We start from the raw sequence: 287479 nt of genomic DNA, 5'->3' as shown, positions 1-287479 counted from the left end.
GGGCAGCAAATACAAATTTGTAAATTTTAAGAACAGAGAGCTTAAAACACAGTGCCCATCAGAAAAAAATATACATATATTATAATTGTTTCAAGTCTTGAAAAAGAAGTAGTCTTTGCTGTGGTGAGCAGGCAAATAACAACAACAGATTCCTGAGGGAATGTGATAGGCTTTTCCTATGATAGGCTTTGAATCAAATAAGTACAGGTCATGGATTTTCAAATATTTTTCTAGTGTGTCCATTACTTTCCAAAAGGTCCATCTCTCTGCTGTTGCTGTTGCGACAGCTGCCAGGTTCTCCAAGCAGAAGGAGGGAGAGAGGCTCCTGCAGCTTCCCCAGGGCACTCGACCCCTCCACCCACACACCTTCATAAAACATTCAGAAACCTCTCTGCTCAGTTATATGTGCATATACCACTGCACAATAACTGTCCTAACCACATGTTATCCCAAATAACCTCAATGGCACTGTTATGACAGACTACGAACAAGGCATGGGGACTCAGCCAGGATTATGTAATAGGGTTTTGGCCTGTCTTGAAGCCAGGAGTGATTATTTCTACTAATAATAGCTATCATTTATTAAATTCCCACCAGGTGCCAGCTGCTTTATATATGAAATAATGATGAGAGGTGGTAACATTTATTGACTTGCTCATTATATGCTAGGTACTGTTACAGATTTGTAACATGTATTTTCTCATTTAACCCCTACTCCCCCCAACTGCTATATATTAATTTTTTTAGCTATATATTAATTTTTTTATTATATAAAAAAGGGCTATATATTAATTTTTTTAGCATCAGTAAATAGATGAGGAAACTGAGGTGCAAACAGTTTAAATAACCTGCCAAGGTCACACAAGTAGTAAATGCTGGAGCTGGGACATGAAGCCTGGAAGCCCAACTCCAAAACCACACCCTTAACCATCATGTTAAATTATCTTCCTGGTTGAGTTACTTTTAATCCTCATCAAAACTCTACTTTATACCCAGTTCATATGGGAAAACTGAGGCTCACAGTTGTTAATTAATGTAGGTAGTAGCTGGGGTTCTGTTCAGTGTCATGAGACACCAAAGCCTGGGGATGTGGGGTACAGAGCTCTATCACCCCAGGAAGTTCTGTGGCTGTCTAGCCTTGGACAAAGGAGTTAAGTCGCTGAAGTTTTCTTCAAGAGCTTCCACCTTCTATCTTTTCCATGTTTGATCCCCTTTCCATCTCTGAACTCTCCCTGAGGCCCATCGCCCCCTGCCACCACCCCTACCCTCCCGTTATAAAACTCTTCTTTGTCTCCTTCCTGAAGGGGCCTCTATAAGGGAACTCATAAATTAGCCCTTCCTAATTTTTCATGGTATAATATTAGCACTTTAGAGTGCTGACTCTGCTGAAAATGCAAATCTCAGGCCACACAGACATAGTGGTCCTGACTCGGTAGAGCTGGGTGGGGCCCAAGGATCTGCGTTTTTCAGTAAGCACCCCATGATTCAGATGTGGGCAGCCCAGCTTGATTGACTCTAGTGCAGTATGTCCACACCTTCTGACAGAAGATTTGCATCATAGAAAGGGATTTTATGTTGGGGATTTGAGGTCAGGGCAAGTGAGATATTAAAGCAAAAAGACCTTCGGATTTTGTTTTTGTTTGTTTGTTTTGGGTTTTTTCCTTTTTTTTTTTTTTTTTTTTTTTTTTTTTGAGACGAAGTCTCACTCGCCCATGCTGTAGAGCAGTGGTGCAATCTTGGCTCACTGCAACCTCCACTTCCCAGGTTCAAGCGATTCTCCTGCCTCAGCCTCCCAAGTAGCTGGGACTACAGGCATGTGCCACCACGCCAGACTAATTTTTGTATTTTTAGTGGAGATGGGGTTTCACCTTGTTGGCCAGGCTGGTCTCAAACTGCTGACCTCAGGTGATCCGCCCGCCTCGGCCTCCCAAAGTGCTCGAATTACAGGCATGAGCCACCATGCCTGGCAGGCCTTTGGGTTTTGTTTTCCTCTGGCTATCATATTGGTCAGATTTGGGTATATATTTTACTTATGTAAATTTTAAAGTGAAGGCCTTTCAAATACTCTTCTCTTAAATTTAAATAATTGGTCTTTTAAAAAGACAGAATAAAATTTAAAAGTTCCTGTTTATTACCAAAAAGCTTACTAAATAATAACTTTTCCTTTATTTGGTCATTGAATATACGCATATCTCACACGTGAAATAAACAGTGTTGGAGTTCCTTTTATGCTGAAACCAGGCTTCTTTCCAGGTGTTTCAAGGGGTGTGTCCTGAGGAATAATGTATAGTTTTTAAAGACACAATTTGTTTTTTTCTTTTTTCTTTTCTTTTTTTTTTTTTTTTTTTTTTGTGAGTCTCACCCTGTCGCCCAGGCTGGAGTACAATGGCATGATCTCAGCTCACTGCAACCTCCGCCTCCCGGGTTCAGATGATTCTCCTGCCTCAGCCTCCCAAGTAGCTGGGATTACAGGCACCCACCACCATGCCCAGCTAATTTTTGTATTTTTAGTAGAGACGGGGTTTCACCATGTTGGCCAGGCTGGTCTCGAACTCCTGACCTCGTGATCTGCCTGCCTCGGCCTCCCCAAAAGACACAATTTCTTTACCAATACCTTAAAAGTTATGTTTTGAAAGAATTGAGCATTTTTCTCTATAGTATTTCCATGAACTTTCTTCCAACAAGATTCAGCATGAGAAAGTTTAAAATACTAATGATAAGAAAATATATAGAAAGTAGAAAAAATAGAGGATTTTTTTTAAGCTCAGAAGTTTGAACATGAAGCATTTTGAACCATTAGACACCACACAAACAACGAAGAGTCCCACCCCAAGGGGACTTAACAGTTGGCAAAGACAACCATAATGTCATAAATAAATTAAGCTAGAATAAATATGAAGGCATGCCCTACCTCTTTTATTTTAAGTGCAGAGCTTTCTTGCAAAATTCTTATTAGTAATAAATTCCCTTTGCTACCATGGTGACCTTATAGTTTAAAATGTTCAGTTCTTTTTTCCAGCCAACTTAGGATGTGTTCTGAAGGTTTTATCTGAACTTTTTTTCCAGATACTGTACTTTTCTGGTTGGCATTTGCATAGTGATTTGCATAATGTTATTCCTGATAAAGCTCTGGTTCTCTGAAGAAGAAAATTAGCAATTATTATTTTGCCACGGAATGAATGATAGCTCAGAATGTTAGCTACCAACCTCGTTTAAAAACTTTTGAAACAGGGCATAAAAATAATATGAAGACATGTAGGATTAAAAAAATTACCATCTCACCAAGCACGGCACAGGCTGCTCTTGCAGTGATTAAGGGTGTCCACGGAAGGTCTGGAAGGAGGGGTGGAGGGGCCAAGTTGTCAGTTGCTAGAAAGGCAAAAAGAGCAGGCAAATTATTGGGAGCAAACCATTTAATGAAGGCTTTGTTAGCATGTAGGGCTGCCATGCTGTATGACAGCTGGCACTTAAGTGTCTCATTATTAAGGCAACGTAATTCTGTCCATCTGCAAGCTTGGGAAAAGGGCAGTAATGGCTCACTATCACCCAGAGCAACAGTGTCTCTAATTACAATTTTCCATACTGAAAGACACCGCACATACATGCTACCCATACCCGTATAGGCACCCATTGTTGTTTAGAGTAAGAGAGGATGTTTCTTTATCTCAACACTTCTCTTAGATGACTCCACATCTTCTTACAGCCATTAGGGAAGGCCGCTCTTGTTCCTGAGAAAGAAGTGCCCAGCTGCGCTTTCTCTCCAGGGTTATGGTAACAGCGCATCAAGTCACATCATTAACTGGACTGCCACAGAAGACAGGGTGAGGGAGAGGGCTTCCAGCAAAAGCTCATCAGTGTCATCTCACACATCCAAAATATTAAACAACCTTAGCATTTTTTAGTGGGTTGAAAAGGTCAACGGACACAAACACTGATTTATTTATAGGATAATAGCAAAGTCTTTCATAAGATGGCCCTTAAAATTTAAATTTTGTCTTGTAACTGAAGTTATAGGACAGTTAGAACATGAAAATAAATGAAAAGGAAAAAAACTCTACTTCTACTACCCAGAGACAAACAATACCCTTATGACATCCTTTTATTCTATGTGATATATATATATATACACACATACATATTTGTTAGATATCTACCCATATATGCCATGATACTGATTTACAACCTGCTTTTTTCCATAAATAATATTCTGCTAACATATTTCCTTGTTTTTCGATATTTGACCTTACAACACAGTTTTTAATGGCTGCCTAATATTTCAATTATAAAAATGTACTTTTTTTTTTTGAGACAAGAATTTCACTCTTGTCTCAAAAAAAAAAAAAAGTCTCACTCTTGTTTCCCAGGCTGGAGTGCAGTGGCGCAATCTCGGCTCACTGCAACCTCCTGGGTTGAAGCGATTCCCCTCCCTTAGCCTACTAAGTAGCTGGGATTACAGGCACCTGCCACCATGCCTGGCTAATTTTTGTATTTTTAGTAGAGACGGGGTTTTACTCAGCTGGTCAGGCTGGTCTCGAACTCCTGACCTCAGGTGATCCACCTTCCTCAGCCTCCCAAAGTGCTGGGTTTACAGGCGTGAACCACTTTGCCCAGCAAAAAATGTACAGTCTTTTATTTACCAGCCCCCTACTGTTAGGGTTTTGGATTTTTTTTTTTTTTTTTTTTGCTATTATATAAACATTTATTGTTTTCTGTATTGTTGTTTGTTTGTTTTTGAGACAGGGTCTTCCTCTGTTGCCCAGGCTGGAGAGAAATGGTGTGATCATATTGCATTATAACCTCAAGCTCCTGGGCTCAAGTGATCCTCCTGCCTCAGGCTCCAGAGTAGCTGGGACTGTAGGTGCATGCTGCCAAGTCCAGCTAATTTTTAATTTATTGTAGGTGGCAGCAGAGTGGGAGAGGAGACTGGGTCTTGCTTTGTGGTCCAGGCAGGTCTCAAACTCCTAGGCTCAAGTTATCCTCCCACCTTGGCCTCCCGAAGTGCTGGGATTACAGGTGTGAGCCACTGTGCCCAGCTCCTTTCTTAAACATAAAAAGAGATGATCACAGCCACATAGTAATAGTTTTATTTCTAGTATTTCACTGACTGAAGAAATTTCTAGAAATGAACAGCTACTATTAATTTAGCAATACTTTTCAATGAATTTTATTTTATTAATTACAATAGCATCTATACATATTTAACAGGTAGTCATACATACACACAACTACAAAACCTATTTGATTCCCATATAATTCCCTGACACCCTATACCTTCCAGAGAATCTCTGGGCGTCTCTAACCCACAGGTGGAAGACATTTGGTTACAACACTTACCTGGGAAGGATCTTCCAAGTGTAGTTGCAGAGGCCGGCATTAACATCTCCTTAAATTTTAGAATCACAGTGATATTGGCCCCTTAAAAGTCAAGTGTTAGGCCAGGGGCGGTGGCTCATGCCTGTAACCCCAGCACTTTGGAAGGCCGAGGCGAGCAGATCACCTGAGGTCAGGAGTTTGAGAACAGCCTGGCCAACACGGAAAAACCCCGTCTCTACTAAAAATACAACAATTAGCTGGGCATGGCGGCGCATGCCTGTAATCCCAGCTACTCAGGCGGCTGAGGCAGGAGAATCACTTGAACCTGGGAGGCGGAGGTTGCAGTGTGCCGAGATCGCGCCACTGCACTTCAGCCTAGGCAAGCCTGGGCAGCAGAGTGAGACACTGTCTCAAAAAAAAAAAAAAAAAAAAAGCCAAGCGTTAATTTGTTTTCAGTTGTCTGTATTTGTTCTTTTATAAAGTTTAAGAAAATTTCTTAAATCTCAAAGTTAGAAAAATTGCAATTTCGAACTGGACATGTCAGAAGAGGTCACGGGAAGAAAGGAAAGGGAGAAGCAAGTCTTCAGCTCCTGGTTAAGAGCCAAGTGCTGTGCTCGATGCTTTCATACCTGCTATCACAGGTCCATGAATCTGCTTGTATTAACAGCTGATATTCAAGATCAATATTTTGTCTTAAAAACAAATGAAGAGGCCGGGCACAGTGGCTCACGCCTGTAATCCCAGCACTTTGGGAGGCCGAGGCGGGCAGATCACGAGGTCAGGAGATCGAGACCATCCTGGCTAATGCAGTGAAACCCCCGTCTCTACTAAAAATACAAAAAAATTAGCCGGGCGTAGTGGCGGGCACCTGTAGTCCCAGCTACTCGGGAGGCTGAGGCAGGAGAATGGCATGAACCCGGGAGGCAGAGGTTGCAGTAAGCTGAGATTGCGCCACTGCACTCCAGCCTGGGTGACAGAGCGAGACTCCGTCTCAAAAAAAAAAAATAAAAAAAAAATGAAAACTTTGTATGTTAGGAAAATTCATCCATACTCAGTTTTGAAAAAACAAAGAAGTAAGCTACATACCCCATTGACCCTGATGTGATTATTACACATTTTATGCCTGTATCAAAATCTCTGACATACTCCATAAATGTATACACCTACTATGTACCCATAAAATCTGTTTTAATTAAAATTTAAAAAGGGGTAAGCTAGCCTCATGGCATAAGGAAAACTCAGTCTGTGTCTTCACTCTTACATCCAAGAGTTGAAGAATAATGCAGGAGTAAGAGGAAAATCAATTTTGAAGAAGGAAAACAACCAAACAAATCTGTTTTAATTGTCCACATCAATTCAACTCAGCACATTACATTTATTTTTAGGTTTTGGCATATTTTATGCAATTTTACTACTTAAAATTCAAGAGGACAACTCATTGGCTATTTCAGCATTTAGTTATTTATAGGTACACAATAAAAATTAAATACTTGTCCAAACCTACCCAAATGAATTTATAACAACTGCACAAATATCTTCCATTATCATCCAAATTAGCAGGCCTATAAAATTTCATTTTATGTTTTTGAATGGGAACAGGATATAAATCATAGTACAGTTTTTAAGAATTCAGATTCAGATAGAATATATTTTCAAGAACATGAAAATGCTTATGATATGTGGGGGGAAGTACATAAAGCTGCTCAGTGACATGGTATTTATTTTTAATTGTATCAATGCAACCCAGGTATCAGCTGATACCGCCTGCCTTTAAGATTTAAATACAATTGTTTTCACACCTTTCCAAATTTTATGGGGAGCTTGAGGTCCTCTCCAAAATTCCTGTGAATCCTGAGATGTACTTTGTCACTGTCACTTGTGGTGTCAGGTTTCTTCTATTAAACTGGATCTCATGCAAACGTCATCACCCATGGCACTTCTCGACCCCCTGCCTCCACCTCGATGCAGGCATGGAATTCAGCCATTTTTTATTTTCCCCAAACACATGAAGCCTTAGGGTATGAAGCTAGACAACACAGAGTTAGGGTGTCCAAGAAGATCACATATCAGGAACACAAGTTCAAATGAAATTGTTTGTAAAAGTTCTCTAACTGCCCTACTGTAGGAATCTCTCGTATTGAATTCAAGCAGTAGCTTTCTTCCTGGCTGCTCTGCTCTCCTCTCCTCTTATTGTCTCTCTTTTCTCCCTTCTCTTCTCTTCCCAAAGCTACACTCCTGTTCATTTCACGTGGAGGGCAATTGCACTGTCTCTGTTGTTTCCTTCTAAATGTGCCCTGGAGCTTCATTGTCTGTATACCAGAGACTTATCAAGCACTTTTCCTAAACAATATACCATCTTCCCCCACTTTGTCCCCTCCCCCACTTCCTCTGCCCCCTTCTCCCTCCCTCTTTCTCCACAAACACACACACACATGCATACATGCACACATATGTAGTGTGATAAATATTCGTTTTTTGGATTACATAACTACTTTTATAGTTAGAGAACATTATTTAAAACATGTATTTTGGAATAAAGATGAAATGGGCTTTCTTCTGTTTTTTGGTCTGGAGACTGCTGGCAAAGTTGCTTGGGGAAGGCCCATTGTTAGAATGAATGTAAAGTATCAGTAATAAACACTGTTTATTCTTTATAATTTCCTAATGCCAAGAAAGTTGTACTCTGACGAGGTTTGTTTCTTTTCTTTTCTGTTCTTTCTTTTTTTTTTTTTAACTAAGAGGTGTTTCATTCAAAATTCCTATAGGGTGTTGCGGGTGGTTATTTCTGCCAAGTTACATTCCAAATTGTTGAGAAGGGGTCTAGATTATAAATAGGATCCCCAAAAGAAATGACCTTTCAAAAAAGAAAACATATGTACATGTACTCACATATCTATCAGGGTGCCAGATATTGGGGAAACCAGCCCCCAATATTTCAATGTAGGTTCTTTTCTATTTTCTCTAAGTGTCGGCTGGTCTGAGAAATAAAGGGAAAGAGTACAAAAGAGAGAAATTTTAAAGCTGGGTGTCCGAGGGAGACATCACATGTCAGCAGGTTCCGTGATGCCCCCTGAACCATAAAACCAGCAAGTTTTTATTAGCAATTTTCAAAGGGGAGGGAGTGTACGAATAGGGTGTGGGTCACAGAGATCACATGCTTCAAGGGCAATAAAATATCACAAGGCAAATGGGCAGGGCAAGGTCACAAGGCCAGGGCGAAACTAGAATTGCTTATGAAGTTTCATGTCCCACTGTGCACGCATTGTCATTGATAAACATCTTAACAGGAAACAGAGTTCAAGAGCAGAGAACTGGTCTGACTAGAATTCGCCAGGCTGGAATTTCCTAATCCTAGCAAGCCTGGGGGTGCTGCAGGAGACCAGGGCGTGTTTCATCCCTATCTACAACTGCATAAGGCAGACACTCCCAGAGCAGCCATTTTAGAGGCTCCCCCAGGAATGCATTCTTTTCCCAGGGCTGTTAATTATTAATATTCCTTACTGGGGAAAGAATTCAGTGATATTTCTCTTACCCGTTTTCAGTAATAAGAGAAATATGACTGTCCTGCCCAGCTCCCAGGCAGTCAGACCTAATAGTTATCTCCCTTATTCCCTGAGCATCACTGTTATCCTGTTCTTTTTTCAAGGTGCCCAGATTTCATATTGTTCAAACACACATGCTTTATGAACAATTTGTGCAGTTAACGCAATCATCACAGGGTCCTGAGGCGACATACGTCCTCAGCTTACAAAGATGACAGGATTAAGAGATTAAAGTAAAGACAGGCATAGGAAATTATAAGAGTATTGTTTGGGAAGTGATAAATGTCCATGAAATCTTCACAATTTATGTTCAGAGATTGCAGTAAAGACAGGTGTAAGAAATTATAAAAGTATTAATTTGGGGAACTAATAAATGTCCATGAAATCTTCACAATTTATGTTCTTCTGCCATGGCTTCAGCCAGTCCCTCTGTTCGGGGTCCCTGACTTCCCACAACACATATCCCAAACCATATAACAGGTACTTTTGGTTGCCAACACAATGGCCATCCCCCACCCAGCTCCTTTTAAAAAATAACGTCAGAGGCATTCATTCCTGAGGCTACTCCCCTCCCCTGAATCAAGATTCAGGGATACACCTTGATTGGTCTAAGCCAACTGTGGTGGTGCAGTCTTCCCTGCTGGCACATATTAAGCATGTGCATGTGATCCAGTTCTGACCAATAGGCTATGAGCAAATATTTGCTCGGGGTTTGGGGGGTTGTTAAAAAGTGGTTTCTTTACTCTTGAAAGAAAAAAAAAAAGCTCAAAGAAGAGAGACTCCCTTCTTCTTCTAGACTTTTTCATGTCTGCACATAACACCTAGGGCTGTGCCAGCTGTCCTGTATCTATGAGTATGGCAAGCGAGGGGATGACACTGACAAGATGAGATGGCAGAGTGAACACACACACACAAAAAAATGGAATCCTTCATGACATCCTTTCACCTCTGAATTAAATAAACCAGCTGCCTGAGCACTTATTTTTTCTTAGGAAAAATAAATTGGCCTTCTTATTAAACCAGGTGAGTTTGGATTTTTTGGCTTCTTGTGCCAAAAGCATCTTCCTGATATGCTATGTTCAAGCCATTGACTAAAACTAAACCCCTTTAACACAATATTTATACTGAATCAATGTGAACTTCTATCTCTGGGGATGCCATTTTCTTTTTTTTCTTTCCTTTTTTTTTTTTTTTTTTTGAGACAGAGTCTCACTCTATTGCCCAGGCTGGAGTGCAGTGGCGCCATCTCGGCTCAGTGCAACCTCCGTCTCCCAGGTTCAAGCAATTCTCCTGCCTCAGCCTCCTGAGTAGCTGGGATTATAGGCACGCACTACCACGCCCGGCTAATTTTTTTGTATTTTTAGTAGAGATGAGATTTCACCAAGTTGGCCAGGCTGATCTCAAACTCCTGACCTCAAGTGATCCACCCACCTCAGCCTCCCAAAGTGCTGGGCTTACAGGCTTGAGCCACCACGCCTGGCCGAGGCTTTCATTTTCATCTACATGCTTAAAGATGCCTCTTTCACCAACCCCTCTGGAATTGCTCTGTTTACGTTTCCTTCCTGGCAATTAATAACAGCTATTTTGGCTCAGAAAAATCAACAACTGGACCCTGTGCTTTCTTCTCCATTGTACCAAACAGTACCCAGAAGAAGAAGGGTGATACAGAGAAGATGAGTTGGTGATGTCACAAGAATGGCTCCCCTTGACTCACAGCCAAATTTATGGGGTAAAGAATCACCAAAGCAGTCAAGGTTCCACAGTCTGATGGAGGTCACTAACAGCATCTATTTATTCTGTCTTGTATGCAGACCTAAATTTGGTTCAAAAATAGCAGAATGACATTTTATAGGAAATTGACAAAGACACCATAGTAAATATTTAAAAGACCGACTTGTTTCAAAAGTGCCTCTGTTGCCCTATCCTTTCTTGTTGTCCAGCCCAGGGGTTTTAGGATCAGCAATGAAGTTTTGTCATGTCCTGATCATGCTGGTTTGTAATATCTGTCCTACTACCAACCCGCACCCAATGAGATGGGTGTGGCTAGAAGCAGTAATGGAGCAATCCTGACAAGAGGCATTTTCCATACCTCCTAACAGTGGAGTCCCGATGCCCATCTCATAGCACGAGTAATTTCTCTGTGTTATCAAAAGTATTCTGTTTAAATGTTTAATTTAACCTTGCAAATAATTATGAAATATGATCCACCCCACATATAGGCTGATTATCTTTCAAAATGTCACAGAAGGAAAAAAAAAATACCCTATGGATTATTTACATCTCTCTCAGCTCATCTCCTGAAGGCCAGAATTTGAGAGAGCAATTTAATACGTGCTTCTGTTATTCTTTGTTCCTAAGTCTCCATTTAGGATCATTGATATTAATCCAACTTAAACCTCAGCAATTGGTTATGTGACCTTAAACAAGTTGCTTAACCTCTTTAAGCCTCAGTTTCCTAGTAAAATTAGACAGTAATTTTATTGCAAAGAGTAAGATAATGTTGTAGGAGTTATTAAGAAATTATTTTAGGCAAATAGAGAGGAAAAAGCGTCCTTGGAAAGTTTTCATTTTTTAAAGCATCTTTGGAAAAGTTTCTTGTAAAGCCCCAGCTCTTAGAGCCAGGCCGGCAACCTTTGATATACAAATGCTGGCCATTAGAAACTGGGTCCACCCGGCCAGGCGCGGTGGCTCACGCCTGTAACCCCAGCACTTTGGGAGGCCGAGACGGGCTGATCACAAGGTCAGGAGATCTAGACCATCCTGGCTAACATGGTGAAACCCCATCTCTGTTAAAAAATAGAAAAAATTAGCCAGGCGTCGTGGCAGGTGCCTGTAGTCCCAGCTACTGGGGAGGCTGAGGCAGGAGAATGGCGTGAACCTGGGAGGTGGAGCTTGCAGTGAGCCGATATCGTGCCACTGAACTCCAGCCTGGGCAAGAACGAGACTCCGTCTCAAAAAAAAAAAAAGAAACTGGGTCCACCCAACATGGCCAGTCTGGCAACCTTTAATAAGCAAATGCCAGCCGTTAGAAACTGAGTCCACCCAACATGGTGATTCCTGCAGCCTTCTTGCCCTTGCCCCACATGTGCCTGGAAACATGGCTGCCCCCATCTATCCCCACATGTGTAGAACATCATGGTGCCCTGCATTTGCATATTAAAAGGCTAGGGTACGAGGGCCATTTTTTTCACGGGCTATGTGAATGACATGCCTTGTCAAACCAACCCCCTGAGCCCTACGCAAATCAAACATCGCCTCCTCCAGCCTCTTCATATACCTGGTTGGTTTCCGTGGCAAGTGGGGTTCCCTCTCTTGGCTTTGGAGTCCCCCTCCCTCTGTCTCTGTACAGGGGAGCTTTTTCCTTCTCCCTTCCTTCTTACTCCTTCTTGCCTATTAAATTCTCCGCTCCTTAAAACCACTCCACGTGTGTTTGTGTCTTATCTAATTTGATGTGAGACAAGAGCCCTGGTGTTCCTCCACTCATCAGAGCCACATCAATAATTTAGGTGAAGTGCTTGGCCTAATGCTTTGCGAAAAGCAAATGCTAATAAATATCAGCTTGTTACTGGTGGAAGTTATCTGAGTTACAGGTGGCAAATCCCTATGGGTCTGTAGCAACCTCAATTCTTGCCTCCTCAAAAGAAAGAATTCAACTGAGGGGCATAAGGCAGAAAAAGAGACTGAAGCAAGTTTCAGAGCAGGAGCGGAAGTTTACTGAAAAGCTTTAGAGAAGAAAGGAAAGTACACTTGGAAGAGACTCAAGTGGCAACTTGGAGGTCAACTGACCCATTTGATCTTGAACCTAGCATTTCATATGCATTTCACTTCCGGTGTTGTGATCCCTTTTTCCCTTGATTCTTCCCTTAAGGTGAGCCACCCACATGCGAGGTAGCCTACTGGTGCCTAGGAGGTGAGCGCGTGGTGTGTTTACTGGAGTTGTATGCATGCTCACCTGAGGCTTTCCTCCCTTTTCCAGTGGAATGCCGGGAAGGTCATACTCCACCATTTTGCCTCTTAACGTGCATGCTCGAGACCACGTGCCCAATTTCTGAAAGCTGCCCATTACCAGTTTCAGGGGTTTTTATGTACTGGGAAACTGCCTCTCCCTGGCGCTGGCTGCAACCAATTATTATATTAGAGAGGTACTGTGACAACTGCCTGACCATCATCCAATGGTCACCTGACATTCCTGGTGAGTGGGAGATGCCCTCTCCTGCCCTGCTGATGCCCGACTAGCTACCTTTTGTAACAAGCTGTTGTTGTCTTGTGTCATTGTTGCTAACAATTCTGCAAAGAACTTTGGAGTTTGGCTAAAGAAAAATAAATTTAGTTTTGTCATGGTCCTTCTTTTACCTTCCTTATGTAAACCAAAAATAAAATTCTAAGTCCCCCCAACCATCTGAATGGACTTCCTTCTTGGCCACGGTGCTCTTAAAATTTAACCTGAGAGACTGGTTTAGGCCAGGACAGGAAGTGAGGGTTGGACAGCATTCATTATAGCTCACTGGCATCGACATCAATGTAGACCTTAAGTCTGATAAGAAGCATTTACAGGCCAGGCACGGTGGCTCACACCTGTCATCCCAGCACTTTGGGAGGCTGAGGCAGGCAGATCATGAGGTCAGGCACTCGAGACCAACCTGGCCAACATAGTGAAACCTCGTCTCTACTAAAAATACAAAAAAAAATTAGCCGGGCATGGTGGCTTTCTCCTGTAGTCCCAGCTACTCGGGAGGCTGAGGCAGGACCTGGGAGGCAGAGGTTGCGTTGAGCCCAGATCGGGCCACTGCACTCCAACCTGGGCAGCAGAGTGAGACTCCGAGACTCCATCTCAAAAAAAAAACCAAAAAAACAAAAAAAGCACTTACAATTCATTCTCTCTGAAGCCGGCTACCTGGAGGCTTCATCTGCATGATAAAACTTTGATCTCCACAACCTCTTATTACAACCCAGACATTTCCTTTCTGTTGATCCCAGGTCTAGATAAGCTCAACCAATTGTCAACCAGAAAATTTTAAAATCTACCTATAAACTGGACCGCCCCCCCAACCCTCACCACCTTTGAGTTGTTCCGCCTTTCTGGACCAAACCAGTGTATTTCTTAAATGTGTTTGATTGAAGTCTCTTGCCTCCCAAAAAATGTATGGAACCCAAGCTGCACCCCGACCACCTTGGGCACATGTTCTCAGGACCTCCTGAGGGCTGTGTCATGGGCCATGGCCACTCATATTTGACTCAGAATAAATGTCTTCAAATATTTTACAGAATTTGACTCTTTTTGTTGACACTTAACCATAAAATGGAGACGATATTCTGTCTAACGTTGAAGAATTAAGTAAAACTAAATCTTTAAGCACTAGATTTTACAGGCAGAATTTTGTTACTATAAAGTGTTAGATTAAAAGTTTATTTCTAAATGCTTGTTCATTTCAGAAAATTAAAGCTTTTTCTTTGATAATTACAATACTGCTGTCTTTTCTTGCACAAAGAAAGACAATGGAGAAACAAGGTAACAGGAAGTCCCCATAAGTTTTCCTCTTATTTTACTAAACACTGTACAACCAAGAGGCAAAATTAATTCCACAAGAGGGAGACAGGTCCATGCTGAATTTCCTCAGGGAAAGAAAAAAAAAAAAGAAACTATGATTCTGTTCAAGGACTTCTTGAAATTTCCAAAGACATTTTAGGTTTTGCCATATTTTTAAAGGGGTCAGTTTGTGTGCTCTTTCCTTTTTCTCTCACCTTTCAATGAGCTATTAGAGAAACCGGTCCTGTCTAAAGGGAGCCAGAAATTGAAACTTGGCTCCCAGGCAGACCTTTCAACAAAGGCCACAGCCATCTCCCAACTGGCCTTTGCTCCTCCAACTTGACATATGACACGGGTCCCACCAACCATCTCTTTCTGTGGAAACCAGCTTCCATTTCTCCCCTTCGTTTTCTGGTCTCTCCCATGGCCAGCCCCCTCTCCTTCACCCTGGGGCAGGAGGGAAGGCAGGGAGGGAAGAGCTGAAGCTGCGGCTGCTCTGGTGTGTTTCTACAAGATGCCTGGCAGCCTATGGGCCTCCCAGCTGGCACGGGGGTGAGGAGACCCGGAGCTTGGTGTGGGGAGGACAAGAGACCTACACACAATGGGATCCCAGGAGATGAGCAATAACCCCACTTCTGGCTCAGCCAGCCGTGTTTGGCCTGTTTCCGCAACAGCTATAATTTGCTTTGTTTCTGTGCCAGAGTGGGCTTCCCCAGCATGGGAAAGGATTCCTTTTTGGTTCATCCCCACAGTTTCCAGAAGCCTCCCTACTTCAAGCTGCTGCAGTGTATGCGTCTCTACTGAAGGATAATAAAGTTGTCTTTGGAAGGAGCATTCCTGACTCAGCCACTTCCTACCTGTGGGGCTTTGGCCTCAGGTTCACCTTTCGTTGTGTGGGGATGATAACAGTCTGCAGAGTATCAGGATTAAAAGAGACTAGACAAGTCTGTGATTTTCAAATTGTGCCCTGAGGAGCCCTAAGGGTCTGGAGGACATATCTAAAAAAAACTGCTCTGGCAATGCAGGGGGAGCTCCAGCAGTTCGATATCACCTGCTTCACTCACACACACACACACACACAGTTACTTTACTCACAATAGCTGGTTGGCCTTGCCTAGAAGAGCTTGACCCTCTCCAGATTACAATCCTCCTCTTCCTCCCTGTGCTTTAGAGCTGGGGTTTCTAATCACTAGCCTTATGCAGCTATTTTCAAATGGGGCTTCCCTGGAGCTGCACTGGGGTTTGGATACCCAGCCTCATATCTACTCTGCCCCCGCCCCTTAACCCCACAGGGCAGCTCTGCTTTTCTCTGTCTTATATAATACACTGTGGTTCTGAGTAGCGTTGGTAGCGAGGCAGCAGTCTAATGCTCTCAGTCTGAGAAGCCCCTGATGGAGGGCATCTGGAAGCACTTAGGGGAGCAGTAGTGATGAGGCATGATGCCAAAAGGCATGGGGAATGTGAGCAAGAATTGAGTGGGACTGGGGCTGCCTCAATGCAATTGGCTTGCCAGCACAAGGGCTCCAAATACTTCTTAGTCCCAATACTTACTACTTGCCAATTGCCTGAGACTGCTTTCTTTCTTGGTTTCTGCCAGTTTCAACAAGAACGAAGAAGGAAGCTGTTCGGCTTAAGCCAGAACATCGCATGTTGTGGGAGCAGCGGCTCAAGGAGGAGCAGATGCAGAAGCCCAGGTAGCAGAGTGCAGCTGCCACCCACAGCCAGCCCTGCCTCTGACAGGGGATACAGCCTGCTGGCGTGAATGGTCCATGCCACCATGCCATGTGAGGGACAAGGAGACTCCTCCTCAACTGTGAAAAACTCAACACACCACATTCACATATGCGACACACATTTTATTTTTGCCTCTATAATTTTCCTGTCATTTTACTTTATTTTTATTTGAATTGTTTAATTTTGTCACACAAAATGTGAAATTATGTCACCCAAAAGGAAGAAGCAGTGTCTGTCAACAGATAAATGGATAAACAAAATCTGTTTGTACATATACATTCAATGTTATATTATTCAGCCTTAAGAAGGAAGGAAATTCTAACACATGATACAACGTGGATGAACTTTGAGGATATTATGCTAAGTGAATAAAACAGTCACAAAAGGGCAAATATAGTATGATTCCACTTATTCAAGATATGCAGAGTAGTTGAATTCATACAGACAGAAAGTAGAATGGTTGTTGCCAGGGTCTGGAAAGAGGGAGGAATGGGGAATGTATTAGTCCATTTTCACGCTGCTGATAAAGACATACCTGAGACTGGGCAATTTACAAAAGAAAGAGGTTTATTGGACTTACAGCTCCACATGGCCAGGGAGGCCTCACAATCATGGTGGAAGGCAAGGAGGAGCACATCACATCTTACATGGAGACAGCAGGCAAAGAGAGCTTATGCAGGGAAACTTCCGCTTTTAAAAACCATCAGATCTCATGAGACTCACTCACTATCATGAGAACAGCACAGGGAAGACCCGCCCTCGTGATTTAATTATCCCCCACCGGGTCCCTCCCACAACACGTGAGAATTATGGGAGCTACAAGATGAGAGTTGGGTGGGGACACACAGCCAAACCATATCAGGGAGATAGTGCTTAATGGATACAGAGATTTAGTTTAGGAAGATGAAAGAAGTTCTGGAGATGGATTATAGTGATAGTGTACAACAATGTGAATGTGCTTTAATACTACTGAACTGTACACTTAAAATGGTTAAAATAGTAAATTTCACATTATATATATTTTACCACAGAAAAAAGGAGTTTTTAATGTTTGGTTATGAAATATTTTAATCATACAGAAAAATACATATCAGCCACTTGTGTAAGTCTTTGGATTTAATAGACACATTTTGTCATGTTTGTTTCTTTTTTTTAAGAAATAAATCATCACAGATGCAGCTAAACCTTCCCTCCTTGTTCCAGTTGTATTCATCTTTTTCCTCCTTTCCTTGTATGTTTTAATGTTTTACTGTATAATAATACACTATTTTGTGTGATGTTTTAATCAGACAGAGAATATTATATTTTCCAACTTACTTTTTGTTGTATTTTTAGAAATTGTTCCACATTGACCTATGTAGTTCATTCATTTTTAACCTCTGAATATTATTCGGTTGTTTGAATCCCCCACTGGTGGACATTTAGGTTGCTTCCACTTTTTTGCTACCACTACAAGTGCTGCTGTGAATATCCTGTGCATGTCACCCTGAGTGCATGTGTAGAGTTTCTCCGGTGCACAGTCCTGCAGTGGAAATTTTGGGTTGTAGAGGACATGTGTTTTCCACTTCACTAATATTGTCAAGTTGATCTTTGAGGTGGTTGCACAATTTGAATTCCTACCTTCACTGAAAAAGACCTCTTGTTTCCACCATTGCCCTCAACAAACTTTGGAATTATTACTTTTTTTCCCATGCTAATGGATGTGAAGTGATATCTCACTGTGAGTTTAATTTGCATCCACCCTCCCCCAAACATCAGTGAGAGTGAGCAGGTTCTCACAAGCTTACTGAACATTCCAGTTTCTTCTTTGAAAAATTGCTTGCTTCCTAAATGGTAATTTCCAGAAGGCCAAGGATAGTCTGTGTTATTTATAGTTGTATATTCATTACCTAGCACAATGCCTGGCACATGATAGGTAGGCATCATTATCTGCTGAATGAATGAATTGCCAGGCATACTGATAGGTGCTAGGTAAAAATAGTATTTAAAAAACATTAATGACGGTAGGTGCTATAAATACTCCTGACCTTGAAGTTGATAGAAGTTAAATAATTTGCCAAGGCCACACAGCTATTACACGGTGGAACCTGGACTCAAACCCTGCTCTGTCTCATGCCAGAGCTCACACCCTTAATACTACAACATCCTGCCTCCCCTCAAAACTCAGATGGAAGACCAAAGAATAAAGAACAAATATATTACGGATCTTTAATGCTGTTAACAATTCTTTGTTATTTTATCTTGATTAGATCTCTCAAGAAAATAAAAATGTGTTTCAATGTCTGAAAGCACAGTTGCTTTTGGAAAGTATCAAATGATTTTCTTAGTTTGGAGGCCTTGTACCAGGCAGAAAAAAAAATGCTCCTCTTATTTAAAAGAAAAGCTGGCACCAGCTGCTACTGTTTCTAGATCATTTATATCTATAACCCATACTTTTCACCCAAATAGTAAGCTTACCCAACTGCCTATAAGATACCTCTTAGCTTGCCTCTCCGAAATTGAACTCTAGTCACCATCTCCCCCAAATCTGTTCCAGCCACAGCTTTCCCATCCCAGTTGATGACAGTTGTTGACAGCCCCACCCTTTCCGTTGTTCACAACAAAAACCTGTGCTCTTTCTTTCCCAGCTCACATCCCTCCCCCTCAGCGTATCTGCTGGCCCTGCCTTAACAACACATGCAAAGCTCAACCACGGCTCGCCACCCTCCACTTTCTCTCCCTGGTCTTATCATCTTTGTCTCTGCATTTGTTTCCTAACAGGTGCCCCTGTTTCTTCCCTTGCCTCCAACCATCTATTGGCAACACGGCAGTCAGAGTGATCCTGTTAACATTCAGATTATGTTCCTCTCCTGCTCAAAAGCCTGCAGTGACTCTCCATTTCATTCAGTTTAAAAACTAGAGTCCTTCAAAGAGCCACAGGCCCCACATAATCCTGCTCCTCACTCCTTCCCTGAGCTCATCTCCTATCTCCCCTCATTTGCTCCTCTCTAGCTACAGTGACCTCCTTACTGTCCCTTTCATATGCCAGGGCACTCCTCCCGTAGGGCCTTCAAGAGAGCCTGGAGAGCTGCTCCTCACATAGTCATGCGGCTCTCTTCCTTTCCTCCTTCAAGCCTTTGCTGAGATCTCACATTTCAAGAAGTCCCTCCTGAGCACCTACTTAATAACTTGATTCTTCCTCCATCTCCAACCCCTACACTTCCAATCCCCTGCTCTAATATTTCTCTTTTCCAAATCATTTATCACATTCTAGCATGACATGTATCAATACCATATGCTTCATCAATAATGTCTGTCCCCCCACCATGGGAATATAAGTCCCTCCAGGGCAAGAATAATTTTCATTTTGTTTACTGAAGTATTCCAAGCAACTAGAACAGTGTCTGGCATTGTTAGCACTCAGTTATTTGAATTTAACAAACAGTGTTTGCATATCCAATAACCTTCCTCTTCATCCCTTTCTTACTAAGAAAATTTCAGGTTTTTTTTTTTTTTTTTTTGAAAGTCTCACTCTGTCACCCAGACTGGAGTGCAGTGGTGTGATCTCGGCTCACTGCAACCTCCACCTCCAGGGTTCAAGCGATTCTCATGCCTCAGCCTCCCAAGTAACTGGGACTACAGGCATGTACCACTATACCTAGCTAATTTTTAGTAGACATGGGATTTTGCCATGTTGGCCAGCTGGTCTCAGACTCCTGGCCTCAAGTGATCTGCTCTCCTCTGCCTCCCAAAATGCTGGCATTACAGGCATGAGCCACCACACCCGGACAGAAAATTTCGGTTTGATGGAGGGAAAATATCAGCCCTTGAGAACGAATCACAGCCTTTGCCAGTAACTGGTCCTGAGGTAAGCATGTGGCCCCACTTTCAAAACTCTAAAAGTTACGTTTCAAAAATTCTATTGCAGCCAGGCTAGAGGCATATGACCTTAGATTTAATGGTGTTAGACTTGGATTGTGTATGTGATCACTATGGCTGATATCCTGGCATCCACGGGGATGAAAGAATCTGGTTCTCAGAATCAGCTCAGGTGGGGATCTGGAATTATAGCTGCTGCAAGGTAGGTGGTAATTATAGGCGTGCTTCATCAATAATGGCCCTGTGGTTTCATTGCGCATTGTCCCTAGAGGCAGTTGCCCTAATTGCATTGTTCCTGGTTAAAAAGACTGTTTCCTGGCTTTCCAAGAAATTCTATGAACTATTTACTATAATAGGTCCTTTCCTTCTTAAATTAACTAGAGTGGATTTTGATGTCTGCATCTAAGAAATGTGACTCCAAGATAGTGCCATTGAGGACGTCATTCATTAGGTCTTCAAATTAACCCTGGGACTCATTTCCTCCAGATTTCTTACAACACGATAATCAGTGTCATAGTGATTTAGTAAATAGTATATTTTCTTATACTTTCAGTTGAACACATACTGTTGTAAGTTGTACATAGTTCTTTAGTCCTATAAAAGATCTTCATATGCTCTTGTTTTATTTTGTTTTTTTTTTTTTTTTTTTTTTTTGGTTAAGAAAAGTGAGGACACCCAACCATGGCCTGAAATGTGTGAGAATGAAACAGAAAGAGAGCTGAAATTCTCTGCCTAATGCAATCAGAAGGACTCGCATTTCTGTCAATAGCTTCAAGTAAGAAGTGAAAGATGTGTGGAGGTTATAAAGAGAGAAAGAATAAGGCACTTCTACCTAGTTTATAGAAAGGTGGGAAGAGCATCACTCCATATCAACAAGAAACAAGTGAAAAAGCAACAAAATAATAATTTTCTTGAACCTAGTTGAGAGCACAGGGAAATCAATTAACCTAAAATATAAGGAAAAACAAGCCCTTCAAGAAGATGGGATGCAAGCACTGGCTCAAGACACAGCAAGGAAATGGAACTGGTTGCCATCCACACAGGTAAGCTAAAGTGTTTAATAACCTGCTAAATGCCAATTCTGACGATCTCCAGGAATTCCAAGGACACAGGGTAAGACTGTAGCCCCACACAGTCTCCTCTCCACAAACCTCCACCTCACACCAGGCACTCAGAGAAAGGTTGGGGGCAGGGTGGGAGACTTAGCAAACCTCATTTTGTGGTGGATGTCTAGAGGAGAGGAGTGGCGGCCATAGTGGGAAAATCCACAAACCCTGTCTGGAGCCATCGCCTCTGTGGAAAGAAAGCCTTAAGCTGCTAGGTGAGTAGGAGTAGCCCGGTCAATCCCAAGATGCAGATGAAACCCACTGGGGTGGCAGAAGGGAAGAGACACCCTCAATATAGCATTCGGATCCCAGGCCGTTAGAGGACTTCTATCACTGGGGAAGTGGCAGGAAATTTTCCCCCTCATAATTCCTTTAAAAAATGCAAGGCAGTTTGGCTGCCAGTGGTAAAGAGGCAGGAGCATGAAAAAAATTTTGACTCCCAAGATCCAGTAAAACAGGTTTTACCTAAGACTGAGGTTGGATGAAGGCAATATAGGACCAGTCCCTGATCCCCTCCACCATCAGGCTAACAAGCATTGAGTAGTAAGCATAGCCATTTGCTGATGTGGCAAAGACAGGATATGAAGAGAGATCCACTCTGAGGTGTAGATATATGAAGAAGATATAAGCTGAAGGTAGAAAAAGAGCATTGAGAAAATCTCTCTAACATAGACAGGAGACAGGGAAATAATGGGTAGAAGAGGGTGGTTCCCTGGCAAAGGCCCCACACTCAAGCCTGGAAACCTGTGGCCCTAAATGGGAACAGGCATTCCTGCTTTCACACCCAACCACGTCCCCCTATCTTGTACCCATATAAACCCTAAACCCCAGGTTCCATGAGCAGAAGAGTGGAAGAGCAGCGCAGAAGAGTGGAAGAGCAGCACAGCAGAGAAGAGAAGAAAAGAGAAGAGAAGGAGCACCTGAATGTTGAGAGGAGTTCAGATGGGGATGATCAGAGAGGAGATCAGCTGCAAGACAACTGAACTCCAGCGGAAGATCATCTTCCCATTCCATCTCCTTTCCAGCTCCCCATCCATCCTGTGGTGAGCCACCTCCATCCAGCAATAAAATCCCTCACATTTACCATCCTTCAATTTGCCTGTGTGACCTGATTCATCCTGTACGCCGGACAAGAACCTGGGTACCAAGAAGGCACTGAGCCAGTTAACACTTAGGCTGTCTGCAGATAGCAGAGCTAAAAGAGCATTGTAACACACCCACTGGGGCTTTGGGAACCACAAGCACCCACTCCTAGATGCTACTGTGGGGCCGGAGCTCCAAAAGCACTCACCCCAGCTTCTGCACCTGCCTGTCTGTATGCTCCCCTCCCATAAGGGGTTTGAGTGCATGGTGGCCAAACAGATGAGCCACATCCCTATCACACATCCTACGAGGGGATTGGCGAACTCTCCCATTTTATCTCCAGCCACTCAGTCTCTACCCTAAGCACAAGATAATACTAAAGGAATTTAAAGTTGGTGGTACCCTAAGGTAACCACAGCAACAATAAAACCCAACCCAGCTCAAACTCTTAGATTGATTCAATTCCCCATGTGAATGACCTACCAGTTGAAGAGGCATGCTCATTTTTAGGCATAAATTCCATTTAACTCAGTCTTTCCCATTCTATATGTCATATCCCAAATTTAAAAAAAAAAGTTACAAGAGAAAACAAACCATGAGATAAAATAATTAACAAAACCAGGCACATACTATCAGACAGGAAATTTAAAATAACTATGAAAAGAAATTCAGACACTGTCACCAAAACAAAAAACTGGCCATCAATGAATAGATCTAACAGAATGCTAATTCAAGGATTCAAGCATGGATGGAAGTTGGAAAAAAATAATGAATGAGTGTAACAAAGTTTTAGGATACAAAGTCAATACAGAAAAATCAGATTTATTTCTATATAATAATAGTAAACAATTAGAAGTTGAATTTTTTAAATGTACCATGCATAGTAGTATTAAAAACATTAAATACTTAGCCATAAATCTAATAAAATATATGGAATATTTGCATACTGGAAACTAAAAAGCATTGATGAAAGTAACCAAAGAAGACTTAAGTAAATGAAGAGAGATGCTGTGCTCAGAGATTCAAAGACTCAACGTTGTTACTAATTATCCACAAATTAATCTAATGATTCAACTAAAATCAAAATCACAACAGGATATTTTATAGAAACAGACAAGCTGATACTAAAATGTATACAGAAAAGCCAAGAAGGTAGAATAGCCAACACAATTTTGAAAAAGGACAAAGTTGTAAGGTCTTACATTACTTGATTTTTAAGACTTCCTATGAAACAACACTAATCTAAACTATGTTATATTAGTAAAAGGAGAGACCACTAGAACAGAAGAGAGAGTCCAGAAACACAGCCACATATACATGGTCAATTGATTGTAATTGACCATAGTAATTTCATAGGGAAAGAATCATATTTTCAATAAATTGTGGTGGGACAATCTGACATTCATACAGGAATGTATGAATTGGCACATACCTCACATCACACACAAAAATAGATTTAAATTAAATGTTAAAACAAAAACTATAAAATTTATAGAAGAAAATTTTTGTGACCTTGAGTTAGGCAAAACGTCTTCAGATATCACACTAAAAGCACAATCCATAAAAGAAAATATTGATTAATTAGAACTAATCAAAATGTAAAACTTCTACTCTTTGAAAGACACAATTAAGGAAATGAATAGACAAGGCACAGAATGGGAAAAATAGCTATAAAATTAAAATACATGTCCGATGAAATGTTTATACCTAGAATTTACAAAGAATCTTCAAAACTCAATAATAAGAAAACAAAGCACCCAATTTATTTTAAAAATGGGTGAAAGATTTGAACAAACACTTCACCAAAGATACATGGGTGGCATATAAGCACATGAAAAGATTTGCAACACTATTAGTCAGTAGGGTAGGGCAACTTAAAGGCAAATGAAAACCTCAATGAGATATCACTATGTATTCTTGTTTTATATGTGTGTATGTGTGTATATACATATATATGTGTGTATGATATATATATAACATATATATATATATATAGAGAGAGAGAGAGAGAGGTTCTTGTTATGTTTCCCAGGCTGGTCTCAAACTCCTGGCCTCAAGAAATCCTCCTGCCTCAGCCTCCCAAAATGCTGGGATTATAGTGTGAGACACCATGGCCAGCCCCCACTACATATTCTTCAGAATTGCTTTTCAAAAACTGGGCAATGTCAAATACCGATGAGGATGTGGATTAACTGAAAATTTCATACATGATTGGTGGGAATGCAATGTGGTACCACCACTTTAAAAATCATTTGTCAGTTTCTTATAAAGTTAAACATACACTTACCTCATATTTCAGCAATTTCATTCCTAGTTATTTATCCAAGAGAAATGAAGACTTACATTCACATGAAAATTAGTATACATATGTTTATAGTGGTTTTATTCATAAATACCAAAAATAAAAAACAGCTCAAATGTCTTTCAACTGGCACATGGATTTTTAAAAAACAACTGTGATATAGTCCTACAATAAAATACTGTTCAGCAATAAGAATGAACAAATCACCAATGTGTGCAACATGACAGGAGTCTCAAATTCATTATGCTTAGGAAATAAAACTACGTAATACATGATTCCTTGTTAACTCCTTTTTTATGGGTTAAAAATAATGTTTTTATTAAATTCTCAAAAAGGCAAATATTAGGGATGGAAAACAGATCGGGGTAGGTAAGGGCTGGGGATAAGATAAGTGCTGCTAGAAAGGAGCACAAGGGAATTTGAGGGGGGCAGCAGGAGCGGTAACAAATATTCTATGTCTTGATTGCAGTGATGGTTATACAAATGGAGCTTTTGTCAAAATTCATAAAGCTGCTGTACACTAAAAAGTGAATTTTAACCATATATAAATTATCCTCCAATATGCCTGACTTTAAAAAGAAAGAGTGGCAGAGGGACAGAGAGAGAGAGGAAGAGAGAGAGAGAGAGGAAGAAAAAGAAGAGGAGGAAGAGGACAATGACGACACAGGTAATCCAGGACTTTGAGGAGATTAGATGTTCTCCATGAAGAAATGACTAAGAAATTTTAAGAGAGTAATAACTAAATTTCATTTCCATCCTTGGTTACCCTAATCCTTAAGAAAAATTAAAAAATAAAAAAAGTGTCTTTTACCCCAGAGAGCATAGTGGGAAATCCAAGATTTGACAGGATCTGAATGAATTTTTTCTTTTTTTTTTTTTTTTTGAGACGGAGTCTCACTCTGTCACCCAGGCTGGAATGCAGTGGTGCGACCTAGGCTCACTGCAAGCTCCATCTCCCGGTTTCACGCCATTCTCCTGCCTCAGCCTCCCAAGTAGCTGGGACTACAGGCGCCCGCCACCACGCCTGGCTAATTTTTTTGTATTTTTAGTAGAGATGGGGTTTCACCATGTTAGGCAGGATTGTCTCGATCTCTTGACCTCACGATCCACCTGTCTTGGCCTCCCAAAGTGCTGAGATTACAGGCATGAGCCACCACACCTGGCTGATTTTTTTTTTTTTTGAGACAGAGTCTCGCTTTGTCGCCCAGGCGGGAGTGCAATAGTGTGATCTCAGCTCACTGCAACCTCTGCCTCCTGGGTTCAAGCAATTCTCCTGCCTCAGCCTCCTGAGTACCTGGGACCACAGGAGCCCACCACCAAGCCTGGCTAAGTTTTTGTATTTTTAGTAGAGATGGGGTTTTGCCATGTTGGTTAGGCTGGTCTTCAACTCCTGACCTCAGGTGATCTGCCCACCTCCGTCTCCCAAAGTGCTGGGATTACAGGCCTGAGCCATCATGCCTGGCCTAAGGATCTGAATGAAATTGAACATGGCAGCGTTTCCTGTATTGCCACTCTGCTGAGGATGGTAATAATAGCTGCATGCTATTAAGGAAAGATACCAGAATCTACGGGGGTCCCAGGACTCAGGTGAGTGGGGGTATGAGTTAGAGGCAAAGGCAGGGGACACCAGAGAAGTGGGCAGGTTTGGACTGACCCTGGGGTAGAAATGGGACAAGCTCCCCTTTTTTTCAAAGCTACCAGAGATGATAATCCTTGAATAGACATAGGCAAACACTTGGATTATCATTCCCAAAAAACAATCCAGAAACTCAGATGTTTTCCTGTACTGCATACTATCAAGTTGTAATTAATCAACCTTTCATGCTAGAATGTAGAAAAGCATAAACACAGCCCTAATTCAAGAATTATCTCATTATTTTACAGCTTTGTGAATTGTCAACACTACAGCAGATACATTAAGCATTTGTCCCACTTAGTTACAAGAAGATAAAAATCCGTCTTTGCATAGATTGCTAATTGCATAGATTTCTAACAAATATGTCACTGCTCTTAGCTCATTTTATGTAAAATGAATGGCGTCTTTTATTGCATTTTTTAAAATGATGTAAGATTCAACTCAGACAAGAGTTCTAACGCTGCTCTTTAGAAATGCTTTCTTATAAATTAGTTAGGTTCAGGATTTTATTTGATTTAGGTCAGCTTTTCATAAACAGATACCCTAAGAATAACTTGTCCTACTTGTAAGCTTGAAAAGAGAGAGAAGAAGCTTGGCAAATAAATCAGTTTGGAAAATGTGGCACAGCGTTTCCCCTTGGTATTCACAATTCACATCAGTATATTAGATACTCTCAGGAATCTTGCAGTAAGGAAGCTTGCTTAGCTGTGTTCTAGTAGACTGTGAGCCTCATGTGGACTGGGACTAGCTGTATTTTGTTCAGTGCCTAGCAAAGCTCCTGAGACAAGGCGCCACTCTGTAACTCTTTTTTTGAACAAAGCCAGTATTTCCCACACTTTATTTGACCAGAGATTTTTTCTTGCTGTAACATCTGTTTAACAGCCTGCATATCATATCAGGGTTCTTGGGAACTGCTGACTTCGCTATTCAAAAACATAAAAATCAATGCACAATTTAAAAGGAAAATTTGCATTGCCCAAAAAGAAGAAAAGAGGGAAATTTTTATTTAAAAAAAAAAAAAAGTGATGTTCCAGCTGTCAGATGTAGTTGTATCCTTCCTCAACCATTTAGAGTTCAGCTCGAATCTGGGGGCTTTTTTGCCTTGGGCATTGGAAAGTTCGTTCAAATGATATTCTAACTTTTTACCACTGTCAGTTCATGTTTTTAAATGATGTGGGGGTGGGGGGCGGGGTGGGAAATAATAATGTGAGAAGCTACAAATCATATATTTTATAGGGGTTAAAAAAGTTCAGTTAATCATAGTCCTTTCAAGATTGATTTTCACAACTTATCTGGTCCCAGAAGGGACTGGAAATAGGAACTGTAAAATATATTAAGGAAGCCAGTCTTCAGCTATGCAGATCAATTAGACAGAAAGGTACCAAAAATCTTATGGTACAGCTCAGTTCTTTTGTGGGAGATGAGGAGTGGAAGAGGACTTCAGGTGGAGGGGCATTGCAAAGGCTTAGGAAAGGCTTTGGGATGACGGAAGCATTGTCCTGGTGGGCAGGCCCGCTAGAATACACCGCTCTCAGGTTTTCCCCAGCCCCCTTGACTGCCCTTTGCTGTCAGAGTCGGAAACATTCTTTGTTCAACTGAGGAATCTTCCAGGGAAGTGCTGACAACACATATTGCCTGCACATAGACAGAACACTTCCTGGTTCCTCCTTTGCCACATCGGTTTCGTGTGAATTGCCAAATGCAGGGAGAGGCAAGTGAATTGGACTGCCCCGGGCTCGCCATTCCTGGAGATCCAGCATGAATCATCAGGGGTCACTTAGGTGAGCAGGGTCACTTAAGGTGCTGCAGGATAAAGGACTTCTTAAAGGAATTAGACTTTTCACACGTGTGAGAGGAGCTGAGCAAGTACAGGTGTGTAAGGATGAGTTGGAGAATGAGGGAGTCATGAACCAGTCACAAAGAGGAGTTAGTTACATTCGTGACTAAAGTAGGACAGTGAAGCAGGGATTCATGGTGAGGTTACAAATCATTGTATCAGCAGCTCCCAGCCTGCCACTAGATACTGGCCTACAATATCTAGTGGTACAGCCCAATATCTAGTGGGCTTGGAGCTGCTATTGTTCAGCAGGGCCAGCAGTCTGGAAGAACTGGACACAGAGGGGAGTTTGGACAAGTTTTGTCTGTCTGTCACCACATATGACCCTGAAAAGATTTTCAGAAAGGAACAGCCACTGCCTCTCTTTTGCCTTTCAAATCTCATGCAAATTCCATTCTGGCCATCTCTAACCTGACTCCTGCAAGAAAAAGGACTTTGGAAAACAGTCCCCAGCTTAGATACTTTGACAGCACAATCTGCCACACAGAGTACTTGGCAGACTGAAAACATGAAATATGTGTGAAGCCCCTCTGACCAACATGACCAGTCAAGCCTAAGCTCTATACAGCTCCACAGGCTCCTCAGCTCACTGGTCTTTGACCACCTATTTTTATCCAAAATGGCATGAAGACATTGTCTTTCCCAGTAGCTATGGTTATCAGAATGTGGCAAACCTCAAAAGGAGTGTCAATACAGTGTCAATCACAAAATAATATTCTGTCCTCTCCAATTACGCTACTTCAGACTACCAGAAGGCCCATGGAGACACTCTTGTAGCTTCCATGGCAAAAACGCTGGATTCAGAAACACAATCCAGGCCTTAATTAGGAAATTATGTAAAATCAAGTGTTACCTGGTCTCTCTGCCTCAGTTTCCCTATATACAAGTTGAGAAGATGGAGGAGATGATTTCTAGGGAACTTTCTAGTTTGAACATTATATAATTCTACATCTGTGGCAACTTTATGTCTGGGGAGGCGAGTCTGCCATTTCATGCAGAAAATGAAACTCCACCAGAGAAAACCTCTGGTATGTGGAAAAGAAAAGGCAGTAGTCATCTTTTCTCATTAGCAGCACCAGATTCTGCTACCTCAGCTGGATGCTGTTTAGTCATCTGCAGTAATAACCTCCATTCCCAGCTCCAAGCTGCTGCGTGGGCCTAGACTGAAGTCTCTGTGGTTATGAGTCACAAGCCCATTAAAGCCAGGAATTGACACGAGACCTTGAAAGGCAATTTGCCTTCCATACCTAGCTTCCTAGGAACTGGTTTCTTCCCAAAGAGAAAATAGTATATGTGATTTATGAAATATCACATAGTATTTCCTCATAAGCTCATGGCTCTAGAAATGAATTCCTAATTCTCCAACTGGAAACATCTAGATTTTTGATTTTAGCTATTATTATCAGTTGTTGGATCCAGAGCTCCTCATGGTCCATTAAGTCTAGTGAATGCAGTGCTGAACAGAATACAGTCATTGATACAATCTACTTTTATCTGGGAAGTCTGCTGAGGCTACTTGTCCTTTTGGCATTTTCCCTTTGCTAAATGTTAAGGTATGGGTTCAAAGCAACAAGGCTTTGCAATATCAGCAAACCTCTAAGGGCAGTCCTTCACCCCCACAGGTATGCTCACCTTAGCTCCTTGCTGTACTACTAGATGTCTAATAAGTATTCACTGATGGTCCCCTCCCTGTTGCTACCACATGATAAATCAAGGAGGTGGTGCCAGCCCTACTTTCAAAGTACTAGAACCAGGTCAGCCTACACTCCCTAATTTCAAAGCCCGAGAAGAAGCAACACAATTTGCAGACTATAAAAAGAGCTTTGGGGATTGGATAGAAATGGAAACCCAAGTGGTATCTTCTGCAGAGCAAGCACAATGGGCCCCGGGGAATGGAGGGAAGTGGCTGCATGGACAGCGTTATTACTAAAATTTGGCCAAGGGAGATAAAGGGCAAGGCTGAGGGTGGGAGCATGATCCTGGGAATCCAAAATTAGTGCCTGAGAGGATCGAAGCACCAAAAAGAATGAGAGTGAGGGCCAAAGAGAAGTGAGGAAAACCACAAGGGTGCTGTATGGGATTTAAAGACACAGCAAGATATTAAAGATGTCTTCATCCAAGACATCCCAAGGGAAATGGAGAGGAGTGGGAAGGTTTTCTCAGAGTATCCATTTTCCTTCCAATTTCCCAGGAGAGGTGACATTTGTGCTGGTGTTAAGGGCTGAGTTGGTATGAGTTAGTGATACTACACAGGCTATGAAGCCAGAGTCTGGCCCAAGCAGGGCCCTACTCTTTATTAATTGTGTCATTTTAGGCCAACTGTGCCTCAGTTTCCACATCTGTAAAGTTCATTCATTTGAAAAATCTTTGCTGACCATTACAATATACCACACAGCATTATGGTGAATAAAACAGATAAATATTCCTTTTCCCTATAGCTTGCCTTCTAATGGATGAGAATACTACTATTACTACTAGTAATACCCATCTTATAATGTTGTCATGAAGATTAATTAGTGCATACACATCAAGCACATAAAACTGTGACAGCCCATAATTAATGCTCAATAAATGCTGGCTATTATTATTACTATGAGGTGGGCAAGCAAGCTGAGGCTATTTCAGTAAGAGAAGGAAAAGGATGTAGTAAGTGTGGAAATAGCAAGAAGTTAATTATGATCATAGTGGTGGGCACCTGGGGTAAAGATAAATTTGGAAAGTTGATCTGGGGACAACTGTTCCCTGGCCCTTGAGCCATATCTTTTATATCTTGAGAAGCAGAAGGGTTCAGGCTCTGGGGAGTGAACCTCAGCTCAATTACTCACTAACTTACATCACAGGTGACTCTAGGTAAGTAACTGGAGCTTTTTGTGCCTGTTTCCTCATTGGTAAAATGTTGAGATCTACGTCACAAAATCAAAGGGAAGATTAAGTGAGTTAATATTTGTGAAGCTCTTAGAACTCTGATGTCATAATTCAGGAAACATTTGATAAATATAAGCTGCAATTAATTATCCTCATTACTAGTATTTCTATCATCTTCCTCCACTCTCTAGTTTGGCAACATGTACTATCATAATGTGTTATTCTTGTTCTTTGCCTTTCCTGCTATTCCCAAAATAAGCTGCCAGGAAGTTATGCTTCTTCCTTGTACTGAGTCTTTCCAATACTTCCTTTCTCTCCCAGGGCTCCTTTGCTAGTTTAGGCCCTTACTCTTTGTTCTAAGGATACAGCAGCAGTTTCCCAGTTGGCCTTTTTTTCGTAAGCCATCCTTAACCCAGTCTGTTTTTCACAAAGCTGCCAGAGTAATCTTTCTCAAAGAGTGTTGTCCACATGTGCATCACTCTGTCTTGCCTATTGTACATCTTAGTCTTATTCTGGCATTCAAAACCATTTTATTAGCTCTACCATCCCCAACCATCACCACCACTATTCTACAACCTCCCTCCACCACTCCCAGGATGGCTAGTTCAAGTGCAAGGCAGAAAAAGGCATCTTGTCCTCAAGATATTTGACTGCCATCTGCAGCAGAGTTGTTGCTATCAGCCAGGGTCTCATCAGGAAACAGATGATGTTAAGTTGGGTAATTTAAGGACAGTTTAATAAAAGAACTACTTACAAAGCTATGGGCAGGATTTAGAGAAAGAAATAATGGGGGTATAGTACCTCAGGACTTGTAACAGTTGGAAACCATTATCACCCACTAGGCATGAAGATTCAAGGGCAGGGCACAGTCACCACAATCCAGAGAAAGGTAACTGTAAGAAAAGGGCTGTTTGACGAGAACTATGACATTAAGTAGAGGCATGTGGCCAAACCATGGTGACCCAGCAAAGAGAGAATTAGGGGGAGAAATACTCCCACCTCAAATTTCTTTTGCCCTCTCATCTTCTCTGAATCCAACCAGAAGTCAGAGAGCAAGATAGCCCATGGAGACAGTTCATACAGGGCAAGTTCTTGAGAAACAAAGAAGGGTAGAGAAGTGTAGAAGTGGATCAGGAGGAGTAAACAGGAGACATTCAGCATAATTGTAATAATAAATATAAATCTATGATGACCCTATAGTTTCACAACTGCACAACCAAACATAGCAGCCCTACCACTGACTTATGGCCATGCCTACCGCCACCTCTAACCAGTGTTACATTCCCATCCCCCTAACCTTCACCACCAGGGCCAAGACTTGACCCAAGGGAGGTTTTGTGCAAATTAGAAAAAGACACAGCTTTCCTCAAGATACTTGACTTCCATTTGATGGAAAATTATTGGAACATACAGTGTTTGTTAGAATAAGCCATCTCAAGGCCATCTACCATAAAGCATTTACAATTATCAACATACAAATCTACTATGCCTACAATGTGAATGTGGCCCATGACTTCAGTATGGCAGCATGAGGAGTGCCATAGACTCACTCCCCAAAGAAACAAGCAAAATTGGAGGAAACTATTTAAAAACGACAACATTTAAAATCTCTGGAAGTTGTCCTATAAGCTATAGCAAATGAAGAAATATTTAGGAAAACCTACTAAAATTTAATTTCAAGAACATAGAGATTCTATGACATTTTGTAGTAGCTCTGCCAATGCCCCACAATGTTTCAGTTTTGTTGTTTGAAGTAGGACCCAGAGTTCTTTGTCTCATGACCAAGAAAATTAAGGAGTGAGGACGCAAGGGTGAGGTTGGAGCTAAAGTTTAACAAGGCAAAAGGAGAAAACTCTCCGCAGCGAAGAGGGGACCAAAACGAGGATTACTGTTCTACAGTCAAATACAAGGGCTTTTATAAACAGGATTGTAGGGCAAGATATTTCATTTACATAAGGTGCAAAAAACCAGTTAGGACTAGTGTTTCATTTACATCAGGCGCAAATTCCTGAAAGCTCCTCCCTGTCCTTTTAGTGCATATGTAGACTCTTAGCTTAGGTCACTCCACTACTGTGCATGTGTAAGGGGGTAGAATTCTCAATTGCAGATGTGCCTGGTTCTGTGTTACTCCTCTTAGTCATGTTTCAAGCAAACCTCCCTGCACCCCTGTGCAAACTCCCTTATCTAAGTATATCCAAAAAAGGAAAGGAATGTACTCACTGAAGCCTACCACGTATACATGACCCTTGCTGGTTACACAGAAGGCATCTTTATGGTAGACCTTGCCTCCTTATCTATGCTTGCAGCCTGATCTTTCAGGCTGTTCTTTCGTCAGAAAAAATGGAATTCTACCATGGACTTGTCCTAGGTATCTGCCTAACTTGTTCCTTTCTCTCTTTTCCCTCAATTTGAAGCATAGCCAACTCCCTCTCACAACCAGCATTATACTCCTTCTCCCCATCTTTCCTCTTGTAGCTCAGTTGATGAAAGCTTTCCTCTGGAAGGTGTGGCCAAGAAGATGGAGCTCCCTCTCCCCTCAGCTCCCCATCAGGGCTGCCATATCTCACCAGGAAAGAAAGGCCACCAGCATTTCTTATCTCTTCTTACCCTGGATTAAAGAAACTAAATTCCTGATGAGTGCAGTTGAGACACTGGGGACTGTTTTCTGTCACTCACTCACAGGACAGAGGCTCTATCTCAAGCATGGAAGGCCAGGAATACTGAGACCTGATTACTCTCAATTCAGCTCACTCATAGGGAATATGGGTGTTCTATCCTGGAACATGCAAGCCAGGAAGATCAGAGGCTGTTGCCCCACCCAGCACCCAGAATATTTGCTTAGAGATTTTGACCAGGGAAAGAGGAAGTCCATAAGAAAATGAGGCCCTATAGCTCTTCCCAAAGAACTGGACTTTAAATGAAACAAAATATAGGCAAGTTCAAGGCTTAGGGTGCTCTTGAAAACAATAGCTCTTTTCAATATAGAGCAACAAGCTAAACAATAGACCACCTAGCTCACCAAGGAAAGAGACAGCTAAAGAGAGCCTTCTTGGGATTATTTAAAAAAACTTAAAACTATCCCTGCCAAAGGGCCTGAATTTAATTGAATCAGACTGCTGAGCAATTTATGCTCCAAAAGATTGTCATAAAACAATAGCACAGTCAGCCAGTAATTAATGTAACCTAACAGTTGAGTGTGATACCAATTGAGGTAGACAGGTTAACAGAAAGATCAGGAAAAGAGACAAAGAGAGTCCTGCTAGAACCACTGTCATCCCAAGGTGATTGTGTATACATCCAAGCCTGCGCCATCTGAGGAACATCACCAAAGGCTTCACACTCTGGGGGAAATAGACTACACTAAAACAGTCTAGCCAAGTCATAAAACAAACAAGCAAACAACAAAAGCAAGCTCCAAAGATGAGTAAGGGGAATCAATGCCCAGAATTGTTACAGTATATTACCTAAAATAATTTTCAGCAAAAAATTACATGATAGACAAAGAAAGAGGAAAGAGTGACTCATACAAAGGAAAAAAAAAAGCAGGCAACAGGAACTGCCTGTGATAGAGCCCAGATGTTGGACTTAACAGATGAAGACTTCAAAGCAACTATTATAAAGACGTTCAAAGAACTAAAGGAAGCCATGCTTAAAGAAGTGAAGGAAGGTATGATGACAATGTCTCATCAAATCGAGAATATCAATAAAGAGATAGAAATTATAAAAAAAGAACTAAATGAAAATTCTGGAGTTGAAAAGTACAATAACTAAAACAAAATATTGACGAGAGAGGGTTAGCAGTAGATTTGAGCTAGTAGAAGAAATAATCATCACACTAGATGGATAGAGACTGTGTAATATGAAGAACAGAGATTGAATAAAGAGAAATGAACAGAACACCAACATATGTATAATGGGTGTGCCAGAAAAAGAAGAAAGAGACAAGAACAGAAAATTATATTCTAAGAAATAATGAGCCTGGGCACAGTGGTTCATGCTTGTAATCTCAACACTTTAGGAGGTTGAGGTGGGAGGATCACTTGAGGCAATGAGTTCAAGATCAGCCTGGGCAACATAGCAAGGTCCCATCTCTACAAAACATACCCAAATTAGCCAGGCATGGAGGTACATGACTGTAGTCCCAGCTACTCAGGAGGCTGAGACAGGAGGACTGTTTGATCCCAGGAGTTAGAGGCTGCAGTGAGCTATGATTAACACTGCATTCCAGCCTGGGTGACAGAGTGAGATCCTGTTTCAATAAAAAGAAAGAAAAAGAAACAATGGCTGAAGACTTTCCAATGTAAATGACACCACTTTCTATGTTATCCTTTTTGTGTAGCAAGAAGCAACAACACACAACATATACACATGGCAGTCCTGAGTTCACCACAACAACAACCACCACTATCACCGTCCCTGAATCTTTTTTTCTTTTTCAAAAGAGCAGTTGTGCTCTAGCCAGGTCAATCTTCATACTGTCACCTAAACTTGCCTTAGTCATTCTAGTCTACATGTCTTTCCTTTGACATCTTTTATTTCCGGATTACCCTTTTGATTCTTCTTATCAGCACAAACCCATCATTTTCCCCAAGCCTCCCTAGTCCTTGTATTTTTATCTAATTGCTCATATTGCTTACATGTTTTTTGGTGGTTGTTCTGTCATTTTCTTTAAATATCCAAACAATATTTATTGAATGTGTATTATGTTTCAGGCACTGTACTGGGCATTAGCAAAGAACAAGACAGAGACTTTGCCCTAATTATTCTACACACAAGCAAATTAATAAGTAGCATAATTTTGGATAGTAATAGGTGCTCTGTAGAATGTAAAGCAGGGTGACTGAGATTACATGGAAGAAGAGGGCTACTTTAGATAGTGTCCAAGGAAGGCTTTGCTGATATGAGAGCAGAGACTGTATGAGAACAAGCAGCCAGCCAGGTGAGAGTATGGAGAAAGGACTTTCCAGGCAGGGGAAACAGCACAGGCGAAGGCCTTGAGGCAGGAACATTCACAGAGGGTCTAGAGAAGAGCAAATAGGACAATGTGATTGGAGAGTAGTAAGCCAGTAGGAAAAGGGTGGGAGATAGATTTTGAGAGGTGGTGGGGGCCTCTATCATGTAAGGCCATGTTGGTGTGCCTCATTTCTCCCTGAGATGTCAGTCTGGGAGTGCCAGGCATTGGTAATTTCCTGAAATACCCAAATCCTACCTTCTTCCCTACCCAGGGTCTATCTGCCCAGGCAAAGAAAGGCAATTTCCATACCCAGGGCTCAGAGTCCTTGTTCTTAAAACTGAGCACTCGTAGAGCCAAGATTGAGTATCAGATTCACCAGGGAAGCAGGGAGAATGTTAGCCAAGGGATAGAGACCAGCAATGGATGATGGAGAATGATAGGACCCCAGTAAGTCAACAGAATACATTTATTGTAATATTATTTACTACACCCTTAATCTGCGTCAAGTCCTTTCTATACACAATGCCATTTAAACTTGACCACAACCCTGTGAAGGCAAGGCAGGGGAAAGCAAGGGAGGGGATGAAATGGGAAGTCCCCTCAGGGTGCTGAGAATTCCCCCAAACTGCAGAATCTTGACTGAAGTACATCTGACGGCAAAGCCCAAACGCGTCTAGAGTCTTGAACTCCTTGATCAGAGGCTTTTCTGAAAACTGCCCCTCCCTCTGGCTGCCCAACGTGTGGCAGGTTGAGAAGCCTTATTAAAGGCCTTTCATAAAAGCTCCAGTCGAGGAGCATCTGCTCCTGGTGTGTGAGAGATTACACAATGAGTGATCTTGGCCAGGGAGACCTAGCCAGCTCCAGGCTCCGCTGGGGAGACAAGATTTCAAAAGGCAGCCGCTCAATTAGGGAAACAGCCTTTCCTGGCCGTGCCTCTGAATTTCATTTCCAGCACAGGCTCCTCTGGTTAATGATAAGAAGCCCAAGATAAGAGCCTGATTGTTGCCTGAATGGCTTCCTTCCTGAGGGAGGGGAAAAAAGGAAAGAAAAAGATTAGCACAAGCATCAGACTCCTGATTTAGCTTTCCTTCTGAAATAATAAAATAAGTAAACAACAAAGAGCTTTTTACCATCAGAGGCTGTGTGGATTTCTCTTCTTGCACTGCCCCATTCAGGTTGTGTTTTATTTTCTAAGGTTGACCCTCTGCATTGTAGGGCATTGTATTCTCTTTCTATAGGAGGCACTTAATGGATTAAATTTGCAAAGAGTCAATGGCAATCAGCCATCCATCAGAGAGGTCTATTTACATGCAGTCACTCCTGTAGTTTTTGAAGAGCACAGAATTAAAAGAAAAAAATTGCTGGAAAATACAATTATGAGAATCTTTTGTCCCTCTTGGCACCACCTCTTTATAACCTTCTATCTGCTAAGGGGGAAGGGAAGGCGCTGTGTAATGATGTACGGACAGATGCTTGAAGGCTGGGCGTGGCTTCTGGGGTAAAAAAAGGAGAATCGGTATCAGTGCAGTGTATGAGCCTCCTGGTTCTTAGAGTTTTCTATTCAGCTGCCGGTGTTATCCTTGTGAGTGCATGGAAACCACCCCGAACAATCCAATTTAGAACAGCTTTTAAAATTCTTCACAAAAAGCAAGATGGCCTTAATTAAAATTTGAGATTCAAGCCTGTCAGCGTGGTCACACTTTCCGAGTGGTTCAGGGAATTTTACATCTCCTATTCCATGTAGGATTTGCACTGGTGAATCTTTCAATGAAATGACCATGTTATTATTTTTATGTTTGAAAATCTGCACATTGAAGATTCTGTTTTTCGATTTTAGTGTGCTTTGTGACCTTTACATTTAACACTGTTATTAGCAGGACATAACTTATTAATGGAGAAAGCTGGTGGCAAACCCCAGGTCAATGCCTTTTCTAGGTCACATTCCTTATGGGTACAGAAATACGATATCTGTCTGATTTGTGGAAATCACACAGCTGAGAGGGAATGCTGAATCAAGGTTCTTAAATCACTTTTTAGAGTAGAAAGATTTAAGTATTATAAAATATTAAATTAATAAAAATTCAGAAAGCTTTTCTAAAGTTGTATTGACAGCCCAAAGCAAAATGAAAATCTATTCAATTCAACAAATACTTATTGACTATGCTAGATACTTCTGTGAATATTAAGATAAATTTTACATGAACAAGTATCAGGTCTTCCATTTAGGTTCAATCAATTGCATAAACTTACAATGAAGCGGCTTTGTTGTCTGGGGCATATACCTTGGGCTTTGTCTTCGCGTGCCAGGAACATTTAGGACACGGACACACACAAGGAGTGGGTTTAGAAGCAGAAAGTTTAATAGACAAAGAAGAAGAGAGAGAGAGAAAGCTTCCTCATGCTGAGAAAGCGGGGTGCCCAAGAGAGGTCTCCAAGTGGAAGGGGCCTGCTGATGGCGAATATGCCGAGTTTCATAGTCCAGTTTGAGGAGGGGATGTCCGATTTTCATAGGACTCATAGATTAGTTTGATTAGGTATGATGTTTACATAGCACGTGGGGAAGGCTAGTTGTCCCACCCTAATCTTCCTATGCAAGTTGATCAGTGCCATCTTGTCTGCTCCTTACAGCACACCGGGCTGGGCAGAGAAGGGAAGATGGAGCCGCCATCTTGAAAATATCTGGTCCTGGCCTGGCGCGGTGGCTCACGCCTGTAATCCCAGCACTTTGGGAGGCCAAGGTGGGCGGATCATAAGGCCAGGAGATCCAGACCATCCTGGCTAACACGGTGAAATCTCGTCTCTACTAAAAATACAAAAAAAAAAAAAATTAGTTGGGCGTGGTGGCGGGCGCCTGTAGTCCCAGCTACTCAGGAGGCTGAGGCAGGAGAATGGCTTGAACCTAGGAAGCGGAGCTTGCAGTGAGCCGAGATCGCGCCACTGCATTCCAGCCTGGGTGACAGAGCGAGACTCCGTCTCCAAAAATAAAAAAAAGAAAATGTCTAGTCCTTAGTTCCTGCCAGCATTCGTCCATGCAAGCTCACAGCTTGCAGGCTGTTCTGTTAGAAATGATTTGGGGCTGCATTTCATTAAAAAGAAAAGCCTTACTGAGGACTCACATGCCCTTGCTATCTGCCGAAGTAATTCTTTCTTAACTCCTGTATCAACAATACATAGGATAGATCAATTAACAATACATGGATAGATTAAGAGTTCATGCAAACAAGGCTTTGAACCTATGGTGTGACTGGAAAACAACTCATGAAGCTTTGTGCTGCACCAATTGAAGTACAATATCTAGGTAAAGGATATTGCCTCAGAGTCTGCCCTCTGGCGGGTGCATGTCTGGAGTATTACATTCATTCTGGGCATCACAGTGCTGTATGCTATGTTTTGAAGTGGACGTTGACAAAGTAGAATCCACGCAACGGAAGGCACATGTGTGGTACATAATCTTGGAAAACATCGTATGAGGAATAGTTGAGGGAGTGGAGACTATTTAACCTTCAGAGAATCACATTTAGGGAAGTCCTAGCATCACAGAATTGAAGAGTGAGAATAACCTACTCTACATCTCTTACTTAACCTCTGTCTTTTACAGATGAGAAAACAGGCCCAGAAAAGGGCAATGCCATGCTGGTCTCCATCTACAGTCTTGCTTAAGCCTGGTGGTTTTATTCCTGTAGTACCAATATTCACTACACATCTCAGCTTATGCTTCTGGTCAGCTGTTGATTCCAGTTATCAGAAGGATGGACCTTCTCTGCCCTCAAAACGATCTGAGTGTTGGAAAGAAGAGCAGGCCAAGAGTCTAGTTCTTTTTCCTTTATCTATTGCCTGGCAAATTCCTGCTTATCCTTCAAGGCAACTCAAATGTCACCTCATCTCTGAGCCTCTGTAAAAAGTGAAGTAGAAGTTCCTCTTCAAAGAGACTTTCCTCCGCATCTAATTAAGAACAAATGTAACTTCTCTTAGAAGCAAAATTTATTCAAAGACCTGTGCTAACATTCTAAAATATCTGCTAGCCGTAATAAAGAAATCAATATACTTTGTGTTCTTAACTCCCACAAGTTTGCATAAATATTTGCCCTGGCATGCTTATACTGGTCCAAGCAAGCCTTAGGTCATAGCCTGTTCCTCTTCCTTATTTGGAGGTGTTTTTACTTTCTAACACCGCACAGTCCTCTTTGAAAATTAATTACACTCTCCCATCATTTCCCACAGCTTTCTGGAAACATCTCATTGTAGCATCTATCACTTGATATTGTAATTGTTTACTTATACATCCATCTTTCCACTAGATTTTGAGCACCTGATGAAGCATGATTAAAGACTAGTCCTGACTGATACTATGACTGGGCATCCACATATGACCTCTCCATTTGACTAGGGCTTCCTCACAGCATGGCTGCCTCAGCGTAGTCAGGATCTATGAACAAGTGTTTCTGTGCACAAGGCAGACACCGCATGGCCCCTTATGGCATTGCTTCGGAAGTCACATATTGTCATTCCTACCATGCTGCCAAGATTCAAGCAAAGGGGCCATAGAAACTACCTCTCTATGAAAGAATTGTCGAAGAATCTGCAGTCATGTTTTAAAACTGCCACCAGTTGACAGAAAACAAAGTAACAAATACATAAAATACTATATATAATATGTTTAGTGGTGATACACATTATAAAGAAGAATAAAGTAATACTGGAAATAGAAAGGACTGTGACTTGGGGAACTAGGGTTGTGATTCTAAATAGGGTAGTCAGAGAAGTCTTTATTGACAAGCTGGTGTTTGGGCAAAAGTTGGAGGAGGTGAATGGACTATGCTGATCCCTGGGCACGACCACACCGGTGAGAAGGAACAGCAGTGCAGTGGCTCTGGGGCAGCACTGAGCCTGGCATGTTCAGAAAATACCAAGAGGGCCGGTGGGGTGGGAGCAGAAGAAAGCAGCAGGTGAGGGATGGAAGGCGCTAAAGCGGGAGACTCAGATCCTGTCAGGCCTTATAGCACTAAAAGGACTCTGGGCTTGATCTTGGGTGACATAGAAGCCACTGGAAGGTGTTGAGCACATGATTGAGTGTATGCCAGGTGTTAACAACATCACCAGATCAGGTATAGCTGAAGGGTAAAGTGAGGAGACTTTAGAAGGCCGGTGAGATGTTCACAAGAGAGTTCGTGGTGGCTAGGGGGATGTTGTAGAGGGAGTGAGGAAAAAAGGCCAGATTCTGCGTATATTTTAAAAATAGAGCCTGTAGGATTTGCTGCTGGAATGGATATAGGTTTAAGGGAAAAATACAACTCAAAGATAACCTTAAAGTTTTTGGTCTGAGCAACTGTTTGGAGTTATGTTAGCTCAGCTGAGGAAAGCTTTAGGGAAAAGACTAGGAATATCGTTTTGGATATACAGTCAGTTCTGCTATAATATGTGCTCCTAAATATTACCACAAAATTACAAATAAAAATCACCAGGCTTATGCGGGAAAAAAATGGCATTGAGGGCATAATACTCAAGGATGTCCTCAGTGACACATTTAAAAAAGAAAGAAACCTAATGCAAATAGAAATACAGTTTTACACATACTAAATGGTAAAGATATGCATAAATACTACCATCAGTGAGTGAGGTACCTCACCTTATAAAGACCTGAAGTTTGTGTGTGGAAGTAGGCTGCAGGGCTGTTATTGGGAAGTGGTGAAATAGGGTTATCTGAAAAATAATAGGAAGTTTTTTTTCAGTAACACCAGATGTGGATGGGTGTGGCCTCACAGTCCTTTGTTCAAATTGGCATTGAACATCACAGTTAAGTGAGCTCTCTCAGGCTTGAATCCTCGTACAAGTTGCTCTTCCTTTGAGATGTAGGTCCTCAAATGTATGCATTTATAATAGTTACCTGTTTCATCAAAATTGCAAATTTGGTCCAAAGTATAACTATCTACTTTAACTTCTGCATTGCTGGAAATTTTTCTGCAAATTCCTCATATGTCTGATAGCTGGAGGCTTTGGAAACTGTAGCAATGTCTGAAATCTTGCAACGAGGCATCAATAGCATGAAAAGTCACTTCTGCAGGATTTGAGGATTGGAGATTTCCTTTTGAGTCTTTTGTGTATAGATAGTGCCTTCTCATTAGAAAGATTTTTCCTGTACTTTTTACTATTTGGTCTTTAATCTATACATTCAATTATCTTTCCATTTATTTTGTATTTCTAGTCTTTGTTCTTACTGTCAAAGTTGTCCTAAGCATGGAATTTTTAAAATTTCATTTTTGTGGCATTGTCTGTCATTGTCCACACTGTGAATTCCCTTATGCCCATTGCTCAGGAGATATCACATATAGCCAATCCTGCATGACGCTGTTCTGCATGACGCTGTGTTAACAGAAACATGTATCAGAACTTTGTTCATGCTAAGATTTGTCAACTAGAAAGGGAGTACATCATTCCTTCCAATCTGCATGGGTTTCAATGAATGTGGTGCTGTGCAAAACAAAGATTGCTTATATCCTCCCAATTTTTTTTTTAAACCCCACATTGTTATTTCAAGCATCTCCTCGATACTTAAATATTTCTCCAGGCTGGGTGCGGTGGCTCACGCCTGTAATCCCAGCACTTTGGGAGGCTGAGGTGGGCAGATCACTTGAGGTCAGGAGTTTGAGACCAGCCTGGCCAACATGGTGAAACCCTCTCTCCACTAAAAATACAAAAATTAGCCAGGCATGGTGGTGCATGCCTGTAATCGCAGCTACTCAGGAGGCTGAGGCAGGAGAATCGCTTGAACCTGGGAGTTTGGGAGAAAGAGGCTGCACTGAACTGAGATCGTGCCATTGCACTCCAGCCTGGAAGACAGAGTGAGACACCACCTCAAAAAAAAAAAAAAAAATTCTCCTTTTGTATGCACTGCTTGGTGTTTTTGAGCCAGGACACTTAGATCTATGTTTGGGATATAGAATGAGAGTTTTTTTTGTTTTTGTTTTTACATAGAAAAGTTCATGAAGGCAAAAGAATAGCCAGACATAACTTAGTAGGATAACACACTTCGAGGTGAGGTGGCTGATGGTTGGTGCATGCATGTGTGCATTTTGTGTATTCCTATGTGGCTCAGCTGGATGCAGTTTTCTGCATTCACCTAGCATTTCTCACAGACAAAATTGCACATAAGCAAAGGTAAAATTGGTGTTACGCTCAAATTATACCCTAGTGTATCAATCGCGTTGGAAGAAATTAACAGTTTTAAAATGTTACAGCAGAACTGGCTGTATTGAGCTTGAGATGCTTATTGTCATGCAAATGGAGATATTGAATAGACATTTGTCTAGAATTCAAGGAAGGAATCAAAACTGGAGATATAAATGAAGGCACCATCAGTTTAAACATATATTTAAATCTATGAAATCATCCAGGGATTATGGACAGAGAAGTGATGCAGACTGAGGTCCTCTAATGTCTAAGGATTAGAGAGAGAAGGAGCAACTGGCAAAGGAGCCTAAGAAAGAACAGACGGTGATGAAGGAGCAAAACTGAAGACAGTTCTAGACACAAAGAGATTAATGTGTTTTAAGGAGGAACGAATGACTAGCATTGTTAAATACCGCTGGTAAGTCAAACAAGACGAGGACAGAGAATTGACAGCTGGATTTAGTCATGCAAAGTTTATTGGCTACCTTGAAAATAAAGGTTATGGTGGAGTAGTGGGAGCGAAAGCCCAATTACAGAGGGTTTGAGAGAGAAAGGAAGGAAAGGAAAGAAACTGGAGAGTATGAACAACTCCATCAAGAAGAGCCAAGAATTGGGAAAATAATTGGTATGGGATATGGGGTCCAAAAAATGTTTTTTAGGTTTTTAAAAATTTTTTGATATAGTAAAAAGTATAGCAGATGTGTATGTTGATGGAAACGGTAAGAAGAAAGGGGAAAAAATGATGATGCTCTGAGGAGAGGAAATAATTGAAGGAGGTCAGTCTTTCAGTATGTGGCAGGGAAGGATGGGATAAGTGTGTTATCCTACTAAGTTATCTATCCATCCAGGTAGAGGAGCTGGCCACAGACAGGGGTGCAGGCAGTTGGTTCACGGAAGCAAGAAGGCAGGCAGAGAACGGAGGTACGGGTACAGGTAGGTATGCACACCAGGTGACAGGAGCTCTTCTCATAGCTGTGTTTTCCTCAGTGAAATAGGAAGCAAGTTCATCATCAGCATAAGGACTTGGAGGGTAGGGAGATTGAGGAGAGGTATAAAGTTATGAAACAGTTTTCTAGGAAATAGGAATAAACTAGGAAAATATAGTAAGGTGGCTGGGCAGCAGTAAGGGGCCCAGTGGAAATTAGTGTTCATGAGAGGATAACGGAGGGGATAATCCTGTAAAGTACTTGGAACAGTGCCAGGCACATCATAATAGCTCAATCATTGATAGCCGTATATTATTATCATTATACCACACACTTCACTCTTAAGAAATTTTTTTTTTTTTTTTTTTTTTTTTTGAGACGGAGCCTCGCTCCGTCGCCCAGGCTGGAGTGCAGTGGCGCGATCTCGGCTCACTGCAAGCTCCACCTCTCGGGTTCACGCCATTCTCCTGCCTCAGCCTCCCGAGTAGCTGGGACTACAGGCGCCCACCACCACGCCGGGCTAATTTTTGTGTGTTTTAGTAGATACAGGGTTTCATCATGTTAGCCAGAATGGTCTCTATCTCTTGACCTTGTGATCCGCCCACCTCGGCCTCCCAAAGTGTTGGGATTGCAGGCATGAGCCACCGTGCCTGACCTAACTTTGTAATTTACCTACCAACTCCCAGTCCTGACCTCATAGGATAAGAATGATTCTACAGCAGCTCTTAATAGTTGTATGTTCCAAATTCACTAGGAGGCAAGATATGCACAGTAGAGGGTCCCATAAATGTCACACCAGGGCAGGCATTGAATGGGAAGGAAAGGCTTAAGTCAAGGTCTGACCAGGAGTGTAGTTTACATTGTTGATGGAGAGTGTTCCTTGATGCTTCTATAGATCTAAAGAGAAAAGAAAAATATTGAGGGCTTTTAACTAAGGCAGGAGGGTTGGTGTTTCCAGGCACAGTATGTAGATATGGGAGGTAAGACAGGTGGATAATTCTAAAGTTAGAATTCACTAGTCATGCAAACAAACAGCCACAGGTGACCACTGATCCTGGGGGAAAGACTTTCTGCTGTCTGCCCCATTTCATGCTGCTAATAAGGCCTGAGTAGCCTCAGGCTCTAAGCTGCTATCCAGAGGCAGAAGGACATAAAAAGGCCTCAATGTAAATCTTGACCCAATTCCAGAAAGCACGAGAGATGCTGAGATTAGTTCACATTGTGAAAGATTATAACATTAATTTTTAGCATGTAGCTTAGTCTTGTTGAACAAAATTATTTGAAAGTAGGAAAGCAAAATACTCTCTATTTTAGAAAAATTATTTCAGGCCTAATTCATGACCTAGATTTTTCTGTACTCAAAACCAAGTCCATATATAATCAACGCCAGCAGGCCTAGGAAAGGATTTTCATTCCTATTCAAATGCCACATGAAAAAAGCAAACCTTACACACCCACCTTGCACTTAATCATTGTATGATCATAGTCTTTAAAGTCATCAGTTTTACTAAATGTCAGAGGCCTATTTTATGTATTTTGAGAATTATGCCATAAAGCTAGTTTGATCACTGATACAATAGAAGTCTAACTTGAATTGTCTGCTATATTCAGGATTAACTCTCCAGAGTTTTATGAGGTTTTCTTAGGCAATTTGACTACTATTAGGTATAATTATACTTGGCAATCAACTTACTTTTCTAAAGATATCCACTTGCTATGCAGCAGAATTAAATAGTAACCATGGAATCTGAATATCTTTTATTTCAACAAGAAATTTTGCAATCACATATGTTCCATTTGCTTGGACAGATACTAACCTGCTAGGCATCCCATGTTATTAACACCTGTTTAGAGCAATGGCTAATATTTGTTTAAGGCTCTATGAAGTCATTGCTCCATCTACAGAAGAAAGTGATTGTAATAAATATATAGAAGGAACTGGAGGTGTAATAGACTAAGTTCCCCCAAATATTTGGGGGATTTGCTCCTCAATGGAAATCTGACTACACAGTTCCAAGGACAAGCAACAAGTTCAATCCAAGGAAGCTTCCTAATGATCTTCAAATTGCAACTGAACATTTTCAGAGCAGTTAAGTTATAATCTTTCATTTGTTTATTAGTTTTCTTTCTTCAACATCAAACATATTTGAAGGTTTTCTGAGGCAAGTGTAAAGATAAGATAGGACATGCTTTTATGGAACTTAGAACGAGAGTTCAATTACACTATTTAAAAAAGGAAGCAGGCCGGTGGCCGGGCCTGGTGGCTCATGCCTGCAATCCCAGCACTTTGGGAGGCCGAGGCGGGCGGATCACAAGGTCAAGAGATCGAGATGGCCAACATGGTGAAACTCTGTCTCTAGTAAAAAGACAAAAATTAGCTGGGTATGGTGGCAGGCGCCTGTATTCCCAGCTACTCGGGAGGCTGAGACAGGAGAATCGCTTGAACCCGGGAGGCGGAGGTTGCAGTGAGCCCAGAACGCGCCATTGCACTCCAGCCTGGTGACAGAGCAAGACTCCGTCTCGAAAAAAAAAAAAAGAAGCAGCAGGCCGGGTGCAGTGGTTCACGCCTGTAATCCCAGCACTTTGGGAGGCCGAGGCAAGAGGATCACGAGGTCAGGAGTTCAAGACCAGCCTGACCAACACAGTGAAACCCCATCTTTACTAAAAGTACAAAAATTAGCCCAGCGTGGTGGCACGCACTTGTAGTCCCAGCTACTCAGGAGGCTGAGGCAGGAAAATCGCTTGAACCCGGGAGGCGGAGGTTATGGTGAGCCGAGATTGTGCCACTGCACTGCAGCCTAGGCAACAGAGTGAGACTCCGTCTCAAAAAAAACTAACTAAATAAATAAAATAAAAAAAGTAGCAACAAGGCCGTCCAATTCTAATTGCTGGTTGAGAGGTGCCCGACAATAAGTGTTATGAATTACAGAGAGGAATGAATCTTCCTAAGTTATTGTGCAGGACGGCATCCAGGAAAAGCTAGGACTTCAGCGGGGTCCTGAAGGGAACACTAGAGTAAAGTAGGTAAAATGCATAGGATGAATGAGGAAAAGGAGAGAACAAGACAAGGGGATGGAAATGACGATGCTTGTTTAGAGAGCATTGACTCTTCCAGGCCGCCTGTGACAGAGGGCTTGAGAAAGGAAGTTAATGACTAAATTGGTTTGCATGTGGTTGGTACTTAATATGCTTTTGTTTAATTTAATTGAAGGCACACTGGAGGAGAGTCTTGAATGTCAGCCTTCAGGTAATGGAAAGTCTTTGAAGTCTCTTGAGCAGGGGCCTGGCAAAATGAAATGACATCAGGAATTTCTGCTGTAGTTCAGGAATAACATAACAAAGGCCTGGATTGGGCCAGTCAGTGCATTTGCCGCAGGGATTGGTTCAAGAAAGTGGAAATATGTACCAAATGTATCCGTGCAGAGTGAATCCCTAGATTTTTGTGAGATGTTTAGGAGAAAAAAATAGGCCTCCGTGTGACAGAATTCTGGGCAATGAGATATAATTTGAAGTTTTAGAGTGGGACTTCCAGGAAAACTCCTTTAAAAAGTTAGGCTCCACAGGTATGCACCGTTTTTGCTCTTTTTGCTTTTTCCCTCATTCCTGAAAAGTGGAAGTGCTGGCTGGAGCCATGTAAGAAGGGCCAGGAGACTTACTGAGACCTTAGTCTTGATGCTGAGCCACCCAACCAATACTAGCAAATATCTTCCCGCCTCTTACTTACTACATGAGAAAAACGAATGCCTATCTTATTAAAGCCACTGTTATTTGGATTTTCAGTTATAGACAGCAAATCAGCTTCTGCTCACTTCTTGACCTTAATTTTCCAGTCTCTTCTCCCTCATTCCATTCTCTTATCCTTCATTTACACTTTCTGCTGTAGCAACAGCAAACTACTTTCAGTCCCACCAAGAGCCATGTCTTCTTGCTTACAGGCCTTTTATTAAATATATGCTATTCCCTTAGCTCCTCTCTCAACCTCACACTCTTCTCCTGGATAATTGCTATTCAACCTCTAGGTCTCACTAGAGGTGGCACTTCTTCCTTAGAGATGTCACTTTCCTAACCCCTACCACCACCACCATCTCACTTGCTTTCTGGGTGTAAAGCCTTTCCTGTGTATTCTAAAGCACACGTTACTCTCCATGAGAAAAGTTATACATCAAAGGGTTCTTCTGAGAATGCCATGCCTTCAAAATGCTCAACATATGGGAAAAGCACAGTGGGGGAGGAAGGTGTACACGCCCAGGTTAGTGGTGTAGTTTCAGTCTTTCCCAGAGAGCCTTGCTGCCTGATGACCTGTCAGAGACTGCTGGATTCCATTACTCCCAAGAGATGACCTTTTACCCAATAGAGTGGAAAACAAAAAATAGAGCAGCTTCATTCTTATCCTTGACCATATTGTTCTGACAGTCCACTTAAATCATAGACAGGCTCAGCCTATCCTTTCCCTCTGGAAATTTAATCTTTAGTTCACTTTAACATTCTGTGATGTAAAAGAGCCAACAGCATCTATTGTCAGTTTTATTCTGGTTTCAACCTTTATAGCAATATATTTTTCATTTAAAAATTAGCATTGTGTGGTTGAATAATTTTCTCTACCTTGTATTCCTTCCTTTTGCTTCTCTCTTTTCAAAGTGTTGGTCAGTCCTACTCTCTTGGTCTCCAGAAACATTTGTAGCAGGTCTGGAACAGTAGAGGAAGTTCTGGCTGTGTCCTGCAAAAGTCTGAGCCCTTAAGGAAATGCTTCTTTGCCCCTTTTTTTTCTCTCTCTCTAGACCAGAAAAGGATTACCTGTCCCATTTGTGGGGAGAAAAAGCAGAATGTGAGAGAGAGAAAGCAAGTGAGAGTGAGAGGTGGAAACAGAGTTGAGGTCTGAGAGGGTGAGAACCAGGAGCAGAGGGCACAAGTGCAGCCCCTTCCAGAAGGCCAAGGGAAAATGGCTGCATAGTGCATCTGGGGAAGGGACCACATGCTTCTGAGCAAACATTTCACTGGCGCACATGAGGCATGGAAACAGCAGAGAGGTGCCAGGCCTGCAGGCATTACACAGACAAGCATGATGGACGTCACCATGGTGACGTGTATGAACAAGCAGAAGCTGTTCTTCTGCTCTCCCACCACCCCTTCTTGAGGTCTGGGAACTTCCGGGAACAGAGTTCAGTGTCCAAGAACTCTGGCACCTACACTGGCAGGATAGGGGAAAAGCTCAAGGAAGATGAACGTTGTCAGGATGACTGACATCACCCTGTGTTGTGTTGGTTGTGTCCTACACAAAAGTGCCTGGCCAAGGGATGGGGGTAGAGGGTGGGTAAAAATCCAGTGTTCTCTGCAGCCCAAGCACTGCACCTAGAGGAAGAGGCTTTGTAATTTGTCCACCCAAGGTGTGTTTTGTGATTCTACTATCTGGAAGAGGTGCTTTCTGGAAATTATGTGCTGGTGGAGCCCTGAAAGTTAACTACTCCCACCCACCAAGAGTCAGAAATTAATGTAAACTATAGACAAATTCCATTTTCCACTCCTGAATTGTAAGTTCCATATTCACCACATAATGTTTGCCAGGCCTACATGATGAATTGCTGAGAAAATCAAATGAGATAACATATTTGAAGAAACTGTTTTAAAACTGGTGAAATGCACACAAATTTAAAGCATTATCATCAACAGCTTTGAGCTTTGGGGCCAGAACACTTCCTTTTGGTTCATATGATCAATATAAAACATTAAATTTTTCTTTGTACTTTACTTGGAAGTGGGAAGGGTTCTGCCTACAAAATTGCACATGCATTTTATTTATGTCATTGCAATTTGCTATGGAATTGTCATTCTAGGCCCTTAGATCATTTATTTATTTAACAAGCACAACACATGTTCTATGTACTATTAAATGAACACTGATGACACTAAAATTAAAAAATATAAAGTACCATGAAACTATTAAATTATTCTCAAAGGAATCAGAAAAGCAAACTTTCACAATGCCAAAATAATTTCCTCTTTTGGAATATCAGGACAAGTTTAAAAGGAAAATATTGTTTGTACATAAAACTAACTGGTTTTGCCCTACATTGTCACAGTAAGTTGAATCATATCCATAGAGCTGTACACAGGAACTCTATTTTTGGAATGGAATCCAATAAAACTTCTATCTTGGCTTTATAAAGGTCTTTCTCTCTTTTCCATTCCTAGCTCATTGTATTTTTTAAGCTCTAACTAAAATTACTTAGTAAATTATTTTTCAAGATGTGAATTCATTTAAAAAGTTGGTCCGCTGTAAAATATCTTTTTGCCATCAAAGTTGAATGAGCTCACTTTCCCGTATTCTTTTGTTTAAAGATGATGGAAACTGGTAGGAGGGAGAAGTTGGAGGGGGGAATGTTTGGAGCCTTCAGGACAGCCTGTGACAGGAAGTCCCAATGGAGCAACCCACAGTTACAGGAAGTGAGGAGCCTTTCTTCCCAGAGTCTTCTGCAGCTGTGTGGATCAAGGAGGCCACATTCCTGGTTCGACCTCCACTTAATTACTCTGACCAACAAGGCCTCAAACTTTGTCCCCAAAGTTGTAAGACTATTAATTAATTAATTAATTGATTTTTTTTTTCAGACAGATTCTTGCTCTGTCGCCCAGGCTGGAGTGCAGTGGCACAATATCAGCTCACTGCAACCTCTGCCTAATGGGTTCAAGCAATTCCTCTGCTTTGGCCTCCCGAGATGCTGGGATTACAGGCATGCACCACCATGCCCAGCTAATTTTTTTTCTATTTTTAGTAGAGATGGGGTTTCACCATGTTGGCCAGGCTGGTCTGGAACTCCTGAACTCAAGTGATCCTCCTGTATGGGCCTCCCAAAGTGCTGGGATTACAGGCCTATTTTTTGATTTAAAGAAAAGTTTTAGGCCAGGCACGGTGGCTCACACCTGTAATCCCAGCACTTTGGGAGGCGAAGGCGGGCGGATCACCTGAGGCCGGGAGTTTGAGACCCTCCTGACCAACATGGAGAAGCCCTGTCTCTACTAAAAATACAAAATTAGCCGGGTGTGGTGGTTCATGCCTGTAATCCCAGCTACTCGGGAGGCTGAGGCAGGAGAATCGCTTGAACCCGGGAGGCGGAGTTTGCAGTGAGCCCAGATCGCATCATTGCGCTCCAGCCTGGCAACAAGAGTGAAACTCGGTCTCAAAAAAAAAAAAAGGTTTTGACTCTTCATCAGTGAGAGTCTAGGCACTGCTGTGGGCTCCACCCACTAAAGAGCATCTCTCCTCTTGTTGAGTGAACCATTGCTTGAGACTGTTCCCAGGCACGAGGTGGAAGAGCTCGGTAAAACCAAACAATCTTTAATGAAAGAATGTCAAACTGAAAGTCAGCCAGATTTTATGTGTTCTTACCATCCACCCTGTTTTCTTAGTAAAAGTTTAATATCTTAGGGATACCAACCAGGTTGGATAAAAATTATACTAATAATTTAAAAAATCAATTGGTTAGAGGAAACAGAAGTTATTGACTTAGAGTCTGGGGATATTTATATTTAATATATTATATATAATATATGTCTAATATATTATATATGTTTAGTATATTATATATAATTTATATTTATAATTTTATAAATGTAAAATTTTATGAATTTTATAAATAATTTAAATGTAATAAATATTACAATTTAAAAATTTATAAAATTACATATATAATTATATATTTTTTATATATATATAATGACTTTTCTAATACCCCGGGTGGGATAAAATGTCCCAACAAGATACATTTACTTTTGACCTTCAGAGAAAAAAAAAGCGATTTCTAGCCTTTTTAATAAGAGATACCTTTAAACAAAAAGAAACATATTAAAGTTGAGAGAAAAATTTTCATTGATACAAATGAGATGTTCTTGAAATGATTGCCTTTGTTTCCAACATCACGGTGCTCAACTGCCAAATACATTATGACCTTTGGGGAAACCATAAAAGCTCATCATTTAAATGCACATTAATTCTTCTAGGTCCCTGGGTGTCATTAAGTAAATTACCAGCCCTAGACATCTTAGGGTGTCTTTGGGGCCTGAAAATATGTATGCTTATATGCTTTTCTCAAAGAAGGACCAGACCCCAGGATGGCTGGCCTGCCTGCCCTTCTCCCTGGGAATATCAAAATCAATCTCTTTTAAACTCACGTTTAATTCTAGGAGATTGCTGTCTATCAATGCTAGGAACCAGCTTTTGCTGAATTGTAACTGTGTGCTTTATAAAGGTTTGATACAATTGACTCTTCACCCTGAAAGTTTCCTAACACTAGACCAGTGTTTCTCAACATTATAAATTATTGTTCTGATAAAGAGTCCCTGTAGACATTTATTTTTCCAATCGACACTGATAAGGACAGAAGGCAGGGAAATACTGGGTAGAAGAGGGTTGTTCCCTGGCAAAGGCCCCACCCACAAGCCTGGGCCCAAGGCCCTAACTGAAAACTTCACATCCCTATTTTCCTGCCTGAATGTTGCTTTTTTCAAAACCACCCTGGCCTGCCATACCCCCATCCTGTACCCATAAAAATCCCAAACTCCTCTGGCAGAGGAACAGAGCAGCATGGCAGAGAGGGAGAGAAGAGAAGAAGTGTCTGAATGTAGAAGGGGTAGCTGGATGGTCAGAGCAGAGTTTGGCTGGGGACGGCCGAATTCCAGGGGAAGATTATCTTCCCACTCCATCCGCTTTCCAGCTCTGCATTCCACTGAGAGCCACCATCATCACTCAATAAAACCTCTGCATTCACCATCCTTCAAGTCTGTGTGTCCTGATTCTTCCTGGATGCTGGACAAGGACTCGGGTACCAAGAGGGCAGGGTGTAAAAGGCTGTCACCCTGACTCTCCACTGAGCTGGTTAACACGTAGCTGTCCGTGGACAGCAATTGCTAAAATAGCATTAATTGTAATACACCCCTAGACACTACCATGGGGCTGAAGCCCAAAAGCGCTCACCCTGGCCCCAGCACCCATTCACTTGTGTGCTCCCCCTCTCATAAGGGGTTTGAGTGCCGCGGCCAAGTAGGTGAGCCACACCCCTGTCCCAAGTCCCATAAGGGGTCCAAGGAACGCTCCCATCTCACCAGCCCGTTTCCGGAATATAAATACTGGAAAATAAGACTCTGTCAGGTAGGTTGAGCCATATTTAAGTTACTATCCCTGTTGAGAATATATGCATTAGACCAGGATTTCTCAATCTTGTCACTTATTGACATCTGGGGCCAGATAATCCTTTGTTGTAGGGGGCTGACCCATATATAGTAAGATGTTAATAGTAGGATGTTTAGAGCATCCTTGGCCTTTGCACACTGGATGCCAGTAGCACCCTCTCCCTGCAAGTTGTAACAAACAAAAATATCTCCAGACATTGCCAAATGTCCCCAAAACTGCTCCCACACTGCATCAGACATGTAAACAAGAAGAAGGTACATAAAAGTATAAGAAAAGTCAGAACTGCACTTTTGGCAAAGTGCAGGCAAAACAATTTTTTAAATGTGAACTAAGGAAAAGGCTAGAAGAGAGAAGGTGAAATGCAGAAGACAATACTATAGCAAGAAAAGTGAAGTGGGAAAGGCAAGGCTGTGTAGGGACAGGGGTAACAGAATGGTTCGGAAACAAGACCATTTATTATTTGTCCTGGAGGGCAGGCAGCTGACCTCACTCTCCTCGCCTATCCTGCCCGCTCTGTCCTCAGGGCTCCAAACACATTAAGGGCCTAATGGCAGTGTGTTTGCTTATGTTTTATTTATAACTCTGTGGATTGGTTTCTTGACTTTTAATCATTAGCTCTGCCTCTTTTACTGGAAGATTCTTAGGGAAATATTGGCAGGGTTTGTCCTGACTGGGTTGAGTTGCCAGGCAACCAGGCCTCAGGTATAGCTGGAGTTATCCAAGTGAATGAGAACTTTGACTTCCTTGCCAATCCCTTTTTGTAATCAGTAGCACTCATCCCTTCCTAACTGATTCTCAACAAGTTAAGAGATGATCTGGACCAGTCTTTTGCAAAGAGCTCCCCCTCCACAACACACAGAGTAAAATTATGCTTTAATCTGTTTGGGGCATATCTGTAAGATTTTATTTGAAAAAAGAATTCCTCCATTTGAAATAAAAACATTGATCTTTTAGGGACTGTTAGTGACATCCCAGGCCCTCACTTTGCATACAGCGCTGATAAAAGGGCTAAAGGTATTACAGCAAACACACATAAAATAAGGTACACGTACCTTACTACATCTTATCACAAAGAATCCTGTGAATCTGAGAGACCTCATTTGAAACCAGCAATCAAAATGGTTTTGTTAGGAAATCCCTATGCTGATGACAGGCCCACCCAAGAATGGACATCAGTGGCTTAGCATCATCAGTAACAGCCCTACTTAGATTGGTATGAGTAGATTTAATCTCTACCTGTAAGAGTTGGATAATACTACGAAGATTTAGGAAAAGTACAGCAGAAATGTGTAAAAGGTAGGAACCAGAAGAAAAGGATTAAATAATGTTAGTTTGTTTTCTTGAAAGGGAAAGACCAAGAGATAATTTAATACACAAAAGGGAGAAAGATGGTTAAAGTTTACATGATTTTATTTTATTTTATTTTTTGAGACGGAGTCTTGCTCTGTCTCCCAGGCTGGATTGCAGTGGGGCAATCTTGGCTCACTGCAAGCTCCGCCTCCCAGGTTCACGCCATTCTCCTGCCTCAGCCTCCCAAGTAGCTGGGACTACAGGCGCCCACCACCACTCCCAGCTAATTTTTTGTATTTTTTTAGTAGAGACGGAGTTTCACTGGGTTAGCCAGGATGGTCTCGATCTCCTAACCTGGTGATCCACCTGCTTCGGCCTCCCAGAGTGCTGGGATTACAGGCGCGAGCCACCGTGCCCGGTCAATAGTTTACATGATTTTAGATGTCATGAATCTTACAGACATTTAATCTTTATAGTAAACTAGAGTGGAAGGCTACCATTTGGCCCCTAATAGTCATTCTTCCCTTTCTTCCATGGAGTTAAAATTTTCAGCTGCCCTGATGGCCATGCAAAACAAACACTACCTTTTCCAGCCACCATGTATGTGGCCCTTTATCTAAGTTCTGGTTGTTGGATGAATGCATTGTGATAGACTTTGAGACCCTTTATTCTCTGCTTTTTTCCTCCTGGCTGCTGGCTGGAGAGTAAGCATAGTAGCTCAAGGACTACTAAGGGCAGAATCATAAGATGAAAGGAGCCACAGTCCCTAAAGTCATGGAGTGCTATACTGACTCTGGACCAGCCTCCAGACATACAGATGAGATAAGTGTCTATCTTGTTTGAACCACTATTATTTGGGATTTTTCTCTCACTCCTAACTTAACCTAATCTTAACTCATAAACCTGGATAATGGCCATTATCCTCCTCTCCAGATGAGGAAATAGAGGCTCAGAGTTGTTAAATAACTCAAAGCCATGCAGCTAATAAAGTTCAGAGTGCTTTGTACTATACTGTGTTTAAATTTTTGTATAAATCTAGAGCTAGATGGTAGAATGAAGCTTATTATTGCTGTTTGCTATTTCTGGAACAAACAGGACATAGGTTTATCTTACAGTAAGAATTTGGTAAACCTGTCTTATCACCCAATCCCCAATTAGGAGAAATCAAACTCCATTAGTAAATTTGTATCTATGGTTTAAATGTAGACCCTGCCTGACAAAGAGGGGTGATCCAAATTTACTCAATTTTCTTTGCACAAATGTTCAATGAGTATCTTCTAACTGCAAGGCACTGCAAGGAACTGGACATACAGAAATGAACAAAATAGAAAAAATTCTTGCCCTTATACAGCTCTTTTTTTTTCAGTAGAAGTAAACATATGATACATAAAATAATAGTAAACTGATAATATTTCAGTGGTGAAAAGTGTTGTGAAAAAAACTAAAGCATGGAAGGGAGATAAGGAATGTCATTTTTAGTAGTGATGGTAGTGGGGTGTGTGTGTGGAGGGATGGTGGGATGCATTTTAAAAAGAATATTCAGGAAAGGCCTCACTGAGGTGACATTTGAGCCAAGACACAATTTTGGTAAAAGAGTGAGCAAGGTGACTATCTGTAGGAAGAGCATTTTAGGCAGGTGGAACAGTCAGGACTAACACTCTGAGGTAGGAGCATGCCTGCTTTGTGTTAGCATTGCAAGGAAGCAAAGCATGAAATATGAGATATGGTCAGAGAGATGATTGCAAAAAGCCTTGTAGGTCATTGCAAATAGTTTGACTTTTACTCTGAATGGGGTGAGAAATAAATAGAGGGATCTGATCAGAAGAGTTAATAATTGTACTTAAATATTAAAAGGGGACTGCCAAGTAGAAAATTGACTAAAGAGGCAAGAGAGGCAGCAGGAAGAACAACAGGAGGCTACAACAGTACTCTAGGTGAGAAATGATGGCAGATTTTGGTTCTAGGAATGGCAGAATAACAAGTATCAGATTAAACCTCTCACAGATAACAAGTATAAACTCTGAACAAATTTTTTTTTTAAATTTTAAGACACGTAAAGTGACACAACCAGGCAGAAATGTCAGTAAATTCAACCCTTAAAAGAAGGGAACCATGCTAAGTGAAACTGTGGATTTTCACTGGGCAGCAGGATTTAGTCTATATGACACCTAGAACTCACTCAGAAAGCATAGTCTTACTGACTTAGGGAGACAGAAGACAGAGTTTAGGAGTTGTAAAAGCAACTGAAAATTGAGCAGAGAAATCTCAGAAAAAAAAGATAACACAAGACTAGAGGACCTAAAAATCTGCGTATAAATTCCATGCAACACTTTGGATGATCTCTGAACTGCATCAAGTGGACCCCATGGAAAACAACAGATTTAAAAACATAAAAACTGACTAGAGATTTTAACTAGTTTGAAGTTTAAGTTCAGGTAAGTTAATTGCTTACTAGAATAACTGGATAACAGAATCCAAGAATCTCTGTAACATATCATCTACAATGTCTAGCATGCAATCCAAATTACTAGACATGTAAAGAAACAGAAAAATGTGATTCAGTTTAGAAAAAAAGTAATCAACAGAAACTAATTCTAAAATGACCAGATATTAAAATTAACAGACAAGAACTTTAAAGAAACTATTAGAAATATGCTCAGGGACTTAAAGGAAAATGTAGTCATAATTATTGTGAATCTCAGCAGAGAAATGGAAATGATAAAAAAGTGAAACTTTTAGAATTGAAAAGTATCTCTCAAATGAAAAATTCACTAAGATGGGGTTAACAATAAACTGGAAATAAAAGTAGAAAGTTCAGTGAAGTTCAAGATAGATCAATAGAAATAATCTTATCCATGGAACAGATAGAAAAAAACATGAAAAAATTTTGCTTTTTTTAATTTCTAGAGTTTAAGTGACATATGGGACAATATCAAACAGTGCAATATCTATGTAGATCTATGTAGTTAAAGTTATAGAAGAAGAGAGAGAGTACAGACCTGCACTACTAAAATAACAAGGGAAGACTTTTTTTCAAACTGAAAGGAAGTAACACCAGATAGAAACACAGACTTTCAGGAAAGAATGAAAAGCACTAAAATGGTAAACATGTGAGTAAAAGCATTTTTTAAATCTTTTTTCTCTATTTATTTAAAAATTTTCTCACTTTTTAAAGCAAATAATATTGTATTATTAAATTATGAAGTTTATAACATACATAGATATAAAATACATGAGAAGGATGACACAAAGATAGCAGAAGGTAATATTGGAAGGCTCTTACATTTTACCTAAAGTTGAACAATATATACATAGTTCTAAATTAAACAATAAGTTAAGGATACATATTGTAATCACCAGAGTAACCTCTAAAAAGAAATTACAAAGATGTGTAACCAAAAAGCCAATAGAAGTATTAAATGGGAATACTAAAATATATCTGATTAACCACTCTCCTCCCTCCAAAAATGACAGGAATACTAGAAATGGGGGGGTGGGGGTAAATAAGAAACATAGATTAGAGAAAAAACAACTAGCAAAAATGGTAGTCCTAAGTTCAACTGTATCAATAAATACATTAAATATAAAAAAGATATAAACACTCCAATAAAAGGGCAGATATAATCAGACTGGGAAAAAGGAAAGACTGCACTATGTGTTGTGTACAAGAGATACACGTTAACTAGAAAGACACAGATAAGCTCAAAGTAGAAGGGTGGAAAAAGGCATACTATGCAAACTGCAAGCATAAGAAAATTGGAGTGGCTGTATTAATATAACATACTGTGGTCTTCTAGACAAGAACTATTACCAGAGATGAAGACTTTTCATAAAGACAAAACAAAGTCATCAGGAAGACATAATCATAAATGAGTATGCACTTAATGACGGAGCTCCAAAATGCATGAAGCAAAAACTTACAGAACTAAAGGAAGAACTAGAAAAACCTTCAATCAGAGTTGGGAATTTTTAACACTCCCTTTCCAGTAATTGCACAGCAGATAAACTAAAAGAAAATTAATAAGGGTATAGAAGATCTGAGCAACCCTATCCACCACCTAACCTCATTGATATTTATAGAACACTACATCTAACAATTCTAGAATACACATTTTTCTCAAATGTACATTGAACACTCACCAAGAGAGACCTTATGCTGGGCCGTAAGATAAATCTCAGTATACGTCATAGCACTTAAATCTTACAAAGTATATTTTCTGATCACATCTAACTAAATTAGAAATCAATAACATAAGATACTTAGAAAAATTCCAAATATTTGGAATATTTAATATTCCATGTAATAAAATTTGACATAAATTCCATGTAATAAATAACATGAGTCTAACAAGATATTACAAGGGAAATTAGAAAATTTCAAACTGAGTGATAAGAAAATACATCATATTTATGACATACAGCTAAGTCAGTTCTTAAAGGGAAATTTATGGCTACAAATGCTTATATTTTAAAAAGATAAAAGATAAAAGATGGCCAGGTCCATTGGCTCACGCCTGTAATCCCAGCACTTTGGGAGGCTGAGGCAGGTGGATCATGAGGTCAGGAGTTTGAGACCAGCCTGACCAACATGGTGAAACCCCATCTCTACTAAAAATACAAAAATTAGCCAGGTGTGGTGGCACATGCCTGTAATCCCAGCTACTCAGGAGATTGAGGCAGGAGAATCACTTAAACCTGGGAGGCAGAGGTTTCAATGAGCCAAGATTGTGCCATTGCACTCCAGCCTGGGCAACAGAGACAGACTCCATCTCAAAAATAAAAATAAATAAATATAAGATTTAAAAATCAATGATCTAAGTTCTACATTAAGAAGATTGGTGGGTGGGGGTGGGGGAGGGGAAGCAAATTAAACCCAAAGTATGATAAAGGAAATAATAAAGAGCAAAACTAACCTAATATAAAATAGATTAAGAATAAAGAAAATCAACAAAGCCAAAAGGTGATTCTTTGAAAGAATTGACAAGGTTTTTGAAATGCTTTGCAAAAATGATTAAGAAAAAAGAGGGGGCAAACAGGAATTACCAGTATCCATACTGAAATATACCTTTCAGACCTTAAGAGATAAGAGCATATTATGAACAACTCTACATCAATAATGTCAAAAATTTGAATGCAATGAAAGTGACACAAGTGCAGCCCCCGCCCGGCCAGCCGCCCCATCCGGGAGGGAGGTGGGGGGCACCTCTGCCCGGCCGCCCCTTCTGGGAAGTGAGGAGCCCCTCTGCCCGGCCGCCACCCCGTCTGGGAGGTGTACCCAACAGCTCACTGAGAACGGGCCATGATGACAATGGCGGTTTTGTCGAATAGAAAAGGGGGAAATGTGGGGAAAAGATAGAGAAATCAGATTGTTGCTGTGTCTGTGTAGAAAGAAGTGGACATAGGAGACTCCATTTTGTTCTGTACTAAGAAAAGTTCTTCTGCCTTGGGATGCTGTTGATCTATGACCTTACCCCCAACCGGGTGCTCTCTGAAACATGTGCTGTGTCCACTCAGGGTTAAATGGATTAAGGGCGGTGCAAGATGTGCTTTGTTAAACAGATGCTTGAAGGCAGCATGCTCGTTAAGAGTCATCACCACTCCCTAATCTCAAGTACCCAGGGACACAAACACTGCGGAAGGCTGCAGGGTCCTCTGCCTAGGAAAACCAGAGACCTTTGTTCACTTGTTTATCTGCTGACCTTCCCTCCACTATTGTCCTATGACCCTGCCAAATCCTCCTCTGCAAGAAACACCCAAGAATGATCAATAAAAAAAAAATAATAAAAAAAATAAAAATAAAAATAAAAACGAAAGTGACACAAGTAAAATGGAACATAGCCTATATCTGTTGAAGAAAATCTGTTGATGCATTATCAAAAGAATTCCCACAACAGAGACAGCATGCCTAGGTGGTTTTACAAGCGAAGTCAACTAAACATTTAAGGAATAAATAATACCAGTCCAACACAAACTCCTACAGAAAATAGAGAAAGACAGAACACTCATTTTATGAGGCCTGTATAACCCTGATAACAAAGCATCAAAAATAAGAGAAAATTGCTGGGCGCAGTGGCTCATGCCTGCAATCCCAGCACTCTGGGAGGCCAAGGCAGGTGAATCACAAGGTAAAGAGAGAGACCATCCTGGCCAACATGGTGAAATCCCATCTCTACTAAAAATACAAAAATTAGCTGGGCATGGTGGCGCATGCCTGTAATCCCAGCTACTCGGGAGGCTGAGGCAGGAGAATTGCTTGAACCCGGGAGGCAGAGGTTGCAGTGAGCCGAGATCGTGCCCCTACACTCCAGCCTGGCAACAGAGTGAGACTTCGTCTAAAAAAAAAAGAGAAAATTACAGAACAATATCCTTCATGAACATATTCTTACAAAATTGTAGGAAATCAAATCCAGTAATATGTAAAAAGAATAATATTTCATGACCAAGAGTATCTATCTCAAGAATAAGAAGTTGGTTTAATATTCAAAAATCATGTGATACAATTACCAGGATTAATAATTAGAATTAAGGAGAAAAAATATATTGTCTTAATCAATACGGAAAAAGCATCATTAATTTCAAAACCAACTCATGATTTTAAACAAACTAGGAATATAAGGAATTTTCTCAATTTGATAAAGGGCATCTATGACAAACCTACATGTATTAATACCATCATGCCTTAATGATGACATATTACACCTTTTGCCCTAAGGAGCAAGAACAAGGCAAAGATACTCACTCTTGCTTCTAGTTAACATTGACTAGAGGTGTTAGCCAGTGCAATCAGAGAAATAAACGGCATAAATGTTGAAAATTCAGAAGTAAAACTCTATTCACAGACAATATGATTATTCATGTAGAAAATCCTAAGGAAACTGTGGCAGACACACCCTAAGGCAGGGGTCTCCAAGCCCCAGACCAGGAACGGGTACCAGTCCATGGCCTGTTAGGAACCAGGCCACACAGCAGGAGGTGAATGGCCGGTGGGCAAACATTACCACTTGAACCTCCTGTCAGATCATCAGCAGCATTAGATTCTCATAGGAGCATGAACCCTATTGTGAATTGTGCATGTGAGGGGTCTAGGTTGCGTGCTTCTTATAAAAATCTAATGCCTGATGATCGGAGGTAGAACAGTTTCATCCTGAAATTATTCCCCACCTCCAACTGTGAAAAAATTGTCTTCCATGAAACTGGTCCCTGGTGCCAAAAACATTGGGGACAGCTGCACTAAGGGACCCCAATGAGTTATACCTTTATATACCTTTATATATATAAGAAGAGTTATACCTCTTCTTGAGTGTGCAGAACCTGTGACTTGCTTCTAGTCAATAGCATATGACTAAGGTGATGAATTGTTTCCATGATTATGTTACCTTAGGTAAGACTGTCTCAGCAGACTGGAGGGAGAGATTCTCCTGCTGGCCTTGAAATAAACCAACATGTTGTGAGAGGCCTATAAGGTTCCATGGAAGTATTATTGAGCCAAGCTCATTCTGTCTGTGCACAGCAAGCCAATTGTTGTGATGATAGGTTTTGCACAAAAGCAAGAGTTTATTCATGAAGCAGCCAAGTGAGGAAGCAGGAGAACAAGTCACAAGTCAGCCTGCCCGAAGATGGGGTTTTAGGAATATTTATGGGATGGAGGAGCAAGGTGATCCAAGATATGGGAAAGGTGATTGGTGGGTAGGAAATGTGAGATAATTGGGGTTTCTGCACAAATGTAATTGAGCTACACGGCTCTTCACATGATGCATGTTCATAAAATGGTGGTGTCAGATGATCTAAGGGTGGAGTTTTGTCTCTCTGACGTCAAAAGGTCACTCTTCGGTCACCCGTACAGACCCAGAGTGGAAGGGTGGGTGGTCTCAACCAGCTTGAGTCGGAAAGAGCTGCCCCCTAGTTGCTGAAAAACAACTTTAAGCACCTGTTGCTATAGTGACCCACAGTCAGAGATGTTATCAATGAGGACGCTAGTGGGAGTTATGTACTGCTTGGCTTGCTAGTGGGAGTTTTAAGATCAACTAGAAGTAACTTATTAAAAGCAAGCAAGGCCAGTATCCTTGACTGTATCCTGTAACCCTGCAAATTTTACATATTAATTATCATAGCTGCTGTGTGAATTTTCTACTATTGCAAAACAAATAACCACAAAATTAGTAGCTTATAACTGTGTTTTAGCTTATGATTTCCATGGTTCAGCCTCTGGGCATGACTTACCTGAGCCCTCAGCTCAGGGTCTCACAGGTTGCACTCCAAGTGTCAGCTGAGCTGCGTTTCTCTCTGGAGATCAGGGTCCTCTTCTGAACTTATGCTGGTGTTGAGAGAATTCAGACCCTGTGGTTGTAGGGCTGGGGCTTCTGTTTTCTTGCTCAGCTGACACCTTGAGTGCAACCTGTGAGACTGTGACCAGAGGGCTCAGGTACGCCATGCCCAGAGGCTGAACCATGGAAACCATGAGCTAAAACACGGTTATAAGCTACTAATTTTGTGGTTATTTGTTTTACAACAGTAGAAAATTCACACAGCAACTATGATAATTAATATGTAAATTTTGCAAGGTTACAGGATACAGTCAATATACAAAAATTAATTGTATTTCTGTATACTAGTTGCAAATAACTGAAAAAATAGAATTTTAAGAATTCCACTTAGAATGTCCTCAAAAACTATACAATTATTAGAAATATATATTTCTATATATATCTAGATATATTTATATTTATATATAAGTATATATAGAAATATATATATTTCTACATATATAGAAATATATATATTTCTACATATATAGAAATATATATATTTCTACATATATAGAAATATATATATATATTTAAATGGAGTCTCACTCTGTCGCCCAGGCTGGAGTGCAGTGGCACAATCTCAACCCACTGCAAACTCCGCCTCCCTGGCTCAAGCGATTCTCCTCCCTCAGCCTCCTGAGTAGCTGGAACTACAGGCACACGCTACCATGCCTGGCTAATTTTTGTATTTTTAGTAGACACAAGGTTTCACCATGTTGGCCAGGCTGGTCTTGAACTCCTGACCTCCAGTGATCCCCCACCTCGGCCTCCCAAAATGCTGGGATTACAGGCATGATCCACCATGCCCAGCCAGAAGTAATTTTTCAAAAAAGAAACATGCAAGATTTCTACATCAAAAATTACAAAACTTGGCAGGGAGAAACTGAAGACCTAAATAAATGGAGAACTATACCATGTTGACAGCTTGGAAAACTCAAAACTAAGATGTGATTTATCTTGCCCATCATTCTCTTGCAATATAAAATGTGCTGCACCTCCTGGATTCCCTTTTCAGAACTGAGGCATTTCCTCAGCTGCTTGGAGTGTTGGCCACTTATGGTCCTCAACTGAATCTCTTTCTTAGAATTGCTCTTGGCTGAAGAGAGCCCTTTCGGACAGGCTTCTTTCAATGATTGGTGCATGCAGAAATAAAGTTATAGCCCCCTTCCCTTAAGGTGGAACAACTCAGAAGGGCCATCTCAGCTTCAGAGCTCCCTGTAGAATGGATTGAGGCCCTTGTTGTAACTGTGCTGCAGTTCGACTTCCCCCTCTGCCTAATCCTTCTTTCCTCAGGCCTCACAGGTATTGTTCATAAAAGCACTAGGTAATAAACTGCCTGGTTGTAAATATCAGAGTCTCAGAGTCTGTTTCCTGGGAACGTCACCTAATATAATACCTAAATTGATCCACAGATGTAAATGCAATTCCAATCAAAATCCCTCTAGATTGTTTTCTAGAAATAGGTAAGTTGATTATAAAATATATAGGAAATGTGAAAGACCTAGAAGAGCCAAAATAATCTTCAAAAATAGAAGCAAACATAGAGGACACACACAATCTAATTTCTAATCTAACTCTAAAACAAAAGAATCAAGCAAGTATGATGTTGGCTTAAGATAAATATGGAATGGAACAGAATAGAGAATCCAGAAATAAACCCCATTTGGTGAACTGATTTTTGACATGGGCACCAATATGCCAATTTAATGGAAAAAGGAAAGTCTTTTCAACACATAGTGCTGGTACAATTGAATAAATATATAGAAAAAAATAATTTCAACTTCTACTTTATACCATACACAAAAATTAATTTGGGATGAATTATGGACCTACATGTAAGGGTTAATACTAGAAAGTTTTTAGAAAAAAACAAAATAGAATATCTGCAAACTTAGAGTAGGTAAAGATATCTTAGAGAGGATATAAAATGCAATAAACATAAAAAGAAATACTGATAAATTGAATTTCATTAAAGTTAAAAACTTCTCACCAAAAAATAGCATTAAGAAAATAAAAAGGCAAGCCATCAAAAAGAAAATATTTGCAATACATACATCCAACAAAGGACTTATATCCAGAATATACAGAAGCTTCTATAGATCAATAATAAAAACACACACAACTCAGTAAAAATAGTGGGCAAAATATCTGAACAGACTATTATAAAAATATACCAATGGCCAACAGGCACATGAAAAGATGATTAACAGCATTTGTCATCAGAGCCATACTCATTTAAACCATAACGAGACACACATCCCACTAAAGTTAAACCACTAAAGTGGCTTAAGGGCCAGTCGTGGTGACTCATGCCTGTAATCCCAGCACTTTGGGAGGCTGAGGTGGTCAGATAGCCTGAGGTCACGGGTTCAAGATCAGCCTGGCCAAAATGGCGAAACCCCATCACTACTATAAATACAAAAATATTAGCCAGGCGGGTGGCAGGTGCCTATAATCCCAGCTACTCTGGAGGCTGAGGCAGGAGAATCGCTTGAACCCAGGAGGCGGAGGTTGCAGTGAGCTGAGATTGTGCCATTGTACTCCAGCCTGGGTGACAGAGACTCTGTCTCAAAAAAAAAGAAAAAAAAAAAAGGCTTAAGGTAAGTGTTGGTAAGGAAGAACAATTGGAATTCACATACATGACTGTTGGAATGAAAAATGGTACAAAAACTTGGGGAAAACTGACAGCTTGTTAAAAGTTAAATCTACCTCTACTCTATACTTTCCTAGTTATAGAGTAACTTTCTAAAATAAACTAATACATGCAACAACATGGATGTACCACAAAAACATGATACTGAACAACAGCAACAAAACAGACACAGAAGAATATATACTTCATGATTCCATTTTTTTATATTCAAGAATAGGTAAGCTAACTTATGATGATAGACATCAGTACAGTTGCTTATGGGAAAGGTGACTAAAAGGGGTCTGTATTAGTTCATTTTCATACTACTAGGAATAAGTACCTGAGACTGGGTAATTAACAAAGAAAAAGAGACTTAGTGGACTCACAGTTCCACACGGCTAGGGAGCCCTCACAATCACAACGGAAGGTGAAAGAGGAGCAAAGCCACGTTTTACATGGTGGCAGGTAAGAGAGCGTGTGCGGGGGAATTGCCCTTTATAAAACCATCAGATCTTGTGAGACTTATTCACTATCATGAGAACAGCATGGGAAAAACCCACTCTCATGATTCAATTACCTCCCACTGGGTCCCTCCCATGACATGTGGGGATTATGGGAGCTACAGTTCAAGATGAGATTTGGGTGGGGACACAGCCAAACCATATCAGGGTCATTGGGAACTTTCTGGGGTGATAAAAATATTCTACATCTTGAGTTTGTTGATAATATATACATTTATCAGAACTCATCAAATTATATAATTAATACCACTTAATCTCACTGTATATAAAATGAGATTACCTTTAAAAACATCCAAAAAAAATATTGAATTCTAGCAAGCACATATGTTTTTTGCAGGTATATGAGTTAGCAATTCCAAAATTATTTTATGTGTGAAGCAAATGAACATTTTATATGTGAGCAAATGAATGAAATGTGTGAGCAAATATGTGAGCAAATGAATTATTTTATGTGTCAGCAAATGAACATATGATTTAGCAATTCTGAAATTATTTTATGTGTGAGCAAATGAACATGAATATATATATATTCACTTATGTATATAAAGGATGGTGGGAGTGAGGTTTCCCACTGCTGGAGAAGGCAGTTTCAAATCTGGACAATGGGAAGACTTGAATGGATCCTGCAGCATTGGATTAGAATTGGGAGTATCTGTATGAACTTATGTTTTTAAAGATAGGTAGATAAGTACATGATAAATGCAGGTAGATAGATGATAGATAGATAGATAGATAGATAGATAGATAGATAGATAGATGATAGATAGATAGATAGACAGATGTTTTCTAATTTATGCCTACTGAGAAGGCCTAGAAGCAATAGCTCCTGTAACAATGAGCACACAAAGAGCCATAGCTTTGTTTGTAAATACTATTCCCTACTTGAAGGAACCAGGGCTTTTTGTAAAAGTAGCTGATTCCAAGGCTGGGAAAGGAAAAAGACAAAATGAGCCTGGAACATCATGCCAGAAAGTAAGGAAGTGCCCCAGGATAAATGGGAACATAGCAAAAGGACATAGGAGCCAGTTTAAAAAGGCTATCACTAGCCAAATCTGCCTCAAGAGAGCATCAAAATGTATTGGAAAATGTAAGGAATATAACATACTGAATAAGATGAGTCACTAAGTTCATATGGATATAAATAAATATGCAATACATAAATTAACGGGAGAGAAAGGAAAGCTCTTCTATATAGAATAATAGCAACTGATAAACATAGAAGAAATACTGGAATTTGAAAATCACCAATAGAAGCTAAAATTAGTGGTTGAAAACTTCATGAGGAACAGCATATTTATATAGTCTTTAAGAATCTGCTCACAAAGTATTTATTAATTATAAAGGGATGGTGGCTCATGCCTGCAATCCCAGCACTTTGGGAGGCTGAGGTGGGCGGATCACCTGAGGTCAGTAGTTCGAGACTAGCTTGGCCAACATGACAAAACCCCGTCTCTACTAAAAATACAAAAAAATTAGCTGGGTGTGGTGGTGCACACTTATAATCTCAGCTTCTCAGGAGGCTGAGGGAGGTGAATCCCTTGAACCTGGGAGGTGGAGGTTGCAGTGAGCTGAGATCATGCCACTGAACTCCAGCCTGGGCAACAGAACAATACTGTCTCCAAAAAACCCCAAAAAAATTATAAAGGGAGAAAAAAATAATAGCATTGAAGAACCAGGCAGATACCACTTTAATCAAGTAATCAAGGTTCAGAATCAAGTATACATATGTGTGTTTATGTGTATACTTGTGTGTCCGGAATTGGTGGGTTCTTGGTCTTGCTGACTTCAAGAATGAAGCCGCAGACCCTCGCGGTGAGTGTTATAGTTCTTAAAGATGGTGTGTCCAGAGTTTGTTCCTTCTGATGTTCGGATTCTCGCTGACTTCAGGAGTGAAGCTGCAGACCTTCACAGTGAGTGTTACAGCTCTTAAAGGTGGTGCGTCTGGAGTTGTTTGTTCCTCCTGGTGGGTTCGTGGTCTCACTGACTTCAGGAGTGAAGCTGCAGACCTTTGTGATGAGTGTTACAGCTCATAAAGGCGGTGCGGACCCAAAGAGTGAGCAGCAGCAAGATTTACTGCAAACAGCGAAAGAACAAAGCTTCCAAGGCATGGAAGGGGACCCCAGCGGGTTGCCTCTGCTGGCTTGGGTGGCCTGCTTTTATTCCCTTATTTGGCCCCACCCACATCCTGCTGATCGGTCTATTTTACAGAGCGCTAATTGGTCCATTTTACAGAGTGCTGATTGGTCCATTTTACAGAGTGCTGATTGGTGCGTTTACAGTCCTTTAGCTAGACACAGAGTGCTGATTGGTGCATTTACAATCCTTTCACTAGACACAAAAGTTCTCCAAGTCCCCACCCAACCCAGAAGCCCAGCCGGCTTCACCTCTCACTTGTGTGTATGTGAGGGGACAAGTATATGAGAGAAGGAAGAAAAAAGAGATGAGAGAGAATGATGAAGCAACTAAAGCAAAATATAAATCATTGGTACATCTAGGCAATGGGTATATGGAAATTCTTTGTACAATTTTGGCAACTTTTTGATACTTTTAAAATTATATTGAAATAAAAGAAAATGATGGCTGCTTGAACCACAGTGGTAGGGGTGCCTGTCATAAGAAACAGTCAGATTTCTGAACATATTTCAAAAGTAGAGTCCAAAGGATTTGCTGACAGCTTGGCTTTGGGGTGTGAAAGACAGGCATCAAAGAGGACTCCAAGGTTTGGAACCAAAGCAAATGGAAGGAAGAAGTAAACATTTATTTAGATGGGAAAACGGTGGGTGGAGAAAGTGTGCAGAGGTGGGAATCAGGATGATCTAGGACCTAGGATGTTTGAGCTGTCTATCAGCTATCCAAGTAGAGCTGTTCAGTAAGCCATTGAAATACACTTCTGGAGTTTGGGGGAGAAGTCTGAGCTGCAAATATAAAGTTGGTAGTCATCAGTTTATTTAAAGCTGTGAGGTGATTTAGGGAATTAACATAGAAGACTGGATTGAGACATTCTTGATAAAGACCTTCCTACTCTCAATTATAAATAGTATGTAAATCCACAGTCTGTATTTAGCTATTTGCATCCTCATAGAGGAGTTCAATATCTTCCCCTCATTTATTCACTTACATTTTCTAAAACAAGTATTTATTATTTTCAGTATGCAAGGCACCATCTCTATATGCCTATTATGCAAGCACCAACGTGTGTATAAGATTCCACCTAGGTGATATGAATGAGTAGGTAGCAAGAACAAACAATCTAGAGTCATATATCTTATCATTCTCCCTATGCTGCTTAAATGCCTCGTAGAAATTTATTGCCCTGATAAACTACAAATATGTTTTAGGTAATATTGTGCAATGCCTTTGCAAGAGAAAACACATAACTCTATTTTCTCACCACTTCTGGGAGAGCAAGGGACAAAGCTTATCACCATTTTGTTTACTTGTTTTTTAAAAATAAATCTACTGCTCATGAAAGGTTACAATAAATTGGAGAAAACTTAACCCAAATTCCCCTAGAATTGAGTTTTCTATGTCAAATCATCCCATGACCTCTGTGAGGCAATGCCTTCCCAAACTAAACAGTTATAGAAAAACTTATTCAATCCTTTGGTTGTTTTGGCTTTTTTTTCTCACCTTTTCTTTTAAATTTTATTGTAAAATTAAACACTAATACAGAAAACCACACGAATCAAATGTATAGCTTACTGAATTATTATAAGACAAACACCTCCAAGCTCATGAAACAGAACTTCACCACTTGCCTTGGAAACCCCCTCAATGTGCCCAGCCCAATCACAGTCTCTCCCTTCCCCATAAATAACCACTATCCCGACTTGTTCCTCTAGTCTCTGTATTTCCTGCCAACAGGAAGCTGAATCCAGAGACAGGGTCCGATTCAGGTTCTATTCCCTTGACAAATTTATAGGCAGTGTTTTTGAAGGCTATAGAGGCATATTTTGTCTGGTTGTCTCTGTGATTTTAGAAACTGTTGATACTTAACACCTATAGCCACTCATTAAAGGTTGCAAAATGGTGATATTCTAGTTCTATCATTTCTTTTTCATTTATTAGTTAGAATACTTTCATAAAGTGACACTTCCCCTTATCTACTATTTGTTTACAGAGTAAAACATTTCATATAGGAAATGAAGGATAAATGTTTGGTTTTTTGGCTCTGTTTACCAAGATAATGATTTCATTTCTTATCATCCTCCAAAACTAATAATTACGTTTTTATATTATCATGAAATCATGGATTTAAACCTATTTGATGAATTTTAATCCATTGCAATTATCATTACTAACTCAAAATTTTCCATCTTTGGCAATGGTAGCCTCTTCAAGTTGACTCCTGAGTCCTTTAGACATGACCCTAGTTGTCTTTGATAGCTCCCTAACCATCTGGTATGACAAGATGTTCCAGGGTCGTCTGTTCATTTCCTGCATTACACCTGGAATCAGCACTGTCTCCAAAGAGACCTGGTCCTTTGCAGTGATGAATGGTATTGTAAAACCACAAAAAAGAAGCTAGAGATGTTTACTGCTGCTGTGTAGTTATTGTTTCTAGGTCTTTTCTTTTTCTTTTTCTTTCTTTTTGAGACAGAGTTTGTCTTGTTGCCCAGGCTGAAGTGCAATGGCACGATCTTGGCTCACGGCAACCTCCACCTCCCGTGTTCAAGCGATTGTCCTGCCTCAGCCTCCTGAGTAGCTGGGATTACAGGCATGCGGCACCACACCCGGCTAATTTTGTATTTTTAGTAGAGACGGGGTTTTTCCATGTTGGTCAGGCTGGTGTTGAACTCCCAACCTTAGGTGATCTGCCCACTTTGGCCTCCCAAAGTCCTGGGATTACCGCCTCTGTGTCTTTTCAGTGGACACATCTGGGAATAAAATAAGACAAAGAATCACGTAGGTTTATATTGATATCTTCACTGAGGTTTTATTTAATCTCTTCTCTACTTTAGTATCACCTTTCTTCCATATCAAGGAAGAATCTTGGTTCTCAAGGACAAAGGAGATGATAGATTTAATATCTCAGAATTATTCATTTGTTTTATTCTATTTTACACGCAGTCTCAGAATGGCAATAGTAAGACTAATACCAATATAACCAATGAAATTATTCCCCCTCTCCATTTTAAACAGTTGATTAGCATTCTTTCTTAGCCCTCAGTCTTCATTCTAGGGACTCATGTGCTCAATGCTCACCAACAGTCCTTATAGTAGTCAATATTTGTCTAGTTATTTTATCTGAACCTCATTTTCTAAAAGATTTTTCAGGTAGGGCTCATGAGAATAATATTCCCGGAGTTCTGTTGGTGCCTATTATACTTGAAAGTCATGCTAGATATAGAATTCACACTTGTTTCCATGAGGATCTTAAATATCTTACTCCATATTTTTTTGCATACAGCATTAGTGTTAAAAAGTATAATAATCTAATTTCTTTTCCTTATAAACAATATGCTCATTTTTTCTTTTTTCTTTTCCATTTTTTTTTTTTTTGGGGGGACGGAGTCTTGCTCTGTCACGCAGGCTGGAGTGCAGTGGTGCGATCTCGGCTCACTGCAATCTCCCCCTCCCAGGTTCAAGCGATTCTCCTGCCTCAGCCTCCCGAGCAGCTGGGACTACAGGCGCCTGCCACCACGCCCAGCTAAGTTTTTGTGCTTTTAGTAGAGATGGGGTTTCACCGTGTTAGCCAGGATGGTCTCGATCTTCTGACCTTGTGATCCGCCTGCCTTGGCCTCCCGAAGTGCTGGGATTATAGGCACGAGCCACTGCGCCAGCAATGTGCTCATTTTTTCTAGATACTCAAAGGATATCTTCTTTTTTATTTTTCTGAGGCAGAATCTCATTCTGTAGCCCAGACTGGAGTGCAGTGGTGCAATCTCAGCTCACTGCAACCTCCCCTCCCGGGTTCAAGAGATTCTCCTGCCTCAGCCTCCCGAGCAGCTGGGATTACAGGTGCACTTCACCACGCCCAGCTAATTTTTGTATTTTTAGTAGAGACGGGATTTTGCCATGTTAGCCAGGCTGCTCTCGAACTCCTGACCTCAGGTGATCCACCTGCCTCGGCCTCACAAAGTGCTAGGATTACAGGCATAAGCCACTGCACCCGGCTACTCATTTTTTGCTTTTAATTTTTAAATATTTTATATTTAAATTTTTTTTTCAATTTGGAAGTAATTTCATATTGGCAGAGAAAGTTGTAAAAAATAGGACAAAAAATTTCTATCTACTGTTTACCTATTCCTCGAATGTTAATATCTTACATGCTTACAGTACAATTATCAAAATCAGGAAATTAACACTGATATAACTCTATTGTGTAATGTACAGACCTTACTCAAATTTTATCAATTGTTCCATGACGGTCCTTTTCTTCATCAGGATTCAGTCCAGCATCACACATGGCATTTAGTTCTCTCTCTCCTTAGCTTCTTTTAACTTTGAACAGTTGCTTCATCTTTCCTTGTCCATATTTTTGAAAAGTGTGGGCCAGTTGTTTTGTAGACTGTCCCCCACTTTGGGTTTATCTGACATTTCCTCATGATTAAATATCAGTCAGGATTTTTCAGCTTTGGCACTATTGACATTTTTGGCCAGATAATTCTGTGTTGTAGGAGGCTGTGCTCTGCGTTGTGTTTATTGTATGTTTAACAGCATCCTTGGCCTTTACTCACTCAATGCCAGTAGTATTTTTCCAGTCTTGACAATCAAAAAGTCTCCAAACATTTTCAGATGTCTCCTGAGTGTGAGAGGAAATGAATCCCAGCTGAGAACCACTAATTTAAGTTATGTATTTTTGGCAGGCAGTATATTCGACTGATTGGATGAGGTCCACTCACGTTATGGAGGGGAATGTGCTTTATTCAAAGTTCACTGATTGAAATGTTAATCTCATCCAAAAATGCCCCTACAAAAACATCCAGAATAATGTTTGACCAAATACCTGGGAACCATGGTCCAGCCACGTTGACATATAAACTTTGATATATTTCAGGTTTATGTGATTTACAGCAAAAATCATTCCTGATACATAGTGCTATTTGAAATGTATGAAATTACTTTGATATTCCAAACATTTCTCTTCCTAGTTCACCTTAACCACAACCACACAAAGTACTTCCCTGATCTGTTTTTACTTATTCTTCATCACCTACATTCTCAACTAAGATTGATGATTCTGAAAATCTTACCTCTCTATTGTATATCAAAGGCCCTAGGAAACACTTATAAATATTTACCTATCTCTAGACAGAGGATTTCTTTCCTCACTTTTATTCAATTGTTTGCTATGGTATAGACCTGTGATATCTAATATGATACCTACTAGCCACCTGTGGCAACTGAGCATTTTAAATGTGAATAGTTTGAATTGAGATGTGCTGTAAATGTAAAATACACAATGAATTTTGAGCCGTTAATATAAGAAAAAATGTAAACCATCTCAATATGTTTTTACATTGATTTCATGTTGAAATGATAATATTTTGGATATATAGGATCAAATATTATAAAACATTAAATATTACAATTAATTTCACTTGATTCTTTTGACTTTTTTAATGTGGCTGTTAGAAAATTTAAAATTACAGGCCAGGCGCGGTGGCTCACGCCTGTAATCCCAGCACTTTGGGAAGCCGAGGCGGGCAGATCACGAGGTCAGGAGATTGAGACCATCCTGGCTAACACGGTGAAACCCCGTCTCTACTAAAAATACAAAAAACAAAACAAAACAAAACAAAACTAGCCGGGCGTGGTGGCGGGCGCCTGTAGTCCCAGCTACGCAGGAGGCTGAGACAAGAGAATGGCGTGAACCCGGAAGGTGGAGCTTGCAGTGAGCCGAGATCGCGCCACTGCACTGCAGCCTGGGCGACAGAGCGAGACTCCGTCTCAAAAAAAAAAAAAAAAGAAAATTTAAAATTACATGTGTGGATTGCATTTGTGGCACACATTATATTTCTATTGGACAGTGTTAGTATATACATAGAAATAATTTTTTGTAATTAATCTGTCAATATTATATGTACATTTTATAGGCTTTTACGATTTTATTCAAAAATATAAGTTGATTTGTTTTATTTTTATTCTTTTAAAAGTGCTATCTGGAGCATCGTTAGCAATTCAGAAAAACAAAAATTACAATGAAAAATCAAATGGGTAAGGAAAGGGTTATACGAACAGGGACTCGACTCAGCACTTCGTGTCCAAGAAGCTTAGCAATTTTCCCAGCTCACTGAATTGTGGGAACTCAGCTTTTCCAGGGAATAAATACGCTATTTTTAACAATTTTATTATACAATTTGTCACAGGCTGTCTCATGAGAGTATCAACAATCAGTTTCAAATAGAATCCAACCACAAACACTTCTCCACATGGGACTCGGAACATCTGGCCTGCTGGAGTGCCCTCCGCCTCAGGCGGTGCCAGCAGTCTGACTTTGATTCTCACTCTCCTCGAAGGCTTTGTCATACTTCCCACACTGGAACTAAAAAGGGAGTAAACCGTCTTTCAGAGGCCAGCCTTCAGCAGGTCTGAGTTCTAGGCGTCTATTCCCCCTGACTTAGGACGGCAGGCCCTTCCAATGGAGGCACGTGCTGCATTACACTGATATCACTGACTTGATGATTTATGTGGCATTTTCCCTAATGGTCGAGATGACAGCTTTGGTCTAGAAAAAAAATCAGCCAGCTTCTCCAAGCTGAAGAGATCATTATATCTGCCCTGAGCAGAACGCTTCATGCAGGAGGCTCAAATTTATAACAGGCACAGGCTGCTGTGTTGCCCACACCTTCACATGAGGCAGAAAAGGCTCATGACTGGAAAAATGAAGCAAGTAAACGTGCTCATTCAGCCAGCGGCATCAAAGCAGTGAAAGACACTGAAAAAGGGAGATCTAGGGGAACATGGGAATTACATAAAGAAACCCCGGGCGTCTTACCTCCCTTTCAGCAATATCACCCTGAAAAGTTAGAAACTGAACATTAAAAACTCACTGATGTTGTTGGCTACGTGGAAAAGCCCCACAGAACCAGGCTGGGTGGCTCAGGCCTCAGTTAAGGGTGTGGTAATCTCAGCATTTTGAGAGGCTGAGGCAGGAGGAGGATTGCTTAGCCTGGAAAGTTGAGGCTGCAGTGAGCAAATATCGTGCCACTGCACTTCAACCTAGGCAACAGCGAACCTGTCTCAAAAAAAAAAAAAAGAAAAAGAAAAGGGCCGGGTGCAGCGGCTCATGCCTGTAATCCCAGCACCTTGAGGGCCAAGGTGGTTGGATCACTTGAGCTCAGGAGTTCGAGACTAGCCTGGCCAACACAGCAAAACCCTGTCTCTATTTAAAACAAAAAAATACAAAAATTAGCTGGGCGTGGTGGTGCACACCTATAATCCCAGCTACTGGAGAGGCTGAGGCAGAAGAATCACTTGAACCCAGGAGGCTGAGGTTGCAGTGAGCCGAGATTTTGCTACTGCATTCCAGCCTGGGTGACAGAGCAAGACTCTGTCTTAAAAAAAAAAAAAAAAAAAAAAAAAGGAAATGGCCCACGATAGATTTCTTCCTAATGGGAAGAAATCTTTAAGGAAGCAAAAACTGTCCTGAAATCATATTTTCCAAGTACAGGTCTCAATACAAGTGTGTCTTTAAATGAGACATGTAGAAGACTCTGGCATGACACTTTGGCTCACCCATATTCAGTAGGTAGACACACTCTCACTCTCCTGTGATTCACATGGGTATACACACACTTAAGTGTTCTCAGCAATGATAACAAGACTCACAAGAAAGCATTTGCCTCAGCGGAAAACAGATTTCGTCTTTCATGGAAAGAGTCATTATCAAAGTATTTGAAAATATTTAAGCAGAATTGATGTGAATAAAAATTTACTAGAAGATTAAATATATTTGAATGAATATATGCCATTCCATCTTAAATATTAATGCACCTTTTGCTTTCTGCCACACTCACAATTATATAAAATAAGTGACAGAGAAGATAGAGTTTGAACTTGATAGATTCAATTTACAGTCACTGCTACCATGACTAACTAAAGTCTTTTAACTGCAATGACAATGTAACATGTAGCATATGTACATATTCCATACACAAGGCACAATTTTGCTTTCCAGGCTTTTGGGGGGAGTATTATACACTTTTATGTTGTTAAATGGTTTTCACAATATTCCTTTCTATGAATATTTGATGGATAAATTAATGAATGAAAGGAATGACAGGAAGATAAAGAAAATAAATGCAATTTTGCAAAAGCAAAATAGTGGCCAGGCACGGTGGCTCATGCCTGTAATCCCAGCACTCTGAGAGGCCGAGGCGGGTAGACCACCTGAGGTCAGGAGTTCAAGACCATCCAGCCTGATCAACATGGTGAAACTCCTTCTCTACTAAAAATAGAAAAATTAGCTGGGCATGGTGGTGCATGCTTGTAATCCCAGCTACTTGGGAGGCTGAGGCAGGAGAATCACTTGAACCTGTGAGGCAGAGGTTGCAGTGAGCTGAGATCGCGCCATTGCACTCCAGCCTGGGCAACAAGAGCGAAACTCCGTCTTAAAAAAAAAAAAAAAAAGCAAAATAGTATTTATATTGGAAGGAGTTTCTCACAATATGCCTTTTAACTTTAATACCTCACAAGAATTCACGTGACTTGCTGAAAAGATTTGCCTGCCTTTTCTAGTTGGCAAATAGTCTTCCCAGATCAATAGAGATGACAGCTATTTTGTTTGTTTGGTTTTTTTCCCTTTGAAATGGGAGAAGCCTGTGTAATGGGCCCTCAGCTGGGAAGGAGATAGCACTAACACATTGCAGGACCATGATTGAGTTCTCCCTCTTGATAATGATGTTGGGTGAATGAGTAGATGAAATATTTACATCTTTTTTTTTTTTTTAAGAGCCAAGCTATTAACACTCTGCAATTCCTCTTTCAGCAGTTCATGGTGTTTTGCCTGTGCTGAAATTCCCTCTCACCATAGATAGACTATATTTCAAAAGTTAATTTAGTGCATTGTTAGAGACCATGAATATCTTTTGCCATAAAAACTGTTCTAAAAGATGGTTTGGTTCCCTTGCTCATCTCAAATTTATTCATATACTGTGGCTGAAACACCTCATGTTTGCAATGATATGTACTTGAAAATAATAATATTAGTAATTGAAAGAGAAAAATAATGAAGTAAAATAAGAAATATTTCCAACTGAAGGCTTAGGGAGAAGCTTTTTTTTGAGACCGAGTTTCGCTCTTATTGCCCAGGCTAGAGTGCAATGGTGCAATCTCGGCTCACTGCAACCTCTGCCTCCCGGATTCAAGCGATTCTCCTGCCTCAGCCTCTGGAGTTGCTGGGATTACAGGCATGTGCCACCACGCCTGACTAATTCCGTGTTTTTAGTAGAGATGGGGTTTCGTCATGTTGGTCAGGCTGGTCTTGAACTCCTGACCTCAGGTGATCCGTCCATCTTAGCTTCCCAAAGTGCTGGGATTACAGGTGTGAACTCCTGCACCTGGCCAGGAGAGGCTTTAACTAGAAAAATTTGAGGAGATAGAATTTTATATGTATTTTCAAGTATTTTAGAGGTTGATCATACTGGTTTTATTTTCAGTTAAAATGCTTTTTCTTTTTTTTAGAGGAGGCTAATTTGATCTATTCATCAATTAGAATGTAAGCTTCAGGAGTCCAGGGACTTGTTAATTTTATTTGCCATATGTCCCCAGCACCCAGAACAGTATCTTACATAGAGAGGAGTTCAATAAATATTAGGTTGGTGCAAAAGTAATTGTGGTTTTTGTCATTACTTTTAATATTTATTGCATTCATTCATTAATTCAGCAAATATTTACTGAGCATCTGCCATGTTCCTGCCACTATAAAGAAGCTGGGAAATAGAAAAAAAGAAGTTGAGCAAAACTGAAGAAGTCTACACCTTCATGGAGTTACCTTCTTGTAGGGGAGAGAGAAACTCATAGAAGAATCACATGAATGAGTGTAAACCTGATTTAAAGTTAGCTAAGTGCTCAAAAAGAGAGTTACTTCGCCATGACTGGCGCGTATTTTTGGTTCAAAGATTTTAATGAAATTGAGGAAGAAATATAATTCTTCTGAGGAAACTGACAGGCTAAGGAGCAAGAAGGAAGGAGGTCATAAGAATGTGCGCACGCAGAAGAGAATGAACTCTCCAGACAGGCAGTGAGCCGAGCTAATAGAAGAGAAAGCAGAGATGGAGTGCGGAGCACAGCCACATACAACACCCCTTTGAGGGGTGGGGAGAAAGGAAGTAGAGAGGACACGTCCTCCCCGGGCACGCAGCAATGCTGTCCAGAGTGGGTCAATGGGAATGGAATGGGGGTGGGGTGTGGGGAGACAGCACACAACTTCATCCAAATATACAGGATGTTTCATGATTTAGAAAGTTCCCATGCTAATTAAAAACAAAACAAAACAAACCCCAAAATCATGTCCTTTGCAGCAACATGGACTGAGCTGGAGGCCATTATCCTAAGAGAACTAACGCAGAAACCGAAAACCAAATACCACATGTTCTCACTTTTAAGTGGGAGCTAAATATTGAGTACGCATGGACATAAAGATGGGAACAATAGACACTGGGGCCTCCTTGAGGTGGGAGAGTGGGAGGAAGAGGAGGATTGAAAAACTACCTATTAGGTACTGAGGCAGAATAGGGTTTGGAGACAAGGAACATAAGGACTTCCTAGAACAAAGTCAAATGGAAAACACTTCAGCTATAACAGAAAATATCCTCTCCATTTACGTAGGGCGTACAACAGTAAATGACTTTGTAACTTTACTTCATCCTCTTAATTTACATAGAGCATACACCAAGTAACCAGTGGAAACCTCTAGAGGGTATTTAAACCCCAGAAAATTCTGTAACAGGGCACTTGAGCCCTTATGCTCGGGTCCACTCCTACCGTGTGGAGCATCCTCTCATTTTCAATAAATCTCTGCTTTTGTTGCTCATTCTTTCCTTGCTTTGTTTGTGCGTTTTGTCCAATTCTTTGTTCAAGACACTAAGAACCTGGACACACTCCACCGGTAACAGTACTATGCTCATACCTAGGTGACAAAATAATCTGTACACCAAACCTCAGTGACACACAATATCCATGTAACAAACCTGCACATTTGCCCTCAGAACCTAAAATAAAAGTTGGAAGGAAAAAAAAAGTTCCCATGTTGACTCTTTCTGAAAAGTTAATTGTATGATTTATATAAGTAACTTTAGATTTAATAATAAAATAATCATTTTTTATAATTTTTCTAGCAGACTAATTGGAAGGATAAATTTAAGGATGTAATTGAACACTTTATTAATTAAAGAGTATGTTAAGACATCCAATTTGAACAATCTTTTTGCCATTGCCGAATATTTCCTCCCACTTGTAATCTCCAGTCCTTTAAACTCCCATCCTTAGCTCTGCCTTGTCTGCTGTTCTGTTCACACAGCTTGGGCAGTTCTCCTATCTCTCTCACCCTACTTCCCCATGAATCTGTCATAATGGTCTACAGCCACAAAGGCTAATGCTAGTCCATGCCGCAAAAGAGAAATGGAGAATTTTCCCCATGGCATGAAAGGAAGTTACATTTTTCCAGTAGTGGGGAAGGAATTAACAGTGACCCCTCGGGGCCTGACATCTGGGACTTCGGATGAGTAGGGTGGATATAGTCCAAATTGGCATCATGGAATTGTATTTTATTCTTTTGCTTTTTTCAAATTTTAACCCAAGTGTCATGGTATTTGAGGGACAGGACATATTTTTAAGGAAGGCAGAAAGACACAGCCTTATGTTGCAAAAGAGTTACAAAAATAACTCTAGTACTTCCTGATTAGACACATCACAGATGAGATCTGCCTCTTTGCAAGTGAGGTTAAAGTTCAAGGAAACGAGCACATAGCGAGATTTTCTGTTTTCCTTCTTTGTAAATATATACCCATGTGCATATGCACACAGGCATGCACACACACACACCATCTTTGGAGCAAAGGATTTTGGACACTTTTTATTTTAAATAACAGCTTAGTCTCAAGAGACTATCATATATATAGTTTTACAGAATAAAATACATTTGATTGTTTTAAATATCCATCCATCAGTCACAAGCACATGGAAATCTTAGAAACACTACTGCTAAGTCAAGAAAGGTCCCCTCCCCATCCCCACCCACCCCCCCCGCCCCGCTGTATATAACATTTAAATGCAAATAAGGCTTCCCATGTTGAAAAAGTGCCAGAAATAGAAGGAGTAAGAGTCTATATAATAGGCAGCTGAACCCCAAGAGTTTAAAAGGGAACAGTAAACTATCCTCTCTTACAAATCTTAAATGAAACACACGTAAAACTCTGCAGATGCAATTATTTCTCTTTATGGTCCAAAGCACCAGCTGCGTAGGTTCAAAGCCATCTTGGACTCAGGCAGCAGTTTGCCAGTCTACCTCACCTCTATCAGCTGTCATTCACACCAAGTGCTGAAGGACATGCTTAAGATGCTCACACCACTGCTTGAAACTCCAGTTGAAACTCCAGTCGTTGAAAAAATATTTTCAACTTGTCACCATTTTCGTTTGTAAAAAACATATCTGGTCATATTATTCTAATTTTCCTCTGTAAAAGAATTTCATTAGACAGTCTAGAAAACAAGAGGAAAGCAACAGAGAAAGTAATAGCCTGCTTAAAGAACCAAGAAACCACGTGTTATTCAGAATACACTTCTCAGCAACCAAATCTATCCCCAAAGGCATAATACAGACATGCCTTTCTTAGGCATGTTCTGAAAGCGTATCATTTTTGTAGATTTTATTTCTCATCATTTTACTCCCCTGCAATAGCTTGTGTTTTTGTTTTTCTCTAACTGGAAATGGCTTCAAACATGTCGGCTCTTCCAGAAGTGAGGAACTTCAGGTTGTCACCCTGATGAGCATTGTGTTTCGTTCTGGAGGCTGCATTTTAGAAGGGACACCAGTTGCCTTGCATGCAGGCCAGCTGTGGGCTGGGATTCATACCATAAATGCGCAGAGAATTGGAGGGTATGAAGATGATGCTTCTTGTGGGAGGAAACGATGCTACTGTCACGTGGAAGAAAGCAGAACTCCAGAGGTGCTTCAGAAGACAAGGCAGAAGGCATAGTTGTAGTTTTCATACAGTCATTCTTCAATCAAATTTTCATCTGTGATACATTTTACTGTGTCATTTTAATTTTTATTAATTTTGAGTTACTAATTTTTCATGAGAAAATTTTGAGCAACTCGCCTCACATATCTGACTGCTTCAGGGCCAAACACCAAGGCCAATCATTTGAGTTCCTGCTTTGCATCCATCCTAAGAAGGCTGGGGGGTGGAGAGACAAGAGAGATTAAAGAGGTTGAGACAACCAAGAAGAACGGGGCAAAGTGAGCATTAAGAATTGTCCTTGAAAAATAAGCTTCTACAGAAGTGCATGCTACAAAAGCTCTGGGGTGTGTGTGTGTGTGTTTATAAACCAGGATTAAGATCTAATGAAGCCAACTCTAGAAAGAACTACCAATCTACTCTAAAATGTTCTTCCTAAAAAGTGAAAGATGTTAGGGCTCTCGAATCTCAGCAGCATACATCTGTGCAAAATCCCACCATGATTTTGCCTATCAGAAGTAGCTAACATTGGCTCACTTTAGCCTCATGATACTCAATCCATTTCTCTTAACCTTCCTATTAAGTAAATGGTATGGGTTGCAAGCAGCCACAATTTTTCTATAAACAAATGTAAGGGCCTCATTCTCATGTAGACTTAAAATTTCTTTCTTTATACATGAACACTATCAACTTAAAAAATAACCATTAGGAAACTAAGAGCAGAAGTTTCTAAATGCCCAGTGTCTCTTTAGGCAGCCAGAGGTCTCTGTTCTTTCCTCTTTCCGTTGGGAAAAATCAGGAGTATCACTTTGACTTGTCTGAAAGAGTGCTGACTCCAGGAAATGGCCATCTGAAATGCAGTTTGCCTAGCAAACCTACTCTTCATGTGTTTAAATAAGCATAAGGCCATTAGCCTGAGGTCGTTTCCATACTTTGAGATCCTACCTAACAAACTGCAACCTGTCTTAGGAGTATAACAAACAGCTGTTTCAGCCAATCACAGGCAGTCGGCTCATCAAACCATGCCCAGATAAGGCAGACGCCTAGCTGTAGCCAATCAGATGATTCCTCTACTTTGCTTCTGTGTCCAGCCTATAAAAGCTCACTGCTCACACTCCTGGGTGTAGCTCTCTGAACCTCTTCTGGTTCTGAGTGCTGCCCAATTCATCAATCATTCTTTGTTCAGATAAACTCTGTTAAATTTGTCTGAAGTTTTTCTTTTAATACATGCAACAAGTTTCACTTTTCCTTAGAAATTTACGTTGGCTCTGCACAAAAGTGAGTTCCGTGGGACTCAAGTAATAATTTCATGGAGGTGGGGAAGATATGCAAATGTGTTTGTGAAATGGGTGTTTGTGCTGCAGGATAGTTTATACTTATGATATAGATACAATTTTGTTTTGGAATATGCACCATCTTAATTAGCTTAGAGATAACTCCTATTATACAAGGGAAAAAAAGACCAAGGAAAAATTATGTAATTGTTCATATCAATATTACTTTACTTAGGACACACTGGTAAAGAGGACATCTACTTGTGCCCACTTCCTGCCAGAGGGATGGTCCACAGGAACCGAAGATCAGCCCCTTAAACAGGTATTACAGAAAGCTATAGGGGTGGGGAGAGTAGAGGGGAGTGGGAATTGAACTACCATAAATAATTATCTTTGTGGAAAGCAGGCTTGAACATTCAATTGGACAACTTGAGTAAACAAGGACAATGAGAGTTTCATGTTTAAAAGAACTAGAATGCTTAGGAAAGTAGAGGGTTAGATATGGGAAAGAAGTTATGCTTCTGTGTGCTCTATTTATTGAACAATATGTGCCAGGCCCTGCCAGTTTCGGCTTCCACATTGGGGTCCCATCTTTCTTGTACTTTAAAAAAAGTCAGCATCTTCCATTGATATCCACAGCTGTTAATTTCCTAAATGAAACAAGTGTTTGGGCATCTTTTCCTAATCCTCCTTGGGGAGCCTGTAGGAGTGGAAACCCAGAAGACATAAATTGTAGTCTAGTTCTTCCAGTAACCACAAAACCTTGGACCAATCACTGCATCTCTCTGGACCCTGATTTTTCTTCTCTGCAAAGTGAAGGGATTGGAGGGTACAGTTCAGCAACTTCCAACCTTTGGAGTTTTTGTAAAGGGTCCATAAGTTCACATGAACCAAGTATTGTTTGTTGACTGTATTAAATAAGACCTGTAAACACATGTAATGACATTTTCCAAACATATTTAAGTGTGCTGTAATTAAGAAAATGCAAATTTTCTTGTCTCGAACTTACACAAATTATATATTTGGCCCAATCAAAAGATGCTAAAAGCATGACTACCATCATGTAGGTGTTCATGAAGACATTAAAAAATGGTCTTCATACTAGAAAACGTTGGGAAACATCTAACTGGATGACATAATTTCTTAATATTTTGTTTTTAATATTTCGTTGATATTCTTGAAACCCAATGTATACAGGGAAAATATTCTTTTTAGAAAAAAGTGCTTTCCTTCACTATCACAGTCTTCAGCATCCATATTCTAAATCAAGATGGCAACCTTTGAGACATTAATGTACTTTCATTTGAATGGCAGTATAGGGTTTCTGCCAAGCCATCAACTGGCATTTCTGGCTAATGACACAGATTTGGCAAGACTGGTTGAGGTGAAGTCTAAGAGCAAAATGGCTCATTTCAGGGATCTAATTTCAGTCTAAATGCATTTTATTAGATCCATAAAAAGAACACATGGTGATGCAGTTATTGTAAAGTGACTGACTTGCTCAACCAAATAAGACGTAATGGCATATTAATAGAGTAATTTAAATTTCTACACTCAAAGCAGTTCCTATTACTAGAATGTACCATGTCTCAGCAGAAAATATAATAAAATCCCAGTGGTTGCCCCAAAGATGGTGTATTCAAAGATGGGTTTGTTTTGGCAGGCAATCGGCAACCATGTGACCAATGATGACTTACTGCAATCCGGGAGAGTAGAGAACCATACCAATCTCCCTGATTAGACCACATGTGCTCTTCAGAGATGACAAGGATATGAATAGTGTGTCTTCATCTATACTATCAAATCACACTTCAGAAATAGACTTTTTCAAACAAAATTTGCCCATGTGCTTCGTGTGGTTTGAGGACAGTTCAAGACACAACACAGGGAATCTTCATCTGTGGGGTTTTTTTTCTAGTGGAAAGAACAAATTGGTGGGTGAATTTCCTTCCCTTTTAGTAGTGTTTCCACAACAGCTCCCAAGTACTTTCCATTTAATGCTACCAGTTCCCATTTCTTTTTGAGATCCAAGTCCAATTTGTGCTAGGAAGTAAAGAGTTACCAAATTAGTCTCCAAGATGAGCAGAAAGACTAGATTCCAACTACTGCCATTTCCTGGATCTTCACACTTACTCATTCATATTAATACTGAGACACAAAAATTTCTGCCCCATTTAAATTCAAAGCCACAGTAAAGTGAAGGTATTTTCCAACAAAACAAACACCGAGATATCTATAAATATCTTCCTATTTTTGTTTATAGTCATCCACATGCTACAAAATAATGCTCAAGGTGGCAGTAAGTTTTCTCCCCTTCTCTGCAAATGGTATGGCCATCTGAATAGAAACTTATTTGATTTCCCCCTATCAGAAAGTATTAGGTAGTTTTATTTGACAATGCTGAGTCCAATCTAGTAGGATACAATCCTAACTTCTAAAAGCAGCTGTCCACAACCTTTTTGGCACTAGGGTCCAGTTTCGTGGAAGACGATTTTTCCATGGACAGTTGGGAGGGGGCATCTCTTAGAGATGAAACTGTTTTACCTCAGATCATCAGGCAATAGATTCTCACAAGGAACGTGCAACCTAGATCCCTCGCATGCACAGTTCACAATGGGATTTGCCCTCCTGTGAGAATCTAATGCCGCAGCTGATCTGAGAGGAGGTGGTGCTCAGGCAGTAATGCTCGTGCTCCTCCCCTCTTGCTGTGTGGCTGGGTTCCTAACAGGCCATAGACCGGTACCCATTCATGGTCTGGGCGTTGGGGACCCTGTCTAAGAGCTTCTATTCTAAAAGCTGCTGTTTTCAAACTTCAGGAAATTCATTTCAGGTCATTTTAGAGACGATATCACGGAGAATTAGTTTTGATGGCTGCTCTGCTTAAAAATGGCATTATTCCATTCTAGAAGTTAGGATTTAAGAGACAACAGAATGTAAATATTACCATATGAGTTACATTGCTGAATAAAGAAAGAGGGTGAATTTGTAGTATACTGCAGCTAAAGGACTACTTTCAGGTTTCTGAAGGATGGAGGAAAATGTTTGTTTTCTGCTATGCAATGCCTCAACAACCTTCCACTTCCTTTCAGTAGGTGAATTTAGACGGATAAAAAACTTATGCATTTCCTATTTGACTTTGTCAAGCAATTGATTCTTATTGGTACACATAATACGACTAAGTTAAATATGTTTTCCTTTGACTATAATTTGCTTCTCATGAAAAAATAAATGATGCATATGTCTTTACTGCTACTAAAAACAGTTCCTCTGCCTTTTTGGTACTGCTCCTCTCTGTCAATTAAAATCCCAATTTCAGGAAAGCTGAGCTGGCAGAGATTATTTTTAAAAAGGCAACTCTGAATTTAACTAGCTCAGAATTGCACACAAGAGATGGATTACTGGGAAATGAGTTAGAAAAATCTCTTTAAAAAAAAGGTGGCAGTATTAAAAAAGCCAAACAAAGATACAAACTCCACTTCTGGCACCATCTGGCCTCATCTATACACTATTATCATTGAACAAGATAACTGACTATAATATTTAAAGAATTAGAAAAACCCTCAGAGGTCTCTCATTACCAACTACTTAAAGGAAGAGGGAAACAGGCAGTCTCACCTAAAAACAAAAGAAAATATTCACATGCATTTATATAAGACAGTAATTTTAGGAAGACTTTATGGAAAACTTTAAATGAAGATGACTAGTAATATGGCTAGAAACCACTGAGTCAATGGAAATCCAAAATATCGCATAAAATTAGAAACTGTTAATTTACTTCAAGGAAACATCTCATATTTTCCCCATCCAATCCCATTAGGAACTCCCAAGCTCAAATCCCTGTGGCAAAAGGAAAGGGCTTTATGTTCATATTTTTAAAACTCTGATGAACTATCACTACTTCCTATACCTGAACAAGTAAATTTATTAGTTTTAATGTCTTTTTCCTCTGCCTAGCACCCAGAGCTTAGGACCTGTCACTAAGAATTATCAATTTCACTTTTCAACGACTATGCCAACATATTTCAAAGCTGTAATAATGAACACAGTTTAGTGTTGACACAAATAAACAATGTAATAGAAAAGAAAATTTAGAAACAACGCAGTGAAAAGGCAGGCCTTTTCAATAAAAGGTGTTGGGTCCACTAGATGTCTATATGGGGAAAAAATGAATCTTGACCCCCTGCATCATTAAAAAATCTTTAAAAAAATCAATTAGGTTTAGGGATAGAGTTGGCTCAAGGTGGTCAAGTTATAATGAAATCTTCCAGGTGTAAGCCGGATGCTTTCAGGTGGACTGAAAATCTAAATGTGAAAAGTAAAACAATAGATATTCTAGAAGAAAACATAGACAAATATCTTCATAATATTGGGTAAGCAAATATTTCATAAATGGAAAAGAAAAAGTACTCACTATAAAGGAAAGAATTGATAAACTTGATTACATACACTAAAACAGAGTTTCTGTTAATCAAAAGACACTGGTAGAAGAAGAAAAAGGTAACCACACACCATGAGAAAATACATGTCACATACATAAAGAGCTCATATTCAAAATATATATACAAATGCAAATCAAAACAAAAACTAGACAGAAAAATTGGCAAAATACTTGAACAGGCACTTTACAAATGGTAATATCCAAATGGCCAATATTGAAAAGGTAATTGAGCTCATTAGTCATAAGGAAATGAAAATGAAGGCTAAGATCCATAAGAAGAATCTTTAAGAGACTGACAATACCACATATACCAAGCATGTAGAACAACTGCAACCCTCATGCACTGCTGGTGGGAGTGTAAACTGGTATAGCTCCTTTAGAAGTCAGTTTGACAATCTACTCAAGCTGTACATATGCTTACCCTATAATCCAGCAGTTCTACTCTTAGGTATATATCCAGCAGAAATGTGTACGCATATTCACCAAAAGACGGGTACAAGAACATCTGCAGCAGCACTATGTACAATAGCCAAATGGCCATCAACAGTAAAATGGACCACAAAATTGCAGTCTACCAACATGAATTACATAGCCAGGAGTATGAACAAACTTAGTTACGCATAAAAAATACGAATGAAAGAAGCCAGGCAGAAGACTATATATTGTATGATTCAATTTATATAAAGCTTTAAAATGGGCACAATGAATAAATGTACTATAAAACAAGATGCGTTACTTTTGTGGAAGGATTATGACTAGGATGCAGAAGGGGGCCTCTGGGTGCTATCTTTGGGGTGCTTGTTTTGGGTGCTAGTCACATGGATGTGTTCACTTCCTTGTTCGCATTTCTGATGTATATATTATAAAAATGTATATTTTTAAAGGGAATATGACAATTCTGTTACTCTGTGAGCCCCCTCTCCCACCAGAAAAAAACAAAGTTGGGGTGAATATAAAATAACTGAAATAAGGTAGCTAGTTAATCTTTCCCTTAGTACTGCCAGGCCTTTGGATGAATATGGAATTAAATTCTGTTCCCTATTCCTTTCTGAAATACTGAGAAGCTGAGACTATTTTCCTTGGTTATAAAGTTAGATTTTTGTCGAATTTCATGGAACTGACCAGAGGTGATCTAGCAACCATGCCAGAAAAAAAGTTAATGAGAAAGAGATTGTGGCTTTTGCTGTACTGTGATTAACTCCAGATTTTGAAAATGATCTTCAAACCAAAGAAAATGAGGCAAACATTCCATGATCTGGAGGAAACCAACTCAAAACAATTAATTTTCTCCTGTGTGGCAAATGAAATAAAAGCTGATGAGACCAGAAAGCATGTGCCACCTCATCAAGGTTACGGCTTCCTAGGGTTTAGCTAACAAAAACCTAAGAATCAAAGAGCACACGACAGAATTATTAAAGTAAGACTCAAAGAAAGTGCTCCTCCAATAATAACACAACAGAAAATCTTCGAATGTATGATGAAAACTTACAGCTGTTTTTCTCAACAGGAGGAAAGAAAAGCAAAACTACTGCCCTTCTTTCTCTTCCATTCTACCCCTATGCATCTAATTGTTTTAGTGAATTTGAGTACCACAATATTCATGGAAAAACAATGTCCAGCTTAAAAACAAAGGCTCTTAATATGATACATTCTGGTTAAAACTCATTGTGAGAACAGACACATTAATGAATTTACTAAATCCTTCCCCAGCAACTTACACCATTTCAAAGGTACTTGCTATTTCAAGATTTCAATGAGCCTAAGAAATACCTTACCTATTATATATGAAAAGTAACAGATAAGAAGTTTTGCCTTTTATATTTGGCCTAAAAGCATTTTGAACCATGCTCTAATTATCACAATTATACTCAATTACATGAACTTGAGAGTTCTCAGCATATTAATTGACATGGCATAATAAACAGTTCATTCTCTTAGATTTCTGCCAAATCCGTAATATTGACGATATCCCTATGATTCTCAGAACTCTTGGCCTGCTTCTTTGCCATTACAGACATACCCCCATCACCCCTGGGTATGAGCAAAGCTTTTCAAATTTGAGCTGAAGGCCTTCCATTTGAATTCTGGGTCCAAGTTATTATTCAAGAGTGTGCAGTACAAAACTGTAATCAAGCCATTAGAGAATAACTATTCCCATACTCCCTTCTTGTCCTGTGGCAGATGGAAATCAAAGTCAAGAGTAGCTGCATCAACTACACTGCATACCTTGGCAACTACCATGTTCTATCTGGTACCCATTACCCGTTTACTTTTTTCAAGCCCATCAGTTAGTCACTCCAGGGTCTGGGTACTCCTAGTCACTACTGGACTAGATCTAGGAGTCTAGGTCCTAGGTGACTAGGTCTAGTCACTCCACTCACTCCTAGAAGTCACTGCAGGGGCCGAGCAACCTTCTAAGTTATGGGTGGGAACAAGTTAGGGCTGTGAGGCCAGGCCAGAATACACAGGAATTCTGGAGTGTCATGAATGCTTTAACTTTCCTTTGCAGGACAGCGACAGAAACCGAGATAAAGGAGTATCAGTTTCTTGCTCACTGTAATAGAGTGATGCCACAGTTATTGGTAACCTCTAGTTCGGCACTGGGGTTGGCAGATTTGGCAGGTATGGCTCACTGGGCCATGTGCAGCCAGAGGGAAGCTTTAGACTAATGGTTCTCATATTTGGGTGAGGGTCACCAAAGGAGGACTTTTTAAGGCATAGACGGCTGTGTGTAGCTATAGAGAAGCTCTAGTAATTTCCCTTGGTGGTTCTCAAACTTCAATGTGTGTGAGTCATCTGGAGATTTTTCTTTTTTGAGACAGGGTCTCACTCTGTCGCCCAGGCTGGAATGCATCTGGAGATTTTCTTTAAAATGTCTGTTTTCAAACTCTATTCCAGAGATTCTGATTTGGTTAGTATAGGGTATGGCCCAGGAACTGGCATGGGTTTTTGTTTTTTTGTAATCTTTTAAAAACGAGCTTTCTAGCTGGGTGCGGTGGCTCACGCCTGTAATCCCAGCACTTTGGGAGGCTGAGGCAGGCAGATGACTTGAGGTCAGGAGTTTGAGACCAGCCTGGCCAATATGGTCAAACCTCGTCTCTACTAAAAATAAACAAATTAGCTGGGCGTAGTGGTGCATGCCTGTGGTCCCAGCTACTCAGGAGGCTGAGGTAGGAAAATCGCTTGAACCCAGGAAACGGAGGTAGCAGTGAGCTGAGAATGTGCCACTGCACTCCAGCCTGGGTGTTGCAGCAAGACTCTGCCTCCAAACAAAACAAAACAAAACCAAAAATTAAAAAAAACACACACACAAAAAACAAGCTTTCCTTGTGGTTTTGAACCAGATTGATGCGCAGTGACATTTTGGGAAACACTGCTCTATAGTGGGTCACCTGGGCCATAGTGGCACTCTCCTTTGTAGTGTGGTCAGGTTATTACTGCTCTTCCCAATGGGGAATGTGAAGGGCTTTCACCTTGGTACATAAGGAAGCTTTCTGGCTGCAGTTCAGCAAATCTTTCCCAACACGTCAAGTCACAACCCATGAAGAATGGGTTCCATGACCAAAAATTATTGAATACTTCAGTGACAAGACTGATTGAACAATCTGCAAATAAGGTATTTGGAAAAATCTAACAAGTAGACCTATGGGATATTTCTCCTTTCCATCCTAGTCTTCCATCCTCAAGTTCCATTTAGGAAGCAACCCAATGATAATGAGTAGGAGACCAGGTAAATCCACCACAGCACATCCATACAACGGAAGAATGAGCAGCTCTTCATGATATTCTGCTAGGTGAAAAAGGCAAGATAAAGAACAATGGCTACAATATAATATACTAGCTTTTGTCTACTAAAGCAGAAGAACGTAAGAATCTATTTTGATTTCCTTTTGCAAACATATGGACAAAGTAATACAAAAGCAACTAACAACAATGGTTAATGTTTCGGGGAGGGTGGGAACTAAGCAGATAGCTGGTTGATAGGATGGAGAATTTGTAATGTATATATTTTAACACTTACTTACATGCTGAACAATGTGAACATACTGCATGTTATTTAAAACACCACACCCTCTCATTCCCAAATTTCTACTCACCAGTATCAGGAACTATTAATCTACCACTTTAGGCACAAGGCAAGAAGAATCTAAGTAATTACATCCTCTACCTGCACCAATAAACACAAAGACTTCTGAGAACTTCTTTATGTGAGCAATTTTTAAAAATACAAGTCAAGAGAAAATCCCCAGAAAATATTTTCAATTAATGTTTCTGGTTTATAAAAGATAAGTGAAATTCAGTTACACAGAGAACATATAATGTTTGGATTGTAAAACCTTTCTGAGAGATGATACATTGACACACAACATATGAAAATAGCTTGAGATACAAAAATACAGTTGTGATTCAGGAAATGGCACCAAATTAGAACAATTTTATTATTTAACATAATACCAATGTATATACATTATCCTCCCAAATAAGAAACAATTTGATTCCAAAGTTTAAAATGTAGTTTCCAAAATGAACCCTTGTAAATTTGAAGAAAAAGAAAGAAAGCCCTGCAAGTTACACAAATTTTGATCCATGACTAAAATAGGCACCCTGTACCAATCACCTTTCTCATACAAAAATGTATATTATAAATAAAACTTTCAAAAAAGATCTTGGATGTTTTATTGCACATCATACAGAATGTTTTACTGCTATCTGAATGGCTTTTAGCCCTTTACTTTGTTAGGTGTTTAAAATATCTACTCAAATTTGGGTGAAAACAATATTCTGGAGATATTATCATTTCGAGGATCATATATGGTATTTACCAGAAACAGAAACATATAATCTTACTGGACTGCTTCTGTCACTTTTTCTAAAATAAGAATGACTTCTATTTTCTACTGTTACAAGTAATTACCAGAGTTTTAAACAAATTAAAAGTCCTGTTCAAATGTCAGTTTTCTTTTTTTCAAACAGAAACCACATGTAGAGGGATTTAACCTGGTCATTCATTTCTGCCCCCTCTTAGGACCAGCCCTTCTTGAAGCCTATATTGTTAAATATCATACTACAGGGTTCCTAATAATGCTGTCCATCATTAACAGTTATTGTTTTGGTCTCACCATTTCTAAACCTTCTTAGATGTCGTTAAACCAGCACAAACCAGCCAGAATGCAATGGTCTCAAAAACAAAAAGGTTCCTAATAAGTTTTCATACCATCTAGCACAGTGCCTAGCATAGAGTAGGCATGGAATAAATATCTGATGAATGAATGCAGTATCTTTTAAGACCATTTCCTATGCTTATATTAATTAATGATTTATGAGTAATATGCTGATTTAGGGTACACAGACCTAACATGATGACTAAAGGAAGAACACATCAGACATGAAAATAGACACTGTTAGTTTCTACAATCCTGCTCCAGGACAGAACATGTATTTGAAAGGTTAAAACTATTCCAATAATAAAAATTGATTAGTCAAATATTTTTATTTTGCCAAAGAACTCTAAAAGCCTTTGGTGATTCCCAAACATACAATGAACCCCAAATAAAACAAAACCAAATTGCACTATTACAAAGGAACAAGTCCATGAAAGTAGAGAGGAGGCGCCAGTTAAGGGACAGCAACTTCAAGGAGACGGTTGTTTTTTCGTTTACATGTTGGGACACTCCCATTTTTCTGGTTTCCCTGAATAAACTTCACACATACTTTGTCCTGTCTGAACTGTACCAGGAACCTAGGAGAAAAGAATAAAACAAATTAAAGTATACACAAAACAGCTCATGATTACAATAACACTTGCTTTTGTATTTTAATGGATACTGATCTTGACGAGTACAGGCTGCGCATCCCTAACCTAATCCGAAAATCTGAAACCTCCAAACTCTGAAATGTTTAAAGCACTGACATGATGCTTAAAGGAAATGCTTGCTGGAACATTTCAGATTAAGACTGAAACATTAAGTATAATGCAAGTACAGTCTATGGGCTACCTAACAACGTTTCAGTGAACAATGAACCACATATATGATGGTGGTCCCATAAGCGCGGAAAAATTCCTATGGCTTAGTGACGTCATAGCTCTCCTAATGTAGGGCAATACACTACTCATGTTTGTGGTGACTGATGTAAACATACCTAATTCACTGTCAGTCATATACGATGGGGGTCCTATAAGATTATGATGGAGCTGGCCTATACAGTCGTACCATTTTTTTGTCTTTTATACTGTATTTTTACTGTACTTTTTCTGTTTAGATAGACAACTATTTACCATTGTGTTACAATTGCCTACAGTATGCAGTACAGTAACATGCTATAAACAGTTGGCTATACTATAATATACAGCCTATGTGTGTAGTAGGCTATACCATCTACGTTTGTGTAAGTACACACTCTATGATGTTTGCACAAAATCACCTAGTGACACACTTCTTAGTACACATCCCCAAGTTAAATGACACATGACTGTATTCCAAAACAAGAAACTGGGAACACTTCTTGTCCCAAGCATTTCGAATAAGGGAGACTCAACCTGTATCACTTCTTCCCATGAGCACTTCTTACACAGAATTGTATCAATGCAATTTACCTCCAGTAGTCCTCATTTAGCCCTAAGAAAACTAAAGTTCATTAACTCATCATATTCTAGTAAGGTAGAAAGGCTAAGAATTATTTCTGTGTTTCAAATGGAAAGACCAACAGGTTATATTTCCATTTTTCCACGGCAAAAAAAAAATATGGGAGGGGGCTCCTATTAAATTATCAACAAATTGAGAAAATGAGGTAAAGAATTTCACAAAAGGAAGGGGCCTGGCAACCCTCTAGTCTATGGCTTCTAAACACTGGTTACTCACATATGTCCTACATAGTTTTTGTCGTTATCTGCATAGTATGCTAATAGCTATTGCTAGCTTAAATGTATTTCAAAATAATAGTGACCTACAGAATATGCATAAAATCATGTGTTTGATCTACCACATATATCTTTAATACCCATTAAAATATTTATATAAAAATTATAAAAATTTAAAAAATCCATTAGTGTATAGAAATTAATTCATGGATTAAAAAATCCATTAGTGTATTTTTCCCTCAGTGTATCATGTGGACCACTGCTGGGATAAGAGATGACTTTAGGTGTACAATTGAGCATCCACAGAGGGTTCTTCACACCATCCCTGTGCTGGTGCTGCGAGGAACCCCCAACTGTATATGATGAGATCCCTGAACTGAGGATAGCATCACTGGGGGACATGAGAGCTGCATCGCTGGGCCAGAAACCAGGTCTTCCAGTTCCAAAACCAGTGATCTCTTCTCTCTACCCTCATAATTAGCATAGCATTATGACATTTTCCATATTCTCAGGGATGGTTTTCTCAGTCAATGGCACATTACTAAAGTGAGTCAACCTAACAACCACTGACCACTTACTGACATCCCCCAGCGATGTGAGGATCCACAGCTCTGCTCTGTATCCATTAGTTTCAGTTTCAAGGTCTAAAGAGGCCACATTTTGCAAACATTATCTGCTAGAATGAAACAAGGCAAATGTGTTTCTAATTCATCAGTTGTTTTATAAGGATAGTGCTTCTGATCTTTTAAATGGGTTCTTCATTTTCAACTTGAAAGCAATGAGGAAAGGACAGCTATAGTTCCAGATTCAACTACCTGAGATATATCTCTGGCATATATACTTGTATGTATGTGTCTCAAAAAAAATCTTTCAGGTTTATTGAAAATTCACACATTTTAAAAATCAAACACTTTCACATTTTTATTTTCAAAGACCACTTGTGGCTGGGCACAGTGGCTCATGCCTGTAATCCCAGCACTTTGGGAGGCCAAGGCAGGCAGGTAACTTGAGGCCAGGAGTTCGAGACCAGCCTGGCCAACATGGCAAACCCACGTCTCTACTAAAAATACACAAATTAGCCAGGGACGGTGGTGCATGCCTGTAATTCCAGCTACTCGGGAAGCTGAGGCAGGGGAATCGTTTGCAGCTAGGAGGCAGAGGAGGCTGCATTGAGCCGGGATCACACCACCGGACTCTGACCTGGGTGACAGAGGGAGACTCTGCCTCAAAATAAATAAAAAAGACCACTTGTAAGTGTAATAAATGTATAGGAACTTCTTTCCCCAATAACCTTGGCCTACATTAACTGTTTCCATGTCTATAATTCCTGATTAATATTCACACTAGAGGCCAGGCACGGTGGATCATGACAGTAATCCCAGCACTTTGGGAAGCTGAGGTGGTCGGATCACCTGAGGTCAGGAGTTTGGAACCAGCCTGGCCAAGACGGTGAAACCTCGTCTTTACTAAAAATACAAAAATTAGCAGGGCGTGGTGGTGCATGCCTGTAACCTCAGCTACTCGGGGAACTGAGGCAGGAGAATCCCTTGAACCCAGGAGGCAGAGGTTGCAGTGAGCCGAGATCTCGCCACTGCACTCGAGCCTAGGCGACAGAGCAAGACTCTGTCTCAAAAAAAAAAAAAAAAAGATTCACACTAGAAATAACAATAGGCAAGATATATTGAGGATTTGCTACATACCACACTGTGCTTGGCCATTTACTATGTTATTAGATCAGGCTTTAAGACAATCCTAGGAGGTAAGCACTATTATTTATCTTCACCTCATAGAAAAGAGAAAATCCTCCTCCAACAAACAATAACATGGAATGTATTATTTCATGGCATTCATACCAGTTAGAATTTCAAGGTAAAAGGAACATGGATTAGTTGTTTGGATTTCAAATATTCAGAAAACCAATTGTATAACTTAAATGATATATGTGTATCTATTGTACACACGTGTATACCTATATGTATATACACACACATATATTTAAAATGTTTAATGAAACAAATTCACTTTAGTTTTTACTCTATTTGGGAACTTGATTTTAGAAATATAGTCATGCATCATCTAATAAAAGGGATACATTCTGAGAAATGCATCACTAGGTGATTTTGTCATTGTGCAAACATCATAGAGTGAGTGCATTTACCCAAACCTAGATGCTACAGCGTGTTATTGTACTGTAGGTAACTGTAACACAATGGTATTTGTATGTGTAAACTTAGTAAGAATAGAAAAGGTACAGTAAGAATAGCATAAAAGATAAAAAATAGTGTACTTGTCTAGCGCCCTTACCATGAATGGGGCTTGCAGGCCTGGAAGTAGCTCTGGGTGAGTCAGTGAGTGAGTTGTTAGTGAATGTGAAGGCCTAGGACATTACATTACGGTATACTTTATAGGTAATTTTTTCTTTCTTCAATAATAAATTAACCTTTGCTTACTGTAACTTTTTGCTTTATAAACTTTACAATTTTAAAAACATTTTTGACACTTTTGTTTTGTTTTTGAGGCAGGGTCTTGGTCTGTCTCCCAGGCTGGAGTTCACTGGAGCAATCATGGCTCAGGGCAGCCTTGACCTTCCCGGGCTCAGATGATTCTCCCACCTCAGCCTCCTGAGAAGCTGGGACTACAGGTGTGTGTCACCATGGCTGGCTAATTTTTTAATTTTTTTGTTGAGAAGGGGTTTCGTCATGTCGCCCAGGCTGGTATTGAACTCCTAAGCTCAAGCAATCCACCAGCCTTGGCCTCCCAAAGTGCCAAGATTACAGGCGTGAGCCACTGGGCCCGGCTGTTTTTTGGCTCTTTTGTAATAACACTTAGCTTAAAACACAATACTTTGTATAGCTGTACAAAAATATTTTCTTTATAACCTTATTCTATAAGCTTTTCTCTATTTTTAAAATTTTAATTTTTTTTATTTTTACTTTTTAAACTTTTTGTTAAAAACTAAGATACAAACATATTAGCCTAGGCCTACACAGGGTCAGGAGCATCAATTTCACTGTCTTCTATCTCCATGTCTTGTCCCACTGGAAAGTCTTCAGGGGTAATAATACACATGGGGCTGTCTTCTCCTAAGATAACAATGCCTTCTGAAATACCCCCTTAAGGACCTGCCCGAGGCTGTTTTACTATTAACTTTTTTAACATGTAGGCATACACGCTAAAATAAAGATAAAAAGTACAGTATAGGCCGGGCGTGGTGGCTCACGCCTATAATCCCAGCACTTTGGGAGGCTGAGGCGGGCAGATCACAAGGTCAGGAGATCGAGACCATCCTGGCTAACACGATGAAACCCCACCTCTACTAAAAGTACAAAAAATTAGCCGGGCGTGGTGGCGGGCAGCTGTAGTCCCAGCTACTCGGGAGGCTGAGGCAGGAGAATGGCATGAACCCAGGAGGCGGAGCTTGCAGTGAGCCGAGATCACGCCACTGCACTCCAGCCTGGGCAACAGTGCAAGACTGAGTCTCAAAAAAAAAAAAGTATAGTATAATAAATACATAAACCAGTAACAACATCATTTATTATCAAGAGTTACATATTGTACATAATTGTATGTGCTTTTACTTGTAGACAACTGGCAGTGAAGTAGGTTTGTTTACACCAGCAGCAGCACAAACATGTGAGTAGTGCCTTGCACTATAACATTACAACACCTGTGACATCAATAGACAGAAGAATTTTTCAGCTCCATTACAATCTTAGGGGACCACCGTCATCTGTGCAATCCATTGCTGACCAAAATGTCATTATGTGGTGCATAACTGCATTACACATCTTGCAGGTTATCCTTAAAATGCAATCTAGTTACACATTGAACAGCTTAGAAGTTTAAGGACTAGAAACTATAAGGCAGCTGAATCTCTGAATGAATTCAATTCTCACTTCTATATGTACAAGTTTAAATTCCACTGAACAGGCTGGGCGCGGTGGCTCACGCCTGTAATCCCAGCACTTTCAGAGGCCCAGGGGGGCGGATCACCTGAGGTCAGGAGTTCGAGACCAGCCTGACCAACATGGAGAAACCCCATCTCTACTAAAAATACAAAATTAGCCAGGCGTGGTGGTGCATGCCTGTAATCCCAGCTACTCAAGAGGCTGAGGCAGAATAATCCCTTGAACCCGGGAGGCGGAGGTTGCGGTGAGCCAAGATCGTGCCACTGCACTCCAGCCTTGGCAACAAGAGCGAAACTCTGCCTCAAAAAAAAAAAAAAAAAAAAAAAATCCACTAAAGAGTAAACAGGACTTTGACTCTCTTTCCATAAACTGACATCCACTTATCCATAATGATTACAGAATCTAGGTTTGTTAGAGTAACTACTTCTACTTCTGGGAAGGAAAAAGCAAGGAAGGGCTTAGTCACTAAACTGCATGTGGTTTTCAACACTGGTTCTATAGAGCTAGCGAAGCCACTTAGGGCTGACACATAAAGGAACAGGCGCCCCTGCCTATGACTTTGGACATTTTCGTTTAAATTCAAAATGCTCCCTAAGGAGATTTACGATCCTTACCTACAAACTTCCTCTGCAGGCTTCCTGTGCCACCTGGGGAAGGGACCCACGGGTGCTATGTAGAGTCCTATGAACTGTTTTATTTTTATGAGACCAATCAATAATTAGGCACTGGAGAATGAAAGGCATTATAATGCTACCCAATGTTTGTTTTCTTCATGTGGCCACATTATAAATCTTCGCTCAGACAACTGTTTACTGAAAGCTTATGGCATCCAGAACATCACACGCCCTCTGTGACAGGGCAGGGCCCTTGCTGCCCAGAAGCGAACTGTCCCCCTTTCCCAGATGGCACACCTTCGAACACAAGCTGTGAGAGCTGCTGAAGGAGCTCTGTGGTTGACTATGTTTAGGATTCACGCCACACGCTATCCCCGCAAAGCTCCTCAGGAGAATCACAACAAGATTTCAGGGACTCTGAGATGTAATGTAGTGAAGAAAGATTTTAAATTTCCATCAGAGAACAATTTTTTCACAGTACATCGTTATTAGCATCCTGTACAAGCAATGTTCCTAGAATCCCGGTTTGGGAAATGCTTAAAAATAGCAGTACTTTGTGGTCTGGATGTTGGTGTGATTTCCTTTCTGTGTAAAGATGAGTTTATTCACATAGTGGGACAACTATGAGACTGCTTCGTCTGTACACTGAGGAGCTTCTGCTGTCTGGGATACATACGATCTTCCCATGGTGAGTGAGAATTAGCAGCCCCACCAAAGCCCATTCTCCCAGATTATGAAAAACTTCAACTATTATAAAGGGATTTTAAAGCTCTAATAGGCCCTAACGTGTTAAATCCTTAACTGAAACACACCAACCATTATTTTTTTCCTAATTTCTTTATGAGAAAGATCTCATTAACAAGAAAAGTTATTTAGTCCGAACAGCAATTTCCAATATAGAGTATACATGAAGCCCAACCTCCCACCCAAATCTAAACACTTCAATGAGAACTTAAGAAAAGCCCACAGCACTGCAAAATCCTAACATATCAAAGAGAGTCTGACTTACAAAGGGGCAGAAATGGGTGTAAATTTATTTTAGAAAGACTTTTAGGAAGAGTTGAAACAGAATAGACTAGAAAATTCTTAATTAGAAAAGAATATAATTTCCTGAGCAATCTAGACATGCAAAGAAGTATATAAGCAGGTAAACAATCTATTGAAAGGTAACCAATTAAGTATAATCAACACAGTAACTCAGATTTCTCCAAAACACTTACATAGATAGATACAATAAATCTGGGGATGCCCCAACCTGTATGCAAATAACTAACTTCTATATTCAGAACCCTAATGAGAAATTGAAGAAGCAAATTTCAAATTTATACCAGTCTCAGATGTCACCACATCAAAGAGGCCTCCCTGACTCTTTTTTTTTTTCTGAGACGGAGTCTCACACTGTCACCCAGGCTGGATTGCGGTGGCACGATCTCGGCTCATTGCAATCTCCGCCTCCCGGGTTCAAGAGATTCTCCTGCCTCAGCCTCTTGAGTAGCTGGGATTACATGCGCCCGCCACCACGCCCAGCTAATTTTTTTTGTATTTTAAGTAGAGACGGTTTCACCATGTTGGCCAGGCTGGTCTCGAACTCCTGACCTCGTGATTCGCCTGCCTCGGCCTCCCAAAGTGCTGGGATTACAGGCGTGAGCCACTGCGCCTGGCCTACTCTCTGACTCTTAACCCTTTTTTTCCTCCATAAACACTTGTTAGCCAAAATCTTATCAACTATTTCATCATTTTATTTGTACATACTGGTCTCTTCCACTAGGATGTCAGGTACATGAGGTTGGAGACTTGGTCAGTGTCATTCACTGCCCATTTATCATGTGGAACAACTACTAGACACATACCTGGTACTTAATAAGTAGTTGTATTAATGAATGAGATCGAGAGCTGAACTAAAACAAAAAAGCTGAAAGAGAAAAAGGGTTTTCAAACAATACATGAACGTACTCATCGGAAATCTCAATATTGAGCTTCTGTTTGGTTTGGCTGAGAGTTGTGCGATAGAGCTTGGTGGCCATTTCAATCAGGTGATCACTGCTGAAGAGAAAGTCTCCTTTACTAGCTGCTTCTGAGCCCTGCAAGGACAAACCAAGAGTCGGTCATAATTAAAGATACCTTAGAAGGTCAATATTTACAGGCTTGGCTAAAAACATACTTACAGTCTCTTTAAAACATCAGATCCTGGAATCCATTCTCCCAAGGTAAACAATAATGACAAAAGCAGTGTTTCTTCCAACTTGCTCAGAGCACTTTAGTAAGGTTACCTAATCCCCTTCTACCTAAAGTCGGTGGATGCAGCAGAAGCACCATGTGCATCACTTGGAGCTTGCTAGAAAAGCAGAATCTCAGGCCCTACCACAGCCCCAGTGAATATGAAACCACAACGCAACCTCCAGGTATGGGTTTACACATTCAGGTTTGAGGAGCATGGACCTATCCCGCAACTCTTCTGAAGGACTTGATTAAAAAACTTTTCAGTGATTTGGTTAAAACCCTAATGACAACACTTCCAACAAATATCCTAGGGCAGTGGCTCTCAGCCTTAGCTGTGCAAGGGAATCATCTGGGTTTATTCAAAAAAAAAACAAAACAAAACAAAAAAAAAAACATGATGCTTGTGCCCCCTCTGAGAAATTCTAATTTGATTTCATAGGGGTATGGCCTGGGCATCAGAATTTTTAAAGTTCCCAAGCTGTTTACATGTGTCACTGAGGTTGAGAATCACTGTCCTAGTATTTGATATGCCCCCTTTAAGTTAAGATCCAAAGTAGGGTAAACAGGCTAAGGGAAGCTTTGGGGATTTTTCTAAGTTTAGGGTTGGCCAGAGAGTAACATTATTAGCTAGACACATGTCCCTACATATGATCAATATTTGTTAACTTTTGTTTATTCAGTGACTATGTGTTATGTGACAGGCCCTGTTCCTCCAGTGTCTCATTTAATCCTTAATCCTTACAACAATGCTATGAAGTAGGCACTCTTACTATCCCCATTTTAAAGATGAGAAAAAGTAGGTAGGCACACACAAATTAAATGCCTTGGCCAAAATTATCATAAAGTGAGTGAGACCAACTCCAGAACCTACATGTAACCACTGCATCCAAGCCAGGAGTCCTGGTTAAGCTAAAGGCACAGAACACTAAAAATTATTTAGGTTAAAATTAACTGGCGGTTATTTTATTTTAGTTGTATCCTTTAATGTAAACCCCCAGATTAGAGATGAACATTAAGACATTTACTAAGTTGATACATAGAAGAAAAAACAGGAGAAAACAAAATTTAAAACATCTTGATATTTCTATGTATTAGTCTCAAAAAGTAAAGTAAACTGGCCAATAAAAGTGATTAACTTTATTCAATTACTGAAAAACTGAGTCGGAGATTTTACATAGGGGTGAATATCCAAAATTTGCAAATTAGCAAGGCAGATATATAAACTGCGATAGGATTATCAGATATGGAAATTTTTTAAATCAATGGCTGAGAGATTAAGCACAGAAATCTTCTGTTGAACCTTTACCTCTTTGAGGTGGACGGCGAAGAAGCCATCATTTTGTGAGCTCATTGATACCTTGGTCACATCCACCAATGGAACCTCTGACTTGATTTGTCCAGACTTTTGGTCAGCAAGAAGGAGATTATTGTTTGTTAAGAGGAAAATCCGAGATGTACTCTAAATCAAAATAAAAAATAGTATAAAACCAATGATCACAAATACTCAAAAATGGTCCATGAGTTTAAGGCATTATTTGCAAAAATTCCAATATCCTTCAACAAACATACCTATGTAAACCAAGAACGCAGTAAAGAACATAAATAATATGTTTTATTTCATAAAAATGTCAGAGAACAAGCAAAATTCCACCTAAGCTTAAAGGTAAGGGGAAATAGCCGCCTTCATAGTTAACTCTACTGAGAACATGAAATGCAAATTTTTACATTCAGAAAACAGGGTGACTATCCCAACTAATAGGTACTTCTTATCAGTCTTCAAGGTTAGCATTTTTACCTTCCCATTAGCACGGTTAATTTTGTTCACGACTTCAGCAATGATGATCTTTTCTTCAATGGCATCTTTGAGTTTCTTATACTTGGGGTTCTTGTTGATTTCCAGGTAAGCCCCTTGGAATGGTTGCCCAACACTAAAGGAAAAAAATTCCTGCACATTAGAAATAGTTTCAAATGAAAGTACCACTAAAAAAAGGAAACAGGTCAGTTGATTCTAAGGAGTAGCTGACAACTTCATAAAAATTGATTTCAATTTATTTTATATATTACACTTACATCTGTCCTAAATATAAGTTGGAAATGAAACCTTAAACCTATTTCAAATACACTTTTGGGGTGATCATGGCATTTGGTGGGCAGGACTTTGATAATAATCTTATCACACGGAACAATCAAGACAGAAATCACTCATAAGAACAACAGCTAAGACTCAAGTACATGGCCTCATGTGAAGGAAAAGGCAATTTCTTCTAATCTGTTAATATAAAGTTAACAGCTGCTCACAAAGGATTTACTAACGCCTTCAAACAATATGTGGCAGTGAAAAGAGCTGAAATCATTACCATCACCTGCTCTAAAGAAAAATTTCATTTCTTGCAGAGAATAAGAAAATCAATAGGCCTTCTGGGAAAGAACAGATCCAGGGCAATCACTTTAGAAGAAAACTATAGAACACTTAATATTAACATGTAACTGTGGTTCTAAGTAGGCAATACAGATGGTCTCTGACTTGGTTTGACTTAGGGTTTTTCAGCTTTACAGTGGTGCTCATAAACCATTCTGTTTTTCACTTTCAGTACAGTGGTCAATAAACCACATGAGATATCCAACACTTTATTATAAAACAGGCTTTGTGTTAGATGATTTTGCCCAACTGTAGGCTAATGTAAGTGTGCTGAGCATGTTTAAGGTAGGCTAGGCTAAGTGATTGTGTTCAGTAGGTTAGGTGTATTAAATGCATTTTCAACTTATGATATTTTCAACTTCATATGACATATGACAACTTCATAAAAATTGACTTCAATTTATTTTATACATTACGCTTGCATCTGTCCTAAATATAAGTTGGAAATGAAACCTTAAACCTATTTCAAATATATTTTTGAGGTGATCATGGCATTTGGTGGGCAGGACTTTGATAATAATCTCATCACATGGAACAATCAAGATAGAAATCACTCATAACCCATATGATGGATTATCTGTGTGTAACTGCATCATAAGTTAAGCAGCATCTGTATATGAAAGGAGAATCAAGCCTCTTCTCCTAGAATATGCCTCTAAATGGACAGAAGTAACCAAAGCAAACATTCAGAATCAGGGCAATTTTTTTTTTCCCAAACAAACTAATTTTTGTAAAAGGTTAACTGTACACTTATCACTAAGATATCAATTTCCCTAAAGACTTGTCGGGGGACTCTTTCAGGACAGGTTCATCAAAGGCACCAAGGAAAAACTGCTGCTTCAAGGAATCTATAAGCTTCATTTTGAGCTACAAAGTTCTGGCAATTTGCAAATACAAATTTAAATGCTTATGTTGTGGGTGGAGGATAAGGGAAGAAAAATCCACGTAGGTGGTCAGCGTTTCACAGCTCTCAGGATATAAAAGGCCAACTCCCATAAGAGCTGCCACTTTGCAGGGTGGTGGGAGGCTAAATTATTCCACCTCTCTCACTGCTGTGGGGTGAGTGTGCCACTATCCCTGAAAACTGATAAGACTACCCAAAAAGGACTTGGCTTGAAGTTAACTTTTTTTGGTTCCTATTCAACTGTGTTTTAAATTATAAAAATGCTAACAGGCTTTTAAATTGTTTCCTCAAAGATGTATTTTCCAGCCTGTAGTTTCTGAAGAGTCATCCACAGGAAATGTTCATTAAGAAGGTTATTCCCTAATTTAAAAATGTATAAAAAAAAAGCTGAATAAAATTAGTTGCTGAAGCAAGCATACAGACAAATTCTCCTGTTTGAATATGCTTTATATAACAGGCACTTTGGACAACTTTGGATTTAGACACTGTGTTTGACTTAAGGGAGTATGTATCACCTCAAGTAGCCACATCAGCTAACCAATGAAGTTGTACAATTTAAAATATTTAAACCCAGTGAGTCTGGCAATGTATATTCCTTTAATCCTTTAAAAGGAAGATATTTTAAATGTGTATAAAGTCACAGAGAATATAAACATAATTTACGTAATAAATGTGAATATACTCAGCATATAATACATTCTTTCTTTGGCCATTCATTGGAAGAAGCTTAAAGTTGTTACAGATTTGGCTTGAAATTGTACAATCTACTTTTTTATAAACACCAGATGAAAATGGGATTAGATTGCTGGGAGGAAGTGATGAATGCAGGAGATGTAAGACTATTGGGATAAACAGTCTTTACCAAGGACTTCACTTGCTGAACTTGGGATTGGTGTTCCTTCTTTTTCTGAGTCCACGGTGTCTAAAATAAAGGAACTGAACGTGCTGTACAGGCCACAGAAGTCATATCCGTTGAGTTAGCAGACCAAAGGGCACCACAGACCAGTGCTCAAGCAACACTCAAAAAGTACTGTCCTGGCTCGCTCTTTCATTTACCTTACAAATAAGTTTCTGACCTTGCTTGCTATGGCAGGAAGACTGGAATGGTGATTAAAGTATATTGCCAACAGAAATTTGGCTAGTCTTTGAAAACTACGGAAAAGGAACAGGAATTTACAATGCAAACGTATCTTAACAGCCTATATAATTTTTATGTTAAATGACTTCTAATTATTTAGTAAAGTGTTTGAGCTAATGCTAATGGAGTGAAACCAACAATCGTAACCTCATTTCATTAAACTGCACTATAGAAGCCATAGCTCAAATAAATGTGTTTACATCAAGCTGATTATAAAATGATTCACAGAACTAAAAATCACTCATCTAAGACTGAAATCAAACACCAGGCAAAACGGCGTACAAATATACTTGAGAAACTTTTATAATCCTGAATTTTATGGGTAAAGCAAAGCCATAATACCTAGATGGGTATAAAGCCTTCTTGTCTTTGAAGAGTTCACTGGCTTCTAGTTTCTCTTCATAAATAAGTTTCTGCTGGTCTGTGAATTGGTCCCTGTATTTTTTACACTGTGAGATATGAGAAGAAAGAAACAAAACATCATTTATATAAATAAATTATTACTCATTCTTAAATATGCTAAGACAATTTATCAGCAACAAGAATAAGGGAGAAAGTACAAAACATTCACTAAAAAAGGCCAAAAACATTTTTCCCTTGTGGGTTTTAAAAAGTTTGTCTTGGAAAACGTCAGAGTATTATTTGTATTGCAGAACCTGGAATGCTTCTTCAAAACACACCAGGGCCTAGTGGGCACGGGCCTTGCAAGTACTATTTCCTCCCACTATGTCAATCCTTGGAAATCCTCTAGTCCTGAGGCTGTCACTCTTCTAGAGAGACTCACAGTAAAAATATTGTGCATCACAATCCACTAAGCACATTTCCACACACATACAGAGAAAACTGACACAAAAGCGTCACAAAACAATACTCAATCCTTTCTATATATTGTACACTCTGCTATTTTCTATTCTATTGCATTTTATTGAAAAACGCTGGTAGTAATCCACTAAATTGATTTCATGACCACAAATATGCTATGACAGTTTGAAAACCACTGCTCCAAATCCCCCCACTACCATTTTACAATAGGGATGAGGGACCTGAGATATCCCCTTTCACTCCATCCCTGAAGCTGCAATGAGAGGAGACAGTGGCCAGAGGAGCAGGGCCAGGTTTTTTAGATGAGCATTCCTAGAAATTCAGTTACAGGTGTGGTCAAGTGCTACTGAAATAATTGCATGAAGAAGTGTGAGCATTGCTGCTGACCCTTTCCATGGAAAGGCTCCCTTCAGGAATAAACAGCCCTCATCTCCCACCTCCAATCCAATGGAGGGATGGGTGAGATTGCAAAGCCAGGGGAGGGCAGAGGTGGTGCAGATCCCCAGCAATGGGAGCTCCCTGTCATTATTTCTGAAAACAGTTTCTGGGTTAGACTCAAGAAAGGAGACAAGCCATTAAGAGGTTCATGAACCTCGCCAAATTTGCTGTTAGAGAACAGAACTCAGAATCTAGTTCCTTATGTTGTATGGTACCACTTATCAAGCTAATCAGCAATAATGTCACTCTATACATAGATGATTCTAACAAAAAAACAAGCCCACCGTGCTGGGCAGGAAAGTTTCCTGGAGGATGTGTGTACTGAGCATTCATTTACTAAATACATGCCCTTCCATCTCATGATTTTATTACATCTGATAACTGCATATATTTAACATTCCACATATCAACTGACTAGGTTATCGAAGTAAGGTCAACATCTATACAAGTGCCCCACGTGTTCCATGCTGGGCAACATCTAAATTACATGCCATGTCCTCTTATACAAAATAAGAGAGCTAAAATAAAAGGCAGTATAAAACAGATTTCCAGCTTCCCTGTAATTTAGATAGAGAATGTGTTACTATCTTTAGGGACAGGAAAAAGCCTTTTTTCCCACCCATCAAAGTGTGTGTGTTCACATGTATTATCTGATTATCTGTTCTGTACATCTGATAAAGTAAACTCTTCAATTTGCAGGATTTAACTATGTTGCCTGAAGGTGTCCAAATTTTATGATTTCTCTGTCCTACAGTATTCCTTTAGACAAAGAGAGAAACAAATGAACAAAAAACTGAACTACTTGAGAGCAGCTGGAACCTGGAATGGAAAGAAAATGCAGCCCTGTGCTCCCCGTTCCAGCCAGGGCCGAGAGGCGACCGCACAGGGAACGCCTGGGCCGCTGCAGGGGCTCTCGTAGAAACTCAATATGGTGCATGGGGGAAAATCACCAAAGTCCTCAAGTAATCCTCTTTGAGGCAAAGGAAGAATGTGTTAACAGTTTTGATTTTATGTGTTTTTAAACACTCAAAATAAATAAGAAAGTCTCCGAAAAGATGTAATATGACATTTTTTACCCTCCACAAGTGGAAAATCCTTTTTAGCTCCTTGTGAGTAGAATCCAAGAATAAGTAAGGTCTTGAGGGCCAATTCTTGTCTATTGGAGATAAGGAAGGCATCTTATTTTTCATTTCCAAGAAGTATTTTTGCACCTGTGTTGGGTTGACAGAAAATACTACATGAGGAAAATATACCACAAAAGACACTGTTTTACATACATCATGATCAAATAAACGAGACAATAGTAGAATTTATTTAACTTTGGAATTTATAGAACTGTAACTCATCTGGGAAGTCTCTACTCCACTCTTTCATACTGGTTGGGGAAATATGAGTTCTACCAAATGGTTAAGAGAAAAGAAGAATAGTAATGCTAACACTCATATTAACACTAATGCTAATACCAGCTAGCTCTATAGAGCTGTATTGTCTAAAATGCAGCCACTAGTCACACAGGCTATTTATATTTACATTTTAAGTAACTAAAATTAAATTAAATTTTAAAATCCAGTTCCTTAGTCACACTAAGTGGCAGTGGGGGCTGGCTCCAGAGTTTGCAGTCTGTTCAGCACTACATACACCTCTCTGAAAGATGGAGAACTCCAGAGTCCATGTGGGTGGAGCTGCACAGCCTGGCTCCCTGTCACCCCTCTCCCCACTAATTTGCTTGCCAGCCTTGCCCTGCCACAGCTCATGGCAGTTTCACAGGGTAAAGTCATGGCTTTCTTGGATCCACTTTCCCCCAAAAGTTCTCTCTTGTCAAATAAGGCAAACACTGTATTAATAATATACGGGCCATTAACAACTCTTTCTGACACAATTCTACCAGAATTTGGAAGAAGATGATTTTAAAAGATAACTAACTCTCAGTGTCACAGCTATGATTTAATTATTATTTAAAAAGTCACTTTTGTCATTTAGGAAAAGGCACATTTTATGGAGTTGGTGATATTAGGTGGGTAATTCCACAATGCTGATTATCCACAGATATAAAGTGTCAACTTACAATTCTCTGAAGCGTAAACTCATAGATTTTCTTTCCAGCATTGGCTCTGAAGAATTTCCTGTATTCTCTACGTACCTTTAAAAAGAAGATGTAGGTTACAGTGGTTAATGTGTGGCTGGTACAGGTCCATAATGATACACCTCTATTAAAAATGAAAAAATGTCAAACAAGTCAGTTTATAAGTGTCCTTTCTAGATTTAGTAAAATAATTGAAACACATTCATATAGTGGATCTTAAGTCAGAGAGAAAGAAATTAAGAAATGTAAAATGATGAAACCAGCATGAATTGATGTTTTAAATCCTCTTAGTAGTTTTTGAAGAATCTGATGATTTGACAAGAAACATTTTACAGGCACAGCTGCAAACTCATCCCCAATTAAAATACATTAAAAATTATATAAAATAATGTTCTCTTCAGATTGTTTTGTAAAAGGCAAAAAGAAAAAAAAAGTCTGAAGAACTGTATCAGTTTCCAAAAGCCTTGCATAGAAGATAAGGCCTACACACTGAGAACTGAATATGGCTAAGAATTTAAATAGAAGCTTTGAAACTACCATTATCTTCCATTTCATTGCATTAATTCTTCTCTATCATCTCTACTCCCACCAAACTTTATACTTAATGCTATCAGAGCACTTAAAACATCATATTATAGTTTTAGTTCACACATTTTTTCCTTGCTACATTGTTATATTTACTTCATATACTAATGTCTAACAAATAACAGTAACAAAGTGGAGTGTTTGTATAACAAATGAATAAATTATATAGTTAAATTTTGAAATTGAAGGAAAAATATCTTAAGTATTTATTACCATCCAGATACAAATGGGAGAGTTAGAATTTAGCAAAATATTAGCCTATCTGAATAATTCAGATATTACATATCTTTTTTCTTTTCTTTCTAGTTTTCTAGGTTTAACTGCACATGTTCAAAATATTTCTACATTACGGGATGTAAGCTAGTAATCTTCTATCCAAATTCAGTTTACAGATAAATGTTCTGTATGCATATTTTTAAGTTAAGAACTCAATATAACAATTCAGACTGCAGATTTCTCTTAAAGTTGTCTAAGATCTAGCAACACTGAGGCCTAGTCCTATAAAATAAGTGCCAGGGAGACCAAAGTAGCTGCTGTTGCCTTTAGATGAGGCATGCACGCTCCAAACTACACGAGTCCCTTTGCTTCTGATCCACCTCCCATCTGATGCTTTCCTCATCTGTACGACCAACCTGGTCCCTCTGAGCATTTTTGCACCAGACCCATTCTCTACCTCTAAAGACTGTTAAGGTTTAAAAACTGTAACATATACCTTATAGGCAGTTTTTCTTTTTACAGGCATACCTCATTTTAATGCACTTTGCAGACATTGAGTTTTTACAAATTGAAGGTTTGTGGCAACCCTGCATCAAACAAGCCTATTGGCACCATTTTTCCAACAGCATGTGCTCATTCTGTGTCTGTCACATTTTGATAATTCTCACAATATTTCAAACTTTTTCATTATTTTTCTATCTGTAAGATGGTGAACTTAATCAAGAGACAGTGTGTGTATTCTGACTGCTCCACCCATTGGCCATTCTCCCATCTCTCTCCCTCTCCTCGGGCCTCCCTTATTCCCTAAGACAGAGCAATATAGAAATTAATTAATATTGAATTAATAATCCTACAATGGCTTCTCAGTGTTCAACTGAAAGGAAGGGTCACACACTTCTTACTTTAAATTGAAAGCTAGAAATGATTAAGCTTAGTGAGGAAGGCATGTCAACAGCTGAGGCAGGCCAAAAGCTAGGACCCTTGTGCCAAACAGCCAAGTTATAAATGCAAAGGAAACATTCTTGAAGGAAATTAAAAGTGTTATTCCAGTGAACATACAAATGATAAGGAAGTGAAACAGCTTCATTGCTGATAAGGAGAAAATTTTAGTGGTCTAGATATAAGATCAAACCAGCCACAATATCCTCTAAGCAATGCCTAATCCAGAGCAATGTCCTAACTCTCTTCAGTTCCAAGAAGGCTGAGAGAGGTGAGGAAGCTGCAGAAGAAAAGTTTATTAACTTTTCATGAAGGTTAAGGAAAGAAGCAGCAAGTGCTGATAGAGAAGCTGCAGAAAGTTATCCAGAAGATCTAACTAGATCACTCATGAATGTGGCTACACTCGACAACAGATTTCCAATGTAGACAAAACAGCCTGCTATTGGAAGAAGATGCCATCTAGACTTTCATAGCTAGAGAGGAAAAGCTAATGTCTGGCTTCAAAGGACAGGTTGATTCTCTTGTTAAAGAATAATACAGCTGCTAACTTTAAGTTGGAGCTAATGCTCATTTACCATTATAAAAATCCTACAGCTTAGGAATTATGCTAAATCTACTCCGCCTGTGTGCTCCATAAATGGAACAACAAAGCCTGGATGACAGCACATCTGCTTACAGCATGGTTTACTGACTATCTTAAGCCCCATATTGAGACCTACTGCTCAGAAAAGAGAGAACTTTCAAAATATTCATGCACACTGACAAGGCACCTGGTCACCCAAGAGCTCTGATGGAGATATACGAGGAGATTAATGTTTTCATGCCTGCTAACACAACATCCATTCTGCAGCTCATGGATCAAGGAGTAATTCCCAGTCTTATGATTTAAGAAATACATTTTATAAGGCTATACCTGCCATAGACAGTGATTCCTCTGGTGGATCTGGGCAAAGTAAATTAAAAACTTTCCAGAAAAGAGTCATCAGTCTGGATGCCATTAAGAATATTCCAGATTCATGGGAGGAGGTCAAAACAGCCACATTAATAGAAGTTTGGAAGAAGTTGATTCCAACTCTCATGGATGACTTGGAGGGGGCTCACAACTTTAGTGGAGGAAGTAACTGCAGATGTGGCAGATATAGTAACAACTAGAATTAGAAGTGAAACCTGAAGATGGGACTGAATTGCTGCAATCTCAAGATAAGATGGAAATGAACAAGGAGTTGCTTCTTATGGATGACCAAATAAAGTAGTTTCCTGAGATGGAATCTACTCCTGATGAAGATGCTGTGAACACTGCTGAAATGACAACAAAGGATTTGGAATATTCCATAAGCTTAGTTGACAAAACCAGTGGCAAGGTTTGAGAGGATTCATTTCAATTTTGAAAGAAGTTCTACACTGGGTAAAATGCTATCAAATGCCAACATATGCTATACAGAAATCTTTCAGGAAAGGAAGTCAATCTATGTGGCAAATTTCATTGTTATCTTATTTTAAGAAATTGCCACAGCCACCACAACCTTCAGCAGCCACCACCCTCATCAGTCAGCAGCCATCGACATCAAGATAAGCCAAGACTCTCCACCAGCAAAAAGATTACAACTTGCTGAAGGCTCAGATGATGGTTAGCATTTTTTAGCAATGAAGTATTTGTAAAGTATGTACTTTGGCTTTTTAGACATAAGGCTATTAGATACTTAATAGACTACAGTAGAGACAGTGTAAACATAACTTTTATTTGCACTGGCAAACAAAACATTTGTGTGATTCACTTTATTGTGATATTCACTTTATTGCAGAGATCTGGAACTGAGCCTGCAATATCTCTGAGGTATGCCTGTATTCATATTCTAGTTACTGATTATCATCTGTCTTTTAGCCACAGAGCTGTCAGATCCACAAACATTTCTAATCTCAAACTAAGGTGAGAAGGGACAAGGAGAAGAAAAATGTTACCTAATAATTGGCTCCTGAAATTATAATAGTATAGGAAAGCAGACAAATGAAGTTACATAAGAATATATCATTAAAAATATACCTGAAGTCATACGATATTTAGTTGAGCCTCATAACTGAGCTCATTGCTATATGCATTTTGATATTCGACAGGGCAGGTTATTTCTCCCAAAATACCACTACAGACACTAAAAGCCTGGTGACAACATGCTGGCATATACGATGGTGCCCCCTGGGGAACTGGGAGTCTTAAAAAGGCCCACTGCACTTTGTAATTATTTCCACAGGAAAAGTCAATCATTTGAGAGGGCAAAATTATCATTCATATTAACATGATTCTCTTTTAGAAAAAAAAAGTACAAAATTATTATATTCTTGGACTTCAAGTAAGTTTGATCTTATTTCATACAATAATACTGGTTATATAGTAAAGTACCTCTGTTTTGTTGGAGACTGAGAGGAAAAAAGTTATGTCTAGAGTAAGCCCAGTTAACTTCTGCTAAAATAATATTCCCCTACAAACTGAATTTGCTTTGTAGGTTGCTAGTGTACACCCCTAATGCAAAAATGTTTTGAAATCATATGCAGTTAAACCCAGAAAACTAAAGATGTGAGTTAAATGGGAAAATGTTTACTTTTGTTTGACTTAAAAAAACCGGTTATAGAGCTTGTTTGGAGTTCTTCAAATAGAACATCTGTTAAAATTCATATTTAAGTTACTTCTTAATTACTTCAAATATTACTTGGTGAATATTCAGTATAATCAAAAAGGATAATTTACTAAAGTTTATAGGCTGAAATTGCAGAAAAAAAATGCAGATTGTTCAAAGCAGGATTCAGGGATATTTCTAATGGTTGTTCAGACTTAGAGTCAATGATTACTCAGATAATAATTCAAATATTTGGAGTAAGATTAAATGTCATAGGATTAAAGTAAAAACAATGATAAGGAATACTGTCAGAAAGGGGCCTAATTATCCCAAAAAGGCAATATGGATGGCTTCCTATGGTGACTAATTATTGAATTTGGAAGATCAGATCCTTACATGGTGTAAAGAATATTCTAAGGGCTTCTCAGAGCTCAGAGTTATTTACTTATGTGTAGTTCTGTACACATAAGTGTACCCTACTGTAGTAAGCACCACTTCAAAATAAACCCTGCCATAATCACAAGGTATTTGAATTCGAGGTTCTCTTTAACATGAATGATCCACTGATCTCTGAATCTCTGAACTCATTCATCAAAATCTGTAAGCTTAATGATGCAAGACCCTTTGGTTCCAACGCTGAACAATTAGAACAATGGTCGCTCTGAAGAAAGCTCTACTGCAGGCAGCCATTATTGGAGCAGAATTGGTACAAAAAGGGAAACAAAAGCCTGGCATCCCTAGGCTGGTCACTGTGGATGTAGGGCAGCTTTTAGCTCAACTATTGTAACTGTGTCTCACAGATTTTAAAAAAACAACTTTACACTCATAAAGATAACAAACTAGAACTTTGATAACATAGTATCTTGAATAAAACATGCCATATTGCTATTACATTAAACCTATTATTTAAAGAAATAGAAATCACAAAATCAGAAAAAAATTAGTGTATAGGTTTCTTCTGAAAAAGGTACAAAATTAAGCAAGATGACATTCTACAAGACTGTGCAGACCATCAGCAAGCATAATCAATCATTTTCTCAGGGTTAGTAGGTGCTAGGCTTTATGAAGTTCACCCTGGACAGAAACAAGTGGTTGAGGAAGTACCTTCAGTCCAAGCCAGTAAGCCCAAATGACAGCAACTGCATGCTTACGCCTAGCCTCCTCCTTCAAGCGTTTCAATTCCCTTCGAGCCTAGAATGTTTTAGATAGTAAATAAAAGAGACAGCCCAATGCAGACAGCACAAATGACCAGAAAAAGATATCCCACCAAACAGAAGAGCCAATTTATGAATAAGGATTTCAGAATGACAGAGGAACAGTGCATAACAATTTAAACCCAAAGAATTGGTGTCAGGCTGGTGCAGCGCTTATATTTTCAGTGCACTGAGATTCTGTTCCAGAGAAGGACAATCTGTGTGGTTCCCAAGGTAATCATTTCCCACCCCTCACTTCCATTCCTTTCCTTTTTTCTCCTGTTCTCTCTCTCTGTTCGCTGCCTTCTCCACACTCTTTCACTCCCATATCAAAGCCTTCAAACTCTGAGTAACAGCCCTAATGATGTCATTAGACTCCCCTTTGCTGACAGCACATTGGGCTGAAGAAGCTATGCACTCCTGAGTTCATCCCTTTGGATGGATAAAAAGACAACTCTTGTGAACAATCACTTAGAAAACTGGGAGGAAAAAAGTTTATTTCTCTGAAGTGCAAACAAAAACCAAAACTAACAAAACTCAAAAATTCCTTCCAGTCAAAAAATGAAAACTGGCACGTGTAAAAATTCAATTTTAGCTAAGGTCGCAAAAGTAAAATATACAGGAAGACTGAAGCAATTATAGGTTAAACTTATAGGTTTAAAAATTACTCTTAGGGAAAAAATAATCTTAGGCAAGCTATTCTAAAGGATACAAATAGGCACTGATTGTTCAAGATATTATAGTACTGAGACTGGGAAATGAACTCACTGGATGGAGAAATCTTAGCAAGACCCACCTAAGAGTCCTTTTGCTTCTGCTATGACATTTCCCTCAGTTGACTAGAGGAACAAGTTTGTTCTTCACAGATTTTCAGGAAAAGCACAGATGAACAACTCTGGTTAGTTTTTGGCAAATTAGCTCTTTATGCAGGCAGATGTTGACTTTTCTCATTTTCTCATAAGATAGGCTTACAACATTGACAAGGTGGACTTCAAAACACAGGACTCTGTTGATGTTTGTGTTTCTAACTGGAATACACATTTTTAGCAAAGATGACTTTGATTTTCTAAGTAACAAAAACATCTAAAAATCTTGTCCCTTGGGGTATGTGAAATGTTCACAGAGCCCACGACTATGCCTGGGGATTAGTGAGAGTATTTCAGGAGGCCTTTGTTTCTGAAAACAAACAGCTGATGCTGAAATTCCTGGGATTCTTCAGTGGCAATCATAGCTAGCTGTGCATGAACATAGTTTTCTGTTAAATCACAGATGATAATTCTTTGCACATGTAATATTTTGCTTATAATAATCAATAGCTGCCACACTGAGCCTAAAAAAAAATTTCATTCATAAATTAATATTTTTAAGACATATGTTAGAGGCATTTCCATTGTCAACATGTTGCAGAAGACCGACTGAAGCCCAAACTTGAACATTCCCAACATGCGCAACCCCTCCAGAAAACCTCTAAAAAACTGCTAGCATTCATCAATGGGGGCGGGGGGGAACCTAAACATGCATGTTATTTAAGAGTTGTTTTGTTTTGTTTTGTTTTAAAGAGCAATGATACTAGTGCCTTTTTAGTAAGCAATTAGTTTTATTGACCTATGCATGCCTAAGCTTCCTATGCATACTACTGAACTAATGTTTCCAGGTGTGTTAAATCTGGCGGCTAGGACATGCACCAGTGTGAGCCACTATTAATTGTAGTCATTCATCCCCTAATAGGCTAGAGGTAAGGACTGATTATTGCAGAATTCCAGGATGGAGTGTTGGGATATGTGCATCAAGTACCTTAGATCCAAGCCAGTAAGCCCAAATAACTGCAATAGCATGTTTATTCCTAGCCTCCTCCTTCAGCCGTCTCAGTTCCCTTCGTGCCTGTGATGCATTTGAAAAGGAGTTACAGAAAAGTTTAAGGCAGGAAAGGTTACTGCTGGTTTTCAATGAAGAAAGAAAAAGAGAGACACTAGTCACCACCAAATGGTAAACGCAAAAGCATGTGCCACCACCCCACAACAAAATGTTGGAAAGAGCAAGAAGCAAACACGTGCTCAGTAGCTCAAGCCAGTGAAACATTTTCTGCCCCTGAAGCCGAGGGTTCATGGTTCCACATGACGTTACTGCTGACCCACCGCCTTCCTTGGGGTCTCGGGCCTACCTGGGTCCCATGCCAATATGCAGCAATGGTCGTGACTGCTTCCTTACAGCGCTTTTGATGCTTCAGTTCCCGCAGAATTTTTCGAGCCTAAAGGGCAGAATCACCCAAAAGAGAGAATGTTTAAAAATAAAGGAATTGACAGTGACTTGAAAAAAAAACCTGAAGAGATGATCGTCCTAACACCCATGCTATTGTGATAAATCAACAGGTTAAAGAAGGCGAAGGTGACTAGCCCCAAACTGACTATGAGAAGGTGGACAATGAAGACATCATTAAGCATGGGTTTCCACTTGATTGGAACAGCAGCCTCCCGTACCCTGATACACAATGGGAAAAATCTGACTACAGCACCACAAGCTGGCACACATCTGTGGGATGAAACAGTTCTCAGAAAGGGGCCAGAGGATTCCAATGATCCTCTAAAGGCCACTGTATCTCTTTCATTATTATTGCCTGGAATGTAACTGTAGCTGTCCTTTTTATTCAAGATATTTTTAAAACTCCAAAACCAAAATGATCTCATTGATCCCAAACCAGTGACTTCTTTCCATTAGTTGCTGGAAACTGATTTTATGGGGGCCAGGAGGACACCTGGTTTCAAGGTGGACTTTGGGTCCTTCCTCTAAGGTCTCTCGCCTATAAACGGGGCCCCAAGGTCCAGCCATGAGGCCAAGGAAGAGCCTGCAGGCAGCAGTTTCACTTACTCTACATGTTCAGATTTGTGTTTTGCCATTTGCTGTGAGACAACTGCTAAGCCCTTAAGTTGTCGAGGGCCTGGGCAAGGTCAGTCAGTGTTGCTGGACTCGGGACCCAGCGTCTACCCTCTGAAAGGGCTCCAGGCCTGGGCACTACCCCTCTGGATCCAGACCATACCACAAAGTCTCCTCACAGGAAAGTGGTCAGAACAGGCTCTGAAGTATCGTTGACCTAGATCAGGGATCAGTAAACTTTTTCTGTAAAATGCCAGATGGTAACTGCTTTTGGCTCTGAAGGTCACACAGTCTATCGCTACTACTTGACTCTACCACTGTAGTGCTACAGCAGCCAGACAATCTGTGAAATAAATGAATGTGGCTGTGTTCCAATAAAACTTTATTTATGTACACTGAAATCTCTATTCCATATACTTTTCATATGTCATGAAATCATCTTCCTCCCTCTCCCTCTCCCTCTCCCTCTCCCTCTCCCTCTCCCTCTCCCCACGGTCTCCTTCCACGGTCTCCCTCTGATGCCGAGCCAAAGCTGGATGGTACTGCTGCCATCTCAGCTCACTGCAACCTCCCTGCCTGATTCTCCTGCCTCAGCCTGCCGAGTGCCTGCGATTGCAGGTGCGTGCCGCCACGCCTGACTGGTTTTCGTTTTTTTTTGGTGGAGACGGGGTTTTGCTGTGTTGGCCGGGCTGGTCTCCAGCTCCTAACCGCGAGTGATCCGCCAGCCTCGGCCTCCCGAGGTGCCGGGATTGCAGACGGAGTCTCGTTCACTCAGTGCTCAATGGTGCCCAGGCTGGAGTGCAGTGGCGTGATCTCAGCTCACTACAACCTACACCTCCCAGCCGCCTGCCTTGGCCTCCCAAAGAGCCGAGATTACAGCCTCTGCCCGGCCGCCACCCCGTCTGGGAAGTGAGGAGCGTCTCTGCCTGGCCGCCCATCGTCTGGGAGGTGAGGAGCCCCTCTGCCTGGCTGCCCAGTCTGGAAAGTGAGGAGCGTCTCTGCCCGGCCGCCATCCCATCTAGGAAGCGAGGAGCGCCTCTTCCCCGCCGCCATCCCATCTAGGAAGTGAGGAGCATCTCTGCCTGACCCGCCCATCATCTGAGTGGGGAGCGCCTCTGCCCCGCCGCCCTGTCTGGGATGTGAGGAGCGCCTCTGCTGGGCCGCAACCCTGTCTGGGAGGTGAGGAGCGTCTCTGCCCGGCCGCCCCGTCTGAGAAGTGAGGAAACCCTCTGCCTGGCAACCGCCCCGTCTGAGAAGTGAGGAGCCCCTCCGTCCGGCAGCCACCCCGTCTGGGAAGTGAGGAGCGTCTCCGTCCGGGAGGGAGGTGGGGGGGGGTCAGCCCCCCGCCCGGCCAGCCGCCCCGTCCGGGAGGTGAGGGGCTCCTCTGCCCAGCCGCCCCTACTGGGAAGTGAGGAGCCCCCCTGCCCGGCCAGCCGCCCAGCCCAGGAGGGAGGTGGGGGGTCAGCCCCCCGCCCGGCCAGCCGCCCCGTCCGGGAGGGGGGAGGGGGGGTCAGCCCCCTGCCCGGCCAGCCGCCCCATCCGGGAGGATGGTGGGGGGATCAGCCCCCCGCCTGGCCAGCCGCCCCGTCCGGAGGTGAGGGGCGCCTCTGCCCGGCCGCCCCTACTGGGAAGTGAGGAGCCCCTCTGCCCGGCCATCCGCCCCGTCCGTGAGGGAGATGGGGGGGTTAGCCGTCTCCAGCCGGCCGCCCCGTCCGGGAGGTGAGGGGCGCCTCTGCCCGGCCGCCCCTACTGGGAAGTGAGGACCCCTCTGCCCGGCCAGCCGCCCCGTCCGGGAGGGAGGTGGGGGGGTCGGCCCGCCCGGCCAGCCGCCCTGTCCGGGAGGTGAGGGGCGCCTCTGCCCGGCCGCCCCTACTGGGAAGTGAGGAGCCCCTCTGCCTGGCCAGCCGCCCCGTCTGGGAGGGTGGTGGGGTGGTCAGCCCCCCGCCCGGCCAGACGCCCCATCCGGGAGGTGAGGGGCGCTTCTGCCCGGCCGCCCCTACTGGGAAGTGAGGAGCCCCTCTGCCCGGCCACGACCCCGTCTGGGAGGTGTGCCCAGCGGCTCATTGGGGATGGGCCATGATGACAATGGCGGTTTTGTGGAATAGAAAGGCGGGAAGGGTGGGGAAAAAATTGAGAAATCGGATGGTTGCCGGGTCTGTGTGGATAGAAGTAGACATGGGAGACTTTTCATTTTGTTCTGTACTAAGAAAAATTCTTCTGCCTTGGGATCCTGTTGATCTGTGACCTTATCCCTAACCCTGTGCTCTCTGAAACGTGTGCTGTGTCCACTCAGGGTTAAATGGATTAAGGGCGGTGCAAGATGTGCTTTGTTAAACAGATGCTTGAAGTCAGCATGCTCGTTAAGAGTCATCACCACTCCCTAATCTTAAGTACCCAGGGACACAAACACTGCGGAAGGCCGCAGGGTCCTCTGCCTAGGAAAACCAGAGACCTTTGTTCACTTGTTTATCTGCTGACCTTCCCTCCACTATTGTCCTATGACCCTGCCAAATCCCCCTCTGCGAGAAACACCCAAGAATGGTCAATTAAAAAAAAATAAATAAAATAAAATAAAAAATAAAAAAAATACATCCCACCTACAAAAAAAAAAAAAAAAAAAAAAAAAAAAAGAAATCATCTTCTTTTGCTTTTTTAAAAACAACGGTTAAAAATATAAAAACCATTCTTAGCTTGCAGGTTGTATGAGAACACGCAAGCAGGCTAGCTGTAGCCTGTGGCCTGTAGTTCAGTGACCCTTGAACCAAGCCTTGGCAGCAAGGACCTAGAACCAGGCTGTCCACTGTGACGGCTCCTCCATGTCCCCACCACTAGACCTGGCCAGATCTCAGGATCTTTCAATCGTGATGGGTAGCCTGCAAGATGGTTACTGGACAGTTACGGAAGTCACTGGGGTAGGGATTCTGAGTATGAAAGCAATGGCTGTGAGATAGCCTTCTGTACCACAGCTTTTCTCGAAAACACGGGGCAAAGGGATACTGAAATCATGTACGGGTATTATTTCAAGGACTTCCTGCTTAGAGAACAAAGCGCTTAAAAAGAAAGCTGGTTAGAAGGAAGTGGCCAAGACATGGTCACCAGGGTCCCCGTTTGGCCCATAATATTTATTCTTTCCATCTGACTGTTTACAGGCGAGGCAGGAGACAGAGGAGCCCCTCCTCTGCAGGGTGACCCTAAAGACATTATCCTTTGTGAAAAACCAGAAAACCCAAAATAAATAAAGCATACTTCTTTTAAACTCACCTTCCAACCCCGGATATAAGACTGAATTACTAAGGCGGAACTCTTTGTCTGCTGGTACCTCTTTTGTTGCTGTAGGATAAAAGGGGAAGATATTGGCAGTTGTAGTTAATATCTGTAACGCATACAAGGATTGAGAAAGGGTATTTGCTCACTTCGTCTAACTGACTCAATTATCCATACTCCTTCTGGAAACCAATACATAAAGAAACCAAAATATCAAACAATCCAATATTATTACAGTTAATCCAAAGTATGCTTTAAGGATGCTAAATAAAATAATTCCTAAATGACTCAGGACACAGCATTATTATCATTATTTTCTTCATCTCATGCTGTTATAATACAGGGTTCCACACAAGGCAGATACTCAGTAAATGCATATTGAATGAAAACCCACTGAGTTCTGCATCTGCTTTTGAGTGTTCTCTCTTCTTGGTGTCATTTCTCACCATGCTACTTACTGGACCCACCTCTAAACCTCCCTAGTTTCTTTTAGGTTTGCTACTTTTACTCTGCCTCAAGCTGGAAAATCAGCTAAAAATTTAAGTAAACTGCTATCAATCAATTAAATATTTATATATTGAGCCTCTACTATGCATAAAGCCTTTTAATAGGACCATGAGGATATAAATGTGCATCTGACTGCATCCCTGCCCTCAAGGAGTTGAAGTGAACACAGGTCAACAGTATAAAGGATAAACAGTACCCTGGGAGAGATGCAGCACAGAAAGCACAACAGTCAGGCTCAGAGGCAGCAGAGGTTACTTCCAGGTGGGGAAGGTCAAAGAAGACCTAGTGAGGCTCCCAGCTCTGGCTCAACAAGCTCAATGCCCAGAGGCCTTTCTTACTTCTAGGGCTGACGCCCTGGAGTGGAGGCTGCTGGAATACTCCCTAGAAAAGTGAGCTTTTACAGTATTCACTTTGGAATATACACTGAAACATGGGGGCATCCCTAATGAAAATTCACAGCATTTCGAAGTACTAAAGTCACATTGTGAATCCCTCATGTTAGAAGTGCCAGCTGGCTCAGCCCCCCTTCTCTGAGGCGGGAGAGATGCCTTCCCAGGCTACCAGGCTATGTCTTGGAAGATCAGAGGTAATGGGTGATGGTATCAATAGATGGGCAGAGGAACAAAAAAGGATGCCAGGGAGAAAATCCAAGAGGACCCTGGGACCTCAGACAAGCCACTCACCTTCTCTGGGCCTCAGTTTCCCCAGCTGTTAAATGAAGAGGTGGAAAATCTCTAGGATTCTCCCCAGAGTAATATTCCACAGATGTAGCTGTAGAACAGCTACAGTATCTGACCATCATTCTGACACGCATTTGGTACCTCTGTGTTTTCCTTTTTAATTAATAAATGTCTTGAAAATAAGTATATCTCACTTGAAAATTCATCTCTAGGAAACATGAAATATTACAAAATACGGAATAACTTAAAAGTAATCAGCAACTAAAAAGGAGCATTCAAGAAATCTTTTGAGTTATCTGGTTGAGGGAAAATAATGAGTTTAACCACTGGCTTGAGTAACATGTAGTGAACTGGTTGAGGTATGTAGTTCAAATTTTGAAAGAGATGTAACATTAGAACAAAGTTAATGCATTCTCTAAAACTGGGGCTATTATTAGTTTTCATTCTACCAACTAATATTGCTCATAACTCCTGACATCATGAACTAATGATAAATCGTGACTTTTTAAAATCTGATGATATAAAAGCTTTATATTGGGAGAAAAGGTACAAATAGTACTTGAGCTTCCTTTGCATTGCCTGTTCTTTCTCATCCTTCCGATCAAATGGCCCCTCCCCGAAGTTTCTCCTTGACCACTCTAGCTTAGGTCACATCCCGCCTCCCCATTATTCTTTATGGCAGTTCTCTATTTCCTTCCTAGCACTTACAACAGTCTATAATTTTTCTGATTATTTGTTTGCTTAAATGCGTATTGTCTTTCACTAGATATAAACTTTAGGAAGTCAGGAATTAGGTTGTTTTGTCCACCTTGCTAATGTGTTTCAAAAATATTTGTAGAATTCAAGACAGATGAATCCAGCACACTTGTAAACTTTTCTTAATGACCTCAAAATAAGAAATTATAAAAAGGGCTCCTTGAGGACTTTTTGGTCCTCTTGTTGGTCCTCCCTTTCTCAGGCTAACAGAAAACGGAGCATTATGAATCTGCAGCAGAGTTAAGGAGTGGTACTATGTGTACAGAGGAGACTCCACGGCCACCAGGCTGGGTGACAACAGTCCAAAGTGCCTCTGCAGAATGCATATGAATGACTCTATCATTCACATGGCTGGGCAGACTCATATTTTAAGACTTATACTGCTGGTTATAATCTTAACTAGCATGAGCCATTGTAAAGATACTCTCAAGCTGATTTTCTTTAGCTTAATCAATTAAATACCTCATTAATTTGTAAAACTTGGAAATAATAAACTAAAATGTATTATGTGAGAATAGGTCAGCGTAAATTATGTCTTGATTATATACAGCCCTATAGCAAAGTCTCTTTATGGCTGAAAAAGAGGAAGAATATAAGAAAGGAGATGTGAGTGCAAACTTAATTCATTTTGTGAGAACACAGCCCAAGTTTCAATTAACCCTGAGGCAAACCTTCAGGCTTCTCTCATACCTGTGGTATGCCTTCAACAAAATCTCTACAATCAAATGAGGAAGGAAATGCCAAAAAGAAATTTCATATTAACTAGGTAAACATTATTTATTATTGAATCTTTCCCTATAGTTAATAGAGCCAGATACCTAAGGACTAAAGAGAATGCAATCCTTTAACCAAAACCAGAAATCTACAAAAACATGGCATTAGCTTTCTGGAATTAAAGCCACTTTCAAAGCTGCTACAATAAAGAATAGCCAAAGAATAGCCAATTACTTTGAAAAACTAGCCCAACCAAATCAAAAGCTTAAAGGATATTGTCTCTTCCAATCTGATGACCAAATTAAAAATGTATTTCCAACCAAATACAGCTAGATCAGTGAAAGGCGGTATGGCACACTGAACTTGAGCTCTAATACTGTCTTGGATTCAAATCCCAGCTCTACCACTTATAGCTATGTGGCTGTGGGCAAATTACTTAACAGCTTTGTGTCTTAGTTTTCTCATCTTTAAAAAAAAGAACCATTAAGAACATCCATTATCTCATGAGGTTGTTGGGAGAATTAAGTATGTAAAAATCACATACATGGTAAGTACATAATAAATGTTGGCAAATTAGCATTGTTATTACTGATTTAAAATGACTGAGACTCTTACCGCATATCTCCTGTACCAGGCGGCAATCACAATTTGGCTTTTTTTCATTAGCAGGAAGTGTGTGCGGCATTTCCACCCCCGATATATCTTCTGAATGAGAGTGGCCAAGTCCTCCAGGCGTTGCTTCCTCAGGTCTTCTAATTTGAATAACTAATAAGAAATGATAGATGGACTTATCAAAAATCCTCTGAAACCTCACAGCATACAGGAAAGGAATTTTCAGGAGACAAAATGCCATCATGTTGGAGTCAATTACATTGAAAAAAAGAACTGAAAAACCATATGCATTATATATGATATGGATAATGGTCCATGAGAAAATTATTTTGATGGATTCATGAAAGACTTACAATTTTTATTCCAGTGATTCAGAATTTATGACAAATCAGAGAGGGGCTGAATTGACCTTAAGTTTACCTTCACACTGTCTATGAGGATGCAAATTACTAATGGAAGGTAGATGCTGGAAAATTCTCTTAAATGAATTAAATACTTTCCAAAATCTTAACGTTTCCAAATTACCAGTCACCTGCTATACTCATTACACTTCACACTCATCTATTCATTGACAAAAAAATTTCCTTGGGGTTCTATGAGGTAGAATGCTAAAAGTATTTTTTTTAACTTAAAAAAAATTTTCATTTTAGTGCTTTCCTGTACCTCTAAATAATGGGGCTGTAGTTCTTAAAATTAATGTATAATTCAGGTATTACAAATACAGACTGTTTACCTGCAGTTGCTATGAATGTTGCACCGTTGTCCTAACAGTTTCTTTGTGATTTCTTAAGTGTTGTACAATCTGTCAGAGCAAAGACTTTGATGGTTCATAAAAAATACGCATTCTTCTACCGCCCCTTACCCTTATCTGTCCCTGCCTCTTGATTATTTGTAGATAAACACACAAGTGTTTTGTGGCATTCATGGTGGCCCCTCATATAATGTTATAAAGTTAAACATATTTTAAGAACTTTCCTATACGATTCCAACTTAAGTTCAGAGTGTAAAGGTTTTCGTTACATACTGTTCTTGGGTTTCGGATGAATATCTTTGATCTACCAAAGGAGTATTCTTCCACGGGAATTTCTAATTCATTAAATAGGACCTCCACACCAGACCTAAAAAAATAAAAATAAAAACAGTGAGTTTTCTGAGTTACAAAAATAGTTTTATCTTCTATCATGGTATCAGGTTCTCAGTGGTATAAAACATAGCTTCATTTCCAAGTGTAATTGCTCTTTCAGCAATCATCCATTTATCAAAGAATTTTCCACAAATTAAACTTAATCCAGTAAACACTGAAAAAGTAAATTTGGGTTCATAACTATGTATTCTAAGAAAATGTGGTATTAAAGCCAATTTCTTGATTTCATTAGTAGAGGCAATACTTGTATCAAAAATACCTATAATGATGTACCAACCTGGGCCAGGAGGGTGTGCAAGAAATTCAGATCTATTTTAAACTCACTCAGTTAATTCCTGAAAATATTTTAAACATTGTTTCTGCCCCTGAGAATAAAAGCAGAGACCAAGAAACAGTCCCAGACCAACGGGACGCTAAGGAACGTGGGCCTTACCCAGCGGGAGCAAGAACTGGACTTGGCCCTGACCTCTCCATCCTGGACCCCGGTTTCAACATCAGTCTTTAGAACTAAACCTCACTCCACCCACCTGCAGACTAGATGCCAGGCAGGGAGTGAATACACATTCTGTATTATGGTACCTGTTTACCATAATACCCCGGAAATTAGCAATGGGAACTGAAACAGTACCCAAATCCTACATTAAATTAGGGTACTAAATTAGGCATCAGAGACCGCACCATACATCTGGAGTTTCTAGATCTTCTTATAATACAAGGTAAGTGTCCTAGGTGTGTTGATGTTCCTGTGAAAGGCCAGGTGCAGTGAGAATAATGTGTAGGCAATACCAGTACAGTTAAATGAAAATCGCCCATTTCCTGCCTAGGCCCATGAAACAGGCATGTCAGCCCTCCAGCAGTATTCAGGGGCAAGCCTTCTTCAGCCTGCAGAGGAGCAGCCTCTCTGGTGAGGGCAGAAGGAATAAGGCTTGATTTCTCTCCTGCAACAGCCGCCCGTCAGTACACAGTTCTCTCTGCCTGTGGAGAGCTCACAGGACATGGGGATGCACCACTGGGCCTGCGGTGTCCAGCACTCTGTCTGGGACTGGATGAGTAAATGCAATTCAGGACAGACCAGCTGAAAGCTGTATGGCCCTGGGTCCAAGCTACGTTCTCTAATCCAGCTCTCCTAGCAGTAATGCTGACACTGTGAATCCTACCTGCTCGTATCGTCTATTGATTAACTGGTATAGATATAGGCAAAGAGAGGGACCTTCACCCATCCACTGATTCTCTCTGCAGCCAAATTCTTCATGGGAAAAGTGACAAGTGGTAATCCAACCTGTCTCTAATTCTACCCTTCTATGATTCTACACAAATATAAGTGTATCAAATTACAAACCACCTCCTACGAACCTACCTTGGGCATATTCTAAAAATTAATATTATTGCCATACAAGTCCCAAATGTGGATTTGGTAAGTCTTATTTTGACCTTAGCACAAAATGGTATCCTAATGGAAGAAGGTCCAAAACAGAGGTTACATCCAGTTTTTCATAAAATTCTGTTTTATCTAACAGCATGTGAAAAAACACCGTATTATTTGACCACTTAAAACATTCATTATTAAATATGGTCACTGAATTTCTTACCTGGCTGGTCCTTTCCAATGAGGCCATGTTTGTTTACAAAGCATTTTGTATCTTTCTAGGCAAGGTTCATAGGCCTGCCTGAAGGCGTAGCCTGCCCTCCGCACTCGGACGTTCTCCAAAAGCCCCAGGTACCTGATCTGATGACACACTAGAGCCTCGTTGAAGATGTGTGCTGCTTTTTTATCATTCGGTTTGATACACCTTAAAGATCACAAAGATTTTAGGTTATAAACTGCCTCCTATGGATATAATTGTCTATGTTTTCACAAAGTATTATATATAACTGTTTCATAGCAAAACAATTATGTTATTCTTAAGAAACCTAGTCATTACTTTTGAAATTATTTCAAATCATTTTATAACCACCTAAAAATAAATACAATACTGCAGGCACAGTAATTTTAAAAAGAACACACTAATAAATGCAATAATGTGGATAAGTATCACTGACATTTCATTGAGTGAAAAGAAGCCCAACACAAGAGTACATGCTGTAGTTATGATTCCATTTATATCAAGTTCAAGCAAAACTAACCCATGGTTAAAAATCAGTATTGCTGTTACCTCTGGGGAGAGGTAGTAGTGGGGGATCAACATGCAAGGGACACAAGGGAATCTTCTGGACTGACGGGAATGTTTTACCACTTGGTCTGGATGGGGTAACACAAGTACATACATCTGTAAAACTTCAAGAAGCTGTACAGTTAAGATCCATGCACTTTAATGTATGTGTATTATACCTCAATAAAAAGATAAAAAACACTGTTTCCTCCCTATATCTGTTCTCCTTTCTTAACAGGGCACTTTGCTGCCCAGGGAAAAACTTTATTTCCCAACCTCCTTTGCAAGTAGATGTGGCCAGGTGAGCAACTTCTGGCCACTAGGATCAGAGGGGAAGTAATGTCTGCAGCCTCTAGTCAGTGTTCTTAGAAGAAGGGACAGGCACTCCCCTTCGTCTCCTCCAGCTTACTGCTGGCTGCAAATGTTGACACGGTGGACAGCCATCTTCCTCCATGCAGACGAGGAACACGCCCAGGAAACGGCAGAGCCACAAAACAGAAGGAGCTGCCCTGTCAGCTCTGGAGTCCTCATACTTAGAAGTTACTTAAGAAATAAACATCAATCTTGCTTAAATCATTGCTAGCTTTGGATCATACTGCAGCAATCCCTGTGTCCTAACTAATACTTAAACATTCATGATTATGGCTGCCTAACTACAACTGTGAAATTACACACTTACGTGGACAACTACATCTTAGCTAGTTTGGCATCAGTGTTACTATGCTTTCTCTTTTACCATTTATAAAAATAATGTCTACTCTTTGGCTTAAATAAAGATGGACAAATAGATAAATGGAATGGCCTAGTAAGTTCAGATCCCTACATATACATTCAACAGATTATCAATAAAGGCCACAAAGCAAATCAATGGGAAAAGAAGACTGTTTTCAATATGGTATTAGTGCAACAGGATATCTACATGGGGGGGAAACAGACCTAAATATGAAATCTGAAACTATAAAGCTTCTAGAAGAAAATATACGATAATATATTCACAACCTTGGGGTTTATTAATTAAGATTTCTTAGAAAAGCTGTAAAAATAAAAAAAGGAGGGGAATGAAGAAGCTTTCTGGGGTAATGGAAATGTTTTACGTCTTAACCTGGGTGGTGGTTACTAAAGCATATATAATGGTTAAAAAAAAATTGAACTGTTCACTTCAGATCTGTGCATATCACTTCACATAAATGATACCTCAATAAAATAGAGTTAAGATGCAAAAAAAAAATTCATTCAATTGAGAATAACAAAAGCAACTCATCACAGAAAGTTTCTTGGGTTTTTTTTTAAACTAGGATCCTCTCCAACATATGTTCTAATCTGACTGCAATCAAACCAGAGGGTTTTGTCTACTTACATTTCTGTAAATATAAATATCAGGCACACAAACTAAACACAAAAATATTCTTCACTCTAGTTTCCTCATAACTGCATTTTCAAAGACAACTATAGAAGGTACTTGTGGGTATGGGTGTGCTCTATGAAATCTGACCCACCAGACACATACCTTCTACTATCTAGCTCACCAAATACACACATAGCAAACTCTAATCCTAGTTGGTCTTTACTAAATCTAGAGAGAGTTCTGTCTAAGATGCCCTAGAAGCAGAAAAAGAGAAGAGCCCAGAAGGCTTTTTCCTTTTTTTTTTTTTTTTGAGATGGAGTCTTGTATTGTCACCCGGGCTGGAGTGCAGTGGCGTGACCTCGGCTCACTGCAACCTCTGCCTCCAAGCGATTCTCCTGCCTCAGCCTCCCAAGTAGTTGGGATTATAGGTTCCTGCCACCACGCCCAGCTAATTTTTATATTTTTAGTAGAGACAGGGTTTTGCCATGTTGGCCAGGCTAGTCTCGAATTCCTGACCTGAGGTGATCCACCTGCCTCCGCCTCCCTAAGTGTTGGGATTATAGGTGTGAGCCACCACGCCCAGCCCTTTTTAAGAAGGTCTTTCTACTGCCTTGAAAAAAATTCAGATTGCTTTAGGAATCATTACTTTCTCCAGGCCTACACCTCTCACAGGGAAGAAAAAAGTGCATGTCTCCTAAGAAGTGCCAGAGCAGTTAACTAAAGCACTTGCTTCAATGCTGTGCTCTAAGCTAATAGAACAAGAATCCCAAATGAAGCCAACAAGAGTTTTCTGCAAAACACTGACCAGAAAAAACACTTGCATTTTGTTTTTTAACTTGCCATTAAAAAAATAATAATAAACATACAGAAAGTTGAAAACCCCTAGGTCTCAACCACTGAGTTTCATTAAATATCTACTATCTTCTCCACCACACTTTACTTTTTTACTTTCTTATTTTAGGGGAAAGGATAGTGGAGCATTTTTTAAGCCAATCCCAGATAAGGTATTATTTAATCTGTAAGTATTTTAGTTACCCTCTGCTTGGGCTACACTCAGATTGAAGCAAAGGGAAAAATGATATTCCTTCGGGGTGCTCTCACATTTGAACTGTGAAAGTTTCATGTGCCAAAAATACCTAATATAGTTTGGGTTCTTGGTCTGTAGGTTTTTCATCAGAGTGGCCACGGATGCCTTGAACTGTGAGCCTGCTGTAGGAGGCCTTTTCAGGTTGATCTTGGCGGGATTCCCTTCGGGGAACAAAGACTTGATGAGGGCATGGCTGGCCTTCCACATGGCTTGGGACAGGTCTCGATAGAGAAGGTCATTGTTTTTGTCAACGAATCCTTCCACCTGGTACAGCACCTATAAGCAGCACATGTAACTCAATGACAGGCACATTGCATGCTATAATGTCAAACAACTATTAAAAATACTCCAAGACTATCTACATTGCAGCCACTTCCTTCACCATCAAAAAATCCCTGACATGTTAGTCACACTCTCATAATGAGTTCGCCTCCAAGTTTAAATTCCATCTGTCTAAATCACAGACAAGATCAAAATAAATTCTATTACCATTCAGGATTTGCAAGAATAAACTCCAAAAATGTTATCATAACATTTTCAAAGGATTTTGCATTTTTTAGGAGTCTGAACATATTCTGGGGTTTTACTTTTATTTTTTAGTTCTCACATACCAATTCTAGTCTGTTTAAAAGTAGATGGGGCAAAATAGAAACAATACTAACACTTTCATAAATATCCTGAGCAGCAGAAAAGCTGATCAGAAATTATCTTTTAATAATATACGCTAATAAAAAAAATAAAGTACCAAGTTCTAACATTTTGAAATTAAAGGTAATTCAGGTACTATATACTTTTTACAAATGTATAATCAAGAAGTTTTTTTCCCTTTGAAGTTTGCAATTTTATGAAAAAGGAAGTATTAGCTCTAATCAATATTCTTTCAGGATTCTAAAGATTAATCAATTAAGATTGTTTTTAGCATTGTCTTTATATATTAGACATAAAATTAATTCCCCCAAATATTAACCAAATAAATAAGTGTTTTAAAAAAGTAAATATTTTCCCTAATGTCATTTCAAAATCTCAAATAATTCATTATTTTTGCTAAATGGCTTGTGTTTTTAAAGCCTTAAGTCTTTATTGACTCTTAATTTGTACTGGCAAATCTCCTTCAATAGTGTTAATAGATATTTTTTATAGGATAGCTTAGAGTTTGAAAATAATAAAGATGATTCAAAAATATATTTAGACTCTTCATTAAGTCCATTAGCTTTGCTTTTGATTTTCTGTATTAATAAGATTTTAGTCAACATGGTCCAGATTCTATTTCTATTGAACATTTATCGATTCAACCACTTTAGCAGCTCAATTTGTCCTCACAAGTTAATGGGGTTTCGAACGCCCATCTCTGAGGTACAGCCTCCTTGCAGGGGTAACTTGGCAGGCCTGACTGGGTGCTCACAGCTCCCCCATACCTTTCCAGCATAATGCTGGATCCTGAAGCAGCTGTGAGGCAGAGACGTGTCATTGAGGAACCGAGAGCACTTGCTCATCCTGCTCTCAAAATGCTGGTGGGTGGCACATACTTGGTTCAGCTTTTCTAAGAAGGTCTCATCAGTGACTGTGCCAGGTCTGAGGCACTCTTCATCCAGCATGGCCAGGATTCCATTTGTGTTCTGGGAAAACGGAAATAAAAAAGTTTCCTTCCTTCCTCACTATATTGTTTTAATAATTATTCCTAATTACACCATCAAACACAATCAACTTAGTCACAAGAAAAGTCTGTTCAGTTATAACAAAAAGCAGAGACTCAAAACAATAACAAAAGCCACAGGAATCAGCTCTTTCCTGAAGGATCCCAGGTGTGTGTATGGTGGTGTGGTTGGGAAGAGTGTGTCTTCTTGGTTCCTCTCTCCTCGCACAGAACAACAGTACCTGGGAGTTGCCTCAGACACCTTAGCCTGATGATGACTGAAATTTATACTCTTACAAAAAGACAAGTTGGACCTCAAAGATTCAAAAAGAAATCTAAAAGCAGAAATGAATGTGACAATACAGCCTCTATAACATGTCTCAAATCACAAAGCAGTCTTCTAAGGCCATTATTTGATTCACTCCTAAGAAGGAAACTCGTTTTCTATGTTTCCAAATTGTTCATGTGTTCAAAATAAAGTTTATTTCCTAGAAAAAAATGCTGTGATTTGAGATGCTGCTTTTAACAATCACTGCAATCAAACTGATTTCAAGAATATCTGTTTCATATAGATTTAGATTTTAGAAATTCATGTGGAATTTCTAAATGGATGTTAAACATAAGTGAAAATTTATTTGTTGCATATCTAGACCCTGTGGTCATTTTTATTCCAAGAGTAGTCAGCCCTAAACTGAATCAGAAGTCAGGAAGCTTCTACTTTGCTAAATAAAGACTGCTACTCCATGGACTGCCCCTATGGGGTCATAAGTCTTAATTCCAAAAACAATCCACTCCACTGACCATCAACCCCACCTACTTCCACCCAGGCAAAGTCCTCTGTTCCTCTCCCCTTCTGCTAACAAGGCCACGACATCCTCTGACCAGCATTTATTCATTCCACACAAAACCCTGGGGAAGCGTGGACTCTCAGGAATCAAGTGTGTTCATAACATCCCCAGAACAAACATTATTGTTTAATGATGCTGGAAGGAAACATTTCCTTTATATACCCAGGTTCCTATGTGAACATGAGCTTCTTCAATCATATAGCAAGGGGATTTTTGGCTGAGATAATCTAGTTAAATTAAGTGTATTACCACTGTTCTTTTTCTCCTCTTCTTAAAAGAGAATAATTAAATGCAAGGTTATATTTATCAAAGAAAACATACTAATCAGAAATTCTGAAAATTAAGATTCCCATAGCAAATTACCTCCTTCACAAAATGTACCAGGAAAATTTTCAGGAAATTCACTTTTCAGAGCCAAAATCAGAGATCTGAATTGCTTATGTGGAATATTAGTGTTCCCATTCAATATTGTTCAGATTTTTTGAAACACAGTTTATTTCTTATTGAAAAATAGTGATGCCTTAGAATATTGTTTAATTTAATCAGAGAAACAACTTTTAGGAATATCTTGAATACTGAGGAAAAAAAATACTGGCTAATTACATATTTCCCAAAAAGCTTTGTAAAAGATGAGTAGAAAATGATTTAATATTCATTCAGAGCATGTGACTGTATTCCTGAAACACAGCACTCATCTCACTAAACTGGTCTTGCTAAAAAGACTGCAGGATAATAAGGCTTATACACTGTTTCAAATTACTTATTCAAAGTCAGGTATTAGTAATCCTAAGCATAAATTAGTTTCCTGTTTTCCACACACAAAATCAGTCTTCCTACATTTAATTCATTTACAATAAACTACGGAATATGATCTAAAAACAAAAATCTTGGACTCAGAAAGCTTACTCGAAATTATCCAATAATTTTTCACACTTTAAGCCTTTTTGCATATGCACATACTTGGGTCATCCGAAAAATTCCAGGTCCCTGGCCACCTGCAGTCACACATGCAATGCCCTCTGCATGTATGATCTGAATCAATGCTACAGCTGCACTTAAGCCACTTCTGGGGTCCCACTTAATTCAGCTCCAGAGGTTGTCCCTTTATGTCACTTAAACTTAATATAATACCCGGTGAATAGTATGTTAAGAGGTCATTAGAGTTTTGGGAATGAAATGGATATTTTGATTTGGCAAAAAACTGGATGGCTGCTCAGAGCCTACTCTGATCAGTACTCACATGCCCAGGAGTCATGGAATAGACCTGGGCTCCAACCATACAAGAAAGGCTGGTACCTTTAAGGCCTGGTGTCTGAAGGTCATAAAAGGGTGTTGTGATATGGCCACTGGGGATCCTGGCTAAGTATCAAAACATCCAGCTGTCTATGTATGTGTTCAAGAACTGTGTATGATCTCTTAGGGCTACAATAAAATCTCTAGAACTCTGCAGTTCCTTAACATATATATATATGTGTGTGTGTGTGTGTGTGTGTGTGTGTGTGTACGTGTATATATATATATATACACATATATATGTGTGTGTGTATATATATATATATATATATATATAAAAAACAGTGAAAATACTAATGCTTAACATTGAGGCACTGAGAACATTTATAAGGGTGAATTATAGGACTAAAACATTCTTTAGAAAACTGTACCTAAGTACTCACATTTTCTATTAGGTCACAAATGATAGCATTATTGAAGTAGTCAATGTGAGTCCATTCTATATCCTAAAAGACAAAACAGAACAAAATCCAATGACACAAGATGAAGCCACGACACTACCATCCATAAAACAGACTTTGACCATCTTATCATATTTCCCTTCCTCTCTGAATTTATTTTCTTTATAGAATGGGTACTGCAAATGTCACAGGCAGTTCCCAAAACTTTCTCAATGCAGCTGCCTACCACTGACATAATCTGATTGAAGCAAACACCCTTGACCTGTTCTGAGACTGCCTTCCATTCCACTCTCCCATCTGCAGCAATTTCCCATGCACTTCACTGGCCCTGGGCCAAATATTTACTCAACAGGCCCTTGGGTCAATATTACGTTGTGTATGTTTACAATGTTTATAAGGAAATAAGTTAGAACTTGATCCCAAGAATTTAAAGCCTAGATTCTTCTGTTCTGAATCTGTAATCATAAGGAAAAAAATTAATTTTAGAGTCAATCTTGTGTTGTAGGGAAGTTAACTCTTTCAAGTGTTAAAAAAAACAGGCCAGCGCTACCACAAAGTATTTTCAACATAAGGAAAGACATGAAAATCTATCCACTGGTTCTAACACTGGCTACAAAGCCAAATCCATAAAGCCAAATGTAATCTTTCTGTGTCTACTTAACATTCTGTCCATAAATGTAAACATTTATTTGTCTTCTATTCATTACAGCAAGCTAGCAATCTTCCTATATATTCTTAGAAGTGTTTTAAACAATCTGTATAAACTGTTTTAAGTTACCCATCAAAGTTTGGGCATTCTCTTCATGATGAGAAGACAGGAAAAGAATGAATCGTGCTTTTAGAATATTTATGTTACTAAAAGGTGCCAGACAAGTATAAAACATTTCTGAAGCATAATGAGTACTCTAAAATAAAGATGAAATATTTATGATTTAGCTTTTGAGTAAATGGGTTGTTTTACTAAGCCACTGGGGATAACAATCACATTAGAAAAATCTATATGGAAAGAAAGATAAAAGAGAATTCAGTGTCCTTAATGGCTTAAAATGATACTAAGAAAATAAAGGAAAACAGGTAATATCATTACTAAAATATTAAGGCAAATAAACAAAAAAGGAAATAAAAATATAAACATAACAATTCCTTTTTATTTTTTGAAATAACTAATTTTACACTTGAAAAAAGACTGGCTATTTTAAAAAATAAAAGGGTGAAAAGCAAATATATATTTTTAAATTAATGATGAAAAGACTCTGCAAACACTACTTCTGGTTATTTTAAGATTATATTAAATGAGATAATCTATACATAGCACTTAATATAATACCTGCTATGTAGTAAGGACTCAGTAACTGTTACCTATTTTTACTATAAATTTGAATACTCAATACTTTTTGATATTGAACAAAGTCTCAAAATATTTTCAAATCTACTTACAGTGATGCTGACTTTTTTGGTATACAGTTCTCTAAGTTTTGGCAAATGTATAATGTCAAGCAACCACCACCATTATCAGTCCCCAAAATTCTCTTTGCAGCCACAACCCTCTCACAACTCCTATCTCCTGGCAATCCCTGACTCTATAGCTTCTTATAGGTAATCAGTCTCTATAGCTTTGCCTCTTCTAGAATGACAGATGGAATCATACAGTATGTAGCCTTTTGAATATGGCTTCTTGTTTAGGCTATCTTCTGAATTAGAATTTATATTACGAGTAAAAAAGGACCAACACTTTTAAAAATAGCATTTCAACATTACCTCCCGTATATACTCCTCCTGCTCTTCTTTAAGAGTAAGTTCAATGAAGATTTGTTGCAGCTTTTCGTTACAATAATTAATAATGAACTGCTCAAAGCTGTTGTCCTGTATGGAGAAAATGAAAAACAGCTTTATAAACCATGCCACTAGCTCTCTCAAAACAATGACACTCAGACATCTCAATCCATGAGAAATGCCACACATGATCTCTCAGATTTAACTGTGGCCCAGCACACGGCTCCTAGGACAGACGCTTGCCCATTGCAGGCACTCGAGGAGTGGGTCATGAGTAAGTGAATGAATGAAGTATACACAAATGATGCAATATTTGAAGGATGAAGACTTTTAGTTGACAGAGAAGCACCCCAAACAGAAAAGCTAGAAACAATCTCACTTCCTTTGCTGAAGGATCAGCAAAGACACAGTGAGCTCCACAATCTCTGTCACCAAGTTCTGAATCTCCCATTCTCAGGTGAAACTTCAGAGCTCAAGGAAGTCCCCCTGAACTGACCCCTTATTGTCCCCATCCAGGGACAGATCCCTCACTCTGACTCTTGCATCCTAACCCTTTTTGTAAATCATGTTATACGAACATGTGTGTATGTGTAAGTATACACATGTACAGATTAGTTTCATATACATCTGCCTCACTAGACTGTACATTCTTATGGGTGAGGGCTGACCATGCTCTCTTGTTCACTGTATTCCTACCCCTTACACAGCACCTCACACCTAGCAAGTTCTCAATATGTATTGGCTGACTGTATGAACAAATGAAGTTCCTACCAAATGGAGACCCAAAGATTAAAGCATCTCCCTGACAAGAAACAATCTCTCTCTCTGTAGAAGGCCCATACCCTTGATCACTCTTAGAAGTCTCAGCAGCCTCTCCTTCATATTAATCTCTTATGAATTTGTTGACAGAAGCTTTATGCCTAAATCATTTCTGAACAATCTGCAGGGCTTAATGTATTGCTGTACATCCTGAGAGCACCAAATGAATAAATTTATCAAGAACCACATCGTCCAGGAAGAAGTAGATCTGACACTAAAACTTGTTTTCACCTCTATTTTTCTTTATCGCCCAAAGATGGTGGCAGTGGGAGCGAGGGATAGTATGACTCCACCACTGGTAAACTGGACTCTTCTCCCACAATGGTGGCCAGTCCTGGTCTAATGAGGAAGGAGAGCCCACATGTAATGGTGCAGCCAAAGCTCACTGCTCCTTGTGAACAGGCAGAGCCACTGGCCTTCAAATCCCTCCATACATGATAGAAGTGAAAAAGTCACAGAGTCTTCTGAAAGTTGATCTTTAAAAATCAACTTTGGTCTTACTTAGGAAAACTTAAAAATGATACTTATGCTGCAGCATCTAACTACATTCTTTCCTGGAAGTCAGCTAGGAATTTCTAATCACCAGTGATGCAGTGATCAGAGGAAATTTTAAACTCAAACTCATAAATAACACATGTGAATATATTGTCAGTGACTTATCTTGTTAATGCTAAACTTAGTTAAGGATAAAAGTTTGTTTGTTTTATGTCTTGAAGAGTCTTACTAAAAGGCAAACATTTATTTTCAATAATTTTGACAAATATAGTCAGATACAAAGGGCACTCCTCAGTCCTCATTTTCACACAAATTTTTTAAAACCCTGTGCTCAAATTCGCAGAGCTAACAATTTCAATTAGAAACTGAAGTTGGTCTAGTATAGATGCCTTATTATTATTATACTCAGCATAAAGGCATTCCATATATCAGAAAGTCTCAATTGCTTTGCTAAAGTATGTCCCTATATGATGCAACTATAAATAAAACCTATAAGTAAAAGTAAAACATTAATAACTTATAAGAGCAGATCTTTGACTTTTTTTTTAGACAACAGTCTCATGGAACAAATGTGTTATCTGGCAAGTCTGTGCCCATGGAGCTATTTCAACCCTATTATGCTAAATCATCAAACAGCAAATAATGAGAAGGAAAGGAAAGCACTAGTGTCCTCAGACACATTGTGTAGCTATGAACAGCTCAAAGTACACTTCTAAAACAGGACCATGAAATACACACAAGCAGATTAGAAACCAGAGGCAAAGCTTCACAATTACAAAACAATTTAAGGATTAAGTTACAACTAAATTAAATTTGCCCATAACCTTTAAAAATTCCTGTATGGATTCTGTATTTTATATCCACATGGTTATTCAACAACCACTTACTGCAAAACTCACACAGCTAGAGAAGCTATTAACACAAGAGCATGCAACAGACCAGCACTGCAAACAGGTCATACTTACTGCATTCTGGTGCAAAAAGGGACAAATTACACAAAATGCAGTCAGTTCTTAATTAGCAATAAACTTCTAAAAGTGAGCATGTATTGATAGTTATTCATGGTTACAAATGATGGCTTTTACCATTCAGGCTGTATTTTTGATCAGTGTAAAACTTTGGATCAAGACCCATATCCAGTCAATTCAAAAGACAGGACCACAATACCTTCCTGTGGTGTCTGAACTGTGGTTTGCTAGGGGAGGGTTCTTCAGGATAAAAACAGTTTGACTGAAATAATGATACATCATATAACTTGCCTGAAGCTTTAAAGCTTCAAAATCCAATGCTTCTAATTATAAATTATCAGGAAAAAGAAAACATGCCATCCAGGCTATCACCAGTAATTCTATATGACAAATGCTCCTTCTAACAACCCCACAATATCACCCCTTATCCCAAAATCTTTCTTCAGTTGAATCTCTCCCACTGTAGGTTCCCACACTGCCCCAATCCCGCTTGAAGCAGCCCTGAAAAACATTGCTCATTCTCTCTCCATACCACCCCCCAAAATTTTCGCCGTCCCAACGCTTTACCACTATTTTATTTTTCTTATCAATATAAGAAGACAGGAATGTCAAGCCTCTGAGCCCAAGCTAAGCCATCGTATCCCCAGTGACCAGCACGTATATATCCAGATGGCCTGAAGCAACTGAAGATCCACAAAAAAAGTGAAAATAGCCTTAACTGATGACATTCCACCATTGTGATTTATTTCTGCCCCAACCTAACTGATCAATGTACTTTGTTATCTCCCCCACCCTTAAGAAGGTTCTTTGTGAGATCTGCCCCCTGCCCCCAAAACATTGCTCTTAACTCCACCACCTATCCCAAAACCTATAAGAACTAATGATAATCCCACCACCCTTTGCTGACTCTCTTTTCAGACTCAGCCTGCCTGTACCCAGGTGAAATAAACAGCCATGTTGCTCAAAGAAAAAGAAAAAAGAAAAAAAGAAAACATGCATGACATGTATCCAAGGTCCACATCCACCCAAACAGTCAGGGCAGTGGTGGTTGGCAGATCACCAAAAAGTGAAGAGATCCATCATAATCCAAAAGTAACTCCCCTTTCCCACCCCAGGGACACATCCCTGTGTAGTACCGTGCTAAGGCTCCTTTTCAAAAACCAATAAGGAGAGAGTATTCTCCTGGAGATGCCCTAATAACAAAAACTTGACTGTCTGAACTTACTCTACTGCTAAAAAAACACCGCCCCCTCCCCGCCAAAAAAAAACCAAAACAAAAATAGAATAGCACAATCACCGATGTAGAAATTAACTTACTTCCCCACAGAAATCAGCATCTATTGCAAACTCACCTCCAAAGTCTCCAAAACATGTCATGGGTCACCTAGATGATCCTTACTGCTCAAAGTGAAGGCTAAAGACACACACCTCTCTTGTGATCTAAGCTGAAGTTGATGGCATTGTTCAAATTTGGAGGAAAATGGGACTGCACATATGATTAAAAACTTTCAAAAATTTAAGGAATAATCAATAATCTGCAGAAAATTAAGGAATAGCCTGGCAGCAGTTCACAGAACTCTAACTTGTATAGGTCTAACACATTTTTCCATTAATACAAATATTAAATTAATACCTGGTTTTCAACTTGGGCCCCCTCTCCTTCATAAAATAGCTAAACTGAGACTAGAAACCACCAGATGAATAGGAAGGCCCCAAAGCAACTTTATATGTGGAGACTTTTTTGGTTTGTCAAGAACTGTGTGAATAGCCAGCAATCCCTGAGCCAGGCCCTCTCCCACGTGTCAGGCTCATGAATCAAAGTCTCCAGAAGAGGAAGTGGGCAGGAACTTGCCCCAGGAATGACTCATCTCCTCTCTCCAGTTTTCCACCCATGCTCCAAGTATGCAATTTTTCTCTACTGTCTTACCCACATTTATCCCTGAAGACTAAGGAATAAAACTAAAACTTAGAAACATCTTCAAACAAGTACCTTCTGGGCTTTCTATTACATAACCTCCCTAAATGAAGCTGAGGCTGCTTTAGAGAACAAAGGCAAACAGCAAGGTGTCTGTTCTCTGCTATTTCACACTATAGTTACCAACTATAGATTGGGATAGGGAGCACTTACTATGTTTAGAAGTATATAATATAATCAAATTTTAAACGCTAGGGCTTCTTTTAAGAATTCTAGACTTTGAGTCCATCCTTTCAACATCAAAACAAACAAACAACAACAAAAAAACAAAGCCCAGAAAATCTTATTCCCAGTCGATTCATAACTACTTTATACTCACAAGTATCAATCATAAACTCTCCAATATAAATTAAGATGTATCAAAAATACTGGCCCCTTTGTATATTCTCCTTAGCAACAAAGGAGACTGATGATATTTTATACTCTTTAAGGAAGACAGGTATTTTAAAAACTCTTAGGCTCTTTAAAAACAATAAATATTGAAAGGAAGACAGTAAATAGAAGTGGCAGCTCTGTCCCTCTGTATTTGGGACAGAGAAATGGGAAGGAGTCTGTAGGTGAATATAATGTATTTGAAACAGCGAGCAGTCCAAACACAAAGACCATGGCTTATGTTAATTACATATTAGTGTTTCTTATAGTTCAGCACTTTGATTTGAGGTCAAATTTTGAATATAACATGCTGGCTTGGGGGTTTCTACATTTTTACATACAGTAAAGTCTCCTGCATAATAAATGAGTCAATGCATTTATATAAAAGTTACAGGATTTTGAGTGTATATCACTATTTTAGGGAAGTTGGGCTATATTATTGCTGTAAAATATGCTGTTGGTCCTTGCAAAGATTTATTTGGTGTTAAAGCCTTTGACAGCTTCTGATTATAATGCTGTTCCTATAGAAAAATATAATGCACTTAACCACGGTCCATTTTTAAATATCACAGCATCAAGAAACAGGCTCCAAAACAAGAATTGCTTTTTTTAGAATGTAAACTTAAAAAATCCTCAAAATATATGAGAAAACCATTTAATATGAAATAGTCTCCTTTTTAGACATTTACAAAATTGAATGACTAGCTAAAGGTTTAGAAAATTTCCCTTAACATTTTTTCTTCCAGGTATATACTAAAATACAGCAAATTTTAAGAAAAACAATGTTATCGTGCTCTTCTTAAACATTTTAAAATAGGCTTTCATCTAAAAACTTTTTATACCTGGAAGAAATACACACATATTATTACACAGAACAGAAGCCCAACTTCACAAAGGAAGAAAATTATAATCCAAATATTCCAATTATTCCACACATTTAAGTTTGAATTTTTTTTTTTTTTTTGATACGGAGTCTCGCTCTGTTGCCCAGGCTGGAGTGCAGTGGTGTAATCTCGGCTCACTGCAACCTCCGTCTCCCGGGTTCAAGTGATTCTCCTGCCTCAGCCTCCCAAGTAGCTGGGACTACAGGAGCATGCCACTATGCCTGGATAATTTTTGTATTTTTAGTAGAGACGGGGTTTCACCATGTTGGTCAGGCTGGTCTTGAACTCCTGACCTTGTGATCTGCCCGCCTTGGCCTCCCAAAGTGCTGGGATTATAGGAGTGAGCCACCGTGCCAAGTTTGGACATTCTTATAACTGAAAAGATGGTCTGTGATTTCTGAGAAATATTTACAGCATATCCATAAAATATACACTATAAGACTTTGATTCATGAGACTGACACATGGGGAGGAGTGCCCGGCTCTGGGATTCAGGAATTGCTGGCTATTCACACAGTTGGATCCATCTATCTATCTATCTATCTATCTATCTATCTATCTATCTATCTTTTACAAATCATAGCAGTTGTCATCTTTTGTTTTTAAATCTACTTTAAATTGTTTCCTTCCTCTTCAATTATAAGCTTTCTAGCATAAGAAGGACCAAATGAAGGCAAGAAACTAGAGTAGAAGGTGCTGACTATAGCCAGAATTTCTTTTAAAAACAATTTAGAAAACAAATCCTATGATCATGAGGTGTACCTACCAGACTACAATGACTCTTGCCCAAGTATTAGATTTTTTTATTTGAAATAATCATTGCATCCAGCCTATCATACTCTTACCATATATGGGTCACTTTCAGTGAGGTTTATGAGGGCAAGATAAATAAGGAGTCCATAACTGAAAGTAATTAGCACTTTGCCTGTGTTAAACTAGCTCCACTGTATGAAAGGTGAAATAATCAGCTACTACTGCCTGCTTTGGTCTACAGAACACTAATGACCAATCAGATTTTCCCAGTAAAATATCTGCCAGTTTTAATGCCTGTCAGATAAGTATGTAGAAAACGAGCTGAAATCAATGTAGATTGTTCAACTTACTTTTTAACTTAATATCTTTTTTCAAAAAAAGAATAGCAGTTCTTTTATGGATATGCTATAAATATTTCTCAGAAATCACAGACCATCTTTTCAGTTATAAGAATGTCCAAACATAAATGTGTGGAATCAGAGTATTTGCATTACAATTTTCTTCCTTTGGGAAGTTGGTCTTCTGTTCTACCAGGATGTACAGCTAGATTTTTTTTCCTCTATGCATTTTAATTCACTTCACCTTATTTTTGGTATCAATGTTCTACTGATCTATTTTCCAAACTGACATCGGATCACATGTGGCCAGCCAGGCAGCACTTCCAGCTGGTACTGGGATGTTTTGCAGTCAAATCCATGTGTCATCAACCCATGGTTTAATGCATCAGTTTCCCTCTTCCGTTCAGAGACAGACCACAGGGAATGAAAGGTTTCCACCAGCTCAGCTAAAAAAGGCATTTTCATGGGAACTGCAGGGCCATGGGACAACTAGACGCATTTTTTTAAAAAAGTCTCGCCCTTTAGTGTCCAGTTTTTAAAGAGATGCCCAGGGTATTCTAAAAGGCAGAACTCTTAATTCCTACAGTCAATTGAAGAACAACAGAACAAATAAAAAAATACATGTTATCTATACTCCAGCAGTTTCTTTTCACTTGGGTGGAAAATATCACAGAAATTTTCATTTTTGCCTTGATGTGGATCTGAATACTTCTTCCATACTCTGACCCCTTGTACTTCAACTTGCAGTACTTTAAAGTTCTTAATTTTCTTGGTTTCCTAACACTCTGAGCTTCCTGATGTCTCCATGTGTTCTAACATTGCTGAGAATCCAGGAAAATATAGGCTGGCATCTGGGAATGTATGTGAATAATTTATTAAAAGAAGAAAAACACGTCTGTAACTCTGTATTAAAAAGCAGGTAAAAGTACCTAAAAATCCCCAACCAAATCGCTAATCTAACCTCCCCACAAATAAATTTATTTAAAAAAGTTATTAAAAATCAAAACTGAAGATTAATCTGAGAAGGCTTAAAAAGGAAAATGGAGGTAACAATTAAATATAATGAAAAAACAAATCTTGATTCTCTCAAGGAACTGGGGGGAAAAAAAGAAAAATTATTTACTGCATGTAGAAGGAAAGTTAAATTTTTATAATTTGATGGCCATTATAAGATTTGCTATAGACATATAACTGATTGGATTTGGCCTTGGCTGAAAGTTCTGTTTAAACGGAGTAAAAACCGCCTCCCAGGTTCAAGCGATTTTCCTGCCTCAGCCTCCCAAGTAGCTGGGACTACAGGCGCAAGCTACCACGCCCAGCTAATTTTTGTATTTTTTAGTAGAGACAGGGTTTCACCATGTTTGCCAGGATGATCTCGATCTCCTGACCTCGTGATCCACGCACGTTGGCCTCCCAAAGTGCTGGGATAACAAGTGTGAGCCACCATGCCCAGATGAACAGTAGGTGAGGCCCAATGTTTTACAAGGGTGTTTCATACAGTGGCCAAGCAGCATGAACACCACATGTTTGGAATCTGCAGTTTACTCCAGAGACTACTGTCTAACAGAGCATTTGGTCTCAACCTTGAGTGCACACTGGAATCACCTCAGAGCTTTAAAAAGGTTGCTGCTGCAGCCCCATCTCCAGAGATTCTGACATAATTGCTCTGGGTACAGCCTAGACATCTGAATTTGCAAAAGCTCCCCAGGTGATGCCAATGCACAGCCATTTGAGAACCACTGAAATAGAGTAATCCTCTGAAGAAAGGAAGAATATTTAGAAATGTAACACAGGCAGCCAGGCCGGCGCGGTGGCTCATGCCTGTAATCCCTGCACTTTGGGAGGCTGAGGTGGGTGGATCATGAAGTCAAAAGATCGAGACCATCCTGGCCAACATGGTGAAACCCTGTCTCTACTAAAAATACAAAAATTAGCTGGGCGTGGTGCTGCAGGAAAATCACTTGAACCCTGGAGGCAGAGGTTGTAGTGAGCCGAGATCGCACCACTGCACTCCAGCCTGGAGACACAGTGAGACTCCGTCACAAAAAAAAAAAAAAAAAAAAAAAAAAGGAAATATAACGCAGGCATTTTCATAAACTGAAGTCTCTAGTTGAAACAGTGTTGAGAAAAATGATGGTATAACTTGCAGAAGGAGGGCACATTCAGCAAGACAGGTATGGAGAGAAACTTGAATTAACCAGAAGTGAAAAATATTCTTGGATTGCTGAAGGGTATAGGGTATTTCACCCAGCATCAAGTTAAAGGATGTTTACACAGGAACATCTGACTTCTGTTCTGATTAGGTCTGTAGCAAACAAACTTTTAAAACGTAATATAGTTTCCTGATTAGACTTTCCTACCTGATAGGATACATCCTCTGGCAGCCACAGACTCTCAATCTTAGGGCTAAGACTCTAAGCTCCATGCAGACAAGGAATATCTCAGTTATGTTTACTACTGGTATCTGGTAACTCAATAAACACTTGAGAAATGACTCGAATTGTTTATGAGTTATAACTCAGTTTCCTTTGAGTGTTATAAGTGTTTCTTTTCCCATGGCTAATTAGATCTTAGGACCTACTGGAAGTCAAAGTTAACTAGATATCCCATCATAACCTCATTATCCTATTTTTTAAACTTTCCATGTGTTGTGATATGATATTAAGCCATTGCCCACTGGCTTAAGATCAATAATCCTTTTCTAGCAAAATTAAAACAAAATCAGTTTCTTTGACTTTGGAAATGTCATTGAATGTATCTTCTTAATCTAACTTTCTAGTGAAATCTCTGCTTACCCATCTCCCCTGCTCATGAAACCATTTAAATCTAGATTAGCACAGCAATGTGCTAGGTAGTAAGTCTTTTTCCCTGCCAACTGTAAAGAATGACTTTGGCATTCTGCCCATTTAGTGATAGTAACTTGAGGTCTTGCTAGAAAGAAATTAATTTCGGCAGTGATTTCTGTGTGTACTCAAGCATTTCTCCTAACTCAGAAACCTCAAATTCTTCCCTTTCTACCAAGAAATTGGTAGCTTTCCTTTGTAGATTCTGCTAAATGGGCAGCAATACAAGCAGATGCTGTGTTGAAGACCTCTGTTCTGGGGACCCCATGGGGAAGCCACCAGCACACACACTTCCATCTACGAAGCACCCAATGCTGGCCAGGAGCTTGGAGTAATGACAAGGGTGGAGAAACAGGGGAGTCAGAGACTTACCACATTTATTTTTTTCTTACTTCCAGATACTGGGGAACCTGTTACTTTGGGAAGAAAGGTGAGGAAGTGCCCCTGGTCTCAATCTTAGTAAGAAAGAAAAGCAATAAATGAAAATATTAAAAGGGCCTGGAGTTTAGGTCCTGAGTCTGCCGCTAAGTAGCTGTATAACCCTGGGGAGTTAGTTGACCTGAGGAGCTTTACTTTCTCATCTGTAAAATGGAATTCATAATAATAACAGCTACTTCATGAGGCTGTTTTGAAAAGTAAATCAGACCATACACACACCACTTACCACAGTGCTTACATACAGTCGGCCCTCAATTAGTACTTACCATTAGCTATTAAATATAGAATATGATTGAGGGAAAACATACTAAGAAAAAGGCATGTGCTAGCAAGGTCTGGTTTAGGTGAAAGGAATGATCTGATGTTTTTTTTCTGAGATTCTGTGACCCTAATTTTTTAGAACATGTAAATTCTTTGGGAACATTCTGGGCAGAGCCTGGTTCCTTAAAGAAATTCACAAATCTTACTTGTGGAGGAGAATTAAGAAAGGAGGAGCCCGATCTACTTCTTATTTCCGTGAACCAAACTAAAATACCACTCCTAAAAGTGAGAATAAATGTTTTAATAGATCCTTAAAACTCCTTCTAAATGTCAAAGTTAGCAAGGGGGCAAAAAGGAAATTCTAACATAAGTAGATAATGTTTATTTTCCAAATCACTTTTTTCAGGGGCCATGCTCATCTTCTCTATATCATTCTAATTTTAGGTATATGTGTTGCTTAACCAAGCACAAATGGTTTAAATATTTAATCTGTAACAAGCATAGAATCATTTTAAAAAATTCACCATGAGCTTCAGCAGAAATTATTTCAACCTCTGCAGCAGAATTCATTATCATAAGATCACAGTAATGAGACTCAACACATCACCTAATCCAAATCCTCTTTCTCTGAGTCTCACAGATGAAATGACCAGCCCTGGCAAGGCCAGAACCTATGTCCAGCCCTCCTGTGGCTTTCTTTATGGCACCAACCTGCCACACTTTCTAACAACACACAAATGGCCACAGACATACTCATTGTAGCTTGTTGGAAGCCTCACGGTTAGAAATTTAAATACGCAATTTCAAAAGTCAGGTACTAATACGAGTTCTTTTTAAGCAGTACTGTCTCCAAAATGCTGGCTCTCAGCATACGCACACCACACACACACACACACACACACACTCAGGCACACATGCAGGAATACACAACCAAATTTTGTTACATCTACACAAAGATTTGTTGGCAGATTCAAAGTGATAGTGTGTTACATCTACACAAGGATTATTTGTAGATTCAAAGTTACAGTTACTTATAATGTCTACATAATACAGGATTTAATTTCCAACCATTCCACTCTACTAAAGACAATACAAAAAAAATTTTAAATCTTACCTCGAAAATCTCAAAGCCATAAATGTCCAGAACACCCATGACCTTCTTTCTCACTTTTGTTTGTGCCTTTAAAAAGTTTCAAATTAAAGGGTTAATTAAGGCATGAAATATAACACTACAAGCATCCAAGGAACATAGATATATATTACAAATTAATTATGTTTCTTAAGTAAGAAAATAACTAATTTAGTTGTTTTTTAAAAAATGTATGAGATGAGGCATTGGTATAGAACTCTTTTAGAAATTTTAATAATAGGTGATATATTTAAAGAAGGCATTAGTGGTGCCTTTCAAAATCACCTAGTCCAACACTCTCATTTTAGTAATGATTAGATCATGACCTAGTGAAGTAAAGTGACCTTTTCAGCAAAGTGTGTACCACTAGTTACCAGGTGAGCCAGGCCAAAACCTGGGACGCCGACTCCCAGAGTAACTCCACAAAGACCATCAGACTATTCACCAGTCAGAAGCAACACACATGGCAAAACAAAATAAACAAAATCCCTGACAAATTTCAATCTTATACATGGTACACTCTTTTTAAGGAATAATCTTTGTAAGTGGCAATCAATTATTTGATTATAAATTTAAACTTTCTTCAACTTAATGTTTATACTGTGAATACCATTTATTACAACTGATTTTGCTCATAGAAATTCAGTACCTTAATGCTTTCATTGATTCGATTTACCAACCATGAAAACAACCTGCTGTAGAGGTTTTTAGCCAGAGCATCACGGGCATAATAAGCCTATTAAAAAACAAACAAACAAAACTTAACACCCACAATTCCACAATGCTTACTTTTAATAAAATCATAAAGATACTTTTAAAAAATATTTGAAGCTCTTTTATTTCACATCTTTGCAGAACCAGTTTTCTTGTATCATAAACAATCAAACCTTTAAGAGAATTAGGCAAATTGTTTATACACAGTTACACTTTTTCACAAACCAGGAAACTAATTTTAAATACTGCAAAAACTTTCACCACAAAGATATTTATTTCAATTTTATGGAACAGAGAAAAATCAGACGCAATTTAGACATCCAACAATAGGGGGTAGTAAGAGAAACATGCACTGAGAGTAATGTTACATAGTCATCAGAGAGTGATGGTTATGAAAATCAGGTAATGAAATGGAAATGCTCGCGTAATGTGAAAATTAAACAACTGTCTACTTAATATGATAACTATTTTTTAAAACCCTTATACACAGAAATGGAAATTCAAAGGAGATATATGAAAATGGCTTTGACTGATGGAATCTGCAAATTTTTTTTCTTCACTCAATCTTTTTTTATTTTTAAATTTTTTTGGAGACAGAATCTCACTCTGTTGCCCAGGCTGGAGTGCAGTAGCACAATCTCAGCTCACTGCAACCTCTGCCTCTTGGGTTCAAGGGATTTTCGTGCCTCAGCCTCCCGAGTGACTGGGACTACACGTGTGTGCCACCACGCGTGGCTAATTTTTGTATTTTTTGTACAGACAGGGTTTTGCCTTGTTAGCCAGACTGGTCTCAAACTCCTGGCCTCAGGTGATCCACCCACCTCAGCCTCCCAAAGTGCTGGGATTAGAGAGGCATGAGCCACCATGCCTGGCCACACTAATCACTTGAGTATTTAAAAAAACTTCCACAATGAGTTCTTTTAAGTTATAGAATGAACATAAACCCCTTCTTACGTGCTTATCTACTTTTAAAGTTATTCAGAACTACTTGACAAAGAGGCAGAAGACATATGCATCTCTATGACTCTTAGAATCCAAAGGCCGAAGAAAGTCAGGTTTGGACAGAAGAATCTAAACACCCTTAAATGCACCGAGTGCCCAGAGCATACAGTAAGTAAGTACTAATGAGATGTTTAATACCAGCATCCTGGGGAGGCCTGGAGGTTGGGTGTCAGCAGCCTAACAAGGAACTGGCCTTGGGAGAGAAAAAGCTTGAGGTTTTGTTGCTATTTTCAACATGCTGGCCGTATGTGTGTATTTTGCTGCTTCTAAGTAAAAATTGGGGTATTACTGTTAAAATTAACCAGTACATTTTTATTTTACAAAGAGCACAACTTGTTAGATTATGTGGGAATACTTTCTCTACATTTCTTCCTAAATAAAATGTAACAACTTTAATAACAGATTCACTTCCCTGGCAACATAACACAGCTGAAGATAACACCTTTTCCCTTCATCTGACATTTCCATGCTAATCCCAAACCTCCCTCCCTACTCCAATTAGGGTTAGAGAATATACCTAAGAGTTGGCAACAAACAAATAAACAAACAAGGGAGGGAATGCTTCCATAGTAGAAAATGCATGTCAAATGCTAAAACAGAGAAATCAAAATATAATTTAGATGCATCTTTCCCCAATACCCTTTCTTCTAGTTTTTGCTTTCTTAAAATAGGTAATTTAAGTGCTTAGAATAATGCCTAGCACACAGTTAGTCTATAGATGTACTTATATTGATTTCTGAAGTATCCTTTTCGTCTACTACTACCTCATGAGGCTATATAATTTCCAAATCCTTTCCTTTTTCTTCTTATAAATTCAAGTTATCTCAAAACACCACATAATTTCAAAACACCATGTTTTTGTAAATGAGCCCTTTTTCATCTTAATGTCGTCCAGCTTTTTTAGTTACATGCTATCTACTTTCAACAAGCCACTATTTCAATAAACAACTGAACTAATAGTGACAATTTATTCTGATAAATTGCTTTATATTTTTTAAAGTGTATTCACAGCCAATATTAATCTTCTTTGGTTTCTTCAACAATATTTATTCCAGGGGTCTCAAACTCAAATGTTTCCAGGGACTGTGTGATAGAAATGAACAGGAAATGATGGCTCTCTCTATTGGGGTTAGAGGATGCATTCCAGGCTAAAGGCACTCAAATTCAAAACTTAAAGAGCAAACAAACAAAACCAAAGAAAATACTACCCTTTAGTCAACTAAAAATATTGAGCTTTACCTGGCCCTAGGAGCTGCCAATTTGCCACCTGGCTGCCAATGTGCCACCCCTGACTTCCTGAGCCTGATTCATGCCACCAAATCTCCACAACATTATCCTATAAAGCAGTAAGGGAAGGAATGTCTATTCCCACTTAAGGACCACTAATATGGGGTGTAGAAACGAGGGAAGACTCAAAGTGCACTAATTCACCATCTCAGTTTCAAAGCACACTATGAAAAGACCATGCACTTCTGCAGCTGCATGAAACTCAGAGAGGAAAAGCCCAGGTGGAATGTGCTGCAGACATGGCCAGTAACAGGCATGGTCTAGGACGGCAAGTGACAAAGCAAGGTGGAGACTCAGAGATGCACAGACATGGGGCCTGCCCTCCAGGAGCTTAGAGTGGAGCTAAGGAGATCAAACTAACACAGAGGAAACAAGCAGAGGACAGGTGCCAAACTGCAAAAAAAACAGGTTCTGATGGGGGTGCGGGGTGTCTCAGGAGGCCTATTTGATCAAAGAAGTCTCCTAGGATAGGGCACAATCAGGTAGAGCATTTAGATGGGCAGAAAGAATGAGCATGACATGGGGGGTGATAGGCAGGTCGGAGCAGAGGCAGCAGGTAACAGAGAACTAGCAAGGAATAAACTGAGGTAAGCTGTGTGGGATCAGATTTCAGAGGACATCAGAAGCCAAGGAGAGAGTATGTCGGAGAAGCTGAAAAACTCTTGTCTTGAGTTTCTATTATTTCAGTATTAGTCCTCCTATCTAGAGAAAGGTCTAAATGCCTTGGGAAAAGGAGGCATGGGGCAATAAAGATGATGCTGGGGCCCAGGAATTGAAGCTATGTGGAAAGGCTAATAAAACAAATCACTTCTCACAGCAATCAAAACCTCCCAGGCAATAGATCAGTAGAACCAGATACTCTGAGTACTACATTAAAAATAAAAAAAAAAACAGTTGACTAAGGAGCCGAATAGCTGAGGATCTCTAGCCAAATTCTTTTATGCCAAAGGTTAAGAAAATGTGGAAAGTTTTCTTTAGTGATGTAAGGTGACTAAAATAAGCTTATAAAGTCAGAGGCACCTGGGCCTGGTTCCCATACAGGATGATTAAAAAAGCAAGAGTAAAACACACAATTTTAAAAAGACCCAAAATATACATATTCCTAAAGGGTCTTCTTAAACAACACAGGCTTTTTCATGGCTTCCTTACAGACTTAACAATTCCCACTCTGGCTATTGAAAATGTCCAAACTCGGTGGCTCTCAAAATGTGATCCTGGACCAGCAGCAGCAGCAGCAGTGTCACCTTTGAATTTATTAGAAATGCAAATTCCTCGGTCCTACCCCAGACCCACTGAATCAAACACTGGGGGTGAGGTCTGCAAACCATGTTTAGTCAGTCAGTCCACCAGGTGATTTTGATGCACGTTCAAGTTTAAGAACTACTGGTGCAGATTTGCCACTCTGACTGCAGACTTCACCTTTCCAGCCATATTGCTCTGAATCCTCTTTACATATCTACAGCTATAGCCAAGCTTGATTAATCCTTCTTCTGATATGTGCCCCAAATCTGGCTTTTCTCAATGTTTTCTTTTTGATATGCCCTTTCAGCCATACTTCACACATCTAAATCCTTTGATTGTTTCCATGGGGTCTTCCCTAACCTCTTACTTCCCAACTCAGGGCCTATGTGTGGGCTTGTGCTGTACAGGCTCTCAGCAGCATTTCCTTGATTAAGTAAGTTACTTCGTATCTGACTGTGAATTAGTGAGGATGACTTGGACAGATATGACAGCAAAAGCAGTAATTTAGGAGGAAGGACAGGCAATGGCTATAGCTAGGAAACGATTGCTACAAACCAAATTTCCATATATATAAAGTTATGGTATTTGCCACAGCCAAAATAACTCACCTAAAATAAGATATCAATGTTGAAAGCTAAAGACATAAAGGCATTCTTGGATTATAGTAGGAAAGGCTGGTTCAGCAACAGAGGGCAAGCCTGGCTCCACCCTACCATTTATGGAGGCTTTATGGATAGTTATGAGGATGAGACAACAAGAATACAGTTGGACAAAGTGGGGGCCTGAGTGGAAGTCCTAAGTTAGTAATTTAATTCTAGCCTGAGTCATTGACTGGTGGTAAAATGCGTAAGCCATAGCACAAAGGGTTTTAGTGAAAGGGGCTGCAGAAGCTGCCTGGGTATACATGCACGTATACAGGCATGCAACCATCCAAACACCCACCCACTTAACTTGAAGCAAAAGGAGAGAAGGCAGCAGCTCAGATTTGTGTCTTACAAAGACTAAAGACTTCACTGGCCCCAATATCAAGGGTAGAGGGGGTTCAAGAAGTAAGGCAGGGAGGCCAATTTGGCTTCTCCCACTGTCTTCTCCAAATCAGTAAATGACAACTCCATGTTTCCAGTTGCTTGGGCCAAAAACATTAAATCACCCTTGATTGTTCTCTTCCTCTTAAACCAGCTAGCACCAGCAAGTCCTGTAGCCTCTACCCTCTAATAATATCCACAATGTGACCACTTCTCACTGACTCCACTGCGACTACCTGGTTCAAGCCACCATCATCTCTGGGTTAGTGCACATCTCCTCGAAGGTCCCTCGCTTTCACTCCTTTTTCCCTGACCCTCTGCTCTCCACATCACAGCCAGAGTGACCCTTTGAAATACAAGGCAGTCATGCCACTGTTCTGCTCAAAACCCTTCAGTCATTTCCCACCTCACTTGAGTCTCCTTCCCTGCCCCAGGGAGCTCCCCTACTCTGCTCTACTGTTGCTCTCAGTTCACTGATCATACACCACGGGCTAGTTTGCTACAGCACTTGTTTCTTATGTCTACTGATTATCATCTAATTCCCTCTACCAGAATTTTAAGCTCCATGAGGGCAGGGATCCTTATCTGTTTAGTTTACTGCTCTGTTCCCAATGCCTAGAACATAGTACGATTCAGGTAACAGCCTGTAAACTAAAATCTTTGTTTATACTTATATGAAAATTAGCACAGACTTTTAAGAAACTTTCGTCTGTACATTATGTTTCACCCACCTGAGCCACATTCAGTGTAGTTGAAACTTTCTCCTGTTTGGCCTCAACTGTTCGGAAACTGAATGCTCGTTCTAGAACTGATTGATCAATGCCGGTCAATTCACAAATTTCTTTTAACTCTGTGGGAAGGCAGGGGATGGACACAAAAAGTGACTGTACACGTGCTGCTAATAATAATTTTGAAGGCTTAGGATGTTCTTTCTAAATCATAATCAAACAGATCAGTATAAAATGTATACATCAAAAAACAAAGCTTAGCCACAGTTCTATTTCTGCTCAGTTTCATTAGAAAGCTTTCTCAAACCAATGCAAAGCAAAAATTTTACTTTCTACATTAAAAAGTGGGGAGAAGTTCAAAGCAAGTTTCCTAAACAAACAAAGTTGATTCTCCACGGATGTACCATTTTTATCTTTGATTTTGCTTTCATCTAGACCATTCACTCGAGATTCGGGCTTGAACTCAATGTTCCCCAGTTTCAACACTGCTGCCACCACCGCCAAGACAGACTCAGCTTCATGATCCATAAAGCCCACAATCTGCATGGCATTCTGGGGAGAGAAAAAAAAAAGCAACTATTTTTTTCTTATAGTTATTTTCTTTTCTTTTTTAATGAATCATATTACAGATTTATTTCTGGGGAAAAAAACCCATAAAAGACAAAGCTATATCTTCAGTGGTTTCCAACTGTGATTCGAGGAACCCTGGGGGTACCTCTGGTGCTGTGGCGGGGGTTGCAGGGCACATAAAGAGGAAGACAGAAGAAACAGGAGGCTGGGAGCAGAGCCTTGGGTCCCTACTTCCACTTCAACCACAGCAGCTCAGTTTGTATGTATGTCGTTTTTTTTACACTGAGGTTTTGCTACTAGAAACAAAACCAACTTGCACAACTCCATACAAAGAAAAGCTCCTCATTCATTTTACATATCAGAAAAACTGTGGTTTGCAAAGGTGAAGAGCCCAGCCCAAGATACTGGGTAACAGGAGGCATCTGTTCATTCATAAATTTTTACGGAGTGCCAATTACGTGCCAGGCAAAGTGGTTCTAAAACCAGTCTTGGACTCAAGGTTTAAACAAAATCATGTCCAGGGATCAACAGACTATTGCTTCCATATGAAGATGTTTATACAGTTTTTTAAAACGACATACTGTAAGAGATACTTTCTTTTTGAGAACAGCTGGCTTTTTAAAAATGACTAGGCTACACAGCAATGGGAGTAATGTAAGTTTTTGTTATTGTTGTCAAACATATACAAAAGTAGAGAGAGCAGGGAAAGAACCCGCATGTCCTTTCACTCACCCTCAACAATTAACAGATGCCAATTTTGTTTTATCTATAATTCATCCTACTCTCCCCTTTCCCCATCACCACAGCTGTCTCACTTGCAAGTAAATCCCAGTTACCATATCATGTCAAGTGTATCACACATTAAGACAGAAAACAGAGTATAGTGTTATTTAAAATCATCTTTTCTAATGAATGTGGAATGCTAATCGCTCGGGTTTATATATGAGTTTCTGAAACTATATAAAAAGATTTTTTTCTGTCTCAAAAATAGTTTTGATTTAACATGATCCAAGGGCAGTTGGAAATTAACTTTTGCCATAAAAACACTTGGAATTTAAAAATAACCTTAAAGGAGTCAAACCCCAGGATAATAGAATAAGAAAGCTCCTTATGATAAATGGTAAAATCACATGCTCTAATAAAAGCATGGCCTTCACAATCTTGTGTGATTTTTGAGCTAGTAAAAAAATCAAAGTAACAAAAATAGAATTCTTGTATAATTCTAAAACCTTAGGGAGAATGAGCTACACTTTAAAGAAAACTCAGAATTGCTACCAGCTCCCGCTGAGCAATGCAGTGGTATGCAATTTAAAGCTTGATGAAAGTACTACATCTTACCCGCACGGTTCTAAAATTTGCTGCATCATCCACTCCATTCACTTTGGCCGAATCCAGACTCAGGTAGTTATACCTGCTGAAATCCCTCTCAAGCTTAAGTTTATCTATTGAATCAAAGACACAAGTTGTTAAGTTGCTTCAATAAATCCAATCTTTAATATCTCATTCCCTTTGATATCTTGTTCACATCGGTAACATGGCTTTTATATTAAGTATTGAATCAAAAGAACACAAATTATACCCAAATATCAGTAACAGCATTATTCTTAAAATGACTTTAATCACTGTGATAGCACAAACTCTGTTTTATACTTATCTAGGTAAGTCTCTTTCCAGAGTTTTTATAATAAAAAATACCTTCAATGTATTATTTCATTATAACATATGAGGTCTGCCTGGTGATTCAATATATTATTTCATTATAACATATGTGTTCTGCCTGGTGATTCCCTCACCATTGGATATTTGGGTTTTCTCTAGTTTATAATAATAAATATAGAGCAGTGATAAATGTCTTCATACCAATTGGTTTTTGGATTCATATCTGAATTATTTTGTTGGAATATAGTCCAAAAAGTGGTGTGACTGGATGGCATGCTCTGATTATAAGAGGTCCTCGCTTTGAAGTAACACCCGCAGCTCTACACAGATGGGTATACCACAAGCTCCAAGCAGATCAGTGACAACTCTGCTAGCTTGATCCTTAATAACTTTTGCTAATATATGTAGATACTTCTACATATATTATACTATATGTAGTATATGTATATATTATATATCTACATATATAATAATATAGTAGATACTTCAGGGCTGTTTTAATCTGCATTTGTTGATTATTAGTGAAGATGACTTTTCCTAAGTGGTGTTGACTTTTCATAGCTCTTCTTCTTTGAACTATTTGTTCACTACTTTTCATCATTAGCTATTAGCTATTAGATAGTATCTTTGTGGAATTATGTTAATTCTCTAAAATCCCAAATATCAGATCTTTATCTCTTGTATCAACTGCAAAATGTCTTCCCCACTATTCTTAAATATTCACCTAGCAATTTGTTTTTATAGAATTGTACTCATTTAATTAGAACCCTGATAATTTTCTCTCCCCAAACAGAAAAATCATATTCTTCCATTTTATTTTTTAAATGTATGATTAGTCCCTCCCCTAATAATCAGCTTTGGCCAAGTCCAGACTGAGGCAGTTCTAGCTGCTGAAATTCCACTTGAGTTGACTGAATCATCTGCACAGTCCTCAACACATCGGAGACGTATGGCACAGTATCTGGTGAGGTACAAGAATATTACACAAACCCTGGGGTGTGGTAGAAGCAAATACACCATGTTCTTCACTTCAACTAGAATCATAAAAAATATTCTTAAGAAGGAAGGGGCAAAGCATATGGAGTATGTTTTAAAGAGAATGCTTCAAAAAGTGCTGTGACACTGAAAATTAAAACATAGAAACAATTCAGGCACAGTGCTCATGCCTGTAATCCTAGCACTCTGGGAAGCCAAGGCAGGAGAATCGCTTGAGCTCAGGAATTAGAGACCGGCCTGGGCAACACAGTGAGACTCCCAGCTCCAACAACAACAACAACAACAACAACAACAACAACAACACCACATAGAAACAGAGACTTACTGAGGAGCTCTTCAGAGGCACCAGAGAGCAGCTGATAGAACACATGGAAGTTTCTTTCACCTCTTGGCTGTTTAACAACCCGAGATTTCTCTAAAAGATCTAAAGAGAAGAGTTAAATCATAGTATGGCATTTGTTTCACTTCCAAATCCACCATGCTTTTTTTCCTTCTCACTTTCTTTTTTCTTTCTATTCTGCAGTAATAAAATGAAATAATAAAGGAAGCTGTATTTTCAGTTCTAGCTTCAGGAAGAACCACAACTCTAATGAAAATCACCAAATTACACAGGTCACGTTCTTTTTAAATAATGAATATATAAATAAGTTACATTCAAAACACTGATTAAATATCATTTTTATACTAATAAATGCTCTTGGTTTTTTATGATGACATTAAATTCCTGAAAATGTGACGTTACAAATGTAAGCAATGAAATACAGCCATTCAATTATGAGTCTACCTAGTAATTTTAATAAAAATTAGTTAATACTTTGAGATCTTATTATGTGCTTAGTGTTTTACAGATGGTATCTCACTGAATCCTCCCAACCCTTTTATAAGGTATCATTCTACAGTTGAAAACACTGATAGTCCAGGAGTTTACATAACTCAGTTGGCAGCTTGTGGAACTAGGATTTGAAATTAGGACTCTTGCACCCACATGCCCCACTACCTGGGAGAAGCAACGTAGAGTTTGTGGATATCTTGAAGTCTTAGAGAAAGATGGTTCTCATTGAATGGAATTTGGTGTTATTTGATATTATATTTTCATTGACTCCAGATAATTTTTCAACCCATAAATCTGAGGTCTTCCCAAATTTTCAAATGGGAAAGGAGGAAGGAAGGGAGGGATGACGAGGATATTCTTGTCTGGAGCCCTGCTTATCACTCAATAGTGATACAAAAGGCTGTGGGCAAAGGCAAACTTCAACTATAAAATTCCAAATTAGTAATGTCATTATTGAGCACTAATTCTAGAGAACACACAAATTTCACGTCCCCCTAATCAGGCTGCAATCTAAAACATCACGATAATGCTTGGTAAGGGAGAGAATGATGTGCCATTTAATCTAGGAACGATCATTAAACTTTTTAATTTGTATTTCTGGAACCTACACCAGCATTTGTGGAGGAGTTTAGGTAGAGTGAAAGGATATATATTTGATGAATGAGAAGTCCTAGCGTGCTCCAAATACATAAGATTGTAAGAATAAAGAGATGCAGCATAAGAAAACATAAAATTGAGCCAACTGAAAAAGAACAAAAATATGTAAGTACAAAAATTATTAGGCGCAGGATGCTGCAGATTTTTCATGTTCTCCAGCTCTCATATGACTTGGAAGACTGCCAATGTCCTCAAATCATAGATGGAAAATAATGAAGGCTTCATATTTAGAAAACATGAAAAAAAAAAAAAACCCCAAAGGTTGAAAAGTACAAGTGGGATATAACTTAGGGAAAAAAGGATTGTGTAATAGTTACCATCTCTAAAAAATGGAATGTTTCAGTCAATTAATAAGTAAAAACTGACATGCAAAGCACAAGATAGACTAAATAAGTAATGTTAAACATGCAGTACGATTTTACTTATCATGTGACTGAGCTTCTATGGGATCCTGTAACAGTTTTAGAAGAAAAAACCCACAGGGCATGGGCAGATTCTTCATTGAAAAGCTAATTTTTATAGGAAATTCCTCAAGTTTAGAAGAAAGTGGCTTGATTACATAAAAAATATAAACAAATGCTACATTTGACTTCATCCATTCATGCACGAATTCCTTCAAACAGGTCATCTACTGCTAACGCACTATGTGCCAGCGATTTGGGAAGAAGTTTAGCACCAGCTGGACACGTGATGACCTTCCACTTGGTCTACAAAAGTCACACATGTTCTTGGCTGCTCTTGCCACCCAAACAAACAGCAGCAGCTCTCTTCACAGTGAGATGCCAAGGCCCTTGTGAGTGAGGACGAGGTGAGCTGCTGTCCTCTCACCTTACAGTGGCACCTTATAATGATGACAAGCGATTGTTTGGCAGCACTTCCACAATCACATTACAAAAGCAAACTGTAGTAGGTCAAGACACAAAATAACACCATCAAAAAGCCCGTGACAACACTACACTGTGCAACAGCAACACACTGGCCAGTCTAATGTTTGGCACCTTTTGAATAAACGCTCATAGACATTGCAGAGTGTAGAAATGGCAATGACTGTAAGATTCAGCAGATAACAACCACCAAGTTCAAGAATAATATTCACTTGCGCACGATATGAAAAGGAATGCTGGCAAAGTGTACTTCGTAAACTGCACACACTGATATGATCAGTGATTACTCTCATATTCCAATGTGAAACATGATACTAGGTGAGTTTAAAAGGAAAGGTGCAAAGGGAAAATAGAAAGAGAACCTTCCCTGACCTTTTGCTATGCGTTCAGTGCTTTTCATTTTTTATCATATTCAACCCTGAACACCTTCCCTGAGGTTGGTTTTATAATCCCTATTTTACAAATGAGAAAATGAGGCTCGCATCCCAGTCTTGGTAAGCAATAGAGCCAGAATTCAAAGCTCTGGGTGACTAGGTATCATGCTTACAGTCTTTATAATTTTCCAGCCAAAAAAAAAGCAATGTCCTTAAACACTTGGAAATGCTGTACTTTGTATAAATACATGAATTCGCCTAAGCAACTCAATCACACAAGATAAGGAATCTTTCATTACAAAGCAGTTGAAGGTTTTACCACTTAAAATGCTTACTCTATTACCCTAGAGCCTCCCATTTCAATTTCTTTATGACTTTTCTCATAAGTCACAAGCTTCCAGGTAGAAAAGTAATCAGGGAAAATGTTTGCCCCCAAATTTACTCATGCTTAAGACCATTCCTTATTGGTTTTCTTCCCCTAAATGTGCATGCACCAACATAATCTAACAGCTTGAAGCCATACCAAATAATTACTCAAAGTAGAGAACATAAATTCAATTCACTATAGGGATTCACCACCTGACCATTTTAATTTACTTAAATGTGCCCCTGAATTAAGTCAAAGCAGAACATTGGCACGGCCTTCTCTTCTGCCTTAGGTACTTCTACCACCGCCAATTGAGCCTCTGCTAACAAGACTTAGTAAAGAAGAGTTATTATTAGACACTGGATATTTAGTACAGAAGAGATATTCCAGATATTCTAATGCAGCTACATCCTCCTCACAAGATACAAATTTAAGTTTATATTAAATTTAGCATAAATTTCCATTTTAAGGTAAGAGATAAACATATTAAGCCACTCTAGTGGGGAAGTTAAGGGGGCAGGGACAAAGAAACAATGAATGAGAACTTGCCCCCCGCCCCACTGCGCTGCCGCCACCCGACTATCGACACGGAGCCTGGCCGTTATGTAGGGGCTTTCCTAGCTCGACTCATTAACAGCTAGTCCACAACACGTATAAGTGCCTGTGCATGTCAGAGACAGCCTCCCCAAGGCACAAGGTGTGAAAGAAATAGTCTAAGGCTGCACCTACTGGAGGATGAAGTTTTTTGACAAATAAATAAAAAGACATGTATTGGTCGGGAAGAAAAAAAAATCACATCACATACTTTAGGATGTAACAGAGAAAGGATTAGATAGTATGATAAAAGCTTCATTATTTTATGTATACTCTCCTCTCCTGGAAAAAGAAGTGGTCCAAATTCTTGATTAAGGCTAATTACGAAAAAATCAGCTTTGTCTTGTGAGGTGAGAAAGACAATGAAAGCTTGACTGAAAGGCTATCACTCAAACTGACTGCTCGCAGAGACCCTGTGCCTCCTCTCCAGTTGCTCCAAGACTAATATTATGAAAAAAGCATCTCAGTCGCATTTAGGTTCTTTCAATGAATTTATGCCTCTTCAGTAAAGCAAAAGGATACATTAAACAACAAGCATATGCCAGTGCATAAGGCAGATAATTGAAAGTTCGTTCATGAATGTATCTGAATCTAAAATTCTAGACCCAATCCTGAAATAAAATTAATGAAATATCTGGTCCTATCTTGATTTACTACCCTAATAAACACCAATTAACGAATGAATAAATTAATTCATTAATCTGAGGTTAATTTAGATCTATTTCAGCACCTGGTTTCTTCAATATTTGTATATAGTCTCCTTTCATGATAAATACAGTCTTTTTTCATGGTAAACGTATGTTTGTATGAAGAACAACAAAGTAAAACTGAGATAAAGAGAAAGCATCTACTTTCATATAAAGCCACCCATTACGAAGTCACAGCATTGCTCTTTTGAAATTTCAGTTGTATTGCTACAGATACTTCACAACCAATGATTGACTACTTCTGTCTTCTTCAGGAGCTTTAAAACTCAAAACTCAAAACTCAAAAAAAAAAAAAAAAAAAAGAAGCCCAGCCTTGTATGTATTATAAATTAGGCAATGTATTCTCTTAGTTTTTGATTTGTGACCCTAAAAAGGCAGATTAAAAACAGACACTTTATTAACGAATATCCACTCACTACTGAGAACTGACCCATAGACAGGAAGTCTTCTATTTCACCTCAATACATATATTCCCAGAAAACTGATCAGAGATTCCTTTAGGAAGTGTTCTAACAGGCAGTTTCATGCCTTTTATTGATGACTTTCCATCAATAAAATCAAATATATGATATAAAAGGAAGAACAAAGCTGTAAATCTCAAACAATTTAAAAGAGTAAAACCACGTTCCATACAAAATGGCATGAATGCAGCACACACACAGATTAAACAATGTGCCACGAGATAGCACATGAAGGTATAAGCCAATTGTGTCGTAAATTAAAAAGAAATGTGAAAAAAACAAAGCAATCCAGAGTAATCTGTTCCATCCTCCATCTCCATTGTGAGGAGGGTGGCCATTTCCTTTTGCTTTACATTTCCATGTGGAAGCATCTCCTTAGAGTAACTCCCCCAGCGTGCTGGCCCCTTACTCACTCCTCCCCAGGACGAGAAAAAATACTTTGCTGAGCAGTGAGATTTGCAGAAGGAAACGGCCGTGCACAGAGGGCTCAGCTCTCTGGGTTCCCCACACTGTGCACACATCTGGCTCTACTCCTCAGTGCTGTAAGACAGATGGGGCAATGCACACAAGGAGAGGCCAGCAGTTGCTTAGCGTTGTCAATCACTGCCTCACTACCAAAGTGCCAGAGGACTACTAACACATCTACTTGGGTGATAAACCAAAAGCCACTTTCCTCAACCTTGCCTTTAACAGTAATAAAGCCACTTCCTCTCCAGCTTGATTCTTGTGCCTATTTTACAAGTGCTTCCAAACTGGGTGAGGGAAAGGATATATTATCAATCACACCCCTGTATCAGTTAGTTTTTGCTGCATAACAAATCACCCCAAAACTCAGCAGCTTAAAACAATACCATTTATTAGCTCACGATTGTGGGCGCCAGCTGGATATTTCTGGCCTGAGCCAGCTTGGCTCATCTCTGCTGGGCTTGCTCATGGGTTGGTTGTCTGCTGGCGACTGGCTGGCAGCCGTCTGGGCTAAGATGTCCTCACTCATATGTCTAGCAGTTCATTCCATGTGTCTCTCCTCATCCAGCAGCTAACCCAAGCTCATTCACATGATGGTGATAGTGAATTCCCAAGATCAGCAAGAGAGGACAAACTCCAATATATAAACAATCCTCAAGTATCTGGTTGTGCTGTAGTTGCTAATTGTTCCATTGATCAAAATAAATCTCCCAGTCAAGCTTTGAATCAATGAGAGAGGGGATTAATCAAGGCTGTCGACACAGGGTCAGAAATTATTGTGCCATTTCTGGAAACAATCTATCAGACAGTGGCTGTCTAAAATAAAATGATTACCAATTATTTGACACTCTTTCGAGAGGTATGATCTGTGTCCCTGCCCCTGAAACTGTGCAAGCTGGTGCCCACTGTGACTACATAGAGTACAGCAGAAGTGACATGCCATATGCTTTCCTAGGCTACTTCAGGCTTCCTCCTCAACCTCTTGGAACACTGGTTGCCAGGATGTTACTTTCCTCTCAGAACCTAGTTGTAATACTGTGAAACACCCAAACTTGTTGTACTCTGCTACTAAGTTTGAGGTTGTAGGGGGCGGGGGGTTGTCAGGCAGTGCAGCAAGAATAACTGGAACATAGACAAATCACAGCATTTGCCTCCATTCATAATTAGCAGAATTTCTTTTTTTCAAGCTGAACAAAGTCAGGAACAAGAGAACTCTGACTACCAATAATTTTGTTTGACTTTCTGGGATTTAGGAAAAGCATTCATTTAGAAGTATTTTTAAATGATTAGCACAGAATATTCAGACAAAATTTTCCAATAAAGCAGAAGCTTTATTTCTCAACAAAACTCTTAACTGTACATAATTACTTTTGTGATCATTCATTCATTCAACAAATATATATAAGGTGTTCGACATTATTATTATTATTATTATTATTATTATTATTATTATTATTTAAGACGGAGTCTTGCTCTATCACCCAGGCTGGAATGCAGTGGTGCAATCTCGTCTCACTGCAAACTCTGCCTCCCAGGTTCAAGTGATCCTACTGCCTCAGCCTCCCGAGTGGCTGGGATTACAGGTGTGTGCCACCACACCCAGCTAATTTTTGTATTTTTAGGAGAGACGGGGTTTCACCATGTTGATCAGGCTGGTCTTGAACTCCTGACCTCGTGATCCGCCTGCCTCGGCCTCCCAAAGTGCTGCGATTACAGGCATGAGCCATGGCACCCAGCCTATGTTTGACACTATTTTAGTTGCTGGTCACTCAGTAATGAACCAGACTAAGGCTCTATCCTTATAGAGCATGTATTTGGTGAAAGGCTAGAGACAATAAACAAATAACTATAGTGAAAAAAGCAAATATTTATTGAGTGCTCACTATGTACCAGGCACTATTACAAGTGCTTTAGATACTAATACATAATTTATACCTCAGGACAACCTATGCAATCAGTCCTATTGTTATTCTCATTTCAAAGTGAAGAAATGGAGGCACAGAGAATGAAGTAATTTGCCGTCTTTTGTTTAGACACTGGAAACCACATGATAAACCAACAAGAGTTGCAAAAGTAGGCTCACGGGTATGCCCCAAATAATGGATAAGGAAAAAAGAGCCTGCCCGTATTTGCACTTACACACCTGCTGTGTCAGGTATTACACTAGACTCTTGATAAGGTAATGTGAACAAGACGACCTGTCTAGTCCATAGTTCGCTCAGGTGTATGCACATCTGAAATAATAGTTTCTTCATAGCGTATATTTCTCTGTGCTATTCTTCTTCTAGAAGACAGAATCCCTTGCGACTTGTACCATATGTTCTCCACTGTCTAAACTGCCACCAAATGCCTGTGATGTTAATTTTAAAAACTAGTTTCCAAAAGCTTCCAGTTCATAACACTAGATGCAAAATCCCCAAATACAAAAACATAAATGTTATCAGACCAACAAACCTTAACAAACTAGGAGAAATATTATTTAACATCACCTAAACATTTGGATGTGCTTCTATATTTTATCTTCTCTATTGAAACAAATGTTTTACCATCTTCTATTTTAATACCTCTCTTAATGACACTAACCTCAGGGATATGTAGTTTTCAAGTGAGTCCCAGACTTAATTTGTCTCTTTTAGAAAAAGAGAGAGGAGTTACCGGGCTTTCCTTTCCACTTCCTGGGTACACAATTGGCTCAAGGGATATTGTGCCTTTTTCAAGGTTAAGAGTTTTAGCCAATGACAATCTATGCTTTCACTAAGCAGCTGCTGGAAAAGGAGGCAAAATATACTTCCTACAAAATGGCAAATTTTGTCTTCTTTTCTACGCTACAAGAAGCTAACTTTTAGCTTCTTTAGTTTGGAGAGAACACCAGTTGGTTTATCCATTGCTTTAAACTCCCTTCTGCCAGAAGGCAGCAACTCCCAGTGACCACCGATGAGTCAGTTCTCTATACAGGATGAAATTTCCTGCTCTTACCACTAATGTATTCCTTTTCTCTCCAAAGCAAAGGATACTCTTAAATACCAGGGTGTTCTCACTACCACAAATTTCAATATAATTTCACTGTGGGAACAAATGGTAACAAACACCATATGAACTCCATTCATGAAGATATATTAATCTTAATTGGAAAAGAACTGAGTGTTTAATATTTATTCTCCATGGATACTGCAAGAATCAGGGGACAAGAAGACATTTGTGCTTAGAACTTAAACTTCAAAATTTAAAACTGAAGTTATTTTCTAATCCTTATAATAATAAAATCATCCTGAATTATTTTCCTAAAATCCTCGAGTAATATTGATTAAATCATTCCAAAATGTTCAGCTATAAGTTCTGTAATGGAAATAGTAAACCTACTCTCATTTTTAAAAACAGTGTTTTATTAATTTTATAGCTAGAGTTAATTTGTCTTGTAAAAAGAAAGCACTAAAGGCTCATGAATATCATTCAGAATAAATATTAATCATTCCTTAAAATGGTGATCTTAAAACTGAGGCAAACCACTAGCTGGATAGCTCTGATCAGCTGCCATATATTGTAAAAAGAGTCTTCCTAACAAGTTTGGCAGGGGTTATAATCACTTGCCTTTGGTTACATCGTATGTGGTTTGCATGAGTACTTTTACTCCCATATTTTGTGTATGAAATCATTTAACTTAGGTAGCACTATCCCATTCAACTTCAATTCATATTAAAACTTTCTCTTCAAGGCATTTCTCTAATAATTAAACATTCTTATAAATATGGACAATCCGAACACATGGCATACAAAAGTGTGTAGGTGGGCAAACTAAAATGGAAACTTATTTATTTATTTATTTATTTTTGAGATGGGGTCTCACTCTGTCACCCAGGTTGGAGCGCAGTGGCTCAATCTTGGCTCACTGTAACCTCCAGCTCCCAGGCTCAAGTGATTTTCCTAAGTCAATCTCCTGAGCTGGAACCACAGGCATGCGCCATCACATCCGGCTAACTTTTGTATTTTTGGTAGAGACGGGGGGTTTCACATGTTGGCCAGGCTGGTCTCAAACTGATGAGCTCAGGTGATCCCCCTGCCTCAGTCTCCCAAAGTGCTGGGATTACAGGCATGAGCCATTGCGCCCAGCCAGAAGTTAAATTATTTAAGAACTACAGAATGCTGGAAATGGGAAGAACCATGGAATTCATCCAATTCAATCCTATCATTTTAAAGATGAGAAACCTCTAGCCCTAGATGGTTACTCTCTGAATCATGATTTAATTTTTTTTTTAAATCAGCTGCATAGTTTGACCAAATTACTAAATAATAATTTTCAAATGGCATTCTTCTGCTAGGGCTAGTCAGGAAGATCTCAGTGGCATCTGAGAGTGCCGGGATTCTGGGCTACCCATCTCCTCTTCAACCAGATCAGGTCTCATTTTACCCCGGTACCTTCTTTGGGGTTCAGCATAACATTTCCTTTGAAGACGAAATGCCACTGTTATAAGAAAAATAAATGAGCACACTTTGGATACTTCAGTCAACTTTCTTTTTTTTTTTTTTTAGGTCTAAACATAAATTTTTTCATTCTAACAATCCCAATAGCACCATGGGATGGTGAGGCAGGCAAGGGCAGGAGAAGGTTCAGTTCTATGGTCCTCAAAAAACCCAGAGGACTCAGAGGATAACCAGACTGTGGCTGAGGTGCACAAAGCCCTGAGTCATCATCTTACATTTTCCAAACTAATCAACCACGAGTCAAGAGGAGCAGGGACATCAGGGTTGTGCTGTGGGTGCCACAACTCCAAAGCACTGACAGCACTGTCATTTTTACAAGAGACACTGAAAACCCCGTGTGGCACTCATACACCCACTTTAGAAAACTCTGCACCTGGGCTAGAATGAGCAGACCTCATCTGATTGTGTTTTTTTTGTTTTTTTTTTTTAACTTTTCACATAAAATATTTCACTTCCACAGTCACAAATCATGTCTAAAGAAGGTTAAAAAATCTGTTTTACCTAACAAGTGTATCACATTCCAATCACTTAAATACACTGGAAGAGAAGCAACATTTCTCAAAATAAGACTGAAGTACAGGTCTACTCCTTTTATTGAATAAATATTACTTCAAAAGTTATAATTTAAAACCAATTATTTATATTTTTTTTATCATAAGCATTTTGTTAAAGAAAATAACCCTTAGAGGATCTTTTTTTCATACTGGATTGCCTTAAAGACCTATAGGATTTTAAAAAGACCTATAGAATATAAAAAACAGTAGCGCAAATATTTATTTAGCAAACTTCTAAAAAGTTTTTCCAAGGTAAAGATGTTAAGTGATCTTTAAAAAGATTTATAAATTACATTCTATTATAAAACAATCTGAAATGCAAAGCTTAAAGTCTAAATATAAAGCAAGGAAACATATTCTTATGCCTCAAAGACACAAGTATCTAAACTATTCTACTATAAATATATGTTTTAGTATTCTGAACTTCTTTACAAGGACTGAAGAAAAATACTCACAGTTACTTATTACTCCTCCTAGTGGATCGCCTTTAAAGTCAAATTCAATATCCATATATTTGCCCTGCCAAAGAAAGATTTTGTGAGTTTTCTAGTTCATCTCAAAATGTTAACTCAGTGTACTTCTTAGAGAACAGCAGACTAAGCCCTTATTTTTATACATTTGTTTAAATGTAACTAAGAAAGACACAGTTTATATAACCACGATGCAAAACAACATGCCTCCATAAATAATTCATACTAAATACCCCATTAGTTCAAAGCTAATATAACCCACTGCTAATTTAGGAACAAATCTTCTCAGCCATCATGTGATTTTTCCATTTAAGATTATTTTTCAAACTTCTGGAGGATATGTACTCAATTCAAAAATAAAAACAGAAGAAAAATAAGTTGTCTGTGTATACAGACTGGTTGGGAAGATAGTCTTTTTTTATTGGCAGAATATGTTTTAAGCCATTGCTAGGAACTTGAAACATATCAGTAAATGAATTGAAACGTTCAGAGATCTGTTTTTATATCTACTCAAATCAAATACAAGATTATGTGTTATGAACAGGTCAGAATCACACTGGTCATTATTACTGTTTTTGGCTTTTCACCCAGATTATAATAGCAATATATAACGCAGGTTCATTTTACACTTTATAGATAGTATCTTAAACACACAGAAACACACATAGAGTTTAATATTCTGATTGTTAAAAGAACTGGTCTATAATTGCCTAAAGAGTAACAAGTATAACAGAGTAACTGTGACAGCTGTTTCTTGTTTGGAAAAGTGTGTGTTGATCTAATAAGTAAAGTCTTTAGTTTTGTTTCATGTCCTAAGAATTACTTTAACTCATTAATTTTCAAAATGAGGGTAAGGGAGAAGAAATACAATCACATGGAACTCAGTCAACAATGCAATTTGTGCCTTTTTATCGGCTTATGCATGCTCCTGCACCTTCTCTTTTTTCATCATCATGGGTCCTCTACCCTTTTAGGTCTGCACTTATTCATAAGGATATGTCCCTCAACCATTTCCTTAAAGCTGAAGTAGGCACAAGCGAAAGCATGGCATGGCTCCTGCCTTCAAGGAGCTTACTGTCTAGCGGGGGAATTGAGACAGGTTAACTGGATATTCCAGTCTAGGAGGATATGTCCTACAGTGGGTCCTGGTGCTATGCCAAAGAAGCGGGAACAAAGGGAGAGTAGGAAATCTGCCCCATCTTAATTGCAAAGTATCAGCAGAAGTCAGGTGGGCAAGGAGGTGGGAGACCAGGAAGGAGTAGGCATAAGAATTGGCAACCGTGAGGATGAGTGGGAAACAAGGCTGGAGAGGGAAGTTGGAGCACATGATTACTTTGAGATATTCTCGTCACACCAAAGCCATGTCCTTAAAGGCTCCTAAACAAGGATGCCATGATCAAACCTGCCTATTTACAAGATTTCCCTGGCTAGCATGGAATGAACAGGAAAGAAGCAAGAGAAGATGTAGCTGACAGGAGGTGGCTACAGTGATTAGTGGAGAAATGTTGGTGGCTTTAAGTAGAAGTAGTCAAAGAGAAAAAGTAAACAGAATTGAGAGCTACCCGGAGAGTCACAGGAACAGGCCCAGGTTGGATGCAGGAGATGAGAGAGGAAAAAAAAAAGTCCAGTCATGTGGCCCAGGCCACTCAGTGTACAGGGAGGACCTCCAAGAAGGTGGGGGACCAAGGAGGTGAAGCAGCTACAAAGGAGGGAAAGAATGGTTACTCTGTCAAAGGAGTCAGAGGTTGACCATGTAAGAGGGGATCCTTTTGACAGAAGGTGGTCCCTGGCCACAGGAGGCGACAGAATCTAGAGCCTAGGTAAAAGGAGTGTACATAGACATACATATAGGTCAGGCACCAGGAAGCAGGATTAACTCAGTTTGAAGGCCTGTATGATGATGATGGTGATTTCTGTGAAGTAGGCGTAACATCATGAGCTGAGAGTAAAAAAATAGGATGTTTGAGGAGAGTAGAATAAACACTGGAGAGAATGGAAAAGGAAGACAACCAGGGATAAACCAATGAGTGGCCAGCCCTGAGAATTCAGTTGATAGTGGAATGACACTATTCCCACTAAGCCACTTCCTGATTACTCGCCAAAAGCTGGGTTCTGATCATGTCACTAGTCCACTCAGAAATAACTCGTAGCTCAATATGTCAAACTACAGCTGCTGTGGTGGGGAGCGGACACTGTGAGGCATCTCCATGGGAATACTGGTTCAAAATGTGAGCTACGATGAGCAAGCATTAACTACAACATAGCAGGGTCTATCAGACTACTCAGTGAAGAGGTCAAGGAATTCATTCCAGGTTAACCAGACCAACACAGACTGGTTTGCAAGTCGAAGACATTGCAATTTCCCCGGAGTACAAGTACATAAACCACTGTTAGGTACAGTAGTAACTTTAAATACAGTAGAGTCCTCCTATAAAATTAAAACATGGGTATATTACTAGTCAAGTCACAGACCACAAAGCAGAGAAACTGCTAAAAACTGGGCATGAAATGATTTAGCCCATAATCAGGTATTAATCTCATATCCTAATACCCGTGTTATAATAGGATTTCTCTGAAGTTACTTAATAAGCCAAATCACCTGCCAAGCCTTTCACTAGATTTCAAATATCACTGAGTAGTAATAGCCTTTTAAGCAATATGGGTTTTTACATTTTTGTGATCTATAGACTAAATATATTTGCAAATATTAAATACTGTGTGTGTATGTAATTTGCAAACAGCAAAAATAAAATCTCTATCACATAAAGAAGCTTGGTCATTAGAATTACTTCTATCGCCCACACTTCACTTCTAATTCTATTTATGTAATGAGATTAGCCATGTTACCACAACAGGAAAAGGCACAGATCAAATCAGTTATAACAACTTAAGGGGCTAATCTGATGGAAAAAATTCACAGCCTTGGAATTAGGAACCTTATTTAGCCTGCCATTTTCTAAACTATCAAAACTATCTCCCTTGAAGTCACTGTCCTGCCTTAAGCACAAAATAACCTTAAGGAGGAAAGAGCCAAACGGGATCTAAAAGAAGAAGGTGGAGAAAGGTCAGGAAGGGTCTCACATAAGGAGGCATAAAAGATCATCAAAATTGTCCCTGGTGGCAATCAGTAAGGTATGTGAGAAGACGGTTCATTAAACAAATGATCTTTTATTATAAAAATGTATACATCAATTTCAAAACACCACCATCAGACTCAATATTTCCTGCAGCTGCATCCAGGCAGCTGTGTCTCTGTAAAGGGTAGAGGCACCCAAGAGCATGGCCCGCCTGGAGGAGCCCACTGCGTCAACATGCAAGGCACAGGCCAGGGAGTAGTGGGGGATGAGGCTGGAAAGATGGACCCTGTAGGGAGAAGTAGCATTTTCCAACTCAATCAAGCTCAAAACACCAAATAGATTTGGTTTTTATTATTCAGTTCTACTCTACAGCCCCACGCTCACCCCACATGCTTGCTTTTGTTGCCAAGCCTATGGACTTTACCTCTATTAATTTTAAAATACATCCCATCCTTTCTGGACCCACTGAATAAGGGACAAGGGTTACGGTGCACCCTAACCCTAAACTTGAGACCCAGTTTATCTTTCTCTTAATTTCTGATTCTTGATTTCTAAATACCAAACTCAGATAAGCAAAGTGTTACTCTAAATAGCCTCATTTAAATTGCTTATGGGATTTTATGATAGAAGATGTCAAGAAAACATGATAAAAATTGCTTGTTACTCCAAAAAGAATTCAAAAGGAAAATTCCAGAAATCAAGAGTCCTTATAGAACTTTGTGTTTCAATAGAGATGATGTTCCTCTTATTTTAAAAATGTGTGTATTAAGAAATATTAAACATCTACTGGTTGTTTAAACATACATGAGCTAAATATTAGTGTTAACACTTATGCTTATACAAATACTTACAAATCTAGAGGAGTTGTCATTCCTTACAGTTTTGGCATTTCCAAAAGCTAGTAGGAAAGAAACAGATGTATGGTTAAAAAAATAATAATAATCTCAAGCAGAAAGATAAAGCAAATACAGTATTTGAAATCTATGATTTCTGGAAAATACAACTTGTAGCAATGATATTTCTGTCCAAAACTTCCATAGAAATATACTTAACAGAAGTCTTAGTAAGTTGCTAAAGCTTCCATGTCTTACAAGTTCATAGAAAAAGAGAATCATTCCTATGACTCATGGAATTTTTTCAAGTATTACTGTAAACTTAATCTTACCTAATTCAACACCTTTTAACACTTCTAGAGAGTAGTCAATTGAGTGACCAGGAAGCAAAGCTTCATGCTCTTCTAGGATTATCATCACTGAATAAGGTTATTTCAGAGATTACTTATTATCAAAGGCTTTATGGAACTTGAAGTTTCCAGATCATGGGGAATGGCATGTGAACCTTTAAATTGTTTAATTAATTTTAAAATAAAGCTATTTAAATATTATTAATTATATAGCTCTGGAATACAGGAAGAATAAGAGATTTGGAAACAACAGTCATTTCCAATAGGCTACAAGTGCTACATGGTTTCATCAGTTTATGCACATCAGACCTAGGTGAAACTTTCCAGACAACAAAGAAAAACAATTTGGCCCATAATGCAAAATACAAATGTTCCAATCTTAGCTGTTTCCTGGAGACAAATCCCTCACAGGACTCCCTTTTAAATGAGAGCGTTTAAGAACCCCATGGTTGACGCTGGTCCAGACACACAGTGCTCTTGTTTAACACAGGGAACAGCACGGAGTCATAGGGTAAAAGGATTGTTTCACCAAGCCTGTGCATAAGATAGGAGCAAGTTAACCTGGGCCATGGTAGTAGAAGATTAAGTAGCCTAAACATAAGTTGTATAAGTAGAGGCGATCCCTGTTTGACACTCTGGAAGCCCCACCCCGCCCATCTTTACCATTTCAAACTTTAATGTGCAAACTAACTACATGAGGATAAAGTGCAGACTCAGGTTCAATGGGTCTGGGAAGAGGCATGAGATCCTCCGTTTCTACCAAGCCTCCCACCTGCCCAGTCTGTTACTGGGATCCAGGGGCCACACGGCAGCTAGAATGAATAATGTGGTGAACAGAAATAAACTTCTGGAATCAGAGGCTAGGCATCAAATCTCTAGAGGTCTCCATAACTTCTTCAAATTAAACAGGGAGCAGATTAGACTACTGAGTGTTCAAATGAGAACTACGGGCTAAAATCTGGTCTGACTTTTGAAAGCAGTCAGAAGTCTCTGATCAAGGAGAGAGGGTGTGTGCTTACCTATGTTAACTCCGGTAATTCAGCAGCCACACTTGATGCATTATATTTTGTGTGGAGTGGCTTTTTCGTGTTTTTGATTCTTTTTTTTTTTTTTTTTTTTTTGAGACGGAGTCTCGCTCTGTCGCCCAGGCTGGAGTGCAGCGGCGGGATCTCGGCTCACTGCAAGCTCCGCCTCCCGGGTTCACGCCATTCTCCTGCCTCAGCCTCCCAAGTAGCTGGGACTACAGGCGCCCGCCACTACGCCCGGCTAATTTTTTGTATTTTTAGTAGAGACGGGGTTTCACCGTTTTAGCCGGGATGGTCTCGATCTCCTGACCTCGTGATCCACCCCCCTCGGCCTCCCAAAGTGCTGGGATTACAGGCGTGAGCCACCACGCCCGGCTGTGTTTTTGATTCTTAAAAAGATAGTTGCCCAAGCTTGGTTAAGACAACATTTACAAAGTCAACACAGGCAAAGTTCTTTGCCTTAGAGATGCTGCTTGGGCTGAGTATGGTTTGGTAGGTCCCTGGCAGCAAATTCTGTCTTCAACAGAAGATGAGCTGAAATGCTATACAGAATGAAGAAATTTGCACCTAAAAATATTCAAAAAAGGATGCTTGCTGGAGAGGTTCCCATTCTTATCTCATGTCCACCACCAGTTAAAAGGCTTTCATGAATGTAACCTTGATAATGGTGTGTATTGACCTAGTTATCATGAAGACGATGACATTTCTTGTGTTTTCACAGGCTAGTCTTTTGTGGTGGGTGTGAACATGCAGGGCTGCCAAGTTAGCTAACTTGCACAGCCCCAAGTCCGACTAGAGATGTTGATGCATAAAGGACAGTTTATTGTGGCTTGAAGGTCAGGGGCAAGTGAAGGAATTGCTTCAAAGAAACTTTATTCAGGGTGCTATTTGCAAGCCATAAACCATCTTTTCATCAAACAAATCTGAGTTGCACATTACTAAACACAACCCTAAACACTAAAGCCTTTTATTGTGAGCCACAGAATAAAAAGCAAGTGTTCCATTATAGAACACTTGAGACACATTCCTCAATTGGTTTTTTTAAAGTTCATTGTTCTAAATGTTCATTTACAGTAGCAGCTCCAGCTAAAAAGTAAAGCATTCCCATAAAAGATAATGCATGCCCACAGTAGACATTTCTTCTATTTCCTGCACTGGAGCCTAGTTCCAAATACCACTGAATAAAGAGCCAGATTCCAGTCACAGATGCAGGCTACAGCATTCCTCAGCATTTCTCCTTTACATCACAGCACTCTTAAAATAAACATATGCAGAAATACAGCAAATGTATAGCACCCCAACTTAAAAGCAAAAGACAATAAACAAAAAGTCAAATATTGGAACAATAAAATTGAGAGATATCGCTTTCCATAATAGCTTCGTTATTAAGATATTGCAATGGAGGAAAGATCAAAAACAGCATAATAGATGATTTGCCTTCATTTCTCTCTTATGCTACTAACTGGGGATACAGATGCATGGTGTGTCCTTGTAATGGTGAAACTGAAGCATGGGAAGTGTGTCTTGGGGTCACAGTGAATACTCAGTGTTCGGGAGCCTCTCTGAAAGGGCAGGAGAGGCTGAGCCTGAGTACAAACGACAACAGGGCAGGGTTTTAACCCTTCATACTGGGAAAAAACTACCCCAAAGCAGTTCTGCTTTAATCCGTGTTGAATCTCATCCTTCCATGACTTTACTTCTATGACTTGAACCAAAAGTTTCCACCAAACTACCTATCTAGCCTAGAGATTCTAATCAAGGGTGGTTCTGACTCCCTAGGGGACATCTGACAATGTCTGGAGATACTTTCAACTGTAACAACTAGGGGCAGGGGTGCAACTGGCAGCTAACAGAGGTCAGAGATGCACAGGACAGGCCATCCTACAATGCACAGGACACCCTTCCACAGCAACATGTAAGCAGTCCAACACTGCTGAGGCTGAGAAACCTTACTCCACCATAACAAATATGTTAAGTGACAGTAAAGACATGCTTACAATATAAAGCATTTTTTTTTTTGAGACAGAGTCTCCCTCTGTCGCTTACAATATAAAACAAGTTTTTTTTCTTTGTTTGTTTGAGACAGAGTCTTCCTCTGTTGCCCAGGCTGGAGTGCAGTGGTGTGACCTTGGCTCACTGCAAACTCCACCTCCCAGACTCAAGCGATTCTCATGTTTCAACCTCCCAAGTAGCTGGGATTACAGGCATGTGCCACCACGCCCAGCTAATTTTTGTATTTTTAGTAGAGAAGGGGTTTCATCACGTTGGCAAGGCTGGTCTCGAACTCCTGGCCTCAAGTGATCCACCCGCCTTGGCCTCCCAAAGAGCTGGGATTACAGGTGTGAGCCACTGTGCCCAGCCATAAAGCAGTTTAATAGCTTGCCATCAGTAGGGAAAGACTTTGATATACTGTTTCCAATGCCAAGGTAGTTCATACTGATGTTGTATGCCATTCTCCATGGCATTAAGGAAACTCATTTCTGGTTTTGTTTTCTGATGATGTTATGGGCTGAATGCTTATCTCCCTGCAAAATTCATATGTTGAAGCCCTAACCCTCAAAAAGCTAGTATTAGGAGGTGGGGCTTGTGGGAAGGAATCAAGGTGAGATGTGGTCATGACGGGTGAGGCCCTCAAGATGGAACTGGTGGTCTTATGAGAAGAGATTCCAGAGAGCTTGCTCTCACCTCTCCCCACTCAAGCACAGTGAAAAGGTCAAGTGAGCATACAGCAAGATGGCAGCCACCTACAAGCCAAGAAAAGAGGCCTCAGAATAAAATCTACCTGGACAACAGCTTGATCTTGAACTTCTAGCCTCTAGAGGTTTGAGAAAATAAGTTTCTGTTGTTGAAGCCACCTAGTCTGTGTACTTTGTTATGGCAGCCCAAGCTAAGACAGAGAACTAAATAGAGAATTTGAGCACTCTCCAGTCAGGTTTAGGCTTTCTATGACTCTGGAAAAAATGAGTCCTTAAGTGTTTCTCGGGGTGAGCCCTCATTTCTCTAACAACAAAAATAATCAGCCACAGGTGTTATCCTGAATAATAAAACAGCACTGCACCATCATATGCAAATGATCAGTTGATTATTTTTAATCAAAATTTAAAGAATTCAAATAAAAATTGAGTGGGGAAAAGTGACTGTTAAGTGAGGAAGCCCATTTTACATTAGTAAACTATTCTGCTAAACACTTAGGCCAAGAGGTTCTAGAACACGGCTTATTTGCTCAGCAGGTCTTGGCCTGAATCTCTTCCTTCCTCTTCCCTCCCAGAATACCTCCCAGCAGACCAGGTACTCAAAGCACCCACATAACTCAATCTACTGTTTGAGTCACACCGACTTAATGAACATAACACATCCTACCTTCCAGGACCGGGTTGGACTGTAAAAGCTGTTCTTTAACTTGATTAACTTCTGCTCCTTTTCCACAAACAGCTGCCACATAGGACATGACAAGCTTACTGGCCTCTGTGGATGAAAATAAGCCATATTAATCAATAACACAGAAATTTAAAAAATCTTTTTGGGGAGGAGGAAATGTGGGAGAAGACCCACTAACGGCATTTTCAAATGTCTTTATTCCTAGAGGAGTAAATAATGTTTTGGATACCTTTCTAAAATATTTGTGCTTTCTATTCAGTGACATGTCATTAATTCAGACATAATAAAAACTGTGCTTAAAGTTTATCACTGGGCTGTTAAAAAAACTGCTTAGTAACATGACCAACAAAATATCAGAATTATCTTCTTAAAGCAATCATTTATATATAATTATTATATTATATACTGATAAGCCACAAATAACTTGATAACCTGGGTATCTTTACCAAACGTATTTTTAAAGTTTAAAAGACTGCTCTTCTTCAAAGATATGTTCCAAATCACAAGTTCCAAGTCGTTTGCTCGGCCAGGCACAGTGGCTCCCGCCTGTAATCCCAGCAACTTTGGGAGGCTGAGGTGGGCGGATCATGAGGTCACGAGGTTGAGACCAGCCTGGCTGATATGGTGAAACCCTGTCTCTTCTAAAATACAAAAATAAGCCGGGCATGGTGGCACGTGCCTGTAGTCCCAACTACTTGGGAGGCTGAGGCAGAAGGAGTGCTTGAACCCGGGAGGTGGAGGTTGCAGTGAGCTGAGATCGCACCACTGCACTCCAGCCTTGGCAACAGAGCAAGACTCTGTCTCAAAAAAAAAAACACCAAAAACCAAAAAACTGGTTTGCTCATAATTAGACCAAATTCATTATTCTTCAACTTAATTCAAAAACTAAGCAGCCAATGTAAGGATTTAATAACAAAAAAACGCAGCCTTTTCCAGACATGGTAGTCTTAATAGGCTTCACTAGTAACCCCGTTACTAAAGCTGCTAAAGAATAGGCCACATGAGGCAAAGGATAAAACCACCTAAAAATTTTTTAGCTCAAACTGGGGACTAAACATGTCTTTGGTGGTTTTATCCCTTCCCTATCAGTCCGTGTCCCCTCTCTCGGCATCTGCCTCCTAGCTTCTGATTCTTTTAACACTAAGTTTCAAGAAATGTTAATAGATATTTAAGGAAAATAAGGTCCAAAGTGGATGTGGAGCTACAGTGAGTCAGATGCAGTGAAACCACTTTCATTATCAAAAGGCTTCTCAGAGCTTTTAATATGATCGCGTGCACTGCTGAACTCTAAAAAAGGATCTAGAATGCTGTTTCCCTAATTTATTTTCTATGGAATCTGTTTTCCATTGATTGGGCTGTCCTAATTAGTTGTTCTAATGTTCCGTAACTGGGACCCAGAAAATGCTTGACTATTTTATGTTGGCAGAAGAAAACATATTCCCTGGTCTGGGTAGTTAAGGTAAGGAAACCAGTCTCTCCACATCCTGCTTTGTCTCAAGTCTTTGCTCTACTGCCACTGTCAGTGGGCAGGTGAGCCTCCTCCAAGTTGGAGGGTCTCTCTGCCTACAGGTATAATGAGGCAATCTTAACTGTCTCACAGGAGACCTGCAGGTGGATTCCAGTCCCATCTCCCACCATTGGGAAAATAATACGTGAAAAATTGGAATGCCACTTTGAGCACACTGCCCAACGTATTCCTGAGGGCTTTTGCGCAACCTAAAAGCATCAACCAATAGGAGCCACTGAAGACCAAGAATCTATGCAGGTCACATAAAGCTCTCAAGTCCTAAGATGTCTGTTTCTGGAGTACTGGCAAATACATTAAGGGGGAAGTAAACAATCTCATGGAGCACAGAACTATGGTGGGACATTAGGTGCTTCTTCAATGGTTGGAGGTAACTCTCTCCAATTTGCTTTCTGGGTAATGAAAAGGAATCCAAATAGGTTGTCTGGTCATCTGTGTGGTTGATTTCTGCTGTCTCCCTTTAAAGACTGTAACTGAGAAACAACCATCTTTCCACCTTTGCAATACCGTTCTTTTACAGGGCACTTACTGTCCACATAACACAACCACCAACATTTAAAGTTCCTCAACTACATTTTCCATTATTCTCATGGTTTATCTAGAAAAAAGCTGGTGAATTATACATAGATAATCCTGTTACACCATTCAGGCTGTCCTGAGCCATCACTTACAGACAAAGACTTTATATACTATTATATTTCATTTCACTCCTGGGGGCCACATTGCCCTCTACCCTCTAGTCCAAGGTATAGCTCTTCCCTGCTCACTTCAGGATACTTTCTAGGCTCTCTGCCTTTCAATTTCAATTCAGGTGAGGCTGCCCTCCTAGCAGGTTCCTAACATCCGGTGCTATCTAGTCTCCAGCACTGGGGCAGCTCTCTTCAATCACCCAGGCATCCAACTCTGTAGTCTGGCCTTGGAAGCAATCCCCTCCAGGCCTGCTTTCTCATGTTTCTGCTTTCTCAGTGGCATTCTTTGTTCCCCATCCCCACCTGAACTCTCACATATATTATGTATATGTTTCTTTCTTGACATAAATTTCTGGCCTATCTATCCATCGTAATACTAGGAGACTGAAAACATTTATCAGCAAAATAACTGTCTTAGACAGTGGCAAATATACAAACATACTAATGCACACACACACAAATACACACTCACACATTTTAGATGAAAAGGTAAGTTTTCTTTTAGGTAAACTGACCAAAAATATATAAAGTTTAGGTCAGGCTCTTTTGTTATTCTGGTAATTATGGACCTTACTGTGGCCAAACTTCAAAACCTCAAAATTCAGATTCACGGCTACATTGAGTCCTCTGAAAACCTGTTCTGGTCCAGGATGAACTTAGAGGACAACTGCTTTAGCAGGGTGGTGGTGGGGGGAAAATCAACCAAGAATGAGAATCTTTTGGTGGCTACTAGAATTGATTTGACCTCTCAGAGACCTTTTTAATGGCCAGAACAAGATGGGATCAAGTTCTCTCAGGGTCAAATGTGTTTGAAAATGGCACCAGGAGCAGATCTCCTGGAATTTGGGTCAGGCTTACATCACTTGGCTGTTAAAGTATATATAAACCCATAATATCTCCTGGCATATAAAGATGGATTCATTTAAACTGAAATTAAGAATCACTTTATTAACTTTAAAACCTATTTAAGCAATTCAAATAAAATTTTAAAATATAGTTTGAGAATAAAGTTCAAGCTGTTTTAATAATTTATTTCCAAGTTGTTAAAAATATCTTCAGATTCTTAACTATTTTCAAGAATTCTACTACTGGGCTCATCTTAATAAGTCATTTTTGGAAGCTGGTATTAGTATTTTCTCCAAAAAAAAAAATCACACTATTTAAAAGAGACAACTCTTATAATTTTTTTTTTCCTGACATATACTTGACCTTTAACTCAAGTACTTCATTACACAGGCACTACTTTAGAGAAATTAATAAACCAGTAAGGATGAATTACAAGGTCCAACATACTTTAAGGAACTGTTTTCATAATATTTCACCACGCTGGAAACTGGAAATAATAGTTACCTCATGAGACTTTGTGCTTCATTTCCTTTTGACTCTTTGGTGCTAAAGTTCAAATAAATTTGGATCTGTATTCAAATATTTATATACTTATACAAATCAAACCTTTACATAATAACCTCTATAATGAAAAACTGCATTTCTGAGGAGAATCAAAAATGGAGTATCATCCACCATATTTCAAAGTCTGGTTTTTGAATTATGTTGACTGTTAAATATAAGAATATTGTCATTTAAAATAGACAAAATGTAACAGCATTGTTTAGAATCAATTCTTGGTTCATCACTTTCTCTAACTCATAGATACTTTATATATGTAAACTTACGTACATATATATATATATGTTTGAATGTAACTTGAATCTTAAAATTCATCAACAGCTGGACTAACAAAATATATGAAGCCTCTGGGGTCAAAATCTCTTCTCATCAGAAAATGGCAGAACATTTAGGGTTAACACATATTCCTCACTAATGGACAAAGGGCCTGTTACAAAATACTTCTGGATCAGAATATCTAGATCAGAATTAATTTCTACAAACAATGGAAAGGAAGTACAGATGACAGTTTAAATGTGTGAGGATTTTAAAGTCCTGTAAGGGTAAGAATAACTAATTGAATTCTGTATTCTCTGACACCTTGCACTGTACTGTGAATAATATGTATTATCATGTAATTATCACACAACATAGAATTATATAAATTCATATATAATAATCTTTTTAATGAAATAAAGCATTGTGAAGTAGCGGAAGGTGAATGAGGAAGGGAAAACAATTCAAGGAAAGACAATTGTCATGATGACAAAAGGATGGGAATCTCATGCCTAAGATACCTAAACCTATCTATGTTAATGGAGCAGGCTCCACATGGATTCAATCACTGCATTGGGGGAAAAAAGGCTTGAGAATAGGCAAGGATTATTGTGCACTTTTTTCACAGAGCTTCTAATAAATTTATCCAGGAGTAACAGGTCTCTATGGATAAATTCATAGATATAGGCAATATCATGTATGTCGCATATTGATCTACAGGTCATATGGCATATAGAGAGGGCCATACATTTATTCGTACACATTTATTTATCTCCTTCTTTACCTCTCTATCTCTCTAGTTAAGACACCAAAGTTTTTCTAGGAATTGAGCTTTTGTAGGTCTGGTGGTTCAGAGCCCTAGACCAGAGTTTAGGGCTAAAGAGTGAATGCCTAAATCAATGAGGCCATGTTTGTGTTCAACAAAACAAGCACTCTACAGCTTGGAGAAACCACCTTTTAGCAGTCTGGAGTCTACTGTGCTGCAAAATAACCCAGCTCCCGCACATCCAAATGGATCTAACAGGCAGCAGTGAAGTGTTCCAGAGTACTAAATGCATGGGCCCTGCAATGAGAGACGCAGCCTTTGTTACAAGGGAAGTCACAACTGGTGATGTTTTTATTGAAATAAGCCTGTATGTCATCCTCTTCTGAAAGAGGGCCACAAAATCTCTGATAATTTATATTAAACACACGGATGGAGAGGGGTCTTTCTCACACAGGGGAAAAACAAAACAAAAGCTCACTACATTTTGGCCTTGACTTCACTTATCTATTCTGCTTCAGTGTGGGTATTTTCAACACTGTGAAATGCTCGCCAATGTTTAGGCTACAGTAAGTCAGTGGCATCTCTGTCACTGTCCAGTTGGAGAACCACTGCAGATACATAAGGTCATTTGGGGTTTAGAACCAAAGGTCTTAATGAGCAAGGCAGGCTTCATAACTCTTCTAGCAGATGGCTGAAGAGTTCCTAGAAACTGATGTAACTGTAAAATTAGAAACCAAATAATTATGTTTCCTAACGTTGGGATCATCTTCTCAGGCCCAGAGATTTACTCTGATGTCCTTGGAAAAATGTAGTTTTGATGGTTCCCTCATATTCTGCCCCCCTGCCCCCATCAGTGCTTGAAAGGTTCTCCACAAACCATCTGTATTCATGGGAGTGAGTTGTGAGTTCAATGCCTAAAAATACATGGGCACTTTTATGAGGTCTGATGAATTTTTCATTTAGCACAGCAGTAATGAATTAAATAGCACCCCAAAGGACTCAAAAGAGTTCACGCCTCTCCCTAAGTGCCCATGTTACATAACTCCGCAGCTTAAGAGTGTCTCCAATGTTTAAGACCAATAACATCATCATCTGCCAAGGAGGGTTTATGACCCAGTTAAGTTAATTACTTCTTATAAAATAAGCCCTCTAATACTACATGGTGGTTCTATACAAACTATTAAGTAAAGACTTTTATTGAAAGGAGATATTATATGTCAAGCACACAGCACATTCCAGGCCTTCAATAAATGTTAATCATCTTCTTTCATTTATTTACTAAATCAAAATTTTTAATGAACACATGTACACAAAAACAATTTTAGTGCATAAGATGATATGACATTTCAAAATGGCCTGGCATCCCTCTTCTGCTCAAAACTGAGATGAAACCCCCACTCCAAATTCCTTGTACAACTATATACTGAAATTTCTATATTATCTTCCATCATTTTATTTTCCTGTAAGTAATCTCCATAAAACAGAGACTTTAAACAACACACAATATTCTTGGCTTTACTCAATTTGATAGACTAAAGACAATTAAAACCGTCATAAAATATTAAGCAGTTTTTGTACCACTGCTTTAAAAAAGAAAGAAAATAGAGTAAGTCAGCAAACCACTGTATGTCTACAGTGGACTGAGAGGTAGGAGAAGCTGTTGGGTTCCATAAGTGAAAAGGACTCAAGGGCTAGGTGCTACCAAGCATGTAGCTAAGTGGGTATTCAAAATGAACCACTCTCAGGAGCGGTATCCACCTCCCGGCTCCAGGCGTCTTAGTGATAACAGACAGCTGAAGCACCCAAGACGATAGTTCATCACAGGGTCCAAGAAGCACAGTAGCTCAAAAACAACACAAATGCTTTGAGTGACTTCTAGGCAGTGTTACTCGAAGTATGGTCCAAGGACCAGCACGACTCCAAGTTGGTCAATCCACAGACTATTAAGTGATCTACACATGCAAGTAGGCTTTTAAAAGCTTCTGTACTAATTTGGTTGCTTGTTTTGCCTGTTGAAACTAAAAGAAAAAATTAAGGTTTAAATGCTCTATTTTGTCTATTATTTCATTTTTCTAGTAATGATGAACATGAGATTTGGAACTGGTGCTTCACCACAGATTTGAGAAGCAATGCTCTAGCGTCTCTGTTGGACCCTCCTCCAGCCTCCTCCCTGAAGCAGCACCTAATTCTATGTGCTGTAAACACAATGGCACTACCAGAGGAAAGGGTGACAAGCCCTGGGAAGCGCTGTCCATTTTCCAGCTTCTGATAAAGGGCAACAGGATCCCCAGAAGGACTAAATCCAGGGAAGATGACAAGGAGAAGAGGATTTCAAGTGGTGATTTGGGCACTGAAACCAATAGAACAAATTGTCAAGCAGAAAAATAACAAGAGAAAACTATAAAAAAGAAGAATGAACTCCATTTTACTACTAGAGTTCTACCAGAGAAATAGGGTGGTAGTTATTTTTTTTCCTAAGAAAAATGGATGCCAATCCTCTGAAACAGCACTAGCAACCTCCACTCAGTTTTTCAGTAAGGAAGATACATGAGCCCATCAGGAGATGGAATCTGGCTCCAGGAGGAAGTAGTAGTGTTAAGAACTCTCTGAGAAGGCGGATGTCACATACTGACATAGCTAATTAGTGGACGTGCTGTCTTCTCAGAACACATGTTCCAGAGGAGATGAAGAACTGGCCAAGACCCATCAAAACAATGACCGCAACCCACTTCTGATGACTCATTTAGGAACGAATTGATACAATTAGAATATCCTAAAAAAAAAAAAACCGTTAGTCACAAAGAAGGCTGACTAAAAAGCTAAAGAATGTAAGAATGAAAGAGGCTTAGGAATATTTTCTTTTCTTCTTCCAAGTGAAAATAAAAATGAAGCAATATGAAGTGAATATGTGTGCTTGTAGATAGAGTCAAATAGGATGGGGGGAGGGGTGGGCGTAGATACAGCATCAGTACAGATGCCTTCAGCAAGGAACAGAGTTTCTAACTTGCCTTGCCACCATTTTCATTTGTCAACCTAGAGACAAACAAGAAGCTGTACTGCTTCTAAGAATTAAATTCTGTTTCACCTGAAAGAACTGGTTAGTGACATGGAAGGGGTAAAAACATTTTCTCAAGATGCCCATGTCCTGTAAAGTTTCCCACAGGTTAAGAGACAGAGACAGAGGCAGAGACAGAGAGAGATAAAGAGAGAGAGAGAGATTTGAACAAGCAAAGACTGGGGTCTGTAAAATGGAATTAGGGGTAATCAAGAGAGAAAGGAGAGAAACCCATTAGACACTGCTACAAATAATCCTCATGAGAGATAATGGGTGGTGGCTTGTGAGTCTCCATGTGGACAAAAAGAAAAGGAAGAGAGAGCCTGGTATGAGATATATTCTAGAGCCAGAACTGACAAAATTAGGAAAGGGATTTGATATGGGAAATACAGGAAAGGAAGAAATCAAGGATAACAAACATTTCTAGTGTGATAACTAGGTTGACTAGTGGTCTCATTTATTGAGATCAGAAAGATTGGTTATAAGAGGGTAAAGAGAGAAATCAAGAGTTCCATTTTGTACATGCTTAGTCTGAGATGCATGTTAGACCCCAAGTAGAGATGTCAGACAGGCAGTAAATACATAGCTGGGAGATCAGCCAAGAGGTATTTTCACTAGCAGTGTAAATGTAGAACACATTAACGTTACTGGAAAATAGTTGAGACTGCCTAAGGAAAAAAATGGAGAAAGATAAAGATACCCAGAACTAAGCAAATCAACTAATTTTTAGTAAGATAGACATATTTTAAATGAGACCTGGCAATTTTCATATGGATCAGTCTTTGGCCCAGTCCTATTCAGTGTTTTTGTCAATTACTTAAATAAAGACAGGAGGCTGGCTCCTTGGATTAGTACATGATGTTCATTCAATTATTTAAATATGTACTGACTACCTACTGTATGGCAGCCATTAAATTAGGTAGTAGAAACATAATACAAAATCCCTCCCTTAAGAAGACATGGGAGGCTAGTTGAAGGAGACTTACCAACATGGGCAAAGTAGTGTGGCACTCGGAAAGAATCATGTTCAAGAACTACTCTGTACCATGTTCAAGGTACAGAGATGCAGCTTAGTACAGTGGATAAAAGCAGGGACTCTATAACTACACTACCTGCATTCAAAATCCCAGCTCTGCCACTTATTCACTGTATAAGTTTTGGCAAATTGCTTAATGTTTCCGTGTTCCTATTTTCCCATCATAAAAACTGAAATAACAAAAATACTTATCTCATACATGTAAATAAGCACACCGCCCAGCACGTGATAAGTGCTGAACGTGGGTTAGCTAGTATCATTATCACCCAGCAAAATGACAGCAATCCTAAGGGAAGGGAAAGCATCAGGATTTGTCAGCTTCTCAAGAGGTTGTAACAATGGACCAAAATTAATAAAAATAAATACAATATTCTGCATGTAAGTTTAAAATAATTTTGTTCATCAATAGTTGATTGAGCAGATCTGACCTAATGGAAGTTACTGTGAAAAAAAAAAAAATCCTATAATATCTTACTTGGTTTAAAGACCAGTATGAGTCAATACATGCTTTATATTAATAGAAGCTCAGAGTCCACATTAAGAGGGATAATAGGCCAGGCATGGTGGCTCGCGCCTGTAATCCCAGCACTTTGGGAGGCCAAGGTGGGTGGATCACCTGAGGTCAGGAGCTCAAGACCAGCCTGGCCAACATGGTGAAACCCCATCTCTACTAAAAATACAAAAATTAGCCGGGCGTGGTGGTGGGCACCTGTAATCCCAGCTACTTGGGAGGCTGAGCCAGGAGAATCACTTGAACCCAGAGGGTGGAGGTTGCAGTGAGCCAAGATCGCGCCATTGCACTCCAGCCAGGGCTATAAGAGCGAGACTCTGTCTCAAAAAGAAAAAGGATAAGAGTTCCACTACAACCAGGACCAAATCTCAAGTATTCTGTTTATTTTTTGGTATGCAATTTCATGAAGCATATTGACAAATTAGGATGTTTCCAGAACAACAGGACCAAGATAATGAGAGATTTGTAAGATCCAATTCTTCCTGTAATGTGCTCTCATAAGCACCATGTGATTTTCCTTCACTCCACTTATGTTTTGCATGTAATTTGGATGTATAGGTACGTGCATATATGTCTATGTAAAGAGCTATTGTTTATCTCCCCTACTAAACGAAATGTGATAAGGGCAAGGACAGTCCCTAGTATAGTACCTTTCACTAAGTTGGTATTCAATAATTTTTTTTCTGGATGAATGAATTAAATCAATGTGTATAAAATGAGAAAATTTGAAGAAAAGGGATTTTTAGCCCTAGAAAGATAAAATGTTGACTTCAAATAACTAAGTGATTGTCCTGTAGAGGAGAAGGAAGACAAATATGGTAAAGTTCCAGGTAGCAGACTGAAGACAAATAGGTAGAGGCAGAATTGAACTCTAGGTAAGGAAGAATTTTGTTAGCTGAACCTGTACAACAAATCCAGGGGGGTGCCATTCAAAGTGGTGAGACTTCATCACTTCAAAAGGAGTTTGGCTGTCCCATGTGGAGGAGCCTACACCAGGTGGTTTATAACTAAAATCCCTTCAACAATATGACACCATGTTTTCTGTTACCTAAGGCTCTTACATGCCAGTCCTTTTCCCTTCATTTCTGACCACCTAGAGCCTAGAACTTGGCTAGCCCTGCAAAACAATGGTGCTCGGTGTCTCCAAAGAGCTCAAGAAAGGGGGCTGGACACATTCATCTAACCACTCTTTCTTCAGCTGCATGGGGTGCAGGGAGGAGTTACGCCTAAGGCAAGTGGAGTAAAGAGTAGGTGTAGAAGGAAAACCATTTCGATGTAGATAGTGAGCCTTTCAAGGCACAAATATTTCTAAGAGCTTGTGAATAAAATGGATTCAGTCAGTTGACTCAACACCTATGGCAGATTTTCTTCTCTTGATCAATGGGAACTCAAAATGTGTAAATGTTACAACTAACCAGCCATGTAGAATAGAAACATTTAAAATTCCACCTTTGAATACTAAAATAATTGACCAATTATCATATTCTTATCTATAAAACAAAAGCATTTTACAGATGAAACTTTACGAAAATACCATCTCCCTCACCATCTTCCTCCTCCACAGACTCATCAGTTCCATCAAAAAAAACCCACTGATAACAGCAGCTTTAAACGTTTCTAAGGTTGAATTCAGAGAATGTGGCTCTTCTGAATCTTTTCCAGGTAGCTGGGCACCATCTGTAAAGTTATTTTCTCACTCAAGACCACCAATCATATGAATTGCATTTATTAAAAGCACAAGGGGAAAAAAGCATAACCCTTCCATTTGGAGGGTTTTTTTATGCGAAGCTTGCCAGGTCTAAAAAATACATATAAAAATCTCAATTCTTCAGGCTTCAGAGGAAAACTCTTGAGTAAAATGTTAGCATTTTTCTGGTATCTTCCCTCACTTTTTAGCAAAGGTAGAGTGTGTTTGTACCCTCTTAAAACCTAAATAAATTGGCATTCTTGGGGAAGCAGTTTGAATCTGTAACAGCACACAGGTTTAATGTCTTGGGAGAAAAGTAAAAAGATCTTGCACCATCCAGAGACTACGCTAAAAAGGTCTAGAATCCGGCACTAGACTTCATATTGGTTGGAATCCCCTTGGATAGGCATCTTGTTTCTCTGGGGAGTCCAGAGAACATTCTGTGTTCCTAACCAGTATCCTCCTGCAGAAGCACCCTCACAGTGGCCCTGCGACAGATCTTGCTAAGGAGGCCCTACTGGTCCTCTTTGCTGTTGTCATTCTGTGCAGCATTTACCTTCTGCAGAGTTGCTTGGTAGGAGCCTTACCTGTTTTTCCTGCTCCACTTTCCCCAGTAATGAGAATACATTGGTCCTTATCTTGATCTCGTAGGGATCTGTATGCTTCATCCGAAAGGGCAAAGCTGCAGGGGATAATGGAAAAAAATTCCTTAGACTTCAGATCATTATTATGTGTTTATCAGATGGAACTACAAGCTCCTTAAAGGGCCACTGTGATATGCTTTTGGAAAGCAAGCTATCACCTTTTATTTCCTTTGAATTCTTAAAATCCATAAATAAATAAACCCATCCATTGTGACACGTTACCTTCTTCCATGTATTCTCTATTAACCAAAATAGTACTGTTTTATTGTACTCTAATGATATGCTTTATTTTTTATATAATATTTACTATTTATATAAATAAATAATTTATATAAATTTATTTAATAAATTTATATAAAATTTATATGAAATTATTTATATAAATAATTTATTTATTTATAAACCCAGCAAGCTACATTTATGGGTTGTTAAACTAAAATCCAGGTAACTCAGACAAACAAGGAGAAAATGTTACACCACATGTCTAAAATTGGATAACGTTGAGATTTTTCAGGACCATACACTGAAGTTTCAATATGAGGGAAAAAAATCTTTTCAAACATTTGAAAAATATTATCAAATACCAAATAGCTGATGTTACTACAATAACTTAAATACAGAACTACTGCCTTTACAAACAAATGACTGCAACTCTAAGATCCATCAGAGGCAAAATTGGGTTTGCCAGGGTTTTTGTCCAGCCCAAGCCTCCCAAAATTCTAACCCTGCCTTAGGATGACAAAGGGCCTCTATCAAGTAAGGCCAGAGCAGTGGTCCTGTTGCTCTTCCCCACTTCAAAATTTACTAAAGTAAATTTTGCCCCTTCTAGCTAATTGAAAAAATGATTCTGACAATAAGACAATGTATTTAAAATAGGTAAAGTCCTCACTTCATTTATTAACAAGTATTTGTTGAGAGTCTACTATGTGTCAAGAAAAAGCTGGAGTGTAGAGACAATTAATGCTTGACCCCTTCTTTCAGGAGTTCTCCGTCAAAAGGAGGAGAGAAAGAGAAAGAGAAAATGGAGCCAATACATTAAGCCCAATGATAAAGGTATGTGCAAAACATGGCAGAACAAGACAAACCTCAAAGGGGTGGAGAATGGACTCAGAGAAACTCAAGAGGTGGAAAACTCAGTCCTAAAGAATGAATGAGCAAGACAAATGTCTTTTAGACAAAAATAAAGGCCAAAACATCATGGAGGTGGGGTGAAGGATTATGTGCAGTTCGATGTAGCTGGAAGGCAAAGCAAAGCATAATGAAGAGAGGATAAGAGATGAGCTGCGGAGAGAGATAGGCAGGTTCCAAATGAAAAACAAAAGAGCTGATAGGAAGCTTCAGTGCAGGATGGATAAGACAGTAATTGGAATTAATAATATCCAATTTACCATGTACCAGAACTGCCTCCAAGCTCTTTACGTTTAGTCATTTTAAATCTCACAACAAGACCAGCACAAAGCAAAGGCATAACTTGCTGAGGTCCACTGCCAGTGTGACACAGCAGGGCCAGAGCTAACGCCTGCGACTGACCACTGGGATAAAGCACCTTTGCATTTTGCATAGACCACAGGGTGACAAGGGTGCAGAGAGCAACCAGTCTGCAGCCAGGAGACTGGTGAAAGACTGGGATACAGGAAGAGTGTATATTTGGCCAAGTAGATCACAGAGAGCTGTTCACACCAGTCAAGGACTTTGGCTTTTCTTCCAAAGGCATACGGAACCATAAATAATGACAATTTACTGAACACCTTTGATGTGCCAGGAGCCCAGTAAAGTGTCCTAGGATTCACAATTGGACTTAATCTTCAACACAGACCTGCAAATTAAATGCTAGCCTCCTTAAAGAAACATGGTCTTAAGAGATGACATGAGAAGCCCATGATCCCATTCTCAGAAGAGTCATAACTTGAACCCAGAAATACTGTGAATCACATTCTTCCCTCTCTCATCATGTTCTCCTACAATTATTTGCCAGCATATCTTACCTTCCAGCTGAACTACTGTGAGATCCTCAAGGATAGCCACCCCTAGTCTTATTTTGTAACCTTCATATCAGTGAGTCTGCTGCCTTGCATATAATAAGTACTGTATACTCTAAGTGCATTTGTTGAATGAATGTATGAATAAAACGACAGACAGAAAAAAAGTAATAAAAAGATCCTGACACCAGGGTCTTTTTTGAATAACAGCTTGTTCTAGCTTGTTCCTTTGAACAATGTGCACTGATCTCTGTCTCTCAAAGGCCTTTCAACCATTCTCTACACAACCAAAGCCTTGCTCAAGCTTCACAGCTGCTTGTGGCCTTAGCCTTCTCTCACATTCTGATTCCCCAGTCTGTGCACCATTGCATAATGGGGATAGTGGAAAACAATGAACACAGAGGCAGAAAACATCTCAGATGCAATTCCCTGGGCCCTATAGATGTATCTCAACACCTACTTGACTTCAAGCAAGTCATTACCATGGCTGAACTTCAGTGTCTTCATCTCCAACATGGAGAATGTAGCCACATACTTTAGAAGATCAAATAAAAGTGCATACAAGCACTTTGAAATTTATAAAGCCCTGAATAAATGTCAGAAAATCTTTGTGTGTTATAATTAGTTATGTACACACCTTCTTATTCCCTACCAGAATACAAACTCCTCTAGGGCAGAGCCTTTCTAATTAATCTTTATGCCATGTTTATGCCACAGAGACATAAACATGAAATGTAACCAATACCAAGTCATAAATGAAGGGATGGATGAATGAGTGGATGCTCTCGAAGCAGTGGCAAAGTCCCTACTGGAGTGAGCTCCATGAAGAATGATAAACAATGGGAAATTCATTTCTTCTATGACCTTCATGTAGGAAAGGAAAGCATTGCTTAGATTTTTTTATGAGCCTTCCTCCCCTTCTGCTCCTCCAATGTTCAGATAATATTTTGAGATGCCACTTTCATTATCATCATTGGCAAGAAATGCAGGAAAACACATTACAGTAAATACAAAAGAAGTTTTCCAATATATAATACGTACTCACTGAATTCTTCATGTATTGTTGAATACAGACCTTTTTCCCATGCTCCTAGGGCTACAACTTTGCATTATATTTACCACTGGTTCCAAAATAATGCAAAATTACTTCAAAAATGAGTAACATATATGGCGCGCGCACACACACACACACACACACACACACACACACACACACACACACATATATACAAACACAAGGCTTTGGAAGATCACCAAATCACCCTGTTGTGAGTTCATTTTAACTCAAAGAACCTAAGTTGAATACTTATTTTTTTCTTCTCTATCCAGGCTGAAATACTTAACTGCTGTCCTCAAAGACAGGGTCTCATTCATCTAACAGAGAGTATAATTTTAATAGAAGACAAAGGCTAAAAGGGATTTATTCTTTCAGGATTCTAGAGAGCCACTGAGTTCAAAGTGACGTGAAAATTTACCAATTAAAGTACTTAAGCACTGGAAAAATTTGCTTGTAACTACTGGCATACCCATCTCAAGGACAGTATAAATGTCATCAGACTTATTTCTTATAAACACAGATCTTCAATTTCTTTAAAAAAACAAGGGGTGGGGGCAAAAGGGAGGGCCCCAAAGAACACAAACCCCCTCCCAATCTTGTTCCTCTCCCTCTCTGGCAATAAGAGCACGTACCCATCATCAGCTCCAACATTTATAACTATAAACTGAAACCACATGCCAGTCTTCCAAGCCACTCTGTAATTAAGGAACCTAAATAAATCTTTAGAGAAGTCTTTAGTTAAAAACGGTTGTGACCCATATGCTTCACATTATTTTGTGACCGTGTCAGCATTGTTATTTACCACACAGAGAAATGAATGGTTAATTATAATATAATGACGATAGCGTAAGGGAGTAAACACAGTTTTAGTCCTACCACATTAAGGGCATGGTTTTATCCTCTTCTTCTGTCCTCTAGTTGAGCTCTAAGAATAGGGTCAGCCCGATGTTTAAAGGCCATCTCCCCTTCATTTCCAGATCAGCTACACGGCTGTTCTTTGAGAGCCAAACTTTCCCTAGCACTAAGTATGTTTCCAGACAGCTGTATCTATCACTTTTAGGTTTTAGAAGTTTGGTTTGGGGCTCATCTGTTATTTTCTGTCACGGTGGAATGCTGGGTTGCATGTTCACAATTGTCTAGCTGGTATTTTTGTTCCTCTCCCATCTTATTTCTGTTCAGAGTGTTCGTCAGAGTGGTTCTGCTTTCATGGCCATCAGACACAATGGCAGGGCTTCTTTTCCCAAAGCTCCATGTTCTCTACCCTGCCATTTCCTTCCTAGGTTTGTTTCACCTCAAGTGCAAAGCAGAAAAGATGTCTGTGACACCGAAATACATCCAAAGCTTATGTTCTTTCAAACATGGCCCCATGTTTCAGCCTCTCCAGCTCTTCCCTATAGAGTTGCTTGAGAAATCATTCTCCAAAGACAATCTAATCCATTCTGAGAACTGGTAGTTGGACCTCTCCATTAGCCAAAGTGTTTAACAGAACTAAATTTGTCTCAGGAAACTTACCTGAACTTAGATAACTGTTTCTACCTTCTTATTTCAAGTCATTTTCTTCAAAAGCTCTCAAAATGGTATTATTCCTTTTCATTTAATCTTGAGCCCTAGAGTACTTTCAAATAACACCAGGAAATTCTCCTTTGGAATTCAAACCTCTCAAAATAGCTCAGTCTCAAAATTCCCATCTACAATTGAGATATACAAGTCTCCACTATTTCTTTTCCTTACTAGCTCTGGTTTAGTCCTAAAACTGGGTGTTTCTAAACTAACCCCCAAAAAAGTGTTTTTTAAAAATGCCTAACCTCCATGTGCTTCCCCAATTCTAACTTCACGCTAAGCCCAATCAGGATTGAGGTGGTCCACAAGGACATGGAAGAGAAGGAAAAGGAGAAAGGGAATTATGTATGGTGTGTTTTGCATGGAAACCTTGAGTTTTCTTAAGGAGAGGCACTACGTTGGCCTTCCTTATATCTTTATATCTATAATTGTCTCATATTCTTAATTCAGAAACATTTGCCCAATTGGAAAATATCCCCAAGTTGACATTTTGATATCATTGTCAAGTTAGTGTTATGCCCTTCCACCAGACATTCATCTTATCACATCTTAAGGTAAAACTTTAGGGAAAATAAGTCTTTATAGTTATTTGTACCTTTATCCTGGAAGGCTTCACTGCAGTCTTGTCCTATGCCAGTATAAGCATGGTAATTTAATTTATGTACACATTACAGTTACCCCTGCTAGCCACAACACTGGTAAACATTCCTAAATAGTCCAAGCTTCAGGGCAAGAAAAGGTAGAAAAGCCTTTCAAAATAAATGACAATGGGCAAAGTGTGCACTATGCAGTAAAAAGAAAACAATGTGAAAACAAACATAACAGATGGGACTGGGAGGAGATGGATGGTAAATATACCTAAATGGTTGGAAGGTTTCTACATTTCACATAAAGTGGGACAATGTTAACTCTATATGGATTCTAAAAAGTTAAGGTATATTATAATCCCTAGGACAACCCATGAAGAACTATAGCCAAAATAACTAAAAAGTAAATGGAATTATACGAATAAAAAATTCAAATAATCCAAAAGAAGCCAAGAATAGGGAAACAAAAAACAAAGAAAAAAAAGAGGGAAGAAACAGAAATAAATAATTGAATGACAAATTAAATCCAACCATGTCGAATATTACATTAAATGTCAGTGGACAAAATACTGCAATTAAAAGGCAGAGAATGTAAGAATGAATATAAAAACAAGAGTCAACTATATGTGCCTACAGGAATGACATTTAAAATATAAAATCATAGATAGGTTGAAAGGAAATAAAATAGAAAAAGACATACCATACAACAACAACTTATTTTTTTTAAGGCACTGCACTTTTATTTTTATACATCTAATCTCAAAGAAGTCCCTAGTTGCCATCCCAATATAACAAAGATGCTATGCCATAGCATGACAGATGGCAGAATGCAGGTGAAAATTATCTTAGAAAATGAGCTACAATCATTTTTTTTCCAAGACTGTTTTATCAACATGTAATTTTCTAATTTCATTTACATTCTTATATCCTAAACATAAGTGGCCATGTTGCTTTCCTTTGGCTACATAACCGGAAAAGGATTGTTTTTACTGGCTACAAAACAAAAATAATATCATCAAGATAAGTCATTTGAAGATGACATCTGTTTTAGAATGACAACAGTAAACCATCAAATAAAGCTTGAAAGTCAGGCTTTAAAATAAGATATGATGAATATGCATTTTAGTTTCTTCTTCCTTTAGAATCATACTTGTTTTCAAAACACAGATCTCACAATATTTTTGTGAAATTTCATAGATTACTTAGGTCAGCCTCAACATATACCACGTTTCACATTTTTTAAAATGGGTCACTCAAAAATATACTTTAATCCTGGCAGTCAAATGTAACCACTAAGGAAGAAAATCATACTATCTGAATGTTATGTGTATATAAAATGGTTCACATGTGTTACGATGTTTTAAAAACTAGAAATCCCTGTGTAAGACACCTTCAAAACAGAGCAACTCCATCTTGAATAGGGACTGGGTAAAATAAAGCTGGGACCTATTGGGCTGCATTCCCAAGAGGTCAGGCATTCTTAGTCACTGGATGAGATAAGAGGTCAGCACAAGATACAAGTCATAAAGACCCTGCTGATAAAATAGTATGTGGTTAAAAAAAAGCCAGCCAAAACTCACCAAAACCAAGATGGCAATGAAAGAGACCTCTGGTCCTCCTTACTGCTCATTACACACTAATTATAATGCATTAGCATGCTAAAAGCTACTCCCACCAGCACCATGACAATCTACAAATGCTATGGCAACATCTGGAAGTTACCCTACATGGCCTAAAAAGGGGAGGAACCCTCAGTTCCAGGACTTGCCCACCCCTTTCCTGGAAAACTCAAGAATAATCCACCCCTTGTTTAGCACATGATCAAGAAATAACCACGAAAAAAGCTAACCAGCAGCCCTTGGGGCTTCTCTGTCTATAGAGTAGCCATTCTTTTGTTCCTCTGATTCTCTAATAAACTTGTTTGTCACTTTACTCTGTGGTCTCACCCCAAATTCTTTCTTGCACAAGATCCAAGAACCCTCTCTCTTGGGGTCTGGATTGGGACCCCTTTCCTGTAACACCCACATAATTGGACAAGAAACTCTCCTACTTCAGCATTAGAATAAATAAGCAAAGCTCATTATTTCAGGAGTTCACATCCTAGTTACAGAAAATAATCTAAAACACAAGGGGTAGTTTTCTTTCAAGATTTTAGAACTCTTATTTGTAATCCTTGTGACAAAGAAGCTTAGGGACACCCCAAAATTTTTTCTAGCCTGGAGGCCTGACCATTATCAAATCATAATGGACATCCTCAAGTCTGCCCCGCCCAGGACCAGCTTGCTAAGAGTTACTCAACAAAATAAGCACCTTTCCTTCTATTGGACTGGTAAGAATGTGAACTGGGCCAAAGAGTGACTCTTTTTCAAAGGTGGATTGCAGAAGCCAGGTATTGGAGACACACATTAGGAAGCAGATAAGGGATTTAGAGAGACTAAATTATCCCAGGAAGGAAAAGGACTGAACTTAAGATATAAAAGCAGAGAGAAGGAAACATCTGTCTTGAGGGCCTGGAAGCCGCTCTTTGGAATTTAGTAGCAATCCCTTGTGCTGCTGAGGACTTCCTTCTGAAACTTGCTTCAAAGAAAACAGTACCTAGAAATGCCCTAGGCATGAAACCACCACAGGGGGGAAAGTTCCCCATAGCGGAGCATCCTGTTGGGGTTTGGCAAGAGGTCAAAAGCAAAAAGGCTAATTCTACTTCTTTATCTGCCCTTGCTACTGCAGGCTGTTATCTCACAAATTAATGAAGCATGAATGGCTTCCACTGCCTTGATTTAATCCCTTAATAACTGAAATGGAAGAGTATGTGGAAGCAGGGGTGAGGTCATCCAGAAGAGCAGGGCTCCCAAAGGATTTCATGGATACTCATGAGGTAAGAGGCGTTGTACTCACTGTGAGGGCTCTGAGGATGATGATTAAGAGAATCTGTCATCTAGAAGCTTAAAATCTAACAAGAAAGACATCTAAGTTCCCCCATAAAAAGGGGGTAGGAGAAGGTAATAAACATATCTGTAAACTCCTAAAGATATTCAGAAAAGGAAAAGATGACTTTTACTGAGAGACGCATGTCATGGAAAGCTGCAAAATCTGAACCCCAACGCATATGCAAGGAAAGAGGCTGGGAGGAAGCAGACAGCAGGGAGGAAATTATGCTATTTCCCCTGTCCAGAAATTAACCAAACACATTGATTTGGAGAAAAGAACAAATATGCAATTGGGGATCTTAATTCAAATTCAATAAGCTCTTAAAGCATTTTTACTATCTCTTTTAACAAAAGAATTCTAACAATCACCTTTTAATACCCAACTCTTTTTAAAAGAATTACACAGCTATGGTCTACAAGAATAGACTTTCTGGCTCACTTTAAACAAATTCCCAACACAAATGTTTCCAAACTTTTTGGCAAAAATGGCTTATTTCAATTAATTTCATGATCGATTTTTATGACTTTGTTACAGGCAAATAAATCATGGAAACACCTATCCCAAGAGAAGTTACTCTACAGACCTTGCTAATCACCTTTACAACTTAATGCTAAATTTAATGTTGCACTTATTAAAAAGAATGGTTTCTGCTGATTTTTTACAGACAGATGTTCCCTACTGATTTAAAGCCTTAAAAAGCAGCACCTCATATGCCACTTTTTCTTTAACTTAGAAACACATTCTGATCTAAAGTACGTCATATCCACATCCCAAACAGTTAGACTGCTTGGTTAAGTGAAGCTTTCATGTTTACAAGAGTCAAATGTAAAACACTCTCCTCTAACTCTGACAGCCCCCAGTGCCCCATCTGCCCTAGAAAGCACTGTGCTGGGGACCTGAATAGCACCATATACTGTGGAAGTGCAGAGATCTGGCTCAGGTTATCACAGAAGGCAATAGGCAGAGATGCCATTTGAACTGGAACCCCAAGTACATACTGTCTGATTTTTTTTTTTAATGCATAAAGGAGAGAAAATGGGCAGCGGTAAAAGGCTATCAACTTCTTCAAGCTTTGGTTTGTGCTTGAAGCCTCACAGGGCTGTGCAGAGGATGTCTATAAAGTACCCTTGGTCTGAAATGCAGCAGGTGCTCAATACAAGACTAAAAGGTATGTGGGGGCCGAATCTGTGGGTGTGCCTTACAGAATCAAGGTCATCAATCTATTCATGTTTAGGAAAACCAAATCTGTAGCCATTTCATGGAGTGGCTGCAAAATTCAATTAAATCTACCAATATTAATGAGATGCCTGAATATAGACAGATACTTGCACATACATACACACAGACCACTGTGTATATACCATGAAATGTCTGAGCTTGCATATATTATTGTGCAGAAAGAAAAGTGAATTGGCAAAATAATAAAAATAAGAATAATAAGAGTCTTCCTTGTTAATAGCTAAATTCATATCATGATACTGTAAAGAAGGAAGCATTCTGGGAATAATTTTAAGATAATTCAGTACTCCTTAATTCAATAAACATTTTATGTGTCAGGAGAGTGTCAGGCAGAGGCATACAAAGGATACTGTCCCTACCCTCAGGAGCTCAGTTTACAGAAATCATGTACTATCTAACTAGAAAATAATTTAGTGATGTGAGGACAAGTCATCTGGTCCGTGTTGCCTGTTGAAAACAACAACAAAACCTTTCCCCAAAGCATGAGAGGAATACTAAGACCAGAAAAAAGTTTTTGTGATTAAAATTTTGCTTTTCTTCTTTCATCCAGCCACCCAATACCTTCCAAAGTCACCCTTTCCTTACCATCACCAGCTTGCCATTGTCTTAGAGGAGTCTCTCATTTTTGGCTTTCAGGAACCTCTTAATGGGGATTTCTATATCTAAGCAAGACATTTTCACAAGCCATCTTGATACAATGCTGTCAAAAAATGTAGTTTTTTTCATTACCATGACTCCTTCTCCATTCCTAATCTTGTCCCCCTTGTAGCCAGATTTAACTTCATACATTTAAACATTTCTGTAAGAAATTTGTTAGAACTCAAAGCAAAATTGTATCAGTTCTGTCCCCCAAAACTATGGTTCAAAGGAGTACTCTGATTATAAGTATAATGCATTTATTTTGCTTAGGCACCAGAGAGATAGATGTCTTAGCAGCAGTTCCAAGGATTTTGGGGGCAGTCTTGACTGACATGATCCTAATGTGGTCCGGAGGCTCAACATCCTGCCATACCCAGGGTTTATGATGTACCTATTCAAACAAGGTTTGCAAATTTGTAACAGAGATAAAATGTGGAAACCCTTCCTCTAGACTTTCAAATAGAAAACAAGTAAGTTCCATCATGACTTAGCCAAATCCATGTCTTAATTTTAAAAAGAAAATCAGTGACTCAAAAGGACATCAGAGGACGATGATTCAGACCATGGAGAGAGAAGCCCCGTCAGAGACTGAGCAGGCTCCAGGCCTAGAGTGACTGACAGCTTTCTCTGAGAGGACTGTGTATGGTCAACATAGTAGGGCTTATGTGAGTGTGTCTTCCAGATGGTTTCCACTCCCATTCCCTCCCTTACCCCTGTCCTGGTTGCCACTCTAAGTAAAGGGTTTCAACAATAAGGAAGCTCAAGATGCCAAGTCTGTTCTGCACATTATTTGAGATTGCTTATGTTTATGGTGTTTTCAGTGCTAAAGTGTCTGCATAACAAAATGACTTCAAAGTAGTCACACAAGAATGGGTAAAGCAAAAATATCATATACCACTCGGCCTGCAGGCTCTCTTCCCTGCAGCCCTCCTCTTCCTTACTGGAGTTAGCCTAAAATGCAAAGAGGCCACTCCCTCCCTCATCAGTTTACAAGCTTGCTATGCTCTCCACCAATCCAGTCAGAGCCTGGCCCTGGACTTTAGGCAGGGAGTGACTAAACAGCCATGCTTTAAGCTATGTGACTGCTAGAGGAAGATTTAACATTGGTACACAGAAAGTGCCCTGACACAAAGGGTTTCAAACAACTCTTGCATGCTTCCATCACACAGACAGTGCTGCTTCAGAACACATCCAAATGCACAGCACTCAAATACTGCTTCAAGTGTTTTAAGTCATGTCAATACATCTCAGAAGTGGCTACAAGAAAATGACTATGTTGAAATATCACACACAGATTACATATATATTTTTTGAGAGAAGCAAACACTTGGATCTGCAAGCAGGAAGTTGGTATTTATTACTACGTATCTGCAGGGGCTTAAAGTTATCTGATAAAAGACTAGAGACAATCCTCCCAGAACAGCTGGGTAGAAGCGAGAGACCTTGGATCGGAACAGAGACTGCTTCAGGGTAATCTGGAGACAGGCATCAGGTCCTTGGGAGCTCTACATAGTACACATATTTTTATTACAAAATATAAGCTTGATACAAGCTTGTACCTTCAATATGAAAGCTCCATTTCTATATACTCAGACTGATTTCTGGTTACCCAGAGAGGTCAAAACCAAGCAAGATACACTCATACAGAATCAAATCCTAAAAGCTTGATTTCTCACTGATGTGCTACAGATTACAAAGCAAGCAAGGCCCTCCTCTAGAGCTGGCCCTGCTGTTTTTCCTGGCTCATTTCCCTGGAACTCCCTGCCTCTCAGCTCGCTCTAGGAGTCCCTTGCCTGTACACCTATAAAATCCTATTTCTACATCTATTACAGCCTTGTAATATGGTGTGTAATATGTTGTGTTTTAAGTTTGGGAGACTTTTTTTGTTTACAGTTTCTTTTGAGAGTGGGAATTAAGACTCACCATCTAGTGCCTAGCACAGTGCAACACATGGTATATGCTCAGAAAAAAACTGGTGTAATTAATCCTAACATCACCTTTTCTCATATTCATGCAAAAAAAGAAATAAAATTAATGTATGGCATTTTCAAAGTCTATGTTTGCTTGCCAACTATTTACAAATAACAAAGAGGAAATGAAATAAAATGTTATTTCAGTAGACATATATAAGTGCACATTCATATGCTTACAAAGAGCTCTGTGGGTTTAAAATACTCGAAGAATTAAGTTAAAGAGGAGTGAGGCTCTATTTTATACTCTAGTTAAAATTTTTCATTTGGGTTATTTGGATTCAGCAATTCTCTCTAATGCTGGTCTGTATAAATTCAATGTGAAGACACAGGCAAACAGTCACCTAAAATCTCCTTTTAAAAGTCAAAATGTGGGGTGGAGGGAAGGGGGAGGGACAGCATTAGGAGATATACCTAACGCTAAATGACAAGTTAATGGGTGGAGCACATCAACATAGTGCATGTATACATATGTAACAAACCTGCACGTTGTGCACATGTACCCTACAACTTAAGGTATAATAATAATAAAATTTAAAAAAGTGTGATTACATTTGCACTAGTAACATTGCAGGCCCTTGCTAGTTCTTGAACTAAGGAGCAAAGGCAATTACAGCCTTCTTCAGAGCTGGCTAATGAGAATATGCTGCTCCTATCCCTCCTACCTTGCTTACAGTCTCCAGCTGATATGCCCTTTCGTCTCCAAAAACTGTTGGTCAGTTCTCTAGGTCCCCTTTGAACAAGTATCACTTTTATCCTCATTTCCTTCTTGAGTTCTATAGCGGATGTATCCAGTGCCTACAATCTGCCAACAACTGTGCCCAGCATTGGACAGGATGCAAAAATAAAAACGACGCTGCACCTGCTCTCCAGATACTCAAGTCCAAGGCTCTCCCTCCATCATGGCTTGCTAAAGCTACCAAGAGCTACCTATCACAGTCCCCTTCGGCCTCCGCAAATCAAATACGTCCTCCTCCAAAGAAGGATTACTTTCAGTGTTCCGAATTTATGTTGAGAACAAGTTTTCTGCACCAACAAAATCACCGAAACCTGCAGAGGTGCGGCACTCAAAATTTTCCTGGATCAATGAATACATCTTCAAAGACTCCACACGTTAAATCTTCCTAAATTAAATTGCTAGAAGACTGCCTAGAAAAGCTACAGTGACAACCCTCTGCTCACCTCCATGCCATTCTTGCCACTGAAATCTGACATGCTGTCACATCCAATCAACTCAGTGACAAGTCCTAGGATGATGCCAGAGGACCCTCACTGGAGCTTTCTATATGCCAATGGTAGGCTTGCTGACAGAGAAGAAAATCTACAGAGATTTGGAATGAAGGCACATGTCTCCAAAGATTTTAGTGCTAAACACCTGCTAAAGGAAGACATCCCTAAAATTTTTATAAATTGTCAAATAGGAAATGCCAATTTCTAAAACTATTCTAGACTAGTAGTTCTAGCTTTATTGCTTAAAGGTTAAAACACACACATACACACACACACACTCACTCACATATGACTGTTCTCTTCAAATATGTGTACTTCAAATACCTACTGATTGAGAAAACAGCAATCCCTACAATAACTCCCGAGGCCCAAAGACTGGGAATCATTATCATAAATCAGTTCCAGTCTGGAGAACTTTCTATTTATCATATGACTTATGGCCCCTAATCTCTGTAGAAATCTCTGTAGAGATGAGGGGCCATCTATTCAAACAAGTCTAGGTTTGCTTCCTAAATTTTCATAAAATGAAGGCAGACCAATCTATTAATGAATTTTAAAATTAAGGATCTTTTATTGGCAGTGGAAATTGTGTACTCTAAGCCCTTACCAGAGAATAAAACCTCCAATTATCTGAAGACCACCTTTAATTCAAAGCCCATTTATGAGAAAACAGAAAACAAATAAATGAACACAAAAAACTTTCACAGAACTACAAGGCACCTGAAGGAAATATGCAATCTATCTGTTCCTTGTACTCTTTAATTGAGTCAAACCATCAATAAGCTCAGCACTTGTACCTATGGTTCTCATCCCTAGATGTATACTAGGCACCTACGGAGCCGAAACCTTGTTCCCCTTCCCCAACCCTATAGATTCTAAGGGAATTCTGCACTGGTTCTAACAGACAGCCAAGGGTGACAGCCACTTACTTATACCTCTTATAGATTTGCTTTTCCTAAATCTAAATCCTTATAGATTCGCTTTTCCTAAACTGTGCTTTGGTGTTATGTCCGCTGCTTCCACTTAGTAACATGAGAATTAGCTATCTAAAATGCATTACTAAGTTTTGGGAGGTGTTGTCATGATGACACCCTTCACATAGTCAGTCTCACAGGAGAAATCTCTTTGAAATCTAATTGGCAAAGAAAACTTTGCTTCTTTTGAGCAATGCACTTTGGTCTTATATGCAAAAATAATGTAACTGATCACATTTCCCTTTTTTGCTTTGACTACCAGGAAATGAAAAGTTCAAGTTCAGTAAGCTTAGAAGATGTCATGGTATTAACTTTCACTGGGGTCTCATCTATTTTCTATGTTTCCTTTGCTCTGAGTTTTAGAAAGCTATTTATTTTATTACATTGACTATAAAATACTAAGCTGCCTTTGGTCAGCTTACTGTGCAGCTTACTATTTTGAATAGTAGGGAAGATAATTTTGAAAGTGGGGAATATAACAATTAATTCACATTGATCTTCACATGTATCTGAACCATAAAAACTAAAAAAGGCAATTGGTATGACTAAAATATATGCACACAAGAAGAGCTTTGCTTTTAGGGAGGAGGGGAAGATGGATGGGAAGATGGATGGGTGGATGGATGGATGGATGGATGGATGGATGGATGGACGGACGGACGGTGGGAGGATAAGGGGTGGGGGTGTGGATGAATCTGCCTCACAATATACAAACCACCCTTATAAGAAGAGCTAAAAATTTGCCCAGATAATTTTTGTTCATTCACTTACACCTGTAACATTTGCAACTCTTACCAAATCTAGAAAAATCTTCAGTATGCAAACAGACACACACAGGTTCAGCAGAATAAAAAATCTACAATTTAAAAATATAGCACCACTGAGTCAAGAGAAGCTTTGAAAGCCTATTGCCCTGACTCATATTATGGAAATAGGAACTCTTAATGCATTACGCAATAACCTGAAACTTCCCCATCTCACCTGCGAAAACCCAATATTCTTCTCCTTTCTTAACAAAAATATTCTTCTGTAATCTTTTCTAAAATTTTCATATTTCTTCACCTTCTATCTTTGACTATAGTCATATGTGGAAAACGAACTTAATTAAAGTTGTCCTTAAACACAACTTTAAGTTCTTGAATATAGGGGAAACTGACTTTTATGTATTCATCACCCATCTGGGAAGAGTTGAATCCAAAAACATTAACATTGCATTGGCTTAAGTTTCAAAGCTGGTTAGAACCATTTTACTGAAATTCCCAATGGATGAATATGTGAATGAATATAGAAGAGACCAACATCTAATTTTCTAATAATTCCAACAGACATATTGGTTCCAAGAAAATCAGTAATATGAGAATTGGAACAAAGATGGATCTACTCCAATAAATTACCAATGCACTAAAACATCTTCAAATAATCACCAATAATCACATATCAACTATTTCTGTAAGCAATAGCAACCAACTATAACACTATTAGAAAAGTCTTTATTGATAATAAACCAAAAAGCTACTGAAGTCTGTTGAACAATAGTGTGAAAGAAAAAAAGTAACAACAGAAACATGAAAAATGGATGAACAGTTTTACTTCTGTAGAAATGCATTCAAATAAAATTAAACTGGAAATGTGGAAATTCACCATGATTACAATTATTATTTTTTAAAAAATTGAAAATATGTTAAGAGGTCTTTCATTCTAAATTATACTACTGAACTCATGTTTAAATTCACACAGAAGCTTGCTTTACATGGTATCCACAAGTTAAATTACCAAACAGCCAACAACCTTACTGAAATAATCCTAGCAGACAAGAGACCATGTGATAAATTAACTAAATCCCATTCCATTCTCCCTTCCCGGGCACAAGAGGAGACTGTATTTCCCAGCTTCCTTCGCAGTTAGGCTGGGCCCATGTGACTATGCACTGGCCAATGAAGATCTTATCATGCTCTCTCTTCACCTTCCACAGCAATCTTAAAAGCCATGTGGGCCTGGCACAGTGGATCACATCTGTAATCTCAGCACTTTGGGAGGCTGAGGCTGGTGTATCACCTGAGGTCAGGAGTTCAAGACCAGCCTGACCAAAATGGTGAAACCCCGTCACTACTAAAAATACAAAAAATTGCTGGGCGCAGTGGCTCACGCCTGTAATCCCAGCACTTTGGGGGGCCGAGGCGGGTGGATCACGAGGTCAGGAGATCGAGACCATCCTGGCTAACACGGTGAAAGCCCGTCTCTACTAAAAATACAAAAAATTAGCTGGGTGTGGTGGCGGGCGCCTGTAGTCCCAGCTACTCAGGAGGCTGAGGCAGGAGAATGGTGTGAACCCGGGAGGCGGAGCTTGCAGTGAGCCGAGATCGTGCCACTGCACTCCAGCCTGGGCGACAGAGCTAGACTCCATCTCAAAAAACAAAAACGAAGACAAAAAATTAGCCAGGCGTGGTGGCGGACACCTGTAATCTCAGCTACTCAGGAGGCTAAGGCAGGAGAATTCCTGGAACCCGGGAGGCAGACGTTGCAGTGAGCTGAGGTCGCACCACTGCACTCCAGCCTGGGCAACAAGAGTGAAACTCCGTCTCAAAAAAAAAAAAAAAAAAAAAAAAAAAAAAAAAAAGCCATGTGTGCCAGATATTATAACTACAATATAGAAGCAGCTTGGATATCTGAGTAACCATTTTTAGGAGAGCCTCTGAGAAAACCCAACAGACCCCCATCAAATTGTGTTTCATGAGAAACAAACCTTTGTTGTGTTATGCCTTGAGCTAGGAAGGCCTGCCACTCAAAAATAACCTACCTTATTCTGACTAATCGTTCCTTATACCCCCTTACAAGGTCTCAAACACACTCAGACTATAAACTCAAGTTTCATTTCCAATAGGTGGGAATTTTGTCAGTAAGCAGCACAGAATAGCTGAAGGCTAAAAATAAATATTTCCTGAATACTTACTATGAACCTAATGCCAGGTCTCCAAAGTGAGGTGTGGGCATCCCAGGGCATGCCCAAGATGAGCCACTGGAGTACAAATATAAACATCAGAACTTCTATTTATATTTCTGTATTCATCACTTTTTAAAAATTCCCAGTCTTGTGTATGTTTTATAACACACACAATACATTGGATGGTGTTACCTGACAAGTTAACTATAAATAACCAAACACAGGCAGATTTTAAGACCACTGATCTTGAAGCAACAAAGTATCCATGTATAGTCCCTCTTCCAAAGATGCTTACTATTGTAGAAGTCTAATACTTAAATAGGAAACAATCAATGAGATACATAAGATAAATAAAAGTCATATGATTAATAAAAATCATATATAAATAAAAGGTCATGGTTGTGACAGAATGCACAATATGGACCATATGTGTTTGGACCACCAAGTGGCCTTTAGAGAAGAGGCTTCAGAATGGAGGTGGTTTCCCATATACCGCAAAAGATGAGCAGGATTTGAATATGTGGAGTGAGTAAAACAGAATATAGACCAGAGTGTCTGTGAAAGAGGAGAAATGAAGCAAACAGTGGGATTTCAGAAACAGTAGGCCACAAGAGGCCAAGTGAAAAAAAATGTATAACTGATCACTAGCTACAAATTTATCGAACTCAATTTCTCTATTTTCACAGCCAGAATTTTTAATTAGCGCTGGCTTTAATTTTAAGAGTCCTATTAAAGATCAATGCAATATATTTGTAAACATCAAAGAAAGTTAAAGTCTCTAAATATAGAAAAGGACAAAGATTTTCAAAATTTAAAATGCATCTATGCTACCTAAGCTATGCCTGTAAGACAAAGTATGACATTAACAATCAATCATAGATATAATATTCTTATAATAAAAGTTATGTTAAGTTACGGAAAGGAGGCAAATGTTCAAAGTGTTATATATCATTTTCTACTTGTTTTAGGAACAATGACCAACACCCATGCACATGTTTCCACACTTCCTCCTTCCCTATACCCACATTCCAGGTAATGAGTAACCAGATAGCCATGACTCACTCTATCATGTAATCTTAAATAGCTACATGTGTTCATTTTATAATTTATGCCTTTAACATCTTTATACTTCAGTAACACTTTTCTTTAATACATTTCCCTGACCTTAGATGAGAGTCTGCCATTTTGAATGTCCCTTTTTTAATCCATAATGCTATTCACATGAGAAAAATATGCATAAGCTTCTGCTATTAATAACGGCCAAACCAATTATAAATATAGATAGAAGCAGCAGCAACACTGCATGGCCAAACGTGAGGTAGGGTGTATGAGTGTGAAAATATGTCTTTCGAAGGCAAAGCAACGGCTTAAAAACTAGCAATTCCTAAAGAAACATCCAAGGGCCCTTAGTGACCCATCCTTCATGAAAATATAGAGGATAAAAGTAAAAATGAAACCCTCCGGTCTTAAGCCAGTAACCTAAGACCTTCCGCAGGTAACCTATGATTATGCCTGCATGTGTTTTCCCAAGGTAGAGGTCTGTGGTGCAAAACCATCCAAATCATCTCTCCCTCCAGGTGCTAAAACAGCCTAAGTTTTGGCTGTTGATGTGGACTGATGGAAAAAGATTAGTAGAAAATGTATATACTCTAACTTATTCCTCTCTTGTTAAATTTATGTGAAAGCAGGCTAAGTCATCTATAAGGCTTAGGAAGTTCCTACTGTAACTGAGGATACAAGGATATTCTTTTTGGATCTCAAGCTGATCACCTATGCATCCAATGAACACTAATATACTAAGGGGGTGGCTTCAAAGGGTTTCGTAAGAGTTAATAAAGGTTAAAATCAGTATTCTTCATATCAAATGTTGCCCCTTCCTAAATTACATTGTGACTCATCACCAATAGCAACTAGAAATTCTGTTGTAAAACAAATGAATTAACATCTGTTTACACTTATATCATTTCAACATTAAATCATTCACCACTCATTCATTAAAAAATTGCATTTACACACATATACACTTAGGCATATTTAACAAGTCTGAAAATTTTTTCCAGTTCATGACTGAAATGCAAGATGGCAATTTTTCCAGACACATAGCTTGCAATTTTAAGTAATTTCCTTATCCCAAACTCTCCTCCTATTACTTTGGAATAACCTTCATAATCCTTCAGTCTTCCCAATGATTCAAGCAGATTGGTATTGGAATGTTTTATTAAAATTGAAAAATAGCTCTACATTCTCAACTCTAATACCGTTTCCCTTTCCTAACATTCAGGGTCATTATGCCATAGCCAAAACTGGTCTTTTGTCTTATCTTCTATAAACTACAAAAGCCACCTACTTCAAGAATTCCTTCTTCAGGTCGGGCGTGGTGGCTCATGCCTGTAATCCCAGCACTTCGGGAGGCCGAGGCAGGCAGATCATTTGATGTCAGGAGTTCGAGACCAGCCTGGTCAACATGGTGAAACCCCATCTCTACTAAAAATACAAAAATTAGCCAGGCGTGGTGGCACATGCCCGTAATCCCAGCTACTCAGGTGGCTGAGGCACAAGAATCACTTGAACCCAGGAGGTGGAGGCTGCAGCAAGCCAAGATTGCGCCACTGCACTCCAGACTTGGTGAGAGTGTAAGATTCTGTCTTAAAAAAAAAAATTCTTCTTCAAGACTCAACACAAGTGGCATCTTCAGAATTTCTGAACCCACCAATTTTTCTGCACTTCCAACTTGTTCCTTGTAAGTATACTGTTACATTAAAATGCAGCTTATGTAGCTACCCCCAACCCACAACTAGAATGGACAATCCTTAAAGACAAAACCATGTCTTCTACAGTTTCTAACCAACAGCAGCTCTCCCACTCCCCACCAATCTATTCATTCATTCACTCACTCCACCAATATTTATGGAGTGGCTGCTCTGCGCCAGGCATTGTTCTAATTACTATGGATACAGGGATGGTAAAATAAAGCGCAAGTGCTCATGGAGATGACATTCTAATGCAAAAGACAATAAAGTAACAAAAAATGAGCCCATGGCAAGATGTCAGGTAAGCACAAATGCTCTGAAGAAAAATAAAGTAGCCTAAGAGAATAACAGGTGATTGGGGAAGGACTTGGCTATTTCAGGGATTGCTATTCCTGATTGCAGTAAGAGAACAAGTCAGCCCCTCTATGGTACAAGAGTGATGCTGACAGTGGCATGTTCAAGAAGCAGCAAGGAGGACAGCGTGGCTGGGGAAGAGAGGGTGAGAAGTAACAAATGCAGTCAGGGAGGTGGCCAGAGCCCAGATCAAGTGGAGCCATGCAGGCCACAAGGGAGTTGCTGCAGGTTTTGTGAGCAGCAAAGAAAAACAATCTGATGGAGATCTTTAAAAAAGATCACTCTAGGCAGTGGCCATAACATTCATGAAGATAAGAAAGTTGGCGGTTGAGGGGAGGCAGGCGGAGGCAACAGGAGAGTTGAAGCAGGGACACAGTGAGGAGGCCACCAACATAATCCAAGCAAAGGAGGGTAGTGGCCTGGCACACGCACAAGTGGCTATGGACGTGGTTAGGATGATCAGGCTGATGATGGACTGAGTGTGCAATAGGAGAAAAGGAAAAAAACAGTTTTGCATCGAGTAACCAAAGGATGATGCTGCCACTGACCAAGGTGAGAAAGAGAAGAGGGAGTGGGGCAATCCTAAGTCTGGTTTGAAGCGTGCTAAGGTGTGAGATGCCCCTTATCCAAAGAGATGCTGCAGAGCTCAACATAGCTGGATCGCCTGCAGGTCAGGCGAGAAATCCAGCTGAAGATCTAAATCCGGGAGGCATCATCAGCACACAGAGGGTATTTGAAGCCCACGTAGGCTCATCTAAATAATGCCTACAGAGGAAAAAAGCAAAGGTCCCAGAGTGGAGCCCCTGGACTTGCCACGGGAATGCGGAGGCTGGATATGGAGCAGCCAGCAAGGCGGGGGAAAGACAGGAAAATGTGGAGGCCAGAAAGCCAAATTTTAAAAGGGTTCCAGGAAGGAGCTGGTCATGTTGTCAAATGTTGCTGATAAAGGAAGAAGAGGATTCAAAACTGACCATGGGATTTGATAACATGGAGGTCACAAATGATCTTGAAAAGAAGTTTTAGTGGAGTGGGAGATGAAAGCCCAATTAGAGTGATTTACAAAAGAAAAAGAGATGAACTAGAGACAATAAGCATACCCAACTTTTCAAACAGTTTGGTAATAAAGGAAACAAATGGCATGGTAGCTAGGAGATGTGAAATCAAGAGAAACATTGCAGCATGTTATGTTGGTGGGAATGGAAGAAGAAAGAAAAAAGATAAGGCAGTAGACAGGGGAAATGACTTGGAGGGGTTGAATGGGATCCTGGGCACACAACACTCAAATGTTTATTGAGTTGAACTGTTGCTACCCTTAAACATGTCTTGGAAAAAGGTGGCCTACTAATTCAGCTTTCTAAAATTGTATACAGAAACTCCAACAATAACCTGGCTTCAGGAAGCCAGGATTCGAGTATTTCAGGACAAGCTTTCTATGGCTTCTTAAGAACAATGTATAATACACATGTCCACATCTGTGGTATAAAAACAAATGTATCTGGTCTTTGTCTCAGGTTCCTGACACAGGGCTCCTAAAGCCTTTGGAATTTCCTGGGTAACAGGAGTATCTTGTATTATTCATAACAAGTCCCTTTCGCCCATACCTGAGGTTATGCAAATGAGGGGACTCAGGTGGGGCCCCTCAGTAGCATCAGGATAGGGATGTTTACCAGAAAGACCAAGCCTGTGATTAGAGTGGGGGGGAATCTTTCAACCCCACCTCCCCACCTCCAGGGAGGGGAGGGGAGCTGGAGATTGGGTTACAAAAATTTGAACACAATTCTGTTTTTTTGGGGAGATGGAGGGATCTAGGTTGGTGAACAGACTGACATGCTGGGAAGGTGGTATTCCCAGAGTGCACAGAGGCTCTGCATACACACCCCCACCGTGCCCTCTGCAGCTCTTCCACTGGACTGTTCCTGTGTTGTATCCTTTATAATAAACCAGTAAATGTTAAAAAACGTATCATCCTGAGTTCTGTGAGTTGTTCTAGCAAATTATTGAACCTGAGGATCATGGAAACCCCCAAACGTGTGGGGTTGACTAAGCAGAAGTGTGAGTAGTCAGGGTACCCCATTCATGGCTGGTGTCTGAAGTGGGGCACTCTTGTAGGACTAAGCCTTTGACCTGTGTGGTCTGTGCTAACTGTGTAGTTAGTGTCAGAACTGAGTTTGTCGGAGGTGTTCGAACCAGAGCAACTCCATCTTGAATAGGGGCGCGATAAAATAAGGCTGAGATCTACTGGGCTGCATTCCTAGAAGGTTAGGCATTCTTAGTCACAGGGTGAGAGAGAAGGTCAGCCCAAGATACAGGTTATAAAGACCTTGCTGATAAAACAGGTTGCGGTAAAGAAGCTGGCTAAAACACACCAAAACCAAGATGGCGAGGAAGCTGCCCTCTGGTCACCCTCACTGCTCATTATACACTAATTATAATGCTTTAGCATGCTAGAAGACACTACCAGCAGCGCCAGGACAGTTTACAAATGCCATGGCAATGTTGGGAAGTTACTCTACGTGGTCTAAAAAAAAAAACAGAAGGAACCCTCAGTTCCAGGAATTGCCCATCCCTTTCCCGGAAAACACATGAAAAATCCACACCTTGTTTAGCATATAATCAAGAAATAACCATAAAAATGGGCAACCAGCAGCCCTCAGGGCTGCTCTGTTCATGGGATGAAATGACCATTCTTTATTCCTTTACTTTCTTAATAAACTTGCTTTCACTTTACTCTGTGGATTCACCTCGAATTATTTCTTGCACAAGATCCAAGAACTCTCTCTTGGGGGACCCCTTTCCAGTAAACAAACTGAACTGTTGGACACCCAGTTAGTGTCAGATAACTGGTTGGTGCTGGGGGAAAAATGTCACACACCTGGTATCAGAAATGATGTTAGAAACATACAATTATCTGCTGTCAATTACCTGGAGCCATGCTTTTCTAGGTACCCACTACTGCTTCCCAAGACTATCTCCAGGCTATTGCAATTCCAGGGGTTGCCTGGGACTCTGAACCTCTCCATCCCAGCCAGGAATTGTGACTGGGCTCTGATCCCCCTTTCTCCCTCTGATCCCCCTTTCTCCCTCTCTCTTCACCTTTTCTGTTCAGCCACTGCATCCTATGGATTTGCCTCTAAAGTGTCCCTCCCATCCTCAGATGAGCCTTCTGTCCTTGTCCCTTACTGCAAAAGCCTACCACGTCCCTAAACCTAAACCTCTCGTTGAGTTTCTCTTTTTCTGTACACCCACAGCAGTTCAAATCCCAAGGCTCATATTCTCTCTCCTCCTACCTGCTTAAAAATCCTTAGCACAAAAGTTCTTTGTGACCTGGGTCTGCTCTTCCTCTTCTACCTCATCTGCCCATCCTCAGTTTGCACCCTAGGTTCCAACCTTAGGAAACCACACGAACTTAGATCACTGATGTGCCATGCTGTTCTAGCTCGGTCTGTCTCCCCTTCAGACCTTTGCATCTGCTGTTGCCTCTGCCTAGAACATTCTTCTCTCAACACATCACGTCTCTCCCTCTTACCCCTAGACGATGATACTGAAATATAACATCTCAATAAAGCACTCCCTGGTTACCCTATTTAAACCAGTAAACCACTCGTGACTCCCCCACAGCCCTGATGCCCCTTCCCCACGTTGTTTCTCCACAGCACTTGTCACCATTTAAAATGCCATTTGTTTTATTAACGTCTCTTGTGTTTTGTCTCTCTCTGTGCTAGAATGTAAGCACAAAAAGGCCAAGATTTTTGTCCATTGTGTCCCCAGTAGGTACACTAGTACATGGCTCACGGTGGGCACCCAAATAACGTATGATGAATGACTGAGTCAACACTGTTCCCTCTGACTAGAAAATTCTCTCCTGAGCCTAGAGTCCTATTCTTTATCCATGCGGCAAACTCATCACCTAAGGGTCCTCCATCCCATCTCCTAGCTCCTCAGGCAGGGCTGTACCCCATTTCCCAGGGGACCACACCACTTACTGCTCATTCTCAGACTCTTCTGTTAATTCCAAGAGCACTATTAATAATTATGCTGCTACAAAAGGAATCACCAGGGCTACCCAGGGCAAACCAGGACATGCCCCACCTTTTTTATGGCTGCTTTCTCCCTTCGGTATTTATTTATCAGTCTGTCTCCCACGCCAGCCTGTGAATCCTTAAGGGAAAATTCATCTTTGTATTCCCAGCACCTCAACATGTTGTGGATGCTTAATCATGTTTATCAGATGAATGAACAATCACTTGCACTTGGGGATCTGGGATCCCTGGGACAGGCTGGAACTGGAACCTGGGGCTGGTACGCCTGGGCCTGTTCCCCTCTACGTGAGTTTCTACCCCTGTGGTGGCCCCATCACCACCCTCAGTTCCGCAGTCTCACGACTAGGGCCTCATATTCGCTCTGCTGAACACTTTCATTATCCCTGGCTTTGCTAACTTCCCTGGGCTGGCTGGATGGGGACCAGCTTTTGTCAGCCCCTGTTCAGACAAATCCCCACAGGGCTCCTTTGGCCCTACTTACCCTGCCACACCAGTCCCAGCAACAGATTGTGGCAAAGATTCCAATTTCAACAACAAAGGGTGGGGCCAGCACCCCTCCCACCTCCCTAGACAAGGCTTCCCAGGTGGGTTCCAACTGTGGCTCTCTCTGTCAGGGATGAAGTAATTATACTAATCCTTCAGCAGCCAAGGCCTCAGTGCTGCTTCTCCAGATGAAATGGATCTTTTCCAGGATGTTGCAGAACTTCTCAGAGTCTGTCAAAGGTCAGCCACATCTTGGCAGTTAGCAGCTGTTTTGCTGAGAACCAAACTTTTCCCTTTAAGATTGTATCACTGAAATTATCGTGTATGCCGGTGTGAACATAGGCTTGGCTTCACAAACAGCATTTTTACAATAAACTCTTTCGAGTCTGAGATGTGCATTTGGTGAGAAGGGATATAAACTCTAATTGAGGGTCTAGAAATTAGGATTCTGAAACTGCCCAGATGTACCAGAAACACTTTTCAATTAATAAATGTATTCTTATATCATAACAATTTTCATGATAAAAACATTAGGCTGGCATCAAATCAACCTTCCTACTTGAGTTTTAAAAGCTTCATGATCTGGAAGAAAAATTAGCTGAGGTCTCTTTCTGCTAAGAGTACATATCCTGAAAGAAACTGGGTTGTTGTTGTTGCTGTTGTTGTTTTTTGAGATGGGGTTTTGCTCTTGTTGCCCAGGCTGGAGTGCAATGGCATGATCTCTGATTACTGCAACCTCCGCCTCCTGGGTTCAAGCAATTCTCCTGCCTCAGCCCCCCGAGTAGCTGGGACTACAGGCATGCACCACTACGCCAGGCTAATTTTGTATATTTATTAGAGACAGGGTTTCTCCATGTTGGTCAGGCTAGTCTCGAACTCCCAACCTCAGGTGATCCACTCACCTTGGCTTCCCAAAGTGCTGCGATTACAGGCGTGAGCCAACGTGCCCGGCTGAAAGAAGCTGTTTTGAAAATAGCCACAAAAAGCAACATACTGGGAAGAAAACTTTGAAAGTCAAAGGCAGCAAGTTCAGTTCGTGGAGCATTTACAGAAGCTAATTAGGTGCGACGCCCAGAGATGTTTCCCACTGCAGACCCAGCCTCAGGAAGCTTCAAGTCAACAGCAGAGCTTGACCACCACATGGACATTGCACTGCTGATATGAAACTCGCCTAAGTCAAGAAGTTTTCTAATCCTTGTTGTCCAGAATCAAACAAATATCCCCCAAGACTGACAACAAACACAGTGCCTGCCTTCTGCTTATTTTGACCCATGACAGTCATGCATAAAAGGAAAAGGGTAATTTTAGCTATTTTCAAGATGGTGTCATTACACACGAGATGTTTATTTAAGGCATCTAAACTGGAGAGCAAACAAAGCTCTAATCCCCTTCTGTACAAGCTACTTGCGTAGATCTGAGGCCTGGACAGATGCAAAGCCTTGCAGACCACAATCTGTCATCTACTGACTTAAACTGCCTTAGATATGGCTCAAAGGGGGTTTTATAAGAATATCCTTTAAGATTCAATTTTTTTTTTTCATGAAAGCTTCCCTTCCTCTGCTCTTCCCTTTTTCCCTTCTAACCAATGGTGTGTACAATCTTGACTTCTAAATACTTAAGCTGGAGTTTAGCCTCTCTCATGAAGACAGGAATTTTATCTGTTTTGTTCACTGCTGTATCCCAGTGCCTGAAAGACTGCCTGGCACAGGGTAAGCTCTCAATAAATATTTGCTCAGTAAATGAATATCTCTTCTACAGTAATAAATAAAAAGAATGCTAGATGGGAAAGCATAAAACCCTTTTCTGCAACTTATTTGTGGAGACGTACTGGATCAATTTAAGGGCTCAACTATTCCAAAAGTAAAATGAAAGAAATAACACAACAGCCTCAGCAACATCACATCAACACACACACGCACACACACCCTTCAGAAAGCACTTTCACATCCAGTTGCACAAGCAACCTCTACAGGAGAATTCAGAATCTACTTGCAATAAGAGCTCTCAAACACAGCTTTAATTCACAGAATTTCAACTCCGTTGCAGAAAAAAAAAACTGACTACATAAAAGAAATAATGTGTGAGTCTTCTGCCCTGGAATCTTAACCTAACCTCTGTATACTCAACCACAGCACTGGTACATTTTGAGATATAGTCAGAAATGTTCTTTATAAAATTACTTTGGTTCACCTTGAATGGAGTAAAATGGTAACAGGATCAACAAAGACTCAAAACACACAAGCATTATAGCAACATCACTCATGGGCAACGGTATGTGATCCTGAAAAACCAGTCTGGCCCAAAAGTAGGGGTCAAAGAGTCCACAGACGGAGGGCTCACTTCTGGACAACTGACATTAGCACTATACCAGGTGCTCCCACTAATTGCTTACCCATTTTTAAATGAGGGTAACCAGAAATTATTCAAAGCTGTAAGCCACTTGTCTAAGTTTTAACATTTGTTGCTGAGTTTGTAATTTACTAACATGGAAAGACTGCTTCACCTTGTGACTGCAATGCCTAAGGTAATATGGCCATCACATTATATCCTAACTTAAGAAGGACACATCTCAGCTCACTCCTGGGCTATGACCACCAGAGGGCTTGTTGCCAGGTACCACAATACACTCTTCTTCTGGTGGCAAGTTCCTTCCAATAGACATACAGACAACATGAACAAATCGAAGCTGAACAAATACTTAAGAGTTGAAGAGCACCATAAAAATATTTTTGCTTTTTTTAAAAAATGAAAAAAATTCTCATTATACTGCATGAAATTTTGAATAAACTCCACAAGTATCCTATCAAGTACATTTTGATTTCATTGAACTCTCAGCCATAACACAGGTAAAATGTAATGAAAAATCACCTAAAATCTCTTTTGTTTTATAGTTGTTGAGCTCTGAAGAGAAAAGCACTGGAGACAGCCACAGAGATGTGCAGGATAAAGTTTCTAACCTACAGAAGCTTCTATCTCATTCAAGAGGGTGACACCAAAACCTAATCAACCATAGCAAGAAGAGGTGTGTTGACGACCACGAGTGGTCTGATAACTCAGGGCCAGTGCAAGTCCCTTGTGGATTATGCTGGGGCTGACCAAGTCTTTCAGACAGACCATAGAAGACTGGCAGGATTTTAACAGTGGAGATAAGGTACAGGGTATGAGACGTAGAAAGGAAAAGACATGAATGGCTCTGGCTCAAGAGGAGATTCCACAAAGGAGAGTAGTGGGGTTTGGAGGAGAGCAGGGAGGACAGCTAAAGCTGGACTGTAAAGGGCCTTGAACACTACACTAAAGGAACTGGGAGTAATAGGGAGCCCATGAAGGTTTCTAGGAAGGTGAGTAACATGATCTGATTTTAGAAGATCCATCTGTTGGTGATAAACTGCATCAACTGCTGCAAGGTTAAAAGGCAATCACCCAACACAAAAGGCCAGTGGATTTGGTAACTAAAATATCTGAAGGTGCACTGTCACAGTGCTATTGCAACTAAGTGGAAGGAGATTAAGTATCGACTGAGTATCGCTTAACCAAGATGTTTGGGAGTAGAAGTGTTTTAGATTTCAAATTTTTTCAGATTTGGGAATATTTGCAGATACAAAATTATCTTGGGTATAGGACCCAAGTCTAAACATTAAATTCATTTATATTTAATATACACCTTATATACATAGCCTGAAGGAAATTTTACCTTTCTCTTAGGGACACGGAATCAATTCTATGTTGCATGACTGCATTTTGACTGCATTTGGAGGTCAGGAGTGGTGTTTTCCACTTGTGGTGTCATGTTGTGATCAAAAAGTTTCTGATTTGGATCATTTAAGATTTTGGATTTTCAGATTAGGGATGCTCAACCTATAGTTTGATTATTTCCCTCATCTCTCCCTTCTCAGCCTTTCCTTATCAATGCTGTTTGGGAATCTGAGGCAGTTCTCAATGAATCCAGTTACTGAGTTTTCTGAAATGTTTCTGAAATGTCCTCCCTGGAATACATTTTTTACCTTCCTTATTTTCAAAGAAGTTAAAAATCATACTGGAAAGACATCACTTACCTAACTAGAAAAGCAAATGGTGGTATAGGCTCTGCCACACAGCACAGCCACATTTCCTTGGGGATGCCACCCAGTGATACCCTGCTCAAAGATGTGGCTTCACACGTAACGGGGACAGTTCAGAGAAGGAAAGGAGCCGCAGAGGAGGAGTCCAGCTGAGGAGTTCCATGTTTGGGGGACTAACAGACCCACAAATGATAACAGAAAGCTATTTTTGAAAGGAAAATAGGTAGGAAACCAATCTATACATTTCCACGATCTGAAAGTCATATACTTATACAAAATGGAATTATTTTTTAATTACCTAAAATTTAAAGAAAGATAAATTGTAGACACCTTCAAAACATATGAATTACAAAAGTATCTGGATGCTTTTGCAGACTAACAGTGAACACAGCTCAAATTAAATTCCAAATGTAAGCCAGGTGCAGTGACATGTGCCTATAGTCCCACCTACCTACTCAGGAGGTAGGAAGATCTCTTGAGCCCAGAAGTTGAAACCAGCCTGGACAACATAGCAAGACCTCATCTCTTAAAAAAAAAAAAAAAAGGCTGCGCACAGTGTCACACCTGTAATCCCAACACTTTGGGAGGCGGAGGAGGGTAGATCATGAGGTCAGGAGTTCGAGACCAGCCTGGCCAATATGGTGAAAACCTGTCTCTACTAAAAATACAAAAATTAGCCAGACGTCGTGGCGGGCACCTGTAGTCCCAGCTACTTGGGAGGCTGAGGCAGGAGAATTGCTTGAACCTGGGAGGTGGAGGTTGCAGTGAGCCGAGATCGCGCCATTGCACTCCAGCCTGGGCGACAGAGCGAGCGAGACTCCGACTCAAAAAAAAAAAAAAAAAATTGACAAGTAAATTTCAAATGTAATATTGGGTAAGTTAATTGGCAAAGTTTTCAAAGTATGTAGTCTGAGCAGCTGCTTAAGTTGTTTTCTATTCAAACTGGAACTAAATTCATGAAATATTTACAGTTAGAATGCATCAAAAGCTAAGGTCATCTTACCCCCTTACATCACAAACATCCTGTTTGAGAATGCCAGGCTGTTTTAGTAGGGAACCAAGTTAGCATTGACCCTGTTTCAAAATACCATCAAAGATGAACATCTGCAAAGAAAAATGCAGGAAAATACACTAAAGGAAGTGGAAAATGACCCACCATGCAGAAAGTGGTGAGACAGAGCATGTGAGAATGTTGGAAATGTGTCCCACATACCTTATTATTACAACAATTGCTATAATTCTCATTGTTAATAGAAATAGCTTTCCTTTCTCACAGAGTTATGGCAGATTCCATGCTAAGCACCTTATACGTATTAGATCATTATCTAAATATCAACTACATATTTGGCCCTCACAAAAATCCCAGGAGTTAATTAATAATTCTTTTCCCACTGAATAAGCTAATTACTTAATTTCTCTGAGTTGAAGTTTTTCAAGTAATTTGCTCAAGATTATATAGCTTGTAAATGGAAGACCTGGGACTTGAACCCAAGTCCTGTTCACTATGTTTTTACTGAACCCTCATCAAATTCTTAGACAAATCATCCCTTAAACAAACATTAAATAGTAAATGTGGCAAAAGCAACGGATCTAGCCTTAGTACGGAACAAGTGAGGACGGTTCCTCCCTAAGAGGTCTTCTGCAATTTGAGGTCTGAAGGAAGAACACGAGTTGCTTTGGAGAAAGAGGGAAAAGCATTCCAGGCAGAAGGCACAGAATTCTATGCAAGGATGCTCCCATGAGAGGGAATGTGGTGAGGGTGGGGTGAGGACTGACAGAACAAGCAAGATGGGAGGGAATGAGAGGGATCTGGCAACTTCAGATGCATTAGTAAAACTGTACTTTGCTCACCACGTAGTGCTTTGTAGGCCATGGTAAAAAGTCATTTTCTTTATCCTAAGCACATTGAGAATGTATTTTATTTTAGTGCTCGTGGTGGTTCTTTTCCTTGGGGGTGAGGGGTGTGAACTAGAGTAGCAGTGCCATGCTGCCTCCTACAGGAATCTTCCAGGCACCAGGATAAAAATGTATATTCTGGAGCATGAACTTCTATGACCTAGAATAGACTTCTAAACATTCTCTATCTACCCAAACATTATATATCTAAACATTCCCAGAATGGAGATTAAAGCTGAAAATGCAAAAAGAGCATGTGGACAATTGCTGGGGGTAAACTGAGGCACAGTCAAGATTATCCTGGAGGGTTTGTGGTGTAGGAACACAGGCGAACCAAAGGTAGTGGGGTGGAAGTGCACAGGAAGAGGCCCTGTCATGAAAATGGCAAGCCCATTTCCAGCTAAGAGGGGCAACCAATGTTAATACCCCGGCTCCACTCCCACCAGCTGTGTGGCTTTGGATAAGTTACTTGATCTTTCTGTGACAATTTCCCCATTTGTAATAGTGCCTATCTCACAAGATTATTTTCAGAATGAAATGAGTTATAAAACGTATAAAGTATTTAGAGCAGAATAGTAAGTACTTAATAAAATATTAGCCATAAATACTTTTATTATTACTATTATTATTGTTAAAGATCACAAATTGCAGTAAGTAGTTAAGAAAGGAAAGAAAAACATCTTAAATATAGATCTAAAGCAACACGTTCTCAGACTTACATGCGCCTAAGAATCACCCAGAAAGCTTGTGAAAAATGTAGATTCCTGGCTTATGAGAAGTAAGACCTAGGAATCCAGATTTTTTCATAAGCCCCTGGGGGAATTCTGATACAATTGGTCCAAGCACCATACTTTGAGAAGTGGGGCTTTGAGGACTAGAATTTAAAATATTCAGGTATCAAATAAAGTATTTCATCACAGGGGCTTAACTATCAGGATAACTTTATAAAACAAATTTCAGATATTATTTGTCTTAAGGCAAAATGAAACAAGAACACTTGCAATATCTACTTCTAGAAGAAAACAAAATGATCAGAATTTGCTTGACTGGTAAAATATACCAGCAGATTTATTCATTAATAACCATTTTCATACATTTAAATAATAAATAATCTTTAGTTCCAAACAGCCCAAATATATCGCTGCATGCTGCATTATCAAGAGAAACTAAAACAAGCATCTGGACAGTGGTATATATATGTTCCTTAATTATTAGATTTTATGTTCTGTCAAAATTAATAAAGCCAATCTTTAATCATACAGAGAAAATCCTTTCTGCTAGGACATAATGAGACTTTCTGCAGGTTCTTTCACTTCATTTCAGGGTTTCTCAACCTTGGCACTATGGACACGGCTAACAGACAACGCTTTACTGTGAAGGGCTGCATATGCTTTGAAGGGTGCTTAGCAGCATCCCTGACCCACTGGCAGCAAGCACCCTCCTACCCCCAGTTTCACAATCAAAAATGTCTCCAGACATTGTCAACTGTCCCCTGGGGTTTTAAACTGCCCCATTTTGAGTACTACTGCTTTCGGTAAAAAGACTGAAAATGTCTCAACTCTAAAGTGACCCAAATTGCCAGCTTAACCATTTTCAAATGCCCCGCTACCAATATGCCAATGACCAATAAATCTTTTCCGCAACCAAGACATTTACTGAACATTTCCTCATCAATATCTACATGCACATGTATTTATGTGCATTTCATGACAATTTGGGGTTGTTTTCAGCATATCATCTGTTTTGAGAGAGAGAGGATGATGCTACTGCGAAAAAGTAATAGCAATGGTGGTAATAACGAACAACATAACTTTGTAGAATGCTTGACACCTTCCAAGGCACTTTTGCATACGTTATTCCCAGCCCACGTTCAGCAGCAGTTCACAAATATTCTAAATCTGCATTCAACAGTTTATTGCATAAAAGATGTTATGCTGCATCAACCAACTCCCGTCTGCAAGACACCGTGGGCCCCTTGCAGCAACTGACAATCATAAGTACGTGAATTCTGGTAAAAATGCTTGCATGCCCACAGGAGAGGAGGCAGGAAATGTTTCTGCCTAAGCAACAAGCGGAGAAGTCTGAGGCTCTCAACTCATTACATGACTTGGCCCAACTTAGCATATTTCTCTTTCCTTTAAACTCAGTAGTGGACATGAGAATGTAAATGGTGAACATATTTGTCTTGAATCAGTAAATGTAACATAAGAATAAATAAAAAAGTTTTTTGAGAAATAAAAAGTTTAAGGTATTGTTTGTGATAATTTCTGGGTATTCTCTCTCCAACTTTCTTTTTCAGATATTTTTATTTGGAGGAATAAAAGTTCTAGGGTTGAATAACCCGGTTCTACCACGGATCTACCAAATCCAGGCAAACTTTTCCAGTGTTATGTTTCAGTCATTCAGACTAGAAAACAAAATTGTAGTGGTATAAAGTGGCCAAATCATTTCGGCATCTCTTAAGCACGTCAACGAAGAACTCTAAAGGAGCAGACAAACAGAATCTACAGGTACTGTGAAGGAATTATTTACACTAACAAGTGACCTTCTTCAGAAAAATCAAACAAGTGACTTTCCAGAGTAAGTGAAATCACTGGCCTATCCCACGCATCTGGTGAACATTGTCTGCAAAAATTACAAACTGAAGGTATTGTTTGGTCCTTTTACCCAAACACCATCACACAACCCAACACTCAGGATTTTTCTTGGCCCAACAACACTATGAAAAAGCTGCTTAGGCTCTTTATAATAATAAACAATGCACATTCCTGTTTTATTTGCAAAAATAATTAGCAGCAGCTGCTACTTGCAAAGAATTTTGAACAGAAAATATTTTACATCCTGAATCCAAATATTTCAGAAAAGTCTGACGTCAAATGAAGTATTCTGCCTTTTTTTAATTTAAAATAATAACAATTAAAGTCTTCATACTTTTATCAAACTTTTTAAAAAAAACTGACAAAAACATTATTCTGAAATTCAAAGGAGACAGCTGCACACATCTGTCAACTACACATCTCTGGAGTAAAAGAGAAACTTAATGCTTTAGTACAGTACTTACATGTGAGGGCTCAGTTCATAAAAATTTCTGTTCCTGTATTCTTCCACTTTCTCTGGTGAATAAATGGGTAAAGACCGGTATGGGTTAACAGATATAACCACACTTCCAATGTATGTCTGCAAAAGAAAGAACAAAACATGCCCATTAGTTAGTACACAAAATGTATTTTAACGTCTTAAGCTTTAGTGTTGTATGGTTTCAACCTTTTAAAATCAACACTAGTTCTGCTTCACCATTCATTGTATACATTTTAAGAATGCTTTGCATCTCTGAAGACAGATGGTCAACAATGTCTATTTAGTTTGTTGATAAATGGAAAGCATACATTTATATATTTAAAATCCTTTCAAAGTATATCTCTGAACTAATTTACGGTTCTCGGTAAGAGTTCTCCAAAGCCCTGTCATATTTTCCACAAATTTTGTCACAAACTACTGCTAACTGTAAGCAAGAGCCATGCTCTCCCTGATTCTAGATAGAGCTATAGTTCCCCTTCTTCTCTCATCTTTTTCCACCTTTTTAGTCAACAGTATCCCAGTGTTCCCCTCTTCCCTACCCACACCTCATAGGGCCTTCCCTTTGGCACTGGCCCTCTGCAAGTCTGTCAATCTTTCCACAATGGGCTCAGATCACGTTCAATTCAGTATCAGAGCTACAGGTATCTCTTGGACATTCAAACCACATAATCTCATTATATCTAACATAATATCAGAGTTTTAGTGTCAAATTTAAAGGTACTTTCCAGAAAGTACATTTAATGTCAACATTTAAATTTAATGTCAAATTTACATTTAATGTAAAATTTAAATGCACTTTCTGAGGGATCAGTGCTATATTTTAGCATGTACTAAACTTTTCTCACTGAACTTTAAACCAGAACACAATTTCTCTTCCTGTCTACTTCGACCCTAAATTCCTGGCAGCACCAGTGGTGCTGGTTTAGTTCCTTCTGTGCAATGCCAAGGACAATGCCACAAGCAAACGTCACTTAACTGTAACTTATCTTGGCAGCTCCATTTTCCCCTTCAGTTTCAACATCATAAAAGACAGGAGGGGGAAAAAAGGTGCCAACAAAAGTGGTAAAGTGATAAACTAAGTGATAAAGTGATGAGCGATATAACTTTTAAAAAGAAAAAGGTTCATAAAGGAAAGAAAGAAACAAGGGGAAAAAAAGATCTCCAACTTCCCACCTTTCCAATGTCATCCCACAAAAGGTACCATTTTTAGAGCAACAAGTTTTTCCAGTATTACCACCACTGGGATTCAAAAAGACTGTCAGATATTTCTAGAAAATTAAACAGAATAGAAAATGAAGGAACGTAGAAATGTTCTGCTGACTTTTTTTTTTCTTTTTACAGGGGTCACAATGATATTAATTATGAAGGACTTTCTCCCAACTAGGAAAACTGAACAGGTTATATATATATATAAACACACTTTCATCCTGTAAGAATACTATCTTGTCAAAGGTGGACAAATATTATCTTGTCAAGGGTGGACAAGATTGCTGTTGTAAAAGAAAACTCTCAGTTCCCATGCAATTTTTCACATTTATTTCTAACATTCTATCACTAGGACCCAATTAATCTGGCCTCACAAACAATGACAAAACTTTCTCAAGGTTTTCTGGTTGTCCTCACACTGCAACCCACCTAGGAGATGGGAGATGTCTCCCAAGGACAATGTCACAAGCAAACATCAGATGGGAGACGCCTGACACTGAATACTTGTCTGAATAGCTTCCAGCTAATACATTAGAATTAGTAGCCTTGGTAAATATGAAAATATAGCCATTGGTTATTTCTTTAACATCTATTGGTTAAAAAAATCAACCTTCTTTAAGTAGAAAAGTACTATTTGAATCCTTCTCCCTTTTTCTTGAATACAATAGTTTCTAAAATATATTGATTTGCTGTTAGCAGAAAAACCACTTACTGAGTTGCTCTTTAAAACCAAACTTCACAGTGGCTAAATTCTTGATAAAAATCTGCCTCTGTGGCATTCTTGCACAGGGAACAAACTCTGTTGCCTCAAATTCAAAATCAAAAGCCACAGTAATAAGTTGTAAGTTTCTCTTTGTTCCTTGTGACTGTTACACATACTGAATTATGTGTGTTTGTTTTCCCCCAGCTGCATCTCTATCACCTAGAACAGTGTCTGGCCCACCATGATGTACAATAAATATTTGTTAACTAAATGACCAAATCACATGGGGTATGTTCATCACTAATTGGAGGGTACAAGCCACTGAAACACATCTAATTATTCTTGCATTGAAATATAAGATCAAATATACTATACTCAGTGCTTAGTATTTTAATCAGCCTATATGCCATGTGTTACTGTTAGAGGTGTTTGAACCAGAGCAACCCCATCTTGAATAGAGGCTGGGTAAAATAAGGCTGAGACCTACTGAGCTGCATTCCCAGATGATTATGCATTCTACATCACAGGATGAGGTAGGAGGTCAGCATGAGATACAGGTCATAAAGACGATGCTGATAAAACAGGTTGCAGTAAAGAAACCAACTCAAATCCACCAAAACCAAGATGGTGATGAGAACACTTCTGGTAATCCTCAGTGCTACACTCCCACCAGTGCCATGACAGTTTACAAATGCCATGGCAACATCAGGAAGGTACCCTATATGATCTGAAAAGGGGAGGCATGAATAATCCACTCCTTATTGAGCATATAATCAAGAAATAACCATAAAAATGGATCTGCATATGGAGTAGCCATTCTTTATTCCTTTACTTTTTAAATAAACTTACTTTCACTTTACCATATAAACTCACCCCAAATTCTTTCTTGCGTGAGATCCAAGAACCCTCTCTTGTGGTCTGGATTGGGACTCCTTTCCGGTAACATTACCATTTAACAAATCCCTAAATGTCGTTTGACTCTGGTAGACTGTAAAAACAGCCAGAACAATTCTTTCCATCCCTGCATGCACTTCCCATTTGAAATGTGACTTTGTTACTTTAAAGATAGAGTTTTTTTCTCCACTCCTTCAATTGGAATTTCTCCCTGTGACTTGATTTAACCAAAGGGAAGTTAGCAAATGAGACACAAGTAGAAGCCTGAGAAGCATTTGTGTATTAGGATGTGTCTCCTTTTTTATGACTGTGGCTGGAAGCCATGATGTGAATGAGCTTGAGCTAGCCTGTCAGAGAGGTCCTGTGGAGAGCTAAGGTATCCTGACCTACAGCCTGCTACACTAACTATTAGACATGAGTGAGGCCATCTTAAACCATCCAGCCCCAGTAAGGACACCAGATGCCTAAGGCCACATGAGTGATTCCAGGTGAGACTAGCAGAAAATATACAATGCTAAACTCAGGCTAACTTGCTATCCCAGAGAATCGTGAGCAAATAATTGGCTGTTGGTGTAAGCCTTTAATTTCTGAGAGGTAGTTTGTTACATGGCAACAGTAACTGATACACCTATGTAAACCAAAAATAAAATCCTAAGGCCCCTCAACCATCAGAATGGACTTCCTCCTAGGCCAAGGTACTCTAAAATTTAACCTGAAAGATTGGTTCAGGCCATGATGGGAAGTGGGGGTCGAACATGCCTCATTATACCTCTCCAGCATTAACATCGACTCAGACCTTAAGTCTGATAAGAAACATTTACAATCTATTGTCTCTGAAGCCGGGTATCTGGAGGTTTTATCTGTGTGATAAAACTTTGGTCTTCACAACCTCTTATAGCAATCCACACATTCCTTTCTATTGGTAACTCTTTTAACCAATTGCCAGTTAGAAAAATTTTAAATCTACCTATAACCTGGAAGCCTCACTGCTTCGAGCTGTTCTACCTCTCTAGGTTGAAGTCTCATGTCTGCCTAAAATGTCCCAATCATCTTGGGCACATGTTCTCAGGATCTCCCAAGGAGGGCTGTGTTATGGGCTATGCTCACTCATATTTGGCATAGAATAAATCTCTTTAAATATTTTAGAGTTTGACTCTTTTCATCAATACCTACATGACTCAAGAAACTAAAAATGGTGCCAAGCAGGACAAGTTTTATCCACCTAAATAAGCAAACACTAAAAGAAACTATGCTTTCTCTCTCCATTCCACTTTATACAGTTCAGATATCCTCTTTATCTTCTAACCTTGAACTCCTAACAGGTTCATCCTATACCTGCCCTTTCTGTTTATGGATTTCTTCCTCAAAGTTCTATGTGCATTAGCCAAAGGTTTAAATATTCCTACATGGGCCAGTAGAATAACTCAAATGTTCACAGTCACAACTCTGCTTCCTCTGAGACACAGAAAGACATTCCTGATAGCAGCTGATTGCTGGGTGGGGTTTAACATTTCTACTCTAGTTTTAGGTAGCTACCAATTCTACATTCAGGTGACTACAGCACCAGATTAAATCTCCTTTTCAAGGATCAGAATGATAGTGACCAGACAGTTCATTTTTACATTGATTAACATTTGGACTTGTGAATCAGATGTCATTTTTTAAATAAACAACTGCATACTATTTACAGTTGGTATTTTCTTATTGCATCACGCTCTAAAAAGGATGGTAAACCAACTCATTATGAAGTAACCAGCCCAGGCATTTCTAGGCTCACCCCTCCACGTTTCTGAACCTCAGCTCCCCTAAGCCCTCAGGTCCATGCCACCACTAATATGACAATGGAAAGCTCCCTCTATGCCTCTGCTCAGTGGGCCAGCCTCTGACACCCAGGAAGGGAAAAGAAAGGAAAGAGATGTGGGAGGGAAGAGAAGCAAACAAGAATGAAAGAGAAGAAAAAGGGAAGAGGGAGAAGAAAACAAGCTCTACCTTTCTATAATTGGCACATACAGATAGCAAGGTTATATTTCATTTCTCAAGGGCAGACACTGAATCAAGAATGCACAAACATTCTTAAGTCAAAACCATCTCGACCTTCCTAGATTTCAAGTATCTCTAGCATTCCAAAACAGATGTCTTGTAAATAATCAAATAATACTTGAGTGTTCTTAGCATAATTACCATGAAAACAGAGGTCTTTTCTGGAGGACATTCAATCTAGCCACCTCCACTCCCCAGACCACTGTTCAGAAGCCAAACGAAAAGCCTTTGAGTAGTCAAAATATAACCTAAAGGCCACGTGTTTTATTCTATAAGAAAGTTCTTTCAGAACTCCAATCCTCAGAGATTCTACTTCAATGATGTAGGGAACGGCCAGGGGTCAGTACTTTTTTGAAAGAGACCCAACATAAACTAATGTGGAACCAGGGTTGAAAACCAATGTCTGTAGCCCTTCCCTTCCAGACTCACAGGACCAGGTTTTACTCTCAATTGCAACAACCTGCTAGTGCTGCTGTTGGCTTATCTTCTATTTCACCTTCCCCTTTAAATACTCCTATGGAACTAGTTCTGAAACAAAAGAAAAGTCCTTCTAGCCTCACTCTCATTTTAGCCACATTTCTAATAAACTTGGCATAGTCTCAATAGACTACAGAAAAACTGCAGCAACATCTGTATATTGGAAGAGGCAAAAAGGGCCGTACTATAGCTGTGAATTTGAAATGTTTGATTACAACTCATATATAAGAAATAAAATTTTCATCACAACCAGGTATGTGTATGTATGTCTATTTATGTGCACACACATATACAAGATAAAAACTTCACAAAACCAAAAGTACCCTTTACTATATGTGATACATTGATATTTTTTGTTCGATTCTAATATTTTTTACAAAATGTTTAAAAACTGTTGGCCCTAACCCACTAAATGATTTTCATGAGCAATTAATGATATGAAACTTGCAGTTTAAAAAATTGTGCTACACAGCACTCCTTAACCTTTCTTCAATTGTTGATCCCTTTGAGACACCAGCGGAAGCAATGACTCTTCTCCTTGGAAAAACACACATGCACATTGAAGTCTGCATACATGTGATATACCAGGTTAAGACTCCCTCTGCAAGCAGAGAAACAATGGCCACTAATAGAAAAGGAAGAGTAGGGAGGGACAAAGAAAGAAAGAAAATAAGTAAGAAGTGATGAAGATAATTATCAAAGTATAAAAATATTTATAGTAAGACCCAAGAGCCCCATGGCTTAGCCGGCCCTGACTGCTTTATTATGGCACTAATTGGGAACGTAGGGTAATAATCAACAGCCAAAATCAGTGTATTCTGTTTTTGATGACAAGGATATATGCAATACATTTTAGAATGATATCTAACCAAAAAGTTAAATATTTTAGCACAGCTTTAATATTATGTAAGTCTCAATAATGTGTAACATTCCTTCGCAAAGGCAGATAAATGAAACATTAGCACACATACACAGAACAGTCAGAATATTTCCAAGTCTGTATATAAAACTTCTTCTAAAAAGTCAGAATAGTTTTAATATCTTTTATATCATAATTCTTCCCAGGGTAAGATAGAGATCTTTAGAAGCCCTAAATCCTGAAGGTTTACATTTCAGTTTCTCATATGATATTAAAATGTATAACTACACCATAAAATACATGTAAGAAAATCCCATAATGACCTATTTTTGCCATCATGTACTTTGATGCTTTTTTTGAAATATCGAATTCTCTCAAAATCTATTTTTAAAGCCTCTGTTTGCTGGGCTCTAACTAGGCATCCAATCTGTCTACCTACCTGCTTCCTTATTTTCTTCAGGATGAATTTCAGTTATTTGTTTACATGTCTCTGGAGTTCCTTAAAAACTCATCCTCAACCTATTGAACAGCTGGCATAGAATATACACATACACACCTTTCTACTAAACTACTCCCAAATCCCCAAGAGATAGATACAAATTCTCTATCTTAATGTCCATAACAAAGGAGCACAAAGAAGTTAAGTGATACGACCACATTAGCTAGCAGAAGTGAAATCAAGACAAGGAGACAAGAATCTGTTCTCTTTTCATTAGAGCATACAATCCATGCCGTCTGTTAGGCCTGGGAAGCTTTGGTAAAAAGCACGCAAGAAGAACGGAGGAAACTTGTGTTGCACAATGCCATATAAAGCATCTTCAACCTTTGTGTAATAAAGCGCTACTCTGTTAGGCAAAAGCCTCCCATTTTACCACCTGAGAAATCCTTCTACCGCCAGGAATAAACAAAACAGAAAAGGAAAAGATCTTCTAGTTATAGGGAAAATGTTTGCTCTCACCAGAAAAGATTCAATCGTAATCATTCTTTAACTTCAGAGAAATAAATCAGGAATGTGGTGATGTAAAAGGCAATATTTATTTAAATATCTTAATACGAATTAGTCTAAAATAACATCAAAGAAATATCAGAGAAGGTATAGGAGTCGTCTGCATCTCCAAGGGTCTCCAAGTCATGTTACTTTTGCCTCTAAAGTATTGGGCTGGTGCAAAAGTAATTGCAGTTTTTGCCATTACTTCCAACGCAAAAATCACAATTGCTTTTGCACCAATCTATAGTTCAAATCCAGGATGGGCCAGGATTCAGGTAAGAATAACCCATCACAAGGCTGCACAATCGCACTGACTGATAGAGTGATTTTAGGCTACAAACCATTTTACATGCAAGCAACAAATTTATTAAGGGCTAACTTTATGCAAAACATCATGCTGGGCATGGTAGGAAAAATACAAAGCTCCCAGTGTCTGTGTGCCTGGGAAGTTTATAATATAGCTTAGGAAGTGAGTCTTTTAGATAGAGAAACATAAAATTTAAGAGTTAACTTCTCTAGACATTAAAACAGATGAAACAGGATGTGATTCCTGGCTAAATGAGCCATTAGTCTGATTATTTTACTGTCTAATGAGTGCTCCAGGGTTATATAAAGAAAGGTCACTATGAACTGCAGAGGTCCGAGAAAGCTCCAGAGAAGACAGACAGCTTGAGCGGTCTAAAAAGATGGGCATGATTTGGACAAAGTTCCCCCCAAAGAGTGACATAAGACGTTAGGTTTCAGGTGATAGCTGAATGCCGCCCAGCCACCACCTTTCTTTCTTCTTTTTTTTTTTTTTAAGCTAAGCTATCTTCTTCAAAATATATTTTTTTAAGTACAATTTGCCAGGGACTCAAACAGATATCTGCACACCCATGTTTATAGCAGCATTATTCACTATACCCAAGAGGAGGAAGTCACCCAAGTGTCCAGCGACAGATGAATAGATAAATAAAATGTAGATACGTACAATGGAACACTGTTCAGCCTTAAAAAGGAAGGGAATTCTGACACATGCTAGAATACAGATTAAAACACAGACAGAGGCACAAAGGCCTACCCAAGCACATACCAAAGACAGAGAATGGAACAGCTTCCCTAAAACAAAGACATCCCCTGAGTAGTTACGACTGGAATAAAAAATTCTTGCTAAAGCCAGGAAAAAAAAAAAAAAAAGACTGAGATCAAACTGTAGAGAGCCTTTGAACTTCACGTAAGCAGTCTGAGCTTGAGTCCAAAAGCAGTTTTGAAGTGAAAAGTCAGTGGGGGATGAGGGGCTTAGATGATGAAACTGATGGGATTTGAACCCACATCATTCTGACCTAAGTATAGTATTTAAGCTCTTTACTCAGATTCTACCTATGTCATTTCATAATAATAATTCTTCAATGTATTTGAAATATTGTGTAAGTCTTGGCTCCAAATTAGCTGGCAAAATTCTCTAGTTTTGTGTGAACGTGGGCACATTATTTAACTTTTCCACATCCCAGTTTCCTCACCTTTTTTTTTTTTGAGACGGAGTTTCACTCTTGTTGCCCAGGCTGGAGTACAATGGCGCGATCTTGGCTCACTGCAACCTCCACCTCCCTGGTTCAAGCAATTCTCCTGCCTCAGCCTCCCGAGTAGCTGGGATTACAGGTGCCCGCCACCACGCCAAGCTAATTTTTTTGTATTTTTAGTAGAGAGGTGGATTCACCATGTTGGCCAGGCTAGTCTTGAATTCCTGACCTCGGGTGATCCGCCTACCTCGGCCTCTCAACTTGCTGGGATTGCAGGCGTGAGCCACCGCGCCTGGCCTGAGTTTCCTCATCTTTACAAGAAGCATACTAGCTCCTCCCTCATCTAATTCTGAGGATTAAATGAGGTTGTGTGTCAAAACATCAAACACAGCACCTGACCCACAGCAAGCATTCCATAAATATTACCTATTATAATTATATAAATTTAGCTGGGCTCTACTGGAATCTATTGGCTACTGTAAAGAGCCAAATCAGGACTTGAAAGTCTACATAAAATATGTTAATACCATGGCTAAATTCATTAATGAGTCCTACCACACCAGCGTCTTAAAAACTTTTACAAAATGGTCTGTTTTGTTTTGTTTTGTGTTTTGAGACAGGGTCTAGCTCTGTCACCCAGGTTGGAGTGCAGTGGTGCGATCCTGGCTCACTGCAGCCCCGATCCCAGGTTCAAGCCATCCTCCCACCTCAGCCTCCTGAATACCTGGGACTACAGGTACATGCCACCAATCCTGGCTAAGTTTTGTATTTTTGGTAGAGACGGGGTTTCATCATGTTGCCCAGGCTGGTCTCGAACTCCTCGACTAAAGCAATCGGCCCGCCTCAGACTCCCAAAGTGCTGGGATTATAGGCATTAGCCACGGCACCCAACCCAAAATGGTCTTTGTATACAGGAAATTGATGAATTTTCAGATAAGCACATAAGGTATGTCTTAATAAAACTAATATTAAAAGTCTAGGATACTAAGAAAATGACTATACAAGACAGACCAGTGGGAATCCTCAAAAATGACAACATGCTATTCACTCCAATATGAGGAATCTACTTCCTTCCTGGGTCTGAGACCCTGGGAATTTGATCACAAGATATTAAGATGTCATATGCCACGGTGTTTTTAATTAGACATCTGTAAGATTTCCCAAATTTCCTTGCAGAGGGCCTCGGTCTTTTTTTTTTTTTTAAAGACACAGTATGGTCTACCAAACACTTTGGTTGTTTTTTAGACATAGTTCAAAACTGTGCAAAATGCCTAAGTAAAAATTACAAGTATAAGGTGAATAACAGACTTAGGTGTCTATCTGGGCCTTATATTTTTTAAAAATGTAATTCAGTGTATGCATCTCATGTCGCCAGTCTCAGAAACATATTTGTGATGCATATGCAATAGACATATAAAATTGATGCTAATAGCCTAATTTTACAGGGGAATAGAACTGGAAACATTAGAAGGTTTTAAATAACTTGCCCAAGGTTTCTAAATCAGTGGCAGAAGCAGAGTTTCATCCCAAAGCTCTGCATCAAAGACTATGACAATAGGACGGAGAACAGTGACTTGGTCAGGCTCTTTCAGCTGCTTGGCATCCAGGTCCATTTCCTGTATTAATGAACTCACCTAGGAACCCCTGACAACTATCCCAGGCTATAACAAATCTGGGACCTGAGGGTGACTATGGGTCCAGGACGGCTCATGAACCAACACAACCCAAGTTTGTGAAGATTTCCTCTCCAGTTCTGGTATCAATGAGCCTCGCCCCTGCCCATGTCTCTGCTTCTCCCCTTGTTTCTTTCATGCCTGCTGCAAGCTGGTTCCCTCACTTTCTACTCCATCGGCTGTCCACTTCAAAGCCTCTTATTCATAGGTTCTGTTTGCCTGTGGCCTATCATGTACTCCTCTCGACTTCATCACCCTCAGCATCTTGATCCCATTGATATTTTATTTTTTCAGTATTTCTCAATTCAAAGTTTGAGGAAAGAATCTAGCCTTGCTCATCTTTTTATCTAAGTTGTGCCTTAAATCACTGGCCTTGGGTCAGGAGCTCATTCAGAGGCCAGGACGTCCCGCAAACCGTGGCTGCCGACGGTGGCCGCAAGTTTGTCAGGCACAGTCTCTGCTGCCTAGTCCAAGACGTGCCTACACTACCATCATATTATACTCTTGTTCCTGGGCTGCAGCCAGTCATTTCAGACTATGAATTAAAGAACTATATATGAGTTCAACGCCACGCTGAAATACTGGCTAAAAATATCACCTCAGGCGTCTTTATTTTAGAGCAGGATAATACAATACTGCCATATCTTCGTTGAGACAAACTGTGTCACGAGACAAGTATTTTCCAAATATATACCATTCTCCAGACTTAATAAAACTCTCTTAACAGCATGGTCCTGTGGTCCTGTATTAAAGGGATAATATTTACAATATGTCTTTAAAATAATATTTCTGTGGTTAATTGAAAGTAGTAATGTAACAAAAATGAATCTGCTATGAAACACAGGAACTGCTATGAAAGGAATACAGAAAGAGGGAAAGAAGTAGGCAGGGAAGGGGAGAAGAGAAAGAATCTAACTAATGAAAATACCAGGGTCTTGGCTAGGCTTGGTGGCTTACACCTATAATCCCAGCACTTTCGGAGGCCGAGGCTGGTGGATCACTTGAGGCCAGGAGTTCAAGACCAGCCTGGCCAAAATGGTGAAACGCTGTTTGTACTAAAAGTACAAAAAATTAGCCAGGTGTGGCAGCATGTGCCTGTAATCCAAGCTACTCAGGAGGCTGAGGCAGAAGAACCGTTTGAACCCAGGAGGCAGAGGTTGTAATGAACCAAGATGGTGCCACTGTACTCCAGCCTGGGGGACAGAGCTAGACTCTGTCTCGAAAAAAAGAAAACATCAATGTCTGAAACCTCAAAAAAAAAGTGATTCTGGATTTCCAAGTTTTTCAGACAGTCGGGGCACCTACCATGCACTCCACTTTCATCATGTGATAGGCACTGGACTAAGATGTCCCTTAATCCCCACCACAACTCAACAAGATAAGTACCACGATGACCATTTTATGGGTGAGAGAACCTCTATTCCTTACAGTGGTCACAGTGACTGTAAGTCACCAAGGTTCAAACAGGTCTGTCAGCCAAAAGCTCACACCTTTCCCAGTATGCCATGTCATTTCACCCTCCACTCCTTCCAAAGCAGAATTTGAACAACAAAATAGCCTCTCTTTAGAAATTAGGATTATTAAAATTTTTCTGCACTATGGATATACAACAGACACAGATGCATGTGTAGAGGGGACAGTTGAACTGGCCACAGAATTAACTGGCCACGTGTCCCCTGTGCCGAACTGCTTCCTCTTCCTCCTCTCTCGTGCTCATAAAGGTGAAGAGCCATGTGCAGCTGTCAGTTACCTGTCATCCTGTGAACATGATGAAATATACTTTCCTCCCAGTATCTTCTCCCACCTTCCACAGTGGGGAAAAAATCATTGTCATGGCTGCTATCACTTTTCCTTTGAATTGAGAGCACCATGTAATGATCACCTATGACTTTAGAAATGAATGTCCTTGCTCTATGTCACGCTGGTTCATGTCACTGCACTGCTGAGCAGCTCAACACATGGCAGGAATACTGATTATCATTTTGATTATTTGTCCAGGTCATTTTCAGATTGCCTCATTCCAAACCTACACATTCTTCAATATCATACCCAATTATTTTGAGAATTGAAAGGGCTTTTGTATCAGTAGTATCCTTTGATGCTCACAGCAACCATGGAAAGTCAGCAGGACTATCATTAAGAGCATGGACTCTGCAGCTGAACTTCCTGGGTGTGAGTTTCAGCTCCATCACCTACTTGCTGTGTGATCGTGGACAGTTACTTAGCCTTTATGAGCCTCGGTTTCTTCATATGTAAAATGAAGATAATTTAAAAACCTATAGTACATAGGACTCTAGTGAAAATTAAATGAATAATACATGTAAAGTGCTTAGAACAGCAGCTGGTACCAATAAGGAAATCAAAAATGTCCTTTGTTATCATTTATCATTTTACCAACCAATAAGAAAACAGTCTCCAAGGAGTTAACTTGTCCCAGGTCTCACTAAGTGGCAGGGCCAGGACTAGACGTCAAGTTTTTGCTTCTTAGTGCTACCATACTGCTTCCAAAAGATCTGATGTCAGGCCTTAATTTCTTCAAATCAAACCTTAGGTTTAGCTTCAACCAGAATATTTAAGTTAATGCACTGTAAGTATTATACAAATATTTCAAGCCCTATACAGTGCCTCCATGATGAAAAAACTCTCTAAGTTTGGTAAGCAACAAATATGTGTCAACTTTGAAAATTCTAAGAGGAAGAAATTTTCCAATCACCAAAGGCTGTAGGAAAGTTTGCATGGGTTGAAGCTGGCAAGTTATTAGCAAAAATGACTGTCCAAGAGATAGATGGTGCTCAGAAATTAGACATGACATTTCCCTTCACCCTCATGATTTGCTGTTTTTCAACAGCTTTATCTAGGCTTCTAAAGCTGTGTCTCCGTTTCAAACACCAAAGCTACACTCTGGAAGGCACACACAATTTGTTCTCAATGTTTACCTTAATGGTCTACCTTTGCAGCGATCAGAGTAAGCTGAGCACTACTGATGGTAAACCACTCACATACAACCAAGTCTAGGCATTTCATGTTAACAGGGCTGGGATCCCTCCTCCTTCCTTCCCTACTTCATCTAAGTGGGATTGGAGGTGGCATTAAAGATTGCTCTTGTTCCATGCAAACTCTGTTGGGTCTGGATTACCTGGGTAAAGGTCTGCCCGTCTAGATAAAAGAGAACCTCCTCCTACTTCCAACTCTAGAACAAGAAAATTAGTTTTTTCACCCAACATAATCTTGAAGATTACACATCATTCTATTAATTACTGTTCACGCTGGGAATGGGCCTGTGGTACTGAAGGGAGAAAACTACATTTTTATGATATGTCTGGCTGTACTATTTGAAATTTTTTTTTCCCAAAAGCATTTGTTATTTTGTAATTTAAAAAACCTTTAAAGGAAAATTTTATAAAGAATAAAACTTGGAGAACAGGGCTGAGTAACAGGAATAACACTCAGGTGGTTGTCTGAACTCCAGCCCTGCTCTCCACCACCACCACCATGAGCCTGCAAAAGGTTCAAGCCTCAGATAAGATTGCAGCCCTGCTGAAACCTTGACTACAGCTGGGAAAATCCTGAATAGAGGACTCAGCTAAGCCAGGCCCCAACTCCTGACCCCAGGAATAGCAAGATAATATACGTATGTTATTCTAAGTTGCTAAGTCTGTGCACTTTATTTTGTAGCAAGAGAAAACTACTACTCCATCTACGCCAAATTCCCAGGAACAGAGATTATACCCATGAGGTGGGATTTTCATGTGTATAAATGAAAAGTGGTTTTGAAACTTCAAATAAATGTGTTAATCAGTATTGTTTTCATTAACTTTACAATATTTTAAATCAAATATATGGTACTATATCTTGAGTATCTTTCATAAAAGTATCTAATCTCATCCTGGGAATCCTAATTCTAGTATTAACTTCTATAACTTAAGACAACTTTTCCTATACTTTTAAAGTAGTCACTCCTACAACTACAATTAGTTTAACATAAGATCTAAAAATTAGACTAACTCAGGCCCCTATATCTAGATGATCCCCAATCTTACAATTCAGATAGAAAACAAACTAAATTTACTGGTCAGCACCAAATATACTTCTCGTCAGAGAACAGACACCTTGGTTCTCTGGTTTCCAAATTTGTACTGGGCCTTGTTCTTGCCTAAATTGTAGCTTTCCTGTTCCTGAATAGAACCACAGTCCTGACCAGTCACCCTAAAAACAGAACATGTCTGGCCGGATCTCAGCTCTGCCATCTCCTACATCACAATAAAAGTCCACATGAAATCCTGCTACCATCCATCTGGCCTGGGGGCCGGGGAGGGGAGGCCGGAAGAAGGTCTGACAAAGGACAGAAAGCAAACAGAAAAGCAGTGCTCGGGAACGTCACGACCAGCATTTCCCAGCCATTGACCCCACGGAGCCTGTCAGACCAAACAGCATGTCCTGCAGCTGGGCCCAGCTTGAACCACACTCCGCCAAGATGGAGGAATAAAAAGCAAATAGAGTCTCTGACCCTGTGTGTTGCAGCATCACTTCAGCATTTCCCCCATCTCATCTCACCTGATCCTCCTCCATCTCCAACTGAATAGCCCAAGCCCTAACTGCGAAGACCACGTCAATATCTGCCACTGTCCCAGATTTAGAGACTCAACCAGGCCACAGATGGCTATGAACCAATCCAGTGCTATTTAAACAAGTGTGTCAACCCACCTCAAAGTGAAGAACAGATATTTCTGGAGCATGCAACTTACTCAAAGGGTTACAAGGGGTATATTAGTTCAAAACAACCCATCTGCACTAGAGAACAGTATAAAGCTTTGAATTACATTTGAAAGTAAACATTTCGGCAAAATTTCCCTGAAGCAGGACTTCGACCATGCTCCAGAGTTCCTGGGGGAAGCTGTTTACTCTTCTCTGCCATTAGAAGTTCACCAGCAGAAAAGTCTGAGAAGCAAGCCATTGGGCGCACTTGAAGCCTAGAACTCAAGTGACCAATTCTTCCCATGGACACATCCTTTAACATGACATCAACATCAAAAAAGCCACTTCATTACAGAACTCCCTACCAAACCGGTGAGGAGTTCACAGTGAGTGGGCTCCTCGGCATCCACTGCCCCTTTTCTCTTCTTAGTGTGTGAATAGATATATTTGGTTGGGAACCCACCCCCTCACATACAGCCTATCTACTTTGGAAAAATCTGGTTCAACTCCAATCTTAAACATCACTTTCTTAAGTCGCTCAGGTCATGCCATCTCCGGGCCACAGTCAATGGTTTGAGAAGGGAGTGTGACTCCGGCAGCCTAACCAAGGTAAATCTCAGGACTCTGACTTGGAATGCCAGAAGAGAAGCAGCACTGCCTCTTCTTCTAGCCAGCGCGATGCGGGAATGCAAAGCCTGGAATGCTGCAGCTGGTTTGCTACTATGAAGCCTCAGAACAAAGAAACAGCCAAGGAAGGCAAAGCAGACAGTAAGTCACAAAGTCCTTAGTGATACCACTGAGCCACTAAATCAAACCAATTGTGAAAGCAGAATGACTTCTGGATTTTCAGGTGAATAAATGTGGGTGTGACGGCTACTTGCAAAAAGCACATTCTAACACTACCTGACATTTCCAACTAACTCCAGAATGCCTTGCTCTATCCAGAGCTTCAGGTTTAGTACGACAGGATGACAAGGGAGTCTGCTTCCAGCGTCAGCTGCTACAGATCCAGAGGATCACTAGGGGTTGTGAATGTTCTAGAGAGTCGTAACTCATACCCAGGGGCAAAGCAATCCCTCACGAGAGCTCTGGGAAGATACAGACTATTTTTCATTTCTAAATATGTTGGGGGAGGGAGGAGAAGAGGAGATGGATGGCAGGATGTTAGAACTGAACCCCCCGATTTAGAGCTGGTTCACATAGGAGATTGCTGAGGCTATGGGTGTATCCAGATCCAGAGTTCAAAAGTCTGGGGCAAGGGTCTTCCTGTTCACTGGCCCCCTTATCAGACATAGCTCTAAACATACAAATTACTGTTCAATATGCTCACATGATGGATCATCCCTAGAGAGTCACCCATTTTTATAATATAAAATGAAGCTATAAGACCTTAAAAGATGTTTTTTTTTAACTGCATCTTCATTTTCTTGGAAAGAATTGAAAAACAGAGTGAAGCAGAAGACAGTAAAATGTTCCATGTCATATTAACTTAGCCTTGGGCATCAAGCTAGACAACTTTGCAGCAACCCATGAACAAAGGCAAAGCAGGAGTATTATCAGGATAAGAGCCAGAAATAGATTTCACCAGGGAAGAATACATGGCATGTGGGGCTGGAGAGTGTGGTAATCAAATTTATCATGCAGCTTTTTTTTAATTACAAAAGCAATATATGATTGACTTAAGTCCTACAATACAGAGGTCTAAAAGAGTAACCTTCCCTGTCCCCATGCCCTATCCCAACCCACCCCACTATGGTACCTGAAGGTAACATACCTGTCTCTCTGTACATACAAATATATACAAACATATGTACATATTCGTAAACCCCCATACACATCTTTTACAAAAGGATCATACTATACGCATTACTTTACAATCTCTTGTTTCACTTATAATAGAGAATGCCCAGCCCTCCAACATGAGGTGTTTGAAGTTACAAAACAAAGGCACACATCTCATGGAAACAGTAGCCCTGAATTATCATGAAAAACATTAATTGATATGAATATCTGGAAGCTGAAATCAATTTTCTGCTTTTGTTTTATAAACACAAAGGACGTTTAGAAAATAAAATTACATAGAGCTGAAATCCAGACATTTCGTCTGCTAAAGACTCATGAATGTTAACACTTGGCATTTTGTTAAAAAGGTGATTGTTTTATTTTTAGTGGCCACAACAAATCAGGTATTTGAATGCACGTAATGTTCTACTCTCCATCTTATTTTCAATTCATTTAAAAGTGAATTGTGCTTCTCAGAGCCAAAAAGAAAAATGATCGGTAACGTTAGTTACAATATAATTGATTCTGCCTATCTCCATCTCAAAGACCAATGTTTAAAGTCTGTCTTTTATTTGATATCAGAGCATACTTTCAATTAAAGCTGCAGAACCCTCAGCTTTCCCACCTGAAAGCAGAACTGCTACGCTTGGAGGGAAGGTGACACCAGGCAGTACTGCCAAGCCAAACAATGCCACCCCCTGCTCTGCAGCAGTGTTTTATACCTTTTCCATTTGGATCAGCACTTTAAATAATCGCATCTCTGAACTGTAAACACATTTCAGTTTAGTATCCAGTTATCCAATTAAGACTCCAAAAGCAGTATTCACAGGCCTCTTGTTACCATCAACCTTCCCCCACCTCCACCAATACAAAGTGAGAAGAATGAAAAGGTCAATTCCTAGAGGATGACTACTATCTCATAAATACATTACTCAAAATCATCCTTGAAACATGTTTGGTGCTGTGGTCTCAATGTTTCTATCTCCCTAAAGTTTATATATTGAAAGCTAGTCACCAATGTGATGGTTCTAGGAGGTGGGGCTTTGAGAGGTGACTAGGTCATAAGGACAGAGCTCTCATGAATGGGATTAGTGCCCTTATGAAGGAGTATTCCTCTTCCACCATGTGAGGACACAGTTAGAAGGCGCCATCTGTGAGCCAGAAAGCAGGTCCTCATCAGACACTGAATATGCCAGCCCCTTCACCGTGGACTTCCCAGACTCTAGAACTGTTGAGAAACAAATTTCTGTTGTTTATAAGCCACCTAGTTTATGGTATTTTGGTATCGCAGCTCCAACAGATAAAGAGAGTTGGCTATCTAGAAAAGAGAGCTATCTATGATATAAAATAATATAGCTCATAATTTGCATATAATTTTACAAAATATATTAGTTCCACAAAAGTTATAACTGATCCTACTTGTATCACTGTATTATCTCTTTTATTTATTTATACTTCCTCCCTAGAATGATAAACAGAAAAATATTAAGCATGCCCAATAATCCAGTTCTTCTCCATGCACAGATGCACATTTTAAAAAGGAGGAAAGAGAACTCAGGAAGTGAGGCAGAGTCCACTAAAACTACTCCCATCCAAAACATTCTGTTTCCTTCTCAGCTGCAGGTACAGGGAATCAATGCCTCATTTCTTTGGTTTAGTTAACAGTACACCTTTACTTCTGCAGATGCTTTATGCAAACTCCAGAAAAGCTGCATATAAATGTATTTTTTATTCATGTTTTTAAAATATTTAGAGAACTTGACCCTGTGAAATCCTTTATAAAGACTTTTTACAACAGGAAATTTTCTCCTATTATAGCATATACATATTTATGCTTCTGTTTATGTATATGGCATTAGACTTTTGTACAGTAGGACATGACTATAGCCAAATCTTCAGGGACCAATTACATATTTTTATCTGATAATCTGCTCCTGTCCCTACTAACTACAAATGTCGAGAAAGTTCATGTCTTTTTTGACAGTTTACTGCCTTGCATTTCAATGAGTAGCTTCTCCCTGATTAGACTTTGTTAATCTTATGAAGGTATCCAAGAAGATGCCTATGGATTTCAAAATTCCTTCTAAATTCCTCAGAGGGCAGTATTCTGCTTGCTTTAGAATGCCCCCAACACCCACTACAATACTTGCACACAGTTGATCACAGAAAGCAGACTGACTTGTCTAACCCACATTACTCATGGGCTAAATCAGTAAAAACTCAACTCTTTCTGAGGGTATAAAGCAAATACTGCTGGACTCAAACAGAGAGAAAAAAGAAAGAAGAGTCTGAGGAAGAAAAGACAGCTCTCTGGCACAAAATACAAAGTCTAAACATTACAGATGACCTTCGTGTGTACTTACGTATATTTCACTGTGGTCAAAGCGCTTCTTGAGGTTGTTGATGAAGGTCTCCTCATTGAGAGGTTCTAAAAGAACCATATCCCCAACTCCAATCATATTGTCCAGAAGTGAGGTTTTCACCTCCATTTTGGCCATGGTCTCCAGCTGCAGAAGAGAGGGAAAGGGGTCAATTTAAACGAGCAAAATAATTTCAAATAGGTTCTTGGCACTACTGCAGAAATCCAACACTGGTAGCTCCAAATGACTCTCACTAGCCTTAAAAAATGTCATAACCTCTCCTCCCTATGAACCACATCAGGAGCCTCTGACTTGGCTGCAGCTGCCCCATTTGCCAACCTGCTGCCACAAATGAACCTCCTTCCCAGTCCATCCTCCCTGGTGAAGTCCACCTACAGAAAAAGCCACTAGAAAGCCATGGTCTTCTCCTCAGCAGAGAGTCGCAAAACTCCAGGGGGAGGAAAAAAAACCTAACCCACCCCTACTTTCCCTCAGCCCTTGTGTACCAATGTCAGACTATATGAACCTGCTTCCTCGAAGATGATAAAAAATGATGCTGCTAACATTTGTTGTTTACTTGCCACATATCAGACACTATACCAAGAACTTTACATTAATTGAACCCTCACAATAACTCTATGAGGTAGGTATTGTCATTCCCACTTTAAGATAAGAAAATTGAAGCTCAGAGATTATGAAACTTGCTATGGTTACTTAAAAATGTTTTGCATTTGATGTGAAAGAACTCAATTACCACGTCTAACATGGCATCTATGGGAGGAAATTTCATTCCAGACAATCAATACTGACATATAAAGAAAAGAACACAACCCACTTGTAAATCACAGGCTACCAGTATAACATAACCTGATAAAAGTGGCCTCTACGTTTTTAATTCTTGTACCAACAGACATGCCACTATAACAGCAGAATCAAATTAACACGCAGTAAACAGACCAGAAATACTACAGTTTCCCTTTGGTTCAATGTGAAAATCTACCAAGTGGAAACAGAGGCACGCTACAAAGGCAGCATTCTACCCTGCTACTAATGTGCATGGTGCCACCCAACAGCAGAATGGTAATCCCCAAGGCTTCCAATCTGATCACTGTCAAGAGTACTAAAAATCTTTCAAATTTCTGAGCATAGGAGTGTGTGGGATATGTGTGTATGCACACATGTGTCTGTATTATTTTTCCTAATATTACCAGAACTAAATGGTAAAATGGTAAAACTAAATTCATCTGGGCCATTCTCTCTAAATGTTTCTAATGTAGAAGCCAGTTTTATATAACTTCAGTGTGCTGATACTCAATCACACTTCAGAATACTAATAAATACTTACATATATACCTGCCACTGATAATGAGTGGAAAGGACATTTGATTCTTCCTATTAAGGAGTCACTTCGGCACACTATGTCTTATAAAGGTTGGTGTCCTTACTGAAATCTCAGCAACTTAAACAAATGTCCCCCACTTCTAGTCTAGAACATCCAGTAGGTCTTGTAGAAGCAGCAGAAACTACATTTAGTTGGTCTGGTTTAAAGAGAACTAGGAAGGGCTAGTAATTAAGAAATTCATTATTATTAATTACTAGCAATTTATATGAACCCACAAACATATCCTTTTTTACTGATCCTATTAAAACAAGTTTTTGGCTATGAAAAGCCAAAAAAGAGAGACTAAGATGAATTTATGAGAGGTTCTCCCATAAATAAAATAAGGAAGTATTTAACACTAAAAAGAAAAACAATAGAGTAACTTTTTTGTTACTGTATGTTTTTTATAATTTTAAGCCAAATACACCTGGAACAAAAAGTCCCAGATAGGCCAGGTGCGGTGGCTCATGCCTGTAATCCCAGCACTTTGGGAGGCTGAGGCAGGTGGATCATGAGGTCAGGAGTTCAAGACCAGCCTGGCCAAGATGGTGAAACCCCATCTCTACTAAAAATACAAAAATTAGCCGGGCATGGTGGCAGTGCCTGTAATCCCAGCTACTCAGGAGGCTGAGGCAGCGAACTGCTTGAACCTGGGAGGCAGAGCTTGCAGTGAGCCGAGATTGCGCCACTGTAATCCAGCCTGGGCAACAGAGTGAGACTCTGTCTCAAAAAAAAAGAAAAGAAAGAAAGAAAAGTCCCAGATACCACTAAAACTCAACAACGTCGGCCCAAAGAACTGCTCTGTATATTTTGAAGTTGGCTGGGCTCTGTTTCAGAACAAAACTGATGAGGGTGGGAGGCACGTGCCATGCTATGGAAATGCAGCAGGAGCCACAGAGACGGTGAAGCCAGAGCCAGAGTCCACAGAAGGACTTGCACAGGGAGAGGACCATTTGTCACAATAAATTTGTCCACAATAAATTAACATTTGAATCAAAGTTCAAGTTCTCAGGCTCCATGTAATGCCAAAAGCACTCTAGCTGCCATGCATTACATATAATTTGGCAGATGAGGGAAGAAGGCTTAGGGATTAAGGGGGAAGTCAACCTGAGAAGGGTTTCAAAAATAACTACCTCAAACCAGCAATTTAAATTAAGCAAAGAGGAACTCTGCCCTGGGGTGGATTCCTGTATATAGTCTATTTATAGGAACAGCTGCAGAAAGACAACACAGCTTCCCTGCAGGTAACAATAATTAAGCAGCCAATCTTTCTCTGTAATTACCCGCTTCACCATCTTTTCCAATGTGGAATTTATATCTAATTTTTTACACCTCATCCCAACTTTCTAATCCAAAGAGGAATAGAGTGCAAAAGAAATGCTGAGTTACAGGTAACTGGTAAACAGTGAAGACCTCTGAATATTGTATTTTGCAAACCAAAATACAATAAAGCAAGCCACAGTGAAAAGGTGACACCAAGAGTCATTGAATCATGCAAACAGTTTTGCTTTGTTTTGTTTATCTTTTTAGCATTTAGGGACACTGGGAGAAGATCCAGTGACAGCCTACCTCATTCTCAAGGTAAAAATAGGACACTAAGGAAACGGTGTGGGGGTATTTCCATATCTTCTTATGGTGGTTTCTGGTATTGTGACCACCATCTCTAGCCTTGGTTTGGTTCACTTTGACATGTCAATGAAATTAGTTCATGTATTTGCTCCACCAAAAGGATCCATTTGTTTTTTTCTCTGAAGGAGCTATGTGCTTACCATGGGCACAAGTTTCAGAATCACTTGCTAACTCCACATTTCCATAAACCATTAGAAGAATTCGCATGGGGCTCTAGGGAGAATTAAATGAGAATGTATGTAGAGCACTGGGGATACTTTTTGTTGGACACATACTGTTATAGATCTACCTCCTCCCTTCCAAGAGCCCTCACAAGGAATCCATGCTGTTCTGGGTACCAAAAATGAACATGTGATCTAGGCTAAGTCAATCAACATATTCTCATCTTCTAGCCAGTGTAACTGATTCAAGGCTGGACACGTGACTGAGCTTGAGACTGTGGCTTCAAATACCAGGACAAAGGTTCTCTGTCTCTGGATGGCGTGACTTGCAGACGTGACACTTGGAACTACTGCAGCCATCTCTACTTTCATGAGGAGGGTTGGTAGGAAGAGGAAGACGACACATGGAGGAGGACAGGGCAAGAAAATTACCTAGAATTGGCCAGGCGCGGTGGCTCACGCCTGTAATCCCAACACTTTGGGAGGCCGAGGCAAGTGGATCATTTGAGGTCAGGAGTTTGAGATCAGCCTGGCCAACATGGTGAAACCCTGTCTCTACTAAAAATACAAAAATTAGCCAGGCGGTAGTGGCACACCCCTGTAATCCCAGCTACTCAGGAGGAGGTTGAGGCAGGAGAATTGCTTGAACCCAGGAAGTGGAGGTTGCAGTGAGCTGAGATTGCACCACTGCACTCCAGCTTGGGCAACAGAGTGAGACCCTGTCTCAAAAGAAAAAAAGAGAAAAAGAAAATTACCTAGAATTATTAGTACTGGAGCCTGGATGACATCCCAAACCTCTGGATCAAACTGCACTTGAAGCTTGCTCCCATCTCTCAAGTTTTCAGTGATGTAAGCCAATTAGTTCTCTTTATTGTCTAAGCTGTTTGAGTTGTATTTTCTATTATTTGCAACAAAAAGCATTTTACCTAGTAAGAGACTGGTACCAGGAAGTGAAGTGTTCTAAATAATACACCAAAAAGCAAAAACTGGCTGATCTAAGGCACAGGCATGAGGACCTGCTGTCTTGGACTGACAAGATGATCATCTTCGCTATTTAATAGTGAAATAGTGGACTAAACCATGGCCCGTGGTATCTTGAGACTTGGACCTTTATGCCTGTGGCATTAGAGAATTTGAAAAAAATTCAAGATGCCAGAGTATGGGTTGGTTATTTCTTAAGGATTTACAAGAAAAAGATAAGCTTGCTGTGAAACTGGACTGTCTGAAAGGCCAGAGAGGAAAACATATGGCACTGCTCAGAGGGCTCACTCTGCCTGGAGGTGGGAGACATAGAGATGTAACCTATCCCAAGCACCACCTCTGCCTCTGTGGCCTGAGAAAGAAATAAGCACTTCTGCCATGCAGATGTAGCCCAGGAGAGGTGCCACCTCACTCTACTGCTTCTTACGCTTCTTACTAGCCCCAGGTGGATTCTACTACCAAGAACTATGGCAATCTGCAAAGTACCAAGGCCAGGAAAGAAATTATCAGACCATGTTCTAGTTTCAAAACTTTGGGACTTGGCAGTATATTCAGTTTGGGCTACTAGTCCAGAAAAGCAGTCTCTCTATCTAAGGGTACCAATTTAGGCCAGCCACAAGCCTGCCAACTGGTGCCAGGCAACTCCACAGGCTGTGCCAGTTCTTTTCAGCTCTCTGTCCATCCAAGAAGAACAAAATATATTATTGCAATTGTTCCTTCCCCTATCTACTCTCATCTCAAGAACTTCCAAAATTACTACCTGTATTTCAACATACACTAATTCATTTACTGGTATCTTTTGCAAAGTTAAAATACCGTTTAAAATACTGACAGCAGCATTTCAAAAGTTCCTCAAAATCCAAGAGAATGCAGCATAAACAACCTATAGCATCTGAAAATGGCCATCTGTGACCTACCACGTAAACTTAATGAGTCTACCCAATCACTAACCTTAAATTGCAAGCCACCTACCATATGTCAACATCATCTGCACTTGGGAATGTCAAGACCAACATAGCCCCCCAACACACAGAGATGGCTACACAAAACAGCACATCCAGCATGGTAATTCCACTATTCAATATCAAAATGGTACTACAAAGGAGTTATTCCAAATTAATAATTAAATAATAACTAAGAGGAGATGGATGATAAGTTAAAATAAAATTCATCTTATCTCGTGCTCCTCCATTGAATTTGAAGTTCTCAGAGTACCACAGATAAGAACAATGTATACGTTGAAACACTTTTATCGTAGAATTTGAAAGAATATTCACAAATCAGAGCTGAGGTTGCAATGATTAATAAGAATATTAAATCACTAACATGGTTTTAAATTTGAAGGAACTTCTTTTTTTTTTTTAGATTTAAATAGAAAGAAGATCTTGCTATGTTGCCCAGGCTGGTCTCAAGCTCCAGGTTTCAAATGATCCTTCTGCCTTGAAGTTCCAAAGTGCTGGGATTGCAGGCATAAGCCACTGCACCCAGCCTAAAGGAACTTTTAAAACAAAGCCAAAAGAGTTACTTGCAGGAAAACTTAGTGAAAGCAGTTATCTATTGCTTTGGTAATTGTAAATGAGGACATTTAAAACACATATATTATAACATCATTAGCAGTATAACAGCATTAGCAATATACACCAGAGACAGCACCTACAGGGATTCTTCTTCGCATAGTAACAAGTGTGTTTTATCTGACTCCAGTTCCACTCATTAACCTCCCTGTATAGTGGTCATGTATGCATGACAGCACCTTTTCTAGAAAATCAGCTCTTTGGTGTCAAGAATCATGCCTTATTCATCTTTATTTCCTGAAAGCACAGTGCACAGCCTCTTGCACATGGTAGCCATTCAGTGATATACAAAGGGAAAACAAGTATGCAAATTTCCGATTGACAACTGAGTCGTACAACAATGCACGTCCTCACAGCTGCCATCCTTTGGTTTGGTCACAGCAGACCAGAAGGCAAAACAATGACAGTGGCTTCAAGCCACTTTGATCCATTCCTCCAAAAACATATTATCAACAAAGGGCAGGAAACAGAATTGAGCTACTTGGCTCCCAACAAGATCACTAATGCTTTTAAGAATAGCATGAGAAACATATTTAGGTAAGAAAATGGAGCCAATGTGGCAAGATTTCATGAACACAGTAACTCTCAGCAAATCCTGATGGCAAAACAAAGGCAAAAGAGGAGCCAAGTCTGTAGGATGTGGTTCAGTACCTAATATAATGAGCTAAGGGAGTCAGAAAAACTGGAATTTCCTTCCTAGATCTTTTAAAATAGCACCGAATCTCATCTCTCTGAGAGGGGTTAGATTAAATTTCCATTCAATTCAGTTCAACCAGCTTTTACAGTATTGAGGCCTGTTGTGCTGCTGGCATGGTGTAAAGTGCTAAGAACACAGTGAACATCGTGGTACCTCCCCCTCCCTGCATCACCCTCTAGGAACTCACGGTCCAATAGAAAAGTCAAGAAAATAGGCCACTTTTGAAATTTTCAAGGAACTTTTTAATAATTAAAAGTAATACATGTTCACTATAGAAAAAAACTAGAAAATATAGATGAGCAAAAAGACTATAAGCCAAATTCAACATCCTTATGCTTCGGTCTAAATCCTTTTGAACTTATTAGAATCCTTTTGAAAGCTCCTTTTTACAACCAATGAATTGGCCACCTTTCCTTGTTTTGTAAATTTTGATATGTTGTCTCAAGGTAGGAATGTGACATCATTCCTCAGGAGCTGAAATTGTGGCGCTGCATCCATAATGCCCCCACCACTTTTAAATTCAGCCAAATTGCATGGCCATCTGCTCCTTTATTCTTACCTTCTCCTTTACCCCAAATTAGCAACCCATATTATCGACAGCCTGCCTACCAATCATCTCTACCACTTGGCTGTGTCTAACAGCTCAACACATTTCCAAAATTTGTATCAATCATCCCACACCAAAATATAAAAAACAAAACAAGAAAAATCTTACTCCCTCTAAATTCCACAAAATAACAATTGATCCATCCAGGTTCTCATCCTTGGCTTCTCCCTGTCTCTTCCTTCCTTCCCACATATCCAATCTGTCTCACTGACTGTATCACCTTGATTAAGCTCACTTCTATCCCTTCCCCTCAAGAGCTTTCTAAGGGGTCTCTCTGCCTTGTCTCGCCACCACAGCCTTGCCAGCCCTTTCCTTTTCCCCAGCCCACACCACCCAAGTTACTTTTTCAAATCACAATCTGATTAGGCATAACCTGCTTCAAACCCTTCAATAACTCTCCAGTGCCTTTCAGCCAGCATTATGATTCTTTAGCAGAGCCTCCAACAAATTAAACACAGACTCCCTACGTAACCGAGAAATTCCACCTCTGGGTATATACCTAAAAGAAGTGAAAGAAGGCACTCAAACAGATGTTGGTACACCCATGTTCATAGCAGCATCATTCACAACAGCCAAAGGGTATAAGTAACCCAAGTGTCCATCAATGGATGAATGGATAAACAAAATATGGTACATACACAAAATGGAACATTACTCAGCCTTAAAAAGGAAGGAAATCCTGATACATGCTACATCAACGAACCTTGAGGGCACTAAGTTATGTGAAATAAGCCAGTCCCAAGAGTAGAAATATACGATCCCACTTATATAAGGTACACAGAAAAGTCAAATTCATAGAGACAAAAAGAATGGTGGTTACCAGGGGCTGGGAGGAGAGAGTAATGAGGAGGTGCTATTTAACGGCTACAGTTTTAGTTTGGGATAATGAAAAATCTCTAGAGATAGTGGTGATGGCGGCACAGCAGTGGGAGTGCACTTAATGTGACTAAACTGTACACTTAAAAAAGGTTAAAATGGTAGATTTTATGTTATGTATATTTTACCAAGTTAAAAAAGAAATTCCTTAGCAGAGAACACATGATTCCACAGCCTTTCTCCTTAGTCCAATCTCTCCCCTGCACAGTCCCCACTTACACACACACAAAGATGCCAAGGCCTGCCACAGCACCTTCAGCCAGACCACAGCTAACTGAGTGGTGGGTATACACCAGCCCAAACAAAGCTTCCAAAGATCTGCCAGCAGGACACAGACACCACAGTCAGGTGGCTGTGGGCAGCAGAGCATGGAGCTCATAGAGATCCAGGGAACAGCTATCATGCGGGTGAACCTTCCCAGACTCCTCCAGAGGAAGCCTATCTGAAGAGAAGAATGAAGCATGGTGACAGACCATGGCAGGCAGACAGAACAGCTGCCTTTGCTGCCCAGAGTGGTTCTAGCTGTAGGCCCTCGAGAGGTTCCACTGAGCCTCTTGTCAGACATAAATACCCCCCAACTTAAACCAGTGTCAATAACCATTCCTCATAGGAGACATGCTGTGAGCAAGCCAAATCTTACGGACTGAATGCTTGCGTCCTCCCAAAATCTATTATGTTGAAGCCCTAGCCCCCAGTATGATGATATTTGGAGGTGGGTCCTTTGGAAAGTAATTTGGTTTAGATGCAGTCAGGAGGGTGAGGCCCCCATGAAGAGATTGGTGTCCTTATAAGAAAAAAAGAAACCAGGGTTCGCTCTTTCTCTGTAGTGTGAAGACACATCAAAAAGGCAGCCATCTGCAAGCCAGGAAGAGGACCCTCACCAGAAACTGAATCTACCAACAACTTGATCTCCCACTCCGCAGCCTCCAGAACTGTGAGAAATAAATGTCTGTTCTTTAAGCCACCCGGTCCATGGTATCTTGTTACAGCAGCTCAATCAGACCAATATGCCAAAATACTTCCCTTCCCTCACAATTGTGAGTTTGTTTGTCTGCTCTTCCCCTGGAGAAGGGAGGTTTAAGTTCTCAATGTGCACAAGCCCCATGCCTAACAGCGTGGCTGACACACAGGGCTCTGGTGTGTAGAAAGAAAATGAATAAATAAATGCATATTAGACAGGCACAGCCCATTCTTCTGTCCAGGACGGTTTCCATCATCGCTACCCTTCCACTCCAGGTCATAACTGGCAAAGGACCATCAGAGAGCCTCGATGACACACCAGGAATGTCCTCATGAAGGATTAAAGTTAGAAACCAAAGGACAAGACACTTCCTTAGTATTTACCAACCAAAAACGCAAACTGGGTGAAAACTGGATTCTATAGGACAATTTACTCAAGCAGCATTATTCTCAAAGGTGATGGGGCTGGTGGGCCACACAGAACCACACGGGGTGCCCTGCAGGGCTCCCTAAAGCATTGGAGAAAGTGAGTGCCCCGACATGCATTTGTGGAAAGACTTAGGTGATGGCTGATTTTCATTCCTACCTACACACTTGCTTAAAGATATTTATATAAGGTGTGTCTATTCATGGCATTTACCTCACCAATTATAATTCTCTCATTTTCCAATCCTTAAATTCACTGTGAAAGCCAACTATATATTGAGAAACCCCTCACCTCATTTTCTCTAAAGCTTTCTGCTGAAAATGTCTAATGGAATGCTAGTAGGAGGGCTTTTGTTAAAATCTTGGATTATGGAAGAAATAGGCACAACTACTGGGCAATTTCCATATAGTATGTTGTTGACTTGTGTTCAAATTCTGGCTAATACAAAGGACATGAAATTACCAGGCAATGAAGAAATCCAATAGATTTAAACAGGAAGTGAAAACAAACAAATGGATAAAAGCAAATGGAAGCCCATTTGCCATACCTGACTCCAACCTTAAAAAGCTGTGAGTGGGAGGGGCTATTAATTCAACATTCTGGTTATCTAAGGGTTAACACCCTAGGTTTTGTCTCTGCATAGGCAGAGAGGGACAGGCACCACCAAGATCAAGGTCTGTTTCTGTCTGAGTATAGAAAAGCTGGCCTTACATCAATAAAAGTCATCAACAAGGAGATACCCTTAATCAACCACCCTCAATCCCAGGCACAGGCCAGTGATTAAGGACTGAAAGACAGCATCTAGAACCTTACAATTTGCAAACTGACGAGAGGGAAAAAAGTTTTTTCCCAACTGTGTAAAGTGAGAATGACAAAATATACCATCTAGACTAATTAGAAGAAATTGAGTCAAAAATAACAGCGGCTGCTATAACAACATGGAAGGTTTTGGATTACCAGTTACCAACTCTCACTTGTGACGTAAGGGCAAAATTTCTAAGTGCCTTTGTTTATAATTAAAGAGCAAGGAGAGAGACCTTAGAATCCCAGGCAAAACCTTCCTTTAAAAAAGAAGGCGGTGGAGCCAGCTGGTTTCTAGAAGAGCCAGGGCGAGGATGAAGCTTTTCTGACGGGTCTGAAAATGGTCTTTCACACCTATTCTATTACATATACCCTTCAGTCTAATTCCTAAATCACCAAGCTCTTCACAACACTGCACCATTTTTCAAAGAGTTTTTGCTTCTATATTACAGAAGGCTTGCAGCAATAGTTTACCACCAAGGATCCTTTCGATCCACCCCATTGTGGTACGGCACAGGCTGTGGAGCCACAGACCCAGGCTGGAATCCAAAGGAATTCATCTCTGGAATTCAAATTTCTAATCTAAAAACTCAGGGATGACAATATCTATTCCACAGGGCTGTTATGTAGCCTGACTGAGAGAGCAAACTCATTAGATGAATTTCTCCCTCTCCAATGCCCCTTTCTTCTTCTCACCCTGAAGAGCTTACCTACTCTTCTGTCCTGTCTCCTAGCAGGTGTGTCCAGGTAACTAACCTAGTGAGTTACCTCATTTGCAGTTGATCTTACATGAGGTTTAACACCCTAAGGAGGAAATGCAGCCAACACCACTGTCCCTACAGTCATTTCCCGGAGGAAGCTCTACAGAGTCATGGCAGGAATGGCTGCCAAAGGGCAGGTCAACTTCAGAGAGCACACACCCCACTCCAAGGCTGGGTCTGAAAGTCATGCCCTGCCTCCCTCTCCACCCCCTCAACATGGACCCCCCACCTGCCACAACCCTAGAAGGTCCAGAATGGGCAGCATGCAGCCCAGCTGTAGGGGAACCGGTCGTCATGCTATACAGCTCACAATGACTGGAGAATTAATGAGCTAACGTCTGAAAAAAGGCTACAAATTCCTGAGGGACGAGGCAGCCAAAAACTATAAACCGCTGTTACATCCAGAAACACAAACTCAGCTGTACAGGGGAACATGCTAATTATAACGCACGGACTTTTCAATGCGTTCCTTCGAGGCAGATTTTAAAAATTCCAAGAAGTCAATGTGTTTAGATTGGCAAACCTGAGACCCCGGAACCCCTAAGTGAACGTAAAACTGTTCAAATATAACTGGCACACCCGACTCTGATTTGTTCCTGGTGGGTGCACAGACGCCAAGAAAGACTGGTGATTACTGAATTGAATATAGCCACCAGAGGAAAACCAACTTCCCTTCCAAATGAATCAGCTTATTAATCAGAGGGTCTCAATCTCATTCCATGTGCTAAGATCCTCAACAAAGTCTTACACCACTTGTAGATTCATTCCTCTGTTCTCTTTATGCCTGATCGGATCATGCAATCACTCAAGGTACACCTTCATTATAATTAAAAATACAGTGATTTGCACCTGGTAGGCACTCACATAGGGTTTCCTCTACCCATTAGTTTTGGAGGCCACTCCGGATTGGTTCTGAACAAAGACACTCACATAAAACAGCCTGGGATACACTATGGCAGAATGGCCTTCTTTAAAAAAAAAAAAAAAAAAACAGGGGCCTTCCCATCGTTCAGGCTCTTTTAGTGACAATGGAGAGAAATGTACTGAATTTAGTGCACTATTCTTGTTTGTAGGTTAAGGAAGAAAATTATCCCTCCAGAAAACAACAGCTTTGGCATTCTGCAACAGATCATAGGTTACAACGACTACTGCAGTGGTTCTGGAAAAAACATCCACAAGATCCAAGTTGCAGGCCCAGCTCTGCAGCTAGCTCACAGTGAGACACTGGGCACACTGCCACCTTCAAGCCTCAGTTTCCTCACAAAGCGTATAACACATCATCTCCTAGGATCTTGTCCCAGCTTCCAACGCTGTTGATTCAACAAAAAAAAACAAGGCTCAACTCTGGAAAGACTGAGTTTGCTCATTCTGGGATGAGCATGCATCCTAGATCTGGTTATAGAGAATGTTAAAAACCAAAAAGCCAGCAAATGCCAGACCACAAGAATCTCTCTCAGTGACATTACTCAGAGGCAAAGGAAAGCAGCTCTCTTTATTCTGATCTCATAACCAAAATAAAATATATTAAGAGTGCAACCATACACAGCACAGAAAGATGCACAGAATAACCAGGTAAGTTAGGCCATCAAGGCACATTTGAGCATGTTTTCTGTGTGTTTACAATACATGGTTAGCTACAAAATGGAACTGGCTACTTTTAAAAATTCACCTAGTTAGGAAAGCAAAAAAAAAAAAGTCTAAAGATTACAAATTAAGTAATCTACATGTAAAGGAGGGGAAAAAATATGCATCACTCAACAGTGAAGCTTTGGTAATGCCTTCATACTCAAGGTTTAAAAAAGTTTTTTAGAATAATAAAAATTCAGAAGCTTCCTCAAGCAGTAATCCACTAAAATAAAGTCCAATAAACTATGTAAACAAAGGCAGAGATATTTATACATTTACATTAGGATTTCATGAATGTTTATTAGTTGAGAATTGATCAAACAAAAATAGCTAAGATGTTCCAAAAAAGACACTGATAATGTAAATTGAGAAATAATTTTTAAAGAAAATAGCTAAACTGCTGCAGTGGGTTATTTCACCTACACTGATTAAAATCAACAATTATATTAGAATTTGGAAACATTTTCTAGGTCAATTTCTGGTTTTTCTAATGTTGGAAGCATTCCTTTTAAAATCAAAGGCACCATAATTCTTACATATCCTTAAATACATTCTGAAGTATTTATGAAGAACAAAAGACACTACAAACAAATCAACCTATAAGACATGCCATAACTAATCATTTTTAAGTCACAAATAAAATGTTTACTGAAATTTTTGTTTATAAAATTCACATTTATAAATGTTAACTAAATTTGAATAGTTCTGCTAATTTCCAAATATTCTACAGGATACAGCAGTTACTTCATATATTTATATAAGGAGACATACTGACAACACCCCCACACACAGTTTTTTCTCCTTGAATACAGCACATGTTAATAACCTGTAAAGCTATAGGAAAATCCATTTTTAAAGTTAATTACCTTGACCACGTATGGAGCAATAAAACAAATTTTCCCAAGAAAAGTTTTGGTAAGAAATAAAACATACAATAGTGAACTACCTTGTAGAAACCCGATTAAGAAAAGTTAACTTCCTTCTACAAGTAGTTTATCAAAAAAGGGGCTTTCAAAATACATTATTATATTATAAATCATCAAAACTTAAAATTTACATTTCTACCCTTACGTCTGTCTCTCAATAGGTGGGTAGAAAAACTAGAGTTCTTTTTAAATGACAAAATTATAAGGCCCCTCTGGTTTAGAAATTAAAACTGCTTACCAACTTTTCTTCTCCATTGCTTTTTCCACTGATTTAACTAGCACTTTAGCCTTCAGTTCATATGAAAGAGAGAGACAAACATTCGTTGTGACAGGGAGAACACACTAAGTACAACAAATATTTTGCAAGCAGATAAGAAGGGGAAAGTAGGTCAATATCCTGTGGCTAGGAAGAGGCAGCCTCAGCTTCCATACAGGGCTGTTTTATATGAGTTAATCATATAAAGTTGATCGAGAGTCCATCATGGATACATGCTGGACTCTTCTGTTGACAACCTCCCACTCTGACCCATGCTACTGGTATACAAACAGTACTTAGCAGGCAATGAAAGAAGAAAGAATGAGAGACACATCTACTGCTTCTCATGCATGTGCAATCTAACTGAGGAAAGAATACTTAAGAGTAAGATAACCAGTATAATATGTTCATATAGGGCAGGCGATTCACCTCAAAAGGAGGAATATAGAGATGAACATTTCTGTTTAGAGGTACAGCTACTATCATACAGCAGGAGAATCACAGAAGGATAGCTGAAGAGGTGAAACTCGACCATGAAAGGTGAGTTGGATGTGATTAAGCAGAAAAGAAGTTTAAAGCAAGAATAAAAAACATATTCAGAAGACGGTGACCTGGCAGAATGGTAGCAGAGGACGGCCGGTATAGGAGCCTGATGAACAATGAAGCTGGGATGAAAGGTAAGCCAAGGCTAGACTAGGAGTCAGACCTAAGGAGCTCACAGGTGTTAGAGTGGTGGGAATGGGTGGGCGGGGAGAGAGAAGCATTACATAGCCTAACCAGCGCATCTGTGCTACAGTCATTACTTATGTCACACATCAAGATGGCAACAACTAAGGCTCAGAGTCACTGGTGATGGTCCCATGGAAGATAAAACTGAGGTCAGCCACTACATACAGATGACAGGGAGCCACCAAAATGATTTTGAGCACAATAGAGACAACAAATTTAAAGGAGGCTTAAGCAGAGGATGGGCAGTCTGAATTTGTTGGCAAAGCGACTAAATGCAGGGAGGAGGACTGCTCTGTGCAGTTGTTCAGTTTGTGTACTGCATAAAAGTGGGCCAGCTGGGGAGGAGGGGGGGCGGCAGAATAAGGTGACTAAAATAAAGTTGAGCTCCTGTGGGATTGTGTCTGCCCCAAAGAGTGCCTTTTTCTCACTGCATACAGGCCCTATACAAGACAGTATATCAAGGAATTCATCTGGGGCCCCAATCTAGTAGTTGAGGAACAAGAATTAGGATAATGCTAATGGAAATGAAAAGGAGATGTGCCAAGGGAAATCACAGATGAGTCTATCATAAAAGGTGGGAAACTAATTTGACAGAGGTGGAAGAGAGACAGGAGCGTTTAAGACTAAAGTAGAGGTTCTCTTATCCAAATGCATAAGGATTGACAATTTGGCTTATTTTTTTTTAAGTCAGTTAAATTTGGAAGTCATAAAAAATGATACATACCTAAACAAGTCATTTTAAATGAAGCTCTACAAATATACATTTATTGTCAATCTTTTGTTATAGTGCTGGAGCCTTTTCTTTGAGTATATGTCCACTGTTGTACTCAATGGTCTTTCTTCTATAAACCATCCCAAGGCATCATCCTCCAAGTCCAATTTATTTAAAGAACAGTGAGGTTCTAAAGAGCCCTGGAAAGTGAAGTGCGGTAGACCTCATTACCCTTTACAAATGCCCCATACCCCTCTCTACGTCCCGCCTTGCTGAATTCAGGCATATAGCCAATAAGACCTTTGCAGCAGGCGTCCCCTCTGCCACAGGGACCAGCAACGTTCCAGAAGGTACTGCCCCATCAGACTGTGTTCTGGAGTAAGGTTAAGGACAAATGGAGCAGAGTCCCCATCTGATCCACAACGGACACACAGTGTGAACATGGGTTACTGCTTTGAGCCAGTACGATTATCGAGTTTTACATAATCACAACTTAACCCACCAATCATGAATGACTGATAATATCAGTGAGGATACTTTTATTTTATGATCCCCCAAATTTTTTACTTATCTCAGCCACTCCTAAATTAGCTGCAGTCATTTATGGAAATTCATTCTTATCAGGTGATTTCCAAAGAATTCAAATGAATTTTCATAGAAACAACAATTCTTTTGGCACACATGTTTAAAATCATTGTATTAAACTATAATAAGTACACCGGGCACACGCAGGTCTGGGAATTAACACAGTCAGGTCTGGAGAAGCATTCTTCTCAACTGGTGGGAAAAGAAACTCAAGAGCACACTACAGGGTAGCCCTCTAGCTTGGAGCATTAGTGTATCTATGGCATCGGCTGATCCACTTTACAGAGAAAAAGAGAACACCAACAAATCCAGCAAGTCTGGAAGTCAATAAAAGCTTAGACTGTTTTCTAAAGCTGTGAGTCTGGACAATCATAAGAATGAATAGTACTATGGTATTACCAGGTTAAAAATCTGGTTGGCTTTTCAAAAGTATATCCAACTACCATATTTATTCTGATCCAAATATATAGTCATAAGTGCTTAAGTCATTTAGGAAAGCACAAAAATAACACTTCAAATCCACAACCAGACATAGAGTCAAGAGTACAAGGTCACATGTCATTCTATAACTTGGCTCTTAAAGATAGAAAGAATAAACACAGAAATTACTATTAAAAACTAAATTTGAGTTTCATAATTTAAAATTACATACTTCTTTAAAATTGTCAACACAGACAAATGTTTCTCTGAAAAGGAATATCACTCTCTTGAAAAAAGCAAAGGCTCCCAGAAAAATCTGGGTGCTTCTATTGTAAGTAGCTAAATGGTAAATCCATTCATGATTGACATACTTTTAGAAATCTGACATTCACTCTCTTCAAAAAAAATATGTTCTTTTGTGTAAAAATGATATTGATATATTTCAATAGACTACTAAAACACTGTGTAAAGACATATACACCAGAAACCCCAAAACAACCAATGTTATGTAAACATATACACACCAGAAGCCCAAAACAACCAAAACAGTTTAAATAACACATACATACAAGTCAATCCTGACCCCAGTACCATGCATATAAGGCTCCCCACTCAGCACCAAATAGAATAACCTTAACTTCTATATAGCTTTAATTCAAAAAAAAAAAAAGCCTATCTGGGAAAAAAGTAATATTATACCCTCCAAAATAAATCTGCCCCCAGGCTCTACAGGGATAGCTACCCACTCAATCTTATTTTAACCAAAGTAAGCTCTTGAAAAGAAAGGAAACCCTGGCTGTCCACATCCCACCTCCGGACACTCCTTATTTTCCTTAGTGCTTCTCCATTCTCTACTTGTCACAGAATGATGTTCCCAGAGTTCTATCCTCCGCCTTCCTCTTCTCACTCTACCCTCTAAGCAATCCTAACATTATCCACAGCTTCCACCACACGTAGCTGCCCATGATCCCCTCATCTGAACCCCAGGCCCTGGCTTTTCCCTAAGCTCCGGACCTTGCATTTCAACAGTCCCTGAAGCTCCCTCACTGCCTGAATGCCCCACATCCCAAAATGAACCCCTCACTTGTGGCCCTGTCTATGCAAACCATTCCCAACATCACACAAGCCAGAAACTAGGGAGTTATCCCAGACTCCAACTCTTTCTGCCCCACCAACCAAGTCACTCCATCCATTACCTGATTACATCAAAGAGTTCACAGCAATCTTTGACCCAATCACCTCGTTCTCAATATCTACTGTCAGAAAATCATTCAAAATATAGAAAAGGTTATAGGTACAAAAAGGCTCATCACAGTATTATTCACAACAGCAAAGTGGCAGAAGGAATACAAATGCCCAAAAATAAAGGGATGCTGCAGAAAATGATGGTACTCAATGGAATAATACACAACTATAAAATTTATTTCAAATACTATGTAGCAATATAGAAAATGTATGTACTCTATGATTATGATCACATTTTAAAACATTCACATAAAAAGCCTGGAAAAGAATATTCAGAAATGACCACAGTTGACACTTTTAGAGTGGTAGGCCCACAAACATCTTTTTAAACTCCATTTTCCTGCATCCCTTCAGCTGCTGTTCAACCTCCTGCTACATCTGTTGCAATACCAACTCAAACTCCCATAAAATAAAGTTTCCCCCTAAATCCTATTATGCTTGCAGCCCACGGCATGAGATCTTCAAAATTGATTAATTCTTTCAAGAAATCCAACTGGACATATCAACAGCTGCAAAACTGGGCTCCCAACATCTGTGGGGGTTATTAACTGTTCTAGTCAGAAAAGTTCACCATGCACAAGCTGCTGCCAAGACAGCAAACGGTAAAGCTGGAAGCTAAATCACAGAGTAGGTGAAGTCGACTATGTATCTAATGTCCAGCCTGGCTCACTGCCTGCCAGGTAAGGAAGGGGCATTTTCTCCATCCGAGTTGCAGAAGATAGTCAGGTACTACAGCCCAGGGTCCATGAGACACAAAAAGGTCACTTCAAAGGACATAAATTAGTACAAGTTTCCTTTAACATTTTACCTATACCTTTGTATTGTTTTTTAAACTGGCAACCAGTGCTAAGTATTAAGACTGGGCTGGCAGTTCTAGCATTATGTGTTCCATGCTCATGCCATACCCTTGGCATGCCTAGGCTAAACCCAACGACTTGATCCTCCTCCACAGTATTAGTGTGTATGAAGTGGAGATACAAGGTCATGCCAACATCATGTAGCTCTGTGACAAAAGCAAATAAGCAGCTATAACCGCTGCCCTACTCAAAAAGGGGATATAGTCACACACCACATCTGTTTCTGTCAACAACAGACCACACATATAATGGAGGTCCCATAAGTTTAAAATGCAGTTGAAAAATTCCTATCGACTAGTGACGTCATGATGCAATTACTTTGTGTTTTTATAAATTTAGGGTAGCCTAAGTGTACAGTGTTTATAAAGTCTACAGCAGTGTACAGTAACGTCCTAGGCCCTCACATTCACCCATCACTCACTGACTCCCCCAGAGCAACTTCTGGTCTTGCAAGCTCTATTCATAAGTGCCCTAGAGAGGTGTAACATTTTTTATCTTTTATACCATATCTTTACTATTCCTTCTCTTTGTTTAGATACACAAATACTACTGTGTTATAATTGCCTACAATATTCAGTATGGTAACACGTCTGTACAGGTTTGTAGACTAGGAGCAATTGGCTATACTTGTGTTGGCTGTACCTGTATACGGTTGTCTGTCCCATCTAAGTTTGTGTTAAGTCCACTTTGTGGTGTTTGCGCAATGACAAAATTGCCCGATGACACACTTCACAGAATGTATACCCATCATTAAGCGATACATATATTGGTTCTAATTTAAAAAATTCCTATGATGTCTTCTTTTGAAAAAACCAATGCTAAGTCTAGGTATACACATTTTATAAAACTAGATTTTACTGTAATTGTCCCAGACTTCCTTAAAGCAGAAAAAGAACTATCATAAATATTTATGATATGTTCAAATTAGGCATTTGTCATTGAAGATAAAATACCTAAATTGTGGAATAAGGTACAGAAAGGCATCACCTTACTTCCGTTTATTTAAATGTCCTCCACTAGATTTTACACTCAATTGTGTAGCATCATTAAATTAGCAATATTCCTCATGTAAACAGCTCTTCAGCTGATAGCAGGTAACATTACTGTAACCCACTACCTTCTTTCAAATCTATGTCAGCATTATTTTTAAGATACTTATAAAATGCCACTGCCAAGAATAAATTCCTGTAGATAAACACACTTTGCAGGAAAGTCCATTTCTCCACCCACAATTACATAAAAAGAGCAGCATGAAAGAAAAGCTGGAAAGTTCGCTGAACTTTTCAGTGATTAAAATCAATGGGCTTTTGAAGAAATTTGTCAGATTTGGCATGGTTTCTTTGTAAAAATGTATTTTGGTAATTTTCCAGAATTCTGTTGGAAAAGTTCAAAAATTCTGACATATACCAAAATGGCAGCAACACAGATAACCCTATGCAAAATAGGCAAAGAGGAAAAATTTAACTTCAACATCCCCTCAATCTTCCCTTCCTTGCAGCCACCCAATCTTCCAAGATTCCTGGTGCTTTTAGGAGGTCACAGACCCCCAGAGTTCATTAATTTGTCAGCAAATAAATTAACTAATCAATTAATTTAGGTGTAAGTAAGTAAAGGGCAACTTCATTTAGATTTCTGAGAGTGAAAAGTTATATTTACTTATTTTGACAATAAAAATAAAACTGATGCTTTATTTTGAATTGAATAAATGGGTGCATAATTTCTGCATGACAGTAGGTAAAGAAGATGGATTAAAAGGAGAGACTTTCAAGGGGAAGGGGGAGGAAGAGGGGACTGAATGAGAGACATATGGCAAGAGGACCACTAAGGGAGCACAGAACAAACAAAAAGGGAAAATAATGACAGATTAAAAAAAAAATTCACAGAAAAGGGGGATTCACAAGGAATAGCCCCATCTTCTAACTTTTGGGGATACTTCTGCTAAAGACTATTCAACACCGTTACCTAGTTTCTGCAACTATAAGCACAAATGGGAAGGTACTTCACCTGTGAATGCCACTAGAGCAGGCCTACCCCTGGCTTCTCACTCTCTCCTGTCCCTTTTTAGCAAACCAACTGGAGACCGCCAGCCTGACTTTTCTTTCTTCAAATAATTTTATTATATTATTAGTACAGAGGTAACATAACCAGGTTATAGAAGATTTAGAAAATAGAGAGTTAAAAGTAAAAGTCACCCCAATCTATTATCGTAACACAATCACTTAACATTTTGGTTTCTTTTTTTGCCATCTTTCTCCCCATATTTTCCAAAGGGGTCCCTCGTATGAAATCCTAAATTATGTGCACTGCTAGGATTCAAACAGATTTAAATATCTGGTGTGGGGGAGGAGGAACCCCAGGAAAGCATTGCAGGAAAGGCTGAATAGTAGTAACTAACATCTACACCAAGTGCTTGCTCTGTGCCTGACACTGTTCTAGGAGCTGCACATGTGTTGATTCATTTAATCCTTACTATAACCCAAAGAAGGCAGCTCTGCAAAATTACCCACATTGCGCAGATGAGAAAATGGAGGCAGACCGTTTAAGCTACAAGCCCAGGGTCCGGGGGCTACTAAGGAGAAGAGTCAAGTTTCAAAAACCAGTATTGTCTCCAGAGCCCAGCCCATAACCACTGCACCACATAGCTTTTCACTATACAGAGGACTTATCTCAACTAAGCTCAGTCATGCCTGCCCCAGAGCAATGCTTCAATGACCAAACAGAGCACAGATTCTAGGCAGGTGTGTAACTCAGTTTGGATCCCATCCCATTGTCATGCCTGAGCCCTCAGTGTGTGTTTAAGAGACAGTGAAGGAGGGAGAGTGGAGAAGGCTGAGACACTGGAAAAAACATAGAAGGCCCTGCTCACCACCCCTCCCAGGAAGGGCAGAGCAGTCTTCTTCCGACCTGACCTGACCTGACCTTAAAGGACCCCGTCTATTAGTGCAGAGCTCAGGAGAAAATTGCTGAGCAGGACGCTCGTGTCCAGCAGATGCCAGGACCCAATGGCAGCAGCAGTGGCAATACTCAAAATGCAGAGGGGGTAGGGGTGTGGGCAGTGGCCCCATTCAAGCCTCACCATAGAGGCAGCTCTCTGAATCTAGCCAGCTTCACTTGGCAGGATGAGGATATACTGATAAAAAATAAATACCTTCACTTTGTCATAATAGTGTGTAAAACACTGTTAAATACCACTATTATGATAATTTACTAAGAATTAATAACTTGATTTAAGTCATCAGTCACTAAAATTCCCATCTTTGTGTCATTCAGAGTAGAGTCCCACCTTGGGGCTTCTGAGCCTCTTTTTATTGCCTACAAAGTTCTTCCATCCTCCTCATTCTTTAACACCAACTCATCCTTCAGGCAGCTGTGTGAATGTTTATTTCCTAAGTCAGGCTCTCCTTGTACCCCAATCTAAATTTCCCTCTCTCCGCCTTTCTGTTTCTCACAGCCCCCTGTCCTTTTCCTTCACAGTATCGATGCTAATCCACGAATACATATTTATCCGTGTCCATTTCCACAATGTCTCTTCCCCTTCACATTCATGAGAGCAGAAACCACATCTGTTTTGTTCAACATTAAAGATTCAGTACAGGATGGGTGTAGTGCCTCATACCTGTAATCCTAACACTTCAAGAGGCTGAGGAGGGAGGATCACTTGAGGCCAGGAGTTCAAGACCAGCCTGGGCAACATAGAAAGACCCCGTCTCCACAAAAAAATGTAAAAAATGAGTGGGGTGTGGAGATGCTGCCTGTAGTCCTAGCTGCTTGGGAGGTGGAGACAGGAGGATCACTTGTGCCCAGGAGTTCGATCCTGCAGTGAGCTATGTTCACACCACTGTACTCCGGCCTGAGCAACAAAGAGAGACCCTGTCTCTAAAACAAAAACAAAAACAAAAACACAGTACCTAGTACGGTGCCTGAAACATACTAGGCACCTAAACATTTGATGAGTTAATAAATGAACACATTAAATAACTAAAAGTCACCCCTTCCTTACTTCTAAAAGTACTGCATATAATTTTTAAATTAGGTCAGGTGTGGTGACTTACACCTGTAATCCCAGCACTTGGGAAACCAAGGCAGGAGAACTGATTGAGGCCAGGAGCCTGGGACCAATGAGACATCACCTCTACAAAAAATTTAAAAATTAGTTGGGCATGGAGGCGCACACCAATAGTCCTAGTTACTTGGGAAGCTGAGGTGGGAGGCTCATTTGAGTCCAGGAGTATGAGGCTGCACCGAGCTACGATCATGCCATTGCATTCCAGCCTATGCAACAGAGCCAGACTTGTCTCTAAAAAAAAAAAAGAGGCCGGGCGCGGTGGCTCACGCCTGTAATCCTAGCACTTTGGGAGGCCAAGGTGGGTGGATCACCTGAGGTCAGGAGTTCGAGATCAGTCTCAACATGGAGAAACCCCATCTCTGCCAAAAATACAAAATTAGCCAGGCGTGGTGGTTGCATGCCTGTAATCCCAGCTACTCGGGAGGCTGAGGCAGGAGAATTGCTTGAACCTGGGAGGTGGAGGTTGCAGTGAGCCAAGATTATGCCACTGCACTCCAGCCTGGGCAGCAAGAGCGAAACTCTGTCTCAAAAAATAAATAAATAAATAAAAATAAAGTGAATTATGACATTTTCAATAAAGGCTAAGTTATTTTATGCTGTATTGGAAAAGCCACCCAACTGCAGGCTCCCACAGCAAACACAGGTTTAGATGTGAACTTGATCAATCAAGAACTATTTATAAACAAATACAAAATCAATCCCTTTCTTGTACACCAGCAACACTAACCAGAAATGTACTAAATCATTCATTCAAAATGACCACAGAAACCATGAAGCACCTTGGCACAAATCTAACAAGCGGTATGAAAGAGTTTTACATACAAAATGATAAAAATTTCATTGAAGGACATAAAAGAACTATTAAAGAAGCTTATGAGGTTTGTGGATGGGAAGCCATTAAACCATAAAGATGTCAATTCTCCCTGAATTTCTATTTAAATGCAACACAATTTCAGTAACACAAAATTAAAGAAAAAAGCCCCACAAGCAACAAGCTTGTTGAACATATGTGCAAGCTAACCTGTGGGGGGAAACAGAGGAGAATGTGATGTGCATGTGATGTGTCAACTGACGCAAATATGGAAAATGGAATTTTGTGGGAATTCCAATAATTTAACCATATGAATGTGTAAGGTTACTTTCAACATTTCATTGTGCTTCAAATATTTTCTTTTTTTTTTTTAAGTTGTGAAACAGTTAAGTTCAGAAGAACAAGCGCAACCTGAGTCTGGGAAAACTGACAGAGAAGACAGGCACAAAGCTGGGCACTGAAAGATGTGCCAGTGTGATAGGGGAGAGGGGCTTCTGGGGGGAAGGAACGATCCAGAACAACAAGGTAAAAGCACAAGACACAGTTGAGAGTGAACCAAGTACGGCTCACATGGAATGCACATTCCCACAGGAAGCCAGGCAGTGACAGAACCTAAAAAGCTACAGTGAAGTGACTATAGCAGTGTTATCTACGAAATGATCCCCCCAAAACGTGGTACAATGGTGACATAAGTTGGGACAAGTGAATACTGTATCTTTCTCTTGGGAATTCACAGTACACAGTCACAAATGAAGGCCAGGAGAAGTCTTTCTGCAAAGAAACTTAACCAGCTATTCTAACATGTACCTGGCCAAGGAACCCTTTTTACAGGAACATTTACCAACTTTATGGGTAGGGTATTTTTTTGTTTTTTGTTTTTTTTTCCAACTTACTAATTTTTTATGGAACAACTCACTTTGGGTAACACTATACTCCAGTAACTCAGCCTTTTAAAGGTCTGAACCAGAATGAGGGCTTGAGGATTTGCAAAGGGCAAAAGATAGGGGAGAACAATAAATCAGACATAGTGACTGACAGGAGGAATGTAAGGGTCACAGAAAATGGGGAAGTAGGTGATGCTCTAGAATCCAAAGTCAAGATGGTGATGAAAAGGCTATTAGCACAAACAGTGAAGTGAAGTCCACAGGGGACCAAGTATTAGGTAAGAGGTAATAAATTTAGATTTCGACAGGTTTGGAGAGACGGATATCTCCCTAGAAAGAAAACTAAGCAAGAGGTTACAACTTGGAGTCAGTTTCTCAGATCCGTCCCCTGTTAAATTTAGGAGCTGAGCAGGTCTCAAGCACAATGAAGGGGTTACAGTGGTGACCTTTAAGACACTTTTCAATAGCAACATTCTGCCATTCCAAAAATTGAAAATTTGAAATAAAAATACCAATATAATCAAGTTCTATCTTTAAAGTGTGAATTGTGTGAATGCAGGATAAAAATAAACAATTCAAGATGAATTTCAGTACATGGATAAGAGGTTTTTAAGAGATCATGTAATTACAGATACTCAAGAGACATCTATGAACCTTTACAAAGCTGACATCAGGAGTCTAACTCTATTTTCCTTCCTGAATGTCACAGAATACCTGCAGAGTACTACGGCAAATAAGCCCTGAACCTGACCAACGTGGCAGTTCATACATTTTTATGAATAGCTCTCAACACTTTGAAAATTTCAGGCAAGCGAGAACTTTTTCATAGATGGCTCACTATATCAGGGGTAGCTCAAAACTGTGATCTACCGATTATGACTAGAAGCAGATAATATGAGGATCACAAAAATAACAAGCCATGCAAATTGGCATAGGCCCAATGTCTATGAAAATTAAGCTTTTCCTTAAAGCATTTAGACTGTGGGTCTAAAATGAATAAAACAGTGACCAATCACTCTGAAGTACTTTTAAGGGAAAAAATGATCAGTTAGGAAGCTAGTATATTTGCAATCTGAACATCACAAATAGCAATTCAGGATCTAATATAAAATGTAAAGCAAAGCAGCAATGATGGAGAGAGAAGGTGTACACTGGAAAATGTTAAGTGGGACCAGCAGGAATCTTGCAATTAAGATTCTTTGTGTATTTTGGGGGAGCTTTTTGTTGTGGTTGCAATGTGAAAATGCTTTCATGTAACCAGTGAAAATTAAGTAGGCAAATGACGTGTAAATGTATTATAATGTCGATAACTAATAATCTGTTCCACTGTCCTTTCAATTCAATTTTCTAAAAAGTCTTTAAAGATATTGCATTCTTTTTTTAAACAAATTTAAAAACCTGTAATGTACAATTCTGAAATACATTACTATATTTTCATTTTAACACAGCGAACTTAAGCCATCTGTGCAATCTTAAAGCATCTTGAGTCCAGGAAGAATTGGACTGAAAGTCCCCGGAAGGCAGAGATTTGGTTTCCTCTTAAGCCTCTCTTAAGCTATCAAGGAAAGACAGGCCCCTTGCATTTTCAGAAACTTATCAGGTGCTTATCTGATAAGCAAAAGAAGAATGTCAATTTTTACTTTTCTGCTATTTATAAAACTGCCTATCTTGGAAGAGTACAAATTTCACCCCAACTCTCTTCCCAAAACCCAGCTCTGCAATGGCATCCACACCGCTTATTCTCACACATCAAAGATCTGAGCGAGCTCCAGGACTGGATGCCCTGTGGCATGCTGCTCGCAGGCAGACTGGAGACCAGAGATCAGACAAACGCCCTGAAACTCCCAGATGACAATCTATTCCTGAAGATAAAGGCATGGCCAGCAAGGGGGTAAGAAAAGGGACTGGCTATTCAGTCTCTCACTAGCAGGCTGAATCTTGTCTCCCTCAGCTGGGGAAGGAGAATGACGCAGGACTGGGAAGCCAAAACACCCAGAAAAGGATAAACTGAGAAGCAGTTCAACCAATTCTCCTAGCTTTGGACCAGCCAAGGACACCTACAGGAATCCTGACTTCAGGTGACAAAGGAAACAAGCCAGGAAGGAGAGGGACAACAGCTGGGCTCTCCCTCTAACTCCTTAAAAAGAACTCCTTAAAAGTGACCAAAGCATCAAAGTACTCACCCAAAGAATCAAAGTTTTTGCCCAAAGCTCCACAGTACTCATTCAAAGCTTCACAGTACACTCTACCTGGTGGCACTTCGTTGTTCTGGAAAGCAAAGGGGTCTTTGAGGCTTGACCTCTGGGCTAGTGACTCAATTCCCTCATCTACAAATACCTCCTACTAAGGGATAGTGATGAGAAGGAAATCAACCTACAGAAAGTACCCAGCATGAGGCCTAGCACAAAGCAAGCACCCAATACTTAATAAACAGTAGCATGAATAATATCATATAACTCAATGTGAATGACTCATTCTTTGGAGATTTGGCATGTCTTGTCCACAAGAGCCTTTTAAAATGCAAATATGCCTGAAGTCTATTAACAGCCTTAGTTGACAGCCACATTGAACACAGGATGAGGAAGGGATGCTGGCAGGTGTGTAGAGAAGAGAGTTGGCGGAGGTACCAAGGACCTGCCATGCACCAGGGAAGACACTGCTATTCAAACCTTCTCGCATAGAATGGTAGTTTATATATCATTTTTTGGACCTCAGTCAGGGTTCTGAACCTGAACGCTTTCACATCATTGGAGATTGGAGGAAATAAAACCTAAGTCAGAGAAGCTGGCACCTGTGTTCAGTTTTCTTCCACTCTCTTGCTTCTGTTTGTTCTCAGCTTTTGTCTCAAAAGCAAGTGTTCCCCTGGTCTTGGTCACTACAGCTGTCATAGCCATTTTCTTCATTTCACCAACATCCACTCTTGGGATGCATCCACCTGCCCTGCTACAACGACCCTGAAAGCACAATGGATTTCCTTTCTTCCTTTTAAAATGGGTCTAATGCATTGTCTTGCATGACCTGTGTGCTTAATAAAATATGAACTGATGAGGAAGAGGCTGACAACTGCAAAGACCTACCAAAGGCTGTAAGAGTGTAATGCTGGGAAGCATCCTTTTTCCTCCTCTATGCTGCTTATGGTAAGTTGGAAGGTGCTCACCTGTTAGAGTTTAGCAAACCATGTGTCTGCCTCTCCTCCAGAGGCAAAAGTCTAAAATAGCCAGTGGAGGAGAATTTCATAGCCTGAGGAGACTAAAGTTACTCTCACCTATACCACAGAACTTGAAGACCCCAAATGGTGTCCTAGCTTGAAATAAATAAACAAGGCAGAACTTCCAGTCTTCAAATTCTTATCTTAGAAACAACAACAACAACAAAAACCTAATATTGACTTTTCCATTTGCCCAGGAGCATTCTGAGGAATCCACAAACAATCCATGATGCCAAGTGTTAAACTCCAGTCTGCTCCTGTACTTGGTGTCAAAGTCTGGTACCTCTTGCCCAGTGCCACTCTCAGTGCCACCCTAAGGACAGATACCACTGCTATTCCCTTTTCATGCAGATGCCTAAACTAGTTCACTTCCCCTGTGGGGAAGGGATGAGCACAAAAATCATGTGGAATGAGTGTTCCCACAGAGCTCAGAAATTTGATGATCTCAGAGGATACTGTAAAGAAAGACCCTTGACACTTCCCTAAGGAAGAATGCCTTCTGTAAAAGGCTACTGCCAGGACAAAAAGCATGTGCTGGGAAAAATCTATGGCCTGCTGCTGCGAGTGTTTCCAATTCTGATGTCCCACTTCCTCTTTATAAGCACATTCCTTCCCTCCTTATTTCTCTTCTTAAAAAGACACTCTGGCATCGGGTCTCAGTTAAGAAGCAAAGTGCAATGTTCTATTAAAGGCTGTAAGATAAAAAGGGCTTAAAATGGATTTCAATAAACATAAAAGCCTTGAGTGCAATATAAGATCTACTCTGTTCTACCACTTTTAAATGTTTCGAAAAAAGAACTTATTTTTAAATGTTGGCAACCTAACTTTTTAAAAGTAAAGTTTCATTCACTTACAGCTTATTCATACAGGCCATAACATACAGCTCTTTAGCAATACAGTTCTAAGAGTTGTAATGTCCTAACCTGGGCTTCCAAACCTATCTCACAGTGGTTTTTGGAAGAATCAACTACAATAATAGACGTGAAAGTAATTTGACATCTGCCAGGGGCTAACCAACTAGATAATCAAACTGTTGTTATTATTAAAATACATCATACCATACAGTATATACCTAAAGAGTATGGACTTTGGGATCCCCAATCGCACTTCCACCACTTAGTAGTTAGCTACACAAGCACAGAGGGTCCTCAATTTACAATGGTTCAACTTAGGATTTTTTTACTCTATAATGGTGCAAAAATGATAGGCATTCAGTGGAAATCATACTTAGAATTTTGAATTGTGATGTTTTCTGGGGCTAGCCACATGTAGTACGATACCCCATCACAATGCTGGGCAGTGGCAGCGAGCCGCAGCTCCCAGTCAGCTACACCATCACAAGGATGAACAACCAATACTCTACAGTGGACTGTGTTACCAGACGATTTTGCCCAACTGTAGGCTAATGTGACTGTTCTGGACACATTTAAGGTTCGGTAGATTAAGTGTATTAAATGCATTTTCAACTTACAATATTTTCAACTTATGATGGGTTTATCAGGACATAACCCCATTGTAAATCTAGGAGCATCTGTACGGTGTAAGGGGCAAGTTACTTAACTCCTCCAGGCCTCAGTTTCCACTGGAAAATGAAGATAACACCCACTTTATCAAGTTGTTGTGATGATGAATATAGTAATGTATGTAAAATTCTTGGCATGTAATGAACACATACTAAATGATAGCTATAATTATTGTTAGGCTATTTAATTAAAATCCAAATGTTCAGCTATTGAAAACAGTAGAAGGGAGGTAGAAGACAATCTTACCCAAAGGAGGACAAATGCTAAAAACATGGATGCTACATGCTGAAGATCCCTTCTTAGCCAAACACCACCCACTCACCTCACTCCCTCTTCTTCCCCATGATGTCAGACGTTCCTCCTTGCTTTGCATAACTGTGCAGCAATCAGGGTAAGTTAGTCTTTAACTCCAGGCTTGACAAAGTGATGATTCATCCTGGGAAGGGGATACAGCCTGTTGCCAGCCTTATCACACAATCAGGCATCCACCAGAACGGCCAGAGGCCAGAGACCAGAGACCAGCCACTTAGGATTCTGCTATCTGTCCACATCTCCAGTAGCAGCAATGTTCAGATGCTTTACATTTTGTTAATGTATAGAACAATGAGTACTTGAGAGGAATTCAATCGTGTTGTATTTTATAAAACAATTCACAGCATAAGTGAAAAGTCCAAAATGGTAAGACAACAACAACAAAAAGTCTCCCTCTGTTAGCTGCCCTAGCACAACGTTTTGCCAGGCAGTGTGTTAGTTCTAATGACAAACAGCTTGACAGTTGGACACCATCCCATTTCAACTTCACATCATAATGGCTCCTGAGGACAACTCCCAGTGCTTTTCAGCCTGGCCTGAAAATTTGACCACATCCCCCACGAAAAAGACAAACCCTCAGCAGTAGCTTATACAGCTCTTTTCCATTACCACTTAGTGGGCAGGAGATATTTTTTTCCCCCACAGCAAGCTCCTAATTAGCCTTCTAAGGTTAAGAGGCTTTCAAACTTGGTTCATCTCAAAATAAATGGCCAAAGGGGTGGTTTAATGGCGGACCCTCAGCTTGTCAAAGAGGCAGCTCTGGGCCACTTCCCAGCCCTGTCTGCAGCCAGACTACTACAACAGAATGTCTCCTAAATTATCACCACAGTAATGCTAACCTTCAGTCCGACTTTGGGAATCCTCCCACCAGTGTCCCACAGGCACAAACCATGAATGCCTGGAAATGTCAGCCTCCTCCCAAAACAGTTTTGCTTGGAATACCCCATTCAAAAAACACACATCATTCAATCCCCCATAGCTCCCTCCCTAGGTCAGCCAATCCTTTGGCGAGTCTCGATTCCAATCTAGGAAAGGTCACTTAACAAATGTCTGACACATTACATTTAATTCTACCACCTCTAAACGATCCTCACACAGAGAGTGAAAGCACAGAACACTTCAATGCCAGGGCTCCTCAGTTCAAACCCCAAACGCTGGTGTGTGTGGTGTGTTTCCTGGGACAGACTGTAAAAGGGTTTTTCAATTGTGTTACATAGTCTGATTCATTTATTTATAGCAATGTCTAATTTTCTGGTGGTTTCTGCCCTCAAACAGTCCTGGAAAACTGTTGTACTATATTATACTATAAAACAATTTTACGTCAAAATTGATTCTATAAAATTTGTCTCCTACCCATTCCAGCCAATATCCACTAGCTACACACACAGACCCAGAGGCACACACATACACACCAATACCATAGTTCATAGCAAAATTTTTTCAAATCTCAAAAAAAAAGGGGGGGGGGCTTCTTTCACTGTAACTAAGAAGATTTGCTTTGAGCAATCTAACATTGGGAACGCCTAGAAACTCAAGAAGCACACAACTTGTTGCAGCAATAAACGCTGGGCCGAAGCCTGAACAAAGCACTACAAATAAGCTCTAGAAACTCACATGGCCCTTGAACAAAATGTTGTGTGTTTGTAGTTACCTCTCCAGCGCGCTCTCATCACCCTCTCCCAACCCTCTCCCCAACTCTCTTCCCGGCCCCACCACCCTTCGTAGCTCCCGTCTCTAATCTGGTTTCCATTCCAGCCCCGCCCCCTTCCCCTTCCCTCTCTGGGACCGTGAATCAATCCCATCCCGGGCAGGAAACGAGACCCAGGGCAACCCCCTCCGCTGCGGCGGAACAAAGGAGGCGAGCGCAGCTGCACGCGCAGGGAGGCCCACAGCGTCCCGGGCCCCTCCTCCCCCGCCGCCGCCGGGGCACACCGCACCTGAACCCCACTCCCCAGGACGCCCCATTGTTCTCCCTCCGCTTTCCTGCCCGGAGGAAGCCACACCGTGTCTTTCCAGGGGGCCAGGAAACAGCTGTGGGCCAGAGGAATGGAGGGGCTGTGGGTGAACACGAGGACAGCCGAGATTCGACTCTGCCCACAGGTACGAGAGGCATGGGGCAAAGTAAGAGCAACTTAGTTTACAAGCCCTTCTTCCCTCCCGCCACCCCCGAAGCCACTGCGGAGTCACGACCACCCTCCGCAACCTACAGCGTGCGCCGTTCCCGCCGCAGCGCCGCGTCTCCCAAGAGAGCGGCAGAGCCCGCTGACCCCCGCCCGCAGGGTGCGACGGGGCCAGGGACCGCGGGCACAAAGGCGCGGAGCAGGCGCCTCGGGGGCCGACGACGGACGCAGAGGGAAGGGCAGGGGAGAGAGAGAGAAAGCGCTCGCGCTACCTCGCCTGGCGCTACCTCGCCGGGCGCCACTCCGCCTCCACGTCGTCCTCGCTCTCCGGTGGCGCTCCGGGACGCGGGCCCAGCCCGGGGCTGCGGGGCTCCCGCCGCGGCTGTTCTGCCAAGGCTGTCCCGCGGCTGCCGGCCGACTGCGCGCCGCGCGCTCTGGTACTGCCTCCACGCGCCGCGGTTGAGGCTCCCGTGCGCACCCAGCTGCGGAGTGCTCAGCGGCGGCGGGAGGAGCCCGGCCACTCCCCTCTCGCCCGCTGGCGGAGGGGCCGGCCGAGGGGCGGGGGCGGCGACCTCGCTGCCTGGGATTCGCCCCTCGGCGCGCGGGCAGGAACGGGAGCCACCGCCTCCGAGCCGACTCACCTCTGTCCGCCCGGTGCCGGCTTCACAGCGCCCCCCGGTGAGCGTCGCGGCGGCCTCCGCGCCTTGCGGGTTTGCGGCCCGACCCTCCGCACCCGGGGCGAGCCTGGATGGGACGAGGCTTGAGGGAAGGAGGGGCGATCGTCGCGGCCCCCACGGAAGGCAGTCTTTCTACCTTTTTTGCTTCCAGACTCACTGACATAAAATGAGAAATACAACATTTGACAACTCGAAGCCAGCCTGGGGTCACATTCCGGCAAACAGTGGGAGTAAGTCTCAATTTTTCCTCCTCCCCAAGATGAAAATTTTTGGATGCCGAGAATATCAGAAAATATTAGTTTCACAGAAAAAGAAAAAAATTATACTGAGTGGTGTGGTGTGTCTTCATTTACAAGACTTTTAGTATCTTTTAAATTACTTAATCTCACATTGTGGGAAATAGACACTGGCCAATTCTTTGTGTTATAAATACATGAGAGGTAGTTTAAAAGAAATTTCAAATACCCATACGTATTTGAATAGAGTGTATTAACAGGTCCTGAGTAATGATCAGTGATGGGGTATATTATACAGGCATGTAGGGGCCAGAGAATCAGGACACCCCCCCTACACACACACACACACCTTCTCACTCAAGCCCTATTGCCTCATTGGAGAATTTAGAACAATCCTCTTGACCCAGGTCCTGGTTTCTTCATCCTCGCACAGGGAAGGGTGCGCATTCAAACTTACTCACTGGGTGAGATGAGGATTACTTGGCTGAGGTGTTAAAAGCACTGTAGACACAGTAATTATTACTCATGGTTCTAACTACTTTATCCTATAATGAAATAAATTGCCATAAATGGGCCAGGTTTAAATGGACTGACCTGTATCTGGAAACTGTCACTAAAGTGAGGTGAACCAAAGAATTCAGACCATATATAGTAACTGTTCCCACTGGCATAAGAACCACAGGCGCTGGGATTTGTTAAATGCCACTAGTAGAGTTTGGAAAGGTGGGACCTTCACAGACTATATCTGCTGGGAACTGTCTCATCATTGATGTCACCATCAGCATCACTTCAGATGTACAAGTGGTGTGATAATGGGCGAAACTAACACATACTGGGTACCAGGGACTGTTCTTTGTTTAATCCTCACAAAAAGCTCTGAGGTAAGTTTCTCTCATTATCCTTGTTTTACAGACCAGCAAAGCCAAGGACAGAGAGGTCTTCAGGGAATACATGGCTATGGTGGTTTGAAGACTCCCATTAGAGAGTGGATATTAATTGCCCTCCTTTTGAATATGGTCTGGACTTAGTGATTTGATTGTAACAAATAGAATACAGCAGATGTGATGCTATGTGACTTCCAAACCTAGGTCATAAAAGGAGATGAAGTTTTCACCTGGCTCTCCCTTGGGACACTCACCCTTGGAACCCAGCTGCCATATTGTGAGGAAGCTCAAGCCACAGGGAAGGCCATGTGTAGGTGTTTGGGCTGATGGTGCCAGCTGAGGACCTGGTCTACTGCCAGTACAACTTATATCAAGCATGTGAGTTGGCGAGCTTTTGAAAGAACTCCAGCCACAGTCACTGACCACGCTGCCTGAGAGACCTAGAGAGAAAACCTAGCTGAGCCAAATCAGGCCCCGGAAACGTAAGTGATAATAATAAAAGATTGTCATCTGGGTGGTTGTTACATAGCAATAGACACCTAGAACAGTGACAGAGCTGGAATTTGAACCCAGATAGTCTGACTCTATAGTCTTCACTATCAAGCACACTACCTCAGACCTTGATAACCTAGCATAATGAAAACCCTGGAGATCCCAGCCTTCACAATAGGCAACATATGAACCTGCTACCTGGTGACGTGTGTTAGACTCACTTCTCCATTTTGCTTGTCTGAGTTTAGGTTCCCAAGTGACTGCTTATAGCAGTTTGGCAGTTCATGGAACTTCTGACCTCTACTGTCCAGTTCAGCTTTTCAAAAATAGCAGAAATGCAGATGGCAGGTTCATGAATATAAGATGTATACAAATTGAAGAGTGGGGGAATTCTATAAACTTTTGATCTTGGAAGGTGGCCAGATTTTAGAAAAAGTAGGTTTGAGACAACTATGTGCTGAGTAGGTCTATCAAAATAGCTAGCTACTAGAAGTAAAGTTTTGAAACTCCTGACTCAAGAAAGGGATAGGACACAGTTATGTCAGAACAGTTCGGCCTCTAGAAGGACCTCGCATAGTGAGGACAATTAAGACTTTCTCCATGATTTTAGCAAGTTCAAAAAAGAAAATAATAGAAACTGTAGAACTTATCCTAATAAACACTAAGAAAATGAACCAAGTTATTAGCCAAAAATATTTCTAGAGAAAAATCATGCTTCTCTTTTAAAAATACTGTTTACCTAGTTTTCATAAATCTCAAAACCCAAGTTTCTGAGGACATACAGGTTTTAAAACACTTTTACCTTCCTGGCCATTTTTTTCAAAAACCAATCAATCAACAACTTTTGAAATTATAAAAAGCAGATTAAAGTTATTCCCACAATTGTCAAGAATAGATAATAGGCTGGGCGCAGTGGCTCACACCTGTAATCCCAGCACTTTGGGAGGCTGTGGCAGGCGGATCATGACGTCAGGAGTTCGAGACCAGCCTGGCCAATATGGTGAAATCCCATCTCTACTAAAAATACAAAAATTAGCCAGGCGTGGTGGCACGCTCCTGTAGTCCCAGCTACTCAGGAGGCTGAGGCAGAAGAATCACTTGAACCCAGGAGGTGGAGGTTGCAGTGAGCCAAGATCACGCCAGTGTACTCCAGCCTGGGTGACAGAGCGAGAGTCCATCTCAAAAAAAAAAAAAAAAAAGAATAGATAATAAATCCATCAACTACAAAGGCATTTTTTACTTTCTCCTCAATCTATTTGGAGGAAACAGAAAGAAATAAAAAGAAGTAGAAAACTATTATTGAGATTTAGGGTGAAAAACATAAATTATCAAATTACAAGAGTGCAATAAAAGAATACAAGAAGTGTGCTTTGCCTCAATGGAAACATGCAACAATTTAAATTCATTCAATTGAAATCTTGCCATCCTTGTGGAAAATACAGAAGTAAAAGCATATCTCTATGTATCCCAGGAAGGTAATTACCACTAGGCATGTAAGACTTATTTTTTCTTAGTTGGTTTTACTTGAGCCCTTTCAAGAAAATTAAAAGGAGTTCAACATTGACAAGAAGACTGACGAAAGAACCATATGACTGCCTTTTGGTGTAGCAAACATAAAAGTGGACTGGAAGTCATACTTTTAGATTTTCTCACTGGCTCTGTCTTCATTCAACTAAGTTTATGAAGCGGCTCATACTGTTTGTCCTTAGGTATTTTACATCATGTTGAATGTGTTAAAGACTCTATCTTTAAAATTCTCAGTCTTTGTTTTTGCTATATTTTGTCTCTCATCTACCCACCCAAACAGTTTTCACCTGCTTTACTTATCTTTTTTTAAAAAATAAAATAAAGACAGGATCTCGCTCTGTCACCCAGGCTGGAGTGCAGTGGCACAATCACAGCTCACTGTAACCTTGAACTCTTGAACTCAAACAATCCTCCCACAATCCTCCTGCCTCAGCTTCCCAAGCAGCCGGGACTACAGGTGCATGTTACCATACCCGACTAATTTCTTTGTATTTTTTGTAGAGATAGGAGTCCCACTATTGTTCCCCAGGCTGGCCTTGAGCCCCTGGCCTCAAGTGATACTCCTGTCTTGGCCTCCCAAAGCACTAGGATCACAGGTGTGGGTCACTATTCCCAGGCATTACTTATCCTTTCAAACTAAATTCGGTTTTCACCTATTCCTGACCATCATCTTGAATTAGATTCTGCTTTCTTTCGTATGGTAGCATCTGAATGCCACATCCTCTCAGTACCTATTAATTTGCCCCAGGTCATGAAATCTTTTTATTCATCCTCTTCTGGATGTTTGACTTCTCCAACTAGATAGTAGGCCTCGAGATAAAACTAGTCAATCAGTTCGAAAACACCAGGACTGAGATAACATCAGTTTTAGAGAGCTGACTATCCTAGGAAATATTCTAAATGCTCTACATATGTGTTAACTCGTTGAAGCTGCACAGCAGCCCAACGAGGTAGGTTATATTATAATCCCATTTTAGAGATGGTGAAGCTGAGGCAGGCAACTTACGCTGAGTGTGGCTGCCTCTCCTGCCTCCTTTCCACCTCCTCCACCTCTTCCACCTCTGCTACCCCTGAGACAGCAAGACCCACTCCTCCTTTTCCTCCTCCTCTTCAGCCTACTCAGCATGAAGAGGATGAGGATGAAGACTTTGATGATCCATTTCCACTTAATGAGTAGCAAATATATTTTCTCTTATGATTTTCTTAATAACATTTCCTTTTTCTCTAACTTACTTTTTTTGTAAGAATACAATATATGATACAATATAAAATATGTGTTAATAGACCATTTATGTTATCCATAAGGCTGATATGTCAACAGTAGGCTATTACTAGTTAAATTTTGGGGAGTCAAAAGTTATACGTGAATTTTTGACTACATGGAGGGTCAGCGTCCCTAATCTCCAAGTTGTTCAAGGGTCAAGTGTACTGTATTATTTCTTTAGCATATGTCTCTTAGTTTAGGATAGTCCTCCAAATGCAGTAAGCACTGAGTTAGCTATTTCTTAAATAGCTTCATACAAAATAAAATATTTTAAAATATATTTAAAGAGTGCTTTAAAAATAAGTGCTTCATGTTTAAAGTATTATTTGAAATTCAGATTAGGTATTACAAAAAAAAATGTTTCTATAGCATTGTCGGTGTCCAAAACTCAATGGTAAAAACACAACTCTTATTCTAAGTATTTAACAAACTATAGATAAATTACATCAAGAATATTTGAAGGTAAAAAGACCGATGGAACTTATCCCAGGCAGGGAGAAAATTTACTAAAGCTATTTGAGGATAAAAAGAGTAATTTGAAAAGCTCACAAATAGGGTCCCTTTTAGGTACTGTACTAGACTATTTGAAAATCAAAAACAATTCTTTATTTTAAAAAAATGTAATTTGAGCACTAAAATCAGGCAGTGAAAAAGTATAATTTTTCTCCACAAAATGCATTTCTCTACAGCTCAGAGTACTCTGAGCCACAAATAAATTATAGACCCATTGCCAGGAAATTTAAATTGCCTAAATTTTTTCCCTTGACATTTTATAATTTAGCATTCTGTCATTTCAACTAGTAAAATAGTTGTCTCTTATTTCTTCTCATGCTACAGCAGGTTAGTACTATGATGGCAAAACCTAGCTGTGAAACAATAAATCAATCTGAAAAATGGCTAGACTTTTTCCCAATCTTTTTAAAAAATCATTTTCATTTTTCTAATGATAACTGGGGAGCTGTCACCTCATTGCTGGGGAGACCCTAGGAGTACTGCAAGGAAAAGCAAATATTATGGCAAAGGAAAAAAAATATTGGCCACCTATACCAAATGAAAAGTAATTTAGCAAACATATGACGTAATAGTCTGTTTCTGCTTCAGTCCCTAAAACTAAATCCATATATTTGATCTGGTGCATACATTCATCACAGGTGTTAGCATATGAAAATGCTGTAGAGAAAGATAATTGTGTGTAACTCAAAAATATCCTATTGTATTAACAACCAAAATGGCATAACTCTAGGTTTAGGGACCATTGACAGAATAAACCAAAATTTAAATTAGAAATATAAGCAAAAGGTTAGTTGCCCATTATTTCAGCTGCATTCTCAATCTTGACATCTGTACGACATGAGAAACTCCATGAGGGTGGAGTTTGGTTCACTATTGTGTTCTCAGAGCCTAAGAACATAGAAAGTACTCAATAGTGTTAGATTGAGGAACTAATTTCATGAGTTATTATTATGTTAGGTAAATCAAGTTAGCCTATAATCTCTGCCAAGAATTTCAGATATCTCATTAAAGACTTTCCAGAGCGCAAGGTAGGACAAAAGCAGTTCTTGCTGATGGAGTTGCAGGAATGATGTTCTTAAACTTTGAATAAAGCTGGAAAAAGTTTATAGAGAGTAGCACCAAAGCACAGCCCATCTCATGCAGAGGAAGACTCATACCATGGAGGTCAGGGTGTTGACAAGCAACCCAACTCCCCAAGACAAGCATGGCCTTTGCTAAATAAAGATGCCTGCATAATCCTTCCCATTAGACACATGCTATACTCTGGGTATTTTTCCTGAAACCCATTCATGCCAATATGAGTAAGAGAAGAGAGCAGAAGCTTGTCTTACATTCTTATGGGCCCTCTTGCCAGGCCCCAACCTCATCTGTCCCCAGCCCCCCTCTCAGTGACTGGGAGTGCTACAAAGTTCCCATAGATCTTGAGTCTGGACCTGAGATAATCTTGACACAGCACATAGGCCCCAAACGTTTTCCCCTCAGGGCCATTGGGTCTATAAATTGCTTCAAAAAGTCATTCGTTCCTAGTCTCTTCAAAACTCTTATCTACTCCCTGAGGGGTTCCTTCAAAGACCTGCATGTTTCTTCAAGTCCACAGTTTCATTAAATTGAAAATCATGTTTTATAATTTTATAGTTTGCCTTATAAATCTTTATCAGTCAAAAGCAGCTATCACCCTGAAGGTTTACCCTGGGCAGGGGAAGAAGAATCTCTTTATTTTTGGTACATAAGTTCCTTGGTGCCTAAATACTTTTAGTCCCACTGGGTAACTTTGATGGGTGTTGTAATTGTTCTAGATTATCAGACATATAACAGTCTCAACCCTGAGGACTTCTTCCATTCTAGTGACTTGTGATCAGGCACCACTACCCCAGGGCCAAAGAGTGAAGTAGATGAAATTTGTCCTACATCAAGAAGTATTTACTGAGTATTCCTGAGGACTTCTTCCATTCTAGTGACTTGTAATCAGGCACCACTACCCCAGGGCCAAAGAGTGAAGTAGATAAAATTTGTCCTAAATCAAGAAGTATTTACTGAGTATCTATTTAGTCCTGTGCTAGCCCTGTCACTACAACAAGATGGTAAACATGACGGTCATGGTCTGTGACTTCCTAGAAGGTAGGGTCTAGCTTCAGGTCTTTGTCTTCTTGGATATACTCCCTGTTCCTTTGTAACGTCCCCCCAGTCCCAAGGCAACGAGGACCCTGATGCTGCTTCCAGGCTCCCCCAGGCCTCACCAGCCCTCTTGACCTCTCGTGTCGTTCCAAGTGTTTTTAAATCAGTAATGTGCAACCTGGGGCTCAAGGGCTACAGCACAATCCAGGATTTCAATTCTGAGTAAAAGATTAGAAAACGGCCTTTATGGTCCTCTTTTTCAAACATTTAAATATTGAATTTCAAATATTCAAAATTTAGTAACTAAAAGTCACTCATCAACACTTTTCTAGCCAATCAAATAAAAAAGAAACTACTTGAATTGCCTTTTAAACTGTGGCCCACTATGAACTTTCAGATTTCAAGCTATATTTACTTCTTTTCATACAAATAACTTTCAAGTTTTGTAATAATAAATGAGTATTATTTTTATAATCAGGAAAAAATAATAAAGCTATTTTCATCTTGGACAAAATATGTGGCCTGCAAATTTTTGTTTTTCTGAATTGGCCCAACTGAAAACATAAATAAATAAATATTGCTTGAGTGGTTTTTTCTAATACCCTTCCATCAGAACATTTCAGTACTTGGTGATTTTTCCCGTTAGGTCATGTTAGAGACTGGCAAATCTAATAACCAACTTATGCTGAATGAGGGTTTATACTAATCACCCACGGAGAACATTTGCTTTGAGTGCAGGTCCTTGGATTTCTTTATTGCACTCTTTTCCAGAAGAGATTCTTCTTTCCATATCATGAAGTCATGTGTCCAAGGTAGTAGGCAGGGTGGGAGGCATCGGTAGGAGTACTGGGGGAAGTCTCCCCATTGCAGGCTTGGTGGTTGGCAATGAGGGCCACTTCAAAGGAGAATTTCAAAGAAGAAACACAATCTGCCAAGGGCGATGCATCCAAGATCCTTGGGCCAGTTTGATGAGCTTGCCTTAATGCAAAAAAGAGAATAAAGTCAAGATTTTAGGTAGAGCTGATAGAGATGGGGGAGGGGGTGGTGCATGTATCTGCTAGAGCCTTCAAAAATGGCTGGCCCACTACATATATGTGAGGATTTATATATGGTGTTATGGACTGCATGTTTATGTCCTCTCAAAATTCATATGTTGAAACACTAACCCCCAGTGGGATGGTATTAGAAGGTAGGACTTTTGGGAGGTGATTAGGTAGAACCCCCATTATGGGAGTAGTTTCCTTATAAGAAGAGAAAAACCAACGTTCACTCTCTCAGCCACGTGAGGATATAGCAAGAAGGTGGCTGCCTACCAACCAGGAAGCAAGCCCTCACTGGACACCAGATCTGTCAATGACTTAATCTTGGACTTCTCAGTCTCCAAAACCATGAGAAATAAACATTGTTTAAGTCACCCCGCCTATGGTATTTTGATTATAGCAGCCCAAACCAATACATATGAAATCTTCAAACTCCAAACCAGCTGTTTCCTAAGCTAGTTGCTATTGCAAACAACATAGTTCTACCTGGTTTCTGTTCAATAGTTTATCCATAACTTCTTGCCTTTGAAATAAATTCTGGAACTTAAAGATTATACCCCCTCCTACCCCTATCACTGAGATGTCCAGGTGAACTCTATCTTCATTAGTAACCTCAGTGTGTGATGGGCATATCAAAGTCTTAAGTATTGGATGACGCTTTATAGTATACTATATGATAAATATATTTTTGGGAAAAAAAGATTGCTTTTATAATATAAATAAGTAAAGTTTTAAGAAATCAGTTTGGTAGGTGGAAGTATCCAGAAATTTGAGCTATGATCTTCTGGGAGAAGGGGGCTCTATCTGATCAGAATTTAGGGGTGACAAAGTGAAATTTGTATGTTTATTGAAAAAGAAGCCTGTATCTTAACAGCTCTCTACCCAGCAGTCAAGTTTTTTAAAGTTTAGTATATGGTTTCTGTCTACTTTCTCACTTCACTTTCACACCCCAGTCCTTTGCTCTTATGACTACATTAAAACTGATTTTGCCAAGGTCTGCAGTGATCATCTGTCAGTTGCCACATCGTTTCTTTTTTCTTTTTCTCTTTTTTTCTTGAGATGAGGTCTCACTCTGTCACCAAGGCTTTTTGTGTACAGTGCAGTGGTACAACCCCAGAATCAAGCTATCCTCCCGCCTCAGCTTCCCAAGTAGCTGGGACTACAGGCACACGCCACCATATCTGGCGGCTAATTTTATTTTTTGTAGGGAGGAAGTCTCCCTATGCCCAGCCTGGTCTTGAACTCCTGGGCTCAAGTGATCCTCCCACTTCAGCCTCCCAAACTGCTGGGATTACAGGTATGAGCCACCGCGCCCCACCAGTTGCCACATCTTAAAGGCAGTTTTGGGTCCTCGTAGCATTTGACTCCTCTGACACTTGGCATCCTACTGCCTTCTTTTTCTTTTTCTTTCTTATTTATTTATTTATTTATTATTTATTTTTGAGATGGGGTCTCTCTGTGTCACCCACGCTGGAGTGCAGTGGCATGATCTCGGCTCACTGCAACCTCCGCCTCCGGGGTTCATGCGATTCTCCTGCCTCAGCCTCCTGAGTAGCTGGGATTACAGGTGTGTACCATCATACCCAGCTAATTTTTTTTTTGTATTTTTAGTTGAGACAGAAAACATTACCTCCTCTGAAAAGGTCTTCTGATCCCCCAAACAAGAAAAGAGCACTTATTCAGTGCTCTGATAAAATTCTGTTGCCTACATCATGGAGTATATCACACCATGATCAAACTACCTATTCAATTATCAGTCTCTTTCACTACACTGAGACAAACTTGAGGGCAGAATCATGTCTATTTATTTTCCAATGCTGTGTGTAACCTAAGTCCTGGAATATAGTGGGCACTCAATAATGCTTGTTGCATGCATGCATGTATGCATGTGTGCACAAATGAATGAATACCAAGTGTTTCCAGTATCTTCTTTCATGGCTCCTTCATAGCTGTTATCACTCACTTTGAAAGATTGCCCCATCTTCTTATAGCAAACCCCAATAATTTTTGCATAATAGTTGTAAAAAGCAAAAATATAACAAATAGCTACACTGTTTAAAATAAAGCTGATTTTTTATTTCTAGACAGTGATTAATTGACATCTCCTGTACTTCTGCTATACACTCTCATACCTTGATGCTAAAGAATTCCCACTTCTGCAGAAACAGATGCACTAGGCTGACCCCACTCAACTTATCACTAATGTTTCATAATAACTTCTATCTCTACTTCAGAGCCAACACATATGTTTTTCTTAATTTTCCTGCAGAAATCAGTCTATAAGTATTCTAAATTTCTAAATGTTTAAGCTCAAAGAGAAGATTTATTGGGACACTTTAAATACTTATTTCTTGCTTACATGGGCTTGAATGATCACAATGACTCAGGATCAATTGTATTTCATCTTTTCAGTACTTATTTCACAGCTGAGCACTTCTCAGAGTTATGAACATGAGTCCAGTTTTTGACAAGCCACAGCAAAGGCCAAAAGAATGAGCAAAATTATCCACTCTGAAACCCACATGGGACAGCAGGAAGTAAATAGACAGCATCTGCCATGGCTTATTACAGCATACATGTTACACTAGGCCCCAAATCAATCCCAAAATGGAAGTCTTGGGTTATGGGTCTTTCACCACAGGAAAGCAACATACACATATATTCAACAATAACACTTCATAAATCTCTGCCCCAGTCACCGAACTTTATCTCATGTGGTGCCAATAAGAAAGAGGAATATCTTAAAACAGCAGGAGGAAATTACAGTTTCACATACAGAATCCTTCAATATCACTATAGAGACATCTTTTTACACAAGTAAAACATGGAACTATCTTCCTTAGGGTGAGTCCAAAGTGTCTGACACAAAAATAGTGTCTGATAGACTTCATGTTTTGAAGTTTAATTCATCACTTAAAAGGAGGTAAACTAGAAGAAATTAAGTTATTTATAAAACTGTAGTTACATAATAGGCACCACCCAGGGCATCCTGAATGAGGATAGAAGAATATTATATGGCCAAGGACCATACATGGTAGGGGTAGGGTTCTGAATCTGGGATTGACAAGCTTTATGCCAAAGTGTGTGTGGTTGCGTGTGTATGCACCACATAAACACACATAGATGTACACAGGCTCACTCACAATCATGGTACGTGTGCATTTTTCTCTGCGGAAAGCATTTTGACCATCCCTTAGATTCTCCCAAAAGGCCTTTGACTCACAAAATGCTACAAATCACTCCTCCATAGCAAATATTTCCCACATTTATAAGCCAGGGGATGCTGCTATCAGGTGAGATTCAAAATTATTGGACATGTGATGATGAAAAACACATTACTGGAGTACAGAAGCATTGGTGCGAAGCAGACAGGACGTGCCCACTCAGATGGGAGTGAAAGGGAAAGTGACTTGCAAATTAATAAAGTAATGCTGTCCAGCGTTCCGCTCTAGAAAACTGTTATCTGAGATGTTTTTGTAATCTTGAACCCCCTATTTTGGTCAGGGCCCAATTAAGAAAACAGAAACCACTGTAGGTGTCTCAAACGGGTTTAATGCAGGAACTTGTTTTTTGGTGTTTTTGGTTTGTTTGGTTTGGTTTGGTTTGGTTTTGAAACAGGGTCTCGCTCTGTTGCCCAGGCTGGAGTGCAATGGCACAATCACAGCCCACTGCAGCCTCAACCTCCTTGGCCCAAGCAATCCTCCCACCTCAGCCTCCCAAGTAGCTGGGACTACAGATGTACGCCACCACACCTGGATAATTTTTTAGTTTTTTGTAGAGACAGGGTCTCACTTTGTTGCGTAGGCTGGTCTCAAACTCTTGGGCTCGAGCAATCCTCCCGCCTCAGCCTCCCAGATTGCTGGGATTACAGGCATGAACCACCATGCCTGGCCAAGAACTTGTCATACCTGTGATGGAAGAAGCAGAACCCAGGAATTAAGAAGTGGGGTAACAGAAAGAATAACAACAGTCAGAAGCCACTAACTCCCCCAGGGCTGGAGAAACTCAGGGAGAAGATGGTGTTACCAAAGCCTGGAAGATAGGAGAAGTCAGAAGCACAGTGCGGGGCATTCCTGACAGATGCTGAGACAATGAAGGGAGGGGCTGTTCGCCAGCAGCTAAAATCATAGAGGAGAAGCAGCCACTGCCAGAGACACCATCAAAACAGGCAGAGAGGAGGTGAAATTCCCTGGCTTCCTCCCTCTTCCCACTCTCCAGTCTTCTGTTTATGCTTCCCTTTGGTTCAGCCTATGTGGAAGCCAGAGGGCAAGGGAACTGGAAAATGCAGTCCCCTGTGATAGACAGCAGAGCAGGGGAAAGGCCAGAGCAACCAGGGACATCACCAGCACATTCCCTTTTATGAAGATGATGTTGGGATGGGTTTGAAGAGGAAAGCCAAATCACTATGGGATTCTTCATTGATATGGAGTGGGAAATGGAGGTGAAACAAAGAAAGACAGGGAGGAAAAAGGGGGTTGGCAAAGATTGAAAATAAAGAAGAAAATGAGAAGAGGAGTAGTGGAGGAAAAGGTGCAAGGGAATCTCTCCAAGGTTGCTGGGACAGCTGCTCTGATTAGAGGCTCCATTCATACTCCAGGAACAGCAGTAGGCTAGAATAGGCCGATAAAAGAATTAGAGAGCTGCAAGCAACCTTAGGAACCAGTAGAGAACTAAAATCCGTAATTTGATGTTACTGAAGTTTGTTTAGATTGAATTCATTATTGATGGAAATTAATGTGAATTTAATTCTCTCCTGTCAAAATGGAATTTAAATATCTTTCAAGAAACTTATGAAGGGATTTCAGAAAGCCAAATCACTGCAGGCCCTTCTGTTCAGCACAAAGGGAAAAAGAACTGAGAACAAACAAAGCAGCAGAAAAAATGTGTGTGGGGGGATAGGGTGTGGGAGAAAAGAGCCCAAGGGATTTCTTTAGTAATGTTTGTTTATGGCTGTTTCAAATTAAGGAACTAATTTTGGATTGGGGAATAAATAAAGTTCTTTGAGAAAAAGAAGACTATTGCTAAGAACACAACGCCGCCTAGAGTTAAGGGGGAAAAAAACCTCTAATCACACTTAAGTTGGCTTGTTTATTTTTCTGATGTTAATGTGTTTGTGAAAAGAACCCAACTCTTGCTATATTTCTTAATGTTTCCTGTTTGGCTGCTCATCCAGATAAATAACCAGCACCTCTGCCTGCTTTCCTTACTCAAATCTTTGATGAGACCATCTTTTCAGAAGAGGCAGGTGCAGCACCTTTGGAACCTGCATTAACTCTCCCAGCAGGTCAGTAGTAATTCAAAGCCCATACTATACTTCCTGGGTTCCATGGACTCTACTTCATGGGCTGGTGCATGGGATTTTGCCAGATGATTAAAGATGTCTTGGCCCAGCAATATGCTTTGGTTAAGAGCTTAATAGAAGAAAGTCCTTATGAAAACAATCAACTTTTAAAAGGCCAGTTATCTGGTTTGAAATAGAACCTTCAAAGTGGGATTGCTAGAGCGCCCGCCCTGGCATACCTGAGCTGTGGCTGAGGAGTTTGTACAAATGACATAGGATTGTTGCTGGCTTTTACTGAGCTGTGCTCAGCAGCATAAGAAAGGAAGCAGAGGCCTGTCTGAAGCTATAAAGTGTTTCATGAAATAATTTTGCCAGTATGAAGACTTCATCCAGGAATAGTTTTTGTTTTTGTTGTTTGAGCCACCCAAAGAGAATATTGCTATGAGAAGTTTCCCGTTTAATATTCAGTCTCAACCAAGTTATTAATAGAAAGTAGTTCATGGCAACCATTTCTAATGTGCTGATAAATGCCTAATATTACAACAGCCAATGAAATATTGATCTTCTTATGTGGATTTTCTTAAAATAGTCGCTTTGGTCCTACCTTTTAGAATGCTGAAAATGTGCCATTTCTGAAATACATCTTCTTAGCCATTTTCGTTGTAGCTTGCAGGCCATATTTTTCAAATTCATGAATGCATGAATCCATGCTAATTCAAAGAGATGTTGGTACTGCAGAGAGCACAAGGTGCTATTCCCACTTTAAGGAGTTTATGATAATCCGCTAAATCACCAATCTGAGTTATCAGTTCAATCCTTTTTTCTTCTCTACCACTAAAGCTCCTTAAAGGTAATCATTATAATATTGACAAGTTATTAAATGCCTACAATAATAAGCCAGGCACAATACTGACTTCATTTAATGCTCACAAGAATCCGAAGTGATAGATAAATTAATCATACCCCTTTTAGAGAAATGGAAGTTGAGTTTCAGCTAGATTAATTTCCCAAGAGTTACATAATTTGTATGCAGTGGGACTCAAATTTGTATGCTGGGACTCAAACTCGTAATTTCAAAGCTCATGCCCTTAACCACTATAGCTAGAGCTGGCTTCTTGGGGTGGCACCTGGGCCATAGCACGGGGCCCAATGCCTCAAAAGACCCACACTTGGATTAATGCTCTGTTACCACTGTCTGGAAACTCTTAAAGAGGGGTCCTGCGTTTTTATTTTGCTCTGGGTCTCATAATTCTTGTACCCAGTCTTGACTACACCACATTTCCTGACATCCTAGATGAATACTATATGTGGAGGTTTTAAAATGTGTCCACAAATTCTTCAACAGTTTTTCCTCCAAAAGATAGAACCTAATTCCCACCCATCACTTAAGTGTGGGCTAGCCTAATGACTCACTTCTAAAATATGACAGAAGTGGTGGTGTGTGTGTGTGTCTTCATGATTAGTAATAAAACACATGGTGGCTTCTGGCTCTTTGGATCACTTGTTCTGGGAAAAACCAGACGCCATGTTGTGAAGATACTAAGGCAACCCTTGGAGACGTTCATGTGGTACGGAACTGAGGCCTCCTGCCAGCAGCCGTGTTAAGTGAGCCATCTCAGAAGCATTCAGACAAACGTTCAAATGACTGCACCCCCAGTCCAGGGCTCAAATGCAGGCTCATGAGAGACCCTGAGACAGAACCATCCAGACAATCATTAGATAACTACTGTATCACAGAACGCTGGAATTTTAAAAAATGACAGGAATATGCAGTTAAAAGGTGAATATGGCCAGGCACGGTGTAATCCCAGCACTTTGGGAGGCTGAGGTGGGCAGATCGCTTGAGCTCAGGAGCTCGAGACCAGCCTGGGGAACATGGTGAAACCCCATCTCTACAAAATATACAAACATTAGCCAGGCATGGTGGTGAGCATCTTTGGTCCTAGCTACTTGCAGGGCTGAGGTGGAAGGATAACTTGAACCAGGGAGGCAGAGGTTGCAGTGAGCTGAGATTGTGCCACTGCATTCCAGCCTGGGCAAACAAGTGAGACCCTGTCTCAAAAAAATTTTATAAAAAGGTGAATACATCTTATGTCCTCCAATATTTGGTGCAATGTTAAAATTAATTTTAAATCTCTTCAGAGTGTATAGACATTTTATTCTTTTATTTTGTTTTGTTTTGAGACAGAGTCTCACTCTGTCACCCAAGCCCGGAGTGCAATGGTGCCATCTCGGCTCACTGCAACCTCCGCCTCCCAGGTTCAAGCAGTTCTCCTGCCTCAGCCTCCCGAGTAGATGGGATTACAGACGCCTCTCACCATGCCCAGCTAATTTTTTTGTATTTTTAGTAGAGACGAGGTTTCACCATGTTGGCCAGGCTGGTCTCGAAATCCTGACCTCAGGTGATCCACCTGCCTCGGCCTCCTAAAGTGCTGGGATTAGAGGCATGAGCCACTGTGCCCAGCAGAGGTATTTTATTCTAGGGGCCATGTTAACAATGCACTTTAGTAAGTGTCAAAAGTCTTCTTTCTACATTGTGTGAAGGCCTTTCTTTAATTTGAGCCACAGCTTTTGATTGTAACAACTGACATTCTGTCCTGATTATTAATTCACAGACAAACAGACACATTTCTTTCACAAGAGCCACCTCCTTTCTAATTGAGAAGTCTGTTGCTCTTGGTGTTCTCCGGCCTGCCACGCCTACGTTGTGTGGCCTGGAGTTGTACCCTAGTGTGCTCCAACAGCATTTCTTCCGCCTGTCTGGCATGGAACTGGGCCACCTGGCATTGCTCTCCTACAGCTGCCTGGCTTTTCTGCTATCATCCGACTCTGCATGATCCTGCCCAGGGGAGTAACAAGGAATAAGCAAGCCATCCCCAAGTGCTGCCAGATTGGCTCCATCCCATACCCATGTTCTTCAGGATCTGGTCACACCGGTTAATAGGAGAGGTAACAATGGTTCACACATGCAACAATGGATCCACTTGCAAAATAGGTTCAACACAGGCTGTGCAATAATATCCAAACATCTGAATCCTAAGTGTGAATTCCAGTTCAACAGCACAGACATTTAAAATCTAATGCCTAAAGTCAGATTTTAGGCATCTGATTTTAATCATCTTGGGGTGGCAGAGGTTGCAGTGAGCTGAGATGGT

At 40.0% G+C, this 287479-nt stretch overlaps 1 protein-coding gene, 1 long non-coding RNA gene and 1 pseudogene across 15 annotated transcripts, besides 11 other annotated features; 1 reads left to right on the top strand and 2 right to left on the bottom strand.

Annotated features, from left to right (window-relative positions):
- Nucleotides 36352-37252: an enhancer, noted in NCBI's record as "NANOG hESC enhancer chr2:192343668-192344568 (GRCh37/hg19 assembly coordinates)". NCBI's record gives its function as "activates a minimal SCP1, AML or CMV promoter by ChIP-STARR-seq in primed H9 embryonic stem cells {active_cell/tissue: H9 hESC(primed)}" and the evidence as "EXISTENCE:reporter gene assay evidence [ECO:0000049][PMID:30033119]".
- Nucleotides 59622-60133: an enhancer, noted in NCBI's record as "NANOG hESC enhancer chr2:192320787-192321298 (GRCh37/hg19 assembly coordinates)". NCBI's record gives its function as "activates a minimal SCP1, AML or CMV promoter by ChIP-STARR-seq in naive H9 embryonic stem cells {active_cell/tissue: H9 hESC(naive)}" and the evidence as "EXISTENCE:reporter gene assay evidence [ECO:0000049][PMID:30033119]".
- Nucleotides 70429-70596: a silencer, noted in NCBI's record as "fragment chr2:192310324-192310491 (GRCh37/hg19 assembly coordinates)". NCBI's record gives its function as "represses an EF-1alpha promoter that drives an FKBP-Casp9 reporter gene in an ReSE screen in K562 erythroleukemia cells {active_cell/tissue: K562}" and the evidence as "EXISTENCE:reporter gene assay evidence [ECO:0000049][PMID:32094911]".
- Nucleotides 90808-270790, bottom strand: MYO1B (myosin IB). 14 transcript variants are annotated; one of them, XM_047444410.1, is made up of 32 exons: nucleotides 270568-270790; nucleotides 268186-268299; nucleotides 239164-239307; nucleotides 219968-220083; nucleotides 186165-186259; nucleotides 174629-174733; nucleotides 169912-169958; nucleotides 165969-166032; nucleotides 155465-155563; nucleotides 153823-153926; nucleotides 152319-152466; nucleotides 151918-152036; nucleotides 146566-146652; nucleotides 145902-145967; nucleotides 134628-134732; nucleotides 132852-132914; nucleotides 130110-130310; nucleotides 128744-128970; nucleotides 125702-125902; nucleotides 123993-124086; nucleotides 122972-123121; nucleotides 119697-119765; nucleotides 115726-115812; nucleotides 115359-115445; nucleotides 113476-113562; nucleotides 108005-108079; nucleotides 107016-107150; nucleotides 105022-105128; nucleotides 102014-102146; nucleotides 101525-101677; nucleotides 99952-100079; nucleotides 90808-92357 (listed from the first exon to the last, which is right to left on the bottom strand). In XM_047444410.1, the coding sequence occupies exons 2-32, from the start codon at nucleotides 268234-268236 to the stop codon at nucleotides 92234-92236; spliced, it is 3471 nt and encodes a 1156-aa protein (XP_047300366.1). In that variant the 5' UTR covers nucleotides 268237-268299; nucleotides 270568-270790; the 3' UTR covers nucleotides 90808-92233. The 14 variants fall into 14 exon arrangements, with proteins under 14 accessions (XP_047300366.1, XP_047300367.1, XP_047300368.1 ...); XM_047444411.1 differs by lacking the exon at nucleotides 270568-270790 and adding an exon at nucleotides 269827-269906; XM_047444412.1 differs by lacking the exon at nucleotides 113476-113562.
- Nucleotides 138617-138911: an enhancer, noted in NCBI's record as "tiled region #10229; HepG2 Activating DNase matched - State 5:Enh, and K562 Activating DNase unmatched - State 9:DNaseU". NCBI's record gives its function as "activates a minimal TATA promoter and a strong SV40 promoter by Sharpr-MPRA in HepG2 and K562 cells {active_cell/tissue: HepG2 | K562}" and the evidence as "EXISTENCE:reporter gene assay evidence [ECO:0000049][PMID:27701403]".
- RNU6-1045P (RNA, U6 small nuclear 1045, pseudogene) lies at nucleotides 145150-145256 on the bottom strand (annotated as a pseudogene).
- Nucleotides 211358-212276: an enhancer, noted in NCBI's record as "H3K27ac-H3K4me1 hESC enhancer chr2:192168644-192169562 (GRCh37/hg19 assembly coordinates)". NCBI's record gives its function as "activates a minimal SCP1, AML or CMV promoter by ChIP-STARR-seq in primed H9 embryonic stem cells {active_cell/tissue: H9 hESC(primed)}" and the evidence as "EXISTENCE:reporter gene assay evidence [ECO:0000049][PMID:30033119]".
- Nucleotides 234293-234793: an enhancer, noted in NCBI's record as "H3K27ac hESC enhancer chr2:192146127-192146627 (GRCh37/hg19 assembly coordinates)". NCBI's record gives its function as "activates a minimal SCP1, AML or CMV promoter by ChIP-STARR-seq in primed H9 embryonic stem cells {active_cell/tissue: H9 hESC(primed)}" and the evidence as "EXISTENCE:reporter gene assay evidence [ECO:0000049][PMID:30033119]".
- Nucleotides 234794-235294: an enhancer, noted in NCBI's record as "H3K27ac hESC enhancer chr2:192145626-192146126 (GRCh37/hg19 assembly coordinates)". NCBI's record gives its function as "activates a minimal SCP1, AML or CMV promoter by ChIP-STARR-seq in primed H9 embryonic stem cells {active_cell/tissue: H9 hESC(primed)}" and the evidence as "EXISTENCE:reporter gene assay evidence [ECO:0000049][PMID:30033119]".
- Nucleotides 259877-260171: a silencer, noted in NCBI's record as "tiled region #1767; K562 Repressive non-DNase unmatched - State 24:Quies". NCBI's record gives its function as "represses a minimal TATA promoter and a strong SV40 promoter by Sharpr-MPRA in K562 cells {active_cell/tissue: K562}" and the evidence as "EXISTENCE:reporter gene assay evidence [ECO:0000049][PMID:27701403]".
- Nucleotides 267986-268779: an enhancer, noted in NCBI's record as "NANOG-H3K27ac-H3K4me1 hESC enhancer chr2:192112141-192112934 (GRCh37/hg19 assembly coordinates)". NCBI's record gives its function as "activates a minimal SCP1, AML or CMV promoter by ChIP-STARR-seq in naive H9 embryonic stem cells {active_cell/tissue: H9 hESC(naive)}" and the evidence as "EXISTENCE:reporter gene assay evidence [ECO:0000049][PMID:30033119]".
- On the top strand, nucleotides 270019-287029 carry MYO1B-AS1 (MYO1B antisense RNA 1). The gene is made up of 4 exons (NR_186085.1): nucleotides 270019-270275; nucleotides 272121-272574; nucleotides 284217-284327; nucleotides 286940-287029. It is a non-coding gene; the product is annotated as an MYO1B antisense RNA 1 (long non-coding RNA).
- Nucleotides 270282-270904: an enhancer, noted in NCBI's record as "H3K27ac hESC enhancer chr2:192110016-192110638 (GRCh37/hg19 assembly coordinates)". NCBI's record gives its function as "activates a minimal SCP1, AML or CMV promoter by ChIP-STARR-seq in primed H9 embryonic stem cells {active_cell/tissue: H9 hESC(primed)}" and the evidence as "EXISTENCE:reporter gene assay evidence [ECO:0000049][PMID:30033119]".
- Nucleotides 270480-270869: a silencer, noted in NCBI's record as "silent region_12195". NCBI's record gives its function as "represses an Ori minimal core promoter by ATAC-STARR-seq in GM12878 lymphoblastoid cells {active_cell/tissue: GM12878}" and the evidence as "EXISTENCE:reporter gene assay evidence [ECO:0000049][PMID:35858748]".

Source organism: Homo sapiens, chromosome 2 (assembly GCF_000001405.40).
Source record: "Homo sapiens chromosome 2, GRCh38.p14 Primary Assembly".
In the NCBI taxonomy this organism is placed as follows: Eukaryota; Metazoa; Chordata; class Mammalia; order Primates; family Hominidae; genus Homo; species Homo sapiens.
Note: the sequence above shows the minus strand (reverse complement) of the source record. Positions and strands in the feature narration are given on the sequence as shown.

Excerpts from the sequence above, each read along its gene's own strand:
- MYO1B (XM_047444410.1), bottom strand. The coding sequence starts at position 268,236 with ATGCAAAGCAAGGAGGAACGTCTGACATCATGGGGAAGAAGAGGGAGT. Across the intron at positions 174,734-186,164 it reads AAGTGGAGCAGGAAAAACAG|AGGCCAGTAAGCTTGTCATG; the intron begins GTAAGGCTCCTA and ends TTTCATCCACAG. Across the intron at positions 153,927-155,464 it reads TGCCTCTGAAGAGCTCCTCA|ATAAACTTAAGCTTGAGAGG; the intron begins GTAAGTCTCTGT and ends TTGATTCAATAG.